Source organism: Haliotis rufescens, unplaced genomic scaffold (assembly GCF_023055435.1).
Source record: "Haliotis rufescens isolate VD_foot unplaced genomic scaffold, xgHalRufe1.0.p SCAF_16, whole genome shotgun sequence".
Classification (NCBI taxonomy): Eukaryota; Metazoa; Mollusca; class Gastropoda; order Lepetellida; family Haliotidae; genus Haliotis; species Haliotis rufescens.
The window spans coordinates 31,004,553-31,276,664 of NW_025963846.1; the positions used below are offsets into that span (position 1 = coordinate 31,004,553).

General features: G+C 39.3%; 5 protein-coding genes and 1 long non-coding RNA gene across 6 annotated transcripts; 3 read left to right on the top strand and 3 right to left on the bottom strand.

Annotated features, from left to right (window-relative positions):
- Positions 1–41,220: 41,220 nt before the first annotated feature.
- LOC124125659 (interferon-induced protein 44-like) lies at positions 41,221–85,168 on the bottom strand. The gene is made up of 7 exons (XM_046489011.2): positions 85,095–85,168; positions 73,647–73,683; positions 60,054–60,101; positions 56,938–57,144; positions 50,283–50,408; positions 47,998–48,148; positions 41,221–41,900 (listed from the first exon to the last, which is right to left on the bottom strand). The coding sequence occupies exons 2-7, from the start codon at positions 73,668–73,670 to the stop codon at positions 41,605–41,607; spliced, it is 852 nt and encodes a 283-aa protein (XP_046344967.2). The 5' UTR covers positions 73,671–73,683; positions 85,095–85,168; the 3' UTR covers positions 41,221–41,604.
- On the bottom strand, positions 79,455–81,550 carry LOC125380896 (ice-structuring glycoprotein-like). The gene is made up of 3 exons (XM_048396655.1): positions 81,464–81,550; positions 80,231–80,863; positions 79,455–80,138 (listed from the first exon to the last, which is right to left on the bottom strand). The coding sequence occupies exons 1-3, from the start codon at positions 81,548–81,550 to the stop codon at positions 79,455–79,457; spliced, it is 1,404 nt and encodes a 467-aa protein (XP_048252612.1).
- A 274-nt stretch (positions 85,169–85,442) lies between the features above and the next one.
- On the top strand, positions 85,443–206,455 carry LOC124121033. The gene is made up of 6 exons (XM_048397117.1): positions 85,443–85,484; positions 98,637–98,742; positions 113,546–113,565; positions 144,653–144,880; positions 161,546–161,766; positions 204,062–206,455. The coding sequence occupies exons 2-6, from the start codon at positions 98,726–98,728 to the stop codon at positions 204,227–204,229; spliced, it is 654 nt and encodes a 217-aa protein (XP_048253074.1). The 5' UTR covers positions 85,443–85,484; positions 98,637–98,725; the 3' UTR covers positions 204,230–206,455.
- A 2,054-nt stretch (positions 206,456–208,509) lies between these two features.
- LOC125380931 lies at positions 208,510–209,629 on the top strand. Its single transcript, XR_007221536.1, has 2 exons — positions 208,510–209,049; positions 209,107–209,629. It is a non-coding gene; the product is annotated as an uncharacterized LOC125380931 (long non-coding RNA).
- Positions 209,630–240,189: 30,560 nt separating this feature from the next.
- On the top strand, positions 240,190–243,247 carry LOC124113479. Its single transcript, XM_046473837.2, has 2 exons — positions 240,190–240,461; positions 240,825–243,247. The coding sequence occupies exon 2, from the start codon at positions 240,974–240,976 to the stop codon at positions 242,039–242,041; it is 1,068 nt and encodes a 355-aa protein (XP_046329793.1). The 5' UTR covers positions 240,190–240,461; positions 240,825–240,973; the 3' UTR covers positions 242,042–243,247.
- Positions 243,248–244,011: 764 nt separating this feature from the next.
- Positions 244,012–247,451, bottom strand: LOC124113478. The gene is made up of 2 exons (XM_046473836.2): positions 247,357–247,451; positions 244,012–245,576 (listed from the first exon to the last, which is right to left on the bottom strand). The coding sequence occupies exons 1-2, from the start codon at positions 247,449–247,451 to the stop codon at positions 244,142–244,144; spliced, it is 1,530 nt and encodes a 509-aa protein (XP_046329792.1). The 3' UTR covers positions 244,012–244,141.
- Positions 247,452–272,112: the final 24,661 nt, after the last annotated feature.

A 272,112-nucleotide genomic window follows, 5' to 3' on the forward strand; every position in this document is an offset into this window, starting at 1 on the left:
ACCCTGTCTGACCATTATAATCAGGATCAGGGTGTCCCACAAGGCAGTATTTTGTCTGTCACTCTATTCAGTATCAAGATAAAGTCTTTCAAAGGTTCTAAGCGATTCAGTAGATGGATCGCTGTTTGTGGATGATTTCAATATTTCTTGTCGTGGTAAAACCATGTCTGCTATTGAGAGACAACTACAATTGTGTCTGAATAAAATACATAAATGGTCACTTGCCAATGGCTTTAAATTTTCCAAAAATAAAACAAATTGTAACGTTTCTGCAGAAAATATAGACCGCATAAGGACCCAGAATTGTTTCTATCTGGCACTCCCATCAAAGTAGTTGCAGAGGCCAAGTTTCTCGGACTTATTTTTGATCGTCATCTGACATTCCTACCATATATTAAATATCTAAAAGCAAAATGCTTGAAAGCTCTTGATTTATTGAAAGTCGTATGAAGCACCAAATGGGGAGAAGATCAGAAAACCCTTCTCCATTTGTACAGATCACTTATTCGCTCAAAACTGGATTATGGTTCCATCATTTATGGTGGAGCCTGTCAAAAGTAATTTACAGAAATTAGATTCCATACATCATCAGGGTTTGAGGCTCTGTCTTGGAGCATTCCGGACATCTCCTGTTGATAGTTTATACGTGGAGGCCGATGAACCTTCCCTCAAACAACGCCGTCTTAAACTCCCATTACAATATATTACTAAATTACGCTCAAATACGTCTAATCCAGCATATAGTTGTGTTTTCTCTCCAATTTATGAAGAATTGTTTGTAAGAAAACCCAAACTTGTTCCACCTCTTGGGATCAGACTTAGACCACATATCATAGCAGCTAACATAGACCTAAATAATATTGCACCATATCAGCTGCTGTCTACGCCTCCTTGGCAACTTGTCAAACCAGAGGTAGACCTAACACTTGCGACTTTCCAAAAATCAGACACCAACCCATTAGTCTTCCAGCAGGAATATATCCAATTAAGATCTAAATATGATTGTCACCGCTGTATATTTACTGATGGATCGAAGGATTGTGGCATCATTGCTAGTGCCACAGTTGTTGGATCAAAAATTATATCTTCTAGTATACCAGATAATAGTTAAATATTTACCGCTGAAGCCAATGCTATACTGGCAGCACTAGAATATATTCAACATCAAAGTAAATGTAAGCAGTTTATCATATTTTCGGATTCATTGTCATGCCTACAGGCACTTAAAAGTGTCAACTCGACTCATCCACTAATACTTGCCACTTTAGAATTATTTAATACCCTTGCAACTGGCCAATACGACATTGTCTTTTGTTGGTTGCCAAGCCATGTTGGAATTGTTGGCAACACAATGGCTGATGCTGCCACTAAAGCAGCACTCAACAAATCTGTGACACCACTTCTTCTTCCATACAGTGACTATAAGCCTGTTATCAGATGTTACATCAGGGACCTTATGCAAAAGAAGTGGGACACCCAAGTAGGTATAAGTAAATTACATGAAATAACACCAACTATTGGTTACACCTACTTGGGTTGTCAGTCCAGATTTGAAGAGGTCATTATGCGACGATGTCGTATTGGCCACAGCAGATATACCCACGAATACTTATTGAAAGGTGAAGATCCTCCATTTTGTATCCCTTGTGATGAAAGAATCACGGTCAAGCATGTCCTGCTTGACTGCATTGATTTTTCCATCACAAGGGATCAATATTTCAAAATTACATCCATAAAGGATCTTTTTAATCAAATCAGTGCTCCTTTAATCATCGGTTTTTTAAAAGAAACAGAATTAATAGATAAATTTTGATTATAATATGTACAGTATAAAGTAAATGATTTTTAATTTGGTGGAATGAAATCATAACTGAGATTGTTAGTGGCTGTATCTTCACAGGGGGTTGAAGTATCGTAAAACATTTGTCTCCCTAGGAAGGTACGTAATTCCGGTATCATTCAACGTATCATTTCATTTCTCTGTGATTTTAATCGTAGTGTTTTTATTGATTTTAGCTCTTTGGCTAATCTTTCTGATCATCGCCAGTGGCCAGAGGGATGGTGTAAATCCTGCTGGGGTACCATGTAGGATGTAGGTAGCAGAAGTACCGTAAGTCCCCATAGTCCTAGCATGGTGGCCTAACTTTGGTTGCTGGCGATCTACAGCCCGTTTTTTTATATTGGGTCGTCTATTATCATCTGATTCTTTTATTATTCTATAACTAGTTTTAAAATTATAATCTTTGATATTTTGCTAGTTGTTGTACTGTCCTTCGACGACAGGTGGCACTCGTGAAGAGCAACCTCCTCGTGGTGAGTGCTGGGTAACGCTAATAGCTCTTCCCCCGTGTAGAACCGGGGCACAATGTTTCCACAGCACCCCATTGCTTGTCGTATGAGGCGACAAAATTGTGAAATCTGTTTGCCGTGGGTTGCGCCCCTGTGTCGGCGGAGGACGGGATTCAGGTGGTTGAGGGCATTGGAGCCAGGAACCGGTGTTCCCTTTGCCCAACACACCACTTTGACCCCTACTTCGCCTAGACGGGTGGTAGAATGGGCCCGATTCTATCAATCGACTGGTCACGCCATGCCCTGTGCATGGAAAACATTCATGTTTAAATTCTTCTACATTATTTTATTGCTGTACTTGAATCTTGTTAACCAAAATGTTATGATATAAATTTTTGCCGAGAGTCCAATGCCAGAAGGAGGTGGCTCATGGGCAAATCTGGTGTTGTTGACCTCCAAATTCAATATGTATCCATTTTCTTGTCATGGGCAGAACCAGCCTAGCATTTAATTTGGTATACAAATATTGCTATTTGTGTCATATTCGCTGGCGTATAACAACCCTGTATCCCTGGTGTTTGCACCCTGGAGATCAGATGCAATTTAACACTGTCCTTGTTGACGCTCCATGGTGGGTGGGGAGCAGGGTTGCTGAAAAAATTGCTTTCAATATGGCTCACAATCATCCTGGTTCTAAACGAACACATGTAGATACAAGTACATCTGATGAAGCTGATACACATGTTGATTCCTGGGCTCGATTCCTTGTGATCAAAGGTGCAGATCATGAAGCAATCAAGTTAAACCCCTTCGCTATATCCAAAGCTGTCCATGGCTATTGTGGGGAGGTTAAAAACGTTACACGTTTACGCAGTGGATCTCTTTTGGTAGAATGTGTGAGGAAAGCAGCAATCTATCAATTTGTTATCAACAACTCAGTTTGCTAATGTTCATAACTTTTTCGAGCCTCTTGAGATGGATGTAACCCCATCTTCACACCACATAAATAGTGGTGACTCATCTTCACATTCACGTGAGCGTTCTCCTATAGAACCACCGTGAATCATTCTAGTCTAATTCAATGGAATTGCAGAGGGCTTAGGCACAACTTTAATGAACTACAGTGATTAACAACAGATTATATTCCATCAGCAGTTTGTTTACAAGAGACGTACTTAAAAAATACAGATAGATTTGAATTAAGGCAGTATAGTTCCTATCATTCTTTTTCTCCTCCAGGAGATAAAGCTACTGGAGGTGCTTCTATGTTGGTGCGGCGGGGCGTTGTTCACAGTCCTGTTCCGCTTGACACGAATTTGCAAGCAGTTGCAGTTAGACTTACACTGCATATTGCCTTCACACTTTGCTCCTTATACATTCCTCCATCTTCAAATCTTCAGCGTACTGATCTACAAAAACTATACGACCAGCTCCCAAAGCCCTGTGTCATCATGGGTGATCTAAATGGGCATAATCCTTTATGGGGAGGTTCAACCATTAATCAAAAGGGAAAAGTGATCGAGGATTTTGTTTCCGATAATGATCTTTGCATTTTTAATGATGACTCTGACACTTACTTACACCCTGCTACTGGTACCTATTCATCTTTAGACCTGTCTTTGACGGATTCAGTTTTGTTAAATGAATTCTCATGGTCCGTCCATGATGACCTATGTGGGAGTGACCATTTTCCCACGGTGCTTAAGCCCATTAATCCCGCTGATGATCCACCTTCACCTCGATGGAATTTTGTGAAGGCTGATTTGCTTTTATTTCAATCTTTATTCAAAGATAAATTACAACCTACGTCTTTTCAGAATGTTACTCACCCAATTCAGTTGTTTTCAGATCAACTGAATGAAATTGCTAATGAATCAATACCTAAGTCCTCTGTCAACCCACGTGTTCGTAAACCATTGTTTGATGCTAATTGCAAACAAGCTAGGAAATGTCGTAAGAAGGCGGCGAAATACTTCCGTAAACATCCCACTGTCCATAATTTAAATACTGTTAAAATTTCAAATGCCAAGGCAAGACGTCTATTTAAGCAAAATAAACGTCAATCCCGGCAGACTTATGTCTCCAAAATTAACTCTCGTACCCCTATGTCCAAGGTATGGAACATGATCAAAAAGATCAAAGGCAAGGGATCAAATTCTACAGTAAACCATCTAAAGGATGGGGATACTTTGTTAACGAATAAATCTGATATTGCCAATAGACTTGGGAAAACGTTATCTCAACATTCGTCTTCATCAAATTACGTTCCTGAATTTCAAAAATATCAGCTCCAACAGGAAAAGAAAAAAGTGAATTTTACATCTGATAATGGTGAAGATTACAATGAGATATTTTCACTACATGAGCTATATACTGCCTTAGGGCAAGCTCATGATACAGCAGCAGGCGCTGATAAATATACAATACTAAACGAGCTCCCGTGTAATACCAATTTTATGAAATGAGTGAATAGTTGTGGTATCTGACGAGCGAAAGCGAGTCAGATACCACAACTATTCACGAGTTTCATAAAATTGGTTTTACACGGAGCGAGTATTACAATATTACTGGAAATTTATAACGTTTTTAGAATTATACTGTTGAGTGTGAATAGGCTGAAACCTACACGATCCACGGCATAGTCCAATTGAGCTTAACAGAATAATACTTCAAACACGTAAAAAGTTGAAACGTATGATACCATACATAATACCATACAACGGTCGACCTTTAGAATGCACAAAATTATCGTAGGGCTAAGACTACACACATACTCACATACTTTAACAGACTAACGACTGTCGTTGCGCTGCAATACGATCGCCTTGTGGAACGGGGCCTTGCACCTCAAAGTTTACAATAACGTCACAATACCCGATGACGTAATTTGTGGAATTTTGTTGCAAGATCTATCGGCGAAACAATGCCATTTGACGTCAGCCTAGCAACAAGGTTGCTGGGTCATCGAGTGTGCATAAGCTCCTCTCAGTGATCAATCTACTCCATACGCAATGTCGTTGAATGAGCCAAGGGGTGTTGAGAGCTTTCAATATTTGTTCGTGAAACGTGTTCCGAGAGTACATAAGCACGCGTTTTGGTATTACACAATGTGTAATACAGCTGTATGTTTATTAAACGGGTGATCTCTTCACGGGCAAGTAATAATATTCATTATCAGCTACTGAAACACTTGCCCGAATCATGCCTTGAAACTTCTGTTGACTATATTCGATGACATTTGGACATCAGGGACGTTTCCACCTTCATGGCATAATGCCATTGTTATACCAATACCCAAACCTGGGCGGGATCATTCTGATCCATCAAATTACCGACCTATCTCTCTAACTAGCTGTGTTTGTAAAACGATGGAACGCATGGTAAATAATCGATTAGTGTGGTACTTGGAAACAAATAATCTTCTTACCAATATACAATGTGGTTTACGGAAAAACAGAAGTACTATCGATCCTTTAGTGCGTTTAGAATCGTTTATTAAAAATTCCATTGTTAATAGACAACATGCTGTATCGATCTTTTTCGATTTAGAAAAAGCTTACGATACAACATGGAAACATGGTATTTTAAAAGATCTTCATGATTTTGGATTAACAGGCCATCTGCCTCATTTTATATCACAGTTTTTAACAGACAGGCAATTTCAAGTCCGAGTGGGTACAGCCCTGTCTGATAATTATAATCAGGATCAGGGTGTCCCACAAGGCAGTATTTTGTCTGTCACTTTATTCAGTATAAAAATTAACAGTTTGTCAAAAGTTTTAAATGATTCAGTTGATGGATCACTTTTTGTGGATGATTTTAATCTATCTTGTCATGGTAAAAATATGCACACAATAGAAAGGCAATTACAATTATGTCTTAATAAAATTAACAGGTGGTGTTTAGAAAACGGGTTTAAATTTTCCAAATCAAATACTAATTTTATACATTTCTGCAGAAAATATAACCCACATAAGGACCCTGAACTATTTCTGAATGGCACTCCTATCAAAGTTGTTAAGGAGGCCAAGTTCTTGGGACTTATTTTTGATAACCACTTAACTTTCCTTCCACATATTAAATACCTAAAAGCTAAAGGCCCTAAGGCACTCGACCTCTTGAAAGTTGTTTCTAATTCAAAGTGGGGAGTGGATCAAACAACTCTGTTACACTTATACAGGTCACTAATCCGTTCAAAACTTGATTATAGCTCCATCGTCTATGGTGGAGCCTGCATAAGTAATTTACAATAACTCGATACCATCCATCATCAAGGCCTGAGGCTTTGCCTTGGAGCTTTTAGAACGTCTCCCATTCACAGTCTCTATATAGAAGCAGATGAGCCTTCTCTTAAACAACGCCGTTTAAAATTATCTTTACGATACATCACTAAATTATATTCTAATCTGTCCAATCCAGCTTTTGAATGCATATTCAATCCTCTCTACGAAGATCTTTACAATAAGAAATCAACACTTACTCCACCACTCGGAATCAGAATAAAATCTGCAATATCAGCTTCTAATATTCAACTCCAAGATATAGTTCCTACTACACTTTTCTCATCTCCTCCTTGGCAAATGGTAAAGCCAGAGGTGGATCTTACATTAACAAAACTAAAGAAATCAGACACTAGCGAATTAATTTACCAACAAGAATACAGTCAATTAAGAAACAATTATGACACTTATAAATCTATCTTCACAGATGGATCCAAGGATGGTGGCGCAGTTGCTAGTGCCACTGTCATTGGATCCAGAACAATATCTTCACGTTTACCTGATAACAGTTCCATATTCACTGCAGAAGCAAACGCCATTTTTACAGCACTTAAATATATCAGTAATCAAGCTAAACATAAACAATTCATACTGTTTTCAGATTCTCTTTCATGCCTTCAGGTAATTAAAAATATGTCATCAAAACATCCACTTTTAATCGAAATTCTCGAATTATTTAATGATCTTGCTACTGGCCAATATGACATCGTCTTTTGTTGGTTACCAAGCCATGTTGGTATCATTGGTAACACAATGGTCGATGCTGCTGCAAAAGCAGCCCTCAACAAATCTGTGACACCACTTCTGATCCCATACACTGATTTTAAACCCATGATTCGATCTTACATCCGAGATCTTATGCAACAGAAGTGGGACGCCCAAGTAGGTATCAATAAATTACATGAAATTAAACCAAATATCGGTTACACATACTTGGGCTGTCAGTCCAGATTTGAAGAGGTCATTATGCGACGATGTCGTATTGGCCATTCAAGATATACACATGAGTATCTTTTGAATGGTGAGGATCCTCCGTTTTGCATCCCTTGTGATGAAAGAATCACAGTCATGCATGACCTGCTTGATTGTATTGATTTTTCCATCACAAGGGATAAATATTATCATGTAAAAACAGTAAAGGACCTTTTTAATCACGTACATTCTCATTTAATATTGTGCTTTTTAAAAGAAATTGAATTAATTCATAAATTTTGATGTCGATAATAAGTTTTTAGACATTGGTAGTGTTCATTAATAACTTAGATTGTTAGTGGCTGTACCCTCGAGGGGGGTTGAAGTAGCGTAAAATTATTGTCCCCCTAAGAGGGTATGTAAGTCCCAAATCATTCGAAGTATTTTTATGCATGTCAGGCTTTTAAACGTAGTATTTTTGTCATTTTAATCTTAGGCTTAACTGGTCAATTATCGTCAGTGACTGTAGGGTGATATAAATCCTGCCAGGGTCCATGCAGGAAGCAAAGGTACTGTAAGTCCCCATGGTCCCTGGTGTGGTGATCTCCCTTTAGTTACTGACGATCTCTAGCCCATTTTTATATTGTGTTGTTTATTCTTTCTACTTTTATATGTTCCTCAACTAGTTTTAATACACTCTGTGATATTCTAGTTATTGTACTGTCCTTCGATGACATATTTTTCTAAAGTTTAAATATATGTATATTTCATGTCCATCTTCTCGTCACGATATGGCTGAAATATTGCCGATGTGACGTAAAGCATTAACTCACTCACTCGACGACAGGTCTTACTATATTATATAAATGCATAACTTTGTCAAGTCACGATATGGCTGAAATAATGCCGCTGTGACTTTAAATATTAACTCACTCACTCCCTCATAGAACATGTCTGGATGAGATAGATCTACGTCTACGACAGGACCAGAACCAACCAGTAACCCTAGCTTAGAGATGGGCCAATCTTTCGTTGACAATACGCGCGTCACCTGTATCAACGGAAATGGTGGTCACACCCGTCACTGATATTGTAAATTGAGTTGTTACACCACCACTCTTTTAATACACAAACACAAACTCCCAATGGGAATCAAACATACATGTAAGGTTATTACCATTGGTACATACACAAGCTCGGACTCATAAATGCCTTAATGATGTTTCCAGGGGAACATGATTTACACTGTAGAAGCAATGTATGGTCTTAGATGTTTGGTATAGAACAGTTCAAGTTTTGGAATTAATGAGTACTGACAGAAATCTTTTCTACAAACATGTCACAGAATGTGTAAACAACAAATAGCAAAATTGACGCCTTGCTAAATACATCTGTCCCTGTACCTGACAGTAGTAGTGACTACTTGGATTTTAAAAAATCTGAATGTTTACATTGTAATGAAGATATGGAAAATGTTTACCAGGTTTAATGTGATCATTCCTTCCAGCATATGGTCATTTCACCTCAACCAAGTTATCACCATCAATAATGGCATCTGGCGTAGCACCCAGATAGGGTTCAGAACAGGAAACAAATAGACTTGCCTTTTTTGTTTTGATATTGTACATGGACTCAAATTTTGAAAGTGCTCTTTTCTCATACTGCTTTCCATGAATTACAGGCTTACATGATAATATTTTTGTGGACACAATTGATTTGCATAAATTCTCCTTATTTCTTCAGTTGGTCATTTTGGTCACTTCACCAAACCTTTAGGCTGTGAGGCGCCACTTTCTTTCTGTGTGCCACACTGGGCTCTGGGACTGGTCTTGCGTTGCTGCCTCAATGTCTTTTGCAGATTCCTCAGTTGCCTGTAAAGAAAAACATAAGTCAAGACATAAAAGAGATGTCCCAAACAATATTTTTTCACGTAGTTGGTTTTACATGTCAGTAATCTGAATAATACCTAATATTCAAGTCTATTTTTCTGTTACAAGGGAACAAATCTGCTTGATCATGATTAGGCATTTTCAAAATTAGTTAAATACAATTTACAAATGACTCATTAACAAACAAACCCAAACAGTGAGATGTTGTTATGTTTCCTCACAAGCTATGATTTTAACTGTGTATTACAAGGATCAAATCTGAAAGATTTTAGGTTTTAAAGAAACTTACATGTATTATACAACAGATTTCCCAGTGTTGTGTACCTTCAGTGCCATGTCAACCATGTACTCTGTAAATGGCTGTTTAAGGTAGTGATGGTCCTTTAGCAGTTGTCTGGACATCAGCCTTTGGGTGAAGATATCTTAGGGCGATATTATGAGATGACTTTGAGCAGAAGTTTGTCATCATGTTGCGCACATGATCATTGCAGCCACTCATGTGTCTGTATTTATGTGACCTTGGATCTTCCAGCATATGCTGTCACCATTTTCTTTTTGACGGCAGTTCTGCAGCTGTTACGGGTGATCCTGAATACAATATTTTGATAATACATTGCCATAATAATCCGGTTCAAAACAACACTTATACAAATATTTCAAAACTTTTTCCACTCCAATATCCAACACATAATATTTGGTCATATACAGTTTCTCTTTTATATACAAAATCATAAACCATCATAACGTTTCTAAGGCATTTAGAAGTGATGCACATAAGGAAGAGAATATATGGATGTCAACTTCTATAAAATGAGGAACCCCCCTTAACCTCATAATATAGAAGTTGACATCCATACATTCTCTTCCTCATCATAACATTGTCGTTGAGGCCTGGGTATGATATTTCCTTGGCTGTAATATGACCTACCTTTGTACGATTTTTGGGGCTTGTGGAACAACTGCAAGTTGCAGCTCTTTCCAACTTGCACAAGACCAAATAGCGTCCATTCCAATTTGGAATGAACGTTGGAATACTTTGGAAAGATCGCTCATTCCAAACTTTCCAAAGCTTGCAAAGATCGATCTTTCCAGAAAATCCAAAATTATAATGGCAACATTTCCAAACATATTACCAACACTGGAAATGTTTGGAATGACATGGAATGGTTTGGAATGGTTTGGAAATATGGTTAGAAGGAACAAGTTAAAATATGTTTTATCAGTAATCAGTATGTTGAACAATAAAAAGACTATGAATTAGGGGCTTTAGGGGTTACTTATAAAGTAATTTTGAAATTTTGAGATTTGGAAAGAATGCCAAGAGTGGGTGGGGGACGAACTAAGGGAGCTGTGTGTGTTGGGTGGTGGTTAGATAAGGTAGTTTGGGTTTTATTATTTTATTTGCGGTTTAAATGCGACTAATTAGTCCTGTTTTAATAAGGTATAAACCTAAGGCTTTGAATTTTTCTAATTTATTTTTGTGGAATTAGGATTGATTCTAGTGTAAGTCCAGTTTTAAAATTTAGGGTGGTCTGTAGTGTTGTTCAGTGTGTTTGGTAGTGTGTGCAGTGAATGAGTACGTGTTCTGGTGTTTCTTGTTGTTTGCAATGTGGGCAGTTTCCTGTTGCGTGTAGATTAGCTATTTTACAGTGATTATTTAGTTTGGTGTGACTTGTTTGTAGTTGAGTCATTATTCTGCCTATTTTTGGGGATGGGTGTAGTATTTTTGGTTTATTTAGTGTTTTTTTTTAGTACTTTCCTGATTTGGCTATTTCAATTTTGGTATATATTTTGCCATTTTTTGTTGATTTTTTGTCTAGTGAGACTTTTGATTTCTGATTTTGAGCTGGGTAACTTTAAGCTTATTTCTGGGAGTTGAAGGGATAATTTTGCTGCTTTATCTGCCTTTTCATTTCCAAAGATTCCTACGTAGGCGGGGGTCCAAATGAACTCTATTTGTTTACCTGCCCTAGTTAAGTTGTTTGAGCTATTGATTATTTGATTTATTAGTTTTGGGTGTTTTTTAGTGTTTTTACTTTGGGGGGCTTGTAGTCCACTGAGGGAGTCGGTTAGGATGAGGAATTTTTGTTGTTTTTTAGATTGCTGATTGTGTAGTGCTGAGACAACTACTGACTGATATAGAAGATTTAACGTGCGCTTTCCAACTGCAGCGTATTTCGCACACGGGCCTGGCCGGACCATTTAGTGTATTCCGAAAAGGGTGAAAGTGGTGTGTGCAACCCAAGAGAGGGCTTTTAGGGGTTGCTTATATTGAATTTTTGAGATTTTTAAATTTGGAATAAATGCCGAGGTGGGTGGAGGAGGGAACTAAGGGAGCCGGGTGAGGTGGGTGTTTGTATGTTTATTGGATTTTGGATTGGTAGATTAATTAGTTTTTAGATGCGCTTAATTAGGTCTGTTTTGATTAGGAATACGTCTAGGGCCTTGAAGTTTTCTAGTTTATTTTGAGGGTTTAGTAGTTCATCTAGAGTAGGAACCTTATTTAGATTGAGGGTGGTTTGTAGTGTGGTTCTGTGTGTTTGGTAGTGGGTGCAGTGGATGAGTGCGTGTTCTGTGGTTTCGGGTTGTTTGCAGTGGGGGCAGTTGCCTGTGGTGTGTCTTTTAAGGTTTTTTTAGGTGGTTATTTAGATTCGTGTGTCCTGTTTGGAGTTTTGTAATTAATCTGTCAATTTGTTTAGAGGGGTGTAGGATTTTAGGTTTGGCTAGTGGTTTTCTGAGCACTTTTTTGATTTGGCTATTTGAGTTTTTATATTGATTATGCCATTTTGGGGGGTATTTTGTTTGTTTACACTTTTAATTTCTGATTTTGAGATGGGTAGGTTTAGGCTTATTTCTGGTATTTTAGGAGATAATTTAGCTGCTTTATCGGCGCTTTCGTTGCCGTAAATTCCTACATGGGCGGGGATCCACAAGAAGGTTATTTGTTTGCCTGCTTTTGTTAGGTCGTTGGAGCTTTTAAGTATTTGGTTTATTAATTTAGGTCGTTTTTTGTTTGTTTTGTTTTGAAGGGCTTGTAGTCCACTAAGGGAGTCGGTGAGAATTAGGATTTTATTGTTGTTTTTAGATTGTTGGTTATGCAGGGCTGAGGCCATGACCATAAGTTCGGCCGTGAATATAGATTGGTTGTTAGGGAGTCGGTAAGATTGTGTGGATATAACTGGTTGTGTGGTATGGACTCCGAAGCCTGTGTGGTTGGAGATCGGGTCTGAAGATCCGTCAGTGTATATGTGACACCCATTTGGCCAATTTTCGTGTATGTATGCAAGTGTGGTGGTTTTAGCTATGTTTGGGTCGGTTTGTTTATTTATTTGGTTAGCTAGCGTTGTGTCTATTTTGGTAATTTTGAGTTAAGGGGTGAAGATATTTGATTTTTTGCAGTTTTGTTTAAGATTTTGAGTTTGGTGTTCATTGAGGTAGTTAGTTATTCTTTGGGATATTGGGGTGAGTAAGGGGTGTTTGCGAGCTAGAGTTGGTTTCTTGGGCTAATATTTTGGTTAATTATGAGACAACTAATAGGTCTCAAGATTAAGTATTCGGCTGGATGGCAGCTGCCATTTAATTACAAAACAGACAGTCGTCTAGACGGCTCACGTGTAAGTGCGCCGACATGTGCCTAAGATCATAAAATGGACAATCTTTGGTAACATCTAATTTATTATTGTCTCACGCCAGAGCTGTAAATAATTCTGTTCATTGAACAATTGGAATTCAGGAAGTTATCAATAATTGTATTACTTAACATAAGATAAGATAAGTTGTTTACAACATAATATTATGATGTCAGGACGTACTACATTCAAAACCATATATTTTAAAATCAATTTAATGACAGACTATGATTTCCAAGTCCCGATTAGCAAATCAATGAGGTATCAGTTTCACCACATGTGCACATACCGCCTAAACTTATATATATTTTTTTCATAACTATTCTCCAGTTAAAGTCCTATCCTCTTATAAAAAAATCTGTGAGAGTGATCATCATTAACGAAACTCATTCTCGTCATAGAATACAGAACAAATGAAGAATCAGATGCATACATTTATTGCCATGCTTCATTCATCACGAAGTAGATTTACATACATTTGTGAATAACACTTAAACTGTGATAATGAATTTTACCATTGTCCATATTATATTATAAATATTAACCATAATATGGATTTCCGAATATATAAACGACTCCAAACGTTGACATTTCAGACAAAAACAAAGTCAGCTGTCTTTTAACGTTCAGGGGAAAAGGGTTTGCTTTCACAATTGAACATTTGTTTTCACCAAAGTACAATCAAATCAAGCCAAAAACAGTAAAAATACACATATATGGTTCGCGACTGTCATTATACAACGAGGGGGGAAATTCGTCTGCTCTAACTGCATTTACAAAAACATTCCAGCCCTTAATTACCGAGGCAGCTGTGATGTAGTAGCATTACATTCGCTGCGTTTGCAGCATATAAAATGTGTAATCTGTAGAGTGACTAAACTAATATTACGGCTGAAATCTTCCTTGCATGGTCGTTTTAATAGAAAACTTACGGTTTAAAAACACAATTGTTATATAATGTTTTTAGGTTTGGGTTATAAATACAAGAGAAGATTTTTTATACATATAAAACTGGTCGAAAATACAGCTGAACAATAGAAAAATAAAAATAGGAGTTGTGAATAGCGACAAATTTTAATTACATCACCTTGTCAATAATTATTGATTGATTCCGTCAAACAACTGTCAAACCATGTATTGCCATGTACGTACATGTACACGGGAAGTCGGCGCTGTCGGAGGCTCCAGGTAAATAAACATCGTGGTTTTATGACGGGAGATCAGACGAACAGGGAACCAGGGGCATGCGACGTAATTACACCTAAAGGTGGTAGAACCAGGGTCTTGGACTGGCTAATTGACCGTACGTATAATTGGTAAATATATTCGTTTTGACACCCGTGTTTCATGCTCATCCCGGCTCATAAGCAGAATACAGACAAATGAGGCCCCGTGATCAGCGGAGCGTGAACAACATGGATGCCCCCTTTCGGCCGTACCGAACAGTCAAGCTGCGATCTCGGAACTGATCCCAATTGCAAGCGGAGACTAGTTACTTCCCTTACCCAAACATGATCGTTGCTCAGAAATGTTCAAATCTATCTTCAGTAAATCATGAAATTAAAGCGTGCATGACATTTATGCGAAAAATGCGATCGTCAGTCCCTCTGATTATTTTAATATGTTTCATTTCATCATGATACAAAAGTTAGTCACTTATAAGGTTACCACGCTGAAAATGGAAACAATCGTTAACAAAAACAACAAAATGTATTCTCTCATCACTCAGCCTAACAGTGATATAACTGCAACTTAAACAATCAAGAACGCTAAAGTATTACACATGGTGGGTGGAGGACCAGGGGCACTTTGACAGGTGTCATCAAAAACTGGTCAAGAAACATCACGGTTTGTATATTCACGTTGATTGGACAGTCTACACTGGCGCAAACTAATCATGACGGCGTCTTCAGAAAAGAACAGAACTTTATTTCTCCCAGGTTTAGGCTTAAGTGGATAACGGAAAAATTTGTTTAAGTGATAGCACATTTGTAATTCAATCTATTATACTTTCCTTGATTGATTATATGGCTGCGGTCGTAGATCCGGATGTATCTAAATATGCTCAGTATATACACAGGGTTTATTGTTATACTATTAGTATTAATAGATACAATTGAGTATTTATACCCTTGATCATAATGTAAGTCTCTACTTTCACACATTGATTTGTATGATTTGGGTTATGATTAAATTGACAAAATAAGAAATCATTCCGCGTATATGTGTAGTATATATTGTACCCCAATACGTAATTACATTGTGTATAAAAAAGGACACTAGGTATATTACTGTAATTGATTATTTGATAAACATACTCACATTTAGTTGTGTGATATGTCACAGGTAAAGCTAATTCATAACAACTAATTGTCCCATTTATTTGGTTTCTATCTTTTATATGAAACAAATGCTATAACATGGGGTGATAAACTTCATTGGCAATAGACGTAGCATATAATTGTCCACATGAACAGTCTACTCTGTTCCAGATATGTTTATTCATTTTGTCAGCATTTAAATCCTTGCATTCCTGGCTCACTGATTCATTTGACGAAATTTTGTTCCCTGTTTTGAATTACCGTCAGATAGTTCCAGAACAATTATAAAATTTTCAGCCCTATGTGATGCGCATAATTCCGAGATAATTCGAAGTTTATATTCTTGTACGAACACTTATCAAAATTCATTTATACCTAGTACTATTATGTACATATGTATATTAGTTCAAATTATAATAATGAGGCCCTCTATATTCTCGAAACTGTCTTTGTTCTACGACAACCGTATGTCGGTATGGGAAAACAAAATATTTGTTTAATTGTTCAACGTTCAAAGTCAATGTCATATGATTATAGACAAGGAAAATAAGAAATTAAATATAAAGAGTAGCCACTTTAAATGACAGAATTTCTTTTAGTTAAATTTGCTCATGATTTGGTCTTTTCGTGGTACATAGTGCCAAAATACTCTTAATTATTTACTTTCATGTCATTACTAATCTCACATAAGGTCAACTTTTAACAGATATGATTATGACATGTTGTATCCAAACATTTCCAAACAAATCCAAACAAATCCGGATCCAAGCTTGGAAATATGACTTTTCCAAAAATTGGAATATTCATATTTCCAATTGGAATGGTGGTATTTCCAAGTTTTGGATTTTTTGGAATGGATGATATTTTGTCCAGTGTTGCACACTGCCAGTTGAGATGATATGCTCCAACATCAACAGCACCGCAGCGATGTGCTTACAGGTTGAATGTGGTCCCTTCCCTGCAGGACACTCCCAGTGGGAGTTGACTGGCTCCCCGGTCTTCTCTACCTTCAGCTTTTAATTGTATGTGACCTAGGATAGAGTTAGAACGTATGGTTATGCACCACTTTTAGCAATATTCCAGCTCTTTCACAGCTAGAGACACCAGAAATGGGCTTTTAGGGAATTGAACCTGGCCTTCAGCAAGATGAGTAAACACTTAGACCCCTAGGCTACCCCCATTAACCCAAGCATAGAAGTCATGCATAAAATGTGATGTAGGTGCAATTTAATTTCCCATTAATAAATTCACTTTCAATCACTTTTACGTCAAGAAATGTATTACGGATTAGCATCATCTTTGAGTAAAAATTTCATTATAATTAAAAAAGGTTTTTTTAATTTTTTTTATTTATGGTGTGTAAATATTTTATCTTGTTTTTCATAGATGCACTGACGATGCCACTTAGGTATACATCAGCAGATGCACGTATGAAAACACTGCATGCCAGCACCCTGTCCCCCTCAAACATCAGAGAACCTTTCTCTATGGCCTTGATATCATGTGAAGCTTGGTTGTCTCCTGCCACACGGTAGATGAAGTAACCCTCAATGGTTTCTTTGGAAATGGGAGGCAGCAGTTGACGATGGGAAGGCATCTGCTGTTGAAATCCTGACACTGGCCATGATGGATCTTCTGGACGTGGGATGGAGACAGATGGCCCAATAAAATCATCATTTCTGTCACAAGATTCAAGTCTGAAATGAAAATTAAATACATTTTTACTTGTGCAACTACTATTTCAGATTTGCATAAGGGCATAATATTATAGGAAAATAATTCATATCATTATAACTATGACTAATTTATCTCATAAATTACATGCATCATGAATAAGCAATGAAACCTGTACGATTAAACTGTGTTTGATAATATCATGCCTATATACCCAGAAGACAAATTAATACTAGATATACTGATACTATTTGAAAACACATTTTCACATATTTTTGCAATATGGCCACAATAATCAGATTGAGCTATATTATATGTATTCTGTGTGCGTGCGTGCGTGCGTGAATATTCTTACCCCTTCCCTCCTTTTCTTTTTGGGGAAAAATATTTTCATTTTGACAAGGACTATGACATGAAGGCAAACTTCCCTGTTTTATAAAATACCTGGATAAAAATTTGGTTATTGTTAATGTGATATAGACTCGCCAAGTTTCAGTAATCATTTCATGGACACAGAAATGTCAGTAAGCACTGCACTGTACACCTAAACATAAGTCATTCAGAATTTTGGTGCCCATATCATGAGGAAAAGGAAGAGTAAAATAAAACACTATAACTTGACAAACGTCTATATTTTGTGAATACAACAGGTTTCAAAGCTGTATAAACCATCTGTGTTTTAATGCCGACTTGCAAGCATTGAGGGAAAATCTTCCGCCCGAAACCCCCATCCTAAAGTAATATGTCCAATGCATTGACGCTCAATCCTTTTAATTATTTTTGAAACAAATCTTGGCGGATACTGCCGGAAGTCGTACCGATTTTTGTCGAGAACTACGTGTCAAAACACTGCTGATCATGTTCATAAAAAGCCCCGCTAAACTGCAATCGGGTGTTCGAAAACAGGTGACGTATCAGGGGTGCGGTGAATGTTAACAGACGACGCAATGGAGACTGCGCCTTTTATCAAGGATTTATATAATCTGAGACCAGGAGACACAGTTAGTACTTTGGTTATAGGTAACTATACAGTAGGTCATGGTTTAATGGAATGCAACAACTGAAATATATCGATAGTTGATTTTGTCAGTCACAGTAGGCCTGACAGTGACAGTGATGGCGCTTATTTGACAGGCAAGAAAAGGGCCTAGTAGAAATTGCGTTGCATATCGCAGATTATGAATGTAAGCATACTTGATAACTAAAGGAATGGGTTAAATACCTCTCGATCAGCTCAAGTTTCCTTCCAGCTGTCGACGCTTTTCGTTGAAAGAGTTCACATTTGAGTTTTGGCACGGACCATAGCAGGTACTGGCTGGCCATGTTGACATAAACTTGGCTACGGCTCTACTTGAAATTCGCGCTAAATGATTCGCAGCGCATTCTAATCGCGGAACCGTCACAGAGTATGACCACTAGTACGAGCACGCCCCTGGCGGATTAGTACGGCGGTACTCCCCATTGGCACAAGCACTGCAGGTAGAGAAGACGAACATTCCCCAGCCCACAATTCAGGATCGTATTGCTTCAAGGGACGAACAATGCACGTAAGTTTTGGACGCTAATGGTGGCCATTCAATATATTGAGAACAAATGAGCTTCACCTTAAACAATCTACTTCTATGTGTGTCATATGGAACCTGGGACCATGACTATGATGTGTGCCACAACCTATCGTTTATTTATTTGATTTATAAAACATACATATAAAATCGCTTTTGCATTTCTGTTTTTGCAGAGTATATTTCGATGGATAATGTTGGGGAGGGACAAACCTCATCTTGACTTGTTCACCACATGCCTCCACAGCAACAAGCTCCTGGCATGCCCCTGTGGGGACCCAGGGAAGATAAGAATGTTTGCTCAGCACCTAAATGCTTGTCGTGAAAGACGACCGAATTAGGCAGCCTGGTCGCCGTGGACTGCGACCCTGTGTCTTCAGAGGAAAAGAGTCTCGTGGTTGAGGGCAACGGAACTGGCTCCTTAGTCCAACACACCACTAGGACCCTAACTTTGCCTAGACGGGCGGTGGAATCTGCCCAATTCTCACAGTAGGCTGTGCCCTGTGCGTACGTTTTTCGCACAAACGTTTGGTATTCAAAAATACATTAAATTAAAATGTCAATGATATATGTATGAATCTATAAAACTTGCTTAGATTCCTGTGCCCAGATGGCAGTAGCTCTTCGGCTAATCTGATGATGCTGACTTCCTAATTCTGTACGTCTCCAATTAATTGTCATGGGTCAAACCAGCCTGACCCTCAATTTGATAGATAGTTATATCCGCGTCAAACTTGCTGGAGTATACCAACACTTTAACCTCGATCTTTGCAGCTTGGAGATCGACTGCAGCATTAGACTGTCCTCAGAATGGTGGGTTTGGGAAAAGGTATGCTGAATTATTTCAACATATTCCCAACACCCTGATTACAAAAGACGACACATTAAATCTGATGAGACTACTACACCCATTCGATCAGACTATTGGCCACGTTTCTTGGTTAGAGAAGCTGTAGACAAAGAACTAATCAAACTGAATCCATTTGCAATCTCGAAAGGTATTATTGGTATCTGGGGAGAGGTTACAAATGTCACAAAGCTTCGTTCTGGCTCACTCCTTGTAGAACGTGCACGGAGACAACAATCTGTCAATCTGCTCAAATTAAATGAGCTTGTCAAGGTTGTTGTCTCAGTGAATAATACATGGAACTCGTTGCCTGTCCAGCATATCTGAAGACAATATAGTCAAGGAACAACAGTCGGTCACAGCTGTCAAATGATTTACCTTCAAGAAGGATGGTGTGGTTGAACAAACCAACACCTATCTCTACACCTTCGCCCGAACGACTATCCCTCAATCTATCACAGCTGGATACTGAAACATCAGAGTGGAGGTGTATATCCCCAATCCACTCCATTGCTACACCTGCATATGATTTGGACAAGTCCTTCCATGCCTCTGCTGTTTGTTACCGCTGTAGTGACAAGCACGATGCCACTGACTGCAGAAAGGATTTGAAGTGTGCAAATTGCGGTGGGAACCATATGGCTTCTTCAAAATCCTGTCCTGTGTGGAAAGGAGAGTCCTAAATCATTAAAGTTAAAATTGAACAAAATGTATCGTACCATGAAGCTAAGAAGAGGGTTTAAGGTTCTACTACAACCACTTCTTCTCTCTCTTACTCTGCTACTGTCTCTAATCCTCTTGTTGCCACTGCCTCTATAGACTGCCAGACTGATCTAACACTGATCCTACTGCTTCACTCCATAAACCAGCTGTGATACCTTCCCCTGTGACTCCTCCCAAATGCAAAACTGTAAAGAGTGTTCAGTCTCAGACTCCTAAACAAAGACCAGAACCAGTTAAACCTACAAGCAAGGAAAGAAAATTATTGAAAAAGAAGCAGCAAAAAGAACATCTGCAAACACCGAAGGCCACCTCTTCATTAGAGGTCCATAACGCCTTTGGTTCTGTGGACATGGAGGTAACTCCATCTCCACCTGAAGCTAATAGGAGTACTACAAAGTCTTCATCACGTTCGCGTGACATTTCTCCCGTGGTGAGTGAGTGAGTAAGTTAAAATTTTACATCGCATCGGCAATATTGCAGCCATATTGCGATGAAAACAAGTTGATTATGAATTAATATCCGTCGACAAAGGACCGTAAAACAGTTAGTCATGTATCACAGTTAAGGTATAAAACAAACCAGTTCACAATAAAAACAAAGAATTCTTCAGTAGATTTGGTACAAGTTAAAACTGGGCTATATACCTCTGGCAACCAAAGCTAGACCACCTAACTGGGGATCATGGGGACTTACAGTGCCTGAGCTTCCTGCATGATTCCCAGCAGGATTTATGTCATCACTTTGGGCACAAGTGGTCATCTTCAATGCTAACCATTATTAAAAGATCAAACCATAGTCAAGTAGTTAAAACACTAGTTGATATTACACACTTTTATTTAGATGGATTTGCGTGCCAGAGTCAAGAGGACAATAATTTTATGCTACTTTAACCCCCTGAGTAGCACCGCCTTCAATAATATCAGTTGTTAATAATATCACACCAATCTAAAACAATTCAAAAGTCAAAATTTATCAAATAATTCTATTTCTTTTAAAAAAACGAGAAGTAAATGAACGTTGATATTATTAAAAAGATCCTTTAAAGACGTTGAATGATAATAAGTATCCCTTGTGAGAGAAAAGTCTATACAATCAAGCAAAATATACATGAAAGAGAATCAGAAAAAATGATAAATTGTTTACTTTTAGATTGATGTTGAATGAAGTCCAAGCCTGTTTTTATAGCGTTTGCCTCAGCAGTGAAAATGGAGCTAATGTCTGGGATTCTAGTAGATATGGTTTTTGATCCAATGACAGTGGCACTGGAAACTTTGCCACTATCCTTGGATCCATCCGTGAAGATTGAACGATGGGAATCATATTTACGTCGTAATTGTAAATATTCCTGTTGGTATTCTAAATCATTTGTGTCAGATTTTTTTAATTGAGTGAGTGAAAGGTCCACTTCTGGTCTGACCAACTGCCAAGGGGGAGTAGAGAGTAGTCGATAAGAAGTAATTAAATCTAAATCGATATTGGCAGCAATGACATGCGGTTGGATACGAATCCCGAGTGGTGGAACGAGATTCGGCTTACGTTTGAACAGTTCCTCATAAAGTGGATTGAATACACAGTCATACGCTGGGTTTGAAGGATTTGAAGCCAATTTTGTGATATATTGTAGGGATAATTTTAAACGGCGTTGTTGAAGGGAAGGTTCATCAGCCTCTGTGTATAAGCTGTCAACAGGAGATGTTCTAAATGCCATAGTCCTTGATGGTGTATTGTATTTAACCTTTCTAAATTACTTTTACAGGCTCCACCGTAAACAATGGAGCCATAATCAAGTTTTGACCGGATAAGTGAATGATATAAATGAAGGAGGGTTGTTTGATCTCCACCCCAATTTGAATTTGAGACAACTTTTAGCAGATCAAGGGCCTTCAGGCATTTAGCTTTAAGATATTTAATATGTGGTAGAAAGGTTAAATGTCTGTCAAATATTAACCCCCAAAATTTGGCTTCCTCTACAATTTTAATTGCAGTACCATCTAAAGACAGCTCCGGATCCTTATAAGGTTTATATTGACGACAGAAATGTATACAGTTTGTCTTGGATTTGGAAAACCTAAAACCATTTTTAAGACACCATTTCTGAATTTTATTTTGACACAGTTGCAGCTGTCTCTCAATGGTATGCATATTTTTCCCACGACAAGATAAATTGAAATCATCAACAAAAAGTGATCCATCAACTGAATTATTTAAAACCTTCGAAGGACTATTTATTTTAATACTAAATAAGGTGACAGACAAAATACTGCCTTGTGGGACACCCTGATCCTGATTGTAATGATCAGACAGGGTAGACCCCACACGGACTTGAAATTGTCTTTCTGTTAAAAACTGGGATACAAAATGAGGCAAGCGGCCTCTCAAACCAAAGTCATGTAGATCTTTCAAAATGCCATGCTTCCAAGTGGTATCATATGCTTTTTCTAAATCAAAAAAGATAGATACAGCATGTTCTTTAGAAACAAACACATTTTTTATGAAAGATTCTAACCTTACTAGATGATCAATAGTGCTACGTTTTTTACGGAAACCGCATTGAATATTTGCAATCAGATAATTAGTTTCCAAATACCACACTAACCAATTATTAACCATTCGTTAGTTCATGAAGTGATAAGACTTCATTATAGTCTTCGCCATTTTCAGAGTTGAAATTAATCCCCTTCTTTTCCTGAAGGTTGATATTTTTGAAATTCTGGATGATAGTTTGACGAAGAAGAGTGTTTAGCTAACGTTTCGCCAAGTTTATTTGCAATATCGGAATGATCTTCCAGGAAGTGATCACCTTCCTTCTCCTGTGGAAAAAACAACATGGATCTACAAAACATAATACAATGGAATTGCAGAGGTCCTAAGAATAATCTTAATGAACTACAACTTTTAATCCACGATCATAAACAGTCAACTTTTTGTCTCCAAGAAACATATCTCAAAAACACGGATCTAGTCTTACTACTTGTTCTCCCCTCCTGGTTATAGAACTACAGAAGGTTCTGCTTGAGTTTATCATCCGAAAATCCTTGGTGCTGCAAGTTGGAGATCCAGTTGTTTTTAGCATCGTCTTTATGTCAATCCATGGTGGGTGGGGAGCTGGGATGATAAAACACTACATGCTCAAAATGGATTATGAAACCACTTAAAAAAAAACAAATGTCCTCTTGTAAATGATGATGACCGTCCAAATCAATTGAATACTGGGCACGTTTCCTGGTGATTGAGACTTTTGACAAGACGCCCCTTACTTTAAACCCTTCTGCAGTATCAAAAGGTATTTCGATTTCCGTCTCTTCACACAGATCCCTTAACACCAGCAAAGGAATTGTAAGAGATTGGGATCGGTTGTTTGTTGACATCATAAAACTGTTGTCTCTGAAATGACTGATCAATGTGTAATTTATATAAAACGGTTCACCCCCCGAAAAAACAACGAAACCTATCAAACAAATCTCTTTTCATCTTCATAACCTACTGCTCCCAAATCAATAAAGGCAGGTTACTGTAACATCAATGATGAAATCTACATTCCCAACTCTCTTCGCTGCTTCAAATGCCAAAAAAACCGAACATGGTGTTAACACTTGCACATTGTTTGTTACATGTGCTCAGTGTGGTGAGAAGACACACATGACAGAAGATTGTGACAGTGACTTGAAAAAATGCACCAACTGCTGAGGAAGTCATTCGTCTTTCTCTAATAACTATCCTGTGTGGAAAGAGCAACTGGGAATAAACAAAATAAAATTCACAAGAACCATTAGTTTTGCAGATGCAAAAAAACACTGAGCCAAAAGAATCCTTTGCTTCCATTACCAGAACACCTTCTGAATCACACATTAAAGTAACCAATCCGCCAGTCGCCACATCCTCAATAACTTGTCGAACCAATTTGACATGGGTAAAAACGGAATCTCCTCAGGTCTTTTCTCCTGAACAGTCCACACAAACTGCAGATTCACTACAGAACACATCTCTAATTCAGTCTGAGTCATCTTACGATCCGGTTTCAACAACTGTCATCTCAGTCAGCTTCACAACATCTTTCTGATAGAAATGTAAAACAAATCGTTGAAAGCAAACTGAAACCCAAAGTGATCAGAAAATCCAATCAAGATATTCAATAAGTTTGGATCACAAAGTAAGGATAATAATTTATGGATGAAGAACTTATTTATTACAATTATTACAAAAGAGCGACGTTTCGGTGTAGGTCCTAACACTGTTATAACATGCTCTTCCCCGTCTGGAACTGGGGCAGAATGGGTCCACAGCATCCAATTGCTGGTCGTAAAAGGCGGCCAACTTGGCATCCAAATTGGGCAACCCGTTGAGCCCCTGTGTCGGTGGAGGACGGGATTGCCCTTTGACCTTTACTTCATCTAGAAGGATGTAGAATGGGCCTGATTCTATCAATTGGCTTGTCACGCCATGCCCTGTGCATGCACTACCTAATTAATTACATACATCATACAACACATGTATCATATAAGTCTTGTTTCAGGATAAAATGATGACCTTGATGATATTTATTATAATTTTGCCTAGAGTCAATGCTCATGGGCCAATCCGGCTATATATCAACCTCTAGGTTCTGTATGACTTCAGAATACTGTCAAGTGCTGAACCAGCCTGACATTAAATTCTGTTTATATTGCTTGAGTATAACACCTTTGTAACCCTGGTGTTGTAGATTGGTTTCCTCTGCAGCATCGTCCTTGTTGACACTCGATGGCGGGTGGGGAGCAGAGGTGTTGAATCAAATAATCACACCATGTATCACAACAAATCTCCTGGTTCTTGCAAAGCTAACAAACGTCTTCATGTCGATTCCGTTTCGTCTGACGATGAGGTATCGCCTATTGTTTCAGATCCTTGGCCTTGATACATTGTTATCGCATCAGTCAATATAACTCCTCTAAAAGGTAATCCGTTTGCCATATCAAAAGGCATCCAAAGTACTTTGGGTGAAGTGAAGAAGGTTACTGGTCTTCGGTGTGCTTCCATACTTGTGGAATGTGCACAGAGTCAATTTATTAACTTGCTGGATGTCCAGCAGTTTGTTAACAATTGTTAACAATTCTAGTCGAAGTATCGTGAGAGATCGAGCACGATGTATTTCAGAAATGACAGAAGAAGAGATTGCAGCAAAACTTAAACATCAGGGTTTCACCGCTGTCCAGTGATTCACATTAAAAACAAAAGATAGAAATATTATTAAAACTCAAACATATCTTTTCACATTTTCAACGTCTACTGTTCCATCTTCAATAAAACCTGGATACTTTAACATCGAAGTGGAGGTTTATGTTCCAAATCAGCTCCGGTGTATCAAGTGTTAACACATCGGTCACGGGGCCACATCTTGCACAGCCAAGACAATATACTCCCATTGCAGTGGTCCTTATGAGGGCACAGAATGCACAAATGAGATCAAATGTGCTAACTGCAGCTGTGAGCACTTGTCTTAATCCAAATCATGAATCGACAATACTAACAAGCCCATGTCAAAATTGCTGCAATGGAAATTCTAAAAAAAACATTTCTAAAACTCCTTAATATGAAATGGCACCAGTTCTGTATGTTGGTTGGTTGGTTTGTTGTTTTATGCCGCACTCAGCAATATTCCAGCTATATGACGGCGGTCTGTAAAATAATCATAGACATGCAATGTTTGGCAAGGAAATATTTAACAGTTTTTGAGTTACGCTCCGGAAATGAACACAACCCTTATAGAACCTAAGTCCAACTTGTTGCCATGTAAACGTAAAAAATAAAAATTTCTTAAGTTCCTAAATAGCAAAAGGCACCAGTTCAACATGAGTCATAGACATGCAAAGTTTTGTATGAAAGTTTTTATTGGGTTTTGAGTTATGCTCCGGAAACGAACTCTACCCCATAGAACCTAAGTCCAACTTATTACCATGGAATCGTAAAAAACAAAAATGTATAATATTCCTAAATAGCAAAAGGCACCAGTTCAGTATGTGCCTGGTAGACATGAAAAGTTTTGTAAAAAAGTATTTAAAGGTTTTTGAGTTACGCTCCGGAAACGAACACCACCCTTATAGAACCTAAATCCAACTTGTTACCATCGAATCGTAAAAAAAACAAAACTTTCTTAAATTCCTAAATAGCAAAAGGCACAACTTCAGTATGTGACTGATAGATATGCCAAATTTCGATCAAATACACTGAATTGTTTTCGAGGGGGGGGGGGGGGATAAAAATCAAACATACACATAACGTTTCCTACTCTGGTGCCAAACAACTCCTTGTACCCTCTCAGACCCCTTCATATGAATCATATTCAGCTGCAGCCTTTTCTCTGAGTTCAGGTCACAAAATCACCATGACATCCATTCAATGTCAAACTGATATCTCTTGGATCCGCATTGACCAGATCATCATTGATGAAGCACCTAAATTATTTCAGATAAGCCATCAAAAATGACGTCTTCATCTCAAACAGAAAACCTGCAACCTTTTACATATTCAACCAACTGAACCAGAAATTATAACGGAAATTGAATCAGTTTCAGGCCGAAGCCCATCTATGAAAAAACAAACCAAAAAGCAAATGAGAAAGGCCAGAGCACTCAAGCACTTGGATCAGTCTTCTCCTGCTGCGTGCACTGTCGCGGTTCATAATATATTTGTACCATTGGACATGGAGATCACTCCTTCCTTCCCAGTACATGGGAATAGTCCTTCCACTCGTTCACGTATCCCAGTTTAACCTCAATGAGTGGAGCTACTAATTTAATACAATGGAATTGCAGAGGACTTAGGAACAATTTGAATGATCTACAGTTATCATCACAGGATTTTAAACTATCAGCTTTTAGCTTGCAAGAAATATACCTGAAAAATACAGATACATTTGATTTTCGTCGGTACAATTCGTATTTTCGTTTTCACCTCCAGATTACAAAGCCACAGGTGGTGCTTCCATTTTGGTGAGGCAGGATGTCATCCATAGCCCCGTCCCTCTTAAATGCACCTTCAAGCAGTTGCTGTCCATATGTCTTTACATATAACCTTCACACTTTGCTCCTTATACATTTCACCACCGTCTCCTCTTAAGCAGTCTGATCTTCAGGATTTGTTTGATCAGCTCCCAAGACCCAGTGTCATCATGGGTGACCTGAATTGGCATAACCCTCTATGGAGAAGTACAGATACCAACACAACAAAGGGAAAATCCTGGAAGACTTCATTTCAAATGTCGAGCCCTGTGCATTGTTTGTATTTGCACAAAATTTGTATTCAAATTTACTTGATACTTTAGGTCTCGAACAATAATTTCTATAACAAAACGTGATTTTTTTTATTGACAAATCATTCACATGCCTAGAGTCGTATGCCCAGAAGGCGGTGGCTCATGGGCCAATCTGGTGGATCAATTAATTTTCAATTAATTCTTCTGCTTGAGTATATCACCTCAGTATCCTTGGTGCTGCCAGTTGGAGGTCCACTGGTATTTAGCATTGTCTTTATGACACTGCCTGGTGGGTGGGGAACTGGGGTGATGAACCTTAACTAAACTAACCATGACACACGCAAAAAAAACAACGTGCATTAGAGGATTCTTGAGATGAGGGGAATGCAACCCTGAAGACTTCGTCTACCTGTTGGTCTCGATTTTTAGTGGTTTCTGTCACTGATGGTTCTCCATTGAAGTTGAACCCATTTGCCATTTCTAAAGCATTTTATGGCATGGCTGGAGATGTGCTAGATGTTAAAACAGTCCGTTCTGTTTTGCTGCTCGTTGAATGTAAAACTCCTAAATAATCAACGACCCTACAAGCTGCTACTCATTTGATTTTACTCCTGTTTTGATTGTTCCACACAAGACACTAAATTCCAGCAAAGGCATTGTCAGAGACAGAGACCGCTGTCTCTCTGACAAGTCCAAAATTGAAATAGCTGATGAATTGAAAGATCAAGGAGTTACACAAGTCAAACGTTTCACCTACAAACGAGATGATGCAATCATCAAATCTAATACTTATCTCATGACCTTTTCTAAACCAACTCCTCCTAGAAATATTAAAGCTGGCTACTCTAACATCGAAATGGATAAATATATTACCAATCCACTTCGATGCTACAAATGCCAACAGTTTTGGCATGGGACACAATCATGCCACAATCAATAGATATGTCATCAATGTGGAAAAGATGACCACAATATAGATGATAAATGTAGCAAAACCCCTCACTGTGCAAACTGTTCTGGGGATCATGTGGCTTTCTCAAAGTCCTATCCTAATTTCAAAATTTAACTTCAGATAGTCAAATTGAAACATGAAAGAAACATAACCTTCCCTGATGTGAAGAGTTTGGTCATGTCTACTGTCTCTACCCCCACAGCTGTGTCATATTCAGCAGCTGTGACGCGTACAACTTCCAAATCAGTTACCTCTGTTCAATGCCAGACAGATATCACTTGGGTTCACACTGATAACTTTTCAATGGTACAGTCAAAATCAACACTAGTAGCATCAACACCAAAACCATCACCGGTTGTGACAAATGCCAGCATAAAAGTTGATTATTCTAGACCCATTGTGACCCTATACAAATATATAATAGGTTTCAAACCTTGGAGGACATGGATGTCTCTCCTCATCCAAATGGGCGCAACAGAAGTAAGTCCCCTCGCAACAGGAGGCGTAGATCTCCTGTTCATCCATCAGTAACTTAAATATTATGAATCCACTGATTCAATGGAATTGCAGAGGTCTTAGGACCAATTTTAATGAACTACATTTATTATTACAAGATTTTAACCCTTCGGCAATCTGTCTTGAAGAGACATATCTCAAACAGACTGACAACTTTGATTTACGTTGGTATAGCTCCTACAACTCATTTTCTCCTCCAGGTGCTACTGGAGGATCTTCTGTTTTGGTGAAGCAGGGAGTGATCCACAGCCCTGTGGTGCTTCAAACCAATCTACAAGCTGTTGCAGTCCGACTGACTTTGCACATAACACTTTCACTCTGTTCTCTGTACATTTCACCTTCTTCTGTGCTTCAGCGATCGGATCTTCAATCTTTATATGACCAGCTCCCTAAGCCATGTGAGATCATGGGTGATTTAAACGGCCATAACCCATTATGGAGAAGTGTTGCTGTTAATCCTAAAGGTAAGGTCCTTGAAGATTTTATTTCCGATAACAACTTATGCTTTTTCAATGATGGATCAAGTACATACTTGCATCCTGCTACTGGTACCTATTCCGCTTTAGATTTGTCACTTACAGATTCCAATCTCTTGAACGAATTTACGTGGTCGGTTCACAATGACTTGTGTTGAAGCGATCATATTCCTTTCATCCTAACAGCAAAAAAATCCATCTAACGTTCCACCCACATCAAGGTGGAACTTTACCAAAGCCAACTGGCCTTTCTTTCTGGAACTCTGTACTGATAGGTTGAAGCCTGATGTGTACAGGAATATCACTGCTCCTATTCAGCTGTTTTCTGATATTTTAAACGAAATTGCCGACATAACCATTCCCAAGTCCTCTGCAAATCCACACATTCGAAAACCATGGTTTGATAAAGAATGCAAACAGGCTAGGACGTGCAGGAAAAAAACCGGGGAAATATTTCCGCAGTCATCCAACTGTACATAATCTAGATCGTGTTAAAATAACAAATGCCAAGGCACGCCGTACATTCAAACAGAATAAGCGTAGGTCTTGGAGAAATTATGTCTTATGACCATCTTTTAACAGATAAATCGGACATTGCCAATAAATTGGGTGAAACGCTGGTCAAACACTCTTCATCATCGAACTACCATCCTAAGTTTCAAAATTATCAGAAACAACAGGAAAAGAGGAGGGGTGATTTTACTTCTCAAAATGGAGAAGATTATAATGAGGTATTTTCGCTCCATGAGCTAAATTCTGCCTTAGGTCAAGCCCACGATACTGCAACGGGATATGATAATATTCATTATCAGCTCCTGAAGTATTTGCAAAATTCATGTTTAGAGACGCTTCTTGATATATTTCATCAGATCCGCCGTCGTGGCGTAATGCATTAGTTGTTCCCATACCTAAACCTGGTAGGGACCATACTGATGCATCCAATTATCGACCAATATCACCAACCAGCTGTGTGTGCAAAACCATGGAGCGAATGGTAAACAATCGACTGGTGTGGTACTTGGAAACTGATAATCTTTTTAGTAACATACAATGTTGTTTCCGTCAGAATAGAAGTACCATTGACCATCTAGTACGTTTAGAATCCTTTGTCAAAAATGCAATTGTAAATAATCAGCAAGCAGTATCAATCTTTTTTTATTAAGAAAAAGCTTATGATACCACATGGAAGCATGGTTTGTTGAAAGATCTACATGAATTGGGGTTAAGAGGCCGTTTGCCTCAATTTATAACCCAAATTTTTTTAGACTGACAATTTCAGGTTCGTGTGGGTTCCACCCTGTCTGACCATTATAAGCAGTGTCAGGGTGTCCCACAAGGCAGTATTTTGTCTGTAACTCTGTTTAGTATAAAGATCGATAGTCTGTCAAAGGTTTTAAATGATTCGATTGATGGTTCACTTTTTGTGGACGATTTTAATATTTCATGTCGTGGCAAAAATATGCGTACCATCGAGAGACAGTTGCAGCTATGTCTCAACAAGATCGAAAAATGGTGTCTCGAATATGGCTTTAAGTTTTCCACAGCTAAGACCAATTGTATACCTTTCTGCAGGAAATACAAACATCATAAAGATCCAGAGCTATTTTTACATGGCACTCCTATCAAGGTTGTAGAAGAGGCAAGGTTCCCGGGTCTCATTTTCAAACATCATTTAACTTTTACACTGAAAATGAACTATCTTAAAACTAAATGCCAGAAGGCTTTAGATTTGTTGAAAGTAGTTGCCAATACAAAGTAGGGAGATGATCAGACAACCCTCCTCCACTTGTATAGGTCTCTGATCCGCTCTAAATTAGATTATTGCTCCATGGTGGAGCCTGTACGATTTGCAAAAATTAGATTCCATTCACCATCATGGCCTAAGACTATGTCTTGGCGCATTTCGAACGTCTCCCGTGAAAAGCTTATATGTAGAAGCTGATGACCCATCGTTGAAGCAACGGCGTTTCAAATTATCGCTTCAATACATTGCAAAATTACGTTCTAACCCGTTAAACCTTGCATATACCTGTATATTTCAACCCCTTTACAAATAACTTTTTCACCATAAGCCTAAGCTGGTCCCACCACTAGGCATTCGGATTAAACCTCACATTACAGATGCAGATATTGAACTAGATAATATTTCTCCTTTCAGGCTTATGTCTTCTCCTCCTTGGCAACTTATCAGACCGGAGGTGGACTTGACTCTCACACAATTTAAAAAAAACCAACAAAAAATCAATTAGTATATCAGCAAGAATATCTACAACTTAGGGCTAAATACGAATCCCATTGTTCCATTTTTACAGATGGATCCAAGGACGGCAGCACAGTCTCCAGTGCTGCTGTCATTGGATCCAAAACCGTATCATCCGGCTTACTAGACCATAGCTCAATTTTCACTGCTGAAGCCAAAGCAATATTAACTGCTTTGGAATATATCCAAAAACAGTACATTTGTAAACGGTTCATCATCTTTTCAGATTCATTCAGATTCGTGTCTACAGGCAATCAAATCTATCTCTTCACGTCATAAATTCATTTTAGATATTTTAGAATTGTGTAATGACCCTGCTACTGGCCAATACGACATCGTCTCAACAAATCTGTAAAACTACTTCTTCTACCATACAGTGACTATAAACCTGTTATTAGATGCTATATCAATGACCTAATGCAGAAGAAGTGGGACACTCAAGTGGGTATAAATAAATTATATGCAATAAATGAAAATATCAGTTATACCTACTTTGGGTGTCAGTCGAGATTTGAAGAAGTCGTATTAAGACGTTGTCGTATTGGCCATTCTCGTTATACTCATGAAATTTGTTAAAAGGTTAGGATCCTCCATTCTGTATCCCTTGTGTTGAAAGAATCACAGTCAAGCATGTCCTGCCTGACTGTATTGAATTTTCCATCACAAGGGATAATTATTTCCAGGTTTGATCTATGAAGGATCTTTTTAAGGTAAGTACTCATTGAATTATTGCTTTTTTTAAAGAAACTGAATTAATTGATAATTTTTTATATGTATTGTAAAAAGTATGTGATTTTAATTTGGTAGAATGAACTAATAACTGAGATTGTTGGTGGCTGTACCTTCAAAGGGGGTTGAAGTAACGTAAAATAATTGTCCCCCTGAAAAGGTATGTAAGTCCCATTTCATTCAAAGTATTTTTAATTTTCCATGTTTTTAATCGTAGAATTCTTGTTGTCTTTTAATGTTTTGTCTTAAACTTACTGACAATCACCAGTAGCCAAAGGGATGGTGTAAATCCTGCTGGGTTACCATGTAGGTAGCAGAAGTATCGTAAGTCCCCATGGTACCTAGTATGATGACCTACCCTTGGTTATTGGTGATCTATAGCCTATGTGTACTGTTCTGAAATGTTCTGAATTGTATTATGAAATGCTAGTTTTAAATCTACATCTGTGATAGTCTAGTGCTTTTGCTGTCCTTTGTCGACAGATTTTAATGTCTATATGTATTAATATATAACTTGATTTAGTCACTATATGGCTGAAATATTGCCGCTATGACTTTAAATATTAACTCACTCACTCACTATTCAGTTGGTCACGGACACACTTAATAGATATACTCTTCTAAAAAAGAAACTTGACACTGACTTTCAAAATGTAATATAATGCGATTGTTTCAAAATAGGACACAGAAACCACAATTGAAACACTGTTTGAAGATCAATATACACAATGTTCAAAACATTAATCGTGTCACCTAGACAAATACACGTACACGATACAGTTAATGTCACAGGGCTACAGAAAATGTCAGAATCGGTTGTGCCCACCAGGTGCATCAATCACCGCTTGACACCGACGACCCATAGATGGAATCAAGTTGTCAATAACACGCTCATGGATGTGCTGCCATTCATGCTGAAGTGCATCAAGACGCGCCGGAAGTGTTTGGGGCGGTGTATTCCTTCTGCGAACGCGTCGATCCAACTCGTCCCACAGATGCTCAATCGGGGACAAATGTGGTGACCGGGCTGGCCAAGCTAATGTCTGGATGTTGTTGTTCTGTAAGAAGTCCTGACAAACACGTGCAATATGCAGTCGAGCGTTGTCCTGCTGGAATTGTCCGCCATGAACGTTGACGTGAAGAAGAACGTAAAGCTGTAGGATCAAGTCTCTATAACGCACCTGTCAATGCACCTGCCACATGCACGAGAGGCGTCCTACCACCGTGATGAATTCCGGCCCTTACCATGACACTCCCGCTGCCAAATGGGACAACCTGCTGCACACAGTTGGGGGCGTAACGTTCACCCCGACGTCTGTAGACACGTGCGCGCCCATCAGCACGGGTGAGTAGGAAACGGGACTCGTCAGTAAACAGTACATTCTCCACCTTGCACGTGTCCATCTTACCCTCTGTTGGCACCAAAGCAGACGGTCCGCCATATGACGTGGAGTCAATACATGACGTTGAACAGGTCTTCGTGCAAAAAGTCCAGCCACCCTCAGTCTGATGCCTACCGTTTGATCTGATATTCTGCGTACCCAAGGGATCTGTGTGGTTGTAGCCGTGACTGTGGTAGTGCGGTCTCGAAAGTGTCGCAGCTGGATGTATCGATCTTGTGCTTTGGTTGTCACCCTTGGTCTTCCTGACCTTGGTCTGTCGTCAACTCTGTTGGTGTTGTTGTATCGGGTCCTCATTGCGGAGATTGTCTCTCTGGATACGCCAAAGTGCCTGGCCACTTCTTGCTGAGTTGCTCCAGCTTGTAATTTCCTAATGGCGTTGTTCCGTTTAGCTGCATTCAGTCTTGGCATTTTGTCACCGCCTCTACTGCCGTTATAAGGACTGTATGAACAGCCGTTGATGTGGATTTTTATACCCATTCAGCAGGGGGGCCTGCATGCCTAAATGCAGGATCCTGTGCTGCACGTTTACAGGCGGTTGATTTTGGATGAAGCTGTAAAATTGATCCCCAAACGCTTCGTTTATGTGCTTTGCATGTGTTTTCGCGAATTATAGACACATCATCTTTCTGTTTGACTTATTTAGTTCTCATTTAAAGTAATTATTTTTTAGATATTTGGCAAAAACTGGTTTTACATCTAGGTCAAGTTTCTTTTTTTGAAGAATAAATAAATGATAAATTTACCCAATCCATGTCTCGAAACGCTTCTAAATATTTTTGATAATATTTGGACAACTGGACACATTCCTCCTTGGCACAATGCCATTGTTATCCCTAATCCAAAACCTGACCGGGATCATACTTATCCATCTAACTATCGACCTATTTCGTTAACTAGCTGCGTTTTTATAACAATGGAACGCGTGCTCAATAACCGACTAGTATGTTTTTTAGAAACCAATCATTTTATTGCCAATATTCAATGTGGTTTCTGCAAAAATCGCAGTACTATTGACCATCTAGTTCGTTTAGAATCATTCATTAAAAATTCCATTGTAAATAGTCTGCCGTGATATTGCTGGATTATTGCTAAAAGCGGCGAAAAACCATACTCGCTCACTCGTAAATAACCAGCAAGTTGTATAAAGGTTTTTTTATCTTGAAAAAGCTTACGATACAACATGTAAACATGGTATTTAAAAAGATTTACATCAATGTGGGATTCACATTATCAAAGCATAAATCTGAAAGATTGTCCCCCTGTGAGACACGTAAAGATGTCATAATCTATATAACTATCATCAATCAGTGTTTGAAGCTCATTGCTGAGTATTATTTTATATTGGCCAGCATTGTGCACAGCCATCAGTGACTAAAGTGATAACGAAATATGTTTCATAAATTGTTTTTAATTATAACTTTGCATAAATGTCTCAATTGCGAATATATTAACTTGGTCTCGTCGCTATAGTGCTGAACTAATGCCGATGCGATGTTAACTTAAACTTATACAACAAACAAACAAAATCGGGACTAAGGTCAGGCAACTGCATGGTTCTGATGCCATTCTGCTGGAGGAAGTCTCTTGTTGGGCGAAACCGCATTATCAGTGGTTCATATTGGGAAAGGGAGGTCACTCTAATTTCGGGTACTATCTTCGTTGTTTTCGTATTTGCAAGAAATGGCGTTACCCACACTGTACATTGTTTGTCCAGCTATTAAATGCCAAGCTTATCCTTAAGGTAAAACGTATTCTTAATTAAATGTTTGAATGCATTATATATTTATGTTTTCATCCGTACATCTTCTAAGTTTGGTTTAGTGCTGATCGCCATTTTCTAAAATGTGGGCCCACATTTACCCGTCATCTATCGTGATCGAAACACGATTATATCAGCTTTTTTTTATCATCAAATTATATTTTTCCAGACAAGGTAATGTTATTTTTTAGAAAATTGACAGAAATTACCCAGATATTTAAATGACAACTTTCCACGCAATGTTGCTGGTGGTGACGTTTCATTAGCAGTTCAGTATATATAGGGAGGTTATGTTACTTGGATATGTTCATGGCAAGGCATGGGACAATAAAGATATTGTTTTAAGTATTGAAAACAATATTCTCAGTCATTGACTTATGCACAATCCTCTTTCGGCTCGTACGCTGTCATGGCACGTCATTAACGTATAGATTGAATATGTCTTACAGGCAATAACCTGCTGCACACAGTTGGGGGCGTAACGTTCACCCCGACGTCTGTAGACACGTGCGCGCCCATCAGCACGGGTGAGTAGGACACGGGACTCGTCAGTAAACAGTACATTCTCCACCTTGCACGTGTCCATCTAACCCTCTGTTGGCAGACAGTCCGCCATATGACGTGGAGTCAATACATGACGTTGAACAGGTCTTCGTGCAAAGAGTCCAGCCACCCTCAGTCTGATGCGTACCGTTTGATCTGATATTCTGCGTACCCAAGGGATCTGTGTGGTTGTAGACGTGACTGTGGTAGTGCGGTCTCGAAAGTGTCGCAGCTGGATGTATCAATCTTGTGCTTTGGTTGTCACCCTTGGTCTTCCTGACCTTGGTCTGTCGTCAACTCTGTTGGTGTTGTTGTATCGGGTCCTCATTGCGGAGATTGTCTGTCTGGATACGCCAAAGTGCCTGGCCACTTCTTGCTGAGTTGCTCCAGCTTGTAATCTCCCAGTGGCGTTGTTCCGTTGAGCTGCATTCAGTCTTGGCATTCTGTCACCGCCTCTACTGCCGTTATAAGGACTGTATGAACAGCCGTTGATGTGGATTTTTATACCCATTCAGCAGGGGGGCCTGCATGCCTAAATGCAGGATCCTGTGCTGCACGTTTACAGGCGGTTGATTTTGGATGAAGCTGTAAAATTGATCCCCAAACGCTTCGTTTATGTGCTTTGCATGTGTTTTCGCGAATTATAGACACATCATCTTTCTGTTTGACTTATTTAGTTCTCATTTAAAGTAATTATTTTTTAGATATTTGGCAAAAACTGGTTTTACATCTAGGTCAAGTTTCTTTTTTTGAAGAATAAATAAATGATAAATTTACCCAATCCATGTCTCGAAACGCTTCTAAATATTTTTGATAATATTTGGACAACTGGACACATTCCTCCTTGGCACAATGCCATTGTTATCCCTAATCCAAAACCTGACCGGGATCATACTTATCCATCTAACTATCGACCTATTTCGTTAACTAGCTGCGTTTTTATAACAATGGAACGCGTGCTCAATAACCGACTAGTATGTTTTTTAGAAACCAATCATTTTATTGCCAATATTCAATGTGGTTTCTGCAAAAATCGCAGTACTATTGACCATCTAGTTCGTTTAGAATCATTCATTAAAAATTCCATTGTAAATAGTCTGCCGTGATATTGCTGGATTATTGCTAAAAGCGGCGAAAAACCATACTCGCTCACTCGTAAATAACCAGCAAGTTGTATAAAGGTTTTTTTATCTTGAAAAAGCTTACGATACAACATGTAAACATGGTATTTAAAAAGATTTACATCAATGTGGGATTCACATTATCAAAGCATAAATCTGAAAGATTGTCCCCCTGTGAGACACGTAAAGATGTCATAATCTATATAACTATCATCAATCAGTGTTTGAAGCTCATTGCTGAGTATTATTTTATATTGGCCAGCATTGTGCACAGCCATCAGTGACTAAAGTGATAACGAAATATGTTTCATAAATTGTTTTTAATTATAACTTTGCATAAATGTCTCAATTGCGAATATATTAACTTGGTCTCGTCGCTATAGTGCTGAACTAATGCCGATGCGATGTTAACTTAAACTTATACAACAAACAAACAAAATCGGGACTAAGGTCAGGCAACTGCATGGTTCTGATGCCATTCTGCTGGAGGAAGTCTCTTGTTGGGCGAAACCGCATTATCAGTGGTTCATATTGGGAAAGGGAGGTCACTCTAATTTCGGGTACTATCTTCGTTGTTTTCGTATTTGCAAGAAATGGCGTTACCCACACTGTACATTGTTTGTCCAGCTATTAAATGCCAAGCTTATCCTTAAGGTAAAACGTATTCTTAATTAAATGTTTGAATGCATTATATATTTATGTTTTCATCCGTACATCTTCTAAGTTTGGTTTAGTGCTGATCGCCATTTTCTAAAATGTGGGCCCACATTTACCCGTCATCTATCGTGATCGAAACACGATTATATCAGCTTTTTTTTATCATCAAATTATATTTTTCCAGACAAGGTAATGTTATTTTTTAGAAAATTGACAGAAATTACCCAGATATTTAAATGACAACTTTCCACGCAATGTTGCTGGTGGTGACGTTTCATTAGCAGTTCAGTATATATAGGGAGGTTATGTTACTTGGATATGTTCATGGCAAGGCATGGGACAATAAAGATATTGTTTTAAGTATTGAAAACAATATTCTCAGTCATTGACTTATGCACAATCCTCTTTCGGCTCGTACGCTGTCATGGCACGTCATTAACGTATAGATTGAATATGTCTTACAGGCAATAACCTGCTGCACACAGTTGGGGGCGTAACGTTCACCCCGACGTCTGTAGACACGTGCGCGCCCATCAGCACGGGTGAGTAGGACACGGGACTCGTCAGTAAACAGTACATTCTCCACCTTGCACGTGTCCATCTAACCCTCTGTTGGCAGACAGTCCGCCATATGACGTGGAGTCAATACATGACGTTGAACAGGTCTTCGTGCAAAGAGTCCAGCCACCCTCAGTCTGATGCGTACCGTTTGATCTGATATTCTGCGTACCCAAGGGATCTGTGTGGTTGTAGACGTGACTGTGGTAGTGCGGTCTCGAAAGTGTCGCAGCTGGATGTATCAATCTTGTGCTTTGGTTGTCACCCTTGGTCTTCCTGACCTTGGTCTGTCGTCAACTCTGTTGGTGTTGTTGTATCGGGTCCTCATTGCGGAGATTGTCTGTCTGGATACGCCAAAGTGCCTGGCCACTTCTTGCTGAGTTGCTCCAGCTTGTAATCTCCCAGTGGCGTTGTTCCGTTGAGCTGCATTCAGTCTTGGCATTCTGTCACCGCCTCTACTGCCGTTATAAGGACTGTATGAACAGCCGTTGATGTGGATTTTTATACCCATTCAGCAGGGTATTGAAAACAATATTCTCAGTCATTGACTTATGCATAATCCTCTTTCGGCTCGTACGCTGTCATGGCACGTCATTAACGTATAGACTGAATATATATGTCTTACAGACAATAACCAAAAGCAAACAGCTCGGCTAATCAGTATTTACTAAGACTCAGTTCATGTATCCCAAATCAAAAACACTCTTGATGAATCCTCTATTTACATGAAATTGGAAGCAGATTGTTCACTTTGTGTGTAGACTTACATCGTCCTCACCCGTCATATGGTTTTACCATTTTGATGAGACAAATGTCTTAAAGATAATTGCCTGGTTTATTGTCAATACGAGGATTTGGCGACTGTTTGGGCTGGCGGTTTGTGTGTCGGAGTGTGAACGAGTAGGTGACTTTTGTTTACGCCGCACTCAGCAGTATTCAAGCCACATGAAGGGACATGTAAATAATCGTGTCAAAACAAGGCGAACTAGTGGCTGAAAACATGAACACCGATCAATGCCATCGGGTCACGATAACTCCAAAAAGCCAAGTCACCGATTCTGACCAGTCGATCCAATTCAGCCGCCTCTTACAACCGGCATGTGCTGTCATTTAGCTTGAATATTACTGAGAGCGCCGTTGAACAACAGCACCTTTTAAAATCCCAAACGAAGTTATTGGAAAGCTGTTGTATCCATGCAAGTTTACCCAGCATTTCAGCAGCGACAAAGGCATCATAATCTTTACTGAAAATCAAAGTTCAATCTATGAATATAATGTTAGACAATAACAGTAGTTTGACCATTGAAGCTGACACTCGTCAGACACTCCCTCGTTATCTAAACTTGAACAGTACAATAGGCCAGAGTAAGGCCACAACAATTAAGGATTCTCTGTGTATCTTAGTCGTTTCATTGGCGTACGAATCGAATAACCGATGTGAAATATTTTGTTGTTCGAATCCGCGCAGTTGGATCCAGCAGATACTTACAAATTTACACATTCCTTTATCGATTCGATTTCGTTTTTTTATATATTCTTATTATACGAATTACATTATAACTGAAATGAAATAGAAATTCAAATTTACAAAATCAGAAAACAAATAAACTTGGGGAAGATTATTCAGCTCCACGACAGCCATCACTTGGATGTAATAAAAATAGGTCACATGACAACGCAGGTCGGCAAGTGACACGTTTAGTTTGGCGTTCCATGAAGATGATGCATTTTTGAAATTAGACGTTAATATTTTATGTAAACTTATTATTACCTACACGTGACTGTACAATGTTGATACAAAAAAAACACTACTGTACTATAGGTCATATGGCCTAAAATATTGAATAAACTTCTGTCTGTCTGTCTGTCTGATGCATTCAATGAAATGAAATTCACCTAACCTGCCAGGAATAGGAACTGTGGGTTAAGGACAATTTTGTACATATTGAAGTGGTGTCATACTATTAATATCTTGGTATTCTAATTTCATGCAGAAATATGTTTACTCAAGCATGTGTTACTTTAGCTAAAAAGGCAAACAAGGCTCTGGTGTCAATTTAAAGAATGATGGTAAGATATCCAGACGATAACGTTGATACATACTTTAAAATATGTGATTGTAAAATGTTACCCATTTTGCTATATGGTGCGGAAATATGGTGTACAGAAGTAAGAAAAGCATTGAAATTATACATACTCAATTTTGTAAATATACTTTGAAAATAGGATACAAATTTTCAAATGTTGCTGTATTAGGTGAACTTGGAAGAACGAGAATGTATGAACATGGTGTTGTGAGAATAATTAAGTATTGGATTAAACTGTTAAGAATGCCTCTGGGTAAATATCCAAAACATTGTTATTTCATGCAATGTTAATATGATGAATTAGGTTATAACAATTGGGTTTCATTTGTAAGATATACATTGTTTAGTTATGGTTTCGGTTATGTATGGTTGATGCAAGATGTCGGAGACTGTAATGATTTTATTTATACATTTAAGGAAAGAACAAGAGATTTGTTTATACAAGAATGGTCAGATTGTATATCTAATTCACCAAGGCTAGATTTATATTGCACTAACAAATCCTTACTACAACCTGAAAAATATCTATCATCGATTAAGACTGTAAATTTAAGAAGATCTTTAACAAAATTTAGATGTTGTTCAAATGATTTCAAAGTACATAAATATAGAATGTTTAGTGACCATGCCTATGCTGACAGTCTATGCACTTTCTGTAAAGAAGACTTAGATGAAGAATACCATGCACTATTTATATGTCCAGCTTAAACTAACTTAAGGATAAGGTATTTGCCCTCGTATCATTATCAATATCCTACCCTTCACAAGTTTGTATTGTTAATCACAACAAATGACAACAACATTTTATTTCAGCAAGCTTTTTATTTAGATAAAATGTTTAAACTTAGAAGTTCCAAAGCCAATATTAATTGAAGCGCTCTGTCACAATATGTCAAATATTATCCAACAATCTGTACAATTGGCCTCATGGCCAGACTATTCAAAATTATTTATAATTATATTCTGTACTGTTCTGTTCAATTGTGTACATCATCTTGCTATATCACAGTTACTTTATACAGGAATCTGCAGCATTCACATAAAGTTAGGTATCAGCTTCAGCCTGAACAGGTTTCTGAACAAATAAGCTTGGAGACCTTATAATAATCTGAACAATTTGAGCAGGGCTACATATATCATGGAAGCAACTTAAAGGAGAAGCAATGCAACCGAGGTAAGAAAAGGACTATTCGGCATTGGCTGCCCTTTCTGTCCTTTTTTCTTCCTGTTCACACGCAGCATTGAGGATCTGTTTGAAGGTGTGAAGGAATAATACAGTGGACATGACGTCGCTTTGTGATTCATGGCTGTAGTTTCGGACAAAGCTGATGGAATACGGTGGGATTCCTATTTCAGAAGACATCTGCTTGACAGAATTCTGTATTTTCGGCATTTCATCAAACACTCGATTCAAATTTCGAGGGGTTTTGAAGCAATCATCTACTTCATCCAGGTGGGTGATCACCAAATGGCACGCTATTTCTGAAAGTATCACATAAAGCTCTATAAGACACATGGGAAAGTAGACACGGTCATACATAATAGTCCAGTTAAAGCCAATATATATACCTAAAATTCAGTAATGTTTATTAACCTGAAACAATGTTATATCGCCAAACATTGTAGGCTTCAACATTAATAGACACTCATATAGTTGTCAGAATATTTCAATCAGCAGCATTTGAGTAAGCGAAAAGTGCCATGGCAATGTAGCTCATATGTAGCTCAACAATTTTACTTGTCTGCAAACATAGCCCCTTAACCTAACTTGCTCTCAGTATTGAAAGTCATACTTTTCTGCATAAATACATGTAACAAGAATCTCCCTTTCAACAAAGCACAGTTTTGTTACTTAAGAAATACATAACCTACTTAATTTCTTCATTTTTATTACTTTAACCCTATTATAAAGGCAAACAATTATGATGAATATCATCAAATAGGTTCAACTGTAGCTCACCTGGATATGGAAACAACAGTTTAAACTGTCAACAAAGACAGCCACTTAACGAAACTAAGACCAATCGGCTGGATGTTCATGTGCCATCTGTTGGATGTGGCTGTATTCATGTACACAAGCCTTCATGTATTCTTTCGATTTCTAATTCGGTAGTTTATAGGGCATAGGAGGACCTGTACATTTTGGTCGTTTGCTAATCGCCTATCAGCGCCAATTATCTGTTGGCCTCCCTTGTTACTTTCCACCTTTTGTTATCTTGTTACTTTTGTTGTTCTCACATGTACATACATATGCTCTCTGTCTCATAGCATTCATTCACCTGATGAAGGATTAAGCATATACTCCGGGACGTTGTGTTTCCTCATAATAAAGAAGTTGACATCCATAAATTCTCTTCCCGTTAACATAGATTTGGAAATAGAACTAGAGTTGGGTCGTTAAAATTGCCTTGCAATTGCATGAGGTAGTTGGAATTGTTGGAAATTCCCTCCCATATCATTGTACTGTGACCTCCCGTATACAGTTGACATAAAAATATTTAAAAAATTCATTGCGACGTCAGCACACCCCGAGAGAGTACGCGGGTTTGCTACCAGGAATACAGCCCTTCTGGCAATCTGGGTAATGCAAAAGGTGAGTTGGGGAGTCGTCACGTTCTCCGAAAAGTTCTTGATAGGTTTTACTGGGAAGCGCTTCCTGGAGAATTCCCATTGGCTGTCTGGGTTTGGAGGGAGTGAGAGAGAGAGAGGGAGGCAGTGAGACAGGGAGGGAGAGAGATATTTTTGTTGTTTAACGTCGCACTCAGCAATATTCCAACTATATGGCGGCGGTCTGTAAATATCCTGGTCTAGACCAGACAATCCTGTGTTTGACATCATGAGCATCGATCCACGCAATTGGGATACGATGACATGCATCAACCAAGTCAGTGAGTCTGAACACCCGATCACGTTAGTCGCTTCTTACGACAGTATTCGATTAACAACATTGGTTACAACTTTAAGGTGATGATTGCCAAGACCGTTCAATACAGGAAATGACCTCCATGAGCGGCAATGCATCTCCGAATGCGGCGTCGACATGAGTAGACAAGCGTCCTCACATCGACTGCAGGTTTCCGATTCCATTCCTCACGGAGGGCAACGATCAACGCTTGTCTCATAAAGGGAGGATGTTGACGTTTCCGAAGACGACGCCCCAGCTGGTCCCAGAGATGTTCTATGGGTGACATATCTGGTGATCGAGCTGGCCACGTCAGGTCAGTCACGTTGTTGGCGTTAAGGAAGTCTCTAGTGATACGGGCTTTATGGGGTGTGGCGTTATCTTGTTGGAACACCGTCCGTTGTCGACGCTGGATGAAACGAAGAACCACTGGCCATAAGATATTGTCAATGTAGCGTTGTGCTGTCAGATTGCCTTCGATAATGACAAGTATGTCCCCAATCCAGTCCGATGTTACAAGTGTCAGAAGTTTGGATACGGCTCCAAATCATGCAATCGGCCGATTGTATGTCACTGTTGGGGTTGAAATCATGACTCTTCAGATTGTACAGGGGGGCACGGGTGGCCCAGTGGTCTAAGGCGCCACGATTCGCTGTGCAGAGTTGCGTCCCTTGGGCACGCCAGAAACCTATGAGTGTGGGTTCGAATCCCGGTTCGCCCCAATTATGTTTCTAGGTCTGTCAGTACCATACCCGTGCTCGTTGGTTTCACCGAAGTGGTTAACGTCTGAGACCTGCATCACTTAGGGATTTCCTCCCACAGTAAGCCGACACGCCGCGATATAACTGGAATACTGTTAAAAGCGACGTTAATCCCTACTCACTCACTTTGATTCCTTACACTGATAGTGAATCCGTGATTAGATCTTACATCAGTGATCTACTGCAAAAGAAGTAGAACACTCAAGTAGGTATAAATAAATAAATTACATGAAATTAAACCAACTATTGTCTACACCTACTTGGGATGCCAGACGAGATTTGAAGAGGTCATATTGGCCATAGCAGGTATACAAATGAATATTTATTGAAAGGTGAAGATCCTCCATTTTGTATCCCTTGTCATGAGCGAAACACAGTCAAGCATGTCCTGCTTGACTGTATTGATATTGCCATCACAAGGATAAATATTTTAAATCGTCATCTATTAAGGATCTTTTTAACAATATCAATTCTCGTTTAATCATTGTTTTTTTAAAGGACATAAAGTTGTTTGCAGAATTTTGATTGTGTATTGTAAAATATAAATGTATTATGATTGGTAGATTGAATTAGCAACTGATATTGTTAGTGGCTGTATCTTTGAGGGGGGTTAAAGTATTGTAAAATTATTGTCCTCCTGAGAGGGTACGTCAATTCCACTTCTTTCAAGGTAAACTTAGAACTACCATGTTTTAATCGTAGAATATGTGAAGAGAAGGCTGAACAGTTTAGAATAAACCTTATTTCTGGGACTGCGAATTATTTCCTGGAGAAGGCTGTAGATGTAGCCTTCGTTAATGTTGAAGAAAGTATTGGGTATATCACTGAAGCTGTTATTATTGCTGCATCAGATATGAAGAAAATGAATAAGGACTGTAAATATGACCAACAATGGTTTGATAGTGAATGCCAGCTACTTAAAAAAGGAACGATGTAGACGTTTAAATAAGTTTAGAAAGAATAAGGACAGAGGATCACTAACCGACTATAATAGAGTAAGAAATCAGTACAACGATTTTTGTAGAAAAAAAAAGACAGAATATTTCGAACAAAAACAGAAACTGTTGGAATCAAGCATAGATAATTCTAAAACATTTTGGTCATCGCTAAAAGCCATTAAACCAAATAGATATTGCAAAAATTGACATTGATATTCAAGCCTGGTTTGAGCATTTCAAGGAACTGTTTTCAGTTCCATTTAGCCATGACAATAACAATTTATTTGACATGGAATTCATGGAAGATAAAGTTGACAGTGTAACAGATGATATTCTTGAATGTCCAATATCAAAAGAGGAAATTATTGACAGCATATCCAACCTTAAAGATAATAAGGCATCTGGAAATGATAATGTGATAGCAGAGTTTTTTTTAACATTCCTCAGACATTTTAATACCATATTTGGAACTAATTTTTAATATCCTTTTAGAGAGATCATATTTTCCAGAAAATTGGACAGTTGCCATTATTGTTCCTCTTCACAAACAGGGCGCAACCAGCGATGTTAATAATTACAGAGGCATAACTCTCCTAAGTACATTCAGTAAAATATTTACTTCAATTATTAATAAGAGACTTGTTTTCTGGGAGGATTCTTTGGATAAGATAAGTGAGTCACAAGCAGGTTTTAGAAAAGGATACTTCACCACTGACAATGCTTTTATCCTATATTCTATCATTCAGAGATATCTATCAGTGAAACGAGGGAAGCTATATGCTGTATTCGTAGATTTTGCAAAAGCTTTTGACTCTGTGAAAAGGGATAACTTGTGGTCACTCTTTCAAAGACATGAGCTAAGTAGCAAAATTGGAAAGTTATTATGCTCTCTATATAAAAATGTGAAGGTGTGTGTCCGGAACAATGGCGCTATATCGGATACTTTTGTGAGTAGCAGGGGTGTCCGACAAGGGTGTATATTAAGTCCCTTCTTATTTTCCTTTTTCATAAATGATTTGGCATATCAAATCCAAAATAATTGCACTGATGGAATACAACTGCACCCTGAAACTATTAAATTATTTCTGCTTATTTTCGCTGACGATACAGTCATGTTCTCGAGCACAATACCTGGCCTGCAAAAGCAAATACATGTTTAGAGAGTTATTGTGACGAGTCAAAACTTACTGTAAATATGGATAAAACCAAAGTTGTAGTTTTTAAAAATGGTGGTAACATATCCAGAAAAGAAAAATGGTTTTACAGAAGGAAGCCTGTAGAAGTTGTTCCATTTTATAAATACTTAGGCTTGTGTTTTACAAGTAGACTAACTTGGTCAAGGAATGCACATAACATTTCATTGCAAGCCAAGAAACATTTTGTAGGCATGTTAAAAAGTCTTAGAGTTCTGGACAATGTTACATATGATGTTTATTTAAAATATTTGATACAAAAAAAAGCCCGATGCTATTGTATGGATCAGAAATTTGGGGCCTAGAGCATTTGGATGTTATTGAGAAAATACATTTATATGCATGTAAACGGTTCTTGGGGGTAAAATCTAGCACAGAAAACGCAAGGGTATATGGTGAATGCGGACGGTTTCCCATGTATATCAATAGTTTTTTAAAGGTTATTAAATACTGGGTCAAGCTATTAAATATGCCATCTTCAAGATACCCGAAAAAATGTTTTAATATGATGCTTCTCTACGACAGCCATGGGAAACAAAATTGGGCATCAAAAGTTAAAAACATGTTATACGAATGTGGATATGGTTATATTTGGTTACAGCTACATGTAGATATGCCACAACATTCCTTCTCCCGTTTGACACAGACTTTAAAAGATATTGACATTCAAAAATGGCATTGTTCTTTGTCCAGTTCTAGAAAAGCAAAATACTACACTACATTTAAGACTACTATTATACTAGAACCTTATCTATTAAGTGTAAATTTACATAAGTTTAGAACAGCGTTTTCTCGATTCCGTTGTGGCTCACACGATCTATTTATTGAAACAGGTAGATATGAAGGTATTGCAAGAGAACACAGACTTTGTAGGATTTGTAAAACTGATTGTACTGAAGATGAATATCACTTTTTATGTGTATGTCCAGTGTATGAAGATTTAAGAGCAAAATATCTAAATAACTACTACGGTGTACATCACCGGTCTGAACATGTTTCTCGACTTAATGGCTTACGACAGTGTGATGATACCCTAAATTCCGACAATTGGCATTACAAGACATTCCTGCGTTATGCATGCCGATTATTTGACATATTGTGGCGTTTGATAACCGCCTTCGTACCATGGTCACACAATAACATGGAATAACTGATTAAAACCGAACTTAAGAAAGATATTTGGATATACTGCTTTTAGAGATACTCGAAGGTAGCATGCTGCACTGGCATACCATGCATGGCACGTGAGCTTTCGCCACGCATGACTGACTACATCATCTCGAGGAATGACTGTTACAAATATTGGGACCAAAAATTAATGAAATATATTAGGGTGTGCTTAACGTTTTCTTTGTGTATATAATGAACTCTGCTTTTAGTAGAGCTGTCTAATGATTATCGAAAAGGTTTTATCAATATTTATTTTTATCAGATAAGGAAAAGTAGAAGATGTTATGGAAAATGGTCAACCAGATTTGGAGAACACATTTATATTTTCCGTTCTAATAGACGAACAGACGAAGACAAATATCATACATAAGCTCACTTTGACTATGTCCACGAGAGCTATTTGGCATTTAAGTCGACCTTTAAACCGTTTTCTTGAGGTTATTTTTTGTTGTACAATTTCTATTTTGTATTATATTTTTTTTCAAAATTAGAAGAGTGTTACAGTCCACTATGACCAAATAGACTGTCTATGGAAGAATGAAACATGTTCTTCACGTATGCCTTCCAGCTATAAACATCACTGCTTGTTTGTCATAACATGTATTCTGTACGTACCTCCTTTACCAGCAGATGATCTTACAACGCTGCAGATTCTCTTTAGGTTTACTGGAAGTTCCATTCCTGGCTTCAAAACTAGAACCACACATGAAATATGTTTTCTGTTTTCGGCACTTTCGAGGGTTTTAGGTTCCAAGAAATCGTTAATCTTGAATAAAAAAAGAAACAGTTGGTCAATGGAATAGTGTGCAATCAATATACATTCTGAGCTTCCTGGGAAGTATACAACCCAAGTATTTTCCGAGGTGCCAGAAGGTTAACTGTTACATAACCATCTCATCCTACCGGGTACCCATTCGCTGCTGATGAACAGAGGCATATTTAAACGATGTTACTACAGCATGTGCTAAGAGGGTGATTGATACGTTCTGAGCCTCACATTGAAAGGGGGCACGGTTGGTCCAGTCGTCTAAGACGCAGCGATTTGCTTTGCAGAGTTGCGTCCCTTGAGCACGCCAGAAACCTATGATTGTGGGTTGGAATCCCGATTCGCCCCGATTATTTTACTACGTTTGCCAAAGTTTTTCTGCAAGTACTTGATCACTGCATGTTCCTCAAGTTTGTCCATGTTCCCTGCATATTTTATTGATTTGTTGGTATGTAAGACCACGTCTTTCAAAGTATATTTATTTCGGCCACGTTTTTAATTGTAGTATAAATGTTCTTTTAAATTGTGGCTAAATTTGTCATAAATCGCCAACAGCTGAGGGGATGATGTAAATCCGGCTGGGGTCCATGCAGGTAGCAAAAGTACTGTAAGTCCCCGTGGACCCTAGCATGGTGATCTACCTTCAGATGCTGGCGATCTATAGCCCTTTTTCATATTGTACCGTTTCATTTAGTGATATCTTTTTATGACTGTGTGCTATTTTTAAATATTAATCTGTGATAAATCTAGTTCTTTTACTGTCCTTCGACGACAGGTTTTTATACAGTCTAAATATATCTATTTTTTAATATAATACCTTTTCTCGTCACGATATGGCTGAAATAATGCAGATGTGACGTTAATTATTAACTCACTCACTTATTGATTTGTTACAGTGAAATAATTTTCTCAATTGGCTAAAGTTTTTGAGGATATACCTCATTGACATCATGCAATGTCCACAACAACAACATTTCACGACTACACGATTCATTCTATGTAAGGATCAGAACAGAAGTCAATCAACCTTGTACACGTGCCTCAGTGTTACAAACTCGTGCTTCAGCCTTAGAAACGCTCTGGAGTCAAGCTACCGAACGCGCTCACCCACACAAATATTATCTCCGATCAACATTATCTTAGTGCCACGAAATCCTATGCATTTGTGAGTGATTTCTAAAACAATGTCAGTTGTCAAGCATGGATAATAGATTATGCTTCATATGATGAGGGAAATTTGAAAAATATGTTTTTATATGAGCAATTAATGTTACAAACTCGCCGATGCCTGAAAAAGCTCTCCCTTGTTCAGCCTATTAAGAGTAAAATAAAAACGGACATGGACATGTTTTCTCAAATCTGGTATCATCACTATTTGGTAGTGATTCCAAAACACGTGCTCATGATCTCGTTGGAATCGTAAAATGGACTCTTTGTGTGTTTGTTATTAAGCGCTGCACACAGCAATATTCCAGCTTTTTGATGGCAGTCTGTAAACATTCGACTTAAATCCAGTGATTCAGATGAGCATGGACTCACGCAATTGGGATACGATGACATGCATCAACCCAGTCAGCGAGCCTGACCAACCTATCCGGTTAGTCGCCTCTTACTCTGCTTTTATCAGATTATTCTTATGTTTGTGGATAGGGATTTGTCGCGTTTATGCTATTCTGAATGTAATGTTCAGTGCAACCAATATACTAATTTTTCGTCAATATCAGAGATATATATTATTTTTGACAATTAGTGCATTAGTAAGAAGAATGACATACTCCAACTTATGTCCTGAATAACGTAAATAAACTATAGATCTGTAATATAATTGCAGCAATTAATCATTCAGAAACGAACGCGAGACGATCCAGGTTAGAATAGGTCTTCAGCAACCAATGCTTGCCGTAACATGCAGCTATGCTTGTCGTTAGAGCCGACTGAAGGGATCGGGTGATCAGGCTCGCTGGTCGTATTCCAATTGCATAGTTCGGCGCTCATGATATCAATCACTGTAATGTCTGATGTCTGGTCCAGACTCTCTCTCTCTCACACACTCTCACTCTCATTCTCTCTCTCTCTATCTCTTTCAAATCTAGTCATAAATAAGATTTCAGGGCAAGCAGTGACATGTTTTTACCTCTCCAGTGAAAGGGACCTTTCCTTGGACAATATTCAATATGTCTTCACTTTTGATTTTGGGCGATTCAAACACGCCAGCCATGTCAAACAGAGTAACACAGTCTTCCCACGTTGAACACTGAAACTGAAGTACAACAATAATGAATACAATGGATCAGTCAACACATCCTGAAACATATCATATCTTTAAGCATTCCAATTGTGTCGCAGGTATAAAGATGTTGTTAAGTGTGTTTTGATATGATAAATATCCTATATAAAGACTGAGCACTGTATTAAGCTCGTCAAGAATCGCTTGTTATTTCTAATACAGGATTTACCCACTAAACACACACAAGCGTGATATCTTCTTTATCATGTAATATGATATATTGCATTGCATTCTGATGTTGAAAACGGCACTCTCCTCTCTAACAAACGGTACCTGTTCTTGGAATGTGTGTGTAATCAGGTGTTTGTACTAACTCTGACTGAGCTAGCCACATGTGTGCCACTCTCGTATCACGCCACAGTCTGAGTGATAAATATCCATTTTTACTCTCAATAATTATCATTTCAAGTTGTCAGCCTCACTTTCCTGTCCTTCATCACGATCAGTCTTTCCTTCCTGTCCTTCATCACGATCAGTCTTTCCTTCCTGTCCTTCATCACGATCAGACTCTCCTTCCTGTCCTTCATCAGGGTCAGTCTCTCCTTCCTGTCCTTCATCACGATCAGACTCTCCTTCCTGTCCTTCATCACGATCAGACTCTCCTTCCTGTCCTTCATCAGGGTCAATCTCTCCTTCCTGTGCTTGATCACGATCAGTCTCTCCTTCCTGTCCTTCATCACGATCGCACTCTCCCTCCGGTCCTTCATTAGGGTCAGACTCTCCTTCATGTCCATCATCAAGATCAGACTCTCCTTCCTGTCCTTAATCACAGTCAGACTCTCCTTCATGTCCATCATCAAGATCAGTCTCTCCTTCCTGTCCTTCATCACGATCAGAATCTCCTTACTGTCCTTCATCAGGGTCAGTCTCTCCTTCATGTCCATCATCAAGATCAGTCTCTCCTTCCTGTCCTTCATCAAGATCAGTCTCTCCTTCCTGCCCTTCATCACGATCGCACTCTCCTTCCTGTCTATCATCACTGTCAGTCTCTCCTACCTGTCCTTCATCACGATCAGACTCTCTCACCTGTCCTTCATCACGATTGAACTCTCCTTCCTGTCCTTCATCACTGTCAGTCTCTCCTACCTGTCCTTCATCACGATCAGACTCTCTCACCTGTCCTTCATCACAAAAGGACTCTCCTACCTGTCCTTCATCACGATTGGACTCTCCTTCCTGTCCATCATCAGGGTCAGTCTCCACTACCTGTCCTTCATCACGATCAGACTCTCCTACCTGTCCTTCATCACGATTAGACTCTCCTACCTGTCCTTCATCACGATTAGACTCTCCTTCCTGTCCTTCATCACGACTAGACTCTCCTTCCTGTCCTTCATCACGATCGGACTCTACTTCCTGTGCTTCATCACGATCGCACTCTCCTACCTGTCCTTCATCACGATTAGACTCTCCTTCCTGTCCTTCATCACGACTAGACTCTCCTTCCTGTCCTTCATCACGATCGGACTCTACTTCCTGTGCTTCATCACGATCAGACTCTCCTACCTGTCCTTCATCACGATTAGACTCTCCTTCCTTTGTCCTTCATCACGATCGCACTCTCCTTCCTGTCCTTCATCACGATCAGACTCTCCTTCCTGTCCTTCATCAAGATCGCACTCTCCTTCTGTTCTTTATCACGATCAGTCTCTCCTTCCTGTCCTTCACCACGATTAGACTCTCCTTCCTGTCCTTCATCACGATTAGACTCTCCTTCCTGTCCTTCATCACGATCGCACTCTCCTTCCTGTGCTTCATCACGATCAGACTCTCCTACCTGTCCTTCATCACGATTGGACTCTCTTACCTGTCCTTCATCACGATTGGACTCTCCTTCATGTGCTTCATCACGATTGGATTCTCCTTCCTGTGCTTCATCACGATTGGACTCTCCTTCCTGTGCTTCATCACGATTAGACTCTCCTACCTGTCCTTCATCACGATCAGACTCTCCTACCTGTCCTTCATCACGATCAGTCTCTCCTTCCTGTCCTTCATCAGGGTCAGTCTCTCCCTCCTGTCCTTCATCACGATCAGTCTCTCGTTCCTGTCCTTCATCAGGGTCAGACTCTCCTTCCTGTCCTTCATCACGATTAGACTCTCCTTCCTGTCCTTCATCACGATTAGACTCTCCTTCCTGTCCTTCATCAAGATCGCACTCTCCTTCCTGTCCTTCATCACGATCAGACTCTCCTACCTGTCCTTCATCACGATCAGACTCTCCTTCCTGTCCTTCATCACGATCGCACTTTCCGTCCTGTTCTTTATCACGATCAGTCTCTCCTTCCTGTCCTTCATCACGATTAGACTCTCCTTCCTGTCCTTCATCACGATTAGACTCTCCTTCCTGTCCTTCATCACGATCGCACTCTCCTTCCTGTGCTTCATCACGATCAGACTCTCCTACCTGTCCTTCATCACGATTGGACTCTCCTTCCTGTCCTTCATCACGATCTCACTCTCCTTCCTGTGCTTCATCACGATCAGACTCTCCTACCTGTCCTTCATCACGATTGGACTCTCCTACCTGTCCTTCATCACGATCAGACTCTCCTTCCTGTGCTTCATCACGATTAGACTCTCCTATCTGTCCTTCATCACGATCAGACTCTCCTTCCTGTCCTTCATCACGATCAGACTCTCCTTCCTGTCCTTCATCACGACCAGTCTCTCCTTCCTGTCCTTCATCAGGGTCAGTCTCTCCCTCCTGTCCTTCATCACGATCAGTCTCTCCTTCCTGTCCTTCATCACGATCAGTCTCTCCCTCCTGTCCTTCATCACGACCAGTCTCTCCTTCCTGTCCTTCATCAGGGTCAGTCTCTCCCTCCTGTCCTTCATCACGACCAGTCTCTCCTTCCTGTCCTTCATCAAGGTCAGTCTCTCCTTCCTGTCCTTCATCACGATTAGACTCTCCTTCCTATCCTTCATCTCGATCGCACTCTCCTTCCTGTCCTTCATCACGATCAGACTCTCCTTCCTGTCAATCATCTCGATCGCACTCTCCTTCCTGTCTTTCATAACGATAAGACTCTCCTACCTGTCCTTCATCACGATTGGACTCTCCTTCCTGTCTTTCATCAGGGTCAGTCTCTCCTTCCTGTCCTTCATCACGATCAGACTCTCCTTCCTGTCCTTCATCACAATCAGACTCTCCTTTCTGTCCTTCATCACGATCAGACTCTCCTTCCTGTCCTTCATCACGATCAGACTCTCCTTCCTGTCCTTCATCACGATCCCACTCTCCTTCCTGTCCTTCATCACGATCAGTCTCTCCTTCCTGTACTTCATCACGATCAGACTCTCCTTCCTGTCCTTCATCACGATCAGACTCTCCTTCCTGTCCTTCATCACGATCAGACTCTCCTTCCTGTCAATCATCTCGATCGCACTCTCCTTCCTGTCTTTCATCACGGTCGGATTTTCCTTCCTTTCCTTCATAACGGTCAGACACTCCTACCTTTCCTTATTCATGGTCAACAATGTTCCAATTGTATTCCTTTTTTCTGTTAAGAATCAGAAAATCATTGTCTTTTGACAATTGTTAGTTGTCAAGAATGAAGTACTATCTGATGTAAGCAGTGGCATGGAAGTTACAATATTTAGATGCTTTTGGAGTCAAGTGCAATCGGGAGTCTTCTAAGACACCTAGACTAATCCAGCAATGTACAGAACATTCCAGAAGTGATTTAGACCAGCGGGCGTGTGAAGATCATTGTTTTCACCCTGGACATCTAGCCTAGGCCTATTTTGGAAGCTTGACCACTGTTGCTACGAGGTGATTTGTTTTAACACTGCTATCTTATAATATACTGCCATCGAAATTTGTACTGCCACGCAATAGTGTACTGCCATTGTTATTGCTCTGCAGTAATTTAAATTGATTTATGATTAACCTAGTTAGTTGTGTAATACAATTGTTAACTGTATACCATTGTTTGCTGGTTTCACCTGGATTCTTTTACGTACAAATCTCTTGGTTACCTTATTGTTTCAATTTGGAGGTCGACACGTAACATTCTACAAAATATTCTGTAGCAGCCAAGGTTTGAATCCTTAACCACAAATTAGCTAAATGTTTAACTACTCACTCCACTGAATTATTCATTTTACTAAAGACACTTCTTTAGACTGAAGTTGATATATTTAATATAATAATTAACAGTGACATTTTACGTGATTTGAACATACAATACCACAAAAACATACGAAAACTGAAAGTGCCAAACTGTTTACTTGATGTTGATATGTACACCATTATCCTGGCCCGCTTCCTATAACATAGCATGCTATTTCAACGAAGAGCATCATACAACTCTTCCCAGATAGTTGTTTGATCAGAAATTTCAATATCCGATGCCTCAGTAAAGCTTAAAAAAAAGGCAGGCATGTGGCCGACATGTGGAGGAACAAGCATACCAAGCTGCAGTTTAACTGGTCCAGTTCACAGTGCATTTCTCAAACATAATATATACATGGTTGATACTTATTGTGGCTGGATCACAGGCACTTGTGTCGTTGCTTAAATATTTCTCGATCAATAACCAGTGTCAGAAATGCACTATCCTATTATACCTTTACACAAGGCCAGACACCCCATACAGCACCCCTCGCCTTGTATTGCTGTTTCTGAAGTGAAATCGCAAATCTTCATACCTACCTTGTCTTGGGTAATTATCTATCGATTCCAATACATGAAACCTCCTAATTCTTTATTGCCACGAAATAAATATCGGCCAAAGGCCGTCCACTCGCCTCTTTGAAACCAAGTTGGCACAAATGGCCTACATCAGACGCGCACAGAATGGGTTTGTGTCTGATTGGTCTGATTGGTCGATATTTATAATCCGGGGGGAAACATTCGAACCGCAGGAACACTAAATATTTAACAGCGAATATATATATTTTACATATCGCTATTGACTTCATATCACTATATTCTCCCAATTTAAGAGAGAAAAGTCATTACCACCTAATTAAATCAAGTGGATATCACTCAAATTTTTGGATTTTCATTTCATTACCTCCATCAGTGACTGTAGCTTTATGTACTAGTTACCTTTACATGTGTAGTCTTTTTTCAAAACTCCTTGACAAATATGGTTGAAGGATATTAAAATATTTGACACGTGATAAAAGTATTTCATTCACCAGTCTTCAATTATAAATAAAGCATGACTGATTCTTCATTACTACGTTTTGGTGATAATACATAATGTGGCATTCCGTGACACATTGACTGGAGATGATTTCTTTCGGCTGAGTGACTGAGTTGAAATTTAACGTCACATCGGCATTATTTCAGCCATATAGCGACGAGACCATGTTGATACATACACAGTTTCTTCATTTATACAATGTTATATTTAAACACAATTTATGAAACATATTTGAGCATACTATATTTAAAAACAATTTATGAAACATATTTAAGCATAACAATATCATGTATACAGTTTTAAAACACAGGCTATAGGCAACCAGCAACCAAAGCTAGGCCACCGCGCTGGGGATCATAGGGGCTTACAGTACCTCGGCTTCCTGCATGTTACCCTTGCAGGATTAACGCCATCACTTTAGCCACTGGTGGTTGTGCACAATGCGATTTCATTTGGCTTGCTGTCATGATTGGGGACTTGCAGGCTTAGCAGACGAATTTCAAAAACTGCATGAGCGTTCCACGTTTTCCAATGGTAACTAAATGATCGACCAATCAGAGAGCTGCGTTTCGACAAACAATCATTCTGAGCGGGTGTCATGGTGGCCATTTGTGCCCAGTTGGTTTCGAATTGGCGAGACGGCAGCTTTCGGTCGATATAATTATTTTATAGCAATAAAGTGAGTGAGTATGGTTTTACGCCGCTTTTAACAATATTCCAGCAATATTACGGCGGGGAACACCAGAAATGGGCTTCACACATTGTACCCATGTAGGGAATCGAACCCGGGTCATCGCCGTGACGAGCGAACGCGTTAACCACTAGGCTACCCGACCGCCCCCTATAGCAATAAAGAATTGGGATGTGTCATGTATTGGAATCAATAGAATAATCACCCGAGACAGGGTAGATATGAATTTTTTGTGCCTGATTTGCGATTATACTATAGAAACGGCGATACAATGCGAGCGGTGCTATACAGAGTGTCTGGCCTTGTGTGAAGGTATAAGAGGATAATGTATTTCTGACATTCGTGATAATAATTGATCTAAAAATATTAACGAGACTACGCACGTGCCTGTGGTCAAGTGGCAACGATGTTAACATAGCCTGCAGTACATTTTGACAGAATTAAGAGCTTGGAGAAAAAGTGCAAAAGAGAAGATATCAGCCAAAGCATAATGGACAAACAAACCACGACATTATCCCACACGAGTTTAAGTCAGGTGAGCTTTAAAAAAACCAAAGCCACGTTCTGACATTGTCATAAGGGTCTATGACTATAGTCAGCATACATAACCAACATACAACCATTACACAACATGTACATTTCATAACATACTCACATCCCTGGTAAAACTGACGTCTTGACTTGTTCCCACTGGAAAGTACGTGGCGACGGTTGTCTTCCTTTGACAAGACGTTCTCAAACCATTTAATAGCGACGATTTGCCGCATCCTGTTGGTCCAAAGACCAGAATATTCAGGGCGTGATGTCTCTCTTTAAATGGACGTATCATGTCCTTTATTTCTCCCAGCAAAGCTGCAGCTCCCTTCAAACATAAAGGATAATTACTGTACAACAAATGTTTGAGGTGGTGCTAATAAACTGTATCTGTTTGAACTGTTTTGTTGTATTTTGTCTTAAGTTAGAATCTAAACAAACATGCAAAACAACAGAAGCGGTCCAATCGTCAACAAACTGACACTAGCTGCGTTAATAAAATGTTAAATGGTTCAACTTTGAAGTGATAGTTTCTGAGAAATGCTTTCCCAATTGCAGACACTGTGCAGTAAGTTGTATAGTATGGAGCAATAATTTATTGCATACATTTTTGAACTTCATAGTTTTCCTTGATAAGTATCACTAATCGTTCATGTAACGTCAGTAGTTTCTGAGTAAAGTCGTTTAACTTGCAGACACCATGCACTAAGTTGAAAAGCACGGAGCAAGTTTCCTAACTCTGTAAAATATTAATATTAGACACCAATTTTCGAACTAATTGAGGATCATGGCCAATACTACAAGTGTGTTAAATTTCATGTTTCTAAATCTAAATAGTATTTGAAAAATCTGTGCCCTTTGAGAAGTGAACGGCATGACGGACGTACTCTGTGGGGTGTGGCATAAAAACACGTAAAACTCTAATCTATTTATACATATTACAACATTGCTTTTGGGGTTGTTGTGTTATATGGCAGTATATATTTCAGGATTACTTCAGATGATTGGCCTATGGAGGTACTCCCACGGCAGCTTGTAAAATAGTGATTTCCCTTGGTGTTTACAGTGCCTACTTTGCCACCCGTCCTTGGACCGTCTGTAAAAATTGGACCTGTGAGAATGATATTTTGTTTGCAATTGGTTGTACGCTTGTTAATAACAAACGAATTAGTTTCGGATTTTTTTACCTTGTTTTTTTAGCTGTATTGAGGGACGCCCTGATCTTGATCGAAATCAGGCAGGGTAGAGCCTAGGGGTGACTATTGGTCTGGAAATCACTATTGCGATAACTGTTGATATTGAAAGAAACTACTCCGATAACTATTGATATTGCAAGCAACTATTCCGATAAATATCGATAGTTTTCCGTGTATCATTTTAGATGGATTTTACAGTTTGAATTTCTTTGAATGTGATAACATAACAACAAATAAAAAGCCAAAAGACTTCCAAACAGTCGATTTTTCCACCCAAGTTTGTCAACTCCACTTGACTGTCACCTTCCGCCTTTTCACTTTAAGAAAGACCGGTTGCTAAGCATCAAGGGCAATTAACTCTAATCCTCACTCAGCTGCGTTCGCGAGCATGTTTCAGTGACTCAACTCAAATGATCGATATTCCAAACTGAAATCGATACTATTGATCGGAAACTGATTACACAATCGATGTATTGACTTTAAGTGCTTACCAATAGCAATATATCAATAATTTGATTTATTGTGACACCCCTAGTAGAGCTCACTCGTACTTAAAATTTTCTTTTGTTTAAAAATTGAGATAAGGACTAAGGTAATCTGCCCCTCAATCCGAATTCTAGCAAATCTTTTAAAATACCATGTTTCCACGTTGTATCATATGCTTTCTCTAGATCGAAAACGATCGAAACAGGATGTTGTTTGTTGACAATGATAATGTTAATGATATTGGACGGTAATTGGATGGATCTGTCACCGTGGGGACCCGGGGAAGATACACAAAAATGTGTCCTCAACACCCCAATGCTGGTCGTAAAAGGCGACCGAATTGGGCAGCTTGTTTGCCGTTGGCTGCGACCCTGTGTCGGCAGAGGAAGGTATTCTCGTGGTTTAGGGCGACGGAGCCGTCAATAGTGCTCCTTAGTCCAACACACCACTTCGACCCTAACTTTGCCTAGGCGGGCGGTAGAATGGGCCCGATTCTATCAATCGGCTTGTCATGTCATGCCCTAAGCATACTTTTTTGCACTTTGGTCCTTAAAAATAAATTTAATCAAAATGTCTTTTCTAGATGTATGAATCAACTTGCTTAGAGCCCAATTACTTGTCATTGGCCGAACCAGCCTGGCCATTAATTTTGTAGATAGTTATAGCTTTTTGCGTCAAATTTGCTGGAGTATACCACCCCTCTATCCCCGGTCTTTGCAGCTTGGAGATCCGCTGCAGCATAAGACTGTCCTTGTTGACACTCCATGGTGGGTGGGGAAAAGGGGTGCAGAATTATTTCCCTTTCGACATGTCTTCCCAATACCCTGGTTAAAAAAGACGACTGACGAAAATACTTCGCCCACTCGATCTGACTATTGGCCACGTTTCTTGGTTATAGAAACTTTTGACAAAGAACCCATAAAATCCATCATGCTGCAGGGTCGTGTGATTGCACTAGGGCAGTATATAATTAATTGAGTGAAAATGTTTCGTTATAGTCCTTACCATTATCAGAGTTAAAATTTAGTTTTTTTTCTTTTCATGCTGTTTCTGAAACCTCTGAAATTGAGGGTTGTAATTTGATGATGAGGAATGATTTGCCAAAGTGTCACAAAGTTTGTTGGAAATTTCAGATTTTGTACTTAATAGTGTATTCCCATCTTTGAGATGGTGAACTCCTGATTTGGATCCTTTGCCCTTAATCTTTTGAATCATGTTCCACACCTTGGACAAAGGTGTGCGAGAATTAATTTTTGAAACATAGTTCCTCCAGGATTGACGTTTATTCTGTCACTCACTATATATTACCATGCCTGTCACTAGCTGATGGCGTGATGGTCCCTTAACACTCTTTTTTAGCGCCATAAAACAATCCAGAAGTTTTCGCAGAAATCCTCTTGGAGTTTTGAACTGTTCGCAGTTGCTCCTGTTTAATAGTACCGTTACTTCCAAATATACTTCAACGACAATGAAACAAAATCTGACGACCAGAAACAATGTATCAGAAGTACAGAAATCTGAGGGTCTTTTTGTTGAATAATAAAACTGTTCTTACCGTTTCGTCCCAGCTAATCCTTGTATTCCTGTTCCACTGATGGGTGTCCTAAAACATGTCAGACAAAACAAGACATATAAAAAACAAAGAGTATTTGTTTCGTGAAATATCTCATACTTTTCAAAAGAGAAATGTGTAAGTGATACTAATAATCATGTAGGAAAGACGGTAGCACAAAAACAATATGCCAAGAAGGATTATGAGGTCATGAGGCATCATATTCACAACAGTTCTCCAGATAAGCAGTACATAGTCCATAAATCTGTGATGGAGGAGTACTGACATATTGGAGGAGAAAATAACATTTTATAAAGTTTGAGCATTGAACTGAGTGAGTGAGTTAAAATGTTAGATCACATTGACAATATTTTAGCCATATCGTGACTATCAAGGGTTAAACATAATAAATACATTGAAACTTATATAAAAACCTGCAAACGAAGAACAGTAAAATAACTATACTTATTACAGAAAAAGATATAAAACTAGTATGGAATCATAAAAATGATAGCACTATGTAGAACAATACAAGATAAAAAACTGGCTATTGATCGCCAACAACTGAAGGTAGACCACTACATTGGGGACCATGGGTCAAAACCTCTGCTACCTGCATCGACCCCAGCAGGATTTACATAATCCCTTCAGTATCTGGCGATTGGACGCAACGTTAGCCACAATTAAAATTACAAATACTCTACTTTTAAAGGTGTAGTAGGCAGCAATATCATTTGAATGACATGGACTTACGTTATCCTCTCAGGGGACAATACTTTTATACTACGTCAACCCCCTTGGAGAATACAGCAATTAACAAACTCACTATAAATTCATTCTACCAATTCTAAAAAGTCATCTATTTTATACAAGACATATGATCAAAATTGATTGTACAATTCTATTTCTTGTAAAAACCCAATAATTAAAAGAAAATTACTATTATTAAAAAGATCCTTGAGGGGTGATAATTTGAAATATTTTTTTTCCCTTTTGATGGCCAAATCAATAGTCAGCAGGACATGATTGACTGTGATTCTCTCATCACAAATGATATGGGGTGGCCCAGGTGTAAAGGCGCCGCGATTCCATGTGCAGAGTTGCGTCCCTTAGCCACGCCAGAAACCTATGATTGTGGGTTCCAATCCCGGTTCGCCCCGATGATGTTTCTAGGTTTGTCAGCACCATACCCGTGCTCGTGGGTTTCACCGAAGTGGTAAACATCTGAGACCTGCATAACTTCAGGCTTTCCTCCAACATTAAGCTTACACGCCGTGATATAACCAATAATACTGTTAAAAAAAGCGGCGTTAAACCCAACTCGCTCACTCACAAGGGATATAACATGGATGATCTTCACCTTTCAATAAATATTCGTGAGTATATCTACTACGGCTAATAAGACATCATCGTAAAATGACCTCTTCAAGTCTGGACTGACAGACCAAGTAAGTGTGTAACCGATATTTGGTTTAATTTCATGTAATTTATTGATACCATCTTGGGTGTCCCACTTCTGTTGAATGAGATCTCTGATGTAACATATGATCACGGGTTATAATCATTGTATGTAATTTGAGACCCGTGAAGATATCGGGTAGAATAGGTCTTCAACAACCCATGCTTGCCGTAACAGGCGACTATGCTTGTCGTAAGCGGCGACTAACGGGATTGGGTGGTCAGGCTTGCTGACTTGGTTGATGCATGTCATCGATCCCAATTGCGTGGATCGATGCTCATGATATCAATCACTGGATTATCTGGCCCAGACTCGATTATTTACAGACCGCCGTCATATAGCTGGAATATTGCTGACGCAAACAACAAACAAAGTGGATGTTTGCAAGACTGATTTTGTATTGCCTGAAGACAGGATAGAGAATATGAAAATATAATAGATTGTTTTGATTGTTTACTAATGTACTCTGGTGCTGTTAACACAGCATGTGATTCAGCCGTAAAAATGGCACAATTATCCGGTAGTCTTCTGGATTATATAGTCCTGGATCCAACGACGGTGGCGCTGGCAACTGCATCACCATCCTTGGATCCATCAGTAAATATAGATTTGTATGTATTATATGTGCTTCGTAATTCATTGTATTGTTGTTGATAAATGAGTTGATTTGTATCAGATTTCTTTAGTTTAGTTAATGTTATATCCACCTCTGGTTTTACCAATCAGTTGGGGCTATATTTTCAAGATTAAGTTGAGAAGATGAAATATGAGATTGTATTCTGATTCCTTGGGGTGGAGTAAGAGATGTGTTTTTGTTATAGAATTCTTTAAAAGGGGGATTAAAATCACAATCGTTGGCTGGATTGGAATCATAAGAATGAAGTTTAGAAATATACTGTAAAGATAATTTTATGCGACGTTGTTTAAGCGATGGTTCATCAGCTTCTAAGTACAGGCTATTGAGAGGGGATGTTCTTAAGGCTCCAAGGCAAAGCCTCAGGCCTTGATGATGAATACTATCTAATACTTTTAAATTACTTTTACAGGCTCCACCAAAGATGATGGAGCCATAATCCGGTTTAGAGCGTATAAGTGTCATGTACAGTTTGAGAAGGGTTTTCTGATCCCCTCCCTCACTTTGAACTTGAAACGTCTTTCAGGCATTTATTTTTCAAATATTTTATGTGTGGTAAAAAGGTTATATGGTGATAAAAAATAATACCGAATAACTTGGCCTCTTTTACACTTTAGTGTGCTATCTTTAACTAAATCAGGGTCTTTATCAGGTTTGTATTTCCTACTAAAATGGATACAATTTGTTTTGGATTTTGAAAATTTATAACCATGTTCCAACGACCATTAATTTAGACACAGTTGTAAGTGTCTTTCAATAGTATACATGTTTTACCACGACATGATATGTTAAAATCATCCACAAAAAGTGTTCCATCAATTGAATCGTTTAAAACTTTGGAAAGACTATATATTTTTATGCTGAACAATGTAACAGATACAATACTGCCCTGTGGGACTCCCTGATCCTGATTTTAATGATATCATTTGCAAACACAGCTGGTCAATGAAATAGGTCGATAATTGGAAGGATCAGTGTGATAACGTCCAGGTTTTGGTATAGGAACAATTATAGCTTATCGGCTGCGTTCGATACGGTTGACCATGCACGATTGTATGAAGTAATGGCTCATGATCTTGATATTGGTGGTGTAGCTTTAAGGCTGATTAGGTTCTATCTGTCAGGTAGAGGACAAGCAGTCATCATTAAAGTCCGAAGATTTCTACATGGAGTGTGGAGTTCCCCAAGGATCAGTGCTATGTCCGCTGTTGTTTATACTGTATACAAATAGTCTACAGATAGTGGTACAGAATCATGGACTGAACCAGCAGTCATTTGCAGACGACGCCTAACTGCTCAATGCATTTAAAGCAACAGAAACATCAGTATCACTGAGTCACATTACTGATTGCTCTATTGACATTAAGTCGTGGATGCCATCAAGGAGGCTTCAGATAAATGATGACAAAACCGAAGCCCAACTAACTCGAACGAAACACCAACTTTGCAGTGTAGCAGAGACAACCATTACCATTGGACGAAGTGAAGAAGTCTAGGTATAATCATTGACTCAAACCTCACCCTTGATGCCCAAGATAAGGAACTACATCACCACAGAGGCGGCTAAGAACCTGATTAAGTCTTTGGTGTTGTCTTGGCTATACAATGGAAACAGATTGTTGTGGGGGGTTTCAAAGCAAGCGCTAGGTCGTCTCCAGTTAGTGGAGAAAACGGCCTTGATTGTGACAAGCACATCAGGAACGTCACACATCACTCCTGTCCTTAAGCATCTACACTGGCTTCCGGTTGAGTCAGTCACGGGCGGCCGGGTAGCCTAGTGGTTAAAGCGTTAGCTCGTCACGGCGAAGACCCGGGTTCGATTCCCTATATGGGTTCAATGTGTAAAGCCCATTTCGGGTGTCCCCAGACGTGATATTGCTGGAATATTGCTAAAAGCGGCGTAAAACCTTACTCACTCACTCACTCACTCTAGTTTAATCAAGGATCATGTACAAAATGCTGTCTATGACATACAAATGTGGCAACAACCAGGCTCCAGCGTATCTCTCCACTCTGCTCCAGCTTCATAATCCACACAGAACTCTTCGATCAGCAACTAAAGACACATTTGTTCAAAAAAGTTTTCCAGAGTGACATTTGAATGAAGCGCTTTGAGCATAAACTGCTACATGGAGGCTAGCGCATTAAAAGTGCACATTATTATTATTATTATTATTATTATTATTATTATTATTATTATTATAGCTTCTCGCCATGAAGAAGGAAATTCTGCTGACGTCCAACTTTTATCAACTAATGTCAAAATGGTTTCTAAACATGATTGCAGTAAATGTTTTAAGAGTTGATAATGTATATTATCAGATCCTGTAGCAGTATCATGAGCTTGCCCAAGGGCAGTATTGAGCTCATGAATGGAAGTGATTTCATTGTAATCTCCTCAATTAACTGAATTAAAATGTATAGGTTTCTGTTTTTGCTGCTTTAGATATTTTTTGAATTTAGGGACATAGTCAGAGGAGGAAGAATGTTGAGCCAGAGATTCACAATGTTTATTAGCAATATCAGAAGTATCATATAATAATTCATTTCCATTAGTTAAGGTGGTGGATACTAGATATAGAACCCTTACCTAATTTTCTGAATCATGTTCCATACCTTAGATATCGGCGTACATGAATTTATCTTGGTTACAAAATTTTGCCAAGACTGACGTTTATTTTGTTTAAATGTACGATGTGCTTTAGCGTTGAATATTTTAAATCTATTCAAATTGTGGACCATTGGATGGCGACGGATTATGGAGAAACATCAGATGGTGCCACAAATTGTAAAATGGTCTCTTCCACACAGGTCATCATACACTGATCATTCAAATTCATTGAGTAAATTAGAATCTACAAGACAATCTAGACAAGAGTAAGGGCCAGTTGCAAGAAGTAGATATGCGTGAGAACCATCATTAAAGTGCCCAAATCCTTATTTAAGAAAAACCTTTTTCCTTTAGTACTGGTGTCAAAAGAGGGTTATGGCCATTCAAATCTCCAATGATAACACAGAGCTTAGGGAGTTGGTCATTTTGTGCCTGAAGATCAGACTGTTGGAGAGGGTATGATCGTGGTACATACAAAGAACACAAAGTAAAACAATATCAAAATGTTACACGTACTGCAACAACCTGAAGAGGGGTACTGAGAGGAACAGGACTGTGAATGAGGCCCTGCCTCACCATAAGGAGGGTCCTCCAGTTGCTTTATCACCTGGAGGGAAAAGCAATGGTAAGAATCTTACTGTCGTAAACCAAAATTATCTGTTGCTTTAGGGAAAGTTTCTTGTAAACATAATGCAGATGGTTTGAAATCCTGAATTAATAGCTGAAGGTCACTAAAATTGTTCTGAAGTCTTCTACATTTCCATTGGATTAAATTGGGAGAGCAACTCATGGAGGCTCAATTGGAGATCTTGAGCATGGGAAGGTCTTTTACGCTGTAATGGCAGTGATGGAGTGACCTGCATATCTCCCTCCATAAACGGGTTATGAACCTTAAGAGGAACATGTTTAAGGCCCTTGCTTCTATTTTACGTTTTTTTTATGTTCTCTTTTCGAAAGAGGTCCATTGGTTCTCAAGTCAGGTACAGTGTCTGGTTGAATGGCAGGTTCGGCCAAAGTGAGTTTGCGGCAGCGGTTCAGTTTGTGAAGCTGATGGAGATGAAGTGCTGGTGTCATCAGCATCAATTTTTCTGAACATTCGACGCCCAGCTAAGAGCGTTTGACAACCATTATCAGCCTTGATAGGAGAAGTGGAGACTGAAGCAGAATACATCAGTGAAGAAGTGGAAGTGGTTGATTCACTTGTTACCAGTTTCTTTGCGTCTCTGAATGAAAAATCATTTGTGTACTTGTTTTCCAGACTTTTTGTTTGTGTTACAAACAAATGACATGATTTTGAAGTGGACATGTGATCACTGCTGCAGTTTGCACAAGTGATGGTATCAATGCAGTCAGTGCTATCAGGGTCTTACTACAGTAGGGGCAAAATTGGGTGCGATAACAGGATCTTGCTCCATGTCCAAATTGTTGATATACTGAAGAGCATTGAAAACGCACCACCATGAAAATGGATGTATTTTTATCCGGGCTTAAGTCATAGGAAAATATGTAAGTGAATGGGTAATATACGACGTTCTGAACGAAGCATGCAGAAGAACAGCTCGTCAAAACACATTCCTAAATGTTTTGTGAGCGAAATCGCCAAAATGCAACAAATTGCATGCACATCATGGAAAACGTGTTTTGTTTCAGGGGAAGCATGCAGAAAAGAGCTATAAAAGACAGACTTTTAAAAGCCGCGTCACTTGTTGCTGCAGACGTAAAGGGTACTGACACAAGAAATGCCAAGATTAACAGCAGAGGACGTGAACGTGCCTTTTGCATGCTTCAAGTTGGTACGTCAAGTAGAGTCGTTGCACAACGGTTTCAATGCCATCAGTCAACAGTCCTCAGGCTACTGAGCAGATACCCGCAGACAAGAACCACCAGAGATCGACCACGTCCGGGTCAACGTCGTGTAACTACACCACGTCAGGATCGCCACATTGTTCGTCGGCATCTTCGTGATCGTACACTTCCGGCTACCAGGACTGCAGCAACTGTACAAGGCCGATGGGGTTTGATCAGCGCTGACACCGTACGTCGACGTCTCTGCTCAGCAGGGCTACGTGCTTGACGTCCATATGTTGGACCCATACTCGCTGATCGACATCGAAATGAACGTCTGCGTTGGGCCAAAAGGCATCGTCATTGGAGATTGCGGCATGGTCTCCTGTTCTCTGATGAGTCGACTGCGAGTGTGGAGTCGACGTGGAGAACGTTACCACAATGACTGTGTTGTACAGACAGATCGATGGGGGGAAGGGAGTGTCATGGTGTGGGGCGGCATCAGTCATAACCATCGAACAGAGCTCCATGTTTGTCGTGGAAGAGTTAATGCCCTTTACTACCGGAATAACATATTGGCAAATCACATCATCCCATTTTTTCATCAGCACCAGGATATGCACACCTTCCAGCAAGATAATGCAAGAGCGCACACAACACGTGTTTCAACACAGTACCTAGCAAACAATAATGTGCCTCTGCTTCCATGGCCAGCCCTAGGCCTGTCACCCGATCTATCGCCAATTGAACAGCTATGGGATTACCTGGGTCAACGCCTCTCACGTCGTCTGCAAGTACAGAACCTGAGAGAAATTGAAGATACACTACGTCAAGAGTGGAATGCCCCAGAACACTATTCGCAGACTTATTCGATCGTTGAGAAGACGTTGCATGGCGTGTGTTGCTGCCAATGGTGGACATACCAGATATTGACTTTTCATTTTAACCCTATGTGTCTTCCTTACACTGATGACGTAAATGTAATTACTGTGTGGTATTCCTGTTTCCTTTGTCATCTTTCTTAATAATCCGTCTATGTCTGTTCTAATTAAAATCGGTCATTGCTCAAGTTGTTTTTGTAATATTTCAAGACTTATTGTTGGTGCGTTTTCAATGCTGTTCAATATATTCAAAACAATGGAGTTGATTTGATATATACACATCCACTCTGATGTTGAAATATCCAGCTTTGATTGAGGAAGGAAGCTTTGCGAGGTTAAATGTAAAAAGGTACTTATTGTCACCATGTTAACTGTTAGACCGTTTGACTGAAGAGACACCTTGAGGCTTCAATTCTGCTACAATTACCTCTAGAAACAAGTCGAAGAGGCACTTCGCACGGTCACATGAATTGAATGTATTTTGCAATCCCTGTATTTGCAAAATGATTGGTTTTGAGTAGATTCAGAGATTGATGTCTCCTTGCACACTCCACAAGCAGTGAACTGGACCAGTATCACATACACCTTCAATCGATTTTGAAACTCCAAAGGGGTTGAGTTTGAGAGGCTCACAATCAATCCCTTCAACAACCAGAATTTGTAGCCAATTTTGCACAGAATCCTCATCAGAAGATATTGCAGGATTTGTATCAACATGCTTTTTTATTGTTTTGTCGAAAACCAGTGTTCTGTGGGGTAGCCATAATGAAAAAGGGATATTTAACACCCACATAGAGTGTCTACAATGACGGTGCTGCAAAGGAAGCACCAGGGTTACAGGCATGCTATACTCGAGCAATACAGACACGGCTAGCAAAGAGAGTCACAGAATAAAAGTCAGGCTGGTTACGCCCTTGCAATTTTCTGAAGACAAATAGAACCCTGAGGTCAATAACGCCAGATTTGCCCATGAGCCACCGCCTTCAGGCCTGAGACTCTAGGCAGATTAATATCACATACAAACTTTCCAGAATGACTGATGTTTTCCAGTATGACTGTATGGAAGTAGATATATATTCAAAAATAAATGTGGTCCATCCTCAGGGCATGGCGTGACCAGCCGATTGATAGAACCGGGCCCATTCTACCACCGGTCTGGGTGAGGTAAGGTTAAAAGTGGTGTAGGGCGGTCGGGTAGCCTAGTGGTTAAAGCGTTAGCTCGTCACGCCGAAGACCCGGGTTCGATTCCCGACATGGGTACAATATGTGATATTGTTGTTATCCATAAGTAGTGTCTACTTTGTGAGCGTTAGATCGTTTCATAGTAATTCTCACAGCAGGTTGTATGCCTGGGTGTTGTTTCTTGAAAGCAGAACCTACAGTAGCCATGATACTACGTTTATTTTCTGACCTACTATAATTTGCAGAAAAGTTTGCTGTCACGATTTTCCGATGTGATCTCGAGTTTTAATTCCAAGAGTGTGACTCTTGTCCCCTGCGAGTGACATTATCTATCAGCTGAAAAAATCCCACAACCATAGCTCATATTGTAACACCAAAGGCGTTGTTGTAGTTGTAGTGACATCACCTTTGCAAAAGAAATTCTTAACTGACTGTTGTTTCGACATTGTCGCCAGGAAACGATTAGATTAAATAGCTGGATCACAACCATAGGTGTGACTTATCGTCGATGAATAGTAGACAATCAAATAAAAGAAAATGCAATAGATGCTCAACGATTGACCAAGCATTCGAAATTCCCATATCACGTTGTGAGGGAATCCCCATACATATCCACAGGGTCATTAAACATCAAGATAAGTCCCACAACAGAAGGGGTTCTCGGTTGACAAAATGCTGTCTGTTAGCAACCGTTCAACTACGACGTCATGCCACTGAAACAGAATTGAACGACTTCATTCTATGATTGAAAACCGAATCTCTCGTCCTAACTTGATCTGATCATGCACAACTACTTCTTCCAGGAGAACCAGTCCAGAAGAACCAGTCAACCTCTACTCCTGATGCAGTCTGTACCAAACTCGGATGGTTTCTACGAGGTACTGACAGTACTATCTGAGAAAATCAAATGAATTCAACGTGTTTGTTGACTGTCAATGAACCACCAACTTCTGGCACCACCATCTATGCATTTTTTTACATTTTATGAAGATTGAAAATCCATACATCACATTGTATATAAATTAAATAACAAACACGTGAATAACATATCAAAAACCCAAGCCAAACAATGATAGAAAGAATAAAAAGCTCAGGGCTTGGCATGACCAGCCGATTGATAGAACCAAGCCCATTCTACCATCCGTCTATGTGGAAAAAGTGTATTGGAGAAAGAAACACTACTCTAGGAACCAGTGCCCTCAACCACCGGAATCCCGTCCTCCACTGACACAAAGGCACAACCCACGGCAAACAGGTTGCTCTATTCGGTCGCTTTTCAGGTCCTGCAATGGTGTGCTGGAGGCACATTGTACCCCATGTCCCAAGGGGCACTGGTACATAATTAGAAGGTCAGCATCACCAGATTGGCTCATGTGCCACTGCCTTCTGGGCATAGGGCTCAAAGCAAGTTGATAGATTGATACATACATAATTGACATTTAGAATTTCAAAAGTTTTAAAATACCAAAACTGTAATCAACATATTATATGCAAAGGGCGTGACATGAGCAGACGATTGATATAATCTGGCACATTCAACCACCCGTCTATGCAAGGTTAGGGTCTAATTGGTGTGTTGCACTATGTAATGCTATTGCCAGCTCCGGTGTCCTCAACCACCAGACTCTCTTCCTCTGCCGACACAGGGACGCAGCCCATGGCAAACAGGTTGCCCAATTTGGTTGCCTTTTACGACCGGCAATGTTGTGGACACATGCTACCCTGGGCCCTATGGTGCGGCATATATATATATATATATATATATATATATATATATATATATATATATATATATATATATACTGAACCGCAATAGAAACGTCACCATCGATAGATATATGAGAAACCTTAGTTTATTTGTCCAAACACTGTAAACATACTTTGAGACATATTAAAAAGATGAAATTTGGCAAAACTGATCATCAAGGTTGAAATTAAGTGTCAAATATTCTTAAAGTGAAACACAACGTTAGTCTCTGAGAAAATTGCATCAGTATCTCGTGTGTCCGCCATCTGCATTGATGATTGCCGTGCCGGAATGGATGAGGCGGTTGATGAAGGCCATAGGCACTTGAGCTCACACTGAGGAACGCCTGACGCAGTTCAGCTGCAGTTGGTGCCTTGGTCGAACGTCATTCAGCCGTCGTTCAATCTCGTCCCACAGGTGCTCAATGGGATGTAAATCGGGACTGAACGCAGGCCACTGCGTGGTTGTGATGCCATTCTGCGGGAGGAAGTCTCTTGTTGCTCTTGCAGTGTGGGCACGGGCGTTATCATGCTGAAACTCGTGGTTGCGGCGACGTGCCAAATGTAGAATGGCGTGTGGTCTCAAGACTTGATCAATGTGCCAAGCTGCTGTGACACCATTGCCTCTCCCTGGACCGATGTTCTGGAAGACCACATGGCCGACCCTCTGTGCAAGACCAATTCCACCCCACACCGTGATGCTCGGACCACCCCATGAGTCTCTCTCGACAACACAAGCATCCGAATAACGTTCTCCACGGCGTCGCCAGACTCTCCCTCTCTGTCATCTGCTGTTGAGATACAGTAACGGCTCTCGTCTGAGAAGAGGACTCTTCTCCACTGCTAGTGGCGCCAATGTTGGTGCTGTGTTGCCCACTGTATACGGTCCCGGCGATGACGTGGTGTCAGAATGGATCCTTGGTGTGGCCTGTGACAGTGGAGGTGTCTGCTCGTCAATCGTCGACGAACGGTGTCTGCAATAATGTGTCGCTGGTGTGTTCCCATGGTCTGTCGAGCAGTTTCCGTAGCAGTATCAAAGCGATCTTGAAGATGCTGTCGCACAATATGACGATCCTGACGTCGGGTGGTGACCCTTGGTCTTCATCTGTCATCAGTGGTGTTGGTGGTCTGGTACCGTTGCTGGAGCTTTGATATGGTCCTTACGTGGACTTGAAATGAAGTGGCTACATGTACTTGACGGGCCGTTTGTCTAGCTTGAAATCGTCCAAGGGCTTGGTGTCGATGATTTCTTGTCAATCTTGGCATGTGGTAGCAATTAAATAACGAATGAATGTTATCCGATCTGGGTGGATTTTTATAGGGCAAGAAATCGGGGAACGCATGTGCATTTCAATTTGCACGGAACTCAACGTGCATCGTGTTACCATGGCCGTTGCCGTGATGCATTTGCGCGATCGGTTCTATTGTCACCTGCTTTGTTTTTTTATCATCAAATTTCATTTTTCCAGACAGGAATTTTAGAAACTTTGACAATAATTACTCAGATATTTATATGACAACTTTTCATACAATGTTACTTGGGGTGACGTTTCTTTTGCGGTTCAGTATATAATATGTTGGTGAGTTAACTTTGGCTCTGAGATCATAGTACTAGTTTGTTATAAACTTCAAAATAAAATGGTGTCCGTCTTCTATATAATTCTCTTCAGTTTACAAATAACACAAATTCTATCTTCTCTCTTTTCTTTAGAAAACCTTCCTGATTCAATTCTAAGGCCATGACAACTGCATCTTAACTGTGATGTTGCGTTTGAAAATTGAATACGTTTAAGACAGAGCTAGGATATGGTATTCAGTATTGAACTTTATACAAAGAATTCATACAAAGAGTAATCATTTGACAGTTAACACACCATGCCAGTAAAGACCGTGTGATAGTTTCAATCTTAGAAGAAATAATGCCAAAGAAAAAGGTACGTTTGGGGTTGACTGAGCGCCCATATCTAAAAAAAATAACTTCCAATGTTTGATGCCTAATTTGTGTTTACCATTGTGTGCTGCATTTAGTTACAAAATAGAGGAGTCAGGCATATATAACATTTTACACTGATATTTTACATCCCGTTCATAGGCATAAATATATCTGCAACATGCATATCTGACAACATGACTTGCAGTTGGTGATTTTACAACATGTACAGGCTAATGTATGTACAGTGTCAATTTCTTTACATAATTTATTATTTACACCCCATATTTCGCCCCGTGAAGATCCGGGGTAGAATAGGTCTTTAGCAACCCATGCTTGCCGTTAAGGGCGTAAAGGGCGACTATGTTTGTCGTTAGAGGCGACTGACGAGATTGGTGCATATCATCCGTATCCCAAATGCGTGGATCGATGCTCATGATGTCAATCACTGGGTTTTCTGGTCAAGAATCGATTATTTACAGATCGACGTCATAGAGCTGGAATGTTGGCGTCAAACAACAAACAAACCCCACATTTCTGTCCCAAAAAGTAAACGTGGGCATATTTTTTACAAACAAGTTTCTGCCATATGAAATTTGTCTTTTAAAACCTACAACATTAGGCGTTCTAAACATATATTATTTATTAATCCAAATAACTTATCGTTCATACATGTTGTTTGTTTGAATACATAATGCAGAAAAACTTATTAAGATTTGTAAGATATGTAAATTTGAGTAAACAACAATGTCAAACATCTTGGGGTTAAAACAAGGACTGGTCGGCTCCGTGTGTGTCTCAGTGCGGTATTAATGTTAAACTGCGGCATGGTATCTCAGTGGGATAGCATTTTAAAATTGGCAATAATCCGGACTAGTACAAGCAGCCCTAGTTCTAATTGTTATTGCGGCACAGCTAAATCCCCAAGCCCTATATGACTTTATGTCACTTAATAATAATTAACAGTAATTCTGATTATGATATGTCACTTCCGGTTTCAGAAAATGTGTTCACTTCAGTATAACTTCAAAGAAGTCCTCATACACTGAGTTAAAAGTTATAAGTACTTCGGGTTCTACTCCAATTTCCAAAAGCACAGGCTAAATTGAATAGGTCTTCAATCCCCCAAGCCACCTCGCCCTTGGCCACGTTCTACCCAAGTTATTTGTACTTCCGGTTCTTATTTTGTCACATATGGTTCCGAATACTGCACATGAAACCAAAGGGAACATAAAAACAACCCATGCGGCATACGTCTGAAATGATGTTTAGAAACCAATCAAAACAGACGACAGAACATTTCCACTTTCTGACCCTCTAAATGCTTTATGAAAGCAAAAGTTGTTGCAAGTTTTAATGAGAACTCACTGGTTTGCTTCCAAAAATGCCCATGCTGATCCAATTCCTGCAATGAGATAGAAGTCCTTATTGAAAAACAACTACATGTGAAACATTAATCTAGACATTAGTCAAAATACTTGACCCTTTTTTACTTGAAAATACTTGAATTTATTTTAATTTACACTACTTTATATAACACGTTTTTTTCTTGTTAACATCTTTAAACGTTGATCTTAAAAGTGATGTATTGAAAACAACAACTTTTTAAAACATGTTAAATTGTCATATATAGTACATATATACACACAAGAATGGCACATGTGATTTCATTGTTATCTGAGAAGCAACAAACAACTGCCCAGCTTGAGACCGAGCCGTAACTGTGACGTCATAGTGGAGAGACGCCCGCCATTATCTTTTGTTTACAGTGCATTAATCGACATGGCAAAGGGGTGATTCAAAGCCGCATTGAAGACGTGAAACGGGGATTGAGTTAAGTTCTCATTTTAAAAAAGAATATAAAACAGGTTACTACTCATAACCACGTACATTAAATACGCCACTTTTACACAAGAATAAGATTCCAGCCTCGGTTGTGGATTTCAAAAGAAGAAGGGGTTTGAGGTTAATCCCGTCTCTTGATATACGAACGATGATTATTTCATTCATTTTCTGTGTCTAAATCTGGGATAAGTTATTGTGTGACGAAAAATGATAAGTGTGAATGTGGTGTATATTTTTACAGATGTTTTTAATGTGATGCTGTCAGTTGTATTTCATTTAAGTATTTGTTGTCAAATAAATTGTCTGTTTTTATTTCATTCTGCGTTTTTGTCACATTCGGATAAATAGTAGTCCATGTGATTATGATAGATGTGTTTGGACAAATCAAGCAGAGTCACATAATATTTATCTTTTAGAAAATAAATTAGCTTTAGCTCTATGCTAATTGTTTGGCAAAAAGACAACACAATGAACAATGGTAAGTGTCAATCTACTCCTTGCAAAATTGTACACAAGAATAAATGTCTCACGAATTATTATTATTATTATCCTTATTATTATTATTTTCATTTACAGATTAAAATAAAACAAATTCAGCAAAGAGGGTTTGGGTGATCCTGGCACAGTCAGGCTGGTTAGGCTTATCATCAGCTCAGGGCCCTTGCCACCTCGACGCGCAGCCCAGACGGCGAATGGGACGTCTCCCAGGAAGCGCTGCCTTGTCAAACCCACCCAGAACGTTTTGGAGAATGTGAAGACTCCCCAAAACTGCAGCCTTCTGCATTACCCAGATTGTCTGAAGGGCTGTATTCCTGGTAGCAAACCCGGGTTCTCCAGGTATGTCAGTCAACAGATTGGGAGGTAACAAACCTAAGAAAAAATGGGGAGTAGGACGACTTGGTACTTAGGATGCCAGCGCGACATTACGAAAGCGAGGTCTGCATATTTGCCATGTTTTTCCTCAATCTTGTCAAGCACATTACTGTCAAAAGGGACAGAAAATTCAATGATATAAATGATTTCATTGGATTTATCAAAAAGGATCAGGTATGTTGGCCTGGATACGTCTGAGGCTGTAAACGGGCCTATTCCAAAAAAAATTGTATTTATCATTTTCCAAGACGCCCTCTACATATTCCGAGTCGTACCATGGATGGACCTTTGCGTTAAAACCACTGACATTGCTAAGATGGTAATAAATTGATCGAGCCACTCCATCATGTTGTTGATGATACTGTGTTTGTGCATACGCGGGGCTTCCATTGACAATGTGTTGGACAGTCTCATTAAATTCATTGAACATATTGATGCAAAATCACAAATTGATTGAAGGAAGCTTCCTGGGGCCCCGACACTGGTCGCATCCGTAGCAGACGATGGGCCGAAAATCCCGAGTGCCCCGACACTAGTCGCAGCCGTAGCAGGCGATGAATCGAAGCTTCCAAGAGCTCCCGAGAGCTCCCGAGAGCTCCCAAGGGCCCTGACACTAGTCTCAGCGGTAGAAGACTATGCGCCGAAACTCCCTAGAGCTCCGACACTGGTTGCGACCGTAGCAGATGATAGCCGAAAAACCCAAGAGACACACCACTAGATGCAGCCGTTGCAGACTATGCGCCGATTCGGAGAGAAACGACACTAGTAGCAGCCCGAAAGATGATGTGTAGAAACTACCGAGAACCCTGACACTAGTCGCAACCGTAGCAGGCGATAGCTAGAAACTCCGGAGACCACGAACACTCGTCGCAAACGATGGGCAGTAATTCCCAAGAGCCCCGACTCCTGTCGCAGCCGTAGCAGACGATCGACCGAAGCTTCCTAGGGCCCCGACACTAGTCGCATCCGTAGCAGACGATGGGCCGAAAATCCCGAGAGCCCCGACACTAGTCGCAGCCGTAGCAGGCGATGAACCGAAGCTCTCTAGGGCCCCGACACTAGTTGCAGCCGCAGCAGACGATGGAACAAAGCTCTCTAGGGCCCTGACACTAGTTGCAGCCGCAGCAGACGATGGAACAAAGCTCTCTAGGGCCCTGACACTAGTTGCAGCCGCAGCAGACGATGGAACAAAGCTCTCTAGGGCCCTGACACTAGTCGCAGCCGTAGAAGACTATGCGCCGAAACTCCCTCGAGCTCCGACAAAAGTTACAACTGTAGCATCCCCGAAACTGGTTTCAGCCGTATCACTCGCTGGTTCGACGCTCTCTAGGGCCCAGACACTAGTTGCAGCCGTAGCAGACGCTGGAAAGAAGCTCTGCAGGGCCCCGATGCTAGTTGCAGCAACAGCATGCGCAGACGATGGCCCGAAACTAACGAGAGCCCCGACACTAGTTGCAGCCGGAGCAGACGATGGGATGACACTCCCGAGAGCCCGACACTAGTTGCAGCCGTAGCAGACGATGGGATGACACTCCCGAGAGCCCCGACACTAGTTGCAGGCCGTAGCAGACGCAGGACCGAAGCTCTCTAGGGCCCCGACGCTAGGTGCAGCCATAGCATGCGCAGACGATGGGTTGAAACTCCCGAGACCCCCGACACTGGTTGCAGCCGTAGAAGACGCTGGACTGAAACTCCGAGAGCCCCGACACTAGATGCAGCCGTAGCAGACGCTGGACCGAAGCTCTCTAGGGCCCCGACGCTAGGTGCAGCCATAGCATGCGCAGACGATAGGCCGAAACTCCCGAGACCCCCGACACTAGTTGCAGCCGTAGCATGCGGAGACGAGGGGCCGAAACTCCCGAGAGCCCCATACACCAGTTGCAGCCGTAGCAGACGCTGGATCGAAGCTCTCTAGGGCCCCGAACCTAGTTGCAGCCGTAGCAGAAGATGTATTGAAACTCAAGTGATCCCCGGCACTCGTTGCAGCCGTAGCAGACGCTGGACCGAAGCTCTCTAGGGCCCAGACACTAGTTGCAGCCGTAACAGACGATGGGCTGAAACTCCCGAGAGCCCGACACTAGATGCAGCCGTAGCAGACTATGGACCGAAACTGCCGATAGTCCCGACTCGAGTTGCAGCAGTAGCAGACGATGGACCGAAGCTCCCGAGATCCCCGACACAAGTCGCAGCCGTAGCAGACGATGGACCAAAGCTCTCTAAGGCCCCGACAATAGTTGCAGCCGCAGCTGACGATGGACCGAAACTGCTGAGACGCCCGACACGAGTTGTAGCCGTAGCAGGCGATTGACCTAAGCTTTATAGCGCCCCGACACTAGTGGCAGCCGTAGCAGGCGATGGGTTGAAACCCCCGAGAGCCCCGACAGTAGTTGCAGCCGTAGCAGACGATGGGCCAAAACTAACGAGAGCCCCGACACAGCCGTAGCAGACGATGGGCCTAAACTCCCGAGACCCCCGACACTAGTCGCAGCCGTAGCGGACGATGGGCCGAAACTAACGAGAGCCCCGACACTAGTTGCAGGCTGTAGCCGACGATGGGTTGAAACTCCCGAGAGCCCCGACACTGGTTGCAGCCGTAAAAGACGCTGGACCGAAGTTCTCTAGCACCCCGACACTGGTTGCAGCCATAGCAGACGATGGGTTGAAACTCCGAGAGCCCCGACAGTAGTTGCAGCCGTAGCAGACGATGGGCCAAAACTAACGAGAGCCCCGACACTAGTTGCACCCGTAGCAGACGCAGGACCGAAGCTCTCTAGGGCCCCGACACTAGTTGCAGCCGTAGCAGCCGATGGGATGACACTCCCGAGAGCCCGACACTAGTTGCAGCCGTAGCAGACTATGGACCGAAACTGCCGATAGTCCAGACACGAGTTGCAGAAGTAGCAGACGATGGACCGAAGCTCCCGACATCCCCGACACTAGTCGCAGCCGTAGCAGACGATGGACCAAAGCTCTCTTGGGCCCCGACACTAGTTGCAGCCGTAGCATGCGCAGTCGATGGGCCGAAACTCCCGAGAGCCCCTTCACTAGTTGCAGCCGTAACAGACGTTTGACCGAAGCTCTCTAGGGCTCCGAACCTAGTTGCAGCCGTAGCAGGCGATGTGTTGAAACTCAAGTGATCCCCGACACTAGTTGCAGCCGTAGCAGACGTTGGACCGAAGCTCTCTAGGGCCCAGACACTCGTCGCAGCCGTAGCAGACGATGGACCGAAACTGCTTGGAGCCTCGACACTAGTCGCAGCCGTAGCAGACAATGGACCGAAACTCCCAAGAGCCCCTACACTAGTTGCAGCCGTAGGAGACGCTGGACCGAAGCTCTCTAGGGCCCCGACGCTAGTTACAGCAATACCATGCGCAGACGATGGGCCGAAACTCCCGAGAGCCCCGACACTAGTTGCAGCCGTAGCAGACGATGGAATGAAACTCCCGAGAGCCCGACACAAGTTGCAGCCGTAGCAGACGATGGACCGAAACTGCCGATAGTCCCGACACAAGTTGCAGCAGTAGCAGACGATGGACCGAAGCTCCCGACATCCCCGACACTAGTCGCAGCCGTAGCAGACGATGGACCAAAGCTCTCTAAGGCCCCGACACTAGTTGCAGGAATAGCATGCGCAGACGATGGGCCGAAATATCCGAGAGCACCGACACTAGTTACAGCCGTAGCAGACGATGGGCTGAAACTCCCGAGAGCCCGACACTAGTTGCAGCAGTAGCAGACGATGGACCGAAGCTCCCGATATCCCCGACACTAGTGGCAGCAGTAGCAGACGATGGGTTGAAACTCCGAGAGCCCCGACAGTAGTTACAGCCGTAGCAGACGATGGGCCAAAACTAACGAGAGCCCCGACACTAGTTGCAGCCGGAGCAGACGATGGGCCTAAAGTCCCGAGACCCCCGACACTAGTCGCAGCCGTAGCTGACGATGGGCCGAAACTAACGAGAGCCCCGACACTAGTTGGAGGCCGTAGCAGACGCAGGACCGAAGCCTCTCTAGGGCCCCGACGCTAGGTGCAGCCATAGCATGCGCAGACGATGGGTTGAAACTCCCGAGAGCCCGACACTAGATGCAGCCGTAGCAGACTATGGACCGAAACTGCCGATAGTCCCGACTCGAGTTGCAGCAGTAGCAGACGATGGACCGAAGCTCCCGAGATCCCCGACACAAGTCGCAGCCGTAGCAGACGATAGACCAAAGCTCTCTAAGGCCCCGACAATAGTTGCAGCCGCAGCTGACGATGGACCGAAACTGCTGAGACGCCCGACACGAGTTGTAGCCGTAGCAGGCGATTGACCTAAGCTTTATAGCGCCCCGACACTAGTGGCAGCCGTAGCAGGCGATGGGTTGAAACCCCCGAGAGCCCCGACAGTAGTTGCAGCCATAGCAGACGATGGGCCAAAACTAACGAGAGCCCCGACACAGCCGTAGCAGACGATGGGCCTAAACTCCCGAGACCCCCGACACTAGTCGCAGCCGTAGCGGACGATGGGCCGAAACTAACGAGAGCCCCGACACTAGTTGCAGGCTGTAGCCGACGATGGGTTGAAACTCCCGAGAGCCCCGACACTGGTTGCAGCCGTAAAAGACGCTGGACCGAAGTTCTCTAGCACCCCGACACTGGTTGCAGCCATAGCAGACGATGGGTTGAAACTCCGAGAGCCCCGACAGTAGTTGCAGCCGTACCAGACGATGGGCCAAAACTAAAGAGAGCCCCGACACAGCCGTAGCAGATGATGGGCCGAAACTAACGAGAGCCCCGACACTAGTTGCACCCGTAGCAGACGCAGGACCGAAGCTCTCTAGGGCCCCGACACTAGTTAACGCCGTAACAGACGCTATACCGAAGCTCTCTAGGGTCCTGAACCTAGTTGCAGCCGTAGTAGACGATGTGTTGAAACTCAAGTGATCCCCGAAACTGGTTGCAGCCGTATCAGTCGCTGGTTCGACGCTCTCTAGGGCCCAGACACTAGTTGCAGCCGTAGCAGACGCTGGACAGAAGCTCTCCAGGGCCCCGACGCTAGTTGCAGCAACAGCATGCGCAGACGATGGCCCGAAACTAACGAGAGCCCCGACACTAGTTGCAGCCGTAGCAGCCGATGGGATGACACTCCCGAGAGCCCGACACTAGTTGCAGCCGTAGCAGACTATGGACCGAAACTGCCGATAGTCCAGACACGAGTTGCAGAAGTAGCAGACGATGGACCGAAGCTCCCGACATCCCCGACACTAGTCGCAGCCGTAGCAGACGATGGACCAAAGCTCTCTAGGGCCCCGACACTAGTTGCAGCCGTAGCATGCGCAGTCGATGGGCCGAAACTCCCGAGAGCCCCTTCACTAGTTGCAGCCGTAACAGACGTTTGACCGAAGCTCTCTAGGGCTCCGAACCTAGTTGCAGCCGTAGCAGGCGATGTGTTGAAACTCAAGTGATCCCCGACACTAGTTGCAGCCGTAGCAGACGTTGGACCGAAGCTCTCTAGGGCCCAGACACTCGTCGCAGCCGTAGCAGACGATGGACCGAAACTGCTTGGAGCCTCGACACTAGTCGCAGCCGTAGCAGACAATGGACCGAAACTCCCAAGAGCCCCTACACTAGTTGCAGCCGTAGGAGACGCTGGACCGAAGCTCTCTAGGGCCCCGACGCTAGTTACAGCAATACCATGCGCAGACGATGGGCCGAAACTCCCGAGAGCCCCGACACTAGTTGCAGCCGTAGCAGACGATGGAATGAAACTCCCGAGAGCCCGACACAAGTTGCAGCCGTAGCAGACGATGGACCGAAACTGCCGATAGTCCCGACACGAGTTGCAGCAGTAGCAGACGATGGACCGAAGCTCCCGACATCCCCGACACTAGTCGCAGCCGTAGCTGACGATGGACCAAAGCTCTCTAAGGCCCCGACACTAGTTGCAGGAATAGCATGCGCAGACGATGGGCCGAAATATCCGAGAGCACCGACACTAGTTGCAGCCGTAGCAGACGATGGGCTGAAACTCCCGAGAGCCCGACACTAGTTGCAGCAGTAGCAGACGATGGACCGAAACTGCCGATAGTCCCGACACGAGTTGCAGCAGTAGCAGACGATGGACCGAAGCTCCCGATATCCCCGACACTAGTGGCAGCAGTAGCAGACGATGGGTTGAAACTCCGAGAGCCCCGACAGTAGTTACAGCCGTAGCAGACGATGGGCCAAAACTAACGAGAGCCCCGACACTAGTTGCAGCCGGAGCAGACGATGGGCCTAAAGTCCCGAGACCCCCGACACTAGTCGCAGCCGTAGCTGACGATGGGCCGAAACTAACGAGAGCCCCGACACTAGTTGGAGGCCGTAGCAGACGCAGGACCGAAGCTCTCTAGGGCCCCGACGCTAGGTGCAGCCATAGCATGCGCAGACGATGGGTTGAAACTCCCGAGACCCCCGACACTGGTTGCAGCCGTAGAAGACGATGGACTGAAACTCCGAGAGCCCCGACACTAGATGCAGCCGTAGCAGACGCTGGACCGAAGCTCTCTAGGGCCCCGATGCTAGGTGCAGCCATAGCATGCGCAGACGATAGGCCGAAACTCCCGAAACCCCGGCACTAGTTGCAGCCGTAGCATGCGCAGACGATGGGCCGAAACTCCCGAGAGCCCCATACACTAGTTGCAGCCGTAGCAGACGCTGGATCGAAGCTCTCTAGGGCCCCGAACCTAGTTGCAGCCGTAGCAGACGATGTGTTGAAACTCAAGTGATCCCCGGCACTCGTTGCAGCCGTAGCAGACGCTGGACCGAAGCTCTCTAGGGCCCAGACACTCGTCGCATCCGTAATAGATGATGGGCCAAAACTAACGAGAGCCCAGACACTAGTTGCAGCCGTAGCAGACGCTGGACCGAAGCTCTCCAGGGCCCCGACGCTAGTTGCAGCAATAGCATGCGCAGACGATGGGCCGAAACTCCCGAGAGCCCCGACACTAGTTGCAGCCGTAACAGACGATGGGCTGAAACTCCCGAGAGCCCGACACTAGATGCAGCCGTAGCAGACTATGGACCGAAACTGCCGATAGTCCCGACTCGAGTTGCAGCAGTAGCAGACGATGGACCGAAGCTCTCGAGATCCCCGACACTAGTCGCAGCCGTAGCAGACGATGGACCAAAGCTCTCTAAGGCCCCGACAATAGTTGCAGCCGCAGCTGACGATGGACCGAAACTGCTGAGACGCCCGACACGAGTTGTAGCCGTAGCAGGCGATTGACCTAAGCTCTCTAGCGCCCCGACACTAGTGGCAGCCGTAGCAGGCGATGGGTTGAAACCCCCGAGAGCCCCGACAGTAGTTGCAGCCGTAGCAGACGATGGGCCAAAACTAACGAGAGCCCCGACACAGCCGTAGCAGACGATGGGCCTAAACTCCCGAGACCCCCGACACTAGTCGCAGCAGTTGCAGACGATGGGCCGAAACTCCCGAGAGCCCTGACACTATATAGTCCAGCCATAGTAGACGACACAAGGATGTCAACCAGTCCCCCGAAGCAGACGCGGAACACAAAAGTCAGGGAGACAGAAGTGCTAAACGTCTGAGACCTGCATCACTTCAGGCTTTCCTCCCACACTAAGCTGACACGCCGCGATATAACTGGAATACTGTTAAGCGGCGTTAAACCCAACACACTCACTCACTCTAATTATATTAATGCTGACAAAAGATTACCTTTCATTCCTATTTCAGTGTTAACATGGAAAATTAATGGACTCTATTCCCAAATCCACAAGTAGGGTTACCTGTGTGAATATAATGTGCTTGAAACCTGGGTTAAAAATACTACCGACTTTGAATACGCCTTTCCAGGGTTAATCTGTCACCAGGGTGTACTGAAGCAGTCCCACTCTGTGGGTAGATATGGCGGCGGCACGTGAGTACGTCCACGATGTTACAACAACATACATAAACCTTTAAGATTGTTCGGGCTTAAGAAAATAGCCTTACATTACTCCATATTGAGTACCCAGGCTGTAATTACAATTGTCGGTGATATGAATGCTCCTTTTGGACATTGTTTTATCGAAGATGATAGTGTTAGTTATTTACCTTTTGATGATCACGATTAAGATACTGATGTTTTTAAGGTACCCAGAACGTCTAAAGACAATATTGTAAATACTCTAGGTAAACTAACATGTGTGCAGGAATAAGAAAATACATGCTGTTAATAAGAGATCTGACAGTGATACGCAAGGGGATTACACGTTAATTGGCAGTCAGGGAAATAGCGTTGATGAATATTGCTTCTTATCATCAACTTTTCCCCGATTCGTTTAATGGAAAGGTAAGACCGAATTGCCACGATTCTGGGAAGTTGCCTGTGTTGAATGGTTTATTGGATCCGAAAAATTAGAAACCTCTTATATACAAAAACCTAATAATAACGCTTTCTGGTAGAAATCCATTCGCAAGAGAAATGGATGTACTTGTAGACAAGTAGGAAAGGTTTTATATCCTATCAAGAAGGCGATACCTCCTGATGCACTATTCATGATATTTGATGGTCAAATTCAAACAACTTCGGTTATGGCGCAGAAATATGGGGAACAATTTACCGATACAACAAGGCAAAAGGACATTAAAAATTCAGGAAATGTGTTAAGGTGTAGGCTCTCTGAAATTGGCAGTTATCCATTGCAAATATATTATAAAACAATAGTTATTTCACATAAGATAAGGCAAGATAAAATAAGATTACTAACACAACCAGAATCACGTCATTCGAAACACTAATACAACATGTTAAAGTGTTAAGAAGATATTGGAGATTCAAACGGAATTTCATCAGTTCGAGACTTATTATTCAAATATGGATTTTCCTGCGCTTGGATTTCTCAAGATGTTGGAAACCGAGAACTATTTTTGTCTCTTAAAAAAAGCTGTGCAAAGACTACCAAGAATGGTCATCTGACATAGCTAACTCTTAAGGTTTTACAAACCTACTCGAAATATAAGTCCGAGCATTCCGCCCGAGTTCTATCTACAAGCCCTTATCGTCTCCGCAACTACGAATATCCTCAACATGGTTCGGATGTGGTATTTTTAACACAAAAATTCAGCTGCTTAGAAGCATTCATGACCAATTCGTGTTATTCCGGGACAAGCCGAATAGCGACTCGTGACCCTCTCATGGCAATTTTGGCGACTGGGTTCCGTCTTAGCGCAAACGGGCACACCTAAAACAATTGTCAACTCGTTGCGTAATGGATCACATATATTTCCCCATATGTTATATATATTTCAGATGCAATTAAAAGCACATCGGGATGCGGAATTATACAGTATGATTGAACACATTTAACTGTGTCTTGGGTATATTTTTAGGTGCAAGACGTGTAAAATCAAAAATTATTTCTGAGGGATTATTTGACAAATAACTCGAAATCATACGCGAATTCTGATTGGTTTGTCGTATTTTCGCACACAACATTCATCGATAGGGGGACAAGTCTTCTTGCAGATTACGGAAAGGGGCGAGTTGTGACGAATGGCTTAGAAGATGAAAAGTTAATTATATTAGTATGGCTATGTGCTAGTATTGTTTGAACGTTCGGGAAGTTGAATTCAATATTGTGTTTGAAAGGCCTTTGTGTGCAGGAGAAAGAAAGAAATAAGTTCCGAATTTCTTTTCCAGTAGCCTATATAGTAAAATATATACAACTGTGTAAAATTTGTAATAACTGATCTTTACAGCCGCCCTGTATATTCTTTTTGTAAAACTGTGACTTTCCTATTGGCCTCGTAGCCAAAAAATACTAATAACATGTCTGTTTGTCTTTCTGCCTGTCTGACCTTAGTAAAGGACAAATCAAGAAGGTATAATCTCATGCTCGCTTTGTAATTGGTGGCTATACTTAAGTAAATTCCCTCTTTCACAAATAATCCTGATTATAACCAGTGGGCAAGGTGGTTTCAATGTTTTTGTAAAAAGAAGAATATTTTATTTTGTCCATCGTCAGCGCGTACTAATGGAAACAGCATGATATAGTTTGTGTCTAGAAAAATGGGTTTTGAGAATTAAAATAGGGCGTGTTCCTGAATGAAGGGTTTCAAAAATGACGCTTACCTTGTTTTGACGTCTACGTTCCTCGAGCTCAATCTTCTATTTGAGTCATGTGCATGGGCAGCTTATAAATATGGACACCCTGTCTTTCTTAAGTAGAATGTCCGAATGTTGATTTAGGGTCCAACGGGTAGCCTTAAGTGACATGCGCACAATAGATGGGGGATAATTAAAAGGCAAAAACATTTATCACTTGAATAAGTATCTTCAGCGTGATTTAGGATGTCCAAATAAATGTTGACCAGATGTTAAACCAACAGTCATAACAATAATCCAAGCACTTGCACCCCCCTAAATTTTGAGCAAAATGGAATGCCCCGTTATATAACACGTGATTCTATTTTCGCTCTCCATATCGCCACACCTCCTGCACGGTCACAGCAGAACATTCAGGTAACATTTTAATCATTGGTCTTAGGTTCTATTTCAGGGAACTGTAAATGAAACGCTGGTACGGTTTGGTGCGGTACTAAAACAACAAAACTCTTTATTTTATGGTGACATTTATTGCAACACATGTTCACATTGTTTAACAGTTTTTCTGCCTTTTCATTTCACCGGCTATATCACAAAACGATCCATCGGATATCAACGTTTTTCATGATGACAACCGGCTGAAAAGCTTCACAGCATTTGATACTGGTAGTCAAGCGATATCATTGTCTTGGACAGCTATTCCTTTACATATGGTAGCGGGTACTCAGGCAGTCTAGGCAACATTGAAACATGTCGGAATGATAAATTCGTTTTTAACATGAATTTATCATGCCGACATGTTTCAATCTGTCCTTAAAAAAAAAAATTAAATATAAAATGATAGCAAACAGCTGCTCGGTTGAGCTGATGTTAACTTTTGCTGTGTCATGTGACTTTCATTGACTCAAAAACAACGTGCAGCCTTTTACTTTGCAGCGGTGTATAAGGATTATAATTGTCACTGTGTATTCCCTCCCTAGCGGGATACGTCGTATTTTATCAAGATCACGTGAACCAATCAGGTTTGGGGGTAAGATAGTGCAATTTAGTGGGCACACCTTATAGCTGTCGGGTGTCGGCTGTCGCTGTCGCTTCACAGATTTCGCATGTTTAGGTATGTTAGGGTTCCGGTAGGTAACCAACTTGAACCAAGCCTAGCCTTGGATTAATTTGAGGAAATTCCAACAAGTTTCGAGCATCTCAGAGAGAATAGTTAGTGCGCATGTTACACAATCGCGTGGTGATAACGAGCACTAATTATTTGTGATGACGTCCGTGGTCCCGTGCTAAAGCACATCTATAATTCTAGAAAACTTCTTTTCTGTCTTCACTTAACAAATACGAATCATAGCGCTATATATATCAAAACAACGCAAATCTACCTAACCTAGCCTTTCCCAGCTGACACTGTGATTAGCCTGAAAAAGGTATTTAAACGGTGATGATAAACGTAGAACACATTACATTCAAGATTCTTTATTTTCAGTATGGGTGGCCTCGTCGCCCAGAGAACAATACATTTCTATCTAATTTCTTTGCGGATCTTACACAATTGATATACAATTATTCCATGATATGTGACCTATTACATAATACACATGTTTGTTTGTCTTTTAAATTTAATGTACATACATTTCTCTTCAGATACAAAGCATGACCTTTGTATCCATACATAACACATCAAACGTTGATAAACGTTTTTTATATCTATTTTAGTTGCGACCATATTGGACTTTGATATTGATCATGTTTTTCTCTTAAATTATATTTTAAAGATGATATCTTGTAAGGTCCTTCACAGAAAGTATAGAGAGTGTGCATAAAGTGTGGACCTCATTTTTCGCCCTTGATTGCACGTTTAAAGTAACACATTTAAGTTTTGCATTCATATCTGATTTTAGTTAATACCGTGATTGGAGTACAAATACTGAAGGAAGCACCCCAGAAACATACGATTAGCCCCTTTGCACTTCCCAAAGGCCCAAGAGCAATACAGGGTCTTGTTGCAAATGCCCTTGGTATTATGTATACTACCTTTGAGGCAAGGTGAGGTGAAATGGGGTTTAACGTTGCGTCCAAGATTATTGCACTTATATAGCGACGTGCATGCACGTTTGTGTGGCACCGCCGTCAAAAGTAGGGCACCGTTTGAGGTAACGCCGATACGAAATTGTGTGTGCTGGAGCGTCCCAGAGTGGTCTGAACCCATTTCAGACCTCGACCTCGATGTTAGAATCCTAAAATGGTTTGCTTGTACCAAAGCCGTAAAAAGTAAGGTGCCGTAGCAGTTGGCAATTGGCAATTGAGCAATAAAGCTGTGCATCAACCATGTCAGCGAGCCTGGTCCAGTTAATCGCATCTTAGGACAAGGAGAGTCGCCTCTTGAGACAACCAAGGGTTGTTGAAGACCAATTCTAACCCTGATCTTCAAAGGTTTTATAGTGACCGCCTGGAGAGCGGAAGGTCCGGGGTTTGATCCCAGGCCGCATCATACTAAAATACGATAAAATATGATACTTGTTGTTACCCTGTCTGGCGCTCCGCATTAAGGGGCTAAAACAAGGACTGGTCAGATTCAGTATACTGTGTCTGAGTCGGGTATTCAAGCATGTTCAACTGCGGCAAGGTATGTCAGTCTGCTTGCACTATAAATCGGCATCTGTCCGGACTAGTAAAAGCAGCCACACACACAGTACAAGTGCATTCACGCCGCTGTATAAGTGCAATTATCTTGGACGCGACGTTTAACCCTATTTCACCACCTCACCTCGAACATTGTTGAGGTGGGAAATGGTTTTAGAAGACACCGGGACGCAGTAACCTATCAGCGATATGCCGCAAGCAGTTCATTGATTTTGACGGCGTTGGTACAATCAAACCATATGAGGATTCGAACAAGGTCGAGGTCTGAGACGGTTGTACTGACACTTCAGCATACGCATTTTTTTAGCGGCGATAATCAAACCATTTGAGGATTCGAACATGGTCGAGGTTTGAGACGGTTTTACGGACCCTACATTAAACGAAATTTTGTAGCGGCGACATGCCACAAGCAAAGCCTAACTTTTGACGTCGTTGGAACCAGCAAACCATTGATGGATTAGAGTATGGACGAGGTCTGAAATGGATCCGGCAAATGCCAATTTCGTATCGGCTATATGCCGCAACAGTGCCTTACTTTTGACGGCGCTGGTACAAGCAAACCATTTGAGGATTCGAATATCTACGAGGTCGGAAATGGGTTTAGAATACCCTGGGACGCTTCGGTAGACGCTTATTTCGTAGCGGTGCCTTACTCCTGACGACGTTGGTACAAGCCCACCCAAGGATTCGAATATGGACGAGGTCGGAAAAGCGTTTGAAACAATTGTTCACTCTGGCATACGCCAATTTCGAAGCGTCGGCGGGCCAGTCCTTACCAGAGCTGGGGTCACAGCCTTAGTCGGACTCGTACGAAGCCCAAGCAGAGTCGGCGCGCTAGTCTCACGTGGAGATAGTGCTCCTGACTCGGGCGCGTCCTTCTCAAACCAAGCCGAGTTGGTGCGCCTGTCCCAATGGCAGCTGGTTTTCTCCTCTACATCCGTGCGCCACCCACGCCAAGTCGGTGCGCTCAAGTAATGAGCACCATCTTCGCACGTGACACGCAGGTACGGCAGTAATCTCCATTCATTCATTCAATCAAGTCACTCAAGCTCATTCGCTTAACGTCAGTAGTATCGAAAACTGTCGTTTTTGTCGTGTACGTCCACACCATTGTGAAAGCACCGCTTCTCGTCCACTCAGTTGCACGATTATGTTCAGATTTTGTATGCGTATATAGATAGTTCTGCAAAACATCCACGGCAGAGCGTGCGTTTTTGCGTATGTTTGTGCGCTTGTAGGCCCAATGACCGGGGGCAGATACCTAAAAAAGAAGTATTTTTTTAATATATAGTTCGCCCTTTTGCTCCGCAACCGATTGTCCGATTACTTTCAAACGTTCCAGGTGTCTGTTGCTTTAGGTGCTTGACAGTTTTTGTTCTTTGACTTTGGTCAGTGGTTTAGCACCCATATTGTATTCAGTGTTTTCACAGTGCGTTTTGAATACAGGTCTTCAAATCCATACTCCCCTGAATCCACTGCGTGAAATGCTTCCAAACTTTCCGAGACCTGCCTTCATACATAGCATATTAAAAGTCGATAGCCATTTTAGAATATCTTATTTAGTTGCGGTAATTTTTTTATTTTGATCTTGATTTATCTTCATATATTTCTCTCATAACTTTCACTCTAAATCGTGTAAGATTCTTCACAGAAAGGATTGTTCTTGGTTGCATGTTACAAGGAACACTGCTTTGGGGGATACTTTGATCTTAGTGAGAACTCAATTACTGACTGATACAATAACTGGAGGAAGCTCCCCAGAAATATAACTGTCCGGTGCTTGAGAGACGAGTCCGGGGTTGGACATTGCTTGTCTGTGGATGCCTTGCGACCAATATATGGCAATGCCTGTCCGAAGTTCTGAAAATGGAACCTTGTTTCCTGTTCAGACGAGACGTAATTACTGCGAAAGAATGATGAAAACAGTACGTTATGTACATTTCTTTTTACAAAATATGTTTGGTATTTCATATATGCAAAATGTTTACATTTTCTAGTATTCCTTGTTTCCACGAATATCACGTCAGATATGTGCATGATAATAGATCGAAAGTTCTCAGCAAGGAGTACCTATTACGACCACCAAAGTTCCAAATGGAATCAGTTCACAATTGTAGACTTTGCTCAGGCCAGGTGATTCAATGAACAGTCTAGATGTACAGGATGCCTTCCCATATGTTTCTCTTCATCCGGTATCTGCGAAATATCTCTTAATTATCTGCCAACCATCGTGGAAATTTTTAATTTTGATGCATTGTTTAATTGTGGATTTAATCTCGGCTTTAGAAGTGTTAACATTTATTTCTGGTGATGGGTGTGTGGTTGTGAGCTTAGCTGCAATGTCTGCTGAGTCATTTCGAGGTATGTTAGTGAGTGAATGAGTGAGTATGGTTTTACACCGCTTTTAGCAATATTCCAGGAATATCACGGCGGGTGACACCAGAAATGGGCTTCACACATTGTACCCATGTCGGGAATCGAACCCGGGTCTTCGGCGTGACGAGCGAACGCTTTAACCACTGGGCTACCCGAGCGCCCCCGAGGTATGTTAGTGTGACCAAATATCCATAGTAGACGTATAGTTTTATTTACTGCATTTAATTCTGAAATGTTTTGTATGATGTTGTTTATCAGGTCGGGTTGGGTTTTTGAACATTTGTTTTAAATTTGTTTTAATGAGCCAAGTGTTGGATTGTTTGTGATTTTTAGCTTGGTGAAGGGCTGTTGATATAGCAAGTTGTTGAGCTGTGTTAGAATAAGTGTGGCTTTTGTAGTGATAGTTTGTAGTCATTGATTTGGGCTGGTCTATATGGATACCCATGCCAGTGTTGTTGTTTTTGTTTGGGAAGCATCTGTGTATATGTTTTTGTCTTGGCAACTTGGATGTATAATTTAGTATATATGTTATCATTTTGTACAAAATTTGGAAATATGTCATCGATCAGAACATTAAATAAAGTCGGCAACAATATGCAGCCTAAATGGGGTGCCATTTTGTATTTGGTGGGTATGAGAGAAAGTATTATGGGATTTTACTGTATTATTTTGGCTATTGGGAATGAAGCCACTCTGGTCAGGGCTAATTAGATTTTTAACGGAGATTTCATGCTTGAACCTGTTGTAAATTATAGATTCCAGGATTTTACATAAATATGATGTGAGTGTAAATAGGGCGGTAGTAAGGCTCATTTTGGGGGGTTTCCTGGCTCTAGGACTGGTACTACTTGGGCGTGTTTCAATAGTGATGGTGTGGTGGCTTTTGTCCATATTTTATTGTATAAATGTAAATTTGTTTAAAAAATAATGTAACTGGTGTTATCTTATCCTGTGGCTGAGGCTGCTTTTCTGTTATTTATAGCTTTTTGAAATTCATTAATATTAATTATTTAGTTGAATGGTTGATGAGTGTAATCATGCCTTTTTATGATGGTTGGGTGTTTTTTAATGGTGGTTTGGAATTGAGGCTAGGGGAGGGGGGTAGTTGGTGGAGCTACTGGTTATAGAAAATAAAGGGCAGCAATAGCATTAGCCTTTTCTTTATTTGTGGTGAGGTTCTTAATATTTGGGTATCCACAAATGAAATGTTTATGAAACTTTGAGGGACATGTTCAATGATGAACAGACTCCGAACAGGCAATTTTGTGATTGCAACAACCAACAATGTAGGTAAAATAAAACATTACGAAAATGTGATTGATGAAACTTTATTCATGAAAACATCTTTATTTAAAACAATTTTTTAATGATGGATAGTCATTGTTAACCACCACCGTAAAGATTTGGCAGGAGGGGATTTGAAAGTCCGTCAGAAAACACTCGTTCCTTGGAAAGGCCATGAAAACAATCTCCTGACATTACTGAAGTCACTGCTTGTCAAACTTGATGAAATTCATTTCAGGATATGCACAAATGTGAAAATCATAAACAAACGTCTATTTCTGAGTCATAAATGTCTCATTGCTTTCACACACAGGCTTTTAAAGCGTGAAATCTTGAAATTGACAGGTCAAATCATGCAGAATCCCGGTGTCAAAATTTCCGGCTTGTCAGCAGCCTGAAAAGTGGCTGTTCAGTCATCCTCAGTTCCATTAGCAATATTGCATTGTTCCAGCAGGTTACCAGTCAATCTACAGGTTAATGTTGAACCACATCGTAGATCGGGGTTGTCATCCTGCCCGTGTAACTTGTAATTTATTTTGATTTTTTAAATTTGATTACTAGGGTAATTGGTAACTGCTTAAGAAAACTTACCCATGTAAAATAAATAGTAGAATGTTAATATGTGAAGTTATTTTGAGAAATATATTCTCATAGCATTTGTGAGTGAGTGAGTGAGTGGGTTGGGTTTAACGCCGCTTTTAACAGTATTCCAGTTATATCGCGGCATGTCAGCTTAATGTGGGAGGAAAGCCCGAAGTAATGCAGGTCTTAGACGTTTAACACTTCGGTGAATCCCACGAGCACGGGTATGGTGTGGACAAACCTAGAAACATAATCGGGGAGAACCGGGATTCGAACCCACAATCATACATAGGTTTCTGGCGTGCCCAAGGGACGCAACTCTGCACAGCTAATCGCGGCGCCTTAGACGACTGGGCCACCCGTGCCCCCCATAGCATTTGTGAGACTATTTCTACAACCTGTCACCCCTACAATAGAAATGGCATACTCGATTTCCAAGAAATGACTTTTCATGTTGCTATCTTTGTACTAAGTTTGGTGGGTTATTTGTCAACTTCTTTTTGAAAATTTGTGTTTTGAACACTTATTTGGATCTTCTCAAGACTATGGGTATTTTTATGTTGAACTTGATTCATATTTGTTACACATATCACTACTTGTGGTCACTTTTCGGAATGTTCTGAGATTGCCGAACTGTGTACCCTGTGTTGTTATGCATTACACGAGAGCACCGTTTTCAAAGTGTTGTTGCCGTCATGGTAGAATGGAGATAAACCTACTGTGTTTGGAAATTTGATGTTGTCAAACTGTGGAGTAGATATCTCTTATTTGTACATTGAATCAGAGGTATTGACGTCTCTGAGTAGGATAGTATTACGTTGAGTATATTTTTGTAATATGTCAAAGTCATCTTCACTAAAGGGCTGGGTTTTAGAATGTTATATATTGATAATGGTTAATTTATTTTCTTCTATTTTTCTAGATTTCTATTGTGGTATTTATTGTCAGGACTTGTAGATTGAGGACGGAGATGTATACTATGTCATAATCTAATGTGTCTTTAAAAAAAATGCCTAACCCTAACCCCCATAGGAAGGGGGGTTGGGTGGTGGTAGGGCGGAGTCTGTCTTTCCGAATCCTATAATTATTGGTTGGATTTTGTTTTGCGCTACAAGTGCCATAAGTTCATGCTCATTTGCCCGGAGACCATTGCGATTCCATTGTAGAATCGCAATGATTGCGGGGTAAATGTGTATTATGTCTCCCCCAGAATGGAGGGAGACATATTGTTTTTGGCACGGTTCCCGTCGGCGTCGGCGTCGGCGTCGGCGTTTCCACTGTTCCCGGACCATAACTCAGAAACCGTTTCATATTTTTTCACGAAACTTGTATACACATTAACCCAGCACTGAACTGGTGCCTTTTGCTATTTAGAGATTTTTGACATTTTTATTTTTTCTCGTTTCCATGGAGATAACTTGAACATAGACTCTGAATGGGGGTAAGCTTTGTTTCCGGACCATAACTCGGAAACCGTTTAATATTTTTTCGCGAAACTTTGTATACACATTAACCCAGCACTGAAGTGGTGCCTTTTGCTATTTAGAGATTTTTGACATTTTTATTTTTTCTCGTTTCCATGGAGATAAGTTGAACATAGGCTCTGAATGGGGGTAAGCTTGGTTTCCTGACCATAACTCAGAAACCGTTTCATATTTTTTCGCGAAACTATGTATACACATTAACCCAGCACTTAAAAGGTGCCTTTTGCTATTTAGAGATTTTTGACATTTTTATTTTTTCTCGTTTCCATGGAGATAACTTGAACATAGACTCTGAATGGGGGTAAGCTTTGTTTCCGGACCATAACTCGGAAACCGTTTAATATTTTTTCGCGAAACTTTGTATACACATTAACCCAGCACTGAAGTGGTGCCTTTTGCTATTTAGAGATTTTTTACATTTTTATTTTTTCTCGTTTCCATGGAGATAAGTTGAACATAGGCTCTGAATGGGGGTAAGCTTGGTTTCCGGACCATAACTCAGAAACCGTTTCATAATTTTTCGCGAAACTTTGTATACACATTAACCCAGCACTGAACTGGTGCCTTTTGCTATTTAGAGATTTTTGACATTTTTATTTTTTCTCGTTTCCATGGAGATAAGTTGAACATAGGCTCTGAATGGGGGTAAGCTTTGTTTCCGGACCATAACTCGGAAACCGTTTAATATTTTTTCGCGAAACTTTATATACACATTAACCCAGCACTGAAGTGGTGCCTTTTGTTATTTAGAGATTTTTGACATTTTTATTTTTTCTCGTTTCCATGGAGATAGCTTGAACATAGACTCTGAATGGGGGTAAGCTTGGTTTCCGGACCATAACTTGGAAACCGTTTAATATTTTTTCGCGAAACTTTGTATACACATTAACCCAGCACTGAACTGGTGCCTTTTGCTATTAAGAGATTTTTGACATTTTTATTTTTTCTCGTTTCCATGGAGATAAGTTGAACATAGGCTCTGAATGGGGGTAAGCTTTGTTTCCGGACCATAACTCGGAAACCGTTTAATATTTTTTCGCGAAACTATGTATACACATTAACCCAGCACTGAAGTGGTGCCCATTAGTTGTTTGAATTTTCTAGGAGTTCTATTTTTGTCTCTGTTATTTAGTAATGGAGGGTGGGAATGAAGAGATGGGGTTTAAGGTGAAGTAAACGAATGAATGGGGGTTAGGGGAGTGGGGGGAGACATACGTTTTTACGAGTAAAAACATTTTCTAGTTTAATGTGGATATCTTGTGTTTTATCTGAATTTGACCGCTGCTCCTGCACTTTGGGTTTTAAACAAAGCAGTGCTTGGACATACAATAAAGCAGATCGACCAAGAGAGATCAAGGGTATTTCATCTAATCTGCCTGGAGGATTTATAAGGGATTACAACTTCGTGACAAGCTGATAGGATACTAATTACAAAGGCTTATTTTATTGCTTGATCTGCTCGTCGCGCAGTTTTAATCCCTTTTAATCCTTATCCTTGCTGTACATCTGGCTTTATCACCTGTGTGCTATTACTATTCTTCCTGTACATCTGGCCTCAGCAAATCATCTGCGAGCTACATCTTACCTATTACCGGTTGTTGATGCTGTTTGTCTGCCATCACAACATGTCATGCATATATACCTTTTTTCACTTGGATGTAGTTTCTCTCGCTTGATAACGAGATAAGAATCTACATCGAAACGTCGCTATATGCAATAAAACAGAAGTTGGTATCCATAAAGTTGCACCTTTTGTTTGATTCTAATGGTTGGTGCTATGATATGGTGGCTGACTCGGTCGTTAAAGAGGCCGAGGGTCAATTTCGAGGTCGAGGGTCACAAATATCAGGTAAAACCGCCTCTGTTGGCTAGAGATGCACGTGTTCTTCGAGGCATGTTTCTGATGAGTCCACCAATGTCAGCTTGACTCATGTTGTTCCACTCATTAGTGATAGTAACACCATGTTCATTGAAAGTCGTGGGTGGATTTTGACGTTGACGTACAGGTCTACTAAGTACGTCCCAGACGTGATGAACGGGGAAAAGGTCAGGACTGAGTGTTGGTCATGACCTGACATGGATGTTTTGTTGTTGGAGGAACTGGGTCACAATCCTGGCACATCAGCGCTTGCATTATTATCTTGAAAAATGAAACGTTGTCCAACACATTGTGCAAATGGCACCACGAGTGGTGCAATACTAATGTCCTGTGACTCCCGTATTGACCTATGACATCGATAATATGGAGCTAGGTTCTACGCATCAATGTGATGCAACCTCATACCATCATGTGTTCACCTCCAAAACGATCATGCTGTATAACATCAATGTCCATACAACGATAAATTAGACCGTCTACAAACTCGATTCCTTAGGACTTGTAAGTTGAGAGTCAACCTCGATTCGTTGAAAACCATGAGTCGATTGTCGCTGTGCTGTTGTTCCCTACACCACTGACACCTCTGATTCAAATGACATGCAGTAAGTTGTGGGATGAGATGTAGAAGTCGTGCAGGCAAATGCCATCTGTGCAGACGAGTTCTCATCGTCTGTGCATGTACCCTTTCACCAGTTGCCTTTTGCAACCGGTCTCTTATCTCAATGGCCGTTTGTAACCAAATGTTTAATGCCATCATTCTGACTAATCCGTTCTTGGCTGGAGTCATGGGCGTTATGTGTTTGACCCACAATCTTCTGATGACAGTTTGAGAAACATGCAGCGTTTGGGCACCAGTGCTGATGCCTATGGCACGTATACGTTCAGCATATTGCAAACGTTGCATTGTAATGCATGTTGGTTCCTGAATGATTAAATGGGTTTCATAAAGTGTATTTGAGCAATTGGTAAGACGACATTCTGGTATTTTCACCCCTTGCATGTGCTGTCTGCGGTCATGTGCTTCATGACTATCACACTGTTGTGTTTGGGAGCTTGACCTCTTCTGAAATGTTGGTCTTTGATTCTATCAAAAAGTATTTATGCAACCACTACACCAAACGCGTGATACACAATGTCTTTATTGATCTGCGTGATCAATGCTGTTGCTTCATTTAGGTGCATTTGCACAGTACAACTAGTTGGTACAACTTGTTGTATGCATTTAGTTGAACGAACTTAAGTTGTATACAACTCAGCATTCACATGGCGGCGAGTGGCATACACCTTGGATCTCGCGAGATCTCTGACCATTAGCTTGTGATTCACTACATTGCCACTGGAATCATTGTTGCTAAGTTAATTTTCAGACAGTCACGCAGTACGGGGCCAACCTCTGACTTTGCAATTTAAGGGACTTGTATGTTATTGACTTTTTAACCCCATGGTGGAAAAGTAGAGATTGTTTTCCAAGTTTCTGTTTTGCTAATGATAATGCCTCTAAAATAGGTAGCCACATTAGACTGTACAGTAGATAAAGTACTGTGCGACGAAATGCCTTATTTGACAGCTTCATGTAAAATGTGTGGGGGGCACGGGTGGCTCAGTCGTCTAAGGCGCCGCCATTCGCTGTGCAGAGTTGCGTCCCCTGGACACGCCAGAAACATACAAACATCATATATTAGAATTGTATGATTATCTATCAGTGGTCATTACCCCCGCCGGCCTCCCGTTTGCCTTTTGTCCATTGCCATTTACCTATCAATGATAATCTAACCCTGGCTTCCAGCGCTAATAACTGTTAATGGTTGGCTTCCATTGTCTGTTGCTAATCGCCATCAGCGCCAATTATCTGTTGGCTTCCCTTGTTAAGTTTCCACCTTTTGTTCTCAAATTACTTTTGTTGTTCTTACATGTACATATTTATGCTCTCTGCCTCATATCATTCATTCACCTGATGAAGGTGTAAGCATATACTACGAAACGTTGTGTTCCTCATAATAAAGAAATTGACGTCCATAAATTCTCTTCCTTATGTGTATCACTTCTAAATGCCTTTCAAAGACTTAACACAATGAACAGTTTAACATTGAGATTAAGACCAATGCAAATGTCAAAATATATAATTTGTTACAGGGTTAGTCTACGTACCTACTCTTCATATGTCCTTTATTGAGAAGTGACACTTAGGAAACTGAAAAGTAGAAGTTACCGACGTGAATCAGATTCGCCATTTTTGTTTACAAATTGACGTGTTAATTTCACATGCATTCTGCGTTCATACAACTTGTCGCATGAAAATAGAGAATGTCCTATTTCGTACATCTCACATCCAACAAGTTGCAAACGTCAAAAGTTGGACCAATCTGCATGTTCCCAATGTGCAATGTGTTGCATGCAAAAAGTTGTGTACAAATAGTTGTACGGTGTGAATGCCTCTTTAATGATAAATGTTTAATAAACGTTGCCAACGTTGCCATAAACACCAAATAGTGTTTCTGTGGACGTCAAACTGTCTTGCAACACCACTTTGACTCGATCCTGCTACAAGCATACAAATGGCTCGCGTTGACGACGTTGAGTAACACAAGCGTCGCTAAAACATTCCCATGGGCACCTGTACGTGATCAATAGGGTTGCCCAGATGAAACCAGGACTTATCTCTGAACAGTATACTATCCCAGTCTTGTCTTATAAACCTCATATGCTGTCCTCACCACAAGGTGTGCTTGACGAAGATGTGGAAGCAAAATCAGGCGTATCGCAAGACGTCGGGGAAGGATGTTGTGCTCCCTCAACTGGTTGCATGCGGTTCTCAACCCTGAATGTTAATGTGACAGTATGGTATCGATTCCGTAAATGCACTAACCGAATATAGCTGTCTTGTTGACGTGACGTCACACATGGACGACCTCTCCGTAGCAAATCATGTATGTTTTAACATATTTGCTTACCCTGATCACTTTTGAAACAGTGACTATTCACTATTCCCTTTTGTTTTCCGATATATATTGGCACATTTTAAAATAGAGCTCTTAGATCCTTTATTCCAACAAGTATCCATCTCTTAAATGATTCTTAAATAATACACCTTTTTACAGACTTTTGTTTGAATGTTAACTCTCATGTATAGGATCTGCATCTGCAAAGAGAATTCCTTTGTAGTAATAAAGTATTATCATTGATATGCTCCTCTGGAGTGTTTGTCCCAAAAGAATTTTCACTTAATACATCAACTTTGAGATGAAATTGAAGCTCATGTATTACACTGTGATCATAGGCTTTATTTGAGAAGTTTCTTATGAAGCATTGATTCTTTTATAGACGGGCATATAACAGCTGTGAAGAACTGTCCAGCAGATACAAGAGAGGAAAATCTTTAAACGCTCTCCAGTGATAAAACCAGGCACAAAATGGCTTCCGAACCTTTGTAAGTATATGATGTTGAGATCTTATGAGTTTGTTATGAACACAATATTTCTCAAAGTCATTTGGCCACCTTATTTTTGCCAGGCCCACGTTTTAGCTCATCTGACTGAAAGTTATCCGAGCTTATATCTTTGCTTGTGTGTCGTTCACTTATGCATTTTCCACATCTCCTCCAAAACAGCAAGTTCTGTGATGCTGACACTTTCAATGAATGATGCCAGTCACAGTCTCTCTAAACATACTCCCAGAATTCTAATCTTATTACATAGAGAATGTCAATATTGTCCATTACTCCCCCTTTGCTTCATTTCATATACAGCAAGTATGTAATATGCAGAATAATACATACGGTTTGGTGGTCATAGTTTGATATTTAATCCAGCAACAACATTTGACATTGAAAACCTCTCCGTTTTGATAGTGTTATTGTATTTTCATTACCTCCTCTATAACTATAAGACCAATGAAGCAGAAATTGTGCCTTCATGATACCAGCTATATACCACTTTTTGAGGGAAATAAATTTCTCGGCGCGTGAATACCCCGCCACGAACAAGACAGGCTGCACGAGAATTTCTAAGAGGCAGAAGAAACCACTTAGACCCCCTTCCAAGAAATGAAAGTCATGTGACATAGCACAAGTTAGCCTCAGCTCAATCGAACAGCTGTAGGGTTATATACCTTGGGGTACAGGATCAAGACCCTGACTTTTTTTTCATAGAAGTCTTAAGTTTTATCAATTTTGTCTTAAAAAACACCATTTGTTGTCAATCACTGTCATGCCACCCTATAACGAGGAAAGGCCACCCTATATCGAGGAAACAATCTATTTTTAATCTCCTAACAGTTCTCTGGTTTGGGCACCGAATGTTTGGCGTGCTTTTATCTCCCATCTTCATTAATGCCACTGGTCTTACATGATTTTGATCGAATCTCGTGTTTCATTTGTGTTGTATTGTGTTGTTTTTGTATTTGTATTCTAAGCCTAACTGTGAAAGACCCGTACCAAGTCGATGGTTTTCATTTATTTCTCCACATAGTCCCCTTCCAGGTTTACACTCTTTTGCCAGCGATGCTGCAAGGTCTGGATGCCGGTCAAGAAGAAATTTTCTTCAGCCACCCTAAAAAAGTCATTCCCAGCGGAAATGACGTCATCATTACTAGGAAAATGGCGTCCGGCTAGTTCCTTTTTCATTTTGGGAAACAGGTGGAAGTCTGAGGGGGCCAAATCGGGTACATAAGGGGGATGGTCAATGACTTCGAAGCAATCATTGATCGCTGACATGGCAACTACCGATTTGTGAACGGGAGCATTGTCTTGGTGGAACAGGACTCTTTTAGTGAGCATTACCCGTCGCTAAGCTTTGATAGCCTATGATAGTCTTAGTAGGTCAGCACAACATCTTCCATTGATAGTCTGAACTTTTTCAAGATAGTCAATCAGCAGAATACCCTTGGAATCCCAAAAGACTGAAGCCATCACGGGTGGAGGGGCCTGGTGATTCCGGATGCTTCCATTGTTTTGGATGAATCCAGGTCTCATCCATGGTTACAAAACGAGCCACAAAAACATCGGGATCTGCTTCAAAACGGCACAAATTGTCACGGGACGTCAGGAATCTAATACGTTTCTGATCCGCTGTCAAGATCTTTGGCACGCATCGTGCAGAAACTTTTGTCATTCCCAACTCGTTGGTGATAATGTGCTCAACCCTCTCATGAGAGATGCCCACAACATTGGCAATATGTCGAGTGGTCAATCGTCGATCAGCCATCACCATGTCATGCACCCGGTTAATGTTTTCCAGAATGGTTGCTGTTAAAGGCCTTCTTGGAAGCGGGTCATCGTCAAGGCTGTCTTTGCCGCGCTTGAATTCCGCAGCCCACTTCTTTAGAGTGGAAAAGGAAGGGACATAATCCCCTAAAGTGGAGACCATGTCAGCATGTATCTGTGTTAGAGTTAGCCATTTCAGTTGCAGGTACTTGATGACTGCCCTATAGCCAGTTTTGTCCATTTCTGGTGATTTCAATGGGTAGGTTCACAAGATGGTCTGGTACAAAGGAAATCGACTAAGAGTGTGTATTTCAAACAACATTGACCTTAAGATTTTAGGTCATATCTTTTTAGTCACAGTCAAAAAGATGTGACGTCATAGTTTCGACTTGTGGTGTAGAACTAAACTTTGCCAGGCTTGCGTAATCTTCTTCAAGAATGCCGAATTCAATAATAAGCATTTATGCTTTCATCTTTGCAGAAATATACGTTTTTTGAAAGTAGGATGGCTCGGGTGCCCCTGTTCATGTTACCGGCATGTACTGCGAGGAAGTGGGCTGGTTCGGGCGACACGATTCATGTAACTGGTACCCTGGTTCAGGTGCCACTGTTCATGTTACCGACCTGCACTGTGAGGAAATAGTCTGGTTCAGGCGACAAGATTCATGTTACTGGTACCCTGGTTCAGGGTGCCCCTGTTCATGTTACCACTGCCCACTGCGATGAGGGTACCCCTGTTCATGTTATTGGTACCCACTGTGGGGACGTAGGCTGGTTCGGCTGCCACATGTAAATTGTGTTTTCACAATAATTCACCAGAACCATGACCAAGTTCCTTTGTCAAGTGGTATACATCTCAATTAGGTAATTATGGTAACAGTTCTCAGACAACCCTACGTAGATGTTTGTGTAGAATATGTAAATGGTTTCCGAGTTATGCTCATGCTAAGGAAACATTCGTAAAAACTCCCAAACTTTCAAAAGGCACCAACTTACCACTTGACCTATTTATATGACAAGTTTGGAAGACATATTATACGGTTTTCAAGATCTGTGCCAAGTTTGGTGATTTTCAGTCAAAGTCATTGCCATGGAAACTCAATTTTTTTTTTTAATCCCAAACTATCAAAAGGCACCAGTTCATCACTAGACCTATCTATGTGCCACGTTTGTTGAAGATATCACTCATGGCTTTAGTAGTATAAGTAATGGGGGTTCTGGACCACTTCCACTGGAGCCGGATTTATATACCTATACTGCTACTACAGATGGATTTATTTATGCAAAAATGATGATGCAATTCAAGAAGGCGTCTTTTTCTTGTTTGGCATGCGCGATTTCGGCACCCCTACAATATTTTTTTCTACTAGAGCAATAGGATGTGTCTAAAGCATACAACTGTGCCCAACGAATTTCCAATTGAACATTTGTGCCATAGAAAAGAGAAAAGAGAACAATACATAGGAAGAAAGATAGACTGGTATCTATATCTGCAAAACACTAGTACGCGAACATACCACAAGGCAAAACAAGTCTAGAGTGCCCTCTTCTATTTTTCTTTCTCGGCATTGTATACATATTCTACAATATCTTGTCTCAAATAGAAATCCTATACATAGAAATTCTGTCATCACTGATCAATTGGCCGATCATTGAAAGGTGATTGTAAAGATGTGTGAAATAGATACTAAGGTAATTCATAGATTGCTGTAAATTGTCACTGCGATAGTTTGGATGTTTTTTTGTCTCTAGGGTATCCGTGAACGGTCATGCGGCCAATCTCTCCCACTTATCCCAAAGTAAGCTCTGACGCCAGAGACCATATAAGTACTGCGAGCGACAGATACTAGAGCAAGGCATACCAGAAATAGGAAACCTAATGCTTCCGAAAGGAAGCCGAGGGCATCACGTGCGTCGGGGGACCATCTGGTTGGCCGTTAACAGTTGTACAAGGCGGAGCACAAAGCATCGTTTTTCCGTCCATTTTACGCTTGAAAAACTCGACCCTTTTCCGGACACTTTATAGACGCTCACCGATTAATCAATTTTATTGATTTTTTCTTGTTTTTCCGTCCAATGAACATATACGGAAAAAATGACGTTTTTGTGTTTGCAGTGAAAACTGGGTGTATAATGCATGAAGGCTCGTGTCAGAGAGTTCGAAAGTAACTTTAAACAGGTGTTCAGGTGTACAGTACCCTCAATGTACAGTTATTCAGACATTCAAAAGATAATGATGTTTTCACATCAATGTGTCCTTACTGCAAATGTTACCAAGAGGAAAGATACCATGTTTTATTAATATGTCGAGTATATCAAGATATAAGAATCAAATACCTGCCTCACTAATATTATACGTATCCATCACAAACAATATTTGTACAGTTAATGAACAGCACAAATAGCCACATTCGTCTCTGAATGGCAGATATTTGAAAGAAAGATGATACACCGAATATTAATTGTAATAACTTGAAGTCTTTCTTTCTCAAATGATGATTTCTTTATTCTTTCCTGTTTTGCATTCTTTCTTTTCTTTACATTCTTTTCGTTTCCATTTAGATAAATGTCTTTCTTTTCTTAACTAGAATCTCATTATTTTCAGATTGACTGAAATACAAATAAATAAACAATAATTACTATTTTGATCAAATGATGCATTAATGCAAATAATCATAATGACATTATAAATGAATTAACCTTATAAAATTGACTACCTTTCAGTGACATGAAATACTATGCAAAATGTAAACAAACGATGAAAAACACTTTATGACTAAATAACTGCTCTAAAACATTTATACACATGTAGATAATAATAAAATAATATATATGACAAAATTTGGCAAACTCACCATTGTTTTTAGACTCTTTTATCCTTAAAACCTTTTCTCATTTCTTTCATTCTCACATGCATGCTGCATGCTTTTAGGGCCACATGGAAGATAATACACGATACTAAGCAGTTATGCCCCTTGGCATATTATGATGAGTAAACATAAATTTGAATGGAGAAGAAATGAAATATGAATTAATACTTGCCAAAAACGAAATATGATTTATATTTTAATACTTTGATAACAAACAAAGGAAATATGATTCTGAACTTTGAAAATAATAACTTAACAATTTTGACACTTACACACCGGCCTCCTAATTGTAGGATGAAATAAGACAATTATCTTAACTAAGAAACAATAACCCACAAACACTCCTAAATAAACACTTAATTGTCAATATTCATGTGTTTACACTTTAACTTAGCACATCCCTTTAAAAGTTCTGTTATGTTTGTATACAGCTCTACTAATTGTCTTCCATAACGAGACACAGTTTGTCAACAGGTCGCACAAATTCTGAAGAAGCAGTCTTCACTTTTACAGTTCGCACAAGGTTTTTCCTGTCGTGATAGAGTTCTGTTACTCTTGCAAGAGCCCACGCATTACGTGGTGTATTGTCCATAATTAGCACAATGTCTCCAATCTGAAGGTTTCTTTTGATCTGATTCCATTTTTGTTTTTGCTGCAGGAGAGGTAGATATTCTTTCTTCCATCTTTTCCAGAAGATGTCTGCAAGGTATTGTACTTGCTTCCATCGTCGACGGCTATAGATGTCCTCTTTCTTGAATGTTCCGGGAGGCATCTTTTCACCAGAACGTAGGTATAACAGATGGTTAGGAGTGAGCACAGATAAATCATGCACATCATATGACAGATCAGTGATAGGACGTCCATTGATGATAGATTCCACTTCGCAAAACAAAGTGTTCAACTCCTCATCATCCAGCTTAATGTTCTGCTCTTGTAGTAAACAATGAAGCACTTTCCGTACAGTCCTAATCATCCGCTCCCAGAATCCACCATAATGGGAGGCTGCAGGTGGATTGAAGCTCCATTCAATCCCTTTGTCAACGAAGGCAGAGTGAATCTTTGATTCTTTTAAGTTCTTTAATGCTTCACATAACTCTCGCTGACATCCGACAAGGTTAGTACCATTGTCAGATTTGATGAACTTGGGTGGTCCACGTCGTGCGACAAATCTTCTGATGGCATGGATACAGGAGTCTGTGTCTAGGGTGGCAGCCACTTCCAGATGGATAGCACGAAGATTCATGCAAGTGAATACAACTCCATATCTTTTTACTGAGGTACGTCCACGTATCACTTTGAAAGGACCAAAGAAGTCCATACCTACACTAGTGAAAGGTGGTAGGTCAGGAGTTATCCGTTCATCTGGGAGATCAGACATCTTTTGTTGTCCTGGAGAGGAGTGATATTTACGACATGTGACACACTTTGAAACTATTGTCTTCACCAGTGAGCCTGCTCTAATCACCCAGTACCATTGTCTGAGATGTGACAAGATGGAGTTCTTTCCTAGATGTCCAACAATCTTATGAGTCTCTTCAATGATCAAGCGTGTTACACGAGATTTCTTGGGAAGAATGATTGGGTGCTTTTCGCTGAAGGAGATCTCTGCATTCTTGAGGCGTCCTCCAACATGAATGACGTCATCTTGAAGAAATGGATCCAACTTGTAGAGAGGGCTTGATTTATCAACTGTTGCAGAAGATTGCTTGAGACATCGTTGTTCTTTCGAGAAATGTTGTGTCTGACAGTGTTGGACTAGGAGCTTTTCTGCATCTTCAAGGACTTGAACATTCAAGGTGTAGTTCACTTTCTTGGTGGATTGAGACTTGTTGACTCTCCTGCGCAAACATCTGATAGTTAACATGATCCATGCTACTGCTCTTCTTAACTTTGTCCAACTTGAGAAGTGGTTAATTAGAATGTCTAGGAAGCTATCCTTCTCCATGATGGTTGCATGAACACATTCCTTAAGTTCAAGATCATCTTCTTGAGGTTCTTGGTTGCTGTATTGCTTCGGCCAGTACTTGTGGTGCTGCCATAGGAATCTTGGTCCTCCCGTCCAATGCTGAATATGGTGCTCATTATCAAGCTTGATGCCTCTTGAATTTCGAAGCATAGTCTGCTGGGTTCTCTTTAGATGACACATACCTCCATTGATCAATATCAGAACAGTCTCTTATCACAGCAATCCGGTTTGCTACAAAGGTTTTGAACCTGGCATTGGTGTTAAAGATACATCTCAACACTGACATGCTGTCCGTCCAGAAGAAAGTTGTGTCTACTTTGACCTGAAGTTCTTGAAGAATAAGGGATGACATGCGTACAGCTAGAGTAGCAGCAGTGAGTTCCATGCGTGGTATGGTTATTTTCTTTAAGGGAGCAACCCTTGATTTAGACATTACCAGAGCACAATGGATCTCCTCATCTTCATTTACAAATCTGATGTAACCGACGACTCCATATCCTACATTGCTCGCGTCTGCAAAAAGGTGAAGTTGACATGATGTTACAAGTCCAAACTCCATAGGCTTGTAGCATCTTGGAATGTGGATATCTTCTAACAAGGTAAGATCTTTCAGCCATTGATGCCATATCTTCTGTGTCTTTGAATCAACATCTTCATCCCAATCTTTCTGTTCTTTATGCTGGTTTTGGAGCAGCTGTTTTGAAATGAGTATGAAAGGAGTCTTGAGTCCAAGAGGGTCATACACACTGCTAACCACAGACAGGATGCCACGTTTAGTGTCTGGTTTCAACTCGCTCTTTATCTTGAATCCAAGGGTGTCTGATTGCACAAACCAGTAGACTCCTAAAGCTCTTTCAGATGGAAGGTCTTCACAGTCCAAGTTCAAGTCTTTAACATCCTTTGCTCTTTCTTGAGGTGGGATTGATTTCATTACTGTAGAGCTGTTGGAGATCCACTTGGTAAGCCTGAAGCTGCCTTCACTGCACAAACTGGTAAGTTCTTTTACAGTTGATACTGCCTTTTCTTCATTCAATTCGGATGCCAGACAATCATCTACATAGACGTTGTCAGTCAACTTTTCTATAATTTCTGGGACAAACTTATCCTGACTGTCTCTTGCTGTTTGTTGTAAGGCAAAGGATGCACATGAAGCAGAAGATACAGCTCCAAAAATATGGATTAACATCCGATACACTTTAGGTTCTTTTCTACAATCTCCGTCCGGACACCAGTAGAAGCGAAGGAAGTCATTGTCTTCTTTTGGCACTCTGACTCGATAGTACATGGATTCGATATCACCCATGAAGGCAATGTTCCCCTGTCTATATCTCATTAGATACACCGAGGAGGCTGTTGCATAGATTGGGTCCTTGAAGCAAACTACTATTTAGGGAAACACCTTGGAATGTTGCTGAACAGTCAAAGACAATTCCTATTTTCCCTTGCTTGCGTGGATGGTACACCCCGTGGTGTGGGATAAACCATACTTTGCCTGGTTTACCTTTCAGTTCATCTTGAGGAACAATTTCAGCATATTCTTTGCTAAGGATGTCTTCCATGAACTTCTTATAGTCTTTATGTATTTGAGGGTTCATTGTAAATTTCTTGAGTCCTCTCAAACGCTGTAAGGCTTGTTCACTGTTGTCAGGCATGATGACATCCTTGTCTCGAAAGGGCAGATTGACAACATAGTGTCCATCTTCTTTATGAATAGAGTTTGTCACAATCTTCATAAATTTTTTGTCCTCTTGTGACATTTCTTTTCTTTCTTCTGCTGCTTTCTCTGGAAAGTCATAGTTCATGCTGTTTTTCATCATAGTATTAATGTTCTGTAGATCTTCCATTGCTTTTATTGTTATGTCTGTTCTCATTGATGGAAATCTGTTTTCTTTTGCAAGTCTGAGGACATTCCAAAGTATCCATCCAAGCTTGGTTCTTGTTGCATGAGGACTTCCATTAGGACCGGTACGAATCTCTAGTGGTGCATTGGAGTCTGGTACATTTCCCCCGATGAGGATATCTACACTTGCATCAATCTCAGGCAGATATATATATCATTAAGGTGAGGCCATTTTTGAACGTCAGATGAAACAGGTATGTGTTTCTTCAAAACTGGTATGTGTTCCTTGGAGTAAACGGTAGGTAGTGCGATCGTGTTCCTGAGGTCAAGGTCGTGCACTTGTAAGCCATTCACTGCTTGCACTGAAGTGGTGTAGGGCTTCCCCATTGTATCAATGGTAATATCCATACTTTTCCCACTGCATCCAAGTTTCTTCAAAAGCGATTCGGAACAAAATGAGACAGTACTGCTTGGATCAAGGAAGGCATATGTTGACTCAACCTTGACTCCATTACTGTATGACACTTTCACCGGAATAATAGCAAGAGTACATTCCATGGCCCCGGCCTCCATAGCTTCACATGTTCCATCTTGTTCGGTACATGCACCAACCAGCTTTCTTTCAGTTTCATACACAACATGCAGGATGCCCTGATGATTTCTGTTACATCTGAAGTAGGTTACTGTCTTCTCACAGGACTTGCTCAAGTGACCATAACACAAACATCGAAAACACAATCCCCTTTTCTGAAGAAATGCCAGTCTATCCTTCAAAGTCTTCTTAACAATCTGATCACAAATCTGCAACTTATGAGAATTGCTGTTACAGTATATACACAAGATCTGCTGACCTTCAGCTTTGCTTGACTGGGTGTTCTGAGTTGTATTCTCTACCATGTCTGTGCTGAAGGAAGGCTTGAATGATGATTGTGAAGCAATTCCTGCGTTCCTCTTTGGCTGTGTCTTTGTTCTGTCATCATTCCTCAGAGCATCTTTTCCATACATTGGATCTGTTGCTTTTCTTGCTTCTCTCTTCACAAACTTGACTAGGTTATGGAATGCTACAGTTCCTCCTGAATCCCTGATAGATACGACAATATGCCTCCACTTCTCATGGCAATGGAAAGGTAGTTTCATAACGAGCCTTCTGATGTTGTCAGGATACTCCAGGATCTTTACTGCTGTGATGGAGCTTACTGCATTCTCGCATTCTTGTAGGAAGATGGCATATTCATCCATGGATTTAGGGTTGTCTACTTTTACATTAGGCCATCCCAATGCTTTCTTGACGAGAGCAGATGCAATAGCGTCTTCATTGCCGTATCGTTCATCAAGTTCCTGCCATGCCTTTTGATACCCTTGACTGGCCTCCAGGTAACTATATCCCTTGACAATTTTCAGCGCTTCACCTAATGTGAACTGTTCTAGATATGACATCTTCTCATCTTCTGTTTCTGAGTTGACAACAATCTTCACCTTGAACTGACGCTTGAATCTTTGATATTCAATAGGATCCCCAGAGAACTTCATGATTTCAGGAGGCGGCTGTCGGAGCTGTTGCACAACACACTGAATAAGATTCTCACCGCTTGCTGCAGTATCTTGTGGAGACAAGTGTTGATTGAAGTCTTCTTGAAGAGGTAAGTTTATGTTATCAGGTAAGTACCGTTTACGTTCAGTGTTGAAATGTTCATTTACATCTTCATTCACAGGAACAGGGACATATGGATCGTGCGGTTGTAGTGAACGTTCTGATTTCACACTACCTCTGTCAGAGAAATAATCTTGAAGCACTTTAGACTTTGCTTGAGAAATCTCCATTTCTGTTTTCAGTTCTAACTCTTCTTCCTTCATTTTCAATTTCATCTTTGCTAAGTCTATTTTCTGTTTCTCTTTCAATGCTTTCATCTTTGTCTCTAATTCAACTTGCTTTTGTTTTTCTTTCAGATGGGCTGATGAAACACGACTTGTTAGTGATGAATGACTTCCTTTAGAGGAGGCTGATTCTTCTTTAAATATACAAGCACTTTTCAGGCTGACTGAACCTTGTCTACTTATATCTTTCTTATCAGTTTGTTCAACTTCTGGTTTCTGTTCATCTTCACTTTTGTCATTCAGTGAATCTTTAACATTCTTTTTCTCTGTTTCACTTGGTTCACGGATGTGTTTGAGAAAGAATGCTTCTAACTTTGATTTACATGTCAGCAGAAAAGATTCTTGTGATTCACATTCTTCAATAAAAGGACTAAGTTCAATTTCATCCAACAGTGATGCAAAGTCTTTGCGGAGATCTAACAGTGTTTCGTAGAATTTCAACCAGCTTCCATGACTACATCTAATCTCCTCTATCTCTTCAGAAGTGAAAGTTTCAACATGAGATTGGGCATAAAGTTCATCAAAATCATCCAACAATTGTTTATATAAACTCTTAATTTTCTTATAATTAGTTTGCTTAGCATACTGCAAACCCTTTTCTGTCATCTTCCTTAGTCTTTGTTTCAAAACATTATCCTTTTCTTTTCCTTCCATACCTTTGTCTAAACAATGTCAATGCTGTAATAACTTGAAGTCTTTCTTTCTCAAATGATGATTTCTTTATTCTTTCCTGTTTTGCATTCTTTCTTTTCTTTACATTCTTTTCGTTTCCATTTAGATAAATGTCTTTCTTTTCTTAACTAGAATCTCATTATTTTCAGATTGACTGAAATACAAATAAATAAACAATAATTACTATTTTGATCAAATGATGCATTAATGCAAATAATCATAATGACATTATAAATGAATTAACCTTATAAAATTGACTACCTTTCAGTGACATGAAATACTATGCAAAATGTAAACAAACGATGAAAAACACTTTATGACTAAATAACTGCTCTAAAACATTTATACACATGTAGATAATTATAAAATAATATATATGACAAAATTTGGCAAACTCACCATTGTTTTAAGACTCTTTTATCCTTAAAACCTTTTCTCATTTCTTTCATTCTCACATGCATGCTGCATGCTTTTAGGGCCACATGGAAGATAATACACGATACTAAGCAGTTTGCCCCTTGGCATATTATGATGAGTAAACATAAATTTGAATGGAGAAGAAATGAAATATGAATTAATACTTGCCAAAAACGAAATATGATTTATATTTTAATACTTTGATAACAAACAAAGTAAATATGATTCTGAACTTTGAAAATAATAACTTAACAATTTTGACACTTACATTAATAAAACTCAAAAGTGTACATCTATACAGCTTGTGCTCCACGACGAATTTTCCTATAACAAAATGGCATTGTACTATTTGCCTTATGGCCACATATACGAAATAAACCTGTCTGTCAAAAAAGATGCTAAAGTACTGTCGGAAATGTTAGAAAATTGCTTTTTGCACCTTAAATAAGGATATATATTTTTCAGACTGTTGCTATTGAAAAAGCAAGTACCGTTAGCTACCGATCTACCTACCTGTAGTTTGAAATATTCCAGTAACAAGGAGTCCTTTCCACAATTTTACAGGAGAATAATTCGAACGAAAACAGCAAATTCAGTTTGATTAAGGAAGTCTGACTATAGATATATGCACATGTGACCCAAGTATCACAAGGGTTGGACATTAATGAAAAATGTTACTTGACCAACGGCAAGTATGACGAACATTCATACTTGCCCTATGTTAAAACGTACCTACCCCAAATCAAGCTAATAAATTCAGTAAAATGTTACACCTAAAGAACTGAGACTCAGTGGTACACCTGTTCGCCGTGGATTTTGGGTAATAAAAGAGTAAACTGACCTATTTATCTTATTTATGTACTCTACATCTCAGTATTGGGACGTTTCTATTACACAAATCTGAAATTTGAACATCCATCAATAAAACCTCTCTCTCAATTGCAAGCTTTATGTTTGGGTACTTTGAACAGATGGTGCACTTCATGACTTCGGACGTGTCTTTTCCCCATCGCCAAAAAACATTACCAGCTTATCACTGCGAGCAGGCAACACGGGATATACAAATCCAAGAAATCCAAACTGAAGTCGGAAATTTAGTCCGTGTATCACACTTTAAAAACAAGTTCGTTTCATATCTGGACTAAGGTTTGTAGCATATCTTATTAAATTTATTCATAATCACATTCAATATTGTTTCGATTCGGCGACATGTTGTAGATCGCACAACTGGTCACTGTCTTTTACAGCAACCACGGTTAGATTATAGGTATTGACACCATTAAACGAACTTTAGTTGACAGGGAATAGATACATAATTCACTAATATCATACTTAGACGAGTTAAAAGTCATATTTGTTGCAGTTTGGCTGTTATGTGTCAAGTAAGTTTTCGCGAGCGTGTGAGCCTCGACGGTGTATTCAAATAATATATTTCATCAAAGCTAGGCCTAATGAAGCTTTTAGGCGGCACCAGATCTGATTCGTGTTACAAATTCCAAGAAACTTAGTCCACTATCTGCCATTCCATTTCCATGAAGGATGTGCCATATATGGAAGTGTTACTTCGATTTATCATCCAAACAAGGCTGGTACTCGTTGTTGATCAGCCTGACCTCGACGTGTATTAATCACATTGGTTGACTGGTGTAGATGTATACAAGTTCACTTAGTGTGCTCTACTTGATGATTACTCATTGCCACGATGATGCAGCTTGCATTGCACAACAACTGTAGACGACATTGAGTGTGTAGAAGGAAATGTATAAAAGTTCATTACAATTGAGAGAGAAACCATCTGTTAGTTTAGATAGGGTTTATTACCAAAGTACCCTGTCTCTGTGGCTTTCATACCAACAAGTCTATTGGGAGATCATCACCTCGGGACAGGTATTCGGTAATTACTTCAGGCTATTGGTCGTATCATACATGCATGGCAACAAACACATATGTTCTAAGTTTATCATCATTTGGCAGTGTGGGCTAGGAAAGGCTAGGTTACGTACATTGGTATTATTTTGATATATGCAATATAGCACTATGATTCGTAGTTATGAAATGAAGTGAGAAAAGTATTTTACAAGCATTTCCGACAGAAATGTAGTCCTAAGGGCTAGTGCAGCTGCAACATTCACTAGCCCTGGTGAAAAATCACCTGCTCTGGTGACAATTCACTGTCTCGGGAACTCAAAACGCAAAAAAGGCAAAGAATTTCACATTACAAACCCTTCTCATATTTTTCTTGTTTCACTGTCGAAATCCCACCCAACAATTTGCAAAAACATCTAAGTAATCAGTGAGCTGTGAGTGTGGCTCGCCCGACCAGGCAGGTTTGCCATCGATAAATTAATTAGCATCTTTTAGTTTGCTATTTCAGCTGTTGTTGGCTATCAAAAGAAAATCAGTAGTAGTTTAGTTTAATGTACATGTTAAGTATTCAAACACTTCAACTCGATTGAAAATTTTATCAGTCTCAATAGACAAGTCTGGCATAGATACTGCAGATATTTTCCAAATACAATATCAGATACGCCTTTTTCGGTTTCCTCTGCATGTACTGTTCAGGAACAGTGTACCATGGTACCATCTTAAACATTATATAATAAAATGTATTTATCGCCAAAATGTCTCACAAATCAGTTGTTGCATATCATTCAACATCGACCAATTCACCAATTCCCTTCCTCTGATTTACCCACCTGAACTGGAAATGATAGAAAAATGGTTTATCCTATATCGCACTCTGCATTTCTTCTTTAGATCTAGACCCGTGAAGATACGGGGTAGAATAGGTTGGTTTGTTGTTTTACACCACACTCAGCAATATTCCAGCTTTATGACGGCGGTCTGTAAATCATCAAGTCTGGACCAGACAGTCCAGTGATTGATATCATGAACATCGATCCATGCAACTGGGATAGATGACATGCTTCAACCAAGTAAGGGAGCCTGGCCACCCGATCCCGTTAGTCGCCTCTTACGGCAAGCATGGGTTGCTGTTCAATGCCAAGCCTGTAGTCGTGCCAGCGACTGAATCTTGGATGTTGTGAAATCATTAAAATGGATTTTCCCAAAACGTGCGGAAAACATATTTTGCACGAGGTTTACAAGGATGTATGTGTTTCCACGTTTATAACTCTGTTATTGTTCAATGAATTTTACAGTCACTTATTGTGGGTTATTGGGGGCATATGTTGTATTTTACTATTACCTAATTCAATAACTTGGCATTTGTGTTAAATTAAACATTATTTTAAAAATAATATTCTTGTTGCTAAACTTTGAGGAGAATACATAGTTTTAGATTTATGAATCGGAGGAAATGTTTGACATGTGTTTTATCATATATAGACATGATTAATTTACAAAAATACATTCATTTTCTATTTATAGAAACCAGGCGCAAGGAAAGGGTATGTGTTCATAAAAAAATCCATGCCAATGCTTAAAATGCCTGATGCCTTCTGTCCTGAAAGTTCGAATTCTTATCGTTTTTCTTAAACTTTTGCGCAAACATTTTTAGGCACAAACAGATTATGTATTACCATACCTGACGCTAGTGCTTGAGCTTCACTACCTTGTAGAAACAGACAGTACTGGAACGAAGAGACAGTTGAAACATATTACAGCTAGTGCCTCGGCATCTACGAGTTCCCCCCCTTGGCCCCTACTCCTTCATATTCTCTGTCTGCCTCATGGATAGACGTATTATTGGACCTCAACCTACCTTGTATCGTCATCAGTCTTTGACTTCAGGTGGTGGTGTTACCTCCATATATATTTCCCTGCTTTATATATCCGCTTGTTTGCAGTTTATAGCTTGGTATGTCGTTTTTGTTCATGTAAACTGTAAAGCACAACCTAAACCGTCATCGAAAACCTATGTACATTGCATTTAGAAGGGACCGGTCATTTTGGTTTGTTGTTTAACGCAACATTCAGCAATATTTCAGCTATATGACGGCGGTCTGTAAATAATCGAGTCTGGACCAGACAATCCAGTGCTTGATATCATGGACATCGATCCACGCAATGGGAATCGATGACATGCATCAACCAAGTCAGCGAGCCTGACCACCCGATCCCGTTAGTCGCGTCTTACGACAAGCATAGTCACCTTTTACGGCAAACATTGGTTGCTGAAGACCCATTCTACCCCGGAATCTTCACGGAACGACCGGCCATGTATTACCTACAATGATTATCTATTTCAAACCTTTCCTTTAGTAGAATGGGATGGAATGGGAAACTACTGGAAATAAACTATCATGCATGTCCTTAAATATACATGTACACATTACCTAGGTGTAAATACATTTCTAAAGTCGTATTTATAACACAATTTGACAGAAGAAGTTGTTTGTCATGGACTGGCAATACAAGTATATTTTGAGCAATGGTCTAAGAGTATATGACAGCCAAGTGCGAAATTCTAGCTGAGACGAGGATGTATGTTTTCTAGTGGTCATAGTGAAACAAATTTGTTCAGAGTTTTGAGCACATGAACTTTATATACATTGAATACTACTATAATCGAGGTAATTCATATTTTCGTAATTGTCTCTTTCACTTAATCTAGATAATATTTATAACTGTGCAGTAAAACAATAACATTGCAATTGCCTTCTTTCACCTGCACTGTGCAAGTTATCGTTTCCTTGTATTAAATATATAGCCAACTCTGCTCTTCTTGAGCTTTCAAATTCAAGTATTTAAATTGTCCAATTACATCTCGTTTCAATATTTTGATAAGTTAGATTTAAACCATCAACACATCATGACACCCTTACTATCAATGATCAGTCTGTGTGATTGCACAACGAAGCAATGACATATGGCGCCCGAATTGCAAGTGATCGAAAGTAGGTTTGTTGAATAGATTTGCTGTCCATGAAAACGTTTCAACGATTTTGATTGAAACTACATACTCTTGGGTGGCATTACGTTAGTATAATCTTGTCAACTATTAAGAAATTATAATGTTGTCCGATATTAAGCGATGTCAATTTGAGTATTGTTAGGGTGTTAAGCGATATTTCACATTTTGCGCGGTAACCACTTTGCTGAAAATGTACGATGTCAATGACCCCGAAATTGTTTTTATCACTAATAAAACCGCACGGTCACTGAAACCTACATCGATATTACCGGAATTTATTCAAGATATACATTCCAAACGGTCATTCGTATTGTAACATAATCTTTGAAACAGTCGTATGAACTTATGACGACCACTTCCGTCAATCATGTTTTGACGTCATTGCGATTTTGTATCGGTAAATATAACTCAGTGAATGTGTACTTCAACATAAATGTCATATGTATCACTGTTAGGTTATGAACGTGCCTATGACATGAATTATTGGACATTAAGATTTCAAACAAGGGCGCTTACTTGACTTTGCTTGCCATTTCCGGGTGCTTCCTTAGTACCATTAATATAAAAAAAGTAGGAAACGTATAATACCAGCAATTTTATCGATGGCTTGGCAGTGCATAGATCTTTTGTATTTGGCGACTTTATTTTCTGATGGAAAGACAATCAAGTCGAGTTGCATGTTTATACAATTTGGTTACACTTATTTCAAGAAATAAGAACGTTGTAACACTTTTGATTCAATGTATATGTATTTGAAACCGCGACGTCATCACAATGCGGTATGCAGGTTTACAGACGTCCAGGAACCATGAGGGTTAAGTAAATAATGAATAATAAAAGTCAGTCCCAAAAAGCCAAGGATAGGTAAATTTAAGAAAAGGAAATAGTAAAGAGGTTCGATTGGAATAGAATACTTAGAGGCAGTGAAGAGCTCTTGAGAGGCCTAGTCTGTAACATAAAAATATTATATTAATAAGTATGTTAAGAACACTATCCCGTGATTTTATTTGGGACGTGTATTATTTTTTTAAAAGGCAGGGGTGATCGCTGTTTAAAAAACAAGGATTTATTTCTGTTGTGCACTGCGCTCTAAAAAGACCACATGTACCGGAGGCACGAGCACCCAGTGTTATTCTAAATGAAAGGTTTCTTTGCGGAGAGAATTCACTCTTCGGGGTATGATGTTTATCAGTTGAATATTTCCCAGACATAATGTTTGAGAATTACCATGAATTTGGTACGTGTAGTGGCCTTGGCATTAGGTGAGAGGCTGGTTAAAGGAGTCCCATATGGGGGCGATGTTGCGAGCGGACGTCGTACTAGACACTCCGCGCTGAGGCTTTCGATCCCGATCCGAATCTTGAAAAGAAGAGATTTATAGTAAGCGTTTTGAGGCTGGTATTTCATTCTAAATCTTATCATCATGTTCTTCGGACGCTCCCCTGGGAAGCCTGTTAGCACCATATAAACTCTCAATCAGCATCATTTAATCATCAACATAGTCCAAGACTTCAACAACTAAACTTCCCTAAAGTACCTTCCACTGCCTGGCCCCCCGTTTGCAGCACAGCGTCCCTAGTGACCAAGCCGCCATTATTTACATCAACGCTCACGGACTTCACTTTCTCTTCACGGCTTTCTCAACCAACCTTTATCCACCAACTTCACTTATTTTTACCGTGGATCCAGCTTTTTCACCAGGGGTAATTATGACCTCCCCCGTTCTGTCAGCATTAATCTTTTACTTTTTCTACCACCCCACTCAACGAAACCTTTTCAGTGAACAAATTTGCACTTTGTCTTAAAAAATCAAATCTAAATTTTAAATATGCCAATACTTGTGGACAGGGTCTCAAAATTACATTTCCGGACCAAACGTCACTGATAGCAGCCTCAGGATCTCCCATCATTAATGGCCTCAATATTAATTGGCAAATCCCCAGGTGGCAATCTGAAATACAAGGTGTTATATACTAAGAGAACAAGGACACTACACAAGACATACAAGAATATATACAACTAACAAACAGAATCCACACACAACCACAAATCTAAAACTTCAAAGCCATAAACAGAAAACAATCATCACCAGGTAAAATAGTCACCCCAAAAGTATTCATCACATTTACATCTACAACCCAACCAACCCATATCACCCTTAAATTTAAAATACATCCCATCAAAAAATATCCCTGTTAATGCCACCACTCTTTATCATTCGGCCACAAATCTATAAAATGTAAAAATCTCCCCTTATGCCCCAAGTGCGGCTCGACCCGTGAAGATCCAGGGTAGAATGGATCTTCAGCAACCCATGCCTGCTGTAAAAGGCGACTATACTTGTCGTAAGAGGCGACTAACGGGATCGGCTGGTCAGGCTCGCTGACTTGTTTGATGCATGATCCCAATTGCATGGATCAATGCTCATGATATTTATCACTTGATTGCCTGGCCCAGACTCGATTATTTACAGACCGACGTCATATACATGTAGCTGGAATATTGCTGATTACAGCGTTAAACAACAAACCAACCAACTAAGTGCGGCTCAGAAAATCTTGCAATTCATGAGTGCACTTGGACCCCCTACTGTCAACTGTCAAGCCGAAGGCCACGCTTCCAATCAGAACACATGCCCAATAAAACAAAAACACATCCTAAAACTTAACTAAAAACATTGAACAAGCAGACCTATGCAAACCAGCAATCATCCACTCATCACTAGTCACACAAACAACAGTCACAACCGACATTGCACACCATCCATTGTGGGGCACAAAAAATATACTGATAAATCTTGAAGACTTCTGGTAGACTGGATAGACAGCAGCCACCTAATTTCACTAAAAGACAACCAACCCACCCGATACCCACTAAACAATCTTCAAAATAAGAAAGCAGTAGACATATCAGTAAGTACAGGCAATATAAAAAAGTACCACTGCCCCATTAAAATGTCATGACATGTACTTCATTATCCCCCAACCAACCCAAACTGACCGCCCCCCTCCCCCTTCAGACACCCTCAGCAATTAGAATTTAACATTATAAAAGCAAATTGGCAACTACCACAAACCAAACACATGACATAAACACAGATACATTCAATACAAACCTTACTAACAAATTATATGAAATAGCTATCAAATGCATCCCCACTAATAACACAAACCACACTGATAACCCAGTCCTTTGCTGGAGCCCTGAAATTGAAAAAAAAAATAAAATAAAAAAAAGGCTCTCAATAAATCAAAGAGAGACCATATAAAATTACCATTAATTATAAATCTTAGAAACAAAACGAAACAACTTATTAAGGCAGCAAGAAAACGCAATTGGCAAACTTTCTGTAATACCTTAAAAATTGGCAAAAATAATTCTAGAAATCTGTGGAACAAATTCAAACCCATTAAATGTACTTTAAAAAAATGGTTTACCTAAACTTTAAGGACTTATTGATGCCCATTTTTCTAAAACCAGCAGCTCCGCAAACTACCCCCCCTACACACACACAAATCCAAAACAGCACCAAGCATACATTTAAAAAAAGACCACTCCCACCTACCTATCAACAAAATACTAAACAGACATGAACTACAAACAGCCCTAAACACTTACTTTTTCAACTGTATAACTATATTTGGATATCAGGCATCACACCACAATTATGGAAACATGCAAAAGTTGTACCAGTCCTGAAACGAGAAAAAAAAACAAATGAGCCAGATTCATACCCTCACATCTCTTTAACCTCTCATCTGTGTAAAAAGTTTGGAATCAATTATAAACAACAGGCTCAAACATCATATTTCTATAAAGGCCAGAAAGGCTTCACAAACAATGGGCAGACTTTAGACAGTAGTGTTTTTTCTGCTGACGTCACTTCCTATTGGTGCAACATCGCCAGCGAGTCGACCTACGCAGTTGGAACAAAAATATAGTAGGTTTTAATAGTTTAGTATTTCTTTTGATGAACACTGTCCCGAGAAAAGCTATCAAGATGATATCAGGAAAGATATAAAAGATACTCCCGAATGTTTATTGCGGAGTCAACAGCATACCAACGCGTTGATACAAAAGTTTCTGGAATTGAATCCCAAATATGGCGGACATGCTCCCTACGGTGCGTCGAGTTCACCGAGTCCCGGTTTTAGCAAGCCTGAAGTCGCCACCGGGACAACATGCGACGAATGCAGTTGATGTGCAGTCTGAATTTCAAGTAATCAATGACAGTTATCAGCGTGTCAAGCTAGCTGCCGATCACAAACTGAAGGATTCTCGCGGAGGAATAAAACGCCAGGACCAAACAACCTATTCTATTATAGCAAAGTGTGCGCGGTATATTGAAACAGGTTTGAAAATATTACAAAGCATTGAGTCAAATGACAGTGAGATTATTCAGGAACTTTATGTTGTACTGTTAGCTAATATTCGTTATCTACAAGATGAATATGCTGCTCTTTTAGTTAGTGGTGCTGTTAACCCTGAAACCGCACGATTGTTCAGAACATTTAGAAGAAATACCTCTGGTTTTACTCCAGACGCAATAAACGACCTGAGAAACGCTGCAGCCGTAGCTTCAGTATCAGTACAGCAAAATCGGGGATCCTACCGTGGACGATATCCGCTCGGACCAAGAGGCCGAGGATTCAGATCACGTGGATTTGGACGCGGTGACTTCGACAAGCACATTCTTCACAAGACGTGTTCACGGGTCGAAACACCCCTACCACTCGTGATAATGAAGGGGGACCTTAAATATCGAAAGACATTGCAACAAGTTCCGGTCAAGGAAGAAACTTTGATTTTACTGGAGTCAGACATTAAATATTTTTGTTTATAATATTGCATAAAATTGTTAAACGTTTGAACATTGCCAAGGGAACGTTTAAGGTGACAAAAGTAGTCTCCCTTGTTTTGTATATACTAGATTTCCATTTGTTAGAGGTTGGATTAACTCCCTTAGACTGATTTGGTTTAATTATCCCCCGCCCCAACGAAGTTGGCGGGGGATATAGAAATGGGTTCCGTCCGTGTGTGTGTGTGTGTGTGTGTGTGTGTGTGTGTGTGTGTGTGTGTGTGTGTGCGCGCGTGCGCGAGTGTGCGAGTGTGTGTGTGTGTGTGTGCGTGTGTGTGTGTGTGTGTGTGTGTGTGTGTGCGTGTGTGTGTGCGTGTGTTCGTCCCGAAATCGTTTCCGGAGCATAACTCAGAAACCGTTAAATATTTATCTACGAAACTTGCATGTCTATGAGACTCATGCTGAACTGGTGCCTTTTGCTATTTAGGAATTTTATAATTTTTAATTTTTTACGTTTCCACGGCAACAAGTTTGACTTAGGTTCTATAGGGTAGAGTTTGTTTCCGGTGCATAACTCAAAACCCATTCAATACTTTCCAGCAAAAAATGTGCATGTTTACCAGACACATACTTGACTGGTGCCTCTTTTTTTTAGGAATTTTAGAAAAAAAAATTAAAATTTACGTTTCCATGGCAACAAGTTGGACTTAGGATCTATAAGGGTGGTGTTCGTTTCCGGAGTGTAACTCAAAAACCATTAAATAATTCCTTACACAACTTTGCATGTTTAACAGACAGATACCGAACTGGTGCCTTTTGCTATTTAGGAGTTATATAAATTGTTATTTTTTACGTTTCCATTGCAACAAGTTGGACTTAGGTTCTATAGGGTAGAGTTTGTTTCCGGTGCATAACTCAAAACCCATTCAATACTTTCCAACAAAAACTGTGCATGTTTACCAGACACATACTGGACTGGTGCCTCTTGCTATTTAGGAATTTTAGAAAAAAATAATGTTTTTACGTTTCCATGGCAATAAGTTGGACTTAGGTTCTACAGGGGTGGTGTTCATTTCCAGAGTGTAACTAAAAAACCGTTAAATACTTTCTTACAAAACTTTGCATGTCTACCAGGCACATACTGAACTGGTGCCTTTTGCTATTTAGGAGTTTTATAATTTTTTATATTTTACGTTTCCACGGCAAGATGTTTGACTTAGGATCTATAAGGGTGGTGTTCGTTTCCGGAGCGTAACTCAAAAACCGTTAAATAATTCCTTACACAACTTTGCATGTTTAACAGACACATACTGAACTGGTGCCTTTTGCTATTTAGGAGTTTCATAAATTTATATTTTTTACGTTTCCATGGCAATAAGTTGGACTTAGGATCTATAAGGGTGGTGTTCGTTTCCGGAGCGTAACTCAAAAACCGTTAAATAATTCCTTACACAACTTTGCATGGTTAACAGACACATACTGAACTGGTGCCTTTTGCTATTTAGGAGTTTTATAATTTTAATTTTTTACGTTTCCATGGCAACAATTTAGACTTAGGTTCTATAAGGGTGGTGTTCGTTTCCGGAGCGTAACTAAAAAAACATTAAATACTTTCTTACAAAACTTTGCATGTCTACTAGGCACATACTGAACTGGTGCCTTTTGCTATTTAGGAATATTATAAATTGTTATTTTTTACGTTTCCATTGCAACAAGTTGGACTTAGGTTCTATAGGGTAGAGTTTTTTTCCGGTGCATAACTCAAAACCCATTCAATACTTTCCAACAAAAACTGTGCATGATTACCAGACACATACTGGACTGGTGCCTCTTGCTATTTAGGAATTTTAGAAAAAAAAAATGTTTTTACGTTTCCATGGCAATAAGTTGGACTTAGGTTCTACAGGGGTGGTGTTCATTTCCAGAGTGTAACTCAAAAACCGTTAAATACTTTCTTACAAAACTTTGCATGTCTACCAGGCACATACTGAACTGGTGCCTTTTGCTATTTAGGAGTTTTATAATTTTTTATTTTTTACGTTTCCATGGCAACAAGTTTGACTTAGGATCTATAAGGGTGGTGTTCGTTTCCGGAGCGTAACTCAAAAACCGTTAAATAATTCCTTACACAACTTTGCATGTTTAACAGACACATACTGAACTGGTGCCTTTTGCTATTTAGGAGTTTCATAATTTTTTATTTTTTACGTTTCCATGGCAATAAGTTGGACTTAGGTTCTATAAGGGTGGTGTTCGTTTCCGGAGCGTAACTAAAAAAACATTAAATACTTTCTTACAAAACTTTGCATGTCTACTAGGCACATACTGAACTGGTGCCTTTTGCTATTTAGGAATATTATAAATTGTTATTTTTTACGTTTCCATTGCAACAAGTTGGACTTAGGTTCTATAGGGTAGAGTTTGTTTCCGGTGCATAACTCAAAACCCATTCAATACTTTCCAACAAAAACTGTGCATGTTTACCAGACACATACTGGACTGGTGCCTCTTGCTTTTTAGGAATTTTAGAATTTTTTATTTTTTACGTTTCCATGGCAATAAGTTGGACTTAGGTTCTACAGGGGTGGTGTTCGTTTCCAGAGTGTAACTCAAAAACCGTTAAATACTTTCTTACAAAACTTTGCATGTCTACCAGGCACATACTGAACTGGTGCCTTTTGATATATAGCACTTTTATAAATTTTTATTGTTTATGTTTCCATGACAACAAGTTGGATTTAAGTTTTAATATAGGATTGGTTTACTTAATTATTATAACAAATAAACTGTTAAATATTTCCTTGCCAAACATTGCATGTCTATATATAAAGCGCATACTGAACTAGCGCCATTTGATATTAAGGGGTTTTAGAAATGTGTATTTTCGAATTTCATTTGCAGTTATTTTGACATGGGCTAAGAGAAATGTTGGGTCAGTTACCTGGTTTGGGACCATAACGTGTTAAAATGGGCTGGGGATATAGATGACTTTGTCAACTATACGCTTGTTTCTTTCTCTATTTTTTATGTTTATTTTTCATTTATTTTTATTTTATGCAAGTGTCTTAGTTTATGTTCATTTAGAAATATTTGTACGTTTCTGCTTTAAAACATTTCGATTGGGTATTTTACATTTGATGTTTTAAATGTGTTTTCCAAAAACGACCTTACATTTCAAGGCAGGTAATATTCAACGACACAAAGATGCCTGGCGTGAGATAGGTGCTCCAGATAATGTTTGTAAATGGGTTTATGATGGCGTAAAAATACCATTTACTAAAGAACCACAAACTTTTCATCTGTCTAACCACAAATTCAGTAAAAACGATGTCAATTTGTGACAAGTGAAATTCGGGCATTGTTGTGCAATTGAAATATGCAGTCGAAAACCAAAATGTGTATCGCCTATTGGAACTGTACCTAAAAAGGGGGGGAAATTACGATTGATACATGATTTACGGGAGCTGAACAGTGCATGTGTAAAACAGGGATACCAATGTGAGGACATTAGAACGGTTAGACAGTGTGCTAAAGCAGGTGATAGTTTAGTTACACTTGACATTAAAAACGGATTTTATCATATACCCATACACCAAGATGACAGAGATTATCTTGGGTTTCAGTGGCAAAATACATTTTATCGATGGAAGGTTCTCCCATTTGGCTTATCAATAGCTCCGTACTATTTTTGTAAAATACTCAAACCAGTTGTTACGTATCTGTGATCTCTTGGACTGAGAGTTGTGTGATATGTAGACGACATTCTACGTATGCGTACTCCTGCACATAACGTATCACAAAACGAACAATTAGTGAACACTCTTTCAAAGCTTGGGTTTTTTATCAATTGGGATAAGTCTGACTTAGAGCCAAGCAACAACAAGTCTTATTTGGCTACATAGTGTGCACAGACGGAGAATTCGCTCAGTTGAGGAAACTGAAAAAAGACATAAGGCGTTGTCTTGCTTTACCTAGGATTGAGGCCAGAGTGTTGGCACGCATATCTGGTCAGTGTGTATCAATGTACCGGGCTGTTGCCTAAGTGAAACTAATGCTCAGAAATACATACAGACTTCTTAGTAGAAGAAATAGTTGGGACGATAAATTGACACTAGATTCGCCAGCTAAGGAGGATATGTTGTGGTGGTTTACTGCTCTTGATAACTGGAATGGACGAAGCATAATTATTCGAAAACCTGAAGTGCAAATAGTTACAGACGCAAGTTCGACAGGTTACGGCGCGGTATGCAACAGGAAACAGGCAGCAGGATTTTGGCTTCCACAGATAAGCAGACTTCACTCAAACAACAGAGAGATGTTAGCCATTCTCATGGCGTTGCACACCTTTGGTCCAAGTTTAAAAGGAAAAGTTGTGAAGATTCTGTCTGACAACATATCTGCAGTATGCTACATAAATCAACTGGGAGGTCCAAGCCTGCCCCTGACAAATATCATAATATCATTATGGATGGTGGCTCACAAGTACGACCTTCATACTCAAGCAGGCTTCACAAAAACTTTGTGAATCCGCCCTTCCGTCTATTACCAGAGGTCACAGACAAGGTCATCCAGGAAAAAGCAATTGCGACTATCATAGCACCTGCGTGGAGAAACAGACCGTGGTTTCACAAACTGAGAAAGATATTGACCTGTCCCCTAATTCGAATTCCAAAGACCTCCTGGACAATTCTAAGTTCAACGAGCAAGGTGGAACCTTTGAGAAATCACAAATGGCGCCTATACATACGCCTGGAGAGTGTGGAGACGGAATCTAGAACAAAAAGGTCGGTCAGACAGGGCCATAAGTCAACTACCACTTTGTCTGGCACCAAGCACTCTGAAAGTGTACAACGGAGCTATTCAGAAACTACAACAATTTTGTCATGAAAATGAACGGTCATTTCTGAGATGTGATGAAATAACTATCGTTGAATCTTTGTGTTCATTAGCTGATAGTTCATCTAGACCATTATCTCAAATAAAGACAACAGTCGCTGGTCTCACTCACTTGTTCAAAAGTGCCAACGAGGAGTCAGTTTTGGACAATTACGAAGTTAATATGATGATCAAGGCATTCATTAAATCTAATACTCTACAACCCCGTAAACGGTCAAAGATCATGCCTGTGGAACTGTTTATCAATTTATTTCGTCAATGGCCAAACAATCTGCATCTACAGCTTAAATTGTTAAGGTTAAAGGTTATTGTATTGTTGTCTTTAACATTAATGTTGAGACCCTCGGACATAGCCCCTAAATGCGTTGTGTTTGATCCCAATGACAATGTGAAAAAAGCAGTGGTATTTTCAACTGATGATGTACTTTTCCATGATGATGATAGCGCAACCATATGGTTGCATGGTATAAAGATTGACACTGACAGGTCAGGATTCGAGGTACATCTCCCACCAGGATCAGAGAGAAAAGTTAACCCAGTTGAAGCTCTTAAAGTGTACATAGAACGGACAAATAGTGTTAGGCCCAAACAGGATATGCCAGTATTTCTAACACTGCAACGACCTTACAAGGCAATAACTGCTGCTACAGTCGATTCGATCCTAAACGAAGCAATCAGATTAGCAGGTTTAAGTGGATGTCATGCAGCTAAATCTTTTCGGCCGACGGGGGCGACTAAGGCTATAGACATGGGGTTTGAACCAGATACAGTTATGAACATGGGTCGTTGGAAGACAAGATCAGTGTTCTTTGACCACTATGTACACAGTAAAACCCCTGCCTCTTACACAACTGATGTTTTGACAAAATGAAGTGTATTGTTTGCGTTTATGATGTTTCGATAATGTCTATTACATAAAACGTTAATTTCCTATATACATTTTGCAGAATGCATGCATTTTCTGTTAAATATCTGGTAGCAGCTCTCTATTTAGGCCAGTGGAAGGGGGATATAGGAACGGGTGCCGTCCGCCCGTCCGGCCGTCCTTCCGTCCGTCACATTTCGTTTCCGGAGCAGATATTGAAACCGTACCATGTTTCTTCACCAAACTTGGCACATAGATAGATCTAGTGGTGAACTGGTGCCTTTTGATAGTTTGGGATTTTAAAAAAAGTTATTTTTCGAGTTTCCATGGCAACAACTTTGATTTAGACTGAAAATGGCAGTAGTCCTCGTTTTCGGAGCAGATCTTGAAAACCGTACCATTTTTCTTCACCATATTTTGCACATTGATAGGTCTAGTGGTGAACTGATGCCTTTTGATAGTTTGGGATTTAAAAAAATATATATTTTTCGAGTTTCCATGGCAACGACTTTGATTTAGACTGAAAATGGAGGTAGTCCTCGTCATCATCATCATCATCATCATCATCATCATTAAATTTAACTAAAACTAAAATCCAGTCTGCACTTGATAACATTCAAACATATGACAAAATTTACCGACTTAAATATGAAGAAATTACATTTTAAAAAGAGGCAAAATTATTCTGGGGTTCAGACAAACAAACTCTTCTTAGCATATTTAAAACACAAATACAATCAAACATTGATAATGCCGCTCCGGTTTTAAGTGGCATCCCCACTTAAAACCATAATAAACTAAAATCCATCCAATATAAGGCCCTAAAAATAGCTACTGGTATCAGGACTAGTACTTCACATAACTCACTCTCACTCATGACACACTCATGACACACTCTCCATTACCCACAGAAGACACCAAACTTAAATCTTAAATTATTGGGCTGGGGCCCATCACAACCCAATATACAAAAGACTCACACATGAATATGAAAACATCTATAAATGTACATTACATAAATTCCAAACACACCAAGAAAAAGCCCCTTACCTCACCCAACTATACAAATTATTAGAAACACATAATCTCACCAATATCACCCCCACACTCCCACCCCAACACTACATACATATCCAACCAGCCCCAGAAATAGACACCTCACTTCACAGTATTCTTCTCTCACAACCCAACATATCTCCCACAGAAAAGAACACAGTTAATACTAAACCATATACACTCTACCTGACCATCTCATACACACATATACTCAGATGCATCACAAGATAAAAACAATAACTCAGGGCTAGGTATCCATAAAGACTAGGTCTCCTCCATAACTACCAATAACTATTATAATAACTACACTAACAATAACACTGCAGAATAACTAGTCATACTCAAATCCATACACGCAATCGAAACTCTCAAACAAAAAACAACAACTTTTTAATCATTTCAGACTTCTCAGGCTCACAAAACCAAATTTAAAACAAGCATTCAAAATCCCGTTCTGACCTTATCAACAACAATATTATACATCTTAAAGCAGAATTTAAACAAACCAATAAATCTACACGTATATTATGGATACCTAGCCACACATCTAAATCTTAAATAAAAAAATCAACAAAATCTCTCTTCTTTAAATACTTGTTTTGTTTTAAACGTTTTTTATTGACGTATATGGTCAACGGGATTGAGCAAAAGTTACCCAACTTAGGTGACCCTTTCCATAATGTATTTGTACAGACATTGATTATACTTATATATACACATTTATACACACGCATACAAAAACATACATATACAGACATACATTCATATACACATAATCTTCCAAACGTTAAAATTGCTTTCTTAACCTCGGTTTTAAACAGTTTTTCAATGACATTGTGTGACCATGACACGAAGGCTTTTATCAAACGCCACAAGATGGCAATAATCGTCATGCATAACGCCATTGGTCGGATTTGGGGTATCATCACACTGTCGTAAGCCGTATAGTCGAGAAACATGCTCAGACCAGTGATGTACAGGACTGTCCAAGATCCAGAAGACCTCCTGTGACGACACATCGCGAAGACAACCCTTTTCAAAAAGTACTCGTCTGAAATAGCTGTGGTTGCGAAATCGTCGTTTCAGCACCAGAACCGCCAGGAACTGGCTGAGAGCAGCAGGACCGAGGGCCAGACGAGTCATAAAGCGTCCCTTGTTGAGATATCAAAACAAAGCTCCTTGTTTAGCATGGTTTATTGTGCGACAGAACTGTAAACTGAGAACTTGGAGACGGATCCATTGGTCAGAAGAAAGTCGCTTTCTGCTTTACATCACTGATGGAAGAAGGTAGCAGAACACGGACTACACCCCCAGGAACATTAAACCGACTGTTGCATACGGCGGGGTAATGGTATGGGGGTGTATCTCTCATGATTGCAGGTTGGATTTGGTCACCATAAGGGGCAACTTTGCAGGGGCTCTGTACACCTGGGACGTTTTGAGGCAAGTCGTCGTTCCTCATTATGTCAACCACCCTCTTGCCACTCGACCTCAGTATAAGGATGACAATGCCAGGCCTCATCGTTCGCATGCAGTCGTGGATTGCATGAGGGCCAATGCAATAACGACTCTACACTGGCCAACAATGAGCCCAGATTTGAACACCCTTGAACGCGTTTGGGATATTCTGGGGCGGGGCATACAGGCACCATATCCTCCTATACAAGACTTACGCCAATTGGAAACAACATTGTATCAGGAGTCTGACTGGAGGCATGAGACGTAGGGTGGAATGCGTCATCTGGGCACGTGGCGGTTATACCTGCTACTGATCTGTTTCACGTGTCATAAAGTAGAGACTTTGAGGAACATTTTCACATGAAACATCAAACGTAACTCGTTTACTTAATCCTTAATCTTTTAAGGTATCGTCTAAGGTCACAAACAGTACCTGTGTTACTGTAGCAGGTTAGGGTGGTGCAAATATCACAGTTAAGACCAACGCCTGCTGGGGGTGAGTTGTGACCATGAAGCCACAAGTTTATTTTCCATACCAATATTTACCCGAATGTATGGCACTCAGGTGATAGTAGGCCAAATCACTTCTCACTCAGATCCATCTTTGGAGATGTACAGTGAAGATGAACCTGTGAAAGTCCTTGTCACAATACGTGTCAAAATATGAGTCTCATGTCGTGACTGTCCAGAGAAAGCTGTATATAGTAGACTGACTTTGTGCTTGTGTTAGCATAGAAGCTTGCCCTCTCAAAGCAAGACAAAAGAATACCCTCGGCCCTCACAATAAACAAAAGAACTTACCAGCCCAAGTTTAGCTTGGAGCAATCAGGCTGGAAACTTGTACCGTACATGATCTAATAAAATACACCAATTACACTGTCTAAAACCAATACCATATATATATACAGATAAATTATAGAAATGACACTGCCACACACTTCCCCCCTTCGACAAATGACGTCCTCGTTATCATAGCTTGGAAGGATCGATCTTTACAGAAAATCCAAAATTGGATTGGCAACATTTCCAAACATATTTCCAACACAGGAAATGTTTGGAATGACTTGGAATAGTTTGGAATGGTTTGGAATTGTTTGGAAGTATGTTTAGAAGAACAAGTTAAAATATGTTTTATTATTAATTTGAACAATAAAAAGACTATGAATTATCTATTGAGCTTAAACTATATATAATAAATAATAAACTTATCTCAAACATTCACTACTTGTCTATCTAGCGAGGGACTTTTACAGTCGCATTCTCCTTAAGGTGAGAGAGAGACCCGCACTTACTTACTTACCTAATGTTAAACGTGCGCTTACTTAACGTTTAACGTGCGCTTTCCGATGCAAAACCCGGCCATTTAATGTGTTTCCGAAAGCGGCGAAAGTGGTGTGTGCAACCCAAGGGGGGGGGGGGGGGGGGGGGGGGGGGGCTTTAGGGGTTGCTTTTATAGAATTTGGGAATTTTGAGATTTTGAATAGATGCCGATGGGGATGGGGAGGAGAACTAGGGGAGCTGGGTATAGTGGATGCTTGTTTGTTTATGTGATTTTGATTTGGTAGATTATTGTGTTTTTAGATGCGTTTTATTAGTTCCGTTTTGGTTAAGAATACGCCTAAGGCCTTGAAGTTTTCTAGTTTATTTTGTTGGTTGAGTCTTGCTTCTAGAGGGAGAGCATTGTTTAGATTGAGGGTGGTTTGTAATGCGGTTTGATGGGTTAGGTAGTGTGTGCAGTGGATGAGTGCGTGTTCTGGGGTTTCTAGTTGTTTGCAGTGTGGGCAGTTACCTGTAGTGTGTTTTTAAAAAGAATTTAGGTGGTTATTTAGGTTGGTGTGTCCTGTTTGGAGTTTAGGGATTACTCTACCGATTTTTTTTATGGATGGAGAATTTTTGGTTTGGTTAGTGGTTTGCTGAGTACTTGATTTCGCTATTTGAGTTTAGATTATGCCATTTTTTGGTGATTTTTTGCTTGTTTACACTTTTAATTTCTGATTTTGAGATGGATAAGTTTAAGCTTATTTCTGGGATTTTGAGGGATAGTTTAGCTATTGACTCGACAAGACAATATATCATATGTCTCAAGATTAAGAATTCGGCTGGATGGAAGCTGCCATTTAATTAAAAACTAGACAGTCGTCTAGACGGCTTACATGTAAGTGCGCCGACATGTGCCTAAGATCATAAAATGGACAATCTGTGGTAACATCTAATTTATTGTTGTCTCACGCCAGAGCTTTGAATAATTCTGTTCATTGAACAATTGGAATTCAGGAAGTTATCAATAATTATTTTTAATGGTCTTTCTATTATCTCACCTTCCCGGCTACTGTCTACACCTCCTTGGCAACTAGTTAAACCAGAGGTAGACCTAACACTAACTACCCTAAAGAAATATGACACAAACCCATTGGTATATCAACAAGAATATGCCCAATTAAGGTCTAAATATGATTCTCATCGATCTATTTTTACTGATGGTTCAAAGGATGGTGGCAAAGTTTCAAGTGCCACTGTCATTGAATCTAAAAGAGTGTCTTCGAGAATTCCTGGTCCCAGCTCTATTTTTACAGCTGAGGCCAATGTTATTCTTATAGCATTGGAATACATTCAAAACCAATCATCTCAACAGTTCATCATCTTTTCTGATTCCTTGTCATGCCTTCAGGCCATACATAATTGTTCTTCAGATCATCCACTCATTCTTGATATTTTAGAATTGAATAATGTTCTCGCCACTGCCCAATACGACATCATCTTTTGTTGGTTACCCAGTCATGTTGGAATTGTTGGTAATACAATGGCTGATGCTGCTGCACTCAACAAATCTGTGACACCACTTCTGATACCATACAGTGATTATAAACCTGTCATTAGATCTTACATCAAAGATCTAATGCAGAAGAAGTGGGACACCCAAGTCTGTATAAATAAATTACATGCAATAAAAGCAAATATCGGTTATACCTACTTGGGTTGTCAGCCCAGATTTGAAGAGGTCATTATAAGACGATGTCGATGTCGTATTGGCCATTCCTGTTACACTCATGAATATATTTTAAAAGGTGAAGATCCTCCATTCTGCATCCCTTGTGATGAAAGAATCACAATCAAGCATGTCCTGCTTGACTGTGTTGATTTGTCTATTGCAAGGGATAACTATTTCAAGGTTAAATCTATGAAGGATCTTTTTAACACTATTAGTTCTCATTTAATTATTCCTTTTTTAAAGGAAATTTAATTGCTCCATAAGTTTTGATTGTTATGTTTTGTAAATAAATAAGTGCATTTTATAATTGGTTGAATTAATCAATAACTGAGATTGTTAGTGGCTATATCCTCGAAGGGGGTTAAAGTAGTGTAAAATTATTGCCCCCCTTAGAGGGTATGTAAGACCACGTCTTTCAAGGTATATTTATTTCTTCCACGTTTTTAATAGTAGTATATGTGTTATTTTACTGTTTAGCTAAATGTGTCACTCATCGTCAACAACTGAAGGGATGATGTAAATCCGACTGGGGTCCATGCAGGTATCAAAAGTACTGTAAGTCCCCATGGTCCCCAGCGCGGTGATCAACCTTCAGTTAGTGGCGATCTATACCCTGTTTTTATAATGTGTTGTTAAATGATTAGTTAGTTCTCTAGTTTTACTTGTTCTCAAACTAGTTTTACGAAATTTTGTGATGTTCTAGTTATTGTACTGCTCTTTGTCAGCAGAATTTTATATAGTTAAATATATTGTTCATATCAAATTTTGTTTCGTCACGATATGGCTGAAATACTGCCGATGTGACGTTAAACTTTAACTCACTCACTCACTCAATAATTGGTTTACTTAACATAAGATAAGATAAGTTGTTTACAACATAATATTATCATGTCAGGACGTACTACAGTCAAAACCATATATTTTAAAATCAATTTAATGATTTCCAAGTCCCGATTATCAAATCAATGAGGTATCAGTTTCACCAATTGTGCACCGACCGCCTATACTTATATATATATTTTTAATAATTATTCTCAAGTTAAAGTCCTATCCTCTTATCAAATAATCTGTGAGAGTGATCATCAAAGAATACAGAACAAATGAAGAATCAGATGCATACATTTATTGCCATGCTTCATTCATCACGAAGCATATTTACATATATTTGTGAATAGCACTAAAACTGTGATAATGAATTTTACCATTGTCCATATTAACATAATAATATATACATATATACAAAACAGGACATGCATTTAATAAATATAAGTCTCCTGTATTTTAACATTCAGGGGAAAAGGGTTTGCTGTCACAATTGAACATTTGTTTTCACCAAAGGACAATCAAATCAAGCCAAAAACAAGAAAAATACATTTATATGGTTAGCGACCGTCATTATACAGCAATTTCTGGTGTCCCCCGCCGTGATATTGCTGGAATGTTGCTAAAAGCGGCGTAAAACCATACTCACTCATTATACAGGGAGGGGGAAAATTCGTCTGCTCTAACTGCCTTTGCAAAAACATTCCACCCCTTAATTACCGAGGCAGCTGTGACGTAGTAGCATTACATTCGCTGCGTTTGCAGCACATAAGATGTGTAATCTGTGGAGTAACTAAAGTAATATTACGGCTGAAATCTTACTTGCATGGATGTTTTAATAGAAAGCTTACGTTTTAAAAACAAAATTGTTCTTATATAATGTTTTTAGGTTTGGTTTATAAATACTAGAGAAGATTTTGTATACGTATAAAACTGATCGAAAATACAGCTGAACAATAGAAAAATCAAAATAGGAGTTGTGAATAGTGACAAATATTAATTACATAACTGTGTCAATAATTATTGACTGATTACGTCAAACAACTGACAAACCATTTATTGCCATGTACGTACATGTACACAGGACGTCGGCGCTGTCTGAGGCTCCAGGTAAATAAACATCATGGTTTTATGAAAGGAGATCAGACGAACCGTGAACCAGGGGCATGCGACGTTATTACACCTAAAGGTGGTAGAACCAGGGTATTGTCTCTTGAACTGGCTAATTGACCGTACATATAATTGGTAAATATATTCGTTTTGACACCCGTGTTCATGCGCATCCCGGCTCATGAACAGAATACAGACAAATGAGGCCCCGTGATCAGAGAAGCGTGAACAACATGGATGCCGCCTTTCGGCCCTACCGAACAGTCAAGCTGCGATCTCGGAACTGCTCGCCCGATTGAATCCAATTGCAAGCGGAGACAAGATTACTTCCCCTACCCAAACATGATCGTTGCTCAGAAATGTTCAAATCTATCTTCAATAAATCATGAAATTAATGCGAACATGACATTTATGCGAAAAATGCGATCGTCAGTCCCTCTGATTATTTTAATATGTTTCATTTCATCATGATCAAAAAAAGTTAGTCACTTATAAGGTTACCACGTTGAAAATGGAAACGATCGACAACAAAAACAACAAAATGTATTCTGTCATCACTCAGCCTAACAGTGATTTAACTGCAAATAAAACAATCTAGTGTGCTAAAGTATTACACATGATGGGTGGAGGACCAGGGGCACTTTGAGTTTGACAGGTGTCTAATCATGACGGCGTCTTCAGAACAGAACTTTATTTCTCCCAGGTTTAGGCTTACGTGGATAACGGAAAATTTTGTTTTAGTGATAGCACATTTTTAATTCAATCTTATATAGTTTCGTTGATTAATTATATGACTGCGGTCGTAGATACGGATGTATCTAAATATGCTCAGTAAATACACAGGGTTTATTGTTATACTATTAGGATTAATAGATACAATTGAGTATTTATACCCTTGATCATAAAGTTAGTCACTACTTTTATTTTCACATTTTCGATTTGTATGATTTGGGTTATGATTAAATTGACAAAATAAGAAATCATTCCGTGTATATGTGTATTATATATTGTACCCCAATACGTAATTAAATTGTGTATAAGTAAGGACACTAGGTTAATTACTGTTATTGATTATTTGATAAACATATTCACCTTTAGTTGCGTAATATGTCACAGAGGTAAAGCTAATTCATAGCAACTAATTTTCCCATTTATTTGGCTTCTATTTTTTATATGAAACAAATGCTATAACATGGGGTGATAAACTTCATTGGCAATAGACGTAGCATATAATTGTCCGCATGAACAGTCTATTATGTTCCAGATATGTTTATTCATTTTGTCAGTATTTAAATCGTTGCATTCCTGGCTCAATGATTCATTTGACGAAATCTTGTTCACTGTTTTGAATTACAGTCAGATAGTTCCAGACCAATTATAAAATTTCCAGCCCTATGTGTTGCGCATAATTCCGAGATAATTCGAAGTTCATATTCTTGTACGAACACTTATCAAAATTCATTTTTACCTAGTACTATTATGTACATATGTATATTAGTTCAAATTATAATTATGAGGCCCTCTATTCTTGAAACGGCCTTTGTTTTACGACAACCGTAAGTCGGTATGGGAAAACAAAATATTTGTTTAATTGTTCAAAGTTCATAGTCAATGTCATATGATTATGACAATGTCATATGACAAGGAAGATAAGAAATTAAATATAAAGAGTAGCCACTTTAAATGACAGAAATTCTGTTAGTAAAATTTGCACATGATTTGGTCTTTTCATGGTAAATAGTGCCAAAATACTCTTAATTATTTACTTTCATGTCATTAATAATCTCACATAAGGTCAAAAGTTGTACAACGCTTAACAGATATGAGAATGACATGTTGTATCCAAACATATCCAAACAAATCCAAACAAATCCAAGCTTGGAAATATGACCTTGACAAATTTTGGAATGGTGGTATTTTCAAGTTTTGGATTGGTTGCACAGGAGTGTCTGCTTCAGTCTGCACATCCTCTTGTGCAGAAGCATCTACATCCTCCAGCAACAAGTTGACAGATGGTATGGGTGGTCCAGGAGCTTCGGCTTCAATCTGCACATTCTCCTGTGCAGAAGCATCGACATCTTCTTGCAACAAGTTGACAGGTGGTATGGGCGGTCCAGGATTTTCGGTTTCAATCTGCACATTCTCCTGTGCAGAAACCACGACATCATCTGGAGTACCCACAGTCAAATCCACGTCATCTCTGGCTCTCTGTAGGTCATCTAACCTGTGATCAGAGCGACGTCTGTAACAACTTCAGTTTCACCTTCAGGTGGCCCATCAGCTGGTACACGGGCTGAAACTGAGGGTTCTGATGAGGTCAGGCGCCCAATACAAATATCATCATCTGAATCTTCCTCTTGATCCTGGCACAAGTTCTCCGGAACATCCTGGGTTGATAATCCAGATGGAGCACTTGATGTCTTGAATTTCCGATAGGGTCTTTCAGTAGGGACAGGTGCCTTTGGAACTGGTAGTGGCAGAGATCCTATGGGGAGCAGTAGATTCCTGTGGAGAGTCCTTCGTTTCCCATCATCTCTTTCCTTTCTTACCACAAACACAGGTATCGCAGGATCAGGTTGTTGGAGAATTACGTAAACAACCCCCTCCCATTTATCTGCGATCTTCTCTTTCCCATCAAAAGCGACGATCTTTACAAGCACTCTGTCTCCAACGTCCAGCATGGCAGCTCTAGCTTTGGCGTCATAGTTAGTCTTTTGTCTTGTTTAGGGTTTGTCAGCAGCTTCAGCAGCAAGTTCATACGCCTGTTTCAGTCGGTCTCTCAGTGACTTAGTATATTCCGACAGGGACTTGGCCTTGCTTGGGTCGATCTCCAGTCCAAAAGCTAGGACAACAGGAAGTCTTGGATGTCTACCGTACATGAGGAGGAATGGTGAGTATCCAGTCGTCTCATGCCTTGTAGAGTTGTATGCATGTACAAGAGGACCTACATGGCTCTTCCAGTCCTTCTTCCCACTAGCATCCAAGGTTCCAAGCATATTAAGTAGAGTCCTGTTGAAACGTTCACATTGACCGTTACCCATAGCATGGTAAGGAGTGGTTCTGGACTTGTCGATCTGTGTGAGACTGCACAACTCCTTCATAAGCTTTCCCTGAAAGTTCGCTCCTTGGTCCGAGTGGATCCTCTTAGGTAGTCCATAGTTGACCACAAAGTTCTAGAAGAATGCCTCAGCTGTTGTCCGAGCAGTCATATTCTTAGTGGGATAAGCCTGGGCGTAGTGGGTGAAATGATCTGTGATAACTAGTATACACTGTTGACCTCCTTTGGATGGTTCCAATGTCAGGAAATCCATACAGACTAACTCCAAGGGCTGGGTGGTCTTGATACCTACTAAAGGTGCTTTCATGGTTGTGCCGCTCTTCCTCCTAATGCCTCTTACATGGTTAGTTCTATCACGTCTGGGATGTCCAACTTGGTCATGGAGGCAGCGCAGGACTGACTGGCGACATCTACTTGGCAGAACAAGTTGCTCGCAGGTTTCACCATCCACTGATATAACTCGGTAAAGGACTCCTCTTTGATGTTTGAAGCTTGAAAAGTTCTTCATGAGACCACACATCTCAGGATCTGCTCGACAATCACTTGGTCTTGGCTTAGTTCCATTCCTCAGATGGGCCATAACAGTATCCAAGGCTGGGTCTCTGGCTTTGGCTCTTCTCCAGTCACGGGCATTGGCATCACACTTCTCATCACTTATTTCTACTTCCTGCTCCGGAATAATGGCTGATGAAACGGATACACTCTCCACGAGACTAAGGGTTGATGTCATGTTGCAGATAGCATTGATGGAATATGATGAAATCTGTCTCATATCCTCAGGTGCAGGAAGTCGTGACAACACATCAGCATCAGCATTGTTCTTCCCAGGCCGGTATGATATCGCGAAGTTATAGGCTGAGAGTGCTGCCAACCATCTATGCCCTGTTGCGTCCAACTTCGCACTGGTGAGCACATATTCCAGTAGGTGACATAAGATGTTGGTCCCAAGTAACGCTGGCACTTTAGAAATATACTGGGTGTCTGTCGATACCAGAAACAAACAAGAAACCTGATTGGCTGATGCTATCCCCGATGTTTCCAACTTGACATCTACATATATTGTAGCGACTCTCCTCCAGCACATTCAATGTTCAAAATGTTATCAAGTGGCTCCAAAGGTACATGCTTTAAGTAAGAATCATAGAAGGTCTGTAATAATATAGACACTGTAGCTCCTGTGTCTAGAAGTGCTCTTGCCTTTACCCCTTCAATATGAATGTCCACTTCGTTAACGTTACCCACAAGTCCATGGAGGATTCCTTTTTCCCTATTTCTGGGGTGCTTGTAAAAACCTACATGCGGCCCCTGCCCATGGGCCTGTGCAAGTTTAAAGCTCTTCCACGACTAGAATGGTCCAGTCTAACTGTGCATGTGTGTTGAGTATGTTCAGCCAGTCCACATTTCCAACAGGTGGGCCCCATTCCCCTCTGTGGTCTGTACTCCATGTCTTGAGCTTGTCCATATGAGGCTTGGCAACCAGCTGATCCTTCATTCCATGGTGGCCTATAGGAATCGTAGCTAGCGTGACCTTGATCCTCTCTCGACTGCTGTCTGTTCCAGTTAGACCGTCCACTTGTTGACCTTGACCTCTGATCCGGGGCAGGATAAGGAAACTCTTGCTCTGGTGCACTTGCTAATCTCATCCCAGCAACTTCAGAAGTAAGCTTGTTGATCATAGCTTTCATTTCCTTCATCTCCTTCTTCCACTCAGGCTCCTGTGCAGTGGCACTCTTTGCTGTTCCTGGTGTCTGTGTCTTAGCAGATGGGACTGTGCTCAACTGATCGTTCTCTATCTCCCGGAGAGCTTCTAACAGGTCATCAAAGTTATTGATGGTATCAAACTTGTGTCCTGAGATGTTCTTGAGGTGTGACTTGAGTCCTGTCCAAAGCATATTCCTAAGCATCTCATCAGAATCCTCATTGCTGGTCGGCTTATCCTTCGGGGCATGGGAAAGAAGTTCCTCCAAATGACAAGCCCACTGTGACACATCCTCCTCTTCATTCTGTCTAGCGCTATAAAACTGTGCAATTCTTGATTCCCTCCTCTCAACCACTCCAAAAACAATACTGAGCTTCCTTAGCAGGGATAAAATACTGGTCCCAGGCCTCATGTTGACGGCGATGTTAGCAGCCTCTCCCTTCAAGGAATCCTTGATTGCCTGTTCCTTAATATCCTGTGTATAAGATGAATAAGCCCATCAACACGGTACCTCCAGACGTCATAAGGTGTTTCCTTCCCGCTCCTGTCTCCAGTCAATGGGGGAATTCTAGGAAACCTATGATGATTCATAGCACTAGCCTGAGCTCCATTTCCTGTGTCAGTAGAGTTCGATTTCTGTTCCACAAATGGTTTAACCTCAGTCTGACATTACATTTTGTAGCCAAGATGGGAAATCCTCAGGATAATTAGCCTTGGGTTTCTCCTTTCCACGCTTAAATGCTTCCAGAAATTGTCAATTTCCGTCTGAGAAAACTCCATGATTAACCGAAGAGTGAGCACAGAACGTAATAATCCAAGAAATCCAAAATCACAAACTCATTCAATACAGGTAGAACTCACAAATTCCAAGACATCGCACATGATGTCAAGAAACCAAGCAACCTCACATGATCAAACCTAGTCCAAATTCAAACTACAACACACAAAGAATACCAAACCAATGAAAAGAGTCCAGTACTCCCACTCAGTGAGGGTGATACAACTCACTGAGGATCAATGACATACACAAACTGTTCCATAATGAACTTCACAATATAACAGAACACTTCAGATGCATAAACTAATCTGCTGAAAATTGAAAAACAAATATGGTCAACAAAGAACTTTACTTACGAAGGGTTCCACTGAGTAAATAAAAAAATAGATATATGGTTACATGGTGCAACGTGCTTATACTAAGTGTGGCTAAGGTAATCAGTCAAGTCCGTCAGTCAGAAAGAGAGACAACACAAGCTACTTATACCTACATAATTACAAAAGTTTAACACCTTATTATATATAAGCTTAAACTTACTCACTTTTGTTACACAGTCACACAAACTCACTTTAACCAAACACGCATTGCAAGGTAATATAACTAAGTAAAGTAACTAAGGCATGCCAGATAAGGTAATATGGTGATCACCAACTCGTAGGGTACCCTTAATGACAAAGGTAACTAAAGTAACTAAAGTAACTAACTAAAGTAACTAACAAAACTCTAAACTAACTAAACTCTAAACTAACTAAGACGTCAAATTCTATTTCACATGTGAAAAACTAATAGCTGCATTCAATCACGTCTTAATTATGAACACAACTAAGAAATGGTTAAGTTTAATTTACAAAACACAAACACTTATAGTTGATGAAATAGTATCACATCTTGCCTAACAATGACAAGATAATCCAATATATCAAATTTAAATTACATATTATCAGACAAATTTAGCACAATATGATTACCTTATGGGTATACAATTTGTGATTTACAAATACATAAGTAGCAAGTTACACTAATCCATGATCAATATGCAATTAATATATACACTGTGATCACATGATCACGAGAAAGATAGAACAAAGTGATCCAAAGTCACTGAAAGCTGGCGTACAATGTCAGACGCGTATGCCAGTACAGCTGATATCTCACTGATGTGGCACCACACCCTCCTCTTTAGTCAGTTTTCCTCACCGGGGGCTTCACTTTGTAGCAGGTTAGGGTGGTGCAAGTATCACAGTTGAGACCAACGCCTGCTGGGGTTTGAGTTGTGACCCAGAAGCCACAAGTTTATTTTCCATACCAATATTTACCCGAATGTATGGCACTCAGGTGATAGTAGGCCAACTCACTTGTCACTCAGATCCATCTTTGGAGATGTATAGTGAAGATGAAGCTGTGAAAGTCCTTGTCACAATACGTGTCAAAATATGAGTCTCATGTCGTGACTGTCCAGAGAAAGCTGTATCTCGTAGACTGACTTTGTGCTTGTGTTAGCATAGAAGATTGCCCTCTAAAAGCAAGACAAAAGAATACTCTCGGCCCTCACAATAAACAAAAGAACTTACCAGCCCAAGTTCAGCTTGAAGGAATCAGGCTGGAAACTTGTACCGTACATGATATAATAAAGTACACCAATTACACTGTCTAAAACCAATACCATATATATACAGATAAATTATAGAAATGACACTGCCACATTACCATGATGTTTTTGTCAGTAAATTTCAATCAGAACTCACCAATATCTTCTTTGTTTGTTGTCAAATGTGTGTTCTATCCGATGACATTGGCATCGGCTGGCTCTGCATCCCATGCTACGATTTTTGAATCGGTTGAATTGGTTGATGTAGGTAGGGAAAGGGGAAAATCGCAATGGCTATAGTCAAGTGGAGAAGGATTTTGCCCTTGTTGTTCTTTTGTTGTTTTTTAGTAAATAAACTTTAAATTCAACTTCACTCTTTGTGCTTTATTATCCCCCGACCCAACGAAATCGTTTCCGGAGCATAACTCAGAAACTGTTCTATATTTCTCTATGTAACTTTGTATGTCTATCCCGACTCATATTGGACTGGTGCCTTTTGCTATTTCGGAACTTTTTAGGTTTCCGTGGCAACAAGTTTGGCTTAGGTTTTATAGGGCAGTGTTCGTTTCCGGAGCTCATAACTCAAAACCCATTCAATACTGTCTAAAACACTCTGCATGTCTACAAGGCACATACTGAACTGGTGCCTTTTGATATTAAGCACTTTTAGAAAAAAAAATTACGCTTCAATGGCAACAAGTTGGATTTAAGTTTTGATATAGGGTGGGTTCACTTATGGAGTGTAAAAATAAACTGTTAAATATTTCCTTGCCAAACATTGCATGTGTATATATAAAGCACATACTGAACTGGTGCCATTTAATATTAAGGAGTTTTAGAAATGTTTATTTTAAAATATCCAATGCAGCTATGTTGACATGGGATAAGAGAAATGTTTGGTAGCTACCTGGTTTGGGACCATAACGTGTTAAAATGGGCGGGTGATATAGATGACTTAGTCGACTACATGCTTGTTTATAACTAGACTTGGTAACCCGGTCAGGAGCCTCCTACAACATAAAGACAAAAGAAAACTGCTCAGGGAGAAGTGAACACAACGCAAAGCACCGCAGTAACATATCTGACCTTTTGTCATCTATTTTTACAGTTCTACAGTCACTGGGCGCCTTTTACAGGCTTTGGAGGACGCCTATTACACTACCATCAAAGGTCCAAAATGAGTCCCTTGAGGTGGCTTTGTTGAGTTCTAGAAACCTTTTAATTAGTGAATGGCGATGTTTGGTCAGGTCTTCAGTGATGAAGATTTTGTCAGGGTTAGATCTAAGCTTGCGTTTGGACATGTACACATCATGTTTCGGCCATATATACATATAGCCTTATCTGATTCAATTCTTCTCATATACTTAAATACACTAGCTGTATGTGTTATAGTAGTAGATTTATAGTGCTAGGTTATGTCCCTTTAGTTACATTTTTTTTGGTATGGATTTACTTTTATTCAAATATTATTTATATTTGCTATTCCCCACTTCTCCGTCCACAACGTACATTTACTGTGACGTACGTGAAACCCCCTAGTACTTGTTGGTTGTAGTAGTAGTGAGATGTTGTTTTTGTGTTGTGGGGGGAGGGATTGATATAACTGTAGTTGTTGTTTGTATTGGGGACATTGGTTGAATATGTGGTTAAAGTCTTCTGTTGTGTCAGGAGAACATGAACACAAAAGAATACCGCACAGGGAGAAGGCACGAGTTGACCAAGTTATCGATATGGGGTGCCCATGTGAGTTGTTGGTCCAAAATGATTCCTAAGAATTTTGCATCTATTTTTAAAGTAATAATTTCATTAATAAGTGTAAGTTTTGGTGTAAAATTTGGCATGTGTGTTTTTTTTAAGAGAAAAACAATTATTCTCAGGTGTATTAATTTTGAAACCCCACTGGGAGGCCAAGAAATCTATATTGCTTATTACAGGTTGGATTCTGTTTTGAATCTCTTTTAGTGATCAGCAAATTTGGCTGTAGTTATGTCAGAAGGTAGTTTGGGGAAAATGTCATCAATCATGGGGTGCCGTTTTCTAATGAGGAGGGGTCTGATAGTGTGTGGTTTCATTTTACTGTAATGTTTTGGCCTGTTAGAAAAGAGTGAATGGAATTTAGGATTCTTCAATCAATGGCTTTGTCTTGAAGTTTTTTAATTAGGCCGTTATGCCAAACCATGTCAAAAACTTTACTGAAATCGATAAATATTGCAAGTGTGTATTGTTTTGGACTAGTGCTGTTTAGAAATCATGTTCTAAATGTAGAATGTGGTCTACAGTTTGGCGATTTGACAATCGTTAAGGAGATTAAAATTAGTAATTTTAAATTTTAATCTCTTATATATAATGGATTCCACTTTTTTTTTTAATATGGGAAGTTAGGGATATTGGGCGTTAGGAATCCGGTTCATTGGGTGGTTTACCTGGTTTAAGAACCGTTACTACTTATAGCAGATTTTCATGTTTTTGGTATTGCTCCGGAGATCCGTATATAGTTATATAGTTGCAGAAGTAATTTTTGAATTTTGACTGGTTTGTTTGTTTGTTTCATGTTGTTTATCGTCGCACTCAGCAATATTCTAGGTATATGACGGCGTTCTGTATGTAATCGAGTCTGGACAAGACAATCCAGTGATTGACATCATGAGCATCGATCCACAAAATTCGGATACGATGACATGCATCAACCCAGTCTGCGAGCCTGACCACCCGATCCCGTTAGTCGCCTCTTACGACAAGCATAGTCGCCTTTTATGGCAAGCATAGGTTGCTGAAGACCAATTCGACCTCGGATCTTCACGGGTCACCACATAATTGAATCTAATTGCAGCAAATAAAATGTTGCTAAAACACATGAATATCGTGTCGCTATGTCAAACAAGAACGTGGATTGCATGAAAAAAAGAACTTATAAAATGAAATGGTTACTATTTTGATAATTACATGACGGGGTCGGGAAGTAGATTAAAAATATGTACATCAGGTGAAATCAAAACTTGAAAATGTGGCACTTCGTAATTCTGACTGCAAACAATATTTGATCAATAAAATCGGCGACTATATGAAATCAGTCCAAAAACTGCCTATGACGAAAGAAACAAAGGCATTTTCAGACATTGGACGTTGTCCGGTTTATTTCAACCAAGGCTTCGGACACCATTTAATGTACCCGGATGATCTCCTGTTTCCCCTTCTTTGTTGCCTCTTTGGCCATGTGCCTGAAATTGTCAAATTGGGGTTTGGGCAGTTTAAAAATATATTCCCATCCAGTTCCCGAATAAAAGTCATCTCCGGCCGCATTGACTTTGCAGCACAGTGACATGTGACAAGTGGTTTTATCCATTGCAAATCCTATGTGCGATGTCACGTTGACTTGTTTGCAAAGTGTAAATGAAGCGACAAAACCCTTTCCATATCCAATAGAAATTTCTGCGTAAAGCAGAGTCGATTGTTCAGCCGTCACAAACACATGCAAAGGCAAGTCAATTGTTCACCTGAAAGAAACATGAGGAAATATGGTTAAAACAGGGAATTGCATCGGACATCATTCTTGTCACTGATGCATCAAATATGGACATGTCCTCCAAATGTCTACCATAAAACGTTTTGAAAGCTGTACTGAGGCCTTGAATGTTTGAAATCTTGGTAGAAGGAGCATGATCGATTGTATCTCAAAACTTTGAAATGTGAACGCCAAAGGCTGGAGCTGCTGGAATATTGCTCGACATGAGGAGAAAATTGACTATTGGAACGTTGAAAGACAGGTGATATTATCTTAATGTGCGATGTCACGTATCTATCCTAATGTCACATATCTCACCCACACTGTTTGATTGTAAGAATACCCATTTGGTAGCGTAGACCTACACAATATTATCCATCGCCACGAAGTGTAAGGGGGTATAGAAATTATTACTGTCCGTCCATCCTTCCATCTTTCCGTCCTTCCGTACGTCCGCCACATTGTATTTCCGGAGCAGATCTCAAGAACCACAAGAGATATCTTCACCAAACCTGGCACAGAGATAGGTCTAGTGGTGAACTGGGTGTCTGTTGATAGTTTGGGATTTTTGAAAAACATATATTTCGAGTTTCCATTGCATTGACTTGGACTGAACATGGTGGTAGGGCTCGTTTCCGAAGCAGATCTTGAAAACTGTACAATATTTCCTGCCTCGCACACAACCGGACATGTCACATTGGCGGGGGATATGAGAATGTCATGCTTGTTGTAAATGTATGACCTTCTACCATATTAGAGGGCCAAATAAATAGTTCCGTGACTTTCTGATACATAGTATCAGACGATTAGCACTAGTTACTGAATAACTATTAACCAACCATTGAAAGCTTAAAAAGGCATCACAGAAAACATGTATTTTCATACGTATTTAGCAGTCAACCATGTTGCATATATTCGGACATAAACTTTCTTTAGATCCAAACATACCATTTGTTTTTCATTTTAAGATGATGCATATTGAGGTGTTTTGTCTTGTTTCAGACAACAACTTTATCAACTTTGCTGACATAAAGGTGGTGCCCTATTTCAACACAAATGACGATTTGGCAAGGTCAATCTGTCACAGATTAAACAGTCATTTGAAGAAGAAGGATGTCAATGAAAATCAACCTATTGCATCTCCGCAGGGTCCAACATTCCTGGTGTTTCGACCAACTGGTAGAGCAGGAGATGAATTTAAGGAGAATGTAACACCACGTCTGAAAGAAGGTAACTTATAGGTTTGACATGTTTTGATAATTGTTCAAAGCCACGAGGGTTGATTGTTAATTGCATAATAGTAATAACAATCACAACGTTGTTTCGGTGTGACAAGTCAGTGAAATAAGCAGGGGTCAGTGACCTTTGGAAAATGGACAGACTTCGTAAACGTGAAGTGATGAAACATTTGTTTGGACACAGTCCTGCCCAGCCCTCCGAAAAGCACCCTCGATCTTGTAAAGGAGTGCTTAACATTATACGTGACAATGTGATAGTAACTGATACTGACCTTTGCACTTTTTCCATGCTCACAACTATCTTCTTCTCTGATAACTGTTGATCAGCAGTTGTTGGCGTAAGACTCATTCGAACGTCAAGGCCATTCAGCACACATTGGGGAATAAATTGATCACCACTGGAAATGGATTCTTGCCAAGGTCAAGGTCATTCAATGAAGTATTTGAATAGTTACCGAAATGGGATTTAATGCAAAGCCGTATGTTTTGTTTCTTTTGTACTTTTATTGAACAATTTTAGTAAAATGTTCTTTTATTACGATGTAATAAAGTTATCATGATACTGATACTAAAAGCTGATGTTGTAATGGAACTTATTAAAATCATATCACCTTCCAACTAGCAATCAGATGTTTGACCAATGTAATCATTATGTTGGCCGAACGTTTCTTTTACCATTGACTTTACCATTAAGTCAACGTTGGCCTAACATTTGGCCAACAGTAAAAAACAATGTTGGCCCATCGTCTGACTGCTAGCTGCGATGCCTCTCTCAATGATGACATCTACACCAGTATGGCGCCTCTCTCCATAATGACATCTAAATCAGTATGGTGCCTCTCTCCATGATGACACCTACACCAGTATGGTGCCTCTCTCCATGAACACATCTACATCGGTATGGTGCCCCTCTCCATGATGACCTCTACACTAGTATAGTGCATCTCTCAATCATGACATCTACACCAGTATGGTGCCTCTCTCCATGATGACACCTACACCAGTATAGTGCCTCTCTCAATGATGACATCTACACGGGTATGGTACCCCACTCCATGATGACATCTACACCAGTATGGTGCGTCTCTCCATGATGACATCTACACCTGTATGATCTCTCTCTCCATGATGGCATCTACACCAGTATGGTGCCTCTCTCAATTATGACATGTACACCAGTATGGTGCCTCTATCCATGATGGCATCTACACCTGTATGATCCCTCTCTCCATGATGACATCTACACCAGTATGGTGCCTCTCTCAATGATGACATGTACACCAGTATGGTGCCTCTATCCATGATGGCATCTACACCTGTATGATCCCTCTCTCCATGATGACATCTACACCAGTATTGTATCCTCCTCCATGATGCCATCTACACGGGTTTGGTATCCTCCTCCATGATGACATCTACACGGGTATGGTATCCTCCCTCATGATGACATCTACACGGGTATGGTATCCTCCTCCATGATGACATCTACACTAGTATGGTATCCTCCTCCATGATGACATCTACACGGGTATAGAACCCCCCTCAATGATGGCATCTATACCAGCATGGATCCTCCCACAATGATGACATCTACATCAGTAGTGTGCCTCTCTCAATGATGACATCTACACCAGTATGGTGCCTCTCTCCATGATGACATCTACATCAGTATGGTGCCTCTCTCCATGATGACATATACACCAGTATGGTCCCGCTCTCCATGATGACACCTACACCAGTATGGTGCCTCTCTCCATGATGACATCTACACCAGTATGGTGCCTCTCTCCATGATGACATCTACATCAGTATGGTGCCTCTCTCCATCATGACATCTACACCAGTATGGCGCCTCTCTCAGTCATGACATCTACACCACTATTGTGCCTCTCTCCATGATGACATCTACATCAGTATGATGCCTCTCTCCATAATGACATCTACACCAGTATTGTGCCTCTCTCCATGCTGACATCTACATCAGTATGGTGCCTCTCTCCATCATGACATCTACACCAGTATGGTGCCTCTCTCAATCATGACATATACACCAGTAAGGTGCCTTTCGCCTTCATGACATGTACACCAGTATGGTGCCTCTCTCCATCATGACATCTACATCAGTATTGTGCCTCTCTCAATGATGACATATACACCAGTATGGTGCCTCCCTCAATGATGGCATCTACATCAGTATGGTGCCTCCCTCAATGATGACATCTACATCAGTATGGAGCCTCCCTCAATGATGGCATCTACATCAGTATTGTGCCTCTCTCAATGATGACATTTACATCAATATTGTACCTCCCTCAATGATGACATCTACATCAGTATGGTACCTCACTCTTTATGACATCTACATCACTATTGTGCCTCCTTCAATGATGACATCTACACGGGTATGGAGCCTCCCTCAATAATGGCATCTATACCAGTATGGAGACTCCCTCAATGATGACATCTACATCAGTATTGTGCCTCTCTCCATGATGACATCTACACCAGTATCGTGCCTCTCTCCATGATAACATCTACATCAGTATGGTGCCTCCCTCAATGATGACATCTATATCAGTATTGTGCCTCTCTCAGTGATGACATTTACATCAATATTGTGCCTCCCTCAATGATGACATCTACATCAGTATGGAGCCTCCCTCATTATGACATCTACATCAGTATGGTGCCTCCCTCATTATGACATCTACATCAGTATGGTGCGTCCCTCAATGATGACATCTAAATCAGTATGGTGTCTCCCTCAATGATGGCATCTATACCAGTATGTAGACTCCATCAATGATGACAACTACATCAGTATTGTGCCTCTCTTCATGATGACATCTACACGAGTATGGAGCCTCCCTCAATGATGGCATCTATACCAGTATGGAGCCTCCCTCAATGATGACATCTACATCAGTATTGTGCCTCTCTCAATGATGACATCTACATCAGAATGGTGCCTCCCTCCATGATGGCATCTACACCAGTATGTTGCCTCTCTCCATGATGACATCTACACCAGTATGGTGCTTCTCTCCATGATGACATCTACACCAGTATGGTGCCTCTCTCCATGATGACATCTACACCAGTATGGTATCCTCCTCAATGATGACATCTACACCAGTATGGTATCCTCCTCTATGATGACATCTACACATGTATGGAGCCTCCCTCAATGATGGCATCTATACCAGCATGGAGCCTCCCTCAATGATGACATCTACATCAGTATTGTGCCTCTCTCCATGATGACATCTACACCAGTATGGTGCCTCTCTCCATGATGACATCTACACCAGTATTGTGCCTCTCTCCATGATGACATCTACATCAGTATGGTGCCTCTCTCCATCATGACATCTACACCAGTATGGCGCCTCTCTCAGTCTGACATCTACACTACTATTGTGCCTCTCTCCATGATGACATATACATCAGTATGATGCCTCTCTCCATAATGGCATCTACACCAGTATTGTGCCTCTCTCCATGCCGACATCTACATCAGTATGGTGCCTCTCACCATGATGACCTCTACACCAGTATGGTGCCTCTCTCCATGATGACATCTACATCAGTATGGTGCCTCTCACCATGATGACACCTACATCAGTATGATGCCTCTCTCCATAATGGCATCTACACCAGTATTGTGCCTCTCTCCATGCCGACATCTACATCAGTATGGTGCCTCTCACCATGATGACCTCTACACCAGTACGGTGCCTCTCTCTATGATGACATCTACATCAGTATGGTGCCTCTCTCCATCATGACATCTACACAAGTATGGTGCCTCTTTCAGTCATGACATCTACACCACTATTGTGCCTCTCTTCATGATGACATCTACATCAGTATGATGCCTCTCTCCATAATGGCATCTACACCAGTATTGTGCCTCTCTTCATGATGGCATCTACATCAGTGTTTTGCCTCTCTCAATGATGACATTTACATCAATATTGTGCCTCCCTCAATGATGGCATCTACATCAGTATGGTACCTCCCTCTTTATGACATCTACATCACTATTGTGCCTCTCACCAAGATGACATCTACACCAGTATGGTGCCTCTCTCCATCATGATATCTACACAAGTATGGTGCCTCTTTCAGTCATGACATCTACACCACTATTGTGCCTCTCTTCATGATGACATCTACATCAGTATGATGCCTCTCTCCATAATGGCATCTACACCAGTATTGTGCCTCTCTCCATGCTGACATCTACATCAGTATGATGCCTCTCTCCATGATGACATCTACACCAGTATGGTGCCTCTCTCAATCATGACATATACACCACTATTGTGCCTCTCTCTATGATGACATCTACACCAGTATTGTGCCTCTCTCCTTGGTCACATCTACATCAGTATGGTGCCTCTCTCCATCATGACATGTACACCACTATTGTGCCTCTCTCTATGATGACATCTACACCAGTATTGTGCCTCTCTCCTTGGTCACATCTACATCAGTATGGTGCCTCTCTCCATCATGACATGTACACCACTTTTGTGCCTCTCTCTATGATGACATCTACATCAGTATGGTGCCTCTCTCCATCATGACATCTACACAAGTATGGTGCCTCTTTCAGTCATGACATCTACACCACTATTGTGCCTCTCTTCATGATGACATCTACATCAGTATGATGCCTCTCTCCATAATGGCATCTACACCAGTATTGTGCCTCTCTCCATGCTGACATCTACATCAGTATGATGCCTCTCTCCATGATGACATCTACACCAGTATGGTGCCTCTCTCAATCATGACATATACACCACTATTGTGCCTCTCTCTATGATGACATCTACACCAGTATTGTGCCTCTCTCCTTGGTCACATCTACATCAGTATGGTGCCTCTCTCCATCATGACATGTACACCACTATTGTGCCTCTCTCTATGATGACATCTACATCAGTATTGTGCCTCTCTCCATGATGACATCTACACCACTATTGTGCCTCTCTCTATGATGACATCTACACCAGTATTGTGCCTCTCTCCTTGGTCACATCTACATCAGTATGGTGCCTCTCTCCATCATGACATGTACACCAGTATGGTGCCTCTCTCCATCATGACATCTATACCAGTATGGTGCCTCTCTCCATGATGACATCTATACCAGTATGGTGCCTCTCTCCATCATGACATCTACATCAATATTGTGCCTCCCTCAATGATGACATCTACATCAGTATGGTGCCTCTCTCCATCATGACATGTACACCAGTATGGTGCCTCTCTCCATCATGAAATGTACACCAGTATGGTGCCTCTCTCCATCATGACATGTACACCAGTATGGTGCCTCTCTCCATCATGACATCTACACCAGTATGGTGCCTCTCTCCATCATGACATATACACCAGTATGGTGCCTCTCTCCTTCATGACATGTACACCAGTATGGCGCCTCTCTCCATCATGACATCTACATCAGTATTGTGCCTCTCTCAATAATGATATCTACACCAGTATGGTATCCTCCTCCATGATGACATCTACACCAGTATGGTATCCTCCTCCATGATGACATCTACACGGGTATGGTATCCTCCTCCATGATGACATCTACACCAGTATGGTATCCTCCTCCATGATGACATCTACATAAAAAGAAAAGTTATAATGAATATATGCGTAATAAGGTTTTATCTAGTAAATGTTTCTGGTCTACCATAAGAGGATTATCTCAGAGTACGGCAACTCGTGTACCTAACATATCACTAGAACAATGGGTCGATCATTTTAAAGATGTGTTTGACAATCCGAGAGCTGAAGATATGGTTAACACCGACACGACTATTAATGATAGTCATGATGATATGAGTTGCTATATTCTGGACTCCCCCATTTCACAAGAGGAGGTGCTTTGTGCTATCAACTCTTTGAAAATTGATAAATCCGGAGGAAATGACCACCTCATTTCAGAATTTTTTAAATATGCGAATGATATTTTTGTCCCGTATCTTACAGTGTTGTTTAATAATTTGTTTGATAATGCATACTTTCCTGAATCTTGGTCTTTGGGAATTATTGTTCCGATACATAAGCGAGGAGACATCCATTCCCAATCCAACTATAGGGGTATATCAGTCCTTAGTGCACTGAGTAAGTTGTATGTTTCTATTTTGAACAGAAGGGTCACGTCTTGGTGTGAGGTCTATGGTAAAATTGCAGAGTCTCAAGCTGGTTTTCGTCATGATTACTCCACCATAGATAATATCTTTATACTACAGTGTATTATCCAGAGATATATTAGTAAGCGTAAGGGTAGGGTATATGGTTTGTTTGTCGATTTTGCAAAAGCCTTCGACAGTGTAAACCGGATGAAATTATGGTCAGTACTAGCTAATAAAGGTGTCGCTGGCAAAATGATAAAAGCTATACGGTCTATTTATACAGCTGTTAAGGCCAGTGTTAAATTTAAACATACATTTTCTGAAATGTTTCAGTGTCCAAGAGGAGTACGTCAGGGTTGTGTGTTAAGCCCCCTTTTATTCTCGATGTTTATTAACGAACTAGCTGCTGAAGTTGAACAGAATTCTGGACCAGGAATACAACTTCATCCTGATATTACAGAGATATTCCTGTTATTATTTGCAGACGATATTATTTTAATCGCAGATACTATAGGTGGCCTTCAGAAGCGTATTGATGTTCTAGAAAAATATTGTAATGATTATGATCTAGATGTTAATTTGGATAAAACCAAGGTGGTTGTTTTTAAGAAAGGCGGAGTGTTGTCAAGAAAAGAGATTTGGTACTATAAAGGTCTAAAGTTGGAGTGTGTGTCCTCCTATAAATATTTGGGCGTTACTTTTACGAGAAGCCTGTCCTGGTCAAGTCATTTTTCTAATGCTGGTCTACAGGGGAAAAAAGCAATGTTTGGAATTTTAAAGTCATTGATAAAAATACATCCTCTTCGATATGACTTATATTTTAAAATATTTGATATGAAAATAGTCCCAATTTTGCTCTATGGTTCCGAAGTCTGGGGTCTACACCAGAATGATGAAATGGAAACTATACATACATTGGCATGTAAGCGCTTTCTAGGTGTCAAATCGTCAACACCCAACAACATGGCTCGAGGTGAATGTGGGCGGTATCCATTATATATTTATGCATACAAAAGAGTTATTGGTTATTGGATAAGGTTATTGAGTATGTCCGATTGTCGCTTTCCAAAGAAATGTTATTATATGATGCTTCAGGCAGAAAGTAATGGTAAAATTAATTGGGTATCAAAATGTAAATCTTTATTGTTCCGTTTGGGTTTTGGCTCTGTATGGGAAAACCAGTGTATAAGTCATCCTCATTCGTTTTTGACAGAATTTATGTCGCGTCTGAAATGTAGTTATGAACAGGATTGGCATAGTCTTCTGGTAAAGGGTAGTAAATCTTTCTCGTATTCTCTATTCAAGGTATCGTTTGGTACAGAGTTGTATCTTAGCTGTATGACCGTCAGTAAATTGAGAGTGGCGCTAGCTCGGTTTAGATGTTTTTCGCATCAGCTGTGTGTTGAAACTGGGAGATATGCTGATATCCCACGTAAAAGAAGACTATGTTGTGTTTGTAATGCTGGGTATGTGGAGGACGAGTTTCATTTTTTGTTAGTTTGCTCCGGTTATAACAAGATACGCATGGATCACTTACCACAGACATTTTATGAATATCCGACCATACAAAAATTTAATATCATTATGTCTACAACTGATTGTAAATTAATTGAACGTCTAGCTATCTATATCTATCAAGCGATGTCACTTCGTAGAACATTATTGTCACAACAATAACAGCTGTGTACATCACGTTCATTGTAATACAAATGTAACTATGGGCCGATGGCCTACACTTACGAAATAAACCGAATTGAATTGAATTGACATCTACATCAGTATGGAGCCTCCCTCAATGATGACATCTACATCAGTATTGTGCCTCTCTCAATGATTACATCTACATCAGTATGGTACCTCCCTCTTTATGACATCTACACCAGTATGGTGCCTCTCTCCATGATGACATCTACATCAATATTGTGCCTCCCTCAATGATGACATCTACATCGGTATGGTGCCTCCCTCAATGATGACATCTACATCAGTATGGAGCCTCCCTCAATGATGGCATCTACATCAGTATGGAGCCTCCCTCAATGATGACATCTACATCAGTATGGTACCTCCCTCTTTATGACATCTACATCACTATTGGGCCTCCCTCCATGATTACATCTACACGGGTATGGAGCCTCCCTAAATGATGGCATCTATACCAGTATGGAGACTCTCTCAATGATGACATCTACATCAATATTGTGCCCCCCTCAATGATGACATCTTCATCAGTATGGAGCCTCCCTCAATGATGGCATCTACATCAGTATTGTGCCTCTCTCAATGATGACATTTACATCAATATTGTGCCTCCCTCAATGATGACATCTGCATCAGTATTGTGCCTCTCTCAATGATGACATTTACATCAATATTGTGCCTCCCTCAATGATGACATCTACATCAGTATGGTGCCTCCCTCAATGATGACATCTACATCAGTATGGTGCCTCCCTCAATGATGGCATCTATACCAGTATTGAGCCTCTCTCAATGATGGCATCTATACCAGTATGTAGACTCCCTCAATGATGACAACTACATCAGTATTGTGCCTCTCTTCATGATGACATCTACACGGGTATGGCGCCTCCCTCAATGATGGCATATATACCAGTATGGAGCCTCCCTCAATGATGACATCTACATCAGTATTGTGCCTCTCTCAATGATGACATCTACATCAGTATTTTGCCTCCCTCCATGATGGCATCTACATCAGTATTTTGCCTCTCTCAATGATGACATTTACATCAATATTGTGCCTCCCTCAATGATCACATTTACATCAGTATTTTACCTCCCTCTTTATGACATCTACATCACTATGGTGCCTCCCCCAATGATGACATCTACACGAGTATGGAGCCTCCCCCAATGATGGCATCTATACCAGTATGGAGATTCCCTCAATGATGACATCTACATCAGTATTGTGCCTCTCTCCATGATGATATCTACACCAGTATGGTGCCTCTCTCTATGATGACATCTACACCAGTATGTTGCCTCCCTCAATGATGACATCTACAGCATTATGTGCCTGTCTCAGTGATGGCATTTACATCAGTATGGTGCCTCCCTCAATGATTACATCTACATCAGTATGGTGCCTCCCTCAATGATGGCATCTATACCAGTATGGAGCCTCCCTCAATGATGGCATCTATACCAGTATGTAGACTCCCTCAATGATGACAACTACATCAGTATTTTGCCTCTCTTCATGATGACATCTACACGAGTATGGAGCCTCCCTCAATGATGGCATCTATACCAGTATGGAGCCTCCCTCAATGATGACATCTACATCAGTATTGTGCCTCTCTCCATGATGACATCTACACCACTATTGTGCCTCTCTCTATGATGACATCTACACCAGTATTGTGCCTCTCTCCTTGGTCACATCTACATCAGTATGGTGCCTCTCTCCATCATGACATGTACATCAGTATGGTGCCTCTCTCCATCATGACATGTACACCAGTAGGGAGCCGCACAGTATCAATGGACAGGCCGTCCACAGCAACCAAACCAGCCAGCCATCCATACCAGCCAGATGCGTTTTGCCCAATGCCTCCCATGACAATCCAGCCGACAGATTAGCCTTCCAGGCAGCCAGCCGTAAGGAAACCGTACGGCCGCAGCGGGGACTCCATGGGCAAGCCATCCATGGCTACCCAGCCTGCCAACCACTGCTTACCGTTTGACTTCCATCAGCCAACGGGACCAAAGCCAGCCGCACGGACTTCACGGGATTACCCAGCCAGCCACAGAGGAGACTGATAACTCACCCCAACGAGATTACAACGAAGGCTATACTTTTGTTGAATTAACTGAGGAACTATATCACCTTATGCCTACCCTTTGGCCACATGTGACAGAAGATTCACAACCCTTGATGCCTGAATACGGGGGCTGTCATAACCAGATCAAAATTCCAGATTGATTCCATACGGAAGTTGCTGTCGACGTTGAACAAAGGAGACTGGCTTATGAGCCCAGATCTAACAGATTGACGTCCCGATACTCCCATCATTATTTAAATATCTATGGCCGACGCTACAGATTCCAAGTCCTACCATTTGGGATAGCAATAGCCCCGTGGCTATTCACCAGGTTTACAGCGCCAGTAAGTCAACCCAGCAAGTCGCTGAGGTGGTGGATGTCTCTGCTAGGCAAATTGACGTCTCTACAGACATGGGTTACCTTTATACAATCAAACGACCTAGAATTCCAGACTCAGTTATCTCCCAGATTACTACGAGACCTCCATTGGTGGAATCACAGAGAACATGTGATGAGAGGAATCCCTCTGACCTATCCGACGCCAGAACATCATCTATTCACAGACGCGTCAGATTTGGGATGGGTATAAGGACGATCTCACAGTACAGGGGTCGTGGAACACAGAAGAGGAAAACCCTCATATCATCTGCAGAGAAATGAAGGCTACCCAGCTAACACACTACGTCTTCACAACGTTGTGGTAAGGTTGTAGATTGGTAACATTGTGATATAACGTTGTCACAATGTTACAATTACGCCTCTGTGTAACGCTATTTAACAACGTAATACCAACGGTGCATATTTACGTTGTGAAAACGTTGTGTGTGTGATATCACACAATGTTGTAGTAACTACGTTTCTAGAACGTTAAGAACGTTAGCATACTATTACTAGCATCCAAAAAATCCAGCTGGTCCGTATCATAAAGTTTGTAGTGATCGTGAGGACAAGTTTGTGGAAAGTAATGTGCACCGTATCGCCAAAGGTGCAGTGTCGATCTTGGCTACTTCTAACAGTTGGGAGGTCAACGGCCAGCGAGCGACCACATGGCAACCTAAACAAATTCTGACTGTCGTATTTGTAAATGAATACTGATTGTTTCAATTCTCGTGTATGGTAGGAAATAAAAATCAAACTCGACTGAAAAGGTCAACTTACTTTTCGCTTGTGGCAATATTTTTGGAAAAAATATCAACCAAACGGAACAATTCAGAACGAGCCTTTCTTTTATATAAAACTCTAAAGATTCAGTGGAAATGATATAATAAAAGTATGCTGATTCCTACTGATCGATGTTCGGTGCTTTTCACTGTTGTCGGCAACATCGCGAGTTCAGTTTTCGATCACCAAACAGGGGCTCGACCCACAGAAACCGTGTAAATACATTTATAGCTATGAATAAGTATTTCACATCGTCATTGTCCGATACATCAGCCAAACAATATCCCATCGAGCATTGAGGCCTGAAGCCACCACTCTGTTCCGCTTGAACTTGTATCTTAAAGGTCGCTGAAGCGAATAGGCATCTTGGGATGCCAACAACTTCTTTATGCGATGTAAACTTATATCAAATTTACCCTCCTTTTTGACAATGAGATACAGCTTATTGGGCCCAGAATAAGAAGCTGGGTGTTTGAGATTAAAATAAATACCACATAAATAAACTTTAAGCTTGAAATGAAGCCTTTAACGATGTAAATAGAGCTTTTATATTTATCGACTACATACCACAATGCTTCCTTCAAATTTGTGTGGGTTGAAAAGGAAGGCTGAACAGTATAGAATAAACCCTATTTCTGGGACTGCGAATGATCTACTGGAGAAGGCTGTAGATGTAGCATTTGTTAACGTTGAAGAAAGTATTGGGTATATTACTGAAGCTGTTATTATTGCTGCATCTGATATAAAGGAAATGAATAAGGGCTGTAAATATGATCAATAATGGTTTGATAGCGAATGCCAGCTACTTAAAAAGGAACGATGTAGACGTTTGAATAACTTTAGAAAGAATAAGGATAGAGGATCACTAACCGACTATAATAGAGTAAGAAATCAGTACAACGATGTTTATAAGAAAAACAGAAACTGTTGGAATCAAGCATAGATAATTCTAAAACATTTTGGACATCGCTAAAAGCCATTAAAATAAATAGATATTGCAAAAATGTCATTGATATTCAAGCCTGGTTTGAGCTTTTCCAGGAACTGTTTTCAGTTCCATTTAGCCATGACGATAATTTATTTGACATGGAATTCAACGAAGATAAAGTTGACAGTGTAACAGATGATATTCTTGAATGTCCAATATCTAAAGAGGTAATTATTGACAGCATATCCAACCTTAAAGATAATAAGGCATCTGGAAATGATAATGTGACAGCAGAGTTTTTTAAACATTCCTCAGATATTTTAATACCATATTTGGAACTAATTTTTAATATCCTTTTAGAGAGATCATATTTTCCAGATAATTGGACAGTTGGCATTATTGTCCCTCTTCACAAACAGGGCGCAACCAGCGATGTTAAAAATTACAGAGGCATAACTCTCCTAATTACATTCAGTAAAATATTTACTTCAATTATTAATAAGAGACTTGTTTTCTGGGCGGATTCTTTGGATAAAATAAGTGAGTCACAAGCAGGTTTTAGTAAAGGATACTCCACCACTGACAGTGCTTTTATCCTATATTCTATAATTCAGAGATATCTATCAGTAAAACAAAGGAAACTTTATGCACTGATGGAATACAACTGCACCCCGAAACAATTAAATTATTTCTGCTTCTTTTCGCTGACGATATAGTCATGTTCTCGAGCACAATACCTGGACTGCAAAAGCAAATACATGTATTAGAGAGTTATTGTGACGGGTCAAAACTTACTGTAAATACATGTATGGATAAAACCAAAGTTGTAGTTTTTAAAAATGGTGGTCACATATACAGAAAAGAAAAATGGCTTTACAGATGGAAGCCTGTAGAAGTTGTTCCATTTTATAAATACTTAGGCTTGTGTTTTACAAGTAGATTAACTTGGTCAAGGAATGCACATAACATTTCATTGCAAGCCAACAAAAAAATTTGTAGGCATATTAAAAAGTCTTAGATTTCTGGACAATGTTACATATGATGTTTATTTTAAAATATTTGATACAAAAATAAGCCCGATGCTATTGTATGGATCAGAAATTTGGGGCCTAGAACATTTGGATATTATTGAGAAAATACATTTATATGCATGTAAACGGTTCTTGGGGGTAAAATCTAGCACAGAAAACGCAAGGGTATATGGTGAATGTGGACGGTTTCCCATGTATATCAATAGTTATTTAAAGGTTATTAAATACTGGGTCAAGCTATTAAATATGCTATCTTCAAGATACCCGAGAAAATGTTATAATATGATGCTTCTCTACGACAGCTATGGGAAACAAAATTGGGCATCAAAAGTTAAAAACATGTTATACGAATGTGGATATGGTTATATTTGGTTACAGCAACATGTAGATATGCCACAACATTTCTTCTCCCCTTTGACACAGACTTTAAAAGATATGTACATTCAAAAATGGCATGGTTCTTTGTCCAGTTCTAGAAAAGCAAATTACTACACTTCATTTAAGACTACTATTATACTAGAACCTTATCTATTAAGTGTAAATTTACATAAGTGAAGAACAGCTCTTTCTCGATTCCGTTGTGGCTTACATGATCTATTTATTGAAACAGGCAGATATGAAGGTATTGCAAAAGAACACAGACTTTGTAGGATTTGTAAAACTGATTGTACTGAAGATGAATATAACTTTTTATGTGTATGTCCAGTGTATAAAGATTTAAGAGCACTATATCTAAATAACTATTTCTACCGCAAGCCAAACGGTAACAAATTTTGTAAATTAATGACTTGTGATTGTACAGAAACTATTAGAAATTTATCAATGTTCATTTATCATGCGATGAAACTGAGAAAATATATGAATTTGTAACACGCCCCACACAATGTACTATAGGCCTTTGGCCTCATAAGTATCATGAATAAATTGATTGATTGACTACATAGCTATTCACAACTATAGAGAAGGAGCTTGGTTACATTCAATCTGAAGATTTATATGGTGTGGTGATATCTAAGATACAGGCGTCAAATATGACAGTAATGTAATAAAGGTTCTATTCTTTGAATTATCAATAATGATAACTATGGTTTAATGTTTACATGTTTGTTCAGGTGAACACGTGACATGACTTTGCATGTGTTTATGATTGGTAACACTGGTGGGGCAGGATACACTTTTATTTTCACAAATAAGTGGTATATCATCACTCTTTGATCAGGATTCATAAACACATGTTCATGTTATAGTCCAATAATTGTCCAGTGGACTGTATCACATGATTATGAAACAGTCGTTTTTGCTTTTGCTTATTAATATCGTCACTGTTAATTTCCAAGTTGACCCTTGAGGGTTTTACCCCAAAATGAGTACATACAGAACTAAATTATGTAAATCATTAAATAACCACCAAGATCAATGATATATTATTGAAACACACTGGATTTGCAATGGGTCAAATATGTAGCAGGAGGCATAAATGACAGGCCCTATTACATATGTATCACCAATGCCCTTGTCTTGTTGCTGGTATCACTCAGACAATACTGACCGTCAGAAGGTCCTGATTTACTTTCAGCATTCAAGGTCTCGCGACATCATTATCATCAATGGCAACACAAAAAGTCTCACATCCTATTTATGTTAGCGTTCTCCAAAGATTCCTTCATTCCTATTCATAAGGCTTGTGCCTTTTGTAATTAGAGATTTCTGAAAATATATTCCGCATTTCCCTGACAACAAGATAAATTCAAATGAAGGTATTGTTCGTTTCCAGAGCAAAACTCGATGACTTCAATATATCTTGATATATCTAGATGTCAGTTGATCAATTAACTTGTGCCCTTTGCTATTTACGAGCCCTTTGCTATTTATTTTGCACATTTTTGTTTCTGGTTTCTATGACACCACATTGTATTCTAAGAAGGGTTCATTCTTAGAACATTACTCATAAACTATGGGTATCTCTACACTAAAGTGATAAAATAGTGACTATCATGTTTGTTTGATTTTGTTATGCATTAAAAGAAACAGGATTTATTCTCATTTTGGGACGGGATTACTTTCTGGAGCAGACATAACCTTCCTTGTGGTTATTCACTCAAATTCTGTACAGAAGGCACCGGTGCCTGTAAACGCCGCCGAAGGACGTTCCAAATGAACTCCAGCAGCTCCAGCATTAAAGCGTCTTCATTATAAGGGACAGTTAGCCTAATGTTCCTGGCCTCATACTAATTGAAGCAATGCCATTTAATCACGCTGTGATGTCATATGAGGTTGTACACTCACTGGCATAACGAAGGTCCTTCACAGCAATCGACTGTGTAATGGTAGCCTAGTTGCCAACCTCTGATTATCATCTTTGCACCTCTGATATCCTCACAGGGAATGACTTAATATTGCCAGACCACAGTCACGTGAACATTGTTACACCATCACGATGGAGCACTTGTCATAATCATCATTACTATTAGTTACCATATACAGTTGAAATTATGGTGACGTGTTATCATGAATTCATTATGTCAGTGAGTGTCTAACCTTTTTCAGTTCAACCGGTCTGAAGGACCAAGGTGAGCTTATGCCATACCGTGGCGTCCGTCGTCCGTCCTCCGCACGTCAACAATTTTTTCAAACGACTTCTTCTTCTGAACCACTAATTTGAAATTAACTAAATACAAGGTGGGCTCATGCAATACCGTGGCGTCCGTCGTCCGTCCGTCGTCAGTACATCATTACTTTCAAACGACTCCTTCTTCTGAACTACTAATTGGAAATTGGCGAAATTTGATTGGAAGCATCCCAAGGTGTAGGGGATTCAAAAGTGTACAAATGGTGGGGCTGAGGGGCGAGGCCAAATAGGGGTAATTTTGGCTATATTGCTTTAAAAGACTTCTTCTCTCGAACTAAGAGATCGACATCAACCATATTTAGTCGAAAGTATTCACAGGTGCTGGGGATTCACAGTTGTATAAATGGAGGGTCTGACCCCCAGGGGCTGAGGGGCGGGGCCACAAAGAGTGTACAATTTGAACAGAGATAAGATCCCCACCGTATAACCATATGTACAATTGCTGAGTATAATGAGAAGAATGCACGTATGCTACCAGGACTGGCCCTTCTGTTTATCTGTCCAGCACTCCCAAAGGAGTTAGAACCCTGACAATAACAAGCAAACCGATATTATCCCCACCCTATAGCTATAATAAACAGATTCATTGTAAACATTTGTTTGTTATGAAGAGAATAATACATTTATTCCAATAGGATTCACCCTGGGGTCGGGCCTTGCCTCTGGAAACTTAGATCCTGGATCATAACATGGAAACGGTTCAGATCTTTGTGCTAAATTTGTATCTAGAGCAGTACAAGTTGATGCTGTCAGATTTGCCATCTACCCCTTTTAAATGCTGACAGAGTAAAAATACGAAATATTTGCAGTATTATATATATGTACAATGCAAATGTATATTTTGTCATGTTTGCGTTAATATCCAAGTGAGCGATACAGGCCGTATGAACCTCTTCTTTAACCTTTTACACATCCCTCATCATTATTTGTCCACTACATGACACATGTGTTTCAGGTTCCCAAAAGTATTTGATCATTGCGTCCAGTACTAAACCTACAGACACGTTCAGCATCAGTGACGATGACGAGAAGAAGATTGAGGTCCGCCATCAGACAAGAGTTGTGATCAAACAAGGAAGACTTGTAGCATCATCTGAAAACTATCACAATTACAACTCTAATTCACTGAAGAAGCTGGCTGAAGCCATATGTGAAAAGTACAGTAACCATGTTGAGGTAAGTATAAAGAAACATATTAATTATATTTGCCATGTTAGTTATGTTAGACATTAACACTTGTTAAGTACAGCACTCTCTCAAAAAAGAAACGCAACCCCAGTCTGAAAATGAGAGAAAACCCCAAGAAGAAAAATATTGATTGTAAATACAATTTTTCTGATATGCACTTATACCATGTACACTGTTTATTAACGTAAGCGCCCAAACACACCAATTTTCGTGCACAAGGGCATTTTATTGTTACCTTTATCAAAGTGAGCAAAATTCTCACGTGGCCCATGCCAAAAGCCTCATGCACGTGCAATTCATTGAAAGAGCAGTAGAAGTATTGGTTTATAAAAGCGCGTGTTGATTAGCGATTCACTCTATCATTTTCACCGAAAGACAAGGTTGATATGCCACGGTTGAGTGCTACAGATCGAAATATCGCCATTGGTCGTATTGAGGCAGGACAAAGCTTTGGAAACGTTGCCCGGCACCTCAATGTTCATAAAACAACGTTTTCCCGACTTTGGAGCCGATACACACAGTTTCATGCAACTGAAGATCGCCCCAGAAGTGATAGGCGAAGGGTTACCACACCACCTCAGGATCGATTCATCCGGGTCACCGACCTACGTAATCCGCTAGCCACATCTACCGTCACTGCAACACAGGTGCCAGGTTTGAGAAGAGTGTCCGCACAAACAGTAAGGAACCGTCTACGAGAGGCCGGTCTACGTGTAAGAAGACCATTTATTGGACCTGTTTTACGCCACGAACATCGACGCCAACGACTCAGGTGGTGCACCAACGTTCGGATATGGACCCTCAGAAACTGGAGGTGCATCTGGTTTAGTGACGAATAACGTTTTCTCTTACACCGCCGTGACGGAAGACAGCGTCCCTATAGAAGAGGAAACGAACGTTTTGCCCCGAACTGTGTTCGGCAGGTCGACAGATTTGGAGAAGGGAGCGTCATGGTGTGGGGAGCCAAATCTTACAACCAAAGATCAGACTTGGTGATCATTCGTGGCAATTTGACAACCCAGCGCTATATTAATGACGCCTTACAGCCTCATCTTCTGCCGATTATCGACCAACAGAGGGAGCTCTATCAACACGACAACGCCCGGCCGCACACTGCTCATGCAACAGTGAATTTCCTTCAGAATTCTAACGTCAACGTGTTACCATGGCCCTCCCGATCACCAGACATCAGCCCAATCGAACATCTTTGGGATTATCTGGACCGACGAGTACGTGCACGTACACCGCCGCCTCAGACGTTGGATGCACTAGCCGTTGCACTGCAGGAGGAGTGGAGAGCAATCTCTCAGGAAATAATCCGGCGTCTAATCCGTTCTGTTCCTAGGAGGTGTCATGCTGTGATCGCAGCTCGTGGCGCTCATACGTGGTACTGAGAAAGACGCCCCCTTGCCTCAAGTCAATCTTAGTGAGAGAACTGTCGAAGTCTGGACTTAAACTGTACTGCCACCAAGCCAAATTTCATATTGTTGTTTTCAATAATAAATGTGCTATAATAACTTGAATATTGAGATAAACATCTTGAAGATATAGGGGTTGCGTTTTTTTTAGAGAGAGTGTATCTTTGTTAACATTATAAACAGGTGAGCTTCAGTGTCGTGGCACCATTTGTAACGATGAAACTCTCTTTGTACCATATGTAAACGTATGTAGTATGTACCTCACTCACATATGTTGTGTCGCATTTCAATAAAAAAAAATGCTATCACGAATTATATGGTGATATGGTTTGAGAATAAATTTGCCTTTGGAACCACTACACATTCCATACCTCCTATATGATTTTTTATGAAGCAGCCCCCGAATGGGGATGGAATTGAAGGTTGAGGTCTGTTGATAATAAATGCACATGATATATTGAGGATTTATGATTTTGATTTGATGAAACGTAATATACATGATCTCTAGGGTGCATGAACATTTCGGTGACCTCAGTAAAGGTCAATGTCATCAGAGGCTAACTTGTCAAACATATTTCAGGATTTTTTGTTTTTAATTGATGAGAGATCAAACATTTCCCAATAGTAGATTAACTATGAATATCATGTGTCAAAGTAATTAACTCTTTAAATAAGAATAAATTGTTTCATTCAGAAAGTACTGGCAGTACGGTATGGAGACATCACACCTTATCCCAGTAATGACGTTGAAAAGCGTTGAACCCTTATTTGACATTCTCGATTCCCACAGTATGGTGTTAGAGCTCATGGATGTCAACTTTCTTGGTATTTTCGTAAATAGTCAAAGCCAATCTCAGAAACAAATATTGCAATTGAAAGAATGAGCAGTCTTATACAGAAACTGATTTTGTCACCTTCCGACAATTATAGTTGACTTACGAAGAATAATTGTTAGATATTCATATCAATAAACATCTGCAGAAGAGATTGAACAGTTGATGTATCAAATAAGGTTTAATGAACAAGTGATTAGTTTTAACAACATATATCTTAATACCACCGAGGCTTGTAACAATAACCATTGTAAGCATGTTGATGGACCATTGATTATTATTCATCTAACTAAGCTTCACTTCTATGTAAGTGAACTGTTGTGAGAATGGGACACCTACATGTAAATTGTTTGACTCACTGCTTATGGTGTCTGACACTGATTGACCAGTTTTATCTTTTTACATGCGAGAACATATCTTTCTTAGCTCTCTTTTGGATGAAACAACATTGTTCTCTCTCTTCTGGCATCTTGATATTTGTGCTTTGGAGTTGTGGACCTCATCTTACATAAGCTGAAAAAAAGTTGAAATGGAAGATGATTTGTTGCTGAATATGAGGCCATATTACCCATACGTACCTAAGACAGAATGGTATAACACGATTTTTGATGTGGGAAGGAACTCACATTTACTGCACCTCAGAACACTTGATGAGTGCAAACACTCATCGGATATGAATACATTACCAAGAAAATGTGCCAATCATATGTGACAATCCAACTCATCTCCTATGTGTTGTATCGGGCCATGGGAGGACCTGGACATTGTGGTTCCCTAGGAATGTATGTGGTCTTACATTTACATGTTGAAAGATTAAGCTGGCATAGTTCAGTGTAGGACAAACGTGTGGTTGTAGGATGTCATCACAATAGTGTTATGTCGTTAAGTTGCCTTGTATTTGCACCAGGTTTGTTCTGTCACTGTGGCAGACGACCATCCTCATCATTACGCTGCCACTGCCAAATCTGTCGATCTCTAAGGAGGTTGCAGCCAAGCCTTCATGTTGATGACGCTAAGCTCTAGTTCTTCCTTCAGCTTGATGTAGCTAAGATCTTTACTTGTTGCGGAACAGTTCTGATTCGACCATAATACGCATGTTTGACACAGGCGTCACAGTTAATGATGGTGTTATCTCTGAGGGGCTTTGAGACCATCATTATGATGGTGGTTCTGCAAAGTTTGGTCAGATAGCCTTTTGCAATCTTGGAATTGATGATGTTGTAGAGGATGCTAATGCATACCCTTGCAACGAATGAAACGCAGTGAAATATATTTGAATGGAAATCAGTGATGTCACCAAGTATTCACAAAGAGGGTAATTACGACCTGCCCTACCGGAAGCACCCAATATTCACACAATTTGCATGACAAAGCGAGTCCATATTAATGTCTGGGCCCAATAATTTCTTTTGTAGTTGACTGAGCATAATTGATAAATGCTACTGAGCTTGTGATGAAACTTGGGGACTCGGCCAGCTGAAACATTTACCCAGTTTTAAGTAAATATACAACACCAGAGAATAACCAGTGTCAAACATCCGCCTCATCAGATTCCATGCACCAGTGCAACCTATTATTGAAAAATGCAATTTATTATATTATCATTTAATATAGCGGCATTGCCTAGGCGATGGTCATAAAACATACATTTATCAGGGAAGGCTCATGAAATAATATTCATTTAATATTAATATTTAATGGAAGCAATCTACGCGTCTCATCTGCTTATTGTCCTAATTTATAATCCATGTGTTTTAGTTCTGTTCCTTATGTATCTTCATAGATTTTTATCATAATCCAAAGTATTTCAGGATTAAAGATCGCGTGATATTGGGTTTTCCCGTCTACTGGCCCTTTCGTTATGAAAAAGATTATGAAAATTGCCATTTTGTATAACACAGGATCTAGCATTGTTAGTTAATATATAAATACATCTTAGGATCTGAGGACTAAAACCAAATAATCCTAAGAATACGTTACATCTGTTACATCATTGCCATTATCCTGTATTTTGGCTGCAATCACACTGTAACTAAATTATCAGATTATCAAGGGAAGTCCTCTTCACTGTCAACTATTCATAACTAGTGGTTCTCGTAATTGCATAAAGCAGCTCATAACCCTCCCATGTGCAAAGGCGGGGATATCCTCACTCTTTTCCTGTATTTGTTGAGAGGAAGCATCACATTTCATTCTCGTTGCCTATTGCACTTGTAGTCACACTTTATTCTAGTTAGTCTTCAGCCTAGTTAGTAGTTACGTTATAATTCAACTAAATTAGGAAGTTTGTGTTCAACTGATGACATGTCTGGGGATTTGGCTGTTGTGCCAACTTGCTGCATCAGACAACTGAATGCAACACGAGTTCTGTGAGGATGTGCATTGTTATCCCGGAACTCTCGTTCTGACATACGAGCTGGCCAAACAGATGAGGTGGTGTGGTGAAATGGGGTTTAACGTCGTGCCCAAGATTATTGCACTTATATAGCGACCAAATGAGATGACCACTGGACGTAACATTTGGTCCACTAACATTGATGCCATGTTCCCTTGCACGATCATCAGATCCAACCTGTTGTAAAGAGCTTTATATCTGATTGAGCATATGTGACATCAAGATCGGAACCGACGTCAGAATCAGGAAGCTTCAATGAGACAGGAAGTGACGCCACAACCAGAAGTGAAGACGTATAATAACGTCATTAAAGACCAGAAAATTATACAAGACGTGACAGGATACTGTAAGAACAGGAGTATTGTGCCAAGGAACCGGAAAAGACATTCCGGAAGTGACGTCAGAACTGGAAGCATGAATAAACCGGAAGTAACGTCAGAACCGGTAATGATGTTTTTAGAAAGATGATTTTAGAACTCATAAAGATGTCATAAAATTTCTATAACTATAACAGTATTTCTAAGGAAGGTATCACATATTAGATTGATTCATTTCCTATTAGGATTTTGAACAACTATTAGATGATGGAATCACACGAGATCATGGATATGCTGTCAACTGTACAGGTAGTCTACTAGAGGCAGAACCCGCCAATCCCCCTGCTATATCTGGCAATGAAATAGAGGAAGTGTATTTACAAGAATTATCAAACCAATAGTTACCGTTGCTTATAATTCTAAGAATACTATTTCTATTATTTCAGGACTCCTCCCTCCCATGTCCTTAATCTTTGCATCTAGTAGGTTGATATCTGGAAAGAACTGAGGATTTTCCTGCCTTTGCACATAGAAGTGACATGAGCTGCTTTTGTGTTATTACGGGAACAACTAGTTATGTACAGTTGACAGTAAAAAGGACTTCCGTTGAAAATCTGAAGATAAAGTAATAGTGTGATTTGCAGCCAAATACAAGATTATGGCATTCTGTAATAGAGGTTATATTCTTGGAATTATAAACAATGATAATAATTGTTTTACGTTTTCAAATTATTTCATTAAAAAATGTTGGGACACTGTGACAAAAACTTTTCAATTAGATAATTTTCGTTTGTTTCTTTCGAACATTACATCGGACAGAAATGTTATCACTGATAACTGATGATGTTAACATCTACCTGGAATCTGCCTCTCTTGTTTCCACGAATTATAGTAATTGGAGTTAGTTTTATTATATTGATTATACAGGTACAGGTACTTAGGATTTGACCCGTGAAGTTCCGAGGTAGAATAGGTCTTCAGCAACCCATACTTGCCGTAAAAAGCGACTATGCTTGTCGTAAAAGGTGACTAACGGGATCGTGTGGTCAGGCTCGCTGCCTTGGTTGATTCATGCCATCGATCCCAATTGTGTGGATCGATGCTCATGATACCAATCACTGGATTGTCTTGTCCAGACTCGATCATTCACAGACCGTCATCATATAGCTGAAATATATGCTGAGTGCGGCGTTAAACAACTGACCAACTTAGTATGTCAGTAGAGATATTGGCCACAAATTCTTCGAAATGTGTCTGACACTCACTGGACAAAATATCATCCATTCCAAACAATCCAAAACTTGGAAATACCACCATTCCAAATGGAAATATGACCATTCCAAAATTGTAAAGGTCCTACTTCCAAGCTTGGATTTGTTTGGATGTTTTGGGATTTTTTTGGATTTGTTTGGATATGTTTGGATATTTTTGGATACAACATGTCATAATCATATCTGGTAAAGGTTGAACAAATTTTGACCTTATGTGAGATTAGTAATAAATAATTAAGAGTATGTTGGCACAATTTACCACGAAAAGACAAAATCATGAGCAAATTTAACTAAAAGAATTTCTGTCATTTAAAGTGGCTACTCTTTGTATTTAATTTCTTATCTTCATTGTCTATAATCGTATGACATTGACTCTGAACTTTGAACAATTAAACAAATATTTTGTTTTCCCATACCGACTTACGGTTGTCGTAGAACAAAGACCGTTTCGAGAATAGAGGGCCTCATAATTATAATTTGAACTAATATACATATGTACAAAATAGTACTAGGGATAAATGAATTTTGTTAAGTGTTCGTACAAGAATATGAACTTCGAATTATCTCGGAATTATGCGCAAAACATGGGGCTGGAAATTTATAATTGGTCTGGAACTATCTGACGGTAATTCAAAACAGGGAACAAGATTTCGTCAAATGAATCATTGAGCCAGGAATGCAACGATTTAAATGCTGACAAAATGAATAAACATATCTGGAACAGAGTAGACTGTTCATGCGGACAATTATATGCTACGTCTATTGCCAATGAAGTTTATCACCCCATGTTATAGCATTTGTTTCATATAAAAGATAGAAGCCAAATAAATGGGACAATTAGTTGTTATGAATTAGATTTACCTCTCTGATATATTACACAACTAAAGGTGAATATGTTTATCAAATTATCAATTACAGTAATTAACCTAGAGTCCTTATTTATACACAATTTAATTACGTATTGGGGTAAAATATATTATACACATATTCACGGAATGATTTCTTATTTTGTCAATTTAATCATAACCCAAATCATACAAATCGAAAATGTGAAAATAAAAGTAGTGACTAACTTTATGATCAAGGTTATAAATACTCAATTGTATCTATTAATCCTAATAGTATAACAATAAATCCTGTGTATTTACTGAGCATATCTAGAAACATCCGGATCTACGGCCGCAGTCATATAATCAATCAACGAAACTATATTAGATTGAATTAAAAATGTGCTATCACTCAAACAAAATTTTCCGTTATCCACGTAAGCCTAAACGTGGGAGAAATAAAGCTCCGTTCTGTTCTGAAGACGCCGTCATGATTAGCTGGCGCCAGTCTAGACTGTCCAATCAACGTGAATATACAAACCGTGATGTTACTTGACCAGTTGATGACACCTGTCAAACTCAAAGTGCCCCTGGTCCTCCACCCACCATGTGTAATACTTTAGCGCACTTAATTGTTTTATTTGCAGTTATATCGATGTTAGGCTGAGTGATGAGAGAATTCATTTTGTAGTTTTGTTAACGTGGTAACCTTATAAGTGACTAACTTTTTTATCATGATGAAATGAAACATATTAAAATAATCAGAGGGACTGACGATCGCATTTTTCGCGTAAATGTCCTGCTCGCATTAATTTCATGATTTATTGAAGATAGATTTGAACATTTCTGAGCAGCGATCATGTTTGGGTAAAGGAAGTAATCTTGTCTCCGCTTGCAATTGGATTCAATCGGGCGAGCTGTTCCGAGATCGCAGCTTGACTGTTCGGTACGGCCGAAAGGCGGCATCCATAGTGTTCACGCTCCGCTGATCACGGGGCCTCATTTGTCTGTATTCTGTTCATGAGCCGGGATGCGCATGAAACACGGGTGTCAAAATGAATATATTTACCAATTATATGTACGGTCAATTAGCCAGTTCAAGAGAAATACCACCTTTAGATGTAATTACATCGCATGCCCCTAATCTCCCTTCATAAAACCACGTTGTTTATTTACCTGGAGCCTCAGATGGCAATAAATGGTTTGACAGTTGTTTCCCGGAATCAGTCAATAATTATTGACACGGTGATGTAATTAAAATTTGTCACTATTTACAACTCCTATTTTAATTTTTCTATTGTTCAGCTGTATTTTCGATCAGTTTTATATGTATAAAAAATCTTCTCCAGTATTTATAAACCAAACCTTAAAACATTATATAAGAACAATTGTGTTTTTAAAACGCAAGTTTTCTATTAAAACAACCATGCAAGTAAGATTTCAGCCGTAATATTACTTTAGTTACTCCACAGATTACACATCTTACATGCTGCAAACACAGCGAATGTAATGCTACTACGTCACAGCTGCCTCGGTAATAAAGGGCTGGAATGTTTTTGTGAAGGCAGTTAGAGCAGACGGATTTCCCCCCTCGCTGTATAATGACGGTCGCTAACCATATATATGTATTTTTCGTGTTTTTGGCTTGATTTGATTGTCCTTTGGTGAAAACAAACCCTTTTCCCCTGAATGTTAAAAGACAGGAGACTTTGTTTTTGTCTGAAATATCAACGTTGAAGTCGTTTATACATTCGGAAATCCATATTATGGTAAATATTTATTAAATGCATGTCCTGTTTTGTATATATGTATATATTATTATGTTAATATGGACAATGGTAAAATTCATTATCACAGTTTAAGTGCTATTCACAAATGTATGTAAATCTGCTTCGTGATGAATGAAGCATGGCAATAAATGTATGCATCTGATTCTTCATTTGTTCTGTATTCTTTGATGAGAATGAGTTTCGATAGTGATGATCACTCTCACTTATTATTTGATAAGAGGATAGGATTTTAACTGGAGAAGAGTTATGAAAAATATATACATAAGTATAGGCCGTCTGTGCACATGTGGTGAAACTGATACCTCATTCATTTGATAATCGGGACTTGGAAATCGTAGTCTGTCATTAAATTGATTTTAAAATATATGGTTTTGACTGTAGTACGTCCTGACATGATAATATTATGTTGTAAACAACTTATCTTATCTTATGTTAAGTAAAACAATTATTGATAACTTCCTGAATTACAATTGGTCAATGAACAGAATTATTCAAAGCTCTGACGTGAGACAACAATAAATTAGATGTTATCAAAGATTGTCCATTTTATGATCTTAGGCACATGTCGGCGCACTTACATGTGAGCCGTCTAGACGACTGTCTGTTTAATAATTAAATGGCAGCTGCCATCCAGCCGAATACTTAATCTTGAGACCTATTATTGTCTTGTCGAGTGAAGTACAGGTCTCTCTCTCACCTTAGGGAGAATGCGATTGTAAAAGCCCCTCGCTAGACAGACAAGTTGTGAATGTTTGAGATAACTTTATTATTTATTATATATAGTTTAAACTCAATAGATAATTCAAAGTCTTTTTTATTGTTCAAATTACTAATAAAACATATTTTAACTTGTTCCTTCTAAACATACTTCCAAACAATTCCAAAACATTCCAAACCATTCCTGTGTTTGGAAATGTTGCCAATCCAATTTTGGATTTTCTGTAAAGATCGATCCTTCCAAGCTTTGGAAAGGTTGGAATGAGCGATCTTTCCAAAGCAATCCAACGTTCATTCCAAATAGGTCTGAAGCAAGCCATGCCTGCCATACAAGGCGACAATACTTGTAAGAGGCGATCAACGCTGACATGTCATCATATCCCAATCGTAACTTACGATGAAGGCTATTTGACACGCCCAATATTTGTCGTTAAAGGCGACTATGCTTGTCGTAAGAGGCGACTAACGGGATCGGGTGGTCAGGCTCGCTAACTTGGTTGATGCATGCCATCAATCCAAATTGCGTGGATCGATGCTCATGATAGCAATCACTGGATTGTCTGGTCCAGACTCAATTATTTACAGACCGCCTCCATATAGCTGGCATATTGCTGAGTGTGGCGTTAAACAACAAACCAACTAACCAACCAACTTAGTATTTTATACAGTCATGTAAGTAGAGATATTGGCCACCAATTTTTCAAAGTGTGTCTGTCATTGTTTGATAACACTACTACTCATCCACCAATGAAGATCTGGGTTAGAATTGGTTTTTAGCAAGCCATACCTGCCATAAAAGGCGACAATACTTGTAAGAGGCGCCTACGCTAACATGTCATCATATCCAAATCGTATATTAAAAATTATAGAATTCACTTTAAATCAAGGTTATTTGACACGACCCAACTAGCTATACTCGTGAGTTAATACTATACCAGTATTATGTAAACAACAAAAATCTCCTCACAACTTATGAAAAGATCACATTTATTATGTGCCGGTCTGGTGGTAAAATCCAATAAGACTTGCTCCTTCTCATTAGTGCTTTTGATATTTGTTTGTATATTGCAACATTACTTGCATGATTTCCGATTCAAATTGCAAATTTACAGAATTTAACATGATACTATTCTGCACATTTTACTTTGGTATGTCCCCATATTTTTCATGAATATAAAGAGGATTATTCTTGCAATTCCTCCACATCTACTACATCTTTGCTATAAATCCTGTATCTTGGCTTCAGTCACACTAACTAAATTTTCAGGTTTTCAACAGACTTCCTCTTTACTGTCAATCACACACAAATAGTTATTCCGGAATAGCAATATAGCAATCCAAACTATGACGTGCGTAATGGCGGGAAACCTCACTTTTTTCCTGTGTGTGCTAGTGTCAACACCTATCACTGCAAACACGAAAACGTCGTTTTTTCCGTATATGGTCATTGGACGGAAAAACGACGTTATTTGAACGTTTTCAAATCATCGTTTTTCCGTCCAAGTAACGTCGTTATTTGACATCGGAATTTACTGGGAGAGAACGATATCATCCAGCTCCTCCCTTTCTTGATTGACATTGTCAATCAAGCAACAGCGTCTACCGGTATTTCTACTTCTCAGATTTCATTGGTCAGTTTTCGCGTGTTAGATTACAGGCCCGCGTTTGACGCTGCACTCGAAGCGCTAAGCGGAAGTATTGAAATCAGTAGTTCTGCGCATGCGGATTACTTAATGCCTTGTCCAAATTTTCCGTTCTGTGCATGCGCGATTTCGCGTATGGTTTCCGAGATTTCATGTCACCACTATTTGACGATGATGCATAAACACAGGCTCGTGAAAGTTCGGAATCGTACAATTCCTAACTGGTGATGCCTATTCAGACTAATGCTTAGTCTCTAAAACTGTATAGTTTTGAAAGAAACAAGTAACTCAATTTAAATTGAAGAGATATGGGAAATTCCGAGATAAACCTATTCTATGGCTATCAAAGCTGCCACCCAAACCGATCTAAACTGTGTCGTGATGTCTTCAGAAATACAAATTTCTTTCAATATTTATACTACGAGATAGTAAGGGTAAGGCTTACTCACCGGTGGAACGTAGACAATATCGCTAATACAGATATAACGAATTTGAATGTTAATACTAACGACAAACACTCATTATTTTTGCAGTGACGATATAACTCTTATACACGTTTAATTGTAACTTTCGTCAGTTTTGCTCTTCATTTTAATAACTTTGTTTTCACATATACATGTAGCAATACTCGACAAGCTTGTCATACATAATTATTGACAATCTTGTTCTGACTTACTCTGGTGTTCCTGAGCGAAGCTTATTGGCTTGGGTGTTACACCCCGTTTTTCTATTATTACTTTATTTTTTATGTTATGACACCCTGTACACTGGACTATCCATAACAATCAAGATGAACATTCAGTTCAAGTAAATGATAAGTTTGTTTTGACGCCACAGTCAGTCAAAAACCAATGCTGGGAGGTTTGATTACACACTTCTACCAGGTCGAACATCGTGCATCCTCATTTTGAGAATTGTTGGGTTCTCAGGGAGGAACGACAAACGCGGGAGTAGGGAGACGAGCCTGCCACTTGACCGGCTGTTTATTCAGACTATCGCATGTTACATAACAGCACGTGATTGCGCTTACCTGCAACTAATCACATTACAAGAGCGGACATCTGTTGGCCTGTCATAATATTATACACTAGCTAGTTTAAAACTACTGCGTTTCAATTACAGATATTACATCCGCCCCTCCTAAATTTAAGTTACTTTTAAACCAAAATAATTAACCCTTGATAAACAACATAGTCCACGGGACTTCATAAAGTATAAGTAACTTAACAATGTACACTGACTCTTGTAAAGTACTAATAACCCTGATAACTTGACAAGTCACAGTCATAATGAAAACATTGTTAAAGTAGAAAGTGAAATTCAACTAAATTGAGCTTTTTTTCGACACATAATAATACTGATAACCTGCTGAAGTATTATAGTCCTGATACAAGTAATTGTAATTCACAGCTAAATCAACTGCCACCTTGACGCATAGTTCACTGCAAATGACAATCACAGTTCACTCAAATGTCACTTTGACACAAAGTCCCTCAGATAAGACGGTTGCTGCTTCACTCTGGTTGAATGACGAAGTATGGGTGCTACAGGCGATGTCACTACCGGCGTTTCCTCCCCCGGTTCAGACATATCTGGTACACTTGAAACATACCCTTGGATACTTTCCTCATGGGAATCTACCTGTGATGTGTCAGGTAAGTCTGATTCATACTCCTTCCTTCGTGAAGACTGTGATTCTAGCGGAGTGACTGAACGATCAATCACGTCCCTTTGGGTGAAGATAAAGACATCCTGCGTCTGACATAATCAACATGCCTTCTGACCAATTTTCCATCCGTTAACTTGATGATGTACGACAATGGAGCAGTTACACTATCAACTTGTCCACTAATCCATTTTGGACCTGAAGCAAAGTTCTTAACCAACACCGAGTCATTCACTTGGAATGCCCTACATTTCGTTAGAGCTGACTGATCCACAAGTTTTCTCTGGTTCTTTTTCACCTTTTAGGTAAGGTTTGGAAACATCAAGTCCAATCCCGAACGCAATCTGCGTCCAAGAAACAACATTGAAGGTGATACATCAGTTGTGGACTGTGGTGTAATTCTATAAGAAAATAGTAACCTATGTAGTTGAGTTGCAACTGTGTCACCAGTTGTCTTCTTTAATCCATCTTTTATTATTTGAACCGCACTTTCTGCTAAGCCATTCCCAGCCGGGTGATGAGGGGATGTTGTCACATGTTCAACTCCATTTCTGGACATAAATGTAGCAAATTATTCCCCAACAAAAGCTGTAGCATTATCAGTTACAATAATTTCTGGTCTGCCATAACCTGCAAACATCCGATGTAGCTGGTGTATGGTAGCCTTTGCATTTTACGATGACATAGGTGCACATTCGATCCACTTTGAGTAGGCGTCAATCACTATAAGAAACATGCTACCCATGAATGGACCAGCATAATCCATATGCAGTCTTTGCCAAGGTTGAGAAGGATACTCCCAAGGGTGTAGGGGAGCTACACTTGGACAATTCCTGTCTTTCTGGTAGGAATCACAACTGTTTACTGTTGTTTCTATGTCACCAAACATAGCTTCGGGCCAAGCCCTTCATCCTGGTGATTCCTGGGTGGATCTGATGCAACTCTGACAATATGACAGATCTGAGTTTCAATGGAATGATGACCCTCGAACCTCTCAATAAGCATCCATCCATCACACTGAGTTCAGAACGAACTCTGTAGTACGGCTCATAGTGGTCATCCAACTTGTCACGCTGCGGCCAACCTCGGATTACAAATTCTCGAACAATAGACAATGTTCGGTCCTTGCCAGTCTGGATACTTATGTCTGTAGACTTCAGAGGGCACGTGTCCAATTCCTGAAGCATTAAGACTGTCATCTCTTCCATAGGCTTCTCTGAGTCAGGCGCTGGCAACCTGCTCAATGCGTCTGCATTGGTATGCTGTGTACCTTTCCTGTGTACAATTTTATAGTCATATGCAGTCAACAATACTGACCATCTCTGAACTCTTGGAGACACCATCTGTGGCACTGGATTATTCTCATTGAATAATGACACCAACGGCTTGTGATCTGTCACGATCGGGAAATGACGTCCATAAACATACTTATGAAACTTTCGCAGTCCAAAGATCACACAAAGATCCAAAGTCCTTCACGATCAAGTTGAGAATAATTCTGCTCCGCCTTAGTCAGTGTCCTTGAAGCAAAATTTATAGGTCTCTCTGAACCATCAGGCAGTTGGTGAGCCAACACAACACCTACCCCTTAGGGGGATGCATCGCACTGCAGTAAAAGTGGTTTGGAGCTGTCAAAATGAATCAAGACATCTGAAGACTGAAGCAAGTTCTTCGACTTCTCAAACGCTTATTGTTGAGATGTACTCCATGACCATTTCACTTTTTTTTGTAGCAACTTGTACAAGGGGGAGAGAGTGTCAGGCAGATTTGGTAGAAATCTATGGTAGTAGTTCAGAATACCAAGATAAGCTATAAAATTCTTTCACATTTTCAGGGACCTTAGCTTCCTGAATTGCAGCAATCTTTTTCTCCACTGGATGCAAACCTTCGCTGTCAAGTCTATAACCAAGATATTTAACTTCATCAGCCATAAAGACACACTTGTTTTTTCTCAAACGTAATCCTGCTTCTGACAATCAATGAAGTACTTCATCCAGAATACGAAGATGCTCACTGTCGTCGATTTCAGAGTTTATGATATCGTCGAGATAAGCCGCTGAGTAATCGAGTCCCTGTAGAATACTTTCAATCATCCGTTGAAAGATAGCGGGTGCTGAAGATACTCCAAATGGCAATCTTGTGTACCTAAAGAGTCCTTTGTGGGTGTTAATCACGACATATTTTCGCGATTCTTCATCCAAGACTAACTGTTGATACGCATGACTCATGTCAAGTTTGGTGAACTTTACACCCCCAGATAGCTTCGTGCACAAATCTTCCAGTGTCGGTATTGGATATTGCTCCAATTTTGAAAACTGATTCACTGTCAGTTTAAAATCTCCACAAATCCTGAAAGAAGAATCAGGTTTAATGACTGGCACAATGGGACACGCCCACTCAGAATGCTTGACTGGCTCAATAATGCCTTCACTCAGCAAGCGATCAAGTTCAACTTCTATCTTCTGACGTAATGCATACGGCACAGATCTAGGTTTGAAAAACTTCGGAGTTGCATCTTTATCCACGTAGATGTGAGCTTGGAATCTCTTAAGTGTTCCAAGACCTTCCTCAAAAACAGCTGAGTGTCGTTTCAATTACAGATATTACAAGAGTCAAAGTTCATTAGCTAATCAATCTGCGAATACCGTCCCGCTCAAGAAGATGACCTTACTCGTTGCTAAAACTAGCATCTATACCCCCCCCCCCCCCCCCCCCCCCCATCTGATGACATTGCTAAATCTGCAGGAATGCAGTACACGTCATAGCAAGCTGTGATCTTATTCACACTTTAGATATTCGAAATTTAGATCTGTAAGTTTATCGTAATCTTCCGCAACTCTCACCTCCTGACCAATTAAACTTCTTAGTGCATTCTGATGCCATTGGAAAATTCAAGGCTGCCCTTCTTTCTGTGATGTTTTGACGAATGAAATCTATTGCGTTATGATAATCTCTGTTTGCTGATATTTAATATGTACATATTGTAAAACATTTATGATATTTTAAACGTGTAATTCGATCCATGCAATGCAATGTAAACATAAGTGTGTATGCACAAAGGCGGTTATAGTCATAGTTATAGTGCGATGGATATAGGGGAATGGTAGGAGGGTGAATGTATGTAAGCACGAATACCGATACATGAGGGCGGATATAGTTATAGTGCGATGGATATAGGGGAATGGTGGGAGGGTGAATGTATGTAAGCACGAATACCCATACATGAGGGCGGATATAGTTATTGTTCGATGGATGTTGGGGAATGGTGGGAGGATGGATTATGTATGTAAGCATGCGCATTTATCCATTTTTCCCCCATAATGGTGGGGAAAGAAGAATGCGATATGTGTGTGTGCGTGCGTGCATGCGTGGCGAACATGTTGTGAGATGATTGTGTAAGTAAGTTAAGTGGGTGAGGATGTGGCAGATATGTGTATTGATACATGCAAAATTGGGGTTGGCACAAGAAAAAATACCCATATATACAAAATATACAATTTTGTATATTTGATTTTTCCAAAATATACAATTTTGTATAGTTGGTATTTCCAAAACTATACAATTTTGTATATATGGATAGATTTTACCACTGCTTCATTGAATTTTTTGAACTCGTAAGAGGTTTTCTTGCGGTTTAAAAACTAATGTTACCGAACAGTATTTTTGCACGTGACAATAACACGTTAATACTATTTCATTATGGCAACTATATTTGGAGTGTTATGAAATAATTTTTATTTCTTGATGTTGACAGCATTTTACATAAGAAATAGAACATTTGTGCAGATTTTAGTAACAGATAATGTAAATAATACCGCTGTCTTAATTAGATTGCGGTTTGAAAAAGCACTGTATGTATAACGAAAGGCTGCTGCTGTTTTAATTAGGTCGGAGTTAGAAAAGCACTGTTTGTTTAACGAAAGGCTGCCGCTGTATAAACTTAATTGGGGTTAGAAAAGCACTGTTTGTATAACGAAAGGCTGCCGCTGTCTTAACTAGGTCGGGGTTAGAAAAGCACTGTTTGTATGGGGAAAGGCTGCCGCTGTCTTAACTAAATCGGGGTTAGAAAAAACACTGTTTGTATAGCGAATGATAGACGCTGTCTTAAATAAATCGGGGTTAGAAAAGCACTGGTTGTATAACGAGAGGCTGTCGCTGTCTAAACTAGAATAACCACTAAACGGAATAGCAAGAGAGTAGCCTTTTAGCGATTGTCACGATCATTGCAAAATAATAGATAAAAAATCCATGAATTTAAAATTGAACAAGGAAACATATATAGGAAACACATCGTTGGAATAAATTCCTATTATATTACGTTCACGACATTAGTTCTGGAGTTTTCAAAGTAAAATGTAATATATATGTTTCTGTGATTTCATGTAATGGTGATTCTAAATATGAAATATTGGTTGATATTGTTTGTCAAACAGTTGTACACACCGTCCATTGTGATACTTATACTTAAGGATGTTTGTTTAGTCAATTGGCATGCGTTCATTGGAAAAAAGGATCATTAGTGTGAAAGGATTACTAAGTTTGTCATCCAGTATAATGCACTTCCACGATTAGCATGATTAGAACAGAGTTTGTAATTAGGTACATCCGGACTCCAGTTAATCAAGGCAGCTACATCAGTTGAGAGTGTGAGCAACTGGAGAAGAGGCAAGCAACTCAATGTGATTAATGAATTAGTGGAATTTTAAAAATAAACGAACGCCTTTCGCAAAAATGCATTCGAACATTGAACACGCACAATCGCAGATTTCTATGGTACATTTGAGGGTGAACGTGAACGAAGCCGTGCAGGATGCCTAACAGCGATTTGTCTTCAGAACACACAGTGAGCTCAGGTGAGTTTATTAATGATGATATTTTTATTCATTCATAGATATGGCGATCATGAGCGCTGACACTATATGTGTTCGCAATAGAACATTTGGAAGACTAGACACATATTGATTCACTATATGACTACATCAAATCCAGTATTTGTTTAATGCAACAGGTTTAAAGCATTCAAAATTGTGTATTATTATAAAATAAAATGTGTGTCGCTTCGTCTCCCATGTAAAATACTGTAATTATTTGTTTTAAATATAATTTAATATTACTGTGAGTTTTACATTATAACTAAAATTATGGAGTCTTTCATGTCGAGCCAACGAACTATTGTACATATTATTCACATTGGAATTTCTGTTTACTGTGTTTGCGCTGGGGTCCAGACAATTCCCCAAAGGGACAATTCCAAATACTACTGCGTAAAATATTAATGCTGATTTGGAGAAAATTACCAAATGGATGAAAGTAAGTAAAAATGAATCCAGAGAAAACAGAAGCTTTCTATTTCACGTTAAATTAAAGTCTTCCCAAGTGCAAAACCTAATCTTAAAATGAAAGGAATTAATATTTATGCATTTGGGAATAATATTTCAGTCAGATTCTGATATTGACGAGTTAAAAAGGAAATCCCTATGATTAATTGCCTAGAAGTCTTAGATACCTTTCTGGTGTCCACCGCCGTAAACCATACTCACTCACTCAGTTAAATAACTCCTTTCACATAAATCGTCAGAAGTTATGAACAAGCATATAATGCCCATATTTGGGATAATTGTACCAAGAACAAGAATTAATCCTAGAATGTTTCCACTAAGATTCATGCTGAAATATTGCCGATGAGACGTTAAATTTTAACTCACTCACTCTATACGGACTATTTGTGGGGCGATAACGGGTACAGGCCACGAGAAAATATATAGAGAAACTAACACAGCCATTACACCTTTTTACAAGATGGAAAACATCTTTGCTGTTAGTAATTACATTTATAGAAATCAAACCAATATACAGGCTATATGTTGGAGAACAGAATGCTTTGCAAAGTTATTCCTACCTGATACCATTAATAATTTGAATAGTCATCTGATATAGAGGATTATTAAACTTGGACAGTGTGACTTATATACAGTTAAGCCATGATACCAGACTTTGTCACATAATCCTTTATCGCCTTGGACTCGGTTGTAGTGATTTAAACTTCCATCGGCTTAAAAGACAATATATTAAGAACCGATTCGCCTTTCTATTCTAAAGGCTAAGTGAGTTTATATTCAGTGGTTTATGGGAAACAATTTGTCAATTTAGCTATTTTGAAATCGGTCCATGTACATCCTACGTTCGGGTGAATTTGCACTAATGTTATAACTTAAGAATTAATTCATATTTTAAGACACGTATTAAGTATTAAACAGTTAAATAGCTTTTCTTATTAATTGAACACCTTTCCATCGACCGCACCAAACTGTTGACCAATCGTTTTTCATGTATTCTACGTCAAATAAGATCAGAACACGTGTATAATTACAACATCCCAAGGATACCAATAACAACGAAATGTACAAATTAACAAACATGACCAACATTATTATTTCATGATAATGCAGGTGTCATGCATGTAATTATAGCTATATAAACATATGTTTAATTATTCAGTTTGTGTGAAGTCGGTCAAAAATACAAGAAACAGTTGATTCTGAAATTCTTTAATCATGTACTTTTAAGTATATTTTCCCAATATTATGTTATCCCCAAAAGGGCAATTATATTCATGTTATATTTATCAGTCAATTTTTTAATACGAATTACGTAACATTTTTGCTACTTTGATTTTTTAAGACCAATGTTGTTGTTACAGATTCAGGGACCGACTAGGTTCATTACATGTCATAAAAGTGCCGGGACATAATGTGGTGGCAATACATTCCCTAATTAACACCTGTCACAAAGGGACGGGCCATTTGGGTTTGTCCTCAGGGAATGTGTTATGCAATTTGTGTATTCACGAAGTAACATTCAACAAGTCGGGTGATTAAGGATTGATGCATTTGTACTTCATATAAATAAATGAATTACATTATTTTCTTAATCGTGTGCGAAATACGCATAATGTCGGAAAGCGCAAGTTGAATCCCTAAATACTGACTTCGTTCCTAAATATCACTGTATCACTTTAAATTTTAATGATGTAAATCACGTATCTGTCACTTTTTAATGTAGAATACGTCAGTCACTCATGCAGTTCCACTATTATTTTCCCAAAAGATCAAAGATTAAAAACAGTTATCAAGATTTAATTTCCATATCGTTAGATATATTTAAACTTAACATTGAAACATCTTCATGTATTATTCTGTATTGAATGACATTAGATATATGCTCCTATACCGCCGCTGGTGTCTTAATTTGTGAGAATTAAACATTTAGTTTGCATCCAACCATGCGCGTCCCAAATTATACAGCGTCGAGCTTTCAGAGCTCCAAATAAGTTTTCCAAAGTAGAAATTAAGCAAAATGAATATTTATTAAGTTTCCTTTTGCTAGAACATATGCATGCTGTTATGGTTTTTCAAAAAAAGAACTTCGTTCTCTCTGTTGTTAACAATATTAAAACAACAAGTACTATAAAATATAATACGGAAATATATTACATATCATTTACGCATCCGGCTGCCCATAAAACAATGCTATTAAACAATGTTTGTGTCCCAGGGACTGAATACCAATTAGACCAAGCCAGCTCTACAGATACTGACTCTCTCAAAGACAGCAAGCTACATTATACAGTTAATTGAAAACTGTAATCTCAAACATATCTAATGCTACTTCAACACTTTATCATATACTTAGCAGTTGAATATTCTGTAAAATTGAAATTAATCCTCTAATAGTTTACAGTGACGATTCTTGCAGGCTATATAATGCAGGCACGGCCCGTTATGTATCATTCAATCTTTATCTTTCTCACTTTCTTATAAAGGCATAATGATCGATAATCTCTTCTGTTGCAGTGTGAAATGTTAATTTATTGTGAGTAAGGCTAATCCCTTTCTCCAGGCATAAATTGATCACTCACCAACAACTGACAAGGGATTACTCCTCGTTAAGGCAATACTAAGTGATACAATATACTGCAGATTAATTAACTAATTAAGGGTTAAATGAGATTGTTTACTCAGAGTGTGATGTTATCCGTTTGATGTTGAATCTTCAAAAAGGGTAAGCAAACCCAACACTACCAGTAGCACCTGGCATTCCCAAATAGTGTTGTTCTAATACATCAAGCTATAATACTGACACGTTGCTTAAGGGTTATCGGAATAAATTTGAATTTGATTTTCACATATTCTCCTCCATTGCTCATGAGCATATACATGGATATACATACATATGCATTATAAATTTGAAATGCAATTGTAAATAAAGTTGTTGTTTTTCTTCAGAAGAGTCGTAACCGAGTCCTCGGGATACGCCATCGCAACCTTCCCGTCCAGAAGAAACAGAGGTACGAGGACGCATTAAAGATAGCTCAGTTGATGCCCTCCGAGGAAAGTAAGTATGACGAAGACGGCATAAAGATTTTTTACAGTACGACCAAAGAACTGCGAGTCGACGGAACTGCAGATGGCGAAGAGGCTCGCAGATGAGACATACATTAAGAAGCTGGACAGTACAGCAACTTTTCCTAAGGCAAGACGTGTCCGTTGACCACCATCCAAAAACCCATTCCCTGACATGAAGAAGGATATGTCATGGGTCAATACCGAGTATGGAATCCCGTGGTGTGGTGTGGTGTGGTGTGGTGTGGTGTGTGTAACGTATTATATGTGGGTGGGTTAGTGACTGAATTTGCGGATGTGTGTGTTCGTTGTACTTCTATGGTGGTGTGTGTGTGTGTGTGTGTGTGGGGGGGGGGGGGGGGGGGGGTTGATTGGTATTTTGTCTCACTTGTGACACTTTAATAAACTATTCTTCTTCTTCTTCTTTTTGTTCATTGTCACAATAGCGATAGTATCTCACTGTTAATTATTTTTTTATCATTTGCATTTACATAAGTAAAGAACATATCAATTTAATCTGAATACGTCAATGTGTCAATTTCTTGTTCTAAAAAGTACAGGTATAAGTATTCATATTCGACTTCTTATCATTTGTATTTGTAAGAATTTTTTAAAATTTTCTTGCGCCTGTTGTACATTACATTTATGGTCGTAGTTTGTTGACTTTGCTAACAATATTAGACTGAGCCCCAAGAAATGTTTTGAACATTTGATTGCATTTTAAGCAATTTTGTGCCGTCTGGACAATATTCATACCAACAAATGTAACAGTGGCAAAAGTAAAAAAAACCAAAGATGGCGGATGTAAAATTTCGGAGTTAAATCAGTACTTTTAGAAAATCGGGAATAGTTTCTGCGCACCCGGCCATCTGGGTTCCAGCCACAAACGCCTAAGTCCACTTTTGCCTACAAATAAATAAAACAGTGTGGAATAAATCCCACACAATGAAAACAACATACCCATGCTAGGAATGAACTCTTTGAAATTTCTTTGAAATCATCAAATATCTGCTGGTGTATATACTATAAGAACTAATGCAATGATGCAGAAATGATGCACTGATAGTAGGTGTCGCTGAAAATCACTTGTGCATGACTTTGTTTATTGTTGGCCGTAGGCATTAGTGGATGTAGGCATTAGTGGACGAGGACGCCACCTGGGAGCAATACTGCCACAAACGTGCAATGTCCCTTTCCCCATGTTGAAGCATATTGAGAAAAGCATACCTTTGTACTTATTATCTTTTGTAAAACATAAAACATTAATACAACATATATCCCCGTGTTATGGGTTTTCGGACGCTGAATAAACATTCACAGTTTATTCACATGAACAACTGTAAAACATCTCATTCACTTATAAAAGACAACTTTATCATAAAAAAAGTCATTATTGGATTATTAACAATTTCTGTGTGACGCCTCCCCCGCCAAGGTTCCGCCTAGATTTAACATTATAACAATGTTTTCCCTACAATTAAACCGACACCTCAGAACAAACCAAATTCAACAATTTAAATTAATAATAAAATAGTTTTCATCCTCTGTGCAATCCACACTGTTGGCTAATCTGCCATGTGCACGAGAGCATGTTACAAATCACATCGCGGCCTCCCCGTACAAACGAATCCAAGCTCAGCACAAATTGATTTCAACACTTTCAAAACAGAAGTCACCGCCAATGCAATCACCCCCGACAGCTAATCCTCTCTGTGCATTTGACCATAAAGTCTACTCACATACCAAGCACCGCGCCAGGAAAAGTACCAGACGCCTCAATTGCTTACCCGTCAATATCATTGCAAGGAGAGTATGTACCCCCGCTAACAGTGTGGAGTACTAATTAAACATTCCAGTAATGTTACACGCCACTATATCAGTTTTTTTGTAACTTGCTGTTACTATTTTGCACATACAAAACAATTATCCTCCTTTACAAACATATACAAAGAAACACAGTGCTCAACTTTAAACACTTCAATTTGCATATATATATAATAATTATACACAAATACATAACAATTATCTCCCTTTACCAATATATACAAAGAAAACAAATTTGGATATACCATATATACAAATTTGTATATTTTTGTATATGTCGTATATACAAACTTGTATATTTTTGTATATATCATCATTCCAATCTTGTATATCCTTTGGAAATATCATCTTTCCAAAGGATATACAAGCTTGTATATATGGATTTTTTTGCAGTATGGGGGACATGGTGTGCCTGTTCTGATGTCTTTTGTTTCACTCACTTGTAGTGTTATCTTTTACTCCAAAAAAGATTTGTTACGGATTTTTCACATTTCACTTTCACATTGTTTCATTAAATGTATTATCGAGTATCAGTAAGAAACTAGAAATAACTGCCTTTGTTCTGTAAATCTCACCAAGTTTCAGCTTTCCCCTCTTTCTTTGTGGAATGAGGTTTCACATTTGTAAAATGATCTCTCTTATCTGTCTGTACCATAAACTGTGCCCTCACCCCCTGCAGTTTTCCCTTCCCATATTGCCAAGCAGGTCACCCACAAGGAGGAATACGGCCCTCCCTCATTCAAGTTGTACCGTGCCCAGCACAATATCTTGTGGTGCCTTGTTGTGGCCAAACATTTTGTAACACTTTGGCAAACTTTGATATGTAAACAACAAATATAATTCAGTTTTATTTCAACAAAAACGGAAAACATCCTACATATTTTGTGGATACCATAACAATAAATCAAACCAATAGATCGTTTGAGCTAGCATGAATATCAAAAATATTTAGCAAGTCGATAGTCATAATTCCCACTTTTGGTCCAAAGTGAAATGTTCTTCATGAATACTGTAAATCATGAAATTAACGCAATAATAAGTCAGCACATTAATGCGAGTATAGAACCCTGGCTTAAAATGCGTCATGACATTTATGAGAGTAGCCTTTCAAAAATCACCGTAGATTCACAATTCAATAATGTAGTATTGGCTGACAGACGTTTGACCGAATAATATCATTTGCTAACTTCAACTGTTTATCAAATTTCCATTAATGTATGTTACATAGTTAATATGTTCATGGGCTTCATCACTGAATGTATAGTGTGGAGGACTACTTCAGTTGAGGATAAGTAACATAATGATGTTATTGATGATCATTATTATTCCTTCAGATTATTAAATTTTTTTATTATGTTTTCATATTAAACATAGAGAAAGAGGTATGGAGATTGTGGAAGATATTTTTAGCACAGGAATTGTTAACATAATTCTTAAAGATATTATGTTTTGTTTGTTTGTTGTTTAATGCCAAACGTAGCAACTTAAGGATATTACAACATACATACATTTAGGTTCAGTTGTATTTTTAAATTTTTATTATTTTTGCAAATGTTACAGAGACCTGATAAGTGATATAATAATGTATAGTCGCTATTCTTAAAAGTATGAAATATTGCACACCAAAGGATAATCATATTTCATGACACTATTCTACGTCGCAGTCAACGATATATGTGTATGCCATTGCTACAAGATTGGCTATGACACGGATACGTCATGATAAAGCAATGAGAAATTGATATTTGATGATATAAGATAGCTACGCGATAAATCGCAAAGAACAAAGAATGAAGCGATATTTATTTCACGATAAAAGATTGTTCTATCATGACGTCATTTATGGAGATTCGAACATGCACTCGCAACTTGAAAACGTCGTAACTTTGACCTTATTTTGAAGAGGTATGTGTCTAAACAACTCCCACTCGTCGTTTGTTTCTTAATTACATGACCATATACACTAACATTATATCTTTTCATGTTTATCAGTCAACAAAAGTGACATAAGCATTTCCATTACCATAAGAAACCCTTGCCAAAAGTAGCGCCAACTGCACGATTACGACAACACCAGGAGCATGTTTCATGATTCACCATAAAAATGATGACACTGGGTGCGAGCTTATTCCGATCCACTAGTGGCACCCGCAAAGGCAAGCAAATTGTTCACCCGAAAAGGCAGAGAATTGCATCAGACATCATTTTGGTCATTGATACGTCAAACCTGGAAATGTCATCTACACGTCCAAGGCAATCCTTTAAACCGGCCCAAAGTTCTGTTTATTACATAGTTTTTACATTTTCCCCTAACCTTAAGTAATATATACTAGTTCTGAAGTAAATCGTTTTTACACTTTCGTAAAGAAATGTGTGATAAGTCACGCACCAAACCTATACTCTCGATATACATGCTGCGCTTACTTAAAAAAAACTATTGGGTTAACAAGATACGTATATTAAAGTGCCATGCTTTCCTGATGTGTTATCATTCTAATTTGAAATAATGACATAAATAGTTACCACTCATCTTTCAATATTTTTCAAGGTTGGGTTATCACGAACATATTTGAATATATACAACAGCTGTACTTGCTTATCTTTATACTTAAAAGCATCAGGTTTGTCTGTCATACAGACCCTGAAACAAATATGTCCAATACAGCCCAATATTTGGCAAAATGAAGGTCTCTCGGCTCCTTTTTATTATATTTTATAACTATTGTTTAATCATTATTTTTTTTCTGTCAGATATGTTCCTTTCAGAGATTAGATGTTATTCTAGCATCAGGTCTGTGGTACGTTCACTACATCAGCGTTGACATTAAAACGATATGTACATATATAAATACATACAGAGCAAATGCTTAGCATTAAAGGAAGAGTGCAGGACGACTTGTTTTTACATATATATCTGGACATATATGTATGGACATTTAGATGAATATAGATATACCTCCTTATAGATAGTGTTCGTAGATGATTGTAGAACGTGCATGAAGAAAATGGAATAATTATGTGAGTAATCGGGTTAATACCGCGTTTAACAATAGTCAGCCATATTGCGATATTGGTTTCCAACATACAAGACGGACCATGAAATTAAGACTTGAATTTGGAACTGGCTTTCTGGTGTGATGTAACACCCCATAATCTCCTGTAGAAAAAGAGCTTAAAGCACGAATAAAGATCACGAAATGATACTGATGTACATACTTCTGGACATATATTTGCGTAGTATTACTACGTTAATTCATCAGTATATTTTTATTTTGCGCAAAAGGATATTGTAGGATCGACGCTGACATGCGCATATAACCTATTTACCAGTGCTGTAATGTTTAACTCATTTGTATTTTGACACATATCGATAGGAACATGGAGAGTCTGTCTGAAGATAATATAGACATGCATGGGATCTTTTGGATAGTTGTACCTCACGGCTAGACTAACGCTTAGTCTCTGAAAATATATTATTTTTATTAAAACGAGAAACTATATTTAAATTTAAAATGAGCCCCAGTTGGATGGAAATTTCAGCCTGAACCTGTTGAACATCTACGCTTGTTTCATTTGGGGCTATAACATTGCAGTGAGGCCTGGGCGGAAGGGAAAACATGTTTACACCCTTCAGATTCCAGTCACTACTTCTCTCTCCAAACGAAAATAACATACGAAAAATGTCGGAAGTGTTTCTTCTTAATCCTTCTAATTTTCTATTTAGATACAAGTTTTAACTTTAACGTACTTATATGCATCTCATGTTCAAAAAATGTATTATTGGTATCTGTGGTGCTGGTACCGTTTTGTCGCCATTGTGTAGCTTTTGTGGAGTTTCTATCAATATCAAATACATGTCTTGAAATATGGACTTGTAACAGAACCCATCATTGAACCATTTGCCGTCTAACCCATCTAATGCCGTGTATGGACATATTATCCATCTACTTATACACACTTATTATGGACATATACATAATTTCATTGTACCTTTTATTAAAAAAATACCCGTGAAGATGGGGGTTTGAATAGGCCTTCAACAACCCATGCTTGTACAAAGGCGACTCACATTATCGGGTGGCCAGGCTCGCTGACTTGGTTGATGCATGTCATCGTATCCGAATTGCGTAGATCGGTGCTCTTGATGATGATAACTGGATTGTCTGGTCCAGACTGGATTATTGACGAACCACCGTCATATAGCTGGTATATTGCTGAGTGCGGCGTTTAACAACAAACACTCAAACAACAACTGTTATTAAACACCTTCCAACAATGAGAAATTAAACTTATATTTTCTATATATTCTGTTATATTTATAACATAATTTGATTCATAATTTAATTATTGCGTTGCTTTCTTGTCTGTCATTCAATGTACATGTTCAAACCCCTAAACTTTGAATATTTGATTTTTTCATAAATGGTTACGTTAGTGAGTTGCCTCGATCTCTGGTTACCTTCTCACATGAACAGATTAAAATAATTTGTTTTTACTATCATTTTTCAGTTTATTTAATTCATAATACGAAAATAATAATTCATTTATCACAGTATAGATCATATTCGTTTATATCACTATCTGATGTTAAGGTTTTATTGCAGAAATTATAATGAATTCAAAACGTAGAAAGATACACAATTTGCCATTATTTGACTTTTAAACTATACACAGTATAATATAATGATGGGAATTTCTGTAACGGACAGTATTTGAGAAAGAAATATTAGTCGATTAGTCAGATATGCCCTTCAGTATTATTATTGTAAATCTCCTGAGAGAGGTTTACATTGTAGTTCTCATTATTTGTGGATAATTCAACAAGCAACATAGAAAATATATATTCTACCATAACGAAAGAATACAGAGTATACACAAACTCGTAATTGTTCAAAAGAGATTTCAAATCACAATAACATATCTTATATAAACAGGGACGCCAATGGTTTAATCTCTACATTGTGCTCATGTTCGTGAGCCCTTGTTCTATTCAGCAAACAGCCCAAACCCGAAACTCCACAACATATCCGATTACACTGACCCAGTTCTCCAGTTCTCCATGCGATACTGTCGCTCTTGTGCGTCTCCCAGTCCATAGAGAATAAATTTAAAAGGAATCCAACTCAAGTCTAGAACTATTTGTCAAGCCTAGATTGCCTCAATTCTATCCCTGAAAGTAAGCGTCATAAAAAATATTGTTCTTGGCTGTTTCAGATTATATTTTGTAGATACATATTTTTAACTACGAAAATTGTACTGACACCGGCACTATCCCTATTGAAGTTATTTATAGCTCAAATAAGAATTTCGAATTGTCGTCCATTGTTCGATGTCAATACATCAATGACAAGTGAGGATGATATAGTAATCGTTGATGCCGCGCTACACTATAATACAAATTATAATCAAGTTGACTAGTATGTACATTACTACAGTGAACATGTACATGATCATGCCCTAATAATCAAATGTCGTAATATCAAATACTAATATATTATAATGTTATGAATTTGACTGGATCAGTGGTAACATGTGATATTAATATTCCATCAATTTCTTTTCTGGTTGGTCTATCCATGTCTACAAAATGAAAATAATGCAATTAAAAAGGAGCACAGAACAATTCTTAATTTCAGACTAGAGCTGTTGAAATCTAGACTTTCCCAATCATTATAGACTTGAGTTGGTCTCATTTTTTACATTATTCTCTTGGGTCTACGTCACAGCTCATACCACACAATAACAAGACCAGTTAGTCCCCCGCCGGAGCGCCTGGATTTTGGTTATATCATCTTACATGGCCAACTCTGCTCTTAAGTAAACAAGAACCTAATTAGCGAGTGGTCCTTTATGATCATGTTGGGTTTTTGTCCTTTGCTTGAACAATAATGTAACTAAACTTCTTTTATTGAGTCGTTTATTTGTAGATAATTTCGTACACAGATATTTCATCTAACATGGGAATTATAATCATAACTATTTTTCAATAATAACGGTATGCACAGTTCTTAATGTTGTTTTGCACACGGATTCCCCACTGGCTATATTGCATCATATAGAATACTCATGGATATGTATGCCACTGTACCAAATAAATTACGATCATATTCTTTATTATTTTCCCATTCAGACCCGACATTTTAACAAGAGCACACATAGATCTAGTTCAGAAACACTAGACTGAAATTAATCCAATATGATTCCAAAAATATAAGATATATTTATGATTAATTTCATTGTGTAATAAGAAAACAAATGTCAAATAAATGGATTTTCATGTGAATAAAATCCAGAGGCCAAATATCGTAACCAATGACAGACCCTATCATTAAACACCATTGTTAAGGGTACTGGGCGTTCAATAATTCCGCTAAACCACCATTTCACAATGGGAAAATACGGGGCATAATCGGCGATATTTATTTCGTCAAATTCGCAAAATGAAGATCGTATAATGTATACGATTTCGTGATAACAGTGAGCTAACACGAAATATTAACGCACATATCACTATTGAAAATGTGGTGAGTGTCATTGTTTACATTTCACCGATGTGACGAACACTTTCGAGTCTCGAAACATCTTAAATAATGTTTTCCTTCACTAAAAGTAACAACGGACGTTATTCTCGTGACATATACATTGCAAGAGCATTCATGAAAATGCCAAATAAAATATGTAACCACCCGTTCTAGCTTTTTTCTATAGTAAATACATGGCGTGTCCCCCATGTTTGTTCGTCTAGTGGAGGCGGCCATTGTGCAGTCATTGCCTGGGTCTGTGTAGCGCCAGCGCAGCATATCCGGGGAACCAGGCTGCTTCAATTATCCAATTGATTTAATTAGAATACACTTGCGTCAGTGAATTTTATTAACGCCCAAAACCGTAATTTAAACACATATAATAACAGATCATATACACGCATGGTGCTTCACTTACTACTAGCTTTAATAGGCCATGCCGAATAAAATAGTTCCCCCAAAAGCGAGGAACATCCCTTTTAGTCTGTTTATAAGAAATGTATTCCAAACAATATCCTCAGTAGATGAGAAGATCTGTTAAAGAATTGCCTCAGTAAGTCAATCACAATGACAGGCGTCGTAATACATTTACATCAAGTACAATACGTCAAAATGGCCGACACGATAAACGTGACGGGAGATATTTCCGAGGTTGTTAATAAACCTTTGGTTATTTCAAGCCTTTGTCATCACTGATCAATTAGCCGATCATTGAAAGGTGATTGTAAACATGTGTCAAATAGATACTACGGTAAACTCATAGATTGCTGTAGATTGTCACTACGATAGTTTGGATGTTGTTCTTTTCGTTTTTATTTCTCTAGGATGGGTTGTAGCGAGGGTATCCTTAAACGGGCTATGCAACCAAACTTTCCGACTTATCCCAGAGTAAGCTAAGACGCTAAGTTCAAAATTAAAGGGTCTAAATGACGAGAAACAACGCTTCTGTATGAATTCGTACGTGTACCAGGGAATTCCCAGGGTTTTCCTCAGGAATGTGGAAGTGGTCAGTGTCATTTCAAGAATACAGTCACGTGAAAAACGTCATGTGACCGACCTCTCGTCCAATGGAAAAGCCGTATATCTTGTAAACTTCACATAAAAAAATAGTTACTGTTATAACCAAATGAAACACAAACCATTATCCGATAGAGGTAACTGTGCATAGTGGAGGGATATGTTATCACAATAAACTTGGTAACATGGTTTTGTTTGACTTCTTGGCGCGTGTCTGAATTCCTTTAACATGTTACATATCCTAAAACTGGCTTATCAGCAAATCTCAGATACTAGAGCAAGGCATGCCAGAAATACGAAACCTAATGCTTCCGAAAGGAAGCCTGAGGCATCACGTGCGTCGGGGGACCAGCGCCATCTCATTGGCTGTTAACAGTTGTACAAGGCGGGGCCAAAGGCATCGTTTTTCCGTCCATTTTACGCTTGAAAAACTCGACCCTTTTCCGGACACTTTCTGGACGCTCGCCAATTAATGAATTTTAATGAATTTTTAGTCATTTTTCCGTCCAATGACCATATACGAAAAAACCCGACCTTTTCCTGTTTGCAGTGTATTGTTATAGTTGTAATGATCTAGTAATTGCTTAATCACATTGATCTAGGATTGTTCTTGGTTTTCTAAAAAAACAGATCTATTAAGTCATATTAGGAGCTGCTAATTATAGTGACGAACGTACTCTGGATTATGAGAACCATTCGGGTTATCATCAGCCCCTTGGCTGTTTATCAGGTTTACAGTGCTAGTCATCAGGTTTGCCCAACTCCAGATAGCACGAATACATGAGTACCTGGACGATTCCTGGCAGCAAACCAAGAAGAAGCTCAGTTACACCAGAACATTCTAATTCTGGTTCAGCTTAGGAACTATCTAGGCCTCCTAGTCTATCCCTTCCAAGTCTGAGACCACTTCGAGACATCGTAATCATCGGAGTGCATTTCCAAATCCACAAGTGATATTTATGCCCACCATAGGATCGATATGCCAACACTATTACGATGAATAAATCCCTATGAACTCACCCCAGCACGTTTCTAAGGTGGTGGAGGTCTCATCTAGGTTTTGACTCACTACAGGATATGACTTTCAGAGTACGGTTGATGTTACGTCCTCTACCGACTTGGATCAACTCACTATGATCCCTAACCCTAGACTTCAAGACTCACTTACCTGCCAACTTACAGGACCTGCATTGTGGACTCACAGAGAGCATTTGATGAGCGACATTCATCTGACTTCTCTGACGCCATCAATGCGTCAGATTCGGGATGGGGAGCCTATCTGGATGACATCACGGTACAAGGATCACGGGACACTGGCGAGAGGATCCTACATATCAACTGTAGGGAAATGATGGCATTTATTACGCCATCCTGGCATGGGATACGCCTCTTCCAATCATCCATTCTCATCGCCACGGAAAACACCACAGTCGTGGAATACATTCAGAATCAAGGAGCAACCAGATCCAGTTCTCTGATGAAATGCCTTGCCAGACTCCAACAGTCACCGGATGGAAGTGAGACATATTCCCGGGAAGCTGAACATACTTGCCGACAGCTTTTCCCGTCAGGGGAGAATAGTGGCAACAGAATGGACCTTACATCCCACATCGACCTTGGATAGTGAGTGAGTGAGTGGAATTTAACGTCACATCGGCAATATTTCAGCCATATTGTGACGGAACAGTTACAATAATTATATTTTGATTTAATTAAAAGCTGTCAACGATGGACAGTAAGATAACTAGAGTATCACAGTTTCGATGTTAAAACTAGTTGAGAACAGTTAAAAAAATACATTTTCATTCAACAATACAATATAAAAATGGGCTATAGATCACCAGCAACCAAAGTTAGGCCACCTCACTAGGGACCGTGGGGACTTACATTACTTTTGCTACCTGCACGGCTCCCCAGCAGGATTTACACCAACCCTTCAGCTGCTGGTGATGGGATGCAATTAAGCAAACACTTAAAATATACAAATATACTACGTTTTCAAACCAATGTAAGAATAAATGTACTTTGAATGATGTGGTCTTACATAACCTCTCAGGGGGACAATAATTTGACGCTTCTTCAACCCCCTTTGAGGATATAGCCACTAACAAACTAAGTTACATATTATACATTACCAATATAAAATAAAGCTTTTTACACAATTCAAAATTTATCAATAAGTCCAATTTCTTTAAAAAAAAACAATAATTAAATGAGAATTTATTCTATTAAAAAGATCTGTCATTGATGATGATTTGAAATATTTATCCCTTGTGATGGCAAAATCAACACAGTCAAGCAGGACATGCTTGACGGTGATTCTTTCATCACAAGGGATACAGAATGGAGGATCCTCACCTTTTAAAATATATTCATGAGAATACCTGCTATGACCAATACGACATCATCGTATTATGACCTCTTCAAATCTGGACTGACAACCCAAGTAGGTGTAGCCAATATTTGGTTTAATTTCATGTAATTTATTTATACCTCCTTGAGTGTCACACTTCTTTTGCATTAGATCATGGATGTAAGATCTTATCACGAATTTTTAAACAGTATATGGGATCAGAAGTGGTGTCACAGATTTGTTGAGTGCTGCTTTGGCTGCAGCATCAGCTATTGTGTTACCAGTTATTCCAACATGGCTGGGTAACCAACAAAAGACGATGTCGTACTGGCCAGTAGCAAGATCGTTATGAAGTTCTATGATGTCACGTATAAGTGGATGTTGACAGGAAATATTCTTAATGGCCTGAAGACAGGAAAGGGAATCAGAAAATATAATGAACCTTGTATGCTTAGATTGAGTATTTATATATTTGAGAGCTGTTAAGATTGCCTTTGATTGATTCTGCTGTAAAAATCGAACTATCTTTTGGTAATCTGGATGATATGGTTCTGGATCCAACGACAGTGGCGCTGGCAACTGCGTCACCATCGTTGGATCCATCTGTAAAGATAGATTTGTAGGTATTGTAAAAGCTTCTTAATTGATTATATTCTTGTTGATACATTAGCTGATTCGTTTCAGATTTCTTGAGTTTAGTTATTGTAAGATTCACCTCTGGTTTTACAAACTGCCATGGCGGAGAAGACAAAAGCCGAGTTGGGGCTATATAGTCAAGATTTATTTTAGCAGCAGAAATATCTGCTTGTAGTCTTATTCCAAGTGGCAGAATAAGAGAAGTTTTTGTTTTGTAGAGATTACTGTAAAGGGGATTAAAAACACAGTCATAAGCTGGATTGGAGTCATTAGAACGTAATTTAGAGATATATTGTAGAGCTAATTTAATGCGACGGTGTTTAAGGGATGGTTCGTCAGCTTCCACATATGAACTATGAACAGGTGAGGTTCTGAAGGCTCCAAAGCAAAGTCTCAGGCCCTGATGATAAATGGTGTCAAGTAATTTTAAATTGCTCTTACAGGCCCCACCATATATGATGGAGCCATAATCAAGTTTCGAGCGGATCAGTGTTCGATATAGTTGGAGGAGGTTTTTTTTATACCCTCCCCACTTAGAATTTGAGACAACTTTTAATAAATCTAGGGCCTTCAAGCACTTATTCTTTAAGTATTTAATGTGGGGCAGAAAGGTCAAATGATGATCGAATATTAGACCTAAGAATTTGGCTTCCTTTACAACTTTAATGGGAGTGTTATTTAAAATTAATTCTGGATCTTTATGGGTTTTTTATTTCCTACAAAAATGTATACAGTTGGTTTTAGATTTTGAAAATTTAAAACCATTTTCGAGACACCATTTCTGGATTTTATTTAAACATAGCTGAAGCTGCCTTTCAATAGTATGCATGTTTTTGCCAGGACCACGAAATATTAAAATCATCCACGAAGAGCGATCCATCAATCGAATCATTTAAAACTTTAGACAAACTATTTATCAATGTGACAGACAAGATGCTTCCTTGTGGGACACCCTGATCCTGATTATAATGATCAGACAGGGTAGAACCCACGCGGACCTAAAATTGCCTGTCAGTTAAAAATTCGGATATAAATTGAGACAAACGGCTTTGTAATCCAAAATCATGTAAATATTTTAAAATACCATGTTTCCATGTAGTGCCATATGACAATGCATGGTGTTTATTTATTATTGCATTTTTAACAAATGATTCTTAGTGAACCAAATGGTCGATGGTACATTTGTTTTTCCGGAAACCACATTTTATATTAGTAATAGGATTATTGGAATCAAGGTATTAAACGAGACGATTGTTTATCATGCGTTCCATGGTTTTGCAAACGCAGCTTGTCAATGATATTGGTCGGTAATTTGAACGGTCAGTATGATCTCGACCGGGCTTGGGTATCGGGACAACAATAGCATCATGCCACGAAGAAGGGAACTTCCTTGAGGTCCATATGACATCAACAATATTCAATAGTGTTTCTAAGGATGATTCGTGTAAGTGCTTCAGGAGTTGATAATTAATGTATGTTATCAGCACCTGTAGCAGTATCGTGAGATTGTCCAAGGGCAGTGTGGAGTTCATGAATAGAGAATAGTTCATTATAATCTTCCCTAATATCTGAATTAAAATTAATAGGTTTTTTTTCCTGCTGTTGGAATTGAGGTACATAGGTATATGAGGAAGAGTGTTTTGCCAAAGTTTCACCAAGTTTATTAGCAATATCTGATTTATGAGTTAGTAGTTGGTCCCCATCTATAAGATGGTGAATACTAGATTTAGTGCCCTTACCTTTGATTTTTTGGACCATGTTCCATACCTTGGACATGGGCGTCCGAGAATTTATTTTTGACACATAATTTCGCCAAGATTGGCGTTTACTTTGTTTAAATGTTTGCCTTGCCTTAGCATTTAATATTTTAATTTTGTTCAAGTTATGGACCATAGGATGGCGACGGAAATAACGCTCAGCCTTTTTCCTCGCCTTCCTAGCTTGCTTGCAGTCATCGGTAAACCATGGTTCACGTATGTGGGGAATTCCAGAGGACCTAGGAACACATTTTTCAGCTATATTGATAAGTTCATCAGAAAAAAACATTGTATTGGGTCAGGAACGTCAGTGAAATGATCAGGTGTTAGTTTTTCTGTACAGAGAATTGCATATAGAGGCCAGTTGCCTTTTGTAAAGTTCAATCGAGATGATGGAGGAACATCAGATGGGGTAATAGGGTTTAATATGGTTGGAAAGTGGTCACTTCCACAGAGGTCATCGTGGACCAACCACTCAAATTCATTCAGCAGGTTTGAATCGGTAACAGACAAATCAAAAGAAGTGTATGTGCCTGTACCAGGATGTAAATATGTGTTGGAATTATCGTTGAAGGCATACATTATTGTTGGAAATAAAATCTTCTAAGAGCTTGCTTTTACTGCTTGTATGATCACTACCCCAAAGTGGATTATGACCATTCATATCGCCCATGATAATACAGGGCTTAGGAAGCTAGTCATAGAGAGCTTGAAGATTGGTTTGCTGAAGAGAGGTAGATGGAGGAATGTAAAGAGAGCACAGAATAAAACAATGTGCATAGTGATACAAACTGCGGTAGCTTGTAGAGGTGTATTCAGAGGAACAGGGCTATGAATAATACCTTGCCTCACCAGGATTGAAGATCCTCCAGTTTCTGTAGCTCCTGGAGGTGAAAAGAAATGATAAGATTCATATTGTCTGATGTTGAGTTGATCTGTATTTTTAAAATATGTTTCTTGTAGACAAAAGGCTGTTGGCTTGAAATCCTGTGTTAATAGCTGTAAATCATTAAAATTGTTTTTTAGTCCTCTGCAATTCCATTGTATTATAGGGTTATAACAGGTCATGGCGGTTCCACTGGGGATCTTGTTCGGGAGGGAGGTCCACTCCCATGGCCTGTTTGAGATGGAGTAACCTCCATCGCCAAAGGTTCAAATTGATTTTGAACCTTAACAGGTGTTGGCTGAGAAGAAAGGCACCTCCAAGTGTTGGAGGGCCCTGGCTGATTTTTTCAGTTTCTTTTTTTCCGTTTTTGTTAAATGTTGGTCTCCATGAATTGGAGATGATTCTGGCACTGTTGTTTTGGATTCTACTAGCTCCGTCTGTGAAGCTGATGTTGCAGTACCATTCTGAGATAGTTGAGCTGTAATATCTGGTAGCATCCTCTGATCACCAATCCAGGAGGCGGTAGTTTGGCATCCTATGGACACTGTGGCAACTTTGATAGCAGATATAGTACTTACTGCGGCTGAGTAAGATTTAGCTGAGGTATTTGGAGACTGTGACTGAACTAATTTTTTAGCTTCATAAAAAGAGATATTGTTTGTGTGCTTGATTTTTAAGATTTGTGATTGAAGAAGAAATGCTGGACAGAGTTTAGCTGAGGCAATTTGCACATTTTATGGCAGCTGTGCATTCAGTGCTTTCATGTGACCCACTGCAGCGGGCACAGACTGTACTGAGAGTGCAGGTATTTGCACCATGACCAAATTGTTGACATTTGTAACATCGGAGTGGGTTAGGTACATAAACCTCCACTCCGATGTTAAAATATCCAGCTTTGATAGATGTTGGTATTTTAGATAGGGAAAAAGTAAAGAGATAGGTGTTAGTCTTGATAATTTGTTTATCTTGTTTTCGAGTGAATCACTTCTCAGCTGTTACGCCTCAGTCACAATCTCATCTTCGGTCATGTCAGACAGACATCGGGCTCGGTCTCTTACAATGCCCCGACACGAGTTCAGCGTTCTGTGTGCCGAGACAGCAACCTCTACATTTGCAAATTGGCTGATTGATATCAGGTTCAGAGATTGCTGTCTTCTTGCACACTCTACAAGTATGGAGCCATTACGCAGGCGGGAGACATTTCAACTTTGCCACAACAACCATTGATGGCCTTGGAAATGGCAAACGGATTCAATTTTAAGGGTTGGTGATCTGAAGCTTCGATTACAATGAATCGAGCCCAGGAATCTAATTGTAGGTCAGGTTCTTCATCAGAAGAGCTGGCATCTAAGTGTTTTCTTTTTGAACCAGGGTATTTTGTAGACATAATGAGAGAAAGTGGTTCTGCACCCCTGCTCCCCACCCACCATGTAGTGTCAACAAGGACAGTGATGTAGTGGAAACATACTACAAACACCAGGGCTACAGGGGTGTTATACTCCAGCAAATATGACATGAAAAGCTATATTCGTCTACTAAATTTATTGCCAAGCTGGTTCTGCCAATAACAATAATTTAGAGACATACAGAATTCAGCGGTCAACATTACCAGATTGGCCCATGAGCCACCGCCTGCTGGCATAGGACTCTAGGCAATATATTATACAACAGTTGTGTTAAACAAACCAAGCAATACATTTGTGAAAAGCAAAAGACATGCAAATGTAAAAAATGAATGGTTACGCACTGGGCCTGGCATGACCAGCCGATTGATAAGACCAGGCCCATCTTACCACCCGTCTAGGCGAAGTAAGGGTCGAATTAGTTTGTTGGGCAAAGGAACACAGTTCCAGGAACCAGTGCCCTCAACTACCAGACTCCTGTCCTCCGCCGACACAGGGACGCAACCCACGGCAAACAGGCTGCCCACTTTGGTCGCCTCTTACGACCAGCAATGGGGTGCTGTGGAAATATTCTGCCAATTCTGTCAAGGTCATCCACAAGGTGGAGGAGACTGTTAACATGATACTTTTGATAGCACCAATCTGGCTCAGCAGAGCGTGGTTCCACAGATTATTAAATCTATTGATGGAAGAACCTCTCCAGTCACCTCTCCATCGAGATCTATTACGACAGACCAGGTCAAACATTTTCAAACATATAACAGAAGTTATAGCACAAAGATTCAGACATCCGGGTACTCTCAACTTGCAACTGAAGCTGTGGCAAGATCTCCCCTTTTCTATAACAATAGATGGGAAAAGTTTTTCCAGTGGAGAACATGACAAGGGATTAAATACTCGTACAATCCCCTTCCCTATGGTAGCGGACTTTAACTACATCTACGTCAGGACAGTAAGTTCCGACATGGGACGACAGAAAGCTGCAGATCGGCACTTTACTCTGTACTTCAATATGATGGACTCTCAATTCAAAACCATTCCATTCTAAACAGACAAATGAGATCCTTCCTACTAGAAGATGTTCGTACGCCTCGTATCTTCCCTTAGTGGAATCTAACTGTTATGATATCGGCACTTTTAATAGAACCTTACGAGCCCCTGGCTAAGAGAGAAGGGTCAGGTCAGTGATTAAATGGTTTCCGGAAAAGGATTACTGTCTATTACACAGGGAGTTAGTGGAGGCAGATCCCACCGGTTGGTGGAAATGTTGGAAAGAAGGGAGAGCTATTCGGGAACAACTAAATTGTGTGTGAATGACAGTGAAGAGGACGTCTGTAGAAAATTGGAATTTTTAGTTAGTGTGACTGAAGCCAAAATACAGGACTTGTGGCAAAGATACAATGGAGGTAGTATTCAGAATCAGTAACAATGATATCTATTGTTCGATATTTAATGTTTCGAGTGAAATATCAGGCATATCGAACGATGGGGGAAAGGTGATATTTTCAGTGGCATCCGAGACACATGGAATATCCTACTTTTATATACTTTTTGTCTGGTTGTCTACTGGAAAATGACTTTTTTTCATTACAAATGTAAACGTAATTATTATACATTTGGATATGATAATATACATAGTCAACTTCAAAAAACAATATTCTTAAAAGTTACGAGACCACTTTTGGAAGCGAAGGAATACATGCGGATGAAGTAAGAAAAATGGTTCTTTGCAAAACGATTGACGAGCTAAATGAGAAATTTACAGTTCATAACGAAACATTTTCAAGAGAATATCAAACGTCAGTACGCGATTTTAACTCCATAAATGACCATCTGTCATTATTTTGCCTTCTTATTGTGGAACTAGGAATGTAGAGGAAGTCAACAGTTTGTGTACGGGTCAGACACTCGATAAAGGGAGACAATTTGCGCGGAGGTAACTCTTGTATGACAAGAGTTCCGTCAAAGTGTTATTTATGTTCACTGCAGCGAAATACCCATCGTTATGTTCACTGCAATCAACAAATCATTTTTCTCAACTTCAGAAAAGTCAGTCTTTCATACGGAAGTATATAAAATAGCAATACAGGTTTTATTTGTTAGTCAAATATCTTAAATAGCACATATGGTGAAATGTTTTTCGCAACTGCTTCAGAGAGAATAATGCTTTATGTGCTTCATAGACAAATGAATTAATACAAGCATATTCAGTTTGATAACAGCAATCAAAAATTGTTATAATATTAAGATGTCCTTAGTAAGTTCTGAATTGTCCTCTTCCAAAGCATGACATCGATTTGTTGTTTCTGTCATTTGGATCCAAGTTTGTATACGAGTTTGTTGTTCAAAGTCTCGTTCTATCACTGTATCGAGTCCATATTTACTGATATACCTCGCACTTCATCTAGGATTGCTTGCAATATTTTATCACTAGCATGGGATGATAATTTCAGCTGTTTATCTGCGCTTCTACCAACTGCTACAGTTTGGATTCCTCCATTAGAGTCAGGACTAGGAATAGATTCCATAACGCCTATAAGGGGAAGTATGAGGATTGGGTCAAAACAACCAGCAGGGTATGTTTGCACCTCGTTGCGTATAATCGAGGAATACGACCCCGTTACACCTTGTCTGCTTTCTGAGTCAGAAAGAATACGAAGAAAATTCCCAACAGACACTTGATACTGTTCTACAGTGATTTACATACTGTTGCAACACCTTTGTCAGGGGATTCCGCTTACGGGAGGAAATTTTTGTTTGGGGAATGATTTCGTTCTTACAACTTTACTACCCTTGAAGATCCAGGGTAGAATAGGTCTTCAGCAACCCATGCTTGCCGTAAAAGACGGTTATGCTTGTCCTAAGAGGCGACTAATGGGATCGGGTGGTCAGGATAGCTGACTTGGTTGATGCATGTAATCGATCCCGAATGGGTGGATAGATGTTCATGATGTCATTCACTGGATTGTCTTGTCCATACTCGATTATTTCGACCGCCGTCATATAAAACACCAAACCAACCAACTTTAGTGTTTACATCATCTAGATTTATAAGAGCTGCAAATTCACGCTCCTGCCTAGAGTTCCATGCGGTCAGCTTAGAAACTCTGCCACAGGTCAGCCAGATATCGATGTGACAATTCGTCGCATCTAACATAATCCATTCACGAGTTTCATTATTCATCTGTTTCATTATTCTACATCTTTAGATTGACATATGTCATTAAATATCCTAAAATGTGAAAAACTTTTTCCATTCACATACTTGTCCTTTGTTTACATTGGTTGTACATCTCTACATGTTGTCATCAAAGCCCTATGGAGAGCTAGCGGTGCGGCCACTTTGATGAGTAATGATATATTGCCATGCCTCTCACTTCATGGTAAAGAACATTAAAAGTGGATCGAAAGGGTTGCATTAGACCAGTCTGTACTGATTTATGCTTGTTAACAAACAGGAGTAAAGTCTGGTTACTTGATATGCCTGTAGCAGTGGTGTAGTGTTATGTCATCACTGCACTGGTCCAAGGTACTGCAGTTTGTGGCCATGTTTTGATAAAATTGATGGTTTAAGATGTTGTTATACAGACTGAATAGCGAATGTGAGCAGGATGTGTTATTACAATGTATTATCTTCCAGTAGAGCTCACGTGTTGTTGTTTTAACTAGTCTCAGTCTTTGATCTCTGCACTGACTTTTTCAAAATGTAAATGTATAGACCCATGGCATCTATTACTGTAGTTTTTGTTGTTGTACAACTCATGTACCACCGATGGTTGTTGTCAAGTAATAAGAGAGAGAGAGAGAGAGAGAGAGAGAGAGAGAGTTTACACACTGGAAATGTTTGGTAATGTCGGCTGGAATCAGGATCACTGGATTGTTCTTCATGCTATGATGGATTGATGGATTAAGGTGCAATATCACTGGAATATTTCATTTTTAACCAACATTCACTCTGGTGCGAAGAAAGGCAGTACTGCATTAATAGTGCTGAACAAAACCATTACTGAAATCCTTGGTTAAATACAAAAGTAGCTCTGAAAACATAAACGAATAATGATTACTGTCATTACTTTGGTAGTAATTTTTTCTCTCCTCAAGCAATTTGCATCGGGAAATAATATTGTGTTGGGAGGCACCAAGAATGGACTTCACATAATGGAATCGATTGTTAAGGTAAGAATTTCATCAAGGATTTGCGGTATTCAGTTTTGGATCAGTACAAGTGTGTTGTTCGTTTGTTAATGCTGCACTCCAGCAATATTCCAGCTTAATGACAGCGTTCTGTTATCGAGACAATCTAGTACTTGACACCATGAGCATTAAGCTATGATTATGATAAGATGACATGCATCAACAAAGTATGTGAGCCTCACTACCCGATCGTGTTTGTCGCCTCTTACGACAAGTTCCATGCATGATTCATAACCAACTTCAAAGGAAGGTTTGAGTAATTTTGATGTGACAGAAGGTCGAGTAAACTGATTGTTGATCTATGAATTAACGTGTTACAGATGTCACAATTTTCAACATTGACAACATTCAAACTAAGCTAATTAAATGTAAAAAAAATAACCCAGTCTGCAGCAGTACCTATTTCATTTCAGATCTGCACACCAAAACATTGCTGTATCTTCAAACCAGACGGTTCAAGATGGATATGCATTGTAGGGAATATCAACATACCAATTCCCAGCTGCTTCTGCTGCGAGTGCTGCGGGTGCTGCCGTAGCTACTGTCCCTGCTTGATAGAAGATTTGATGAACACAGAATAGACTGGAACTACAAACCATTGATGGCGTTACACCACAAAAAATACCACTCTTTTTCCTTGAGTAATTATATTGACCATTGTTTCATTTTGCTAATCAGCCAGCAACTTTCAAGGTCTTTTTATCAGTTCTTCTTCTTATAAACCACCAACCTCCATCTGTCCATCATTGAATTTTTATTAATAATAAATACATCCACATCACAACCGCCATTACAGAGACACAGACAGATAGTTTTATTCAGCATAAGGCCTCCAGCATGCACATGTAATATAATATGTACAATTGTGTGTTTATGTTTTATTTACAAAATAGACTGATAACACCAATGTTCTCACTCTGCATGATAGAAAAAACAATTGTCTGTTGCAGGATAGTTACTTAATATTTACTAAAAAATAATAAACTCGTTTTGCAATTCAGAGTAGGAGTGACATACATCAAAAATGTGCAATTCGTCTTCAACAGCAACATAACCTTTTAGCTCCATGACATGCAGGATCTTTCATTATAAAATATATGTTCATATCTGCCAGTCTCAACAGCAAGCTTGAAACTGCAACATCTAAATCTAGAATAGGATGTTCTTAAATGTTGTGGAAGATCAGCTGTGCTTAAATACTTTTCAAAATTTAAAAGTGATTTAAACTGGCTATAGTAAAAACACATGATTTGCATGTAAGGATGCTTGCCATGACTGAAAGACATTATCATGTTATCTTTGCTTAAAAAGTGAAATGAAGGTGGCTTGGTTTCCTATTTCCTGACTAATCCAGGCAAAGTCAAATCCGAATTTAAACAGAATATTTCTTATGTGTGTTGCCCATGTATTACAGCCTACAGTAATATTCTGCTCCAAGGCTTAATTGCCTTTGTCATATATACAAACTGCAAAGACACTCTTCCACATTCCCCATGAATCATGTTATTACAAGTTGATTTACAAACCTTTAAACTAGATTTATAAAATTTAATATGTACAGATTCAATAGTATTGCAATATGTTTTGCCCCATATTTCAAAACCATAACATATAATAGGTGTTATCATACAATCAAATGTCTTAAATAGATCTGGACAATTAAAGTTACAAAGTAACCTTTGGTAATAATTTACTGATAATATTGCCATATTTGCTTAGGATACAAGAAAGATCGGGTATTTATATAATGATACAGTTTATATTGGTGTACCATCATAAAACCATTACTAAATCTTAGCTTTATTAAGATTTACTTTCATGCCCAAACTTTCTAGTAGTTATCTTTCTCTGCATTTGTGAACTGGTGTCAGACATGGCTAAGACATCATCAGCAAACACGAGGGAGCACAAATCATTAATAGACCAGGGAGCAGTGATATCTTGACCCCCCTCTTATTCCATAACTTGTTTATAAATATAGTAAATATTTGTTTACTGAAAACACATCCTTGACGGGTACCAATGTTACAGATAAACCACTCCTTGGAAAATTCAATGAAGAGGCAGTAAAATCTGCCTCTTTTCTTACCAATGTATGTTTTACTATAACCAGTAATGAACATATACTAGTATTATCAAAAGTGGAGTAATGAGCCCTAAAACCAGCTTGTTGTTCATTAATAGTATTATGATTCCCACACCAATTCTTTTGACGGCTGTTCAAAATAGACGAACATACTTCACATGTTGAGTCTTTGATAGAAATACCTCTTAGTTGGGTTCATTTTTACATCCACTCTTGAAGAGAGGACATAAAATAATACCCTTACCACAACAAGTGGGGAATCTACCACTATCAAAATGTGATTAAAAACGTGAGTAAGATCAGGTACAGTCAGGTGCCTAGAAGCTTTTAAAAATTCAGCTACCACACCATCTGGTCCTGGTGATTTGATATTTGCAGCATTTAGTTTATTAGATAACACTTCTCGATCAGTGATTGGTTGATTAAGTTCTCCAGTGGAAAGCAAATCATCATTAATATCAGGGGGAAGTACATTGACTGGTACAACAGACAGGAGTAACATAAAGTGATCCACCCATTGCTGACAAGATACTGACTGTGAATGCCGCCAGATATATTACACTGTTTAAGTATTCTTCAGAATTGTCTAGAGTCCTTACTGGCTGAAACTAATGTATTTTTCTGCGCATCGACATGGTGTTCCATAAAGGTTTTCTTAAACAAATTCCTTGTCTGTCTAAAATCACTTATATCCTGAATAAAATCTCGATGCCCTCTTCAAGTTCTGTATTTCTTATTTTTTAGCTCCCCTAGTTCTTGGTCCCACCATGGGGGCTGTTGATCCTGTTCAATAATATGTTTATGTCTGGTAGGATAAATACTCTTAGTGTGAGCTGCCGCATCACGAAAAAGAGTTACAAACATATGTATAGCTTCATCGATATTAGTGTTCAAAAGATTATATAAAACACACAATGACTCGCTAAATAGGCACTCAAACTGCGTGACAAACTTTAAACCACAAATACTTTGTCCAGTGGTGCCATTATGTGTAACACATGTCAAGTTACTGGACTGATCATGTGAGTATGAATACCAAAGGTACGGCAAAGTTCGGCTAACTTAATGCCGTAGTTATTGTGTTTCAAATTATTCCTAAGACATTCTGGACACATCAAACACATCTTTAGGATAGTCATCTGTATCACATATGTATTCAATCGTAGCATCAGGAATATAGTCAAGAACAATTTTCATCCTTGAGTTCAAATCACCCCCTTAGAGAATATGTTCATGATTATAATCTGACATCAGTGTATGAAAGTAATCTTCAAGTTGAGATGTACCATCTGAGTCCATGTTATTATAAATAGGCGAGCTGTTGGGCTAGATGTATGTAAACAGAAGGATGATATCACGGTCCATATTCAATCGTGTGACATGACATCGGTGACGTATGCTTACATCTGTGTTAATTCCAGTGTGGTAGGTCCGGGGTTTTATCAAACTAAAAGACGTTAAAAGATGGTACTTGGTGTTAACCTGTCTGGCGCTCGGCATTAAGGGGCTAAAACAAGGACTGGTCGGCTCGGGTATCAATAATGATTTTAATATATCAAAAACTAATTTGAGAAATCTTGAATTCATTTCTTATATCCAAAATACAATTACTTATATCTTAAAATGTTACTGTGATATCAACACAATATTTCGTAATATCTCCAAATGTATCTAGATATCATTAACGAAATTCCTCCCTATTGTAAATAATCATATTAGAAATGAATTCAAGACATCTGAAATTCAATTCAGTATATCTTGAAACAAGATATACATATACACAAATGTATTACAGATATAATAAAATCGTCTTAGTTATCTTTAACTCAATTGGAGATATCTTTAATTCAATTCAAGATATTATTAATTCTGACCGTTAATGATATCAAAAAAATGAAATTAAAGATATCATTTATAATTTTGAAAATATCTTTATTTTAATTGTTGATATATTAGGCCATGGGATACTTAGGTCCACCGTGCAATATAGAATATCTGAAATTACATTTGGGTCAAACAAACACATCTGTCAAGTCATCACTCACCTCAACAATTATCCATCCAATCTGATTGACAAAGTTATTTCCTCTGTACTCCATCCCACACAGGAAAAGCCTCCCACATCATCAGCCGCCTCCTCAAACAGCAATAATGACACCTACTTCACCAACTAAACCTCCCTCAATACCCAACTAAGATCCAACGGCAGAAACAGCCAACAAATGCGAACGGTGTCGGGTATAAAATTTACTGTAACTGTGGACAATCCTACATAGGTGAAACATTCCGTCCCATCAACACCAGAATCAAAGGGCACAAAACTTCAACCATCCAATCAGACAGTAAATCAGCCATCTCGGACCATATCAGGAATTGCCCCAATCACAACATATAGTGGGAAAACGTCGAAAACCTCTCCAACAACCTTCATAGCCCCACGAAAAGAAAACTCATTGAGCAATAATCACCACACCTATACACACTTATCCTGTTTGTCTTATCGGCTTCCACATCATGTGTTCTCTGTCCTTCATGTTACACTATTATCCTTCAGTTGTCATTACTTAACCTACTCATGTTACACCACCCCCCCCCCCCCCCCCCCCCCTCATGTATGCAATTGTTGTTTCTGTTATTCCTCTACTGTTAATCCGCCACCTACTATATATGTTCTGTACCATGTTCATCATTCAGTCTTGCTTGATAACGGGATAAGGATCTATACCAAAAAGTCGCCTTTACAGTAATTAAAGAAGTAATTACAGTAATTAAATTATGTCTACTTTGTCATCCGTCAACTTCTAAGTAAAGCCTATCAAGCAATTGATGATTGGTCAGTTGAAGCGATAATGTTGGAAAAAATATGATATGGTGTTATGAGTGACGTCACGCATTCATAACTTTATGTCATCTGGACAAGAGGGAAGTTCTTCTGGAGGTCTGACATTTCATATTTTCTTTATTTCTACACATGACACTCGGACGTTGCGGATTATCTGTCCCTCGTGAATGAATGTGTTAAGTCCCTTATAAATGGAAAGCGACTCACACAATTCATTCACAAGGGACTGATAATTCTCCAAAGCTTGTTGGATATACTCTATTTTCCTTGCTATTTCAGATGCGGCCTGTCCCAAGAAAACACATTTTCTACAAAGTTCTTGTTGGATCCACGGTTGCCCTTTCCATCCTGTTTGTGTATTACAAATGTTATGCATGTTTGTGCAAGAAATATCAAGCAGATATGTTATGCATTTATCATGCAGATTAGTACTGGAAATATGTAGATGTGTACTACAAATATTGTGCAAATGTGTACATGGACCTCGTATGGTGTAACATGACCATGTTTTATCCATGGGATATGTGTAGGTTCTGCTTCTATTTCATGGTATAATTTCACTCTTTACATTTAAAACATATAAGTGGAACTTCAACAAAATCTTAACTTGCTATATATCATGATGTATAAGACACGCTATTTGAAATGGGACGTTTTGCCAGTTTTGAGGAATAGAAATAAAGCAGTGCATAAGAATGACCCCACAATGATTTCACAGAACATGACCAGAACATACCATATTCAACCCATTGTCAGTATTGTTAATGTTGCAAGTACAATATATACTACTTGTACAACATTATGCATGTACAACACTATGCTTGTACAATATGATGCATCAACAATATCATGCTTGTACAACGATGCATGTTTAAGACGAAGTTCCAAGTATGGTGCATTGTCCATCATCCATGTGTCCATTAACTCATAAGCCAGAAGATGCATTACTATCATTGTTCTCCGGTTCGAGAAAACCAACCCTATGAATCGCTAATACTAGCTATAGATCTAAGACTATATATTAAAATGAAATAAAAACATTGTACCTTTTTAGTTCAGAGTAATTGTTTTCTTTTTTTTCGAAGAGTTTGCATGCAGTGGGGAGGGGGTGGTTAGACTTGTGCTCATTGGCGTAAATACTTGGATATCATCAGCTTGTTCAGACTGATGCAGCTAATACAGCAAAGTAGGAATATTGCTGAGTGATGTGATAAACAACAAACAGTAACATTGACATTTACATTTCATCTTCTAAATGTAACATAGGTATATGACACTTAATGTGTCATTTCACATGTAAAACAAACAGGAGACTGTCAAGGTATGAATACTTTCTTTGTGAAGTACAGATTCTAGTAATTTGGGGGGTTGATTTCAATCAGGGATTCGAACTCACTCTCCCTGAGTGAGGCTTCGAGAGCCGTGCCAATTTACACTTGTCAAAGCAGGTTATCGAGACTACGAGTTGTCGGACTTTCTTTTTTGTGGAAGCTTCGGTGGCTGAGTGGGTTAGATCGCTGACTTTATGTGCTGGCGATCAGGTGCCTTACTCTGGCAGTGTGGGTTCGAATCTTGGATGGTATTCAACCTCCCAAAAACTAGAAGCTGTACTTTACAAAGAAGATCTTATCCCAAATATAACATTTGATAGATTATCAAGGTTCATACGTTTTGTGGCTCAGATCTATGTATGATATGATATTGAACGTTATAGTGTCTAAAATCATATGTAAAACATACGCAAAATCAACATCATAATTGAAACTTAAAGCAGCAGGATAATATGACCTTTAACTTAACGAAATTATGAAATATATACAACAATGTTTACGTATGACATCATTACCGGTGACAGACTTCTAAAATCACTGGCAGCAGCGGATTCCTGTACGCGTGATTTTCAGATACATATTTCGTATTCTTCGTATGCATGTTACAAGGAATATGTCAAATCAGGTAATATGTTCAATCCCTGAAATTGTCAGGGAATATATTTATTTTTTTCTGATTCACGCAGGGCATATACATGACCCGAAAATCTTTCATGGATCATACACTAGTACCAGTGTAACAATGTCAATGACTTTATTAGCAGGAAAAAGATTTATTTGACACATGTTAACAAATATAATAAGCATAAATCAGTACCAACTAATTCAAACGCAACAATGTAATTCTTGCAGTGAGACCAAAGTTATCAGAACGACAAATAATGACTCTCTTGTTTGGTATTTTATGAGGCATGTCAGATTTGAGCGGCACCGAGAGCTACACTGTAGCTTAGCCTTGAAATACACTTGTTGGTCTGACATTTGTTGATACTTACTCACAAATGGTTTTGTTTTTGTTTGTTTGTTGTTTAACGCCGCACTCATCAATATTCCAGCTATATGACGGCGGTCTGTAAATATTCGAGTCTGGACCAGACAATCCAGTCATTAATATCATGAGCATCGATCCGCGCAATTGGGATCGATGACATGCATCAAGCATAGTCGCCTGTTACGACACGCATGGGTTGCTGAAGACCTATTTTATCCCGGATCTTCACGGGTCCAGTGATCAATATCATGAGCATCGATCCGGGCAATTGGGATCGATGATATGCATCAACCAAGTCAGCGAGCCTGACCACCCGATCCCGATAGTCGCCTTTTACAACAAGCATAGTCGCCTTTTACAGCAAGCATGGGTTGTTGAAGACCTATTCTATCCCAGATCTTCATCAGGTATATCGATGATCTGATATCGTTCAGTAACAAATAGCCAATTCCCTTCCAGAGATGTACCCACCCAAACTAGAAATGAAGGAGATCAGTGAGACTGCCTCATCTGTTTCATATTTAGATCTATGCATAAAGATTCATAGTGACAAAACACACTCTACAAGACAAGAGGGATGACTTCAACTTTCCAATAGTCACATTTCCCTTTATGTTGAAAAATATTCCAGGAGCTCCTGCCCTTGGTGTCTGCATATCACAAAGAGCGTCATACGACATTTGCTCAGAAGTTGCTTGATCAAGGTGACCACATTCAAGGCCTCAGTAAAGCTTTGAAAAAATTGATGGTAGACATATGGAGGATATTTCCAAATTTGGCGCATCAGTGTCAAAAATTATGTTCGATGCAATTTCCTATTTTGACTTGTTCCATATGTTCCAGTGTTTTTTCAGGGGAACAGTTGAGTTGACTTTGTATGTGTTTGTGACGTGTTCCACAAGTGAGTCAGGATACGCTCAACTTTCGCGAACACCTGGTATCATTACTATTTGATAGTGATTCATAAACCCAAGCTCATGATATGGTCGGAGTCGTACAACCGACTCTGCTTCATGCAGAGTGAGTTGGGTTTAACGCCACTTTCAACATTATATCCAGTTTGTCAGCTTAATGTGGGAGGAAAGCCTCCCCCCCCCCCCCTTTTTTATGTAGAGATTTCTATAGGACATCGAAAGGGGCTTGTCTCTTTATTGCATATTATTTAAAGCCAATTCGTCTTGACAACTGTAATCCTTATCCATGCTTATTTCATGTCCCCAGAGATATAGCTGGACTATTTCTGACGATGGCAATATTCAGCCATGCACTGAGAAGATAAAAAAATCCGTATATAACTAAGAAGGGTACAAAGGTCGATGACTCGTCAATACTGGCAATTAAGACTATTTGCGATTGCCAAGAGACAAAGAGTGACAATGAGTAATATGAAGAATAACGTTCTTGAAACTCAGATATAGAGGATTCTATGTACCGTGCGAATGAATGTTTTAATTCACGAGGGACTGATAATCCGTAGTTTCTCTTAGCTTCTATATTTTCCTCTTTATTCGGTAGTTTTGTTGCTGTTTCAGATGCGGCCCATCTCAAGAATACTGTCTGTTTGTGCGGTCCTTTTGGCATGTTGGAATTTTGTCGCACTTTTCCTTTTTCCTTTACTCGTGTTTAATGTGTCCCTTGCCTTTACCGTTGTCGTAATGATCCTGTCTACACTGAAGAAATGTCTTGAAAATGCGTGCATGTCTCTGGTTCACTGTATCAGGAATACATGGTATGCATGTGGTTTCTCCGATGACTACATTAATGTATAACACTGTATAACACTGAAGTAATTTCACATAACAATAAGGGACCGACCATTTCATATTCTCGAGGGGTTCTGGGATTATAAACATGTTTTGTTCCAGATAATACTGGAAAATATTTATCTGGCCTCAGATCTTAATACCAGAAAAGACGTTCACCGATGAACAAGCTGGATTCAATGAATAAAACAATGTGTTGTGGCAGAGTGAAAAATGCTTTGGCTCTGCTTCTCTGAGAAAATCCTCGTATTAAGCAGTTACCCCAAAAAACTCACAGATCGCCCCCAGGATATTTAATTGTTAGTCCCTAACATAAATTGTAACGTGTGAGATAAAGCCTCGCCTTTACGCAAACACCTTGTGTCATCACCATTCCATAGTCAATCGTTGGCACATGCTCATGATATAGTCAGAATCGTTAAATCAACTCTGCTTTTGGCAGTGATTTCTAATAAATATGGAAAAGGTTTTGTCATTGTACAGCCAAACATTTACGCATTTTCAATAAATAATTTCAATTATGATGTTTAGAACTAGACAGTCAAAAAAACATAGGACTGGAAATTGGTGAGTTCCAAAGTTAAAACACAGTTTTCAAGTTTTTAAAAGGCAGAGGCAACTGTGATTATGTTCTAAAATATATCACATTGTGGTATTTTAGAAGCACGTAACTCAAAACTCTTTGTGTCTTTGATGGGTCTTCATAGATTTTATTTCGCATGGTTTAAGTTCCACTTGAGCTTAAAATGTGCATTGTCCATCGTCTGTCTGTCCATGAACTCTCGAATTAGAACCATTATACCAGTTTTCTATCAACTTTTTTTTGTGAAACCACATTTCTGGAAAGATATGTGCAGCCTGTAAATTGTTCAAATCCCTACAATTAATACCTATTAGAAAGATGTGGTAAAGAATTAACCCTTGAAGATCATTCTCAGAATCACACGCCCATTGACGCTGAAACATTTGGATGATTGGGAGCAACATAATGGGATAATTACTCTTTTTACCAATGAGTAACATTTAAGAAATATTTCTCTTTGTGAAAACTTCCTGAAAACTTAAACATTAAAATGTTTTTAAAACTTACAATAATGTGACAATAATTGGTCCTGAAAACAAATTTGACGTTCCTTTCCAAGATGACGAAACAAAGCTCTTTATTTCTTAAAATGAACAAAACACCATCAAAGTCGAAACTTTTAACAGTATCGCTGGTGTTTACGAATAAATTTTGTGCATATATTGATCATGAGAAATTTCTTATTTTCTTCACTCAACTGTTGCCATTTTTTACAATGTTTTCTTTCATCCTCTGTGCCAAATATGGTTACATAGATGTCTTTTTAAGTCATGTTTGTACAGCTCAGGTGTATGATCACAGTTACTTTTGCCTTTTAATTACGCATTTGGTGATAGCACAACGATGCTGGAATTAGTATATATGTTTGCAATGCGCACTGTGCGTCATTAATCATTTACTTCCAATCTTGTGTTGTGTAAAGTGTTTCATTTGTCATAACTGTACATAGAACCTATTCAGTGGCGCCAAATTTATCCTTGAATGTGTACGCAGTCCTTCCTCAACAGAATAAAGACACTTTGATGGATTTAACATGTGTAAATGTTGAGTTTCCACTTCAAACTTCATTCGATAATAGGATTTTCTGCCATAAAATAGAGCTGTTTTTATGGTCAATATTACATATTCTAACCAAAGATTAGATCTACATGTTTATCTCTTCAATCGAAATAGAATTAAAAATAATACTAGTAATAGTTGTAATACCAATTATGATGAGAGAGCGTTGTTTGATTAATGTGGAGGCTCTTCATGATAGAATTGTTTTGTGCACTTTTGCACACATTTAATTTGTCTGATGATCCTCCTGTGAAGCATGGCAAGACAGTTTCCAAGGGTGTGGAACATAATCTCAATGTCAATTTTGTTACCTAGTAGTATAGGTAATGATGGTTCTGGACCACTTCCACTGGCGCCAGATTCATATACCTAAACTGCTATTACAGGGGGGATTTTTTATGCCAAAATGATGATGCGATTCAACTATAGTCATGAGATTAAATTAAATTGGGTCTAGCTCACCAATACCTGGGGCCAATCATTGCTTTAGATGAGCCTAAATGGTAATACAAATATTCTTTAATATTTTTATCAATAAAGCGATATTCAACATTTTTATTAAGTTCTTCGTTCATTTTACTAGGAGACCAGACTATATAACTACACTCTTCTTGTAAATTGATAAGAAACAATTGATAACCGTATTTGTTTGGTTTGACATCACTGATATAATAAAAACATTGTGGTAATTCTCTCCATTTAATAGCTTTTTCGATTGTTGTGTTGTAATTCTCCATTATTATATATTTATGTAAGCATTTGTCTAAATGTGATCTAACGATAGTAAGCAATCTATTTTTAATCTCCAACCAGTTCTTTGGTTTTGGCACGGAATAATTGACGTGCTTGTTGCCTCCCCTGTTGTATGAACTTTTTTCTCTCGTCTTCGCTAATGCCACTGGTCTTACGAGATTTTGATCGAATCTCCTGCTTCATTGCGTTGTATTTGGTGAGTTCCGACAGCACTAAACGAAACTCATCCTCGGATATCTTACAATCGACCATTGCTGTCGAAATATGATCCTCAATGCTGTTCAACTTTGCTTCGGCAAGTATCCGAATACTATCGTGTTTTAATGCTTTCTTTTGCAACCTACGAGAAATGAATTTTATCGCTATTCCTGCCAGTCCCGAGACTCCGGCGCCTATTTCCATGCCGAGCACGATAGGCACGGCGATTATAGTTGATAATAAACCGACACCCGCTACACCAAGTCCCATGCCAGCTGCTACAAGAGCGGTGTCAACTCCGTCCAGAGCATTCACGGCTCTGCGATACTTTTTATACAATCCAAGTCTCAACTCCCAATCCTTCTCTATTTGATGTTTTATGTCGTTTATTTGATGTAATCGAAATCCATCAACAGTTTCCATCTTTTCAAATGCCTCATCAAGCTCCGGATATAAACTCATAGTGTATATTACAGTCATATAATAGTCTTTAATTGGTCTTGCTTAAATGTTTTGAGACTATACATCAACCTTATTAAATGTATATTAAACGGCAAGAATATCTTAGTAAGAGAAATACTACCACTTTTAATAATTTGGACCCCCTCGAGGGTTGCAACGGGCGATGCTCCGATATGAATAATACTGCAACGTCGACGCTCGTGTTTCTTGAGCCATTTAATCAATAGAACTGGTAATATTTTGAAGGCATCTACCGGTACATCTCCTAACAAGACTTCAATAATAAGCATGGAAATATTAGGTATTGCACTCAAGTTCTGTTTAATATCATCGAACTCAGTAACCAAATTTAAAGTAACATTTTTTAAGGCCGGACGACTATATAACATATGACCTAGGTTTTCTGGCTCGGGGGTAACTAACACACATTTTCGTTTTGATGGGATGCCACTTTTTATTATCTTAGTTAAATTATGGCCCTTACCCATCATCACATAAGGTGGGGTAATGACGATTTTCAGTAGCCACTCGATGTTTGCTTCGACCATAGTCCATTTATTTTCGTCGTTGCGAGTAATATTGTACGAAGTGTTTTTAATGAGTCTACTAACATGGACATCGCTTAAATCTTCTAGATTAGCCATGAATGTAACTTCTTTCCAATTGTATACATTATCGTGTAAGTGTAAAGCGTATAACTTACCATCGGTACCGGGTTTACTGAATCGGAAAGCGAAATTGTATTACATTGTCTGAGCGTTCCAGGGCTTGATGAATCAACCATTATTTATAATATGGAGTGTTACACTTAAGTACCCTATATGTACAGGTTGGTGTTTTACATCTAATACAGAAATTTTGAGGTCTGAAATAATACCCCGCTTTAATTTTTAATATTGTAATGACGAGAAAGATTCCGTTCTACCGCTATTATATTTTTCATCTTTGACTGGAATAGATCTCAGAAGAGTTGAACGACTTTTTTGTTGAATATTATCCGTGGTGCTTATTTGATCAAGATGGATACACAACTCTTTATAGGGAACTAAATCGGGTAATGCATATACATTCACTGTTTTGTTGCGTGGTAATCTTACTGTCTGCCCATATCCAAGTGTAATTGCTAGGTTCTCGTCAATAAGTATATCTGTTTCTCCAGTGTATATTTTCACTGTCCGATTCGACTCATTTTGTGTGATACTAATTCCTTTAGGCTTAAAAATTTCATCATTGAGTGAGCATACACTGTAATACCCATCAGGTATAATAATGGATTTGTCAATACCATTGTTTTCACCTACTATAAACGTCACATTATTTCTTTTCACAGTATTTATATTGGTCCACAGCGCGTAATATGTTACATCGCATAGAGCTACTTCGAGTTGTCCATCTGAGTTATCGATAGTATGAAGCAGTTCAATAGACTGACCTTTTTTTATTTCCGGGAGTGTAACATACATATTAAATATACAATGATACTATATCATAACTTAAATATGAAATCAACTTACATTACCAATCAATCGATTTTAGTAACTGCCTCTGGTGCTGAGTTTACCATTAAATTCCACGATATCTTTGAAAAATACAGTTTCACGGCAACTAACGATACAATGGTGGATGATTGGTTTAACCGTTCGATGCAATTTTGGCAGAATCAGTTAAACTTTGCCGTATGGTGTGCCACAACGGGATGTGGCGTATCTGTTAATGCCCAGGATTTAAACTATATAAGTCTGTTATATTATTTCACGTGTACTATCAGATTAGACGTATACTTAAAGAAATTAGTGCTCCATTACCGCTGGATCCAGCATGGAATCACGCAAATAATCATTATAATAAGAGGGCCTTCGAACGTAATTGTAATGAATTTAATGTTTCTACGAGTAAAGATTGGTGCATTAAAGAACCTAGCCATGGTCTAAGTATTCCGTACAAAGGATAAAGAACTATTAAAGATAAAAGCGATTATTTAATTAAAGAGGGTGTGATCCCTTCAGGCTTTGCTCTCTCGAGTAAACAGTTTAGAGCAGATCGTATGAACTTTGAGAGTGGCATTTCTTATATTATAACAAAGTTTGTGCATCCAAACGATACAACAGACGCTTGGAATGAATTTCTTAATGATAAAACGGAAAATAATTTTACTAACCCAGGATTTGAAAGAGTTAATGAATCGATAAGAACTTATGTATGGGCAATTCTCGGTGCACAATCACAAACACGAACGTTCATTATCGGTACTGGGGCGGCGTTCGATGCGCAAAAACAGTTTGTCGCAAACGTGGAGGACGCCATTAATTCACCAGTTGACATACCATCGTCTATAAAGCGTTTTCAAGATGTATTACAGTACGCTCAATCCAAAGTGGACTTCGTTTATGCGCCGGGATTATACATGTCTCTGAGTAATACGGAACTTAAGATCGGTCAAGTGATAGGCTATAATAATAAAATTGTTATTGCTACCGATCAACAAAAAACAGGTATTAATTCAGATATTAACGTCGAATTAATAACGCAAACAATCACAGGCAAAAAGGGAATAGTCAAGCCGCAAACACCAACTATCGCTCAACCATCTACTAACGCACAAACATCTACTGACGCACAAGTGCCACCACATATTGTGGCTAAAAATCAACAACTTATCGATGAAAAAACAGGGCTTGTATTAGGTGGAGTCTTGACTGGTTTACTCATGATTTTGATAAATAGTTCTTAGCGGATACGTACAACAGCCCTGCAATTGCTACGATCAGTGCCCACAAGTTTTGACTAAGCCAAGTGGTGGTCTTAGCTAATAAATTCAAGAGCCAGGAAACAACACTCCTTATTATACCTGGAAGTGCAGCCGCGGCTTTCTCAGCGAGCTTTCCCAGTGCTGAACCTAATGCTTTTAAATGCTTTTTTATCCACTCTTTTATACCATCCGACGTAGGCGGTGATCCGCTACCACCTGTACCACCTGTACCACCAGTTAACGCGGGAGTCAAAGGCGCTATAATAAATCCCAACGCAGTTAAAATACTGGCAATTGTTATTCCCTGTTCTCTGAACAATGTTTTAATTTTATCGGCCAGTGTAGTGTCAGCATTGAGGACTCGATCGGTAGTTTCTCGACTTCGACTGATTTGCGAACGAAGTGCCTCTCTATTAGTGGAAGCAGCCTCAAGGTGGGCCGATCTTTCATCTTCTAAGTTACGGAATCTTTCCTCTACGTGGCGTCTACTGAATTCATCGCCCGCCTGTTCAAGTTTTGTTTTCTCGTAAACTCTATGCTTGTCGATTTCGGATATCTTGGCCATATTATTAGTGAGTTCTCCCCGCATTGCCTTATCAAGACCTCGGAAGTCCCTAATACTGAACTCCGAATATGGTGATACACTGACCGTGGAATTATCTGTGTTACTGAGTTCAGTACGCACAGTCCTAAGAACCTTAGTAGTCTTTGCGGAAAGTCGTGAGTAGTCTACAAAACCTAATTGATCACGAACAGTGCTGATACCGTGTTTACCGGCTATCGTAGACAAGGCTAGGGGCTTACGAGTACGAGAATGCATGAGATCAATATCCGGAGAGCCACGCAGTCGCAATATTCGCAATATCTATCTCAAACTTTGAATACTCATGACCAATAGGACTATCATATTTAAAGGTATCGTAATAATAATCAACGGCTGGTTTCAAAAGTTCATCATTTAAGGTTGGGTTCAAAAGTTCATCGTTAAGATTCGTAAAGCTGGTTTCATCTGTACACTCTTCGATTGGATTCGGTTTATCTAAATAATCTAGATCAAAATCAGTCATTTTTATATTAAACATATGGTTATATAATTTCAATATAACAATGTCTTCGCAATACGGACGCAAGTTAAACCAACAACGTAGACTTAGAGATCCATTAGGGGTCAAAGCAATTTGTCAGTCTGTAACTATAACTAATAACCCTAGTACCATCAATCAGAATCAAACGCTTCTGGTTCACTTTCCTAATCTCGGCGCACACCATGTGTTAGTTCCGGGAACTGTCCGACTAGCATTTACGATTATTTTGACTTCTAAGTACGTTAACAGGGAGCCCGTTCAGAACATAGGTCGTGCTATCGTAAAGAAAATCGCCATTAAAATTAGCGGTAATGAGGTTTTGAGTATCGACGATAGCGATGTATACTATTGCTACATGGATCTCTGGAGAACGAATAAAGAGCGGGAAAACTTACAGTACCAAGGTATTTGCAATCGGAACACATTGAGACTGCGCGTAGGTGCTGAAAATGGTGATGATACCGTCGTAAAAGATCAGGCCGTTGCAAACGCATTAGGTAACCGATTCTATATTCCCCTAGACTTTGAATTACTAGATTCCCACATGCCCTTTTATCAAGCATCCCTAGGCGATAGGTTAGAATACGAACTCACTTTTAATGACTACGGTAGAGTAATCAGAACCGGTGGTGAAGATGCTAGCTATTCCATTGACAATATCTCGCTGGAGTACGATATGATAACGGATCCTGAATTAGCAAGACAAATTCGTAACCATTATACAGGAAGTTTAGCCATTTTGTACGATTGCGTGCTGCGACACCGAAAAATCACGAGAGACTAAAAAGATACGATGTGGAATATCAATCTAAACGTCCCCACGAGGTCGTTGAAGGGTATTTTAATGTTGTTCGAGGACCCCTCCGATGCGTTTAAAAGAAATACCGAGAAGTTCTACAAGCCCAAGATTTTTTCAAAAGTAGAATTGACTATCGAGGGCGTTCCTAATCAACTATATAGCCAAGAAATGCTAGCGTATCACCAGTGGGATGAGATTAAAAAACTCCCTTCTATAAAACGAAGCCCGGAAGTTATCGCGGTCGTGAAAGATCTGTCTCTCGGGAGTGTATCGATGGGTGAATACCTCACCACGAAGTACGAGCTATGGCTAGACATGCGAACAACGGACGATGACCAACTACACGGCAGTGGGAGGAGAATAGAAAATGCTAGCGAGGGTGTCACTATACCGATAACGAAGCTCCAGGAAACAGCTGGTAAATTAAACATATATTTGTACGTGATTATGGATGCGCAACTTAATATACAGAATGGACGATTCGTGCAAGCAATCTATTAATAATCTTTTACCTAAAGATCCGCACTGCGCTATCATATGCGGGCAAACGGGCTGTGGAAAAACAGCTTTCATTCTAGATATTTTACAAAGTCATTATAGGGACATTTTCGATCATATTATTATTCTGTGCCCGACTATAAGCGTTAATAAAACATACCTATCGAGAGATTGGGTAATGAATGACGACAGGGTACACAGAGTCGATCCGGGCGATCGTTTACAAGACTGTTTACGAGTATGTCACGAAAAATACAAAGGAGAATCAACCCTTTTTGTAATAGACGACTGCAGCGCGAGTAAAGAACTCACAAAAAAGAAAGACATGCTTTCGTATTTAGCATACTCCGGTCAGCATACTCAGCATAGAGTTTGGATTCTTACTCAAAAATACAACTCTGTCCTGAAAGATCTCAGAGAGCAGACCAAATGGGTAGCACTCTTTCATTGCAAAGATCGAGATTCATTCGACGAATGTTTACGCAAAAATGATGTTATTTATACCAAGCTCGAACGAGATAAATTCAGAAAACTGTTAGAGGCAACGAAGCACTGTAAACTCGTATTAAAAACCAATCAACCAGCTGCTTATGCAATTGTGGAAAATTATGGCAAAATATAGCAAAATTATAGCAAATATAGCAAAATGTAGCAAAATGTAGCAAATTGAACATAAGCGGTTAATATGACATAAAATATGGTTCGAAATCATCATTCTTTCGCAACAGTTCATTATTACGGGTTGTATTGGATATGCCATATTATATTATGTTAGACTTGAATATCTCCTTAGGTATTACATTATGGAATGCGACGAACTCACCGAACAAATGCTCAAAGTTGAGCCTGATCAACAAGTTACAGATAAATCTTTAGATAAACATAGAGAAAGACTCGCGGCTTTGGTAGCTGGTGGAAAATGTTCCCAATATTTTTTGGGGAAAATTATAACATCGAAAAAATTAATAACATGACCCACGAAGAGATTAAAAAACTGTACGCACGTTACAAGTCTAGACTGGGAGCTGCCATGACTAAAACGATAGGTTCGGCTATGTTACAACTATACACAGTCGTAGCTAGTACGTTTCTCCCTATCCCGGCTGAACATCGCATGTATTTATGCGAATCTCTCGAGAAAGACCCATTCATCGAACACGCTAGAAGCTCAGTGAGCTGTGAGTTTTATCATAGATACGGAATGTTCTTAGCTCCGTTCACCACAGCTTTAATAACGGCTAGGTGTTGTCAATATACGTCCCCGCTTAATAATAATGGAGACTCAACAGTTGACACCACAACAGATTGTGAACGAGGATGCACAACAGATTGCGGAACAACGAGTGAATGAGGAACCACCACCACATGTGAATGAGAAAATACTAAAAGCCAGAGTTACTAAGAACCCCCCAAAAACAGCTGCAGGATGAAAGGGAGGACTCGCTAGGAAAGCGAAATTAATAAATAATTCAAATATTATTCCGATTAAAACATGGGCACTAGTAGGAGTTGCTGGTATAGCGGCTGTATGGTTCTTTTATAAGACCGGAGAAGAGAAAACGTCACCCCCAATGCAACAACAAGTTCAATTAGAGGTTAGCCCTCATATAATGCTATAAGAAGCATGACTACTCCAGTTACAGACGGTAAAATGTTTGTAAACGCAACGTATCATTCAGCGGTGGTCACCGGCTTGGCCATTGGCTATGCCCGTATAGCTAAAATGATTACTAAAGCCACACCTCCCAAGCTAGATTTTAATGGATTTGATATAGGTATGATGGTTCTGGATATTGGATTGGCTATGGCAACGAAGGATATGCTCATCAAACAAGGGCTTATCCCAGAAGACATAATGAAGTAATTAATTAAACATTTGAATATTTTATATTATTAAACATATGGCAACAATTGCGATGATGGTGGGTGGAGCTATTGTTAATGCTCTAGCTTTTTCGGGGAGTAATTATTTATTTTCTAGTATGAGGGAATCAAACGCTAAAGAAGTTGAAGAGGAACATAAACTACATAACAATGCTTTAGAACAACTCCAAGCAGCTCAGTCACAATATACGCGGCAGAGAATGAAGAGATTAGATTTTATTCATGAAGAAATGCGTAAGGAAGGACATTCAATTCAAACGTTTAAGGATGTCGAATCTGCCATGCATGAATACTTCCTCGTTTATGGGAAAAAACTTGACACAATACCGAGACCAACAATGAGTCAGTTTTATACACCGTCAGAGGCTCAAAAGAACCGCGCATTTGTGATAATTGGGTTATCTGCTGTATTGATTTTCAGCTATACCATGACCACGCATAAACCATGACCTAGTTAGAGTGACAGCTAATCTATAAATAGCGTTGGCTGACTGCCTCACCAGTGTAGATGTGGTTTGCATTTAGACAAATGATATGATAGATGTACACTACTGCCTAAAAGTTCATTTCCCTAACACGCGTTGAGAACGCATGTAACACGCATGTGACACGGTTGCTCAACGGGTTGCACATGGGGTGAGCACCCGTTGGACATGGGTGTGCAACGGGTGTACAGCACGTGTGCAACCCGTTGCACACACGTGTGCCACGCGTGTAACACGGGACCGGGTTCCAGTTGAAGTTGATAAAATTATCAAATGAATAGTGAGATAAAACAAAACAGTGAGATGTGAAATTTGAGTTAATGAGCGGCCATTGAGCTGTGTTCACCAGACCGTAAATACAAGGTCGGCCCGTCTTAATTAGTGTTCGGTTTTTAGACTTTTATGGCATGAACTATTCCACTAGGGTCCAGTCTAGCCATTGTGGCTAGCCGACAGTAGAACAGTAGTGAATTTAGATGCGAGTTTATTGCTAGGGGAACCCCCGTGTTGACACAATTGTCGCGGTTTGGTAAATGTTCGCCATTAATAAAATGATTGTTTGTGGATTGCGAACATATTCATTTGCCCACACGAGTCATTCCATTTGATTGCAAATATAACGTTTTTCGTTCGCCAAATTTATGCTTTAGACAGTACAATTATGATATAGCCGTCACCACTACTAATGTCTCATTATTTCACGTAGGAATATGTCCCATTTCCCCACGCCCCACTTTCTGTTTTGTATTTTGAAAGAATAAATAAAAGAAGGTTTTGTGTGGGACACTTTTATACTAATTATAAGAGGATGTTGTAAATGAATATGAACAGCCATGCTGTCTGACTGTTGATAGAATTTGAGATCTTCACAATCACCGGGTGTGACCATGTAGACAGAATCTCGTTCGGGTTTGTGATTTTTACATTTGCCCAATGACAATAGTGAGTATTGCTGGGGATACCAAACGTAACAGTTTATTATTAGAGGTTGTGAGTACCTATACCACGTAGATAGGATATCTTTAGGATTTTAATCCTTCTGTGAGCGTTTTTGGCAAAACAACTTTTCTTGTATAAACATAGAAACGATGCTCACTCACTCACTGTTAATCTTCTGCAGTTTGCTGGCAAAGTCTTCTCTAAAGCTTTCGACATGGTATGGCACGATGGGCTAATACAAAAACTTAAAAAAATAGGACTCAAAGGTCAGATAATAAACTACATCCAGGACTTCCTAAACAATCGTAAAATAACCGTGGGTATAGACCAAACTCTATCAGACCAATGTCCCCTAGAAAATGGTACTCCACAGGGCAGTATCCTCATCCCCAGACTCTTCAATATAATGATAAACGATCTATTCGAGGGCCTATCCCCTAAAGTAAACACATCAAAATTCGCGGATGATGGAGCCATCTGGATCCGCACTAAAAGCATGAACATGGTCCAAAATTTACTCCAAAAATCTCTTAATAAAATACAACAATGGGCTGACAAATGGGGCTTCTCCCTTAACTCAGAAAAAACAACAGGAATAGTATTCAAACATAAAAACATGAAACCCGCCTCCCCAATCCTCCAGCTAAACAATCAAACAATCAAATTTCAAAAACAAACCAAATTCTTAGGACTTATTTTCTATGAACATCTCACCTGGGATGCTCACATCCAAAACCTAACAACTAAATGCAGTAAAGACCTAAACACCCTAAGATGCCTAACTGGCTCTAACTGGGGAGCATCCAAAGATACCCTCCTCTCTCTCTACATATCACTAATTAGATCAAAACTGGACTACGGCTGCGCCATATACAACACCCTAAACAACTCTCTATCTAAAAAACTTGACTCAATACAATATCAGGCTCTCAAACTAATTACACGCACCCAACATGGCACCTCCTACACCTCACTTCAGGCCTTAACAGGAGAAATGCCACTACGTCTACGCAGGGAACAGCTAAGCTTAAATTTCTGGGCCGCGTCCCAATCAAACCCTCTCATCCAAAACTTAATAAACCAAAACATCAGCCCCAAAAACCAACCTCTAGCTCGTAAACACCCCTTACTTACCCCAATATCCCAAAGAATAACAAACTACCTAAATGAACACCAAATTAAAAATCTTAAACAAAACTGCAAACAATCAAATATCTTCACCCCTAAACATAAAAAACCCAAAATAGACACAACACTAGCTAGCCAAATAAATAAACAAACCGACCCAATCATAGCTAAAACTACCACACTAGCATACATACACGAAAATTGGCCAAATTGGTGTCACATTTACACGGACGGATCCTCAGATCCGACCTCCAAACACACAGGTTTCGGAGTCCATACCACACAACCAACTAAAACCACACAATCCTTCCGACTCCCAAACAACCAATCAATATTCACGGCAGAACTAATGGGAATGGCCTCAGCCCTCCATAATCAAGAATCCAAAAAACACAAAAATATCCTAATACTTACCGACTCCCTTAGTGGACTGCAAGCCCTCCAAAACAAAAATACCAAAAACCGACCTAAATTAATAAATCAAATACTTAAAAGCTCCAACGACCTAACTACGGCAGGCAAACAAATAACCTTCTTGTGGATACCCGCCCACGTAGGAATATACGGTAATGAAAACGCCGATAAAGCAGCTAAACTATCCCTCAAAATCCCAGAAATAAGCTTAAACTTACCCATCTCAAAATCAGAAATAAAAAGTGTAAACAAGCAAAAAATCACAAAAAAATGGCATAGCCTATATCTAAACTCAAATAGCCAAATCAAAAAAGTGCTCAGCAAACCACTAACCAAACCAAAAATTCTCCATCCATCAAAACAAATTGACAGAGTAATCACTAAACTCCAAACAGGACACACCAACCTAAATAACCGCCTAAATTTTTTTTTAAAACACACTACAGGTAACTGCCCACACTGCAAACAACCAGAAACACCAGAACACGCACTCATCCACTGCACACACTACCTAACACATCGAACCACATTACAAACCACCCTCAATCTAAACAAGGCTCTAACTCTAGAAGCAATACTAAACCCACAAAATAAACTAGAAAACTTCAAGGCCTTAGGCGTATTCTTAATAAAAACGGAACTAATAAAACGCATCTAAAAACACAATAACCTACCAAATCAAAATCACATAAACAAACAAACATCCACCATACCCAGCTCTCTTAGTTCTCCTCCCAGATCCCATCGACATCTATTCAAAATCTCAAAATTCCCAAATTCTATATAAGCAACCCCTAAAACCCCCCTCTTGGGTTGCACAGACCACTTTCGCCCCTTTCGGAAACACATTATATGGCCTGGCCGGGCCCGTGTGCGAAATACGCATCAGTCGGAAAGCGCAAGTTAAATCTCCAAAGTAAGTAAGTAAGCTGGCATCTATTCCAAATCTCAGAATTCCCAAATTCTATATCAGCAACCCCTAAAACCCCCCTCTTGGGTTGCACAGACCACTTTCGCCCCTTTCGGAAACACATTATATGGCCTGGCCGGGCCCGTGTGCGAAATACGCATCAGTCGGAAAGCGCACGTTAAATCTCCAAAGTAAGTAAGTAAGTAAGCTGGCAAAGTGGGCATAAACCTGTCAAAGACGATCAAACTTAGTTCGAATCCTTGTTTATATGTGACATCTCCCAAATGGGGACATTTTCATAAACTTGGCAAGTGATGATGAATTTTAATATTAATATTATTATAGTTTATGATATTTTTAATAAAACTTTAATAAAATTGTGCTTCACTCTCACGAAAAATATATTGTCTGTGAGTAAATGTATATGTCACCTTTCATCAGCATTTTTCAGTGATATTGGGACTACATGAAACATGGCTGGTTTTACATTTCTGATACAGGTGCTTGACTGACTGAGTAGTTCATGATCAATTAGATATGTTTAAATCAGTCAAGTTTGAAACAATAGATGAATAAGTTGATACATTTGGACTGCAGTTACCGATTAACAGCTTAAGACATAGAGACAGGGAGGAGATATATAACCAAACCTATGGTCCTGTTGGGACAGTTGACAGTAAGAACGTTGGATTAAATGACAGTAACTAATTTGAACATTCCCCAGTAATATCATAAAATACATCATAACTCATAACAGACCGAGAAACAGCTTCCAGCCATATACTAGTATTGAAGGGACAATCGCTTTTGACAGTTTAAAAATAAACTCACCTTAAGGTGCTTGACAAGTCAAAACTAACCTCCCTGAATATGTTTTTTAGGTTTGACAGCAACTATGCTTGTGGATTTCAGAGATAGACATGATTTGTTAGCTAGATGTTATTACAATAAGCGAACATGTCTTAAAAGTCCACAGTTTGTTTAATAGTACAAAAAGTGTGTTAAAAATCTATCAACGTTTTCATTGAACATAATATTTGCACTATATTGCTGTTAGCTGTAAATAATCTAGCCTCCCCATGTACGTAATTTACATATATTTATGTATGACCAGAACAGCAAATAAAGTTCTGGTAGATAGGTACCTCGGAGATTTAACGTGCGCTTTCCGACTTAAGCCTATCTCGCACACGGGGAAGCACTTATACTATTAGGGTCAAAAAGCGTAATGTTTAAATAAAGAAGTGCACCCCCCGAAAAAAAATATAAGTTTACAGCCTTTTCTAATAAAGTTAAGGGGGTTGGGGTTTGGCTGGGTGGGAGTGGGTGATAAAAGAATGTTCAATAATATGGAAAAGTTTGGGCCTGGGGTTGGGGGGTGCAAGCATGCGAAGGCACGGCGTCGGCTGGCGAGCATGTGTGGCTAGAAGTCTAGCGGCGGTATCCTTCTAGTAGTCTTTTGGTCAGCTTCTCATCCTGGGGGTCGGGATTCTGGTAGAGACTCTTGGCAAGGAGGGCGGCGGTATTGGCGACGAAGTGGTTTGAGGTCGGTACGCCACTACTCTGGAAGAAGTGATACAAGTCTGTGTAGTTTCTGATGTCGAACTCGATGTCCTGTCCCCCATTCTTGTGCACCATGACGAAAGGGACTCCTTGTTTGGCGTAGAGATGTTTCTTTGGGGTGTTGATCTGGTCAACCTTGAGATCCGGCCGGGCCTTGTAGTGGTTGATCGGAATGTCTGACTTTTCCACTAGTAAATAAAATTCTTTGGTATGACCTCTTTTATCCCTGCTGACGTTATCCTAATGTTCAATTTCAGTCTGCCTCACCAAGCGTAAGAAAGCATTGTACATGTTCTGATAAACCAATCTGATGCAATTAAGCAAATGAATATTTTCAAATATTTTCATAGATCATGTCAAATTGTCCACTGTCGACTTAGGCTCGGCTGCAGTGACTTAAGCGCTTATAAGTTTAGACGACATGTATCAGACATACAAGACTGCACTTGTGGATATCACCTTGAAGATGCAATTCACTTTTTCTATAACTGTCAAAAAATACGATAATATCAGAAACACTGTGTATTTCTACACACATGGGTATGGTCTAAAAATGATATTACGTGGCAGTAGTTAAGCAGTTCTACAAACATGACTCTTCTTAAATCAGTCCACGACATCATTGTCAAAAGCAAAAGGTTTGAGTAGCTTAATGTTATGCATGTAGTAAAGGAAAACTGCATTACCTTATTTCACAGACACCACTTGCTTCAGTGTATTGGCTTCGTGTATTTCATTTGTGCATTTTGTATGTTTATATTCATCACTCTCTTATATATATCCAGCTGTTGTTAAGTTGTTACCTGGAGAGGTATTACATAAGCAAGTTTTGCTTGTTTACCGATCCAGATTTCTTTTGAAATAAAAATACGTTTAAGCCAACACAGCTTACCCTAAAACACATGATTGTAAACTATTCAAAAAGGGGCACTAATTTCTGGCTTCTTCTCGGGTGTCGGACTCAAACTCAAACTCATTTATTCTTAGAATAACATGACATACAATTATCTACAATTTTTATTATGAACAATTTAACAAAAATAATAAAAATAGGATACGTGGATACTAATACAATTTACCAATTGTATTGTACCCATTGTTAAGGAATTTAGATAGGCCTTTTAGAATTCTTACACTGTTAGTGTTCATAGTTTTCTTAAATGTTTGGAAACTTAAGATATTGCTTATTTAAGAGTCCATATCGCCGTTGGTGAAAAGCTTCACATTGGAATAAATAATGCAATTCACACAGCGAAAGATTCACAGAGGGGACACTGGCTGTCTTCCCTGGGAATGTTCAGCCATCGACCAGTTTCAACTGGTAATCCTTGGTTAGAAAGTTCTGACTTTAATTTTGAGAGCAGTAGATATTTCGCAAATGAAGGTTGATTCTTCAGGTAAAACGACCTTTGGATTTCCGCTTGGGCTTTCCAGCTGCCGTGAGTCAATTTGCTCGTTAACGCAACCGAGCGTGACAAAAGACTGGGCTACCGGTCTGCAAGGACTGCTAAATAAGCTTACGCATTTTTGAAAACTGATTGGTTACCCGTGATCTATGAAGATTTCAACAAAGGGCGCATGGTAATTAATTTCTTCAGCCTAAACAAACAGACAAATAACGGCGAAAGCTCATCAGATGTCGTTATTTGGAAATACCCCTGATGGTTACAGTTTAATAATAAAAAAGTATCCCTGAGTGAAAGCATTTGCGGATTCGGATTGCGTGGATGATACAATTACTACTCCCTTGTTGTCATCCACATTTTCTAGTATAACCCTACACTTGTGTATTTGTCGTTATTCACTTGCTGCTCAGTTAATGAATTTATAACATGTATGCTTAGTTGTAGCATCACTCAGATTATAAAGGTTCAAATTTGGTCTTTCTTGTACCTGGGGTAAATATTCAATCTATCTCCAGGTTTGAAGTGAGGTGGAATGTGAGTTATGTGATATGCACGTGGCAGCTCAGCAAGAGATGTATGGTCAGTTGCTTTACTTTTTTTGTAAATCAACTGATCATTCCCAGACATCAAAGGATCAACAGGAAATACGTTGATTGATTAATTACTGTTATCTTGCACAGTGGATATGTCAAAAGTAAGTGTTTACATGTGAAGGTAGGTTAACTTAACCTAGGGAATACACTCATATCATGGCGTGAAGTACAGATGTAAAAACAACATACTTTGTTCAAAGGGTAACCGATAATACACTGACTGGTTGTTCATTGTTATCTAACTCAATGTATGTTTTTAAGAACCGTGGACATTATAAAAATAGTTGTCACGTGGGCTACATTTGATTGTTTGTATGTTGAATCTATTTCTAAGGTTATATTTGCTGTTATCAGAGAATTGAATATACACTTTTCAAATATTTTGCCTAAGCAACTTGTGAGTGGTACAGGTCTATAATTTGAGTATTCATGTTCATCGCAGACACTGACACCGCATCAGCCCGGCAGTGGACTTGACATAGTTATTTGCGCACCGATTATATTACTCCTACAGACAGGTTGGGGTGGTTGTTTAAAGCGAAACGGACGACCCCGTCTGTTATCTAATAAATGCTGTGCGGCGCCTTTGATCTTGCCTCAAAACATACACCTTATAGTAGTAAACGACGATCAGGATGGCCTGGAAATAAACACAATTCTGACTGCCAAGTGTATCCACAATTAACTAGAATGCTTCATATCCACAAATATATATATAGAAAATAGATATTTGCCCACAGCAAATATTCATTTGCTTAATTGCATCAGATTGGTTTATCAGAACATGTACAATGCTTTCTTACGCTTGGTGAGGCAGACTGAAATTGAACATTAGGATAACGTCAGCAGGGATAAAAGAGGTCATACCAAAGAATTTTATTTACTAGTGGAAAAGTCAGACATTCCGATCAACCACTACAAGGCCCGGCCGGATCTCAAGGTTGACCAGATCAACACCCCAAAGAAACATCTCTACGCCAAACAAGGAGTCCCTTTCGTCATGGTGCACAAGAATGGGGGACAGGACATCGAGTTCAACATCACAAACTACACAGACTTGTACCACTTCTTCCAGAGTAGTGGCGTACCGACCTCAAACCACTTCGTCGCCAATACCGCCGCCCTCCTTGCCAAGAGTCTCTACCAGAATCCCGACCCCCAGGATGAGAAGCTGACCAAGAGACTACTAGAAGGATACCGCCGCTAGACTTCTAGCCACACATGCTCGCCAGCCGACGCCGTGCCTTCCCATGCTTGCCCCCCCCCCCCCCCCCCCCCACCCCCAACCCCCACCCCCCCACTCCCACCCAGCCAAACCCCAACCCCCTTAACTTTATTAGAATAGGCTGTAAACTTGTATTTTTTTTCGGGGGGTGCACTTCTTTATTTAAACATTACGCTTTTTGACCCTAATAGTATAAGTGCTTCCCCGTGTGCGAGATAGGCTTAAGTCGGAAAGCGCACGTTAAATCTCCGAGGTACCTATCTACCAGAACTTTATTTGCTGTTCTGGTCATACATAAATATATGTAAGTTACGTACATGGGGAGGCTAGATTATTTACAGCTAACAGCAATATAGTGCAAATATTATGTTCAATAAAAGAAAACGTTGATAGATCTATAACACACTTTTTGTACTATTAAACAAACTGTGGACTTTTAAGACATGTTCGCTTATTGTAATAACATCTAGCTAACAAATCATGTCTATCTCTGAAATCCACAAGCATAGTTGCTGTCAAACCTAAAAAACATATTCAGGGAGGTTAGTTTTGACTTGCCAAGCACCTTAAGGTGAGTTTATTTTTAAACTGTCAAAAGCGATTGTCCCTTCAATACTAGCATATGGCTGGAAGCTGTTTCTCGGTCTGTTATGAGTTATGATGTATTTTATGATATTACTGGGGAATGTTCAAATTAGTTACTGTCATTTAATCCAACGTTCTTACTGTCAACTGTCTCAACAGGACCATAGGTTTGGTTATATATCTCCTCCCTGTCTCTATGTCTTAAGTTGTTAATCGGTAACTGCGGTCCAAATGTATCAACTTATTCATCTATTGTTGCAAACTTGACTGATTTAAACATATCTAATTGATCATAAACTACTCAGTCAGTCAAGCACCTGTATCAGAAATGTAAAACCAGCCATGTTTCATGTAGTCCCAATATCACTGAAAAATGCCGATGAAACGTGACATATAAATTTACTCACAGACAATATATTTTTCGTGAGAGTGAAGCACAAAACTATAATAATATTAATATTAAAATTCATCATCACTTGCCAAGTTTATGAAAATGTCCCCATTTGGGAGATGTCACATATAAACAAGGATTCGAACTAAGTTTGATCGTCTTTGACACTGAGGTTTATGCCCACTTTGCCAGCAAACTGCAGAAGATTAACAGTGAGTGAGTGAGCATCGTGTCTATGTTTATACAAGAAGAGATGTTATGCCAAAAACGCTCACAGTAGTTAGTGAGTAAACTCACGTCCTGTCATGACCTGGTTGAGTGACTTCCTCCAATCAACGTGAAAGGATTAACCACAGAGAAAGAAAGGATTAAAGTCACCCATAAATCTTATCCTAACGTAGTACTCCAACTTCTAAATGCCTCTCAAAGAAGGATTAAAATCCTAAAGATATCCTATCTACGTGGTATAGGTACTCACAAACTCTAATAATAAACTGTTACGTTTGGTATCCCCAGCAATACTCACTATTGTCATTGGGCAAATGTAAAAATCACAAACCCTAACGAGATTCTGTCTACATGGTCACACCCGGTGATTGTGAAGATCTCAAATTCTATCAACAGTCAGACAGCATGGCTGTTCATATTCATTTACAACATCCTCTTATAATTAGTATAAAAGTGTCCCACACAAAACCTTCTTTTATTTATTCTTTCAAAATACAAAACAGAAAGTGGGGCGTGGGGAAATGGGACATATTCCTACGTGAAATAATGAGACATTAGTAGTGGTGACGGCTGTATCATAATTGTACTGTCTAAAGCATAAATTTGGCGAACGAAAAACGTTATATTTGCAATCAAATGGGATGACTCGTGTGGGCAAATGTTCTACTGTCGGCTAGCCACAATGGCTAGACTGGACCCTAGTGGAATGGTTCATGCCATAAAAGTCTAACAACCGAACACTAATTAAGACGGGCCGACCTTGTATTTACGGTCTGGTGAACACAGCTCAATGGCCGCTCATTAACTCAAATTTCACATCTCACTGTTTTGTTTTATCTCACTATTCATTTGATAATTTTGTCAACTTCAACTGGAACCCGGTCCCGTGTTACACGCGTGGCACACGCTCGTGCAACGGGTTGCACACGCGCTGCACACCCGTTGCACACCCGTGTCCAACGGGTGCTCACCCCATGTGCAACCCGTTAAGCACCCGTGTCACATGCGTGTTACACGCGTTCTCAACGCGTGTTAGGGGAATGAACTTTTAGGCAGTAGTGTACCAAGGATGTGTAGGTTTTTAAAAATGTTTTTGACAAAGAATGAGTAAGTGAGTGAGTGAGTTAATGCTTTACGTCTCATCGGCAATATTTCTTTGACAAAGAGATTGAAGAGTAAATATACTCCTCACAAAAAGCTAAGCAACAAATCTATACTAGCCACAAAAAGAAACTGTGCACGGAGAAAATATATTCTTGATTGAAATACAACACAGCAAGAACAAAATGATGCAGACGCTGTAGCAGCTGAATGATCGGACCATAAGAGTATGTCAACGGGACCTGAACAACATCTGTTACGATGACGTCAGACGATCAAAATGGAGTAGGGGGTCAAAAGTCACAAAGTCAATAACGGGTATGACCACCCTGTGCATCACAGCAGTGCATCGGCGACGCATGGAGTCCACCAAATGGGCATGGAAGGCCTGGGGAATGGCCTGCCATATCCTCCTCAAATCCTGTGCCAAGTCACGGAGGTTATTTGGAGGATGTAATAGTATAGGTAATAGGGGTTCTGGCTCACTTCCACTGGAACCGGATTTATATACCTATACTGCTACTACAGGTGGCATTTTTTATGCCAAAATGATTATGCTATTCGACGATAGTCATGGGATTAAGTAAAATTGACCACCACCTGATATAAATTTCTCTATTATTTTACAAGTAGGCCAGGTTATATACTCTTCTTGGTAATTGATGATCGTATTTGTTTGGTTTACTGATATAATATATACCTTGTGGTAATTCTCTCAATTAGATAATTTTGTCTATGAACATAAATGTTTTGTGTTCTTCATTTGTTGGTTTGACATTACTGATATAATAATTTTGTCCATGAACATAAATGTTGTAATTCTCCATTTTTTATATATTTATGTAAGCATTTGTCTAAATGTGATCTAATGATAGTAAGCAATCTATTTTTAATCTCCAACCAGTTCTTTGGTTTTGGCACGGAATAGTTGACTCGCTTGTTGCCTCCCCTGTTCTATGAACTTTTTTTTCTCGTCTTCGCTAAAACGACTGGTCTTACAAGTTTTTTTTATCGAATCTCCTGCTTCATTACGTTGTATTTGGTGAGTTCCGACAACACTAAACGACACTCCTCCTCAGATATTTTACAATCAGCCATATGATCCTCAATGCTGTTCAACTTTGCTTCGGCGAGTATCCGAATCTTATCGTGTTTTAATGCTTTCTTTTGCAACCTACGAGAAATGAATTTTATCGTTATTCCTGCCAGTCCCGAGACTTCGGCCGCTATTTCCATGCCGAGTACGATAGGCGTGGCGATTATAGTTGATAATAAACCAACACCTGCTACACCGAGTCCCATGCCAGCTGCTACAAGCGCGGTGTCAACTCCGTCCAGAGCATTCACGGCTCTGCGATACTTTTTATACAATCCAAGTCTCAACTCCCTATTCTTCTCTATTCGATGTTTTATGTCGCTTATTTGATGTAATCGAAATCCATCAACAGTATCCATCTTTTCAAATGCCTCATCGAGCGCCGGATATAAACTCGTAGTGTATATTACGGTCATACAATAGTCTTTAATTGGTCTTGATTAAATGTTTTGAGAGTATACATCAACCTTATCAAATTAATATTATACGGCAAGAATATCTTAGTAAGAGAAATACTACCACTTTTAATAATTTGGACCCCCTCGAGGGTTGCAACGGGTGATGCTCCGATATGAATAATACTGCAACGTCGACGCTCGTGTTTCTTGAGCCATTTAATCGATAGACCTGGTAATATTTCGAAGGCATCTTCAGGTGCATCTCCGAACAAGACTTCAATAATAAGCGTAGAAATATTAGGTATTGCACTCAGGTTAACTTTAATATCATCGTATTCAGTAACCAAATTTAAACTAACATTTTTTACGCCCAGACGACTATATAACATATGACCTGGGTCTTCTGGTAGGGTGGTGACTAACACACTTTTTCGTTTTGATGGGATATAAGCCGCGAGTACGATGCCACTATTTATTATCTTAGTTAAATTATGTGCCTTACCCATTATCACATAAGGTGGGGTAATGACGATTTTCAGTAGCCACTCGATGTTTGCTTCGACCATAGTCGATTTATTATCGCCATTGAGAATAATATTGTACAAAGTGTTTTTATGGAGTCTACTAACATGGACATCGCTTAAATCTTCTAGATTACCCGTGAATGTAACTTCTTTCCGCTTGTATACATTATCTTGTAAGTGTAAAGCGTATAACTTACCATCGGTACCGGGTTTACCGAATCCTTCTGTGTCTCCGAGATCGGAAAGCGCAATTGTATTACATTGTCTGAGCATTCCAGGGCCTGATGAATCAACCATTATTTATAATATGGAGTGTTACACTTAAGTATCTTATATGTACAGGTTGGTGTTTTACATCCAATACAGAAATTTTGAGGTCTCAAATCATACCCAGCTTTAATTTTTTATATTGTAATGTTGAGAAAGATTCCGTTCTACCGCTATTATATTTTTCATCTTTCACTAGAACAGATCTGAGCAGAGTTGAAGGACTTTCTGGTTGAATATTATCCGTTGTACTTATTTGATCAAGATGGATGCACAACTCTTTATAGTGAACTAAATCGGGCAATTTAACTCCATGCAGCACTGTTTCGTTGGGTGGTATTACTCCTGCCCATGCATGCATATCCAAGTGTAATTGCTAAGTTCTCGTAAAGAGTTACACCCTTTTCTCCAGAGTCTAATTTTAGTATCCCATTCGACTCATTTTGTGTGAGACTAATTCCATTAGGCTTAAAAATTCCATCATTGAGTGAGCATACGCTGTAATACCCATCAGGTATAATAATACCATTTTTTTCATATAATATAGACATCTCATTATTACCTCTCACAGTATTTATATTGGTCCACCTCGGGTAATACGTTACATCGCATAGAGCAACTTCGAGTTGTCCATCCGAGTTATCGATATTATGAAGCCGTTGAATAGACTGACCATTGGTTATTCCCGGGAGTGTAACATACATATTAAATATACAATGATACTATATCACAACTTAAATATGGAATCAACCATTATTTATAATATGGAGTGTTACACTTAAGTATCCTATATGTACAGGTTGATGTTTTACATCTAATACAGAAATTTTGAGGTCTGAAATAATACCCCGCTTTAATTTTTTATATTGTAATGTTGAGAAAGATTCCGTTCTACCGCTATTATATTTTTCATCTTTCACTGGAACAGATCTGAGCAGAGTTGAAGGACTTTCTGGTTGAATATTATCCGTTGTACTTATTTGATCAAGATGGATGCACAACTCTTTATAGTGAACTAAATCGGGCAATTTAACTCCATGCAGCACTGTTTCGTTGGGTGGTATTACTCCTGCCCATGCATGCATATCCAAGTGTAATTGCTAAGTTCTCGTAAAGAGTTACACCCTTTTCTCCAGAGTCTAATTTTAGTATCCCATTCGACTCATTTTGTGTGAGACTAATTCCATTAGGCTTAAAAATTCCATCATTGAGTGAGCATACGCTGTAATACCCATCAGGTATAATAATTCCATTTTTTTCATATAATATAGACATCTCATTATTACCTCTCACAGTATTTATATTGGTCCACCTCGGGTAATACGTTACATCGCATAGAGCAACTTCGAGTTGTCCATCCGAGTTATCGATAGTATGAAGCCGTTGAATAGACTGACCATTGGTTATTCCCGGGAGTGTAACATACATATTAAATATACAATGATACTATATCACAACTTAAATATGGAATCAACCATTATTTATAATATGGAGTGTTACACTTAAGTATCCTATATGTACAGGTTGATGTTTTACATCTAATACAGAAATTTTGAGGTCTGAAATAATACCCCGCTTTAATTTTTTATATTGTAATGTTGAGAAAGATTCCGTTCTACCGCTATTATATTTTTCATCTTTCACTGGAACAGATCTGAGCAGAGTTGAAGGACTTTCTGGTTGAATATTATCCGTTGTACTTATTTGATCAAGATGGATGCACAACTCTTTATAGTGAACTAAATCGGCAATTTAACTCCATGCAGCACTGTTTCGTTGGGTGGTATTACTCCTGCCCATGCATGCATATCCAAGTGTAATTGCTAAGTTCTCGTAAAGAGTTACACCCTTTTCTCCAGAGTCTAATTTTAGTATCCCATTCGACTCATTTTGTGTGAGACTAATTCCATTAGGCTTAAAAATGTCATCATTGAATGAGCATACGCTGTAATACCAATCAGGTATAATAATACCATTTTTTTCATATAATATAGACATCTCATTATTACCTCTCACAGTATTTATATTGGTCCACCTCGGGTAATACGTTACATCGCATAGAGCAATTTCGAGTTGTCCATCCGAGTTATCGATAGTATGAAGCAGTTGAATAGACTGACCATTTGTTATTCCCGGGAGTGTAACATACATATTAAATATACAATGATACTATATCACAACTTAAATATGGAATGAACCATTATTTATAATATGGAGTGTTACACTTAAGTATCCTATATGTACAGGTTGATGTTTTACATCTAATGCAGAAATTTTGAGGTCTCAAATAATACCCTGCTTTAATTTTTTATATTGTAATGTTGAGAAAGATTCCGTTCTACCGCTATTATATTTTTCATCTTTCACTGGAACAGATCTGAGCAGAGTTGAAGGACTTTCTGGTTGAATATTATCCGTTGTACTTATTTGATCAAGATGGATGCACAACTCTTTATAGTGAACTAAATCGGCAATTTAACTCCATGCAGCACTGTTTCGTTGGGTGGTATTACTCCTGTCCATGCATGCATATCCAAGTGTAATTGCTAAGTTCTCGTAAAGAGTTACACCCTTTTCTCCAGAGTCTAATTTTAGTATCCCATTCGACTCATTTTGTGTGAGACTAATTCCATTAGGCTTAAAAATGTCATCATTGAATGAGCATACGCTGTAATACCCATCAGGTATAATAATACCATTTTTTTCATATAATATAGACATCTCATTATTACCTCTCACAGTATTTATATTGGTCCACCTCGGGTAATACGTTACATCGCATAGAGCAACTTCGAGTTGTCCATCCGAGTTATCGATAGTATGAAGCAGTTGAATAGACTGACCATTTGTTATTCCCGGGAGTGTAACATACATATTAAATATACAATGATACTATATCACAACTTAAATATGGAATGAACCATTATTTATAATATGGAGTGTTACACTTAAGTATCCTATATGTACAGGTTGATGTTTTACATCTAATGCAGGAATTTTGAGGTCTCAAATAATACCCTGCTTTAATTTTTTATATTGTAATGTTGAGAAAGATTCCGTTCTACCGCTATTATATTTTTCATCTTTCACTGGAACAGATCTGAGCAGAGTTGAAGGACTTTTGAGTTGAATATTATCCGTTGTACTTATTTGATCAAGATGGATGCACAACTCTTTATAGTGAACTAAATCGGGCAATTTAACTCCATGCAGCACTGTTTCGTTGGGTGGTATTACTCCTGCCCATGCATGCATATCCAAGTGTAATTGCTAAGTTCTCGTAAAGAGTTACACCCTTTTCTCCAGAGTCTAATTTTAGTATCCCATTCGACTCATTTTGTGTGAGACTAATGGCCAACATTCCTCAGTTATGCCCCTTTACTACTTCGCCAATAGATGGCGCCAAACGCTACGGTCCTGCGCGTACTTCCGGTATATTACGCGGTTCATAGATATTTGCACGACCAACAACTACAACGAAGTATTTACGATGCCTTCGACGTGCTGCTGTGTCCCGGGATGCTGCAATCGAGGTGGTTTGTCGTTTCCGAGGGAACCCATGTTGCAGAAACGATGGTTGATAGCTATTCGGAGGAGCGACGAATCAAACCAAGGCAAGATGTGGAAACCGTCACCTCACAGTGTTGTGTGTCATTCCCACTTCAGACCGTCTGATTTCATTGCTGTAACTAGTTAAGGTAAGATATTTGGGTACCTTGTTATGTTTCTATTCGTTGGCAGATTTAATTAACTTGCATGCCAATTATATTTGTTATATTTTCTTGCATTGAAATTACGAAGAGGGTTTTACGTGACTCAGAAATGTGTATCCAGTATGCAGAAATGTGAAGAATGGATGCAGACAAAATAGAATATGTTCCGTCCCGCGGGACACACTTATTTTCACAGATAGTTTGATTTTGTCATTGAGTTAAATTGAGTAAAGATTCTTAAAACTTCGAAGTGTGTGATTTTTTTCACAATAATTTTAGTTCCCTCCTGTCAGAGTAGGCGAGTAAATTTTAGTATTGGCTAATTCTAATGTAATCATGTTTTTCTGTGTTTGCATGTGAACCTATGAGTATATTTCATTGGTTTTTTTAAAACCAAGATAGAAATAATGTGTCATTTAGGCCTTACTATAGTAGCCAATTTTTTGCCAGTCAGTGATCATGGTGATGTTTAGGTTTGACCCTCAAAAATTTCATGCAAGGGCCTTTGAAATCAATTACTGGGGGTCTAGTGCATACCCAGTTAATTAAGGTAAAACCCTGTTTACCACCATTATATTCCTGTTTATGAAGTTGTTGATGTTTGACCATAACCCTTCTTAGTTTTCTTCTTTAATTTGTTGAATTGATGATTACCAGGAATGTCAACACATATTTGACGTTTTTGCCTTTAATGCGTCATGTTACATTTTCCTGCAGGTGCTTGTTTTCCACAGAGATGAGGCACAGATGATTCAAGAATACAGGTTCATGTTTGTTCACTTTTGATATGTATTTGTCAGAATAGTGTCATGTGTACGTGTTGAACTTATAGACACTTCTCTGTATCAGGCATTAGATGTATGTAATGTTGAGACTATATCTACGAAAATTGTCAGCTAATTTATATCATAATTTTCCTTAATTTAAATGTTGGTTTACTTTTCTAATGTATTGATGTGTATCACTATTATGTTCATAATGTGACAAAACATATCGTGCCCATAGACATTTTTTATTTCCCTGCAAATTAACTTAAATCTAATCATAAAAAGCTATCTCACAACTGGTAGTAAAAAGATTGCACAATATCTGTTTGGAAAATAATAATCTACTGCTGTTTTCCCCAGGGTGTACACCTCTGAGGAAACAGAGAAAACCAGATGCTGTACCATCAATCTTTCCCTGGACTGCATCAGCCAACGCACTTGAGGCCGATGGAGGATTAAGGAAATCCCGCATTGAAAGACGTGAGAGCCAAAAGAGGACATTTAAAGCAATGGATACAGATTGTGATATTGAATGTGACATCAGTGAAGTAGCTGGGGAGGAAATAATTGACAATGTTGAGTTTGATGACATGAATACCGACTTAAACATTTGTTCTGCAGATAGTGCAGAGGTTGAATATGAAAGTACATCAGCTCAGACAGACAAATTTCCAATGCTTTCATTACAAAGTATTATGTTTAATGCTGCAGCAATTTTGTTTTATACAGGACTGTCAAACTATACAGACTTCACCTTTGTACTTGCAAGTTTGGGTCCGTGTGCATATCACCTAAATTATTTGTACAGCAAAGTTGACAGTATGACTATCAGTGTGGAAAATCAATTGCTTTTAACACTTATGAAACTGCGCCGACATAAGACTAACTTTGAACTTGGTCTTCATTTTGGAATTTCAGAGAAAACTGTATTAAATGTATGGATCACCTGGGTAAATTTTATGTATAGACAGTGGAGTGAGCTTGATAACTGGCCAGAACGAGACTTAGTGCACTATTTTTGTCCTTCTGATTTCAAATCCAAATTTCCATCCACACGAATTATCATTGATGGTACTGAATGCCCTATCCAGAAACCAAAACGCCCCATAGCTCAGCAGTCTACATACTCAACGTATAAAAATCGAAATACTATCAAAATACTTGTTGGATCCACACCAGGTGGTCTTGTGTCGTATGTGTCTCCTGCGTATGGTGGCTCCACAAGTGATCGTCAAATAGTAGAGCGTAGTGGTTTGACAGTGATGTGTGACCCAGGAGATAGTATTATGGCCGATAAAGGTTTCAACGTACAAGATATTTTTGCACCAAAAGATGTTACCATTAATATGCCAACATTCTTCTCAAAGAAAAACCGTATGTCTGGCAAGACTGTTATGCGTGATAGGAAAATATCAAGCAAAAGAGTTCACATTGAACGTATTATTGGTCTGGCAAAAACATTCAAAATACTCACTGAACCTCTTAACAGTTCAGAAACCAAATTAGCCACAGAAATAACCACGGTTTGCTTCATGCTTTGTTCTTTCAAAAAGTGCATTGTTCCCACTACTTGCTAATCATTAAAAATATCTTTGAGTCCAGGTGGACGTTAGTCAGACGTAGAGTATGGAGATTTGTTTCTAATTTCTTTCAAAAAGGCCTGTTATTTGCGTTTGCTACATGATTAAAGATAATTGTTGCTAAATATTCATGAGGATAAAGTTGAATGTAACATGTTATCGATTATGTATCATGTTGAGACTAGAATGGGAATCTGTGGTCAAAAAGCAAGTTTGAAGCAAATTTACCATTTGTGCAGCCACAATCAATCATACTCTTTTGTCAAGGTACAAACATAAATGTGTTAGTATCAAAGATTATGATAATGTAATGCTAAACGTCCTGTTCAATGTGGTGTTAAACCCATCTCACTCACTGAATTTGTTTTAAATTTATGACATCAGTAACATGAATTTAAGAATGTTGACATTGTTTGGTGCGTACTGTTACATTATCCCCTGCCACAAAGTGTGAGAGACACATTTCTTGTCCGAGCATAATTCGGAAACTGTTTCATATGTTATTATGAAACTTTGCACATGTATCAAACACAAGTTGAACTGGTGCCCTTTCCTGTTTTCCATGGCAGCAATTTGGATTAAACCCAAATAATGGTTGCTTTTATTTCACGAACTTAAAATCTGAATAAGTTGAAGTGTATATTTCTGGATCATATATCCATTATTTTTTCAATGGATACATGTTTACTGAGAAACAAATTGTAATTTATTGTGTCCCATGGCTGTGTATTCTTGTTTCATATGATACTGGCAGCAGCTAGACCGGTCCAGATATTTGGCACATCTTAGTGCTGTTGCTTCAGCTCTCTCAGATGTTATAAAAGGCAATCATGACAAGAAAGAAGTCAATGACAATGTTTTTTTATCATTCCCTTAAACAGTTCAGCTGCAGATAATAATCACATGACAGTTGTAATTCCTCAGATATAGAGCTGAAGGAGTATGCTTCAAGCAGTGATGATATTTATGAGTATGGACACTGAATTGTGATTATGTATTGCACTGCTTCATCTATATTTAGATCTTCCAACTATTAACTACTGGAGTACTTAACAGATGGTTGCCATCGTCACAAAAGGAGTTAAAAGTTAATGTCACATCAATACTATTTCAGCCATATAGCGACGAGACCAAGTTGATATACACAATTTACTCATGAATGCAAAGGTATATTTAAAAACAATTTTTCATGCACATTTGGACATAACAATATCATTTATACAGTTTTAAAACACGGGTTATAGACCATCAGAAACCAAAGCTAGGCCACCTCGTCGGGGATCATGGGGACTTACGGTGCCTCTGCTTCCTGCACGATACCCCAGCAGGATTTATGTCATTAACTAAGCCACTGGTGGTTGTGCTCAATACTAGCCAGTCAGCAATGATGTCAGTTGATTATAGCATCACATCAAATTTAAAAACAGGCAATTAATGATTCACATACATATTTAGATTATTTTATTTTACAGACCATTTTTTCTTTCAAGTAGTTGATAATGAGGTGCCTGGTCATATAGTACTTTATCATCCAAAACTGGCTCCCACAGGAGATATCGCTTGGATGAGATCAAGCGATATCTACACTGTAGATATCGCTGCAATGAAATTACATCGGGTGAGATTCTCTATGTAACAGTAAGTACGAACTGACATCTGAGATTGTATTTATTTAGACTAGTGAAAGCATCCATGTATGGGACCAGTGTGTACGTTGTGATATTTAGATTATCCAACTTATAAATACTGGAGTGATTAAGAGATGGATGCCATTGTCACATAGTACTGTAACAGTAAGTACTAAATGTCTTAATAAACATCTGAGATTGTATTAATTTACACAAGTGAATGCATCAATGTATGGGACCAGAGTTCAACCTGGTTTTGTCTGATGCAACTCTTTTCACGTCAACATGCATCTGGTGAAATATCATCCTTAAATGGAGCCCCGCAAGTTATTTCATAACTTTTTGTTTGTGAATGTCCATATATGCAGAATATAATATGTTCAGCATTAAACATTGAGACTACAATTCTGTCTTTCTTGTTTATAGGGCTGATGACCATTGACACATGAGTATCAGCAGTAACTGAAATTTACCAGGAATACCTGTCATAATCTCTGAAATAGAATTTGTCAAGTAGTGCCTTTTTGAAAAAGGTGTCATAAAATGCCACAAGTTTTTCAACCATAGATTCAATGAAATGGTCATCTCGGGATACAGTAAAATATTTCAAATCCTTCATCGTGTATACAATAAAAATGCACTGTTTTCTACCAGTACAGTAGAGCTGCCCTTGCACTTGAAAGAAATATGGCTTGCTTTTGTCAAGGGTAAGTTTTCCCTCAGATACCTTCAAATAGGGAACAGTTATCTCAGAGATTAGACGGTCTTTAGATGCAAATGGACATTTCACTTCAATGGTAGTATCATCACTGAGAAGTGAATCAGGTGAAGCTGCGAGAAATGGATGAACATCTGACACAAACATGCCACATGGTGAGGTTTTGAAACCACTTGACTTTTCAAAAGCTTTTATTGCCACCTTTTCATATTTTCTGCCATGTCTAAGTGGTGGACTTTGAATGTCCTCGAAAGGCTTAGTCATTGATCTAGCAAGTTTATGAAAATCAGTTTTGTCTGTTGCCAAACAAATTTTCCCAAAATTGGAAGAAGAAATTCTCTGTGTGTGTTCAGTTTTCCATTCCTCGCTCTTTGACTGTTTACGGGTTATTATTTCAAGGTTGGTTTTGTCCATATCTGATATTTCTGATATATTCTGGGATTTCAGGTATTGGTCAGCTAAAGATAACTTAAGATAATCATGATCATGATTAACAGCAAATGGATTTGCTGGAGGAAACATTTGAGCAACTGGAAATGTATTGACACTAGGGTGGTTCAACCAAACATTGCGGAAAAAGTCAGGGTAATTTGGCACTTGGCGATACTGAACTGGTCGTGGGTCAAATATAACATTCAATTCACTGTTGCATAAATCAAGGTCAGTCGCCTTTATGGGACTGCCTTTATAGGGTTTACTTTTATGAAATGTTTGTAATCTTTGAGTACATGTTTCTTCAGTTAAAACATCGCCAGTTGTTGAAAACTTGTGCATAGCATATAACACTGCACAAATATGTTTGCAATGTCCTGATGGACCCTGGCCTGCAGCACACTCACACTGCCCCTCCACAACAGAACCATCGTCATCAATTGCAATATCGACTTTGTAAGTCACATGCTTCTTCATTTCAGCACAGCACTCAGACTTCAGGAAACACATGTTATTAGGTTTGGAATAACGAAAAAATTTCAAAAACCTACTAGTGTACAGATTCTTTGAACTTGAACCAAGTTTCTTCTGAAAAGGCTGTAAGTAATAATTTATAGCTTCATATGCTAAAAAAGGAAGATGACTGTCACCATTTACATCCCTATAAGTTTCAACTAGGGGCAGTGTCATTTCAAACTCCGCTTCAAGTTCTGGCTCTCTCCCAAAATTGCAGTTTCGGTCATAGCTCTCGAGTCTGAAAAACATTTGAAATAAACAACTGTAAAAGAAAAAACCTAATTGAAAAAAATCACTGTAAAATATATGGACTATTAAATTATTTTTGGAGTACACAAATGTCTTAGTTTCCATTTTGTCAAAAAGTACAATTATTTTAAGAACAGATCCCTGTAATTCCAAAGTCAACAAATCAGTATTTCTGTCAGTAAGGAAGCTTAAGCCATCTCTGCATTGTTATCAGTACTAAAACTTGACTTTTGTACAGTAATAATATCTTTACTTGCACTACAGTAATTGTATATATTTTTTTTTGTTAGAAAACAAACAACATATAATAATACGGATATTAATTTTAACACAAGAATAAGACATTGTGTCACAAAATAAAAATACATGCAGTGAATAAGGATTCTTGATGTGTTTGCCTTCGACCGGAATCGAACCGATGTCTAAAGATTACTCTGTTAGACTACCATTCAAAAGCTTCATTACATCTAATTTTAATATTAGAAATATAAACGCTGTTATGCACATTAAAGTATGGACCCATCATACTGGTGAAGAAATAATAAATGTGTGAACCTTTCACACCTGTGGATGAAATAAATGTTCTAGGTGAAACGATACAGGGAGTCCACATCACAGTACATAAGGTCACATTTTTATGTCAAATTGTGTTGAAACTTCTTGACTAAATATTTCAGAGCAGGTTCAAAAGTAAATATCTAGTAGTGAATTTGAAATGCTAATTACATCATATTTGCAGTACTTGACTGACACTTGGGTGTCATAAAACAAGTAGTAAGAAACTTAATTTAGCAAGTGTAAAAAAGTACTGTGTGTCATGCATGAAAACTTGATGCACCAGTGCACCAATGTATCGTTTCAGCCCTAATAAATGTGTGAACCTTTCACACTGAGGAAATAATAAATGTGTGAACCCATCACACTTGATAAAATGAATAAAACTATATGAAAATCTAAAAGGCACTCACTGTAAAGGACGATGAACTTGATAACCCTCAGCCTTTCTTCAGCCATCGGATGGTGCAGAGCTCAAGCAATTTTTAATGTTTTACAAATATTTCAGTACCTACCTCACGCTTTGTTACATCATGTTTTGGCCACAGATGAATCACAATTCCAAATATGTGTATAGCAACGAAGAAAGGGACGGGGGCATTATGATTATTTAAGATACATTTTTGGGGACATGTCATTTGTTGGGGGGTGGGGAGATAGGAGAAAATGTTACATGGATTGTGTGGGGGTTGGTGAGTAAAACGCGATGCAGTCCCTAGACCGCTTCCAAGATACTATCTCTGCTTAAATTTACTATGTATATTCGTATTATTGAATGATTGCCCAAATAATTATAGAATCTATAAACCGGAAGTTATCCCAACCGCATGTAAAAGGGTGTAATATTTTGCACACTGCCAGTGAGTCATTAATTCGAAGAATAAATTATTGTGACTGACACTTACCTTCCGTACAAGATCCGTGGTCACCGCTCTTTCCCTCGTCAGTGCATCTCAAAGCGTCCTTAGCAACGGGGGCATGTTGTTTACGTGAACGAAAACTGAAGCACTTATGTTGTCGGCATTATCGCGTCGATGCTTACGTTATTTGTTTAGCGATCTCAGTTGTCTAAACTAAACATATGTTCTACAAATGACCATGATACCAATATTGCACTGTGTAAAGTGACAAAATGGGGAATAGTTACTGTTACAATCTTATAAAATAACTGCTCAGTAAGAAAAGCCGAGAAACAGCAATAATCAGAAACTTACCGTTCTATCAGATCGATTTTTCTTCCTGACACTCGAGCACCTCGTGCTTTGAGCTCAGTCTTCAGTTTAGGCAACTTCCAGCTTCCGTAATTCATGATAGAAATAGGCCTTCAAGTACTACCGGCTGTTTACAGAAAAGCAAGTGGGTCAATGTCGACTGAAGTTTATATGTTCCCGCGGATACAACGAGTTGGACCGTAACTACCGCAGCGCCGCCAAGCGGGCAAGGGGGCGCAACTCCAGGAATGTTTGCCATTCCATTAGGCTTAAAAATTCCATCATTGAGTGAGCATACGCTGTAATACCCATCAGGTATAATAATACCATTTTTTTCATATAATATAGACATCTCATTATTACCTCTCACAGTATTTATATTGGTCCACCTCAGGTAATACGTTACATCGCATAGAGCAACTTCGAGTTGTCCATCCGAGTTATCGATATTATGAAGCCGTTGAATAGACTGACCATTGGTTACTTCCGGGAGTGTAACATACATATTAAATATACAATGATACTATATCACAACTTAAATTCGGAATCAACCATTATTTATAATATGGAGTGTTACACTTAAGTATCCTATATGTACAGGTTGATGTTTTACATCTAATACAGAAATTTTGAGGTCTGAAATAATACCCCGCTTTAATTTTTTATATTGTAATGTTGAGAAAGATTCCGTTCTACCGCTATTATATTTTTCATCTTTCACTGGAACAGATCTGAGCAGAGTTGAAGGACTTTCTGGTTGAATATTATCCGTTGTACTTATTTGATCAAGATGGATGCACAACTCTTTATAGTGAACTAAATCGGCAATTTAACTCCATGCAGCACTGTTTCGTTGGGTGGTATTACTCCTGCCCATGCATGCATATCCAAGTGTAATTGCTAAGTTCTCGTAAAGAGTTACACCCTTTTCTCCAGATTCTAATTTTAGTATCCCATTCGACTCATTTTGTGTGAGACTAATTCCATTAGGCTTAAAAATGTCATCATTGAATGAGCATACGCTGTAATACCCATCAGGTATAATAATACCATTTTTTTCATATAATATAGACATCTCATTATTACCTCTCACAGTATTTATATTGGTCCACCTCGGGTAATACGTTACATCGCATAGAGCAATTTCGAGTTGTCCATCCGAGTTATCGATAGTATGAAGCAGTTGAATAGACTGACCATTTGTTATTCCCGGGAGTGTAACATACATATTAAATATACAATGATACTATATCACAACTTAAATATGGAATGAACCATTATTTATAATATGGAGTGTTACACTTAAGTATCCTATATGTACAGGTTGATGTTTTACATCTAATACAGAAATTTTGAGGTCTCAAATAATACCCTGCTTTAATTTTTTATATTGTAATGTTGAGAAAGATTCCGTTCTACCGCTATTATATTTTTCATCTTTCACTGGAACAGATCTGAGCAGAGTTGAAGGACTTTTGAGTTGAATATTATCCGTTGTACTTATTTGATCAAGATGGATGCACAACTCTTTATAGTGAACTAAATCGGGCAATTTAACTCCATGCAGCACTGTTTCGTTGGGTGGTATTACTCCTGCCCATGCATGCATATCCAAGTGTAATTGCTAAGTTCTCGTAAAGAGTTACACCCTTTTCTCCAGAGTCTAATTTTAGTATCCCATTCGACTCATTTTGTGTGAGACTAATTCCATTAGGCTTAAAAATGTCATCATTGAGTGAGCATACGCTGTAATACCCATCAGGTATAATAATACCATTTTTCTAATATAATATAGACATCTCATTATTACCTCTCACAGTATTTATATTGGTCCACCTCGGGTAATACGTTACATCGCATAGAGCAACTTCGAGTTGTCCATCCGAGTTATCGATAGTATGAAGCAGTTGAATAGACTGACCATTGGTTATTCCCGGGAGTGTAACATACATATTAAATATACAATGATACTATATCACAACTTAAATATGGAATGAACCATTATTTATAATATGGAGTGTTACACTTAAGTATCCTATATGTACAGGTTGATGTTTTACATCTAATACAGAAATTTTGAGGTCTGAAATAATACCCCGCTTTAATTTTTAATATTGTAATGTTGAGAAAGATTCCGTTCTACCGCTATTATATTTTTCATCTTTCACTGGAACAGATCTGAGCAGAGTTGAAGGACTTTCTGGTTGAATACTATCCGTTGTACTTATTTGATCAAGATGGATGCACAACTCTTTATAGTGAACTAAATCGGGCAATTTAACTCCATGCAGCACTGTTTCGTTGGGTGGTATTACTCCTGCCCATGCATGCATATCCAAGTGTAATTGCTAAGTTCTCGTAAAGAGTTACACCCTTTTCTCCAGAGTCTAATTTTAGTATCCCATTCGACTCATTTTGTGTGAGACTAATTCCATTAGGCTTAAAAATGTCATCATTGAGTGAGCATACGCTGTAATACCCATCAGGTATAATAATACCATTTTTTTCATATAATATAGACATCTCATTATTACCTCTCACAGTATTTATATTGGTCCACCTCGGGTAATACGTTACATCGCATAGAGCAACTTCGAGTTGTCCATCCGAGTTATCGATAGTATGAAGCAGTTGAATAGACTGACCATTTGTTATTCCCGGGAGTGTGACATACATATTAAATATACAATGATACTATATCACAACTTAAATATGGAATCAACCATTATTTATAATATGGAGTGTTACACTTAAGTATCCTATATGTACAGGTTGATGTTTTACATCTAATACAGAAATTTTGAGGTCTGAAATAATACCCCGCTTTAATTTTTTATATTGTAATGTTGAGAAAGAATCCATTCTACCGCTATTGTATTTTTAATCTTTCACTGGAACAGATCTGAGCAGAGTTGAAGGACTTTTGAGTTGAATATTATCCATCGTATTATCTGATCAAGATGGATGCACAACTCTTTATAAGGAACTAAATCGGGTAATTTAACCCCCCTGTGCTGATGTCTTGAGTACTGTTATATCTCCATCTGCAAATCCAAGTGTAATTGCTAAGTGCCTGTAAAGCTTGACATCCTTTTCTTCAGCTTTTAAAATCAGCATCCCATTCGACTCATTTTGTGTGAGACTAATTCCATTAGGCTTAAAAAATTCATCATTGAGTGAGCATACGCTGTAATACCCGTCAGGTATAATGTGTTTTTTACTATTTATTACTGTCTCATTATTACCTCTTGCAGCATTTATATTGGTCCACCTCAGGTAATACGTTACATCGCATAGGGCGACTTCGAGTTGACCATCCAAATTATCGATAGTATGAAGCAGTTGAATAGACTGACCTTGCATGGAATTCCACAAATAATCCGTACAATAGGTGGGCATTCGAACGTATTTGTCAGGAATTTAATATTTCTACGAGTAAAGATTGGCATATTAAAGGAGCAAACCAAGGTCTAGGTGTTCCGTACGGTGGACAAAGAACTGTTAAAGAAGTCAGCGATGATTTTGTTAAAAAAACTCATCAACCATTCGATCCATTTAAATTGTTACAGAAAAACAATCTTTTTGTAAGAATGCATAATCTTTATCATGGCTAAGAACTTTCGAGTAACGATTAGAGAGGTTTTCTTATGAGTTTTAAGGGTGGTTGGCTTATATTGTTACAAAATTTATACAACTGTACGATACCGCAAACGCTTGGAAAGAAATTCTATATGATAAAACGGAAAATAATTTTACTAACCCAGGAGTTGTAAGAGTTAATGAATCGATAAGAACTTATGTATGGCCAATTCTCGGTGCACAATCGTAAACACAAACGTCCATTATCGGTTCTGGGAGGGCGCTCGATGCGCAAAAACAGTTTGTCGCAAACGTGGAGGACGCCATTAATTCACCAGTTGACATACCATCGTCTATAGAGCGTTATCAAGATGTATTACAGTACGCTCAATCCAAAGTGGACTTCGTTTATGCGCCGGGATTATACATCCGAGTAATATGGAACTTAAGATCGGTCAAGTGATAGGTTATAATAATAAAATTGTTATTGCTACCGATCAACAAAAACCAGGTATAAATTCAGACATTAATGTCGAATTAATAACGCAAACAAACACAGGCGAAACGGGAATAGTCAAGCCACAGTTATCTACTATCGCTAAAACATCTACTGACGCACAACCACAAGTGCCACCGCATATTGCTGCTAAAAATCAACAACATATCGATGAAAAAACAGCGCTTTTATTAGGTGGAGTCGCGGTTGGTTTACTTATGATTTGGTTAAATAGTCTTTAGCGGATACGTACAACAGCCCTGCAATTGCTACGATCAGTGCCCACAAGTTTCGACTAAGCCAAGTGGTGGTCTTAGCTAATAAATAAAAGAGCCAGGAAACAATACTCCTTATTATACCAGGAAGTGCAGCCGCGGCTTTTTCAGCAAGCTTTCCCAGTGCTGAACCTAATGCTTTTAAATGCTTTTTTATCCACTCTTTTATACCATCCCTATCAGTAGGCAGTGATCCGCCACTACCACCTGTACTGCCACCAGTTAACGCGAGAGTCAAAGTCGATATAATAAATCCCAACGCGGTTAAAATACTGGCAATTGTTATTCCCTGTTCTCTGAACAATGTTATAATTTTATTGGCCAGTGTAGTGTCATCGTTGAGTACTTGATCGATAGTTTCTCGAATTCGACTTATAGGTGAACGAAGTGCCTTTCTATTACTGGAAGCAGCTTCGAGGCGGGCCAATCTTTCCTCTTCTAAGTTACGTAAACTTTCCGCTACCCGGTGTCTACTGAACTCATCGCCCGCCTGTTCAAGTTTTGTTTTCTCATAAGCTATATGCTTGTAGATTTCGGATAGCTTGGCTATATTATTGATGAGTTCTCCCTGCATTGTTCACATTGCCTTGTCAAGACCTCGTCATTCCCTAATACTAAACTCCAAGGATTGTACCTGTAACGTGGAATTATCGTAATAGGTATCCAAGATTTCTCCGAGTCCGTCCGAGGCCACCTTCGAGGAAGCTTCCAAATTATCTATGTTACCGAGTTCATCACTCACAGTCCGAAGAACCTGAGTAGTCGTCGCGGAAAGTCGTGAGTAGTCTACAAAACCTAATTTATCACGAACAGTGCTGATACCGTGTTTACCGACTATCGTAGACAAGGCTAGGGGCTTACGGGTACGAGCATTCATAAGATCAATATCCAGAAAGCCACGCAGTCGCTATATTTCTTTTCTATCTATCTCAAACTTTGAACAGTCACGAACAATAGGACTATCATCTTTAAAGGTATCGTAATAATCATTGACGGTTGATTGTAAAAGTTCATCGTTAAGTTTCATGCCACCAAAGCTGGTTTCATCTGTACCCTCTTCGATTGTACTCGGGTTATCAAAATCATCTAGATTAATATCATCCATTTTTATATTAAACATAGGGTACATATTTTCAATATAACAATGTCTTCGCAATACGGACGCAAGTTAAACCCACAACATAGACTTCGAGATCCATTAGGGGTCAAAGCAATTCGTCAGTCTGTAACTATAACTAATAACCCTAGTACCATCGATCAGAATCAAACGCTTCTGGTTCACTTTCCTAATCTCGGCGCACACGATGTGTTAGTTCCCGGAACTGTCCGACTAGCATTGACGATTATTTTGACTTCTACCGACGATAACATGGAGCTCGTTCAGAACATAGGTCGTGCTATCGTTAAGAAAATTGCCATTAAAATTAGCGGTAATGAGGTTTTGAGTATCGACGATAGCGATGTATACTATTGTTACATGGATCTCTGAAGAACGGATAAAGAGCAGGAAAACTTACAGTACCAAGGTATTTGTAATCGGAACACATTGAGACTGCGCGTAGATGCTTCTAATGGTGATGATACCGTCGTAAAAGATCAGGCCGTTGCCGACGCATTAGGTAACCGATTCTATATTCCCCTAGACTGAATTACTAGATTCCCACATGCCTTTTTATCAAGCATCCCTAGGCAATAGATGAGAATACGAACTCACTTTTAATGACTACGGTAGAGTAATCAGAGCTGCTGAAGATGCTAGCTATTCCATTGACAATATCTTGCTGGAGTATGATATGATGACATATCCTGAATTAGCAAGACAAATTTGTAACCAGTATACAGGAAGTTCACCCATTGTGTACGATCGCGTGCTGCGACATCGAAAGATCACGAGGGACAAAAATGATAAGATGTGGAATATCAATATTAACGTCCCCACGAGGTCGTTGAAGAGTATTTCAATGTTGTCTGAGGACGCCTGCGATGCATTTAAAAGAAATACAGAGAAGTTCTACAATTCCAAGATTACAAAAGTAGAATTGACTATCGAGGGCGTTCCTAATAAACTATATAGCAAAGGAACGCCAGCGTATCACCAGTGGGATGAGATTAAAAAACTCCCTTCTATAAAATGAAGCCCAGAAGTTAACATGATCGTGAAAGATCTGTCTCTCGGGGGTGTATCGATGGGTGAATACCTCACCACGAAATACGCGCTATGGCTCGACATGCGAACAACGGACGATGACCAACTACACGGCAGTGGGAGGAGAGTAGAAAATGCTAAGGAGGGTGTCACTATACAGATAACGAAGCTCCAGGAATCAGCTGGTAAATTAAACATATATTTGTACGTGATTATGGATGAGAAACTTAATATACAGAATGGACGATTCGTGCAAGCAATCTATTAATAATCTTTTACCTAAAGATCCGCACTGCGCTATCATATGCGGGCAAACGGGCGGTGGAAACAGCTTTTATTCTAGATATTTTACAAAGTCATTATCGGGACGTTTTTGACCATATGATTATTATGTGCCCGACTATAAGCGTTAATAAAACATACCTATCGAGAGATTGGGTAATGAATGATGACAGGGTACACAGAGTCGATCCGGGCGATCGTTTACAAGACTGTTTACGAGTATGTCATGAAAAATACAAAGGAGAATCAACTCTTTTTGTAATAGACGATTGTAGCGCGAGTAAAGAACTCACAAAAAAGAAAGATATGCTTTCGTATTTAGCATTCTCCGGACGCCATACTCAACATAGCGTTTGGGTACTTACTCAAAAATACAACCTTTCGCTGAAAGATCTCAGAGAGCAGACCAAATGGGTAGCCCTGCTTCATTGCAAAGATTGAGATTCATTCGAGGAATGTTTATGCGAAAATGATGTTATTTATACCAAGCTCGAACGAGATAAATTCAGAAAACTGTTAGCGGCAACGAAGCTCTGAAAACTCGTATTAAAAACGGATCAACCAGCTGCTTATGCAATTGCTTAGCAAAATGTGGTAAAAATGTAGCAAAATGTAGCAAAAATGTGGTAAAAATAGAGCAAAATGTAGCAAAATTATAGCAAATGTAGCAAAATTATAGCAAAAATACGATAAATTGAACATTAGCGGTTAATATGACATAATGGTTTGAAATCCTCATTCTTTCGCAACAGTTCATTATTACGGGTTGTATTGGATATGTCATATTATATTATGTTAGACTTAAATATCTCCTTAGGTATTACATTATGGAATGCGACGAACTCATCGAACAAATGCTCAAAGAATCTGAAGAACATGTTGATCAACAAGTTACAGATAAATCTTTAGATAAAAATAGAGAAAGACTCGCGGCTTTGGTAGCCGGTGGAAAATGTTCTCAATATTTCGGGGAAAATTATACCATCGAAAAAATTGATAACATGACCGACGAAGAAATTAAAAAACTGTACACACGTTACAAGTCTAGACTGGGAGCAACCATTACTAAAACGATAGGGTCGGCTATATTACAACTATACACAGTCGTAGCTAGTATGTTTCTCCCTATCCTGGCAGAACACCGCTTGTATTTATGTGAATCTCTCAAGAAAGACCCATTCAGCGAACACGCTATAAGCTCAGTGAGCTGTGAGTTTTATCATAGATATGGAATGTTCTTAGCTCCACTCACCACAGCTTTAATAACGGCTAGGTATTGTCAATTTAAACATATGTACCCACTTAATAATAATGGAGACTCAACAGGTGACACCACAACAGATTGCGGAAACGCAACAACAAGTGAACGAGGAACCCACTGCACAACAGATAGTGAATGAGGAACCACCACAAACACAGATTGCGAATGAAAAACCCAGAGTTACGAGAAAAAAAACAAAAAAATCTCCGCAGGCAGGATGGCAGGACTCGCACAAAAAGCGAAACTAATGAATAATTCCAATATTGATCCGATTAAAACATGGGCACTAGTAGGAGTTGCTGATATAGCGGCTGTATGGTTGTTTTATAAGACCGGAGAAGAGAAAACGTCACCCCCAATGCAACAACAACAAATTCAATTAGAGGTTAGCCCCCATATAATGCTATAAGAAGCATGATTACTCCAGTTACAGACGGTAAAATGTTGGTAAACGCAACGTATCATTCAGCGGTGGTCACCGGCTTGGCCATATGATTACTAAAGCCACACCTCCCAAGCTAGATTTTAATGGTTATGATATCGGTATGATAATTCTGGATATTGGATTAGCAATGGCAACGAAAGATATACTCATAAAACTAGGGATTATCCCGGAAGACATAATGAAGTAACTAAACATTTTTAAAAATTATATTATTGAAGATGGCATCAATTGCGATGATGGTCGGGTGAGCTATTGCTAATGCTCTAGCTTTTTCGGGGAGTAATTGTTTATTTCTAGTATGAGAGGTTCGGAGCAGAAAAGACATAATAAAGCTTTAGAACAACTCGAAAAAGCTCATTCACAATGGGCCAGAAATAGGACATTAAGATTAGATTTTATTCATGAAGAACTGCGTAAGGAAGGACATTCAATTCAAACGTTTAAGGATGTCGAATCTGCCATGCACGAATACTTCCTAGTTTATGGAAAAAAACTTGACCCAATACCGAGACCAACAATGAGTCAGTTTTATACACCATCAGAGGAACAAAAGAACCGTGAGGTCATATTTGTGATAATTGGGTTATCAGCTGTTGCAATTTTCAGCTATACAATAACTACACATAAACCAGAGTGACAGCTAATCAATAAATAACCAACTATAAATAGCCAAGTGGAGATGTGATTTGATTTGCATTTAGACAAATGATATGATAGATGTATAAACCATGAATCTGTGCAGATTTACACTCATGGGTTAAAATTCAATGTAACCGACGCTGTGTTGATATTTACTGTGGAATACACTCTTATTACATCAGGTGCGGAAATATAAACTATACGTGTTCTGTATGTGGGATAGGGGTCAAAGCTTGTTATTGTTTATGTAAGAAACACGGTGTTGATAGGGTCAGGAACCAGATTATTTATGCTAAGAAGAGAGATTACATCAATGAGAGGAGTAGGTTGGTGAGAATACGTATTTAGATATATGAAAAACAACCAATTAGACAAATAAATTATTTTGCATATACCATTTAACCACAATGGTTTTTGTCAGAGAGTTGAAGGCTATGCCAAGGCATCGTAGTCCACGTGGATATTCTTGAATGAGAAAAGCTGAATTGATTGATTTACTCGGTTTGGAATACAACAAACCCCAGACTGTTAGAGAACTCAAAGCTCAAGTAAAAAACAGTGGGCTGAGAGGTTATTCTCGAATGAGAAAAGCTGAATTGATCGCTTTACTAGATAATAATCAATCAGATGATAAAAATAATGAGTTAAAATTTGAACCCACAGCCAACAGAGGTTGGAAGATGGATGTTAATTCCAAAATGGATGTTAATGATGTTAAGCCCATCATATCGAGTAAAATTAACAAGGAGTTAGATGATTTACATAGTATAAAATACCAGCTGACGATTAAAATGTTATTGAGTAAAAGTAGCGCAGACGATAGCACCGAATATACCGAACCATATTTCCGTAGCAATCAAGAATCCGTTATAACCGAATCCGATACTATAAACGCATCATTAGATACATCAATACAGGATACAGGAAACTTTAGAACGCTGGACTAATAGAGGTTCGGGTTGCGGTGTGGATAAAATCGATAGTTTATATTTAGACATAGCAAATTATATGCCCTTCAAAGGTGGATCTTATATAGATTTACCCCCGTATTATAAGAAGAAAAAAGCCATAATTAATATAAAAAATAAATCCGATGACTGTTTAAGAATGATGATAAGATCTGCATTGTTCCCCGTAGACAAAAATCCGGATAGACCTTCTAGCTATCCACAAAACGATGGACTCAACTTCGATGGTATAGACGAACCTACACCAATATCACAAATTGATAAGGTGGAAAAGCAAAATAATTTAGCTATAAATGTTTTCGGACATTCTAAAGGAATTGTTGTACACAGGATATGCTCCGCTCCGGAACATATCCCAAGAATCAATTCATTTCTGATCGAAAAAGATGGAAAATATCATTATACATTGATAAAGAGTTTAAACGGGCTATTATATGATCAAACTAAATATAGGGGAAAGAAATATTTCTGCGAAAGATGCCTACATGGGTACAGCAGACAAGATCTATTAGAAGCGCATAAAGAAGACTGTAGAGGTGTTGGACAGACCGCTATCGGGATCGATATGCCTAAAGAGGGAAAAATACATTAAAATTTGAACATTATTGTAATCAAATGCCAGTACCGTACGTAATTTACGCCGACTTTGAAGCGCTTATCAAACCCATAGAAAATACTGAACGCAATACTGATAGTAGTTTTACGTACAAAACTCAAGAACATATTCCTTGTGGGTTTGGATATATAGTTATGATGGGAAAACAAACCCACCTGTGATTTACAGAGGTCCCGATGCAGCGGGAAAGTTCCTAGAATATCTACAAAATGAAGAGAGAATAATCAGGTAAAAATTATCGTGTAAGAAACCCATGTGTATGACTAGGGATAATTGGAGGGCCTATAAGAAATCAACGAGCTGTCATGTTTGTAACAAACCCCTGAATGGGGATTCCGTAAGAGATCATTGCCACGTCACGGGTAATTATCGGGGAGCTGCGCATAACGAGTGTAACTTGAAACTAAAAATACATTTTCAAACAATACCCATCCCCGTTGTGTTTCATAACCTGAGGGGATATGGTTCAAATCACATCATGCAAGCTATCTCAAAGACCGATGGTGGTTTAACGTGCATTCCTAATAATATGGAAAAATACATATCATTCTCGTTGACTAAAACTATACATTATAGGGACAAGGATGGGAAAGCCAGAATAAAGCAAAGTAATGGGCTTAAATTCATAGACTCCGTACAGTTTCTGTTATCTTCCCTGGACAATTTAGCTAACGCGAACAATCCCGATGACTTTGCGATAACAAATCAATATACCGATAAGATAACTCGTTATTTGTTGCTGAGAAAAGGTGTATAACCTTACGAATATATGGATGATTGGTCTAAATTACCACCCCTTGAATCATTCTATAGTAACTTAACATAATCTAAAATAACATATGCCGATTATGAACATGCTCTGACGGTGTGGGATAAATTAGGTTGTAAGAATTTAGGCGATTATCACGATCTGTACTTAAAAAACGATGTACTGTTACTCGCCGATATATTCAAGATATTTAGAAAGACATGTTTAAAACAATACGGCTTGGACCCGTCATGGTACTATTCCAGTCCCGGACTATCGTGGGATGCATTGTTGAAGAAGACCGGCGTAGAACTAAAACTACTCACAGATTACGATATGCACTTGTTTATTGAGAAAGGATTAAGAGGGGGTATATCGATGGTAGCGAAAAGGTATTCTAAGGCTAATAATAAATTAGTGGAAGGATATGATCCAAGTAAACCCGACACGCACATATTATATCTCGACGCCAACAATTTGTACGGATGGGCTATGAGTCAACCTTTACCCATGGGTGGTTTTGAGTGGGTCGATGATATCGATGTGAATAATATCAATGAGAATAAAGGGAACATACTAAAAATTGACTTGGAATATCCAAATTCGTTACATAAAGACCATAACAGTTATCCGCTAGCTCCCGAAAGATTAATGGTTAATAAAGATTGGATGTCGGAATATCAACACTCCTTGATGGGTAATACAAGGTTAGCTAACGTAGAAAAACTCGTACCAAATTTGATGGATAAAACAAAATATATAGTTCACTACAGAAATCTCCAGTTATATCTATCGTTAGGTATGAAACTTAAGAAAATACACAGAGTTCTAAAGTTTGATCAAAGCCCTTGGATGGAGCCCTATATAAGGTTGAACACAGATTTAAGAAAGATAGCTACCAGCGATTTCGAAAAGAACCTATATAAGCTCATGAATAACTCAGTATTTGGTAAAACTATGGAGAATCTAAGGAAGTGTGTTGATGTTAAATTAGTCAGATCTAATGAGGAAGAAAGACTCAGGAAACTTATAGCCAGTCCGGCTTTTAACAGAAGCAAGATATTCGATAACGACTAAGCCGTGTTGCATATGCAGAAGAGTAATATAAAATTCAACATACCGGTGTACGTTGGTATGAGTATTCTCGACTTGTCAAAACACTTAATGTATGCCTTTTATTACAACGAACTTAAGAAGCAATACGGCGATAGATGTGAGGTGTTATATACCGACACAGATTCTTTGTTGATGGAAATACAAACCGAGGATGTGTATAAAGATATGGCAGAAAAAATAGATATGTACGACACGAGGGATTACCCAAAAGATAGTCCACTGCACAGCGTAGTAAATAAAAAGGTGTTAGGTAAGATGAAGGATGAATGTGCTGGAACCCCTATAGCGGAGTATGTCGGATTAAGACCTAAGATGTATTCTATAAGGAAGTCCGATAAGGGAGAGATAAGAAAAGCTAAGGGTGTTAATAAGTATGTGGTAAAAAAGCATATCAAACACGAACAGTATAAAGAAGCATTATTCAACGGTAGAACGTTCAAACACGAGATGAACTCTTTAAGAAGTTACAATCATAGGATATATGGATTAAGAATGAACAAGACATCATTATCCCCCTTAGATACAAAGACATGGATTGATAATGATGGTGTAACTACCTTTGCTTATGGTTACTTAGGGCGGTTAAACCGTATCGTTGGGTACAAATGCCCTACCCGGTCCATCTTGAAGATAATAAAGAATAGGCTCTCCTTCTTTCATAACCAATCGACTAATGTTATATGTCTTAAGGGACCATATGGGATCGGTTGCGTGACGTAGGCCTATTTCGAGTTCACCGGCCTGGTATAAATATCTTACGCTTACTCTATCCGGAAGTTTTTGTTCTTTGCCTCTCCTCGGTGCTGAAGATTCGGAAGTCACAGATTTCATTTTAATAGCATCGGATGGTTTCTTCCCTATTAATCTCGTTACTTCATTATTCAGCGCTGATACAACAGCTGATAATCGTGTCACCCATTCGGTTGATCTCAATCGCTCGGATTTCATTTCGATCCCATAATGATAGCCAAACAAACGTTTCGCTAATGTCCGGTTAAATCTTTCAACAATAGCTTGACTGCGGTGGGCCTCTCTTTCACCACGTCTGATTTTCGACATCGTGCTTTGTTACCAGTTTAGTTATTGATCCCATAAACTCGCGACCAGGATCTACTTGAAATAGCTTAGGCCATTTTAGTGGTCCGCGTTTATATATGCGGCTCAGTGCATTAGCTACTTCTGTTGAATCTTTCAAGGTTAATGGCTCAGCCTCTTTGTATCGACTAGCCACATCCACTACGGTTAAAGCGTATTTATACGTTTTGCGTCTTACCTTATCGGGGGAAGAAACAAGAGGTCAGCCTGATGAACTTCATTCGTTGTAAAAATATCAAACTTCTTCCTCGGTATATAACGCGGTGCCTGTAAATATATTTGCCACATCGCTTGTTTCTTTAACCAATCCTTGGCCACATCTTTTCGATACCTTATACCGATCATTAATATTGATATTTCTTTTAATACGACTCATGACTATCATTGAATCGCATAATCATTTTGGCATAAAAAATGCCACCTGTAGTAGCAGTATAGGTATATAAATCCGGTTCCAGTGGAAGTGAGCCAGAACCCCTATTACCTATACTACTGATGTGGAAGACGACGCAGACGGCGCTCCATTTCATCCCACACATGCTCTATTGGGGAGAGATCTGGAGAATTTGCAGGCCATGGCAGTAACATGACATTGTTATGATGGAGCAAATCAAATGCGACCCTAGCCGTGTGAGGACAAACGTTGTCCTGTTGAAATGTCAATCTTGGGCCATGACGTTGCAGGAAAGGAATTACCACGGGCCTCAGAATCTGATCTTTGTAGCCAACACCGGTGAGATTGCCCTGAACAACCACCAAAGGGGTTCCCTGCCGTGCTGTTATCCCACCTCAAATCATCACAGAGCCACCTCCAAAACGATTCCTCTCCACAATACAGTTGCGTGCATAAGGTTCTCCCAAACGCCGGTAGACACGTTGGCGCACGTCACTGTGGGAAATGTTGAACCTCGATTCATCTGTAAAGACAACATTTCTCAACCATAATCGAGGTTGGCGAACATGATTTCGACACCATCTAAAACGGTTGACTCGATGACGGTGTCAGGATGGGACGTATGGCAGGGCGTCGTGGTCGAATCCCGTACTGACGTAAACGATTCCTGACAGTGTTGGGATGGATACGGCGCAGTCCAGGAATTGTCTGGGACGTCGTTACTGCCGTTTGGAACCTGTGTCAGAGATGTGTAACTCGAATCCATCTGTCCTGTCTTGGCGTCGTTACTCGGGGACGTCCTGAACGTGGGTGGTCGGCAACGTTATTTGTGTTCTGATAACGCCTCACCAATGCCAATATCGTGTTACGATGGCATTGGAAATGTGTTGCCACCTGTTGTTGCCTCATTCCCGCTCGGATCATTCCAATGGCTTCATGACGCTCTGCAGCTGTCAATCTTGGCATGATTTGCTTGTGATATGCCTGTGTCTGCGCCTGAGAAGTTTTGAATTTTTGAATGACCACAGATCATGCTTTCCAAAGTGACAGCAAATTTTGAGTTGCACATGCTGTGTACAGCTGCACAGGATGCACGTGCGGTAACACATTGCACGTCCATAGGCCCCCTTTAATGACGTCTTATCGCATGGCACGTGCATGAGCGTTTGAATGTCTCAAATAATTGCTGTGTTCAAACCAATATTTCATATATGGACGGTGTGCCCTTATATCTATATTTTCTCCGTGCACAGTTTCTTTATGTGGCTAGTATATTATGTGTCAGTCCATGTTCATATATTCCCATACCTTAAAACTAACTAAAGCAATACAAAGAAAGAGCACAAACACACATTGTCATCAAAGGGAATTGAAAAGCGTTTGTGCCTTACAGGTTTACAAATGATCAAAAACAGTATCATGAAAACAATCGTGCAAAATGTGCTGCACTGAAAGATGAAAATCTGTAAATTTGAGTTCAAGTCATTTTGAAACAATGATCCAATGTTCTGTAACGTGTATGTCCATCATTGGCTTGAATGCAAGTTTCTACGCGTCTTGGCATTGACCAGATAAGCCTACCAAGTGTCTGTTGTGGAATGTTCTGCCATTCTCTCCTTAAGGCCTGTTCAAGTTGATCCAGATTCTGAGGACGAACATGAAGACAATAAACACGCCTTCCAAGAATGTCCCATGCATGTTCAATGGGATTAAGATCCGGAGACCTTGCAGGCCAGTCCATATGCGTGATGTTGTTGGTCTGAAGAGGATCAGTGACAACTCTTGCTCGATGTGGACGAGCATTATCATCCATAAAGATGAAGTTAGGACCTGCTTGTTGTGCCAGGGGAATGATCACAGGTGTGACAATCTCGTCCATGTACCGTACTCCAGTCATGGTACCACGTCTGATGACCATAAGATCAGTTCTGTGTCCAACCCTGATGCCAGCCCAGATCATCAAACGCCCACCTCCGTACGGGTCATGTTCAGCAATTGTACAGTTGGCGTATCGTTCATTACGGTTTCTCCACACACGTGGCCTTCCATCGTTGAAGTCAAGGCAGAATCTTGACTCGTCTATGAAGAGAACGTTACGCCAGCGATTGACCCTCCAGTTACTGCGTTGATTGGCCCAAGCATGTCTCTGTTGTTGATGGTGTGCAGGCAGTGGGATACGTCGTACTGGTCGTCTGGACCTCAGATCCTGAGCGTGAAGTCTGTTTCTTACTGTCTGTGTTGAGACTCCTGCAACTCTCTGAAGGTCATTCTGGAGAGATCTGGCCGTAGTAAACTTGTTTCTCCGGGTTAGGGTGGCTAAATACCAAGCCTCATGAGGAGTTGTCACCCTTGGACGACCTGTGCATGGTCTCTCTGTCATCAGTCCAGTTTGATGGTATCGAGTTATCGCTCTTGAGATGACACTGCGGTGAACATTAAAATGATTGGCAACAGCAGTTTGGGTGAGACCCCCTCTGTACCATTCCAACAATCTGAGCAGCCTCAGTTGGCGTTAGGTGATGCCTAGCCATGTCTTAAGTGTTAATGTCGTCAAATTGCCCTTGCTGGCAGTGTTTAAGCAATCAGGGTGCATGAGTGAAATGTGTAAAACATGCATGTCGTGCATTTTGCATGTGTGTTTTGAGGGTAGTTGTGTTCAGGCGATGTTATCAGTGTTATCAGGAAAACTAAATGGAAACGGCTTTAAGTCGCGTATTCGTCGGTAATTCTCCTGCCTAATTCTTCTCATTGGATGGCATTCAACACTGATGAGAATGTTGCACGGAAAATAATACTTGTTGCTTAACTTTTTGTGAGGAGTATATATTATCCACTGTCCAATAATTACTCCTACTTAAGACTCACGAATAATAAAATGTCCTTCCATCCAAGTTCTAATTGTAACCTCCAAAAGATGTGAAGACCTTACCCAAGATATGCAAAAACGAAATGCCTCGACAGTTATTAGGGTCAGGTGATTTTCTTTTCTAAAGAAGAGTACCTGTCATGCAACTACTCAAAATGTCTGGGACAACACTACTGTTTGTTTGTTTGTTGTTTAACGCCACTCTCAGCAATATTCCAGCTATTTGAAGGTGGTCTGTAAATAATCGAGTCTGGACTAGACGATCGAGTGATTGACATCATGGGTATCGATCTACACAAGTGGGATACGATGACATGCATCAACCAAGTCAGCGAATCTGACCACCCGATCCCGTTAGTCATCCACCACCTCTTACGTTATCCCTTGGCTAGCTGCTGGAGAAGCAAAAGTCACCGTTTACGGCACCCAACATAACAGGATGTTCGTAATAAAATGCTTGTTTCTTATTTTAATTATTCACATAATCAAAATCAAAGTTGTCGTTTCACACAATCAAAAACATTATACAATGTTATTTTTTGTAGGATTAACAGAAACAGGACAAGTATAGCTGCTCGGATTTACGCATCAGCCAATGAAAACCTCTGTCACGCACCCCTGCACTAGTACCTTTAGACCACGTCCCCAAATACGTTTGGTTTTGGAGCCGATTACAGAGTGTGTCATTTCAGGACTTTCACTTGGACATCAACATGCTTTTTCCTAATGTCATGTTTTTTTCACTTTGAAATTGACGTAAATATATATATAATTCATATTCGCTAAAACATAACTTTTTTCACTTTACTTTGCACTACAAACATTTCAAGATACACTTTTACTTTCAAGATAAATGTCTCTTTTACATCTTTCAAGTAAATTAAAAAAAAGTATATTTATTTGGCTTTAATACATTACATTCACGACCAAAACAAACGGGTTGCTCTTTCGATGTACTACTCAACCCAGAAGTAAATGCTCTTAACTGAACACCCCGAAACATGCAAAAGTTCTACCAACGTATCAACAGTAATATTAACGTCTATCCAAATGTACATTACATCTATTGTTAACAACCGGTTCAGTGCTCGCAATCACCTCTCGCGTCAACTGTAACTTACAGACTGAAACTGCAACCGACACGTAACAGAGAGGTGATCTGATTTACTTCTGATGTCTTCAACTAATCAGATATAGATCGAACACACTGGAAGATACAAAAACATAAGCTTTTAAACCTGTACGGTACGAGTAATACATGTGAACGCTCGGGTTAAATCACTAGATTTACGGCCATTTAAAATTTAAAATTCCCAATACTCAACATAAATCCACTAGACATAGGTCAAATCGATTTGTTTCATGTCTTTTGTTGTACAAAGTTCACGAAAGGTGTTAGTATCATGTATGTCACCGAGCTGAAGTATGTCAACGTCCGACTCATCATCAATAATAAAGACCTAAAAGTATTCAGTGTCAGCTTTTAAATCTCCAAACGGCATAATTTTCTGTTTCAGTACCATATTTAGTTTTAATTAATTGTAGCATTGTCAGTGTCAAGTTCCTCAATACTGATATTATTATATAATAATAGCTCTACTGTTTGTGGAAGATTGACAAATTTTGACGAATATACAGAGAAGTCCCCCAAAATAACGCCCTACATTCATCAACCGCCGTGCTTCAGAAGCAACACATGGAAAACATGGTAAAATATCTTGAACTACTGAATCGTCATTATGCATGGTTTTAGATCCTAATGAAGAAGGTGGTCGTTTCCACCAAGTGAATTTCCTGAATGTTATCACTGCAGATATTTAAACTCACACTTTCCAAATGGTAATTGTCTCCTTTATCATTCACTCTGAGGCCACGCCCCTAACGTGTTGACTGGTCATCGCTCACCCTGGGGCGAATTTCTTTATCTGAACAATATCACTTCTGTTGGAATTCTGTTTTCTATTTTTTCTTATTTCTTAAATACAATTGTATTTCCGTGCATATATATATTGTTCCCAATAACCAGCTTCGGGCTTTCCCACATTAAGCTGACACGCCGTGTTAAAGCCAACACACTCACTCACTCACCCGTTTGCAGTTTCCGGCACATTGATTTTGATCTTATTGGAACTGAACTTGACGATTATAGGTTTTACTCTATTTCTTGATTTAAGGCACTGGGCACGCTAAATCAGAACACACTGAGTGTTGTCGAGTTCTGGAGTGTTCTCCAGGAAATCACGCACTACTGTATCATTCCAACTTTCTGATGGCGAATCCTATGAATCACAAAGCTATTCTGACGACTTTGAGCTGTTTGATTATTCAAGTTTATTAAGCTGTATTTTGGCTTTCTATTTTCATCTTTTAGAACTTAAAATTAACTTTTAATTCCTGATAGACACCATGAGTGAAGCAGTGCCCCTTTTATGTGCCTGAGTGGGTGGTATATTCCCAGGAGAGGTTTTTTTTCCAGTTGTGAAAAGACGATGTCTGGCTTCATTGACTTTAGCCAAACCACACCACTTTCTATAAATGATAATCACAAATCATTCCAGCTTCTGCACGTGAATACATTGATGGCTGAACAGATCTAGTTGATTGGTTAGTGTCACCAGAGTTTCAGTGAGTCTTGGTGTGTTTTGCCAAGATGGCAAGGCAGTCTTCCTGCCACACACAAGGATCTGTGATATCGTGTCGCATCCTGTGATGGAATGGAAAAGTGGCAATGTCAGAGACCTCAAAGGTCAGAACAGATATCATGGATGGGAATAATGTGAAATTTGTTCCCGCTACCGAACGACACTCACAGCTCTGAGAGACTAAGTGTAGAGAAGAAGCGTATGGCAAGGACCACCACAACACTCTGAACAGTACGAACATATGCTGTCAGTGCCACAGCATGTGCCAGATGAAGGAATATCCTTGTATCTGCTCCAGAGTGGTAACAGGGTGGGAGAGCTGATACATTACACAGCCCATTGGGAAGAACACTCTCAAATTTGGTAATGTGAAGGATCTTACTTGACAAGTTACTTGACAAGCTCCTCACTGAGGTCACAGAATAACTCCTTTTTGTTTTAGAAATCCACTGTTTGCTATCCCCAATCCTAGCCCTTGGACCTGTGCCGAGGCTTATTTGTGAGGGATTTGGGGTTGTTTTCTTGGTAGTTATCCCATATGGCACCTATATGTGTAACTGTTGTAGTTATCTGAGACTCCAGGAATGGCATACTCAGCAAATGTCTTCGCTGACCGCGCCACATGAACATCTGTGGCCATGTCCAGCACAACAACTGTGGCTAATTTGGCCTCGAAGTTGTCGACCAATTGGTGCTTTGGTGCATTCCAGAATATCAGACTTGTTGCCTAATCAAAGTGAACCATGATCAGCCAAACTTAGTGGTTCCCTTTGATTCCCTTTCAAAACGAAACAACTCTCCATATCTGCATCTGGTCGTGAATGTAGTGAAAGAAAGAGTGTTGTCATTAGAGTCATATTTTCTTCAGATCAGGACGAATGTCAGGATTTTATTATGGCGGATAGTGTTTGACACTGGCACCGTCACCTTGCTGAGTGTCTGTGAAACGTATTTCGTATGAAGGTCTTCGCCAAATTGATGAACCCTAGAGAGAAGAGATGTAATGAGTTAAAATTTAACCTCACTATTTCAGCACTATTTCAGCCCTATAGAGACGAGACCAGATTAATATTTTCACAATTTAGTTATATAGGCAAAGTTAAATTTAATAATTTATGTAACATATTTGAGCATACCAATATCAAGTATACAGTTTTAAAACATGGGCTATCAGCCACCAGTAACCAAAGCTAGGCCACCCCGCTGGGGATCATGGGGACTTACAGTTCTTCTGCTTCTTGAAATGATACCCAGCAGGATCTATGTCATCACTTTAACTACTGAGGGTTTTGCACAATACCAGCCAATATTAAATAATACTCAGCAATGAGTTGGCTTAAAAACATTGGTTGATGATAGTTACATCGATTATGATAGGATTACGTGTCACACAGGGGGACAATAATTTTACAGTACTTTAACCTCCTGGAAAGAGCCTTCAATATCAGTTTATAATAGCAAATTTATAAACAAGCATTTAATTATTCACATACATATTAATTTTAAATCTAAATTTTCAAGTAATTAAAGATGAGATGCCCGCTGACACAGCAAAAGAAATCTTTTATATTTACGCTTTGATAATGTGAATCCCTTGCGATTGCTAAGTCCAAACAGTCAAGCAATATATACTCTTCAAAAAAAGAAACTTGACATAGATGTAAAACCACTTTTTGCCAAATATCTAAAATAATTACATTAAATGAGAACCAAATAAGTCAAACCGAAAGATGATGTGTCTATAAATCGCGAAAACACATGCAAAGCACATAAACGTAGCGTTTGGGGATCAATTTTACAGCTTCATCCAAACACAACTGCCTGTAAAAAACGTGCAGCAAAGGATCCTGCATTTAGGCATGCAGGCCCCCCTTCTGAATTGGTACAAAAATCAACATCAACGGCTGTTCATACAGTCCTTATAACGGCAGTAGAGGCGGTGACAGAATGCGAAGACTGAATGCAGCTCAACGGAACAACGCCATTGGGAGATTACAAGCTTGAGCAACTCAGCAAGAAGTGTCCAGGCACTTTGCGTATCCAGACAGACAATCTCTGCACTGTGGACCCGATACAACAACACCAACAGAGTTGACGACAGACCAAGGTCAGGAAGACCAAGGGTAACAACCCAAGCACAAGATCGATACATCCGGCTGCGACACCTCCGAGACCGCACTACCACAGCCACGTCTACAACCACACATATCCCTGGGGTATGCAGAATATCAGATCAAACGGTACGCAACAGACTGAGGGAGGTTGGACTTTCTGCGCGAAGACATGTTCGACGTCATGTATTGACCCAACGTCATCTTGCGGACCGTCTGCTTTGGTGCCAACAGAGGGTTAGATGGGCACGTGCAAGGTGGAGAAATGTACTATTTACTGACGAGTCCCGTTTCCTACTCACACGTGCTGATGGGCGCGCACGTGTCTACAGACGTCGGGGTGAACATTACGCCCCCAACTGTGTGCAGCAGGTTGTCCCATTTGGCGGCGGGAGTGTCATGGTATGGGCCGGAATTCATCACGGTGGTTGGAATTCATTAGCCAGCCCGGTCACCAGATTTGTCCCCGATTGAGCATCTGTGGGACGAGTTGGATCGACACGTTCGCAGAAGGAATCCACCGCCCCAAACACTTCCGGCGCTTCTTGATGCACTTCAGCCTGAATGGCAGCACATCCAACAGCGTGTTATTGACAACTTGATTGCATCTATGGGTCGTCGGTGTCAAGCAGTGATTGATGCACGTGGTGGGCACAACCGATACTGACATTTTCTGTACCCCTGTGACATTAACTGTCTTTAGTAAACGGACTGTGGCCAATACGACATCTTCTTGACTGACGACCAAAGTTGGTGTGACCGATTGTTGCTTTTAATTCGTTTAGTTTATTGCTTCCTACCCGGGGGTCCGACCTCTTTTTAATTGTATATGTTATCATAGAGTTTTAAATATGTTAATATCAAGTGGTTAGAAACTTACTAAAAGTTCAGATATGGTATGCACATTATCGTAAAAGCATTGTCTCAAAAGTGCAAATAAACACAGTCAATCAAAACGTGCTTCATAGTAATTTGACTATGAAAAGGGATGCAAAAAGGTGCGTCTTCACCTTTCAATATAAATGAGTGAGTACGATGACTGTGTCCAATGCTGCACCGCTGTAATACAACTTCGTCATGGCAATATAGACCAGAATGGGTGTGAACTCTTAATAATGGCTTGATTTGATTTTGGCTGGAGTTTAGCCAAAATCTTTTTGTTCCAATTTGGGGTCGTAGCACTACAATAATTGTAAATCCTTATGTATGCCATCTTAGGCTTCACCTACAATCACCATCCACTTGCATAAAGCCATTGTTGGCTAAGATCATTGTAAGCTACAATCAAAACGATCTTAAGTAGGTAAGATCGTTGTAGTCCCAGAATAAACTTGACAAAATGGTGTGCAAGACAGGGCCTGTATAACGTGTATAATCTGATTTACGTTTGAACATTGCCTTTATATTTTGTTAAAGTGTATGATTGGAATAGACACTTCAACAACACAAGGAACGCACCAGAGATTTAACGTCGGAAATGTCGTTAATTGCGATAGTGAACCACATAAGTATCGAGTTGATAGCTAAAGTACTATTTCTTCCCGACTCAATGCTGAAAGAAGTGTGAAACAACATACTGTTTCGTTTATCAAGGGAAGGATAAAAACCTAAGTTTTCTGCAAGCGATTATTGACGTCCGTGACCTTTTGGATAACTCAAGGGCAGCTAATCTAAGTTTATCCTCAAGATAGGAGTGGTTTCCCTTAGTATAAGCCCGTAGAGGAAAATCTATCTTGCCCAATTCATTTATGTTGTAGAATCGCTGAGCTCCCATCATATTTTTTGGGGGGTGACTTTCGTGTCAGTTATTTTGACTTTAGTTTATCAGTAAATTAATCTACAAATAAATACAAGATAAAGTGCAAAACCATACATGTCTGAATCTAAACTCGACGAATTGGACGAGGACGAACAGTTTTGATATATGAATTAAAAAGAATTCATCGCACAGGCAAATACACATGATGAGGCATTAGAATTTGTCTAAGATATCCCATAAATATCAAAAGTATAATTATCAATATAAGTAATACCCAGTGAATATTTATTAAACAACTGCTCTCTCGAAATATTATTTATTATTCTTATTTCCCGTCCATGCATTCTTGAAATCCCCCATCTTTCTGTGCTTTGAAAAGGTAGTCATAATATCCTTTGTTACAGCAGCGAAACGAAAACATGAAGGATATATTCAGGATTTGACAAAAAGCTTTCCCAAACAGATGACGATCATACATTTACATGTTTTCCTATGAGGACATATTATTATGTTAATTTTAATTTTCGTAAATAATTATGTCACTAAATCTAGAGCCAAATTTATGAATGAATTTATTCGTATTTCAATACTTTTATAGTAGGTAGAGTAGGTTTTTGTCTCTGTTGCATTATTTAATAATTCTTAAATCATGACAGTATCAATGCCGATCAAAAAATATTTCCTTTAAATAAGTGGGACCTTTGATAAAACTATCAAAGGTGCGATCGAGGGAGGTGGTAAGTGTTGTGTGTCCTAACTGGTTCTAGTCATTATATGCAAGCTATGCGCGTTTGCAGACAACTGTAGACAGGAGTCGTGTTTAAGATATTCGTACCTCCACCGTTGAAGACTTCGGTCTTAACTAAGATTGTGATCTTAAATCCAAGCTGTCTTACAATCGGACTGATTTTGGTTTGTGCAAGTGGAAGTTTGTTTTTCAAGTTGACGTATTCAGAGCAGCTTTTGCCAAGGCACCGGCTTTACAGTTGCCACTGATGCCTTCGTGATTGGGCAGCCAATAGCCATAGCATGAGTTTCTCTCGTAAAATTCAAATGGAAAACTGATAGTCACAGTTGCTGGTGATACCTACTCACTACCTTTGATCCATCTTTGTAGATACTGAAATGAGAGGGATAAAGGTTCTTCAGTTCGTACAACTCTTGTTGATAAAATAATTGATAAGTTACTTCTTTAGTTTTGCCAATTCTAAATTAACATCTGGTTGTACTGATTATCATGGAGGCCATGGAGGCCATGGAGGCATTGCTGTTGTTTTGTATTCTGCAATAGCAAAATGATTAAATTTCATCTTTGATGTGA

What these genes read in the sequence shown, in the direction of transcription:
- LOC124125659 (XM_046489011.2), bottom strand. Translation starts at nt 73,670, where the DNA reads ATGGGCATTTTTGGAAGCAAACCA. An exon ending in GCATTTTTGGAAGCAAACCA is followed by an intron (nt 60,102 to 73,646) that starts GTGAGTTCTCAT and finishes GACATGTTTTAG; the next exon opens with GACACCCATCAGTGGAACAG. An exon ending in AGGTCCCTTTCACTGGAGAG is followed by an intron (nt 48,149 to 50,282) that starts GTAAAAACATGT and finishes TTTTTATTCAAG; the next exon opens with ATTAACGATTTCTTGGAACC.
- LOC125380896 (XM_048396655.1), bottom strand. Translation starts at nt 81,550, where the DNA reads ATGGCTGCACCTAGCATCGGGGCCCTAGAGAGCTTCGGTCCAGCGTCT. An exon ending in TCGGGGCTCTCGGAGTTTCA is followed by an intron (nt 80,864 to 81,463) that starts GTCCATCGTCTT and finishes GGCTGCGACTAG; the next exon opens with TGTCGGGGATGTCGGGAGCT. An exon ending in CTGCGACTAGTGTCGGGGAT is followed by an intron (nt 80,139 to 80,230) that starts GTCGGGAGCTTC and finishes GGCTGCAACTAG; the next exon opens with TGTCGGGCTCTCGGGAGTGT.
- LOC124121033 (XM_048397117.1), top strand. An exon ending in AAACCAGGCGCAAGGAAAGG is followed by an intron (nt 113,566 to 144,652) that starts GTATGTGTTCAT and finishes GTCTTGTTTCAG; the next exon opens with ACAACAACTTTATCAACTTT. An exon ending in AACACCACGTCTGAAAGAAG is followed by an intron (nt 144,881 to 161,545) that starts GTAACTTATAGG and finishes CATGTGTTTCAG; the next exon opens with GTTCCCAAAAGTATTTGATC.
- LOC124113479 (XM_046473837.2), top strand. Translation starts at nt 240,974, where the DNA reads ATGGATACAGATTGTGATATTGAATGTGACATCAGTGAAGTAGCTGGG.
- LOC124113478 (XM_046473836.2), bottom strand. Translation starts at nt 247,451, where the DNA reads ATGAATTACGGAAGCTGGAAGTTGCCTAAACTGAAGACTGAGCTCAAA. An exon ending in AAAATCGATCTGATAGAACG is followed by an intron (nt 245,577 to 247,356) that starts GTAAGTTTCTGA and finishes AATGTTTTTCAG; the next exon opens with ACTCGAGAGCTATGACCGAA.